The sequence below is a fragment of the Epinephelus fuscoguttatus genome, linkage group LG11 (assembly GCF_011397635.1).
Source record: "Epinephelus fuscoguttatus linkage group LG11, E.fuscoguttatus.final_Chr_v1".
In the NCBI taxonomy this organism is placed as follows: Eukaryota; Metazoa; Chordata; class Actinopteri; order Perciformes; family Serranidae; genus Epinephelus; species Epinephelus fuscoguttatus.
In genome coordinates this window covers 17,635,107-17,843,957 of record NC_064762.1, presented here as the reverse complement: position 1 = coordinate 17,843,957, position 208,851 = coordinate 17,635,107, and the positions used below count along the sequence as shown (strand labels likewise).

At 42.6% G+C, this 208,851-nt stretch overlaps 1 protein-coding gene across 3 annotated transcripts; it reads left to right on the top strand.

Moving 5' to 3' along the window:
• The first annotated feature begins 17,599 nt into the window (after window positions 1–17,599).
• On the top strand, window positions 17,600–185,041 carry stxbp5a (syntaxin binding protein 5a (tomosyn)). 3 transcript variants are annotated; one of them, XM_049589392.1, is made up of 28 exons: window positions 17,601–17,943; window positions 18,068–18,212; window positions 21,629–21,726; window positions 74,994–75,075; window positions 77,132–77,232; window positions 104,799–104,933; window positions 118,082–118,145; window positions 119,908–119,991; window positions 142,261–142,384; window positions 146,845–146,923; window positions 148,732–148,886; window positions 151,908–151,980; window positions 152,235–152,382; window positions 155,852–155,919; window positions 158,463–158,503; window positions 159,567–159,787; window positions 161,309–161,490; window positions 161,842–161,967; window positions 162,364–162,515; window positions 166,031–166,093; window positions 169,904–169,957; window positions 172,958–173,008; window positions 173,948–174,229; window positions 174,534–174,903; window positions 177,299–177,464; window positions 178,322–178,433; window positions 178,541–178,761; window positions 181,337–185,041. In XM_049589392.1, the coding sequence occupies exons 2-28, from the start codon at window positions 18,075–18,077 to the stop codon at window positions 181,376–181,378; spliced, it is 3,432 nt and encodes a 1,143-aa protein (XP_049445349.1). In that variant the 5' UTR covers window positions 17,601–17,943; window positions 18,068–18,074; the 3' UTR covers window positions 181,379–185,041. The 3 variants fall into 3 exon arrangements, with proteins under 3 accessions (XP_049445350.1, XP_049445349.1, XP_049445351.1); XM_049589393.1 differs by lacking the exon at window positions 169,904–169,957 and having other exon boundaries at window positions 17,600–18,212; XM_049589394.1 differs by lacking the exons at window positions 169,904–169,957; window positions 172,958–173,008 and having other exon boundaries at window positions 17,601–18,212; window positions 173,990–174,229.
• Window positions 185,042–208,851: the final 23,810 nt, after the last annotated feature.

Sequence of the window (208,851 nt, the reverse complement as noted above, 5' to 3'; positions counted from 1 at the left end):
AAGCCCGCGAGAGTCCATTTCCTACAAGACCCAAGACAAAGTGTTGCTTTGGAAAAATGCAACACAGGTAGGTGGTGGATCTTTTCAGCAGCATGGCAACTATTCATCACCATGACCCCCGAGGATGAGGCGAATACACTTCAAAACAGATGATCAGGTTCCTGATATGCATAACTGTCAATCAATGTGCTGTTTCTTTGCCAAGTGAATGTGATATTGCAAAGTAAGTGCCCTTCATGTGAGGCTCTGGAGTGCATGTAGCTGGTCTCCATCCCACAGAGGGAGTCAGCTGACCAGCTGAGGAATGGGAAGCTAAATTGAAAATGAAAGGGCAGAGGGTGCCATCTAGTGGCTGTGGATATTAATATATTTCCATTACCATGCCTGCACTGTGCTGCTTTCATGGATGACAATAATGAATAGTTCAATTTTGTGCTGCTGCATGAAGGAAATTATTATCATGCTGTGTGTGGCTGTGCGTGTGTGTGTGTGTGTGTGTGTGTGTGTGTGTGTGTGTGTGTGTGTGTGTGTGTGTGTGTGTGTGCGTGCAAGATAGCAGGGTGAGAAGAATTAGTTGTGTGCCTGCTTGTATGTGTGTGCATGTGCAAAGTCATCCTGCAGTAATCTGCTCCTGCGTGAAAGCTTTTGTACCCTGCTGCTGACAATTTGTTCGTTGTTGTAGAGGTTTGGGGAGAATGCAGGGGACACAGCCCTCCAGTACTGACAATATGTGCATGTGTCCCTCTCAATTAAGACATGGGAGCAGCAGAGGACTTTAATTTTCACCAGATTTAATACATTTTCTCCATAAATTGATGCTTAAAAATTCACCAGAATGCTGGAAATCAAGTGTTAAATGCTCAAAATGTCTTGCTTGAGTCCCTGAATTTCCATTTCAGATGTGTCTACACCCTTTTGCTGATTAAAATTTGTCTTTGTAGGACCTTAATCCCTTACATTATGACATTAGACCTAAATTAGGACGTACAACATCTTAGTTGAACAGAGGAACGCTGTAGATGCGAGCAAACTTTAACAGTACTTCCATGTGAACACCTGCATGTATCCGCCTATATTGCTGCTCAGTGTCTGTGTGTGCATTGCTCCGTGTTTTTTCCCTGCTCATAAAAGTGTGCCGCTGCATGATGTGTGTATTTCGCACTGCAATCTGAATGTCTGTTCGGTCTGTCAGGCCTCATCTAGCCAACCACTATTTCTACCCCTGTAACTGTGCAAGCTAATCCAGAAAGCCTTGTTCCTGGCACAGACCATTCCCTCTTGACTCCGCACGGTTCCCTCTCGCCCAATCCATTCCTCCCTTTCTAAAACATTAGCTGTTATTTGCTGTTTACCATACCCCTAAACCCACCCACCAGCCTCCTCCCTTGCCTTGTCTGTGGATGAGGTATAGTGGTTGGGAGTGAGTGTATGTGTGTCACACCGTTCTGTTGTTAGAGAGAGAGATCACCCGACGCTCTAATTGGCAGTGACGTGTGTGTATTAACGGAGAGGCTGTTTGTTAATTGGCAGCTGTTGGCTGGTGGTTTGATGCAAATGTGTTGTGAGCGACAGAAGAACTCTGGTGTAACCTTGAAAACAAGAGGAGAGTCGGCCATCCTGTGTGTGTCTGTGCCTTTGTGTGTTTGATTGCGTGTGTGCATTTGACTTCCCACAAGTAATAAGAAAATATTTGATTCTTAAATGGACCCACAAAGAAGGATGATGAAATTAAGTGAAAGTAGATACACATTCCCCGAGCGGTGTGGAGACTGTGGTGGCTCTTTAATTCACTTTCCATTTTAGAGGTAATAATTCACGAATGCCTTAATCAATTTCTTGGCTCTGACTTTAGTGAATGTCAAAAAAGGGCATCAGAACTTGCAGGAACTGCCGGTGTAGTCATGGTTTCTCCCTCCGTTTCTATGACAACATCTCTGTCAAATATGCAATGTATACCTGCTGTTGTGTTTCAGTGAGCTGTGCTGCCGTCCTTCCCCACCTTACTCAAATCTAATGTGGCTAAATATCAGCAGGTCACACTCTTCATCGTGTCTCCTACATGAACTTAACTGTACATCAGTTACATGTTAAAATGATCCATTGAAGTGCAGGCTTAAAGGGACAGTTCACCCCAAAATCAAAAATACATATTTTTCCTCTTACCTGCAGTGCTATTTATCAGTCTAGATTGTTTTGATGTGAGATCCTGAGTGTTGGAGATATCAGCCATAGAGATGTCTGCCTTCTCTTGAATATAATGGAACTAGATGGCACTCGGCTTTTGGTGCTCAAAGCTCCAAAAAAACATGTTTAAAAAATTCAACATCAATGTCTGTCCAGAAATCATGACCTGATGGCTGTAGCGCAAAGTGAGATTAGTGGGTTAGCAAGGTATGCTGAATCTAAAGTCAGAGTTTCCTGTCCTGCGAAGGTGGCTCTTTATGTAATCTGACTAGATCAGTGGCTGATGCTGCAGACCTAACCTGGCCGGGATGAGTTTATATCCCGAGTTTTGGCCGAGCTTTCTATGTCCCTTTAATTATCTTGTAGCATGCAATCAAGACAGGAGTAGAAGACCACACACAAGCAGACTAAATCACTTTGTTCTTTTCAAGACTCAGTGCAACAAACCTGACAATGCTTTGTGTAAAAAGAGCACGGTTTGCTATTATTTGATTAAACAAGACTTTATAGATAAAATAAGTAGCTGAGCTGACTTGTGTGCATGAATCTTCTCCTTTCTTTATATTCTGATGTTGTCTGTTGTCACCAGCACACAGCACCTGCCCTTAATATGAATCTAGAGCCAGGAGCTTGTTAGCTTAGCTTAGCAGCATGAGGACTGCTAGCAACATAGATGTATTAAGAGAACTGGATGCAGTATTGAAGGTGGGGCCCCATTCATTCCAATGAAAGTCCTTCAATGGCGCAAGAAGTCAAAAAAGTTCTTCTATTAAAAGATCTTCTACTTTACTTCCTCATCGTTGGGCCCCTAGAGCAGGCACACAGGACACAATGTGATTTTGCCATGTAGGACAAGCCCCTGGATCAACATCCCACATTATGTTCCTGGACCAACATTGCAATCAACCAACTACAGCCCTCTGACATCATCAGTATGCTGCACAGGCGCTTTTTTCAAAATTTATTTGTGCCTCTGAATTGAAGTTAGTACAATCAAACTAAATACTCAGTTACACTCAACAAAATCTTGATAAGCTACTGCAGGGTTAACAACTAAGCTTGCTAACTGGGGAGGCTATGCTAACGCCGAAACTTGCTACAAGGCTAGAATTTTAGCGAGTTAGCTTGCTAAGTAGGTAGGCTATGCTAACAACTAAGCTTTCCAATAGGCTAGATTTCTATTAACTAACAAAGATTAAGGATATTATTTTTTAGTTGCAAATACCTGCTATTAACACATCTTCACAGCTAACCTAGTTAGCAAGCTAGCCTCGCTAACCCTGCAGTAGCTCATGAGCGTTAGAGGATTTTGTTTGATTGTACTAACTTCAATCTGGAGAATTAGTTCAGAAAATGCACAAAGGAATTAAGAAGTGCATGTGCAGCACACTGATGATGTCATGGGTTGATTGCAATGTTGGTCCAGGAACACAATGTGGGATGTTGATCCAGGAGCGTGTCCTACTTGACTCCGCCAGCCGGGCAGCTAATTGTCAGCCTTCCGCTAACTTGAATGGGGATTAAATTATTTAATGGTCCGGCTTTTATAGATTTATTAAATGTTAGCCAACTAAGTGGACCAAATTCTGACGCTAACATGAGTCATTACATAGGGGTTGTGATCCACTGATTTACATGCGTCACTTTCACAATGAAAGTCTATGGGGAAAAATATTTTTGGGCACAGTGGCATCATGTGTCGGACATGGAAGTTGTAATTCCACAGGCTGGCCATGTATGTCAAATTGTCCTCAAAGCCTGGTGCTCTTCCTGGGTGCAAGGGCAAACAGCTAGCCTGACTCCAGGGGTCACCGGCCTGGCCAAGAAATAGTTTAAGCATTTAAATCAATGTGAAACCACAACTTGACAATTTTACATCATGGTTTTGTGCAGATTAAACAAATGAAATTCATGATGTTAGTTAGTGAGCTTTGGAGGTTTTGGTAGTAGGACTGTCTTGCTGTTTCCCCGTTTCGAGTCTTTACACTAAGCTAACGGTATCCTGGCTGTAGCTTTAATCCAGATGTGAGGGTGGTACTGATCCCTTCATCTAACACTCTCAGCAAGACAGCAAGTAAGCATATTTCCCAAAATGTTAAACTGTTTCTTTAAATGTACATCTCTGAATTATGCACCACTCAGTGATTTTCATCCATAAAAAAGCGTAAACTTATTTTGCATTCAATCTATAAATCTGTAACGTCTGAAAAGAATATGCAGCGCCCTTCAAGTCTTCAGAAACCTTATGCTCAGTTAGCTCCTTTTACCTTTTCACCACAGGCACACGCATCAGTAAGCACACACACACACACCCCGACACAAACATGCACTCCCAGCTGGCACGGGGTGGATACAGGGTCCTTTGGCTTATTGGCTCAACATGCTGCAGCATTGTCACATTGTTGTCGCTCTCTCCCTCTGGGACCGAGCGTCTCTAGAGGTCTGTCCACAGAGCCTGCCCCGCTGATAAAAGACAGAAGAGCGAGACTTTGAAGGAGAGATGCCCTCGTGCTGTAAGACTCGGCTCAGACGACAGGGAGCAAAAGGCCAAGCCATTACTGTATGTTCACACAACGATAGCACTCAAGGGGAAAAGGTGAGGGCTCCCAGATTGACGTCCTGGCTTTACTGCAGTAATCCAAAACCCCTGTAACTCTGTCTCTAATGCACACACACACACACACACACACACACACACACACACACTCTAGGAACCCCAGACTTGCAGACGCAAAAATGCTGACCTGGTTGCAGCCTCGCTCTTGGAACCCCTCTGCCTCACCTTGCTCTGGCTTCATTCTCTCTTTGCTCTTTTTTTTGGCCAGCCCTCCAGCAACGCCACCTCGCTGTCTTCAGCCAACGCAGCGCAGCTCTGCAGACACCGGGGGGGATGTGAAAATCAAATAATGAGTCTGGAGAAGTTCACAAAAAAAAAAACAAAAAAAAAAACTGCAACACTTCAGTTTTTAGAGGTACCGAGCGAATAAAGCAGTGAGCACAAGGTCATCATCACCATAGAAAAACAGCAGCTGTCATCAGATTTAGGTGACAGGAGACCTAATGTATAGCAGGAGAAATCCTCTGTAACACCGTGTTCTATTGTAACTTATACAGATTAGCTTTCTAATTGTATCTTTCTTATTTCCCTACGGCCGTCACTTATCAACGTCTGCAGGATCCTCCCAGGACCACCAGTTAATACTTTGTACAGATTAGTCTTTTCCTATTTGAAGGTCAAACCGAGTCAATACTGAAGCAGCACTGAGGAACTGCACGCTTGTGGTCCAGCTCTATACGTACTCTTAAAGATGTGACAGTGACAGCAGAGATAGGCAAGTTGCCATTCAGAGCACAGGCCTGGGTTGACAGCTGTCCCTCACTCAGCCCATCACTACACGACTTTTACAGTGAAGGGATCAAGGGACTGTGCATACGTGCGTGTGTCTATATGTTCTGATCAAAGTTTGTTTCTGGATCCCAGCTGTCTTCTGGGATATTTTCGTCCCAGCTTCATCCCCTGACAGTTATACTAACTACTTCTGATAAGAGGTAACGTGTTTTGGTGGCCGCTGTTGTGTGTTTCCAAGTTGCACATGTCTATAGTTATTATAGAGAAGTTGTCGTGGTTGTCAGGATGCAGCTGATGTAACTTCCTGTTGTGCCACAGCCTGTCCAAAGCGTTTATTTCAAAAGATGTTGCTTTAGACTTCTCTAGATGTGGTTCTTTGTTTGATTCAGGGGAGTTTTTATTATATATATATTGAGGGGGACACATCACCCACAATATTCAAATATGCTTAAAAGGTCCCCACCAATACAGAGACACAAAATGACCACAGAGAGACACAAAATGACCAAAAATACACAAAATAACCAAAGGAGACACAAAATGACTACAAAGGAACACAAAATATATTAATATATTGATCTTAAAAAGAGAACATAAAGCTTGCCATCCGTTTCTTCAGCCAATCAGCTTGTAGTGAAGTCTGCTGGTCAAGTCAAAATGATCGCAAACTGTGTGTTCAGGTGCTCCATCCCTGCCAAGCCCTGTTTTCGTCCTAACTAATTGGCACTTCTTACTTATATTATTGTGCTGTATTTATTATGAATACAGTCCATCTGATGAATCTGTTACAAATGCAACTGCAGCCAGTATCTTACTATCACTATTCTCATTCATATTTTAAGAAGCTACAAATCATGTTCAGCCACAAAATAAGACTGAAAAGCTGGAAATCAGAATGAAAGTACAGAGAGTTGTTGTATAGAGATGATACACCGCCTCATCTAGTTGAATTTGTGTGAACAGGCAGGTTTTTAGAATGTTGTAGAACAGCGCATTGCAAGTAGTTGCCTATTTTGACTAGTCTTGTCACAAATCTTTGCTTCTGAACTGGACTTAGGCAAAAGCAGAAGGTAGCGTTGCCCTCGTTCCCTCCTTAAATAGCCCAATGGAATTTTTCCATTGGATTTTGAAATACTGCCAAAAATGAGGTCTGTGAAATAACAAACGTTTTTGACACTTACATGTTTTGTTCAGCATTATAATCTTCACAATAAACACCACTTTTGTGATTTTTGAAATGTAAGGCGTAGGCTATAGATAAACTGCACCGCGGTCACATGACACCACAACAACAACGCTGTAAAGCCATGTTCGTCATGAGGATTTTCTGTTGTCTCATTTAGCCACTTTTTAGCACGTTTTTTAAAGACACATTAAAGCTTCAGAATTCATGAGTTGGGTATTTACCGACGTGGCTTATGTTGTAAAACAATACGTGAAAGTCTCTTAAGCTTGTGTGAACCACAGACCTTATTTCAGGCATCTAACCAAAAAACCCATTGACTTCAAGATGAGTGAACCTAGACTGGTAAGATGCTAACTAATTTCTGGGTTGGCTATTTCATTATTTTCACTTGTAATAAGAATTTGAAGACTAGATATCTACTATATCACTGTCTATTGTGAAAGTTATGAAAATTATAATTGGAAAGTGTAATAATAAACTCCTCTCAGAACGCTAGCTAGCTAGCATACATTCTGTGCATTAGCTAGCAAGCAGCCCATAAATTCTGAGCATATTCCATTTGCTAGCTTTACGTAAAGGTAGGATCCCATAATGTTCCCATTGGTTGTTGATGGGTAACTTATTGTATCACTGTTCCAATAATAGCAAATCACTTCAGTCAGGACATGCATGAAAATATAACATTACCATCAATGCTTCATCCACCAGACAGTCCTGGCAGATTTGTTGACTCTGTGACTGCAGCTTTGGTTTGTTCGTACCGGTATCCACAGATAGGAGTGATTTATTCCACATGTGCATGGTGTTAAAAGCACATCTGTTCAGCACGGCACTAATCATGCATCATTTGATGTCACAGTTTCAAAGCCCTGCCTCAGCTGATATGTTACATGAAGGGTAAGCTAATAGATAGATGGCTGGATAGGAGGATACACACAATTTCCTTAAATAGCATCACAGCGACTGCTTAAATCCCAACCTAATTGCCTTGTGTTGGTAGACGATAGCATTAATTCAGCGGTGCAGACTCAGTTTACACAGCAGAGCCGGGAGGTGTCAGGTTGCCAATAAAACAGGACTCTACGTTTCATCCCTCTTTATTGGATTGTGCAGTAGCCTTTGCCAATCAGGGGGGATAATTGCACGGTTTAATTCACCATCAGAGGCTACAGAACGAGAGGAGTCCTTGGTAAGAAGGCTCACCATTGCACTGCTGCAGTCCTGGAGGGAATTCCCTCAGAATCCTCTTTGCAGTATTCGTTTCTCAGCACCGTCATGCTTAGCCAATGCTTTTCTTTTTTATTTGAACACATCCAATTATGATTCCTTAATGACAGACTTCCACCCTTGAATGATACTTAAATGGCATGCAGGGCACAGGCCAAGGGGCCCAAAGTGTCAGGGGCCCCCCAACCTTCACCTGCAAAATGTCACTCAATTTAACAGGTACCAAGGAGAAGGATGCTTAAAAACACTGCAAGGAAACACAAAAAGACCACAAGGAGACACAATATGAACACAAAGAGATACAAAGTGACCTCAGAGACACACAAAGTGATTTCAAAGACACACAAAATGACCACAAATAGATGCAAAATTACCTTAAAAACACAATGACCTCAAAGACTCACTTAATGACCTCAATGAGACACAAAATGATCTCAAAGAGACACAAACTGATCACAAAGACACACAAAATGACCTCAGAGAGACACAAAATGACCACAAAGACACACAAAATGACACAAAATGACCTAAAAGAGACATAAAATAACTGAAAAGAAACACAGAATGACTTCAAAGCAACACAAAACATGGACAAGAAGACACAATATTACCACAAAGAGACACAAAACCACAAGATGCATAATGACTACAAAGAGATGCAAGACACCAAAGAGACCAAATGGCCAAGTAAGATACAATTTACCTTAAAGAGACACAACATGACTACAAAGGGACACTAAACAACCACAAGGAGACACAAAATTACCATAAAGAGAAAAAACCACCACAAAGTCTGTCTTGCTCCTGTGTTGGGGAGGTAGTGGGGCTGTGTGGACAGTGTGTGGACAGAAAGCACCGGTACGGCGACACAGGCATGGTCACGGTGAAGTGCTGATTTGAGAAAGTGTGGATTGATCAGAGCTGCAACCAACAGGGGATGGCTGTACAAGGGGGTCATCGATAACCTGTCCTGCGCTCTGCATTGATTATGGCTATCTTAGATAATGGGACAGGAGACTTCTCTCTCTCACACCCACATAGCAGCCGGGCACACACATCCCTCTGAGCCTAATTTTCCTTGAATTTATAACCACGTGTGTGTGTAGGGAAGAGTATAGTGGTACTTTGAGGTCCCTCTTCAACCAGATACTTGTAAAATCATGGTCAGCTTTTTGCTGACTGTGTTGGATTCCCTCTCTGCTCCTTCACACTGCTGGGACTGACAGTAGTAGTGGTCTCCATTCACTGAGCCAGTGACACTGAACCGAGGACAAACTCCACCTCCCACGTTCCCTTTTCTTCAATGTCCGGACAGTTGGTTTAAGTAAACTTAATTTTGGCTGCGTGCCGACTGCAGCTTCTTTCTAAGAATCTGTCCTCCCGGAGGTCCTGTGTCACTGCGATGGAAACATTGGCAATGGCCTTTCCTTTAATAGTGGCATCCATCTGCTCAACTGTGCGTGCGTCTGTGTGTATGTGTGTGTTGATGGTCAGCTTATCGCCTCTGGCTGATTATTGGAATTGATACCAGCTGTGCCGCCCTGGGTAGAGATGAGCTGACGTTGTGTCGCGTCCGCTCCCTGAGCTGTTTGCACAAACATGCCTGCAGATACATACACAAGCCGGATAACAAATGCAATTTCAGTCATTTTGGTGTTGTTAGAGATATGTGACCTCAGAGGGGCATAGGTTTCATTTCAACATTTATGTAGGGGGGGGGGGTATATGAAACAGGGACTTTGGGGTCTTTTTTGAGCATTGAACACTTTTCCGCATCAATCTGTGGTGTAAACGTTGGATATTTTGGGGTGGGCATGGTGGTGCAGTGGTTAGCATTGTCACCTCACAGTAAGAGGGTTCCTGTTTGAATCCTGGATGGGGAACCCCTTCTGTGTCAGCGTGGGTTTTCTCTGGGTACTCCAGCTTCCTCCCACAGTCCAAAGACATGCAGGTTAATTGGTGACTCTAAATTGCCCGTAGGTGTGAATGTGCGTGTGGATGGTTGTCTGTTTCTGTGTATTAACACTGCGATAGCCTGGCATGCTGTCCAGGGTGTACCCCACTCCTCGCCCAATGTCAGCTGGGATAGGCAGCCCCAGGAGAGGCAGTAACTGAAAATGAATGAATGAATGTCAGGTTTTGTCTACTGTGCATTTTATGTGTTTATTGAGGGAGACAAATGCACATGCTCTAACTAATGAGGGAAACGTATCCCCGACATTTACACCTCTGTGACCTTATCACCTTGAACGCTCGATCTAACACATCTAAATATTTCTGCGCTGTATCTTTACGGTCCTCTCTGCTTTCCCACATTTGTCAGAAATAAGGTGTGATGCCAGGATCATAAACTCAAGCTTGTATTAGACTCTAGCTTTTTGATTAGGAGCTCTATGGACATGATGAAAGCTTTATGGTATTGTCAATTTCTTCACCCCCATCTCCTCATCTCTTTTATCCTCCCATCAATATTTATAAGCCCCTCTGTAGCCATAAGCGCTGGTAGGTGGGCGGAGGGGAGGGGCTCTGCGTAGGGACGTTTACAGATGTACAGTACCTCTAAGCTTTGTTACCGTCCCCATGCAACGCGTCTACATGTGTGTTTGCGGGGGGGGGTTTGACATTGAAAACATCCTCCTATTTAACCAGGCAGAGACAATCAAGTGATTCCTCAAGGGCATTGACTCGTTAACTAACCCTCTGGGACATCTGTGTGTGTGTGTGCCTGTGTGTGATTGTTAGCTTGATATGTTTCCTCTTCAGCTGTTTTGCGAGTGTGTTTGTTCCTGTGATCTTGCGTGAGCATCTTCTGCTTGTTCCTTTTAATCACACGCCCGCAGCATATGTGTGCGTGAGCTACATGTGTGATGATACTGTGTGTCCTCTCACTTGTTAGCTAGCGCTTTACTGCATACACTCGCCGCAGAAGGACACGGTGGCTGAATGCCGCAGGAAGGTTTGGGGGGGTCACGAGCCCTAAACTCAGGTGTGCTGAGATCCGCTTGATTAACTACAGCTGTCAGTGAGGGCAGAAGGTCCTCGTCCCTCCAGTCCTTCTGCATGACAGGCAGACGCCCCGACTCTCTGCAACCTGCTGTTGTCCCCTCATGTCCCCCCGGGTTTTTCACTTTCTCCAGACAGCACAGGGACTCGCTGCTATAGGGGTCAAACAGGGCTGACTGTGATGCCAAGCTCCGGGGCTTCACAGTGTGGCGCCTCGGATGGATCTGTCGTGAGTGTGTGAGAGTGCGACAAGTTCTATCTCTGTTAGGTCATCTGTGAGATTTTAAGTGGCCGAAAGCCACAAGAGGTAAATAGTGTGTAAGGACACTTATTCTTTGTGAATATGTGCATTGTTGGGAGCGTCGCCTGTTTATGTAACTCCACTTTCATTCTGTCTAGTTTATTTTTAGAACATTTAGATAAAACATTACATAAAAAATTAGAATATCTCCATTCTTATATAATCATATAATCAGACAGCCCTTTTCTGTAAATGAGAATGATGAGATGCATGTAGATGTATGTAGATACATATTCATACACTTCATGCAAACATCTGTGTAATATATGCAAATTTGCATATGTAGGTGGGCGTTGCCACTTAACGCCGCAATCTGCTGTCCAACAATACACTTCACCCTCTGCTGCACAACTGTGTGTCCAAAACTAGAGGGTCTTGTGTAAACAGTCTTGTGCCACTGTTGATGTTTCCTGGTCATGTGAGTAAAGCCAGTGGACACAGTGTTAGTGCAGTAGCTGCTTGATACCATCAGTCAAAGTCATCATGTTGTAGAGGATCCACCCTCACCTCTGACCTACAGGATAAGCACTGGATTAGTGCTCCGCTCATAACAGCTAATAGATCTGTATGTACTCAATTTGCATTTGTCCCAGGGTTGTTGTGTTGAATGATAATGCATAGTTAATGCAGGGGGCTGCAGGGGCACGGTGTTCTACGGTGGTGTAATCAGTCCACGTGCAGTTATAGCTAAAGTTGATCATGCTGTAGGACAGGGGGAGGGAAGCTGTGGTTCTGGAGCCACATGTGGCTCTTTAGCTCTTCTTCAGTAGCTCCCTGAGGCTTCCCCTAGGCCTGAAGAAACTACCTACACCTATGCACCAAATAAAAAAAAAGTTTTTGAGATTTTGTCAACTCCAATTTTTGCCAAACCTCAAGAGCGGTAGCTCCCTAGCTAGGCTAGCTATGGATTCTAGGGCTGCCCCAGACTAATGGTGTGTCTCAAATCACATACTTCTGTTACTACACTTCTATGTAATATACTATGTGCACTATGTACTCATTGGTGTAGTGCGCACATTTCGATAGGGTAGTGTTGTCTTAAACCAAGCACGGCCGTTGTGCACTCACCGGAAATGACAACCGCAAAAAAGCTAGTTAGCAAACTAGCATTAGCTTTTGTGTTATCATTCGTGGTACCAAATCATCACAGACTGCTAAATTAACCCAATAAACACACTTCTTGTGTATACCCGACAACAGTGTAGTGGTGCTTAGTGCAATAAACACATGTATTTGTACGCAGCAACGTTCACGGTTGCACAGTCCTTGGACGTTATTTCCAGTTTGAAAAGTGGTCCCTCCCCTTCCGCTACGTAGCCAAGATGGCGACTATTGAGGGCGAGAAGTGTCCATAGTTCCACACTCAACTTCTTGACTGTTTTGAGTGCAACATCCGGGTACTCATAGTGCCCTGCATTTTTCCATACTTCTCAGTGTGAACACACTTATGCACTCAAAATATTAAGTGTAAGTACAGAAGGACGCGATTTGAGACACAGCGTACGAATTTTCCTAGTCGACCAATAGTCATCATTTAGGGCCATTAATCGACTAGTCGCCCGCATATTTACGATATTAATTTAATTATTAGATTATATATTTTGGGCGGGGCAACACAATGGTTTGAGTTGAAGGTGTGAGAAAGAGCAGTATCAGTAACATTGTTAACACTGTGCTACATTACAGAGAAATACAAAACCGTACTAATGAACCTTCATTAATATAGGCCTATATTTTATCTACAAGTGCACGTCACACACTCAGGGAGCCGCCTGTTAATGACGCTGTCGGCAAAGCAGTAATGATTGTGCTAAGTGGCTAATGGGCATGTAGCTGCTTCCATGTTTCAGATGATACGTCATGTTTGTAGTCGACCAGTGAAGATGAGTTTACATATCACCTTGGGTTCGTCCTTATTCCTTATTCCTTATTAACTAGCCTGTGGAATAACCGAACGTACCAGCCCTGGAAATTAGGTGCTGCATCTTTAATCCCCTTAAAAACATGAGCTCTATCATCCATGGGACAGATGTAAAGCTCTGGGTAGCCCTGCACTAACATGCAACTTTTCCGTATTGATCAGACTGAATATTTACAGAAGAAGGGAAAGATATCTGTCGACTGTGATTGGTTTGTAACGTGACTCCTGTCTGACTGCTGAGTATGGCCACTTCCTGTGTCTGTCCTTTCAAATTAAGGTTTTGATTTATTTTGACATGGTGCAGCTCCTAATAGAGTTTAATGTTGTTTTTTTCTTCGACTAAGCGACCAATGAAATCTTACTGACTAATGACCTTTCAGACATTTGGGCGAGTGTTAGGGGGCAGCCCTACTTTACAATGCTTGCACGTTAACTTTACTCCATTACTCTACTCTCTCATTTCTAACATTAACAAGCACAGCAAAATTCCGAAAAAGCTTATGACATGAAATCAACCTTAAACTGTGTGTTATAAAGACCAAACACTGGTCAAATGAACAAATAGAACCACATCATCTTGACTTTACACGCGATTTACACCTCTGCTTGACCATCCCCCTCTCTGTGTTTCCACTTTGGACCTTTACACACACACACACACACACACACACACACAAAGAAAGAAAACACTAATACAGCGCTGCCTCAGTGGAAAGCCTTATCAAAGAGCACAAACACAGCAGTCAGACTCAAAACACAACACACACACACATACACACAATGCAGGCAGATGAATGGCCCGGCCGCAACACAATGGTGCTAAATTAAATCACTGATGTCAGAGTCGCCAAAAGCCCTCCCCTCCAACATCACTCACTCACACACATACATGCAAGGATTGACTAATAAGGACCTCTTTGTTTGCCCGTGTAATGTATTCTGGATCGGGCGATATCAGTTGGGGTTGGAAGGTGCGTATGGTCAATTTCAGTTCATTATGCAAATCAGCGCCACAACAATTGTTCTCAAGCCACCCTGGTATGATTACTGAATTAATAATTTGCTCCCTGGCCCTCTTCATATCTTTTTGTGCCCTTTCATTCAATAGCATCTTCCTTTCCTTGATGCATCTGTTATATATCAGCAGCGTCTCAACAAAGGGCTGCTTACGTGGAGACACATGCAGAGAAGCTCCAATGTGCAGATATGGTGGACACAGAAATGCCCTTTTTTGGACTTTCTCCAGGCTGGGACGGAGTTGGCATCAGGTGTTGTTAGCAAGAGCGCAAACACAGCTATTACTTCCGCTGCTGCACCCCTGTCCCCGCTGCCGGCGGCAACCTGTCGAAGACGAGCGTGTTAGCAAACAGCCCAAACAGGTGGCAACGTCAGTGTCACTCAAGCATGAGCAGCCTCAGCTGAGCTTGTCAGGCCTCGTACTTTCATCTGTGACCTTACAAACATACACAGCTGCACCGAGGGTCTGAACTCAACTCGCTCGAGCTCGGAGGGGAAACATATCCAGGGGTGAAGTCGGGCTGAGTGGGAGAAGCTAATCCAGGTAGCTCACAGCCTGAGGGTTCGGGAGTTAATCTGTTTGCACAATTAAAGGAAGCAAATTAATCAGTGTGCTCCAGTCCTTTCTTTTCCTTTGGAAGGTCACGTCAAGTGGAGACACACATAAAGGTTTTTTTTTTTTTTTAATTTTACCCTGTGAGCTCATGACCTGAGCCCAGTGTTTTCAGGCCACTATCCCGGTGGGGAATGCAGCATTATCTCTGTAAAAATCAACCAATAATCGTGTCACTATCCCTGCTGAACAAAACAGGGACAGTCCCTTCAAAACACCCACAATTGTTGTCCAGAAAGTGCTGGAAACACAGCAATGACTCGCTAAATCCAAACCCATTCTGTTGTTTCTTGGTCTTGAACAGTGGTCTGCAGCTCCAGATGACAAAGTCAGCTCATATACTACACCACTTTAGAAACACTGATATGATATGAAACATGCAGTCTACACCTGCCTGTGCTTTGTAAAGCTGCGATGGTCTGGAGCTCAAATCAAATTGGGGAAGAGGTGGTGCACACATGGACACATTATGAGACAGTGGGTCCCTGGGTTCAGACATGGAGAAGGTCCCACCATCTCTCCTACACAGGAGCTAGACACACAGGCTTTGTCGCTGTTAACCTTCTTTTTGTTGCTGTGTGCATCTGTTTGTAGTAGTTATGCATCTCTGTGTCCCTGTGTAGTTTTTTTTTTTGTCTGCCATCGTTTTGCAGCCTTTTGTAGCCATTTTGCATCTCTTTGTGGTAATTTTCAGTCTCTTTGTAGTCATTTTGTGTTTCCTTGTTGTCATTTTGAGTCTCTGTAGTCATTTTGTGTCTCCTCTTGGTCATTTTGTGTCTCCTCCCGGTCATTTTGTGTTTCCTTGTTGTCATTTTGTGTCTCTTTATAGTCATTTTATGTGTCCTTGTGGCCTTTTTTGTCTCTATTTAGTCATTTTGTGTGTCCTTGTGGTCATGTTGTGTCTCTTTATAGTCATTTTGAGTCTCTTTGTAGTCATTGCATGTGTCCTTGTGGTCATTTTGTGTCTCTTTGTAGTCATTTTGTGTTTCCTTGTTGTCATTTTGAGTCTCTTTATAGTCATTTTGTGTCTCCTCATGGTCATTTTTGTCTCTAGTCATTTTGTGTCTCCTCGTGGTCATTTTTGTCTCTAGTCATTTTGTGTGTCCTTGTGGTCATTTTGAGTCTCTTTGTAGTCATTGCATGTGTCCTTGTGGTCATTTTGTGTCTCCTCGTGGTCATTTTGTGTGTCCTTGTGGCCTTTTTTGTCTCTAGTCATTTTGTGTGTCCTTGTGGTCATTTTGAGTCTCTTTGTAGTTATTGCATGTGTCCTTGTGGTCATTTTGTGTCTCTTTGTGGTCATTTTGAGTCTCTTTGTAGTCATTGTATGTGTCCTTGTGGTCATTTTGTGTCTCTTTGTGGTCATTGTATGTGTCCTTGTGGTCATGTTGAGTCTCTTTGTAGTCATTTTGAATTTCTTTGTAGCTGCTTTACATCTTTTTGTCATCCTTTTGTGTTTCTGCTTGTGCTTGTTTTGCCGCTTTCCGTAGTAGTTGTGAGTCTCTGTGTGTCTTTGCAGCCGTTTTGCATCTTCTTGATGCCGTTTTGTGTGTTTTTGTGCTTGTTTTCATTTGTGGCGCTTTTAGTCATCACCTGTGGCAATTCTGTACCACCAGATCTGCATATCATTGGAGCGTGGGAGGAAACTGGAACCACCAGAGGACACCTACACAGGTATGAGGAGAACATGCAAACTCCACACGGTTCTGGATTTGTATCTAGGACTTTCTTGCTCTGGGGCAGCAGTGTTGTCTGTCTACACCACCATGCTGTCCTCCAATATATCCACCTGATGGCAAAGTGCTTGTAGAGAAGAGACAAGATCACACAAGATAGTTTTGAATTTAAAGGATTTATGTCGTAATTCTAGTTGCAAAGCAGAAGAAAATAATAGCAGAATTATTGCACATAACACAGTTGCAGCATAGCTTCCTGTACCTACTGTTAACCAAGCTGAGCATGTCTGCAGAACCACTTGTTTAGAATGTTGGATGAACAACACAGACACATTGTCCTGAGCTCATTGAGGGGCAGCAGGCCATAACTGCCAACAACACATCCTCCTTTGATATTTGATGTCAGGGGGAACACCTGATGTCACCTGGTTGGCAGACACAGGGGCCTTTCCCAAACCCTTCCCTCCTCAGTCGCTCTTCACTATGGAGTGTTACTCCCGCATGAAGTCACACTTGCAGCTGTGGAGGGTTCTCCATATTAAGAGGGAGGGTATAAATAACAGGTGAACTGTGGGACTCCGCCATTAGCAGGAAACAGCCGTCACCATGGATACCGATAGATGCATTGCTTGCTCAGCTGTTGGGCTGCTCTATGCTGCTGTTTCCCTGCAAATACACAGCACCACCAAACAATAAAACCAAACCAGTGTGCTTTATTATTCAGCCTGTGTGGTGGGGTTTTTAAAAATGCATGCCTGTTTTATTTTAATGGCACCACATTTTCTTCTCCCTTTTCCAACTCCCCAGTGCAGCACAGCAAGGCTTTTATAGCCAACTCTCCACTATGGTTTGGGATGGCCTTTAATATGGCGATACTTCCACGCAAGCACACAAGCAGAGGCGGAGTGGATGTAGTGGAAAGAATGGGACTGAGCCCCCGCCTGTCTGCTCGTCTGTCTCCACGGACACTCATAACGCCGCAGCATCCCAACATCACCAGGTGCAGTGGAGCAAAACCTACTATGTGTGTGCGTGCGAGAGGAGGAAGAGGAGGAGGGAGGGGAGGGGGGCGTTGTCGCTGGGGGCAGATGAAAGGAGGAGAGAGAGAAAGGGGGCTGGCAAGGTGGCGGGATTTGTGTTGAAGCCTGTGCTCTGTCAGACATGCGCAAGAGCGTCAGCAGCAGCAGCAGCAGCAGCAGCACCGACACCACCGCGGCGCTGCGTTTCCGCCTTGGCTGAGCGGCGCACACAGCCGAGAGGGGAGGGGAGGGAAGCCGTGCAGAAGGAGCGGAGCCACCGAGACGCAGTGGGGGCACACAGCACGGACTCCGAGCAAATTGCACCGACGCACCAACATCCCAGCAGCCCGTCTCCCCCCAAATCCTACACGTCAAGAACCGAAACCTGTGCGGTGGCGCGCCAGAGCCCTTCCAGCATGGAGACTGCGCTAAAAACCAAGCACTAAAAATGTGAGATTTACAAGAGGAGAGACAGAGAGAGAGCGCGCGCGTGTGTGTGCGTGTGTGCATGAGAGAGAGAAAGTGGCTATCCCCCTTTATCTTGTGCGGGTGATCTCAATTCTGTGCTCTGCAGTCTGAAAATGAAGAAGTTCAACATCAGGAAGGTGCTGGACGGCTTGAAAGAGGTGTCCTCCTCCACCCCGTCTGTCCAAGTGGGGCCACAGGAGAACCATCTGATCCAGGAGACCCTCCAGTCCGAGCATTTCCAGCTCTGCAAGGTGGGCGAGCCTGATGATTTTATTACTCACCCTGTCGCATGTATCTTTTAATTATTATTACTCACAGTGCGCGTATCCCATCTCAGGATACAGCAGGTGCAAGGGAGCTCCACACATGAATTAACGGGCAAAGCATTTTCTCTGTAGTCTTATTCTAAACTACACCTGCTGGGTGAAGGTTTATTTAACATTCGCAAAGAATCCCATTACGAAAGAGAGTCATTAAAGCGCTCTGAAGCCATGGTGGGCAGCCTGTAACATACCTAACAATGCGCATACTGTATGGCGAATGCGCTCTGGCGACAGGACAATAATCATGACTAAGTTCCTCTGTGCATCTGTCCTGTAATTTCACAAACCAGCTAGATATCCCAGTTATGGTAATGTGTGTTTTATCCTCTGTGAAATACCATCATTTGCTGTATGTGTGCTTGGCATGAACTGTCACATCGAGGGTTGGGCCAAACTGATCCTCTCTTGCATAATCTGCTGGGTTTGGATTAGCAAAACGGTGCTTTCTGGTTAATGTGTGTGTGTGTGTGTGTGTGGGTGTGTGTGTGTGTGAGAGAGAGAGTGAGTGTGTGTGTCATCCTCTTTTGCGTTGTCTTTTCCTTCCAGTATCTCCATTCTCTTCTTCCCTCTCTCTCTCTCTCTCTCACGCACACACCTCTCACACTCCTCTCTCTTGCTCTCTGTCTTTCTCACGCACACACACACACACACTTTACCCCCAGATCATTGATCCATTGGGGACTGATGGCGCCTGGAGTGGGGGCTTGTTTGAAAGAAAAAAATGGCTTGCCCTCTTCTGTCTGAATCAGCCACACAACAATGAATGGGGTTAATAAACACTCACGCAGCTGACACACTGCAGTATATGCTACATATAATGTTATATCAGGCTTTCCCCATGTGTGTCCCAAACGGTTTGGTGTAGCTGTTTTTTTATAGTTATCACTGTGTGCTTGCTATTGATTTCCCCACCAGCACAGTCACAGCTCTTCCTAGATTCTTCTTAAGGTTTTTTTAGGGTCCATTTTGAAGGATTTAAGGGCATCTATTGGCAGAAATGGTATATAATATTCAGAACTAAGCTCACCTGGTAGAGCCAGTGCCCACATGTCAGCTCCCATCTCTTTCCCCCTTTCATGCTAACATTTGCCCTGTCGATTAAAGGCTGAGAAGCCCTAAAATATCTTTAAAAAAAACCCAATCTATTTTCAACCATTTATAATCACCTAAAATTAAAAATCAGTGTGTTTTTGTTGCCTTTAGAATGAGCCGTTTATATCAACATATGGAGCAGGTCCCCTTCCATAGTGTCCACCATGTTGTTTCTACAGCAGACTAAAACGGACAAATCCCTCACTCTAGATGGGGCCATTTGCATTTTCGCGAGTGTGTTTTCTGCTCCTAATTCAACTCCCCCAAATGGCCATCTGTATGTCAGTTACCCACCCTGGTGTTACGTTGAATTTGTGGAGAGAATGTTTGTTTTTCTCGCATGCTTCCATTGTGAACGAAGAATCCAAAAACAGAGAAAAGTCTTGACGAATTAAAGTCATAGGGATCCACCTTTAGTGACAACAAAACTACATAAAAAAACATCAATTTACAAACTCTCAAACTCGTGCACTGAAATCCAAGTGACATGTATCCAGTCAAATCCTTAGTACTTCCCAAACAGACAGCCCTTTAGCTGCACTTATCTCTGCTCTCGTCAGACCAGACTCCATTGATAAAAATTGTAATTTTACCTCGCTGAACACAGGAGTTGCTGGTCTACCGCTGCCTCAGTCAGGTAGTTTGTGTGTGTTATTGTGTGACTTCTATGTTGCAGTGTAATCCAAGTCGCATTTACACAGTTGTATGCCCAGCACTCCCCAAACAGATGGCTCTTTCTGATGGGGAACTGAACTGAAAGTAAAACTTATCTCTGCTCTCTTCAAAGCCAGACTCCATTGACAAAAACAGTAATTTTACCCCACTGAACACAGGAGCTGCTGGTCTACGGCTGCCTTGATCAGTTAGTTTGTGTTATTGGGTGACTTTGCCATTTAAAGGGGCTAGTTCGGATTCAGTAAATTCCTGCTATAACACGAACAAACAGGTTTTCTCATCGGCCATTGTAGTTCTCCAACAGGCTTCGCACACAGAAAAACTTTCAGTTATGTGACTTCACTGTGAGATGCCACCAAATTTTTACATGCTTGACCTTTAACTGTAAAGTTATCAATAGGTATTTGTAGGTTTTGATAACTTTCTAACATATTGGCATGTGCAGTTTTTCTTTTATGGGAAACAATTCCGATAACAACCTTTAGGTCTGCCACAGTGCATTGTCATTGTTAGGCCTCGGCTTATTTTACGTGGCAGCGTGCCTCTGGAAGTAAACACTGTCTGTTTTAGAGACACCAACAGCCACCCAAACACTGACATAAGCTGCAGAAATCCAAGGCCTAGCGCACATAAACTTTCTAAAACTGCAATCATCTGAAAAGTTGCCAGAAGTAATAAGTTAGAGTGCCTGAAGTAATAACTAGAAAACATCATCTTGAGTCAAGTCAACACACCCAAAGGGCTCAGGGGATATTGTGTTTGGGAAGACTAGCTCAGAGATTGCAGGTTTTGATTGACGCTGTAGCCTAAATATGTCTATCAGCAGCCAGGCATCTGATGGAAGTCTCTTTGAACAAGGCTCCATCCTCCCTGCTGCATCTCCACTGTCTGTCTGGACAGAAGCTCTCTGTAATATGTTCCTCTGCGGAGAAGGCAGGTGTCTCTGCTGCACTGAGTGCTTCTTATGTAACGTGCTTTAGCCTTCTGCTGCTAAAGCAAACAAATCCAACAGCCCACCACCGGCTGACTGATGCCATAAAGCAACAGTCACACACATGCAAACACACAAGCATACAGAGGGTGGACAGAAAAACAGAAACATCTCACAATACAGTGCCCTACAATAGAAGGCCCTGCAAGAAATCATAATGAAATGCTCCTCATTGGTGTGTTTTTCCGTGTTTTTCATTCCCAGACTTCAATGTAATCACGACTCCATGTGGGAGGCAGCGAGAGAAAGAAAACGAGATAAAAAAGAGTGAAATGGGAGAGAAGAAATCTCAAAATAGGCCCATGATTATAAAAGGATCCTAAATAGCGAAGCCAAATATCAGCTATCACGAAGAACAGAGTAACCGTGCATAGAAAGAGCGTTTGTTCCTCTCCCTCGTTTTCTCTTGTCTGCGCAATTTCAGGCTTTACATTTCTGTTTCATAACACTCGCTGCATCCATCTGGACTATTTGTTTACCGAAATCATGTGTGTGATATCCTTTGACGAAACAACACCCCTGCTGTGAAATTCAAATTGATAACACATTCTCTTTTTTTTCCCCTGTCTTTCCGCACATCTCTCAGACTGTCCGTCATGGCTTCCCCTACCAGCCGTCGTCCATGGCTTTCGACCCTGTGCAGAAGATACTGGCCATCGGTACCCAGAGTGGAGCTCTCAGATTGTATCCTTTCACGTGTCATTGTTATAGGTGACTATGGGCTGTGGCAGCTCCTTCGGGTCCCTGCATCCGTGGGAGGCAGCAGCAGGTAAGTGAACAGATGTCTGAGCTGCCATAGTCAGATGCTGATGTACATCGCTGGGGTCTCAGGGTATTTTTAGAGCATCCTGAAGAGTTTTTGGTAACAACTCCAAGCTCCAGATGTTGTTGCATGATAAGATAATGCTTAAACCGTAGAGCAAGAACAAGCTAAATCCAGCAGCCCTTGAATTCCCCCATTTTAGCTGCTCTTACTGACATCGCCACACTCTTGCACACTCGCTCGCACATTTTAAATCACAAGAAATGCCACTGAAAAGTCCACATTTAGCCACACATTGAAGTATGTGCCGCAATTGAGCTGCAGAAGTAAGTGGTTGAAGTAGCTCGTGTCGGCTTCCTTGCAATATGAGGACGTTTACACAAACAGGGACAACAGCTTGTGATGAAATGGCACCGCGGGGAGTTGTATAGCTGCGGAGAACGCCCGCGAGCTCGCCTGTGTCAGGCTGCTTTTACAGGTCCTCCATGTGTTCTCATGCCTGTCCGACAACCTTTGCCAGCTCATTACGGCGTGATGAAGAGCTGTCCGCCTGGCTGTCCCTCGTTCCCACCTGCTGGCAGTTATGGCTGTGACTCAGTCTCTTTCACCTGCACTGGGAGAGGTGAGGATATATACAGAGAAGCTCGCAGACAGAGGCGAGTGAGCACAGACTCTGCACAGCCATGTTTTCCAGACTTCTAAAAAGACGACAGTGTTCAGTCCATGTGGAGGAGGCAATGTTTTCTTCTCTTAAAGGAGCACTTCACCCTCCAAATGATCATTTGTATATAATTTACTCACAGGGTAATACATTGAATTTGTGAAGAAAACCTTGATTTTCTCTCATGCCTTCACTGTGAAGGAAGAATCCAAAAACGGAGAAAATTTTTGATGAATTGAAGTCATAGGGGTCCACGTTTTAAAATAGCAAAACTATATCAAAACATCTATGTTCGAACTCTTATACAACTCGTGCTTGCAAACAAAAAGCCCTTTCCGATGGGGAACTGATCAGAAGAGTGAAACTTAGCGATGCTCTCTTCGAAGCCAGACTCATTGACAAAAACAGCAGTTTTACCTCGCTGAACACAGGAGCTGCTGGTCGACCACTGCCTTATTGTTTAGTTTGTTTGTGCTATCGTGTGACTTAAGTGTTTTAAAGGGTTAGTTCAGATTCACTAAAGTCACATGATAACACAAAAAAGCTAACTGATCGAGGCAGGGAAGAACTGAGCATATGACTTGATAAATGAGACTTGGATTACACTGCACGAGTTTTGTGAGAGTTTGTAAACAGATGTTTTGTTATAGTTTGGGCGATTTGCTAATTTTCTCAGTTTTTGGATTCTTCATTCAACAAAGTCACGTCAAGGAAAGTTTTCTTTTGTCATTTTGGGGGTGGAGTATTCCTTTGAAAACACACTGAGGAGGACAGAAGAGATAATGATGCACATCTCTTTCTGGATGAGCGAATGTTCCTAAAGATTTTCAGATTCAGCAGCTGCTGTACTTTGGATGAAGAAATCTGTGGTTTCTGTCAGTGGTACACATGTATTAGAAAATAGGAGATGAAATCCCTCCTCTGTTAAAAGTACTTTGTCGGGGCTGATGCAGGAACTGGTGAATAAGCTTAATGGGGCTTATGTCTTGCTGGTTGGTACATTACTCCTGTGAGCTCCACACTGGGTAAATTTAGTAAGGCAAAAAAAGCTGTACTCGTGGTGTAAAAGAATTGTGTGACCAATCAGGTTCGAGATCAAAACGCATACTGCCTCAGACTATCCAGAGTTTGGGTGAAACTGGTCACTTTGAAATTGAATGAACAGAGAAATCTCTTGTGTTTGAGTGATGTGGATCAGATAGAGTCTTATCAGAGTCAGGGGAAGGTGAATTGGGAGTCATCCATCTATTCTTTGGTTCTGGTTCTCTTCCCCTGTCATTTGCTGTTTAGTCAGCCCTGTCTTTTTATCTGGTGACAACGATACCAGCGTGGCACAGATGAAGGGGCATAATGGAGACTTCACCATTCATATTTTTTTTTTACGCGTTGCTGTGCTGCAGCTCGTGGGGTTTTTCTTTAATGGACTTAAAGTTTTATCAGGTTGCATGTCTTGTGACAGACATCCTGGGACTCCTGCGCTGATTCACAACTGTGTCCTAGAGGTCATTATTTTTGCAGTTAGTGGCGACTCGCGGCCACTTGTGTCCATTCATCTTTGTGTGTGTGTGTTTGTTTGCCTGGCTGGCCTGCCAGGACATTTGGCTGCACCCCTTCTCCCATGGAGGATTACAGGAAGTGGCAGATCAAGGACCTCAGCCTGGCAGCGTGGCAGAGGACTGAGAATTACAGCAGGAGCAGGAGGTGTGTGTGGATGTGTGCATGCGTGAGAGCGAATATGTGCGTACATGTCTGTGTGCGTGCACAAATCCTTAGAGGAGACGGCTGATCCCTCTAGCCATAAAGCCAATCACTTATGTGATTCCCCCTAAAACTGTCCCATGTTTGATGCTCGCCGCTGACTCTGCTGCTGCTTCCACTGTCCAGCTGGGAAGATGACAATGTCCCTTTGGTGTTGACTGGAGGAGGGGAGCGGAGAAAGAGGTTGGCGGGAGAGCCAACGGAGAGGACAGGCTGATAGAGCAGGGAGAGGGAATAGATAGGAAAGAGTGAGAGAGGCAGGCTATCCCCTGCTTGGAGATCTAATGGCCAAGAATAGAATCCTTATTGATCTGTGTGTGGTAATGCACTGAGACAGATATGCCCAAGTGCACACACTGCTCTCAATTGTTTTCGGTGCAATTTCTCAGCAGCAAAAAGAAGTCGTGAGCATTTGGAAAACAGGTTTCGCTGTGCAAGCAGTCGACGCATATTAGCTATCCATCGGATTAGCAGTGCAATTTGGAAAAGAAGGAGAAAGGCTGTGTTCGAAAAATGCTGAGTTATAAAAGCCCCTTTGGTTTAGGTGTTGAGACAAAGTGTTTTGTGAAAAGAGGCAGAGCTGCAAAAAGAAAAGGGACCGTCCTTCTTTCCTTCTCCTGTATGTCCATGTATCTTGACCAAACTGAATTAAATGTGTCGCACCGATGTCACTTATCACTGTATTTATTGAACCCAACATACAACCTTTTGGCCAGTAGTTTAAAGGGACAGTTCACCCCAAAATCAACAATACATGTTTTTCCCCTTGCCTGTAGTGCGATTTATCAATCTAGATTTCTTTGGTGTGAGTTGCAGAGTGTTGGAGATATTGGCCGTAGAGATGTTTGCCCTCTCTCCAATATAATGGAGCTAGATGGCACTCGACTTGCGGTGCTCAAAGTGCCAAAAAATACATTGGAAAAACTCAACAGCAATGTGTCTTTCCAGAAATCATGAGCTGGTCACTCAAGATAATCCACAGACTTTGTTTTGAGCAGTTTCATGTTGGAACTATTTCCCTTCTACCAAACTACACCCGCCAACTGTATCACTGTGCAGAAAGAGGCATGCATCTGCAGCTAGCTCATGTAGCACCACTGAGCTAGCTAACATTACAGCTCAGTTGAGGAGGACGCCATTAATGTTTATATCTCATGTTGTCACCAGCACAAGCATGTTGTCCATGAGTAGATGCACATTTCCTTCTGCGCAGTGATATGGTTGCCGAGTGTATTTTGGCAGAAATAAAGTAGTTCCTACATGAAACTGCTCACAACAAGGTCTGTGGATTATCTTGAGTGACAAGAGTCATTGTCGATGAGTTTTTCAATTTGGGGTGAACTGTTGCTTTAATGATTGAACGGTTGAATAACATCAGCTGCAGATTGTTGACACACAGCATTGGTGTCGTAAAGCCAGTGACAACGGACAGCAAAGTTGCATCTGCTTATCAACCATATAATATAATGAGATTATGAACTTTCATCAGAGCTAACATCAGCCTTTAGAAAGAGATCAAAGTAAAAATTCAGTGAAGTTATAAACACCATCAGTAACCTTTAGGGTTTTCAATGGAAAATCAGTTGTTTTTGAGTACCAGCTAACGTGAGAATTAAGTATCAAAAACTCTTACTCTTATTTTCTGGTCTGATATTTCCTGTTCTAAAACGGGAAATCAGAAAAACATTTTATTCAGGCAAAGTGCTTGTGTGGCTGCTTGTGTTAAAACAACAGTAATGCATTGAGAAGTTTGGCATCATTGGCGGCATGGTGGTGCATTGGTTAGCATTGTTGCCTCATGGCAAGAACCCAGGGCTGGGGTGTTCGTACCATAAGATGGGGGAGCTCTTCTGTGCAGAGTTTGCATGTTCTCCCTGTGTCAGCGTGGGTTTTCTCCAGGTACTCCAGCTTCCTCCCACAGTCCGAACACATGCAGGTTAATTAGTGACTCTAAATTGCCCGTAGGTGTGAATGTGAGTGTGAATGGTTGTCTGTCTCTATGTGTCAGCCCTGTGATAGTCCGGTGACCTGTCCAGGGTGTACCCCACCTTTCGCCCAGTGCAGTCTGGACCCCCAACAGGATAAGCAGTTACAGAAAATGAATGAATATTGTAAATAAAAACATATTAATTCCTCAAACTACAGTAAAATTGTACGGCAATAGTGTCAAAAGATTTCAAATAATACCCAGAACTTGTTTCCAGTTCTTTTAATAACCAGCCTTCCAGTATTCGGACAGAATCCATTTAGCATGTGGAGTTTTTTTTTAATAGAGAAAAGTCGCCACCCTTGATAATTGAAATTTATACTCTACTGGGTTCAGTTTGTGTGTTAAAGGCGGGCATAATGTGGGTGGAAATTACCAGTTCTTCTAGAGCCCTATGTAATGAGACATTCTGTCACTACCTGACAGAAACCATGCTGCAGGGGCCTTATGGGATGATTTTGGCAGTTTACCTCCATCGAACTAGAGTCATTCATATGTGTTCGTGTGTGTGTGTGTGTGTGTGTGTGTGTTTGTGTGTTTGTCTCTGTTTGCTGGGTGGTCTGCAGCTGTGTGTGTAACAATGTGGCGGCTCATCTCTGCGGAGAGACGGCTCTTTACTGGTGGTGGCCAGGAGAGATGGCAGCACTATAACTCAGAGACTCCCTGTGAGCCAGCAATTGATCAAATTGTCACTCCATGCTCTGCCAGATTATCTCATCGGCAGGCAGAGGACATCATAGGACTCACACATACGATTGGGGCACGCACACACACACAGTTATTATTTCAGGATTGACATTCGGAGGTGGCAGACGTAACACACACACACAGCTATATGATGGTCGATGACAAATACAAATGTTAGTGGATGTGCACACGCAAATACTGTATGCGTACTGACATACACAGGAGGGCAAACGTTTGCACATGCAGGCGGACAGTGGTGCACACATGTTTGCAGAGAAGACTTTGTACACACATGTTCAGAAGCACAGAGGCTTTGCTGTAGCTGCTGTGACTGGCAACGGCCCTGTGCAGCTTTTGGTCGTGGCACAGATTGACTGTGACATATCTCCATCATTAATCTTCCTTCTGATTCACTCAGTGACTGCTCCCCTCCAAGCTTCGTCTGCAGTCACAGGAGAACCTCGCTGATCTCTGACTGGACTACTGAATGTGAATCATTTTGAAGTGTTGAAACAGAAATTGGAGCTCAGCAGTAGATTTTGGAATTTGATTGGTATTGTACATACAAATGAAAGAGTGCAATTGTAGCTTAAAATGTCTACAGCACTTCACAATGGCAACACATTTACTAGGGATGCACCGAATATTCGGTAACCGAATATATTCGGCCGAATATTGCAAAAAAACACACATTCGGTATTCAGCGGAATAAGTTAAAAGCAAGGCCGAATAATAGCGCCGTGTTTTGATAAAAAATAGGCTTAAATCATTCAGCACGCTGTGCGAGCAGCCTACAGATTTCAACCACCAGCAGCAGAAACGAAAGGCGAATCCTATCAGGTGTGGGTTGAACGGGGGTCACAGACACAGACAGGAATGTATTCCTGTCAAATACGGCGGCCATCGGCTTACTGCGACGGAGAAGTCGGCTCCAATAATATCCTCTTCTTGGCGTCTTGACTGCCCAGATGTACCTGAACAGCCGAGCCAGCCGAACACAGGTATGTGACGTGTCAGAGGAGAAACAGCCCACAAACCTCACCGCACTTTAGGGACCGTTCTTTACTTATGAAGGGACTTGTCAGGGGAGGAGGGTGGCTGGTTGATTCTTATTTTATTCATTTATTTTATTTTGATCCCCCCTATGTTCATCACTCATTGACGCTGTTTTTGAAGTATGAATAAGTCAGTAAGTAATTTATTCCATTGAAATATCATTGATGTATTATAGAAAAGTGATTTATCTTTTTATAAATGACAAAAAGGCACATCTGCCTCATTTTCGCTGTGGTATCGTGATACTACTCAGAACCATGATATTTTCATTGGTATTGTACAGTGGGTCCCAATTTTGGTACCATGACAACACTAATCTGGAGGGGGTTCATCTGCAAAAACTAATGAAAAACTAAACAGCAATATTCGGTATTCGGTCAAGCGTTTAATATTATTCGGCTTCGGCCTCAAATTTTCATTTTGGTGCATCCCTAATATTTACATGTGCATTTTTAAGTATGTGTTCATCAATTTGATTAAGCCACACATCCTCCACCACTAACACCATGGTAAACAATGCAACCTAGTATTTTGATTTAAAGTTAGGTTACGCACAAGAAACTCATACTAAGCTTATAGGTTTGCTAATGTTAGCCAGCTATGCTAATCTCATTAGCAAGCAACGTTAATTGAAATGACGTTAGTTTGCTAACAACATTAGTAGGGCTGCCCCTGACTAAGAATTTTTCTAGTCTACCAATAGTCGTCATTTAGCGCCATTAGTCAATTTGTCGCCCGCATGTTTACGATATTAATTTAAGTATTAAATGATATATTTTGGGTGGGGCAACACAATGGTTTGAGTTGAAGGTGTGAGAAAGAGCAGTATCAGTAACATTGTTAACACTGTGCTACATTACAGAGAAATACAAAACCGTACTAATGAACCTTCATTAATATAGGCCTATATTTTATCTACAAGTGCACGTCACACACTGAGCGAGCCGCCTGTTAATGACGCTGTCGGCAAAGCAGTAATGATTGTGCTAAGTGGCTAATGGGCATGTAGCTACTTCCATGTTTCAGATGATACGTCATGTTTGTAGTCGACCAATGAAGATGAGTTTACATAACACCTTGGGTTCGTCCTTCACCTTCTCAAAATAGTTTAGTTTGCTTACGACATTAGCATAGCTAGCTAAGGTTAGCAAACTCATAAAGTTAATACAATTATAAAAGCATCGAAATAGTAGGTTGCATTGTTTACCTTGGTGGTATTGATGGAAGGTGTGTGGTTTATTCAAACTAATAAACGCATGCTGTCGTATTCTAATGATGTCTTCCAAACATATACAGTAGGCCAATACACAGTGGCATCTTAAAGTATAACACCCTTATTTATTTAAGGTAAGCACCACAAACAATGTACGTAGGGAAACAAGAAACCAAATGTGATCAGTCAGCCTTTAATAGGCCTTCATACATAGTGGCAGCAATACAATGTAGTAAGTACTGTAGACCCTTTTACTATTAGTAAGCAGTATGATGTTTTTTGGTGGGCGGGGCTTAGCTGGAGGCCAAACAATTAGCTTTACATTAGCTTACATTAGCTAGCGATAGCTAGCAAGCTAACTTTAAGCTTAATAGCAAATGTTTGCAAGCCAGATGTTTGCTAATAAGCTAAAAGTTAACATTACAGAGAAATCCAATATTTTCCTCTTAATATTTCCCCAATTTCTGATTATGTGGACATGATAACCCTTAATACACATCATGTTATTCATCTCTACAACAGTTAATACTTCTTCCTTAACCTGATATGAAGTGTGCGCTGCACATGCAAGCATTTTTGATGATCGCCTTTGTCCAGTCCTTTCGTCTTATCACATTTAGCCATCGTTGTCTTTGTTTGTTTGTCGACGGCTGTGGCGGCTGGTTTGTCATAAAATGTAAGTTTTGAGCCATGACTCTGTCTCTGGCTCCCAATAACACAACAAGACGGCATTTTAAGACTCCTATGTAGCCTACAGTTCTGTGGTGGACAATCGTGTTTTGCCTTCAGCTAATAAAATGACGTCATAGTGACATAGGCCCTAAAAGGGTCTATGCTACTTTATTTATTAACCATAAGTGCAATAACACCGTACATTGGGCAATATGATATGGTTGCATGTGAATGTTATTTATTGATAAGGAAGCACGATGGTGATGAAGATGTGTCCCAGCGCTAAAAGTGGGCTCGAGCCTGGAGCTGTGCAGCGGGACTAGTTTGTGCGCTTGCGTATTTCTTTTTGTGACCAAACCCTGATGGGAATTTCAATGTATTTCAGTGTATGTCAGAAATTCCCAGAGGATTTTAATGTGATAAAAGCTCTTGTTTTACTGAGTAGATCACAGATGCCTCTAACAGAACACTGACTGTATATAACTTAAATGTCTATGATTATGATAATGGGTTTTTGATTGTAATCAGCGATTACAGAAACTCTCTGGCTGCTTCTCTTTGCATGTCTTCAGCATCTTCAGAGACAGAGGGATAGTAAATGGTGAAAAAGCGGTTGCGTCAAGCTATTTTCCACTTTATTGCCTAAAGAGTGTGGGAGCTTCTTTTCAGGTCACAGATCATTTGTTTATTCATTTATTCTTCTATCTGTTTTGTTGCATCTTTATTCCTTCCTCATTTTTGCTCTCCTCATTGGGGTTGTCAGTTGCGAGCGAACTCCTCTTGCTGGCTCTCCATAGTGCAGACCAGGCCTGGGGTTGTGTGTTTGTGTCTGTGCTCAGTTATGCAATGCGCCGGAGCTTGGCACGGCAGAGATGAGGCTGACTGAGACAGAAACAGTCTCATCAAAGGAGTTAAGCTGCTGCTGCCAATGGATACATACAATGTGTTGTACAGTATGTGTGAGTGACATGAATGTGCATGTCTGATGTGTACATGTTTTTTCAGCATATACAACTGGCAGTGTTGAATCTGTGCTCCTGTTGTGATATCTAGGAAAACTCATTGCTGTGTCATGACTGTGTCAGTAGTTAGCGGGTTAGCTAGTAGTCGCATATGGGGTATGAAAGACGAGGGAAGAGGAGATGTATCACACAAAATCAAGAGGGATTAGCATCTCATCCCGGGTGACCTCATTTTACTTTTCACACAAGCGGGACAAGGATTGGTGAAGAGAGATACGAGAGAATACCCCGAAATGAAGTCATCTTATCACGTCTGATGAGAGTTTAATGGCGTGTGTGTAGAGCTGCTGGTAGGCTTGGAAGAGTCAGCTTGTGTTGGCCAGATGGCATTTTAAAAAAAAAGTTAAAAGTAGAGTCCACGGTGAGGTCACCAGAGAGCTGCCGAGATGTGGCTTTCATGTCAGTTCAGTGCACATCAACTTTACACCATTACCGGAACCAAGTATGTGTGCGTGCGTGCCCGTGAATGTTTGCGCGCACTTTACCTTTTCACTGCGGTGAAGTACTCTTAATCAAAGACCCCTTGTGTACCGGGTTTCATCTTTCATGCTCTCCAAAAAGCACTCAGCTTCCTCTGTTCTATCGGTTCTTAGAAATGGAAAACGAATTTTGCTGCATCAGTACCACAACAATGTAGTTGCTGCCTCTTTCCATCCAATATCCTGACAGAGTGTCCTGCTTAAGTCCTTTAGCCTTGACAAGCCCCAAATGGGATCCGGGTTTAGGATGATTAAAGTTGTGCTGCCATGTTGCTTCTCTTCAATAATGTTGGGCCACTTTTTGAATGAACAAAAATCCCTCTAACACCCACTAACATCAGGCTTTTTCACACTCGACATTCACTCCCAGGACAAATAACTCTGCAGTAGTCAAAGGCATTTATTGGCTCCTCCTCGGATCAGCTCTGATCAGCAGTGATAGAAATATGACATCTATGTGGACCTGAATTTTACCATCCTTCTCCAGCCAAGCTAGGGTTGGGTCGGTATGAGAAAAAAAAAAAAAGGGTCCGGTTTTTGTTAAAAAAACGCATCAAGTCGATAATACCGGATTTTCGCCACTTGGGGGCGCAATTGACTCATTTAAAATAAAAAACGACCTTAGGACAACAGAGTGACAGTAACAAGTTGTTTCTTTTATTCCTTACAAGTAAATTTTGCAGCTTACTCAATCAGTGCAAACAAGGGTTGCCTCCTTCGTCTGGCTCAAAGCCAAAGTGTTGCCATAGTGGCGCATTCCTTGATTTCGTCGAGACTAAATTGTCCGCCATTATTGACTCCCCGTCACTATTAAACAAACTCCAGGCTACAGTAGAGGTGCATGCGCACTTGCACCTCCTAGCTCAGTCCCCGCCCCACCCCCCTCTCTCTCCTGCTTGCTGTGCGCTTGGTGAAGAGGCAGACACAGGTGCTCACAGACTCGGGCTTACTATTAGCGGAGTGGACTACATGTAAAAATGTCCGTGAAAAATCCCCACGATGTGAAAAATACATGCCGAATGGTCTTTTTTGTGACACTGGTGCGCAGAGCGAAGTCCGCGCGGTTGTGCTTTGTGCGCACAGGGCTTGCGGACGTCCACTTTTACTGGGCGGATCTCCGCGGCGTCCGCCTCGCGTTCGTTCTGCCCGAGTATGCGGTCTGATTGGTCTCAAAAAATAAAACCCGGTCCAAGACGGAGTACCAGACCGAATTGGTATTACCGAGAACCGACCCAACCCTAATCCAAGCAGTACTCGAACAAACAACAACAAAATCGCCCCATTATTTTCAATGTATGACCCCACACCAGTAGCAACTAGATGCACGTCGGCACTCTTGGAAGCGCCACCCCACAGCACTTAACACCGCTGTCCTATCTCCAGCCTCGCCTCTCATACCAACTCCCGTAGCAGCTCTTTTTCTCTGCTCCTATAGCAGCTTGACTCCTCTCCTCACCACTAATGTATAAAGAGAACTCCGTCATTGTTGCTGTGTCTTGTGTGTGACAAAGACCGGAGACTCTTTGTTGAGGTCGAGAAATATCCCGAGCTTAACGACCCACAATCCCGTCATTATAAAGACAGTGGCCAAATAGATATTGCCTGGTGAGTCATGGCTCTGGAGATCGGCTCTTCAGGTGAGAAATTAAGTTCACTAGGGGCTGTCCACGCATGATTTTAAGCTAATGCAAAGATGGAGGAAGTACAGATCGTTCATTAAAAGTAGTAATAACTTTGTGTACTTGTCTGTTGACGAGCTGCAGCGCAATGGGTCCAGTGTGTGCTGGGGCAAAAAAAGGAGTACCACTGAAACACTTTCACTTGCCTCCATGCTGCTTTTTCCTGTTTACCAACCTGTTTTCTGGCCCGTCTGTCTATCTAATATGACACATCAGAAAAATAAAAACAAAATAGAAAGGAATACTTGTCTACTGTAGATCGCTACACAAAGCTCTGGTGGACTGGCAATGGGAAAGCAGTCTATCGCCTATTTTTAATTGGTTTCCCTGCATTTAAACAACCTGCATATACACACTGATTTTGGTGGGAAAAGGATAAAAGTCATCTCAGCCAAAATTCCTGTCTTTACGGGACATTTTCATTGGCTTCCTGCTGCTTTCTGCTGTTTACTAACCCTGTTTTATGGCCAGTTTGTGATGCTGAAAGGCGAATCAGAACGGCAAACTTGATTACAAGCAACGAGAAAGGAGTCCCTTGCTTATTATCAGCAGGTTTATCTGCATTTGAAAAGCCTTCGTATAAGTGCTAATTTTGGTGGAAAAAGGGTGTGATTGAAACGTGCACATGCAACCCTCGCCCCCCAAAAGGAAAAAGAAACCACACACACACACACACACACACAAAGAACCTTTCTCTCATCACAAATCAGGAAGTAATTGGACATTTTTCACTAGAAAGCAATGCTATTAGGTGACAAGAAATCTTGATGACCTGAAGGGAGGTTAAAAGCGAGGGTTTGCTGTTGGTTGATGAATATTAAAGACGTGTTGTCTGGAACAACGTGTGATTTTGGCTCCGTCATCAAGGTTTTTTTAAAAAAAATTTGGATCATCATTTAACCAAAGGTACATTTAACATCTCTCAAACTTTGATACAGGACAAAAGAATGAATGCATGGAAGACTGCCTTTTAAATCCTAATCATCCTGCATACAGAAAGAAAGCCGTGTGTCCCTGAGAGGTCATCAACCTCTGCACTAATTATTCCCAACTGACGACAGACGATGCTTGAGCGGCTCATCATAAATACACAGTGTCATGTGGGTGTAGAGAATAAATGGGTTTAGATTTGTGCACATCCGCTCAGAGGGCGTCTCTACTGCACTGGTTGATGGTCGGACGAGTGAAGCTACAGTGTTTTGACCACGCAAATTACATAGCGTCCGCTGCTTTGGGATTGCTTGTCATAATGTTTTGAGACGCTAATTAGGTAGCATTAATTTCAAAGTAAAGACAAACTAACTAAAATTACTTTAAAATTTGACATCAGACCTGATGATGGATGCTGCATTTCTGTTTTTAGGGCTGTTGGCCTTTAATCCGTTGGACAGTATTAGCATGGGGGGGCATGCAGTAAAAGGCTCTGTGTCGGAATCAAACCCACAGCAGCTGTGGCAAGGACAAAACCTTTGTACATGGGGCGCCAGCATTACCAGGTGAGTTACTGGGAACCCTGTTTGCGTTGTTCTGCTAACATTTAGTGTGTCTGTTAGGCTTTGAATAGCAGTGTTAGACTCGGTGGTGGAAGTAAGGGAGCATCTCGGACCCACTTGTGACAGCTGATGACCCAAAGAAACTTCAGCTGTGAGCAGCAGACGAATTTCACTGAGTTTCCATGGTCAATTATTGCAATGCTAAAAAGAGGTCTGACGGGTCAAGGAACAATAGTGATCTTATTTCAAAAAGAAAACACAAAGGTGGTCCCAGTCATCAGGGTTCACAGAATGACTTCCTGGTTCACCATTGACCTGCTTTATGACAATCGGTAGAAGGTGATTCACTGATTGATTTTCAGGTGACACAAAGGCTGTGGTCGCAGTTGATCGGATCAATTCTCATTCTAAGAACATTGAGGCCATCTTTACATCACTATTTCTCATTGGTTGCTAGCTGGCTATGTAGGACGATGATATTGACAGTTTCAATCCTGCCGTCAAACCTCTGATTGGTCGACTGTTTGTCCGTTAGGTTGAAACTGGAATCACTGGTAATACAAATTCTACTAATTCACCAATTCTAATTCACAGTGAAAAATAATGTTTTTAAAACTTAAAATTAAGACTGTAATATTACTCTAAATTAAAAACCCAGATTGATAAGGTATATCTTTAATTTACTTGTAAAAAATACTGAGAATTTGCGGTTCTAACAACCAGAAGCAGTGAGTTCCACAGTTTAGGGGCATAAAAACAGAAAGCATTCTCACAGCTACTTTTATGGGACACATGAGGAACATTTAAAAGCAGTGGAGGACCTTAGTGATCTGGCTGAAACATGACATGAAAGTAAATCTCTGATGTATGGAGGGGCGAGGCCATTTAAAGCTTACAAACAAGTAAAAGAACTTCACAATCCATTCTAAAAGATACAGTTATAGCCAGTGTAGTGACTTAAGCAGCTGGGTATTGTCAACCATTTCCCTTGTTTTGGTTAACATTCTGGCTGCAGTATTCTGAACTAGCTGTAGTCTTTTTACAGACTTGTTGGGTAATCCTGACGAGCACTCACAGCACTATGAATGTAAATAAGGTGCCAAATTACATAAAGGCATCAAAATAGAGCTTGTTTTTAAGAATAAAATGCCCAGGGAGGATCCCTTGGACCCCAGAAGAGAGATTCAGGCTAATTATTTTTGTACTACTTATTGATGTTTGTTTATTAAGTGGCCCCTGACCTATTGTCGTTGTGCAAGAGTGGCCTACGGGCAAAGCAAGTTGAGTTACCCTAGACCTTTATGAACAAATCCGAGATTGGGGTAGCAATTTAGAGGTCTGGAACCAGGCTAGTCCTGAGCTTCCACACAGTGTGTGTAATGGGAGATTATTAAAAGGTAGCATTGCCAATTTTCAACCAGCTCATGTCATTGCAGTATGCAGACGAACATGATTTGGTTGCCGTTCCTGTGCCACGACTGCTTGGAGCTCCCCATCCATTTGCTGTCGTTTCAAGTCAGGCTTTTGCCAGCAGATAGGTTGGGAGCTTAGAGGGCTTGCTGCATGGGGGAAATCGATTGAATCATTCACTTTTCATCTGCACACACGGGTGACACTGTAACGACACAGAGCTGGTTGAACATCAGCAATGTTTTCCTTTAACAGCATTTCACTTTTAGCTCCAAATAAAGTTGTGTAGACTATCTGTCCAAATCGTTGCCTTGTTTATCACCTGTCTGATTATATGACAGTTTGTTAATTGCTCTGTCTAACTTCATTGTTAAATGTTGCCTTAATCCCAAATCTTGGCAATATATTCAGTGAGTAGTAACAAACACTACAGAGAAAAATGTTGTAATAAACCAGAATTATCCTTCAGCTGTTTGGAAGTACTGATGACGGTGATGATTTTATAATAGCTTTAGCTCTGAGCCCCATGTAACCATGTTTTTTGTAATGTCTCGCTGCACCCCCTCGGCCTTGCAGACAGCGACAACCAGGGACATGCAGCGCTGTCAGCCCGTTGTGATTTATGACAGGATTTTCTTCACACAACTGCTTTTTCAGCACTGCTGAGGGTCACTTGCGAGGACCATGTACAGAACATACTGTATTGATTTGCACTCATATGAATCCTGATCAATATGCTTCTCGATTGAAACAGCGCTCTCATGTCCAAATGGTTTGACCACTGTCCAGTCTCCACACCACAGAGGTCCCTCATTATTAAGAGTCACATTTCCAAAGTAAACGAGTCTGTGCTTTCGATTGAATTTGTTTGGTGTCACTGAGTGCGGCGTCTGGTGCAAGAGTTATGCTATGTGTACATTAGCATGTGGTAACACTATACCTCCTATTGATTTTAAATTGTGGTTCATTTGTAAGTCTGAGGCTTTGGTGAAATCTCCAGTGATTAAATAGTACTCCTTAAATCATTTTAATATGATTTCCTTACAGCTGTCAGATCTAAAACAAAGGATCCAGGTTGCCTTTTGTCTATAAATAAGGCAGTGTAGAAGTAGTTGTTGTTGGCGACTCTCTCTCAGCAGATTGTAACATGTACTGATGGCTCCTGCCTGTCCAGCGATGTAAATATCACTTTATCCATTGTGCATGCTGTAAATCTAGTGTCTCAGTGAAATGTCCCTGTCATGTTTCATATCATACATGACAGCGACAGAGAACGAGCCGCATCAGGGTTTTCTGCAGGGACATGGAATGGCCAGCCAGAGGGCTAAAGTAGCCAGCGAAGGGGGTCTGTGGGGAGCGCCACCATGTCATCATATACACTGATCTTAATTGTTGTATATTTTATTCCGTTTTCCGACCTGATTGTAAACATGTAGTGAAATATTGTAAAGGTGAATCAAACTTCTTGTGTGTTTTAGCTCTGTAAATAGCTATAAGTAGTTATAGCCATGTGTATTCCTGATCAGAACTTTTGTAATTAAGAATCATTAGACTTTATTTATTATTCACTGACAACTTCACGGCAAACACTCGAGCCAAAACCAAGCCCACCCACCATTCAGAGCAAACTCTTATTTTACAGCTAAACAGTACACTAAAATATGTGTCTGAAAACATCCGAGGTGAGAAATAGGCAGGGCAGTAACAGAATCTTTATTCGTATTTGATCAGCACTGCATAGTTTGACTGCAGTTCATGGGCAGTGATTGACATGAAATTTGTAATTTGTAATTTTCACAAGTTATCAACTGTAGGTTTAAATGCGTAGTCGGCTGTTTGGCTGGGTGGCGCTTATGGAAAGCCCAGCGCATGAGGTTAATTTAAAGGCATTTTTGGGGTTGAATGAGAATATGATGTTAGCTTCAGAATCTGGTCTGTAAGCATATGTTCGTCAACAGATCTAGGTATGAAGCTTTCTGTGTTTGCTGCTTTCTAGAGAAAGACTTGAAATACAAAGTAAGACAGTTTTATGCCGAATAACTGTGTCTGTTTACTCTCAAGGTCACCTGGCTGACTCAAAGGTTTCTCCTTGACTGAATCAAAACACTACATTTGATGAGCTAAATATAAAAGAATGTCTTCTCAGGTGCTTGTTTTAATATAACATTAGTGTGTGACACTCTGCGGTTTTGTTCGAGGTGCAGAAATGTGGCAGGTTCAGGTCTAACTGTTGCTATCAGGTTGGCACGGCCCCTGTGGTGCTTGTAAGGGGACTGGCTCACCGAGCGCAGTGAAGCACAAAGATTTTGTCATCTCGCTTTTCTCCCTGCCCTTCATGTGACCTCCAGGTCTTCGCGGGGCCAAAGCGCTGAAATTACTGTGAAGTATTCCTTCCTCTTTTGTTCTTTCTCTTACCTCGGCTCCTGTTGTACTGCAAGCTGCTTTTTAAAAAAATCCCTTTTCAATAATTGTTTAGTTGTTTCAGGATTGTAGGATTTTTCTAATGGGATTTACTTATTCTCTGTGCTCCTGGTCTCCCCGCTGATTCTCTGCAGCTCATTATTTTTGTTTAGCTGCTGTAGGTAATCTTCCACTCTGTCTCAGGGGGCTCTGCTCCCTCCCTATTTTAATGTTTCATACGTTTTCTTATCGTCTGCTTTAACCTTCTCCTCTCCCCAGTGCCTTATCCAAACATACAGAGGCTTATGTTGCAAGAGGTTATCTGTGTGTTTCAGTGTTCTCCACATGTGCTGCCATGATAAATTTAGTCTAATTAATTAGCAAACATAACCTTTTACGTAACGCATGCAGTAGGTGGGTTTAATATGATCCTCATCTTGGTATGATGAAGCGTTACGGAGCTTTTTTTGTTCTTAATGCACACGTTTATGCAGTGAGGTGTGCCAATGTCTAATCAGATCATCTACACTATACATGCTCGAGCACTTATAGGAGGAGCTATTATGATGCTCTCCATAGATATGGTAAGCAGAATGAATTAAGCAACGGCTGCGTGTCCACATACACACTGATTGAGGAGTTAGGAGCAAACCTTAAGGCCCTGTTAACATGTATACAGATATTTTTGAAAACATTTTCCCCCTTTAAAATATAATTATGTCCACACAACCTTCATTTTACAAAATAACTCCATCCACCCTAGAATGTAAAACGACTTCAGCAGTCCCCCCTTGTCACAAAGACAGTAAAGTGTAGAGCCTACCTTTTTCAAAATTTTCATCAATGTTGATATCCCTTGGATAAAAGGACGGAGGTAACTCAAACATACAAGTGATGATCTGGGCATGCTAAAGTTTTTCCCTCATTCCTCAACAACAATCAATCACACTTTCTAAAGTGTCCAACCATCTGCTGGTTCAACAGGGTCTGATCCAAGCCCATTGTTTCTGTCGGACTTTAAGGGTGCTTTCACACCTGCCCTGTTCGGTTCGGTTCAATTGAGCTCAACTTTGTTTGCCCCCGAAGTGCGGTTCGTTTGGGCAGGTGTGAACACAGCAATCGCACTCTGGTGCACACCGAAACAACTGGACCAAGACCTTCTTGAAAAGGGCGTCGAACTCTGGTAAAAGCTGCCGTGAAAACACAAACCAACTCTAGGCAATTATGCAACTTAGTACCAAAATTAGTCCCTGATTCTGACCAAAGCAAGCAAAGTCTAGGTCTGAAAGCACCCATAGAAATATCAGCCTTCTCTTTAATATAATGGAACAACGTCTCTTTCCAGAAATTATGATCCGGTTTCTAAATATAATCCACAGACCTTGTTGTGAGCAGGATATTTTCCTGTCTGCTGAACGACACCCACCAACTGTATCACTGTGCAGAAGGATGAGAAGCTTGTGCTCATAAGCATAATACATAAACATTAATGCAGTTCTCCTTGGATAAGCTGTAGCATTAGCTAGCTCAGTGGTGCTACGTGAGCTAGCAGTAGATGCACGCTTCCTTCTGTTCAGTGATTCAGTTGGCAGGTTTAGTTTGGTAGAAAGAAAATAGTTCCTTCATGAAACTGCTCACAACAAGGTCTGTGGATTATCTTGAGTAACCAGGTCATGATTTCTGGAAAGAGACATTGCTGTTGCCATCTAGTTCCTTAATAGTCAAACGAAGGCAGACGGCCAATATCTCCAACACTGCGGAACTCACACCAAAACAATTTAGATGAATAAATGGCCCTGCAGGTAAGAAGAACGTGTTGCATTTTTGACCTTGGGTTGAACTGTCACTTCAACAATACCTATGATTACATCAATTAAGAGACAGTCATTGCAAAAATCCAAATTCGCAGTGTTTATTTTGAAGGTTATGTTGGGGACATTAAATAAAAATGGACCCTAGTGTGCAAGGTTAAAGAGGACATTATATTTATGATGTAAAATGGAGAACTTGTTTGACTTTGATTGACTGAATCTTGATATTATATCAGTTACTGTAGTGTCAGAATGACGTTGCACCATTGCAGCAACCCTTCTCTGAGCTGCTGTATGTTTGTGATATCACAGATGTGTTAAGAGATGGAGACTGTTCTGGTTTGAAGGCGTACGGGCGACAAACCATGAGCACCTAATGGCCATGGGCTGTGTAAATGGTTGGTTATGACCTTACTAAAATCTAGACACTCTGTCTCTGTCTGCAAGCTCCTCCACACACACACACACACACACACACACGCACGCACGCACACACTCGCAGGGCTCTGGAAACACAGTCACACACACAGAGGAGGAAAGACAGAGAGGTTCCTGAGGTACCAGACCTTGAGGAATTGCCTGTCACTGTGCTTATGTGTGCTGAGATGTGTGTGTGTGTGTGTGTGTGTGTGTGCACCAAGGCTCCTGCAGACAGAGACAGAGCTGTATGTGATTTCACCTGCATTCATACAGTGGGCGTGTGTCCTTGCCTGTGGTTCTATATTTATGTGTAGTTAGCATCAGAGAGGCCGCAATATCCAGCAGAACATGCATCCAGGTGAACCATCTGTTAAGGCACGCACACACAATCACATTATTCTATAGTTTTAATCCCTCAGAGCTCCTAAACCTGGTGTTACACAATTTGAGCCTGACTGTTCTATTTCATGCTTTTTTACCTCCTTTGCTAAAGGCTAATTTCTACATACTCAACTAAACCAACTCCAGCTGGAGAGTATTAGCGTCTCTGTCAGCTGTAGCTAACAAGCCTACACTGCCAGTGTGGCCATGTGGGTAATGTTGCTTGTAGGCATATTATGGAATACATACAATAAGAAGATATTTCACTCGCCGCTGTTTTAACTGCACTGGATCCCCTCGAGCAGAGACGAGGACTGCCCTCCCCGCAGCAGCACACACTCCTTCCTGCACAACAAATGTTAGCCAGTGTTTACATTTGTACACCGGTCTGACAAAGCGCTTATGATGTTTACCTTAAGATAATATTTGGCACAGTCACAGCTGTGTTCTCCCAACAGAAATGTTTCTCAGCAAAGCGGAAAGACCTCTGGAACAGTATTTTAAGAGTAGTCAAACACTGCCCTTCAGCCTGACCCCGCTCAAGTCAGGTGGGGTGTCAGGGGGTTTGGCTCTCTGCTAGGCACAATCAGACCTCTTATTTCAGATTTTTAGTATGATGTCATCAAACTGGGTGGACACACCTTTCAAGTAATTTTCATTCATGCTTTATGTCGACAGCGATTTGTGACTGGGAACTGACCCTGTTAAATGTCTCTCTTCAAAGCCAGACTCCATTGAGAAAAACAGTAATTAAATGTCCCTGAACACAGAAGCTGCTGGTCTACTGTTGTCTCAATAGGTTAGTTTGTTTGTGTTATTGTGTGACTTTGGTGTTCAATAGGGTTAGTACAGATTCACCAAAGTCACACAACAACAAACACATTAACTGACCAAGGCAGCGATGGACCAGCAGCTCCGGTGCTCAGCAAGCTAAAATTACTGTTTTTCTCAATGGAGAATTGACCAGAGCATGTCTGGGAAAACTGAAGCTGTAAACTGCAACAAGGACAAGTGATGAAGTTATTCTAATTAAAGCATACATTTAAGCCCATTTCAGACCAAAGATTTGCAACATGACGAGGTAAAACAGGCAACAACTTTTTCACCGCAATTTTGACGTCGCAGAGGATCTTTAGAGCCACCTTGGGTCAGAGGTGAGTCGGCAGATAGTCTGGAACAAGCCTACGAGCAAGTCGCCCCCTCCTTTGCGACTGGGACTGGATATCTGGCATGCTAGAAAACTGGAGAAGTGTGACACGACTGACAAAGAGCATCAGCCAGTCAGAGGCGGGATACGTCCCACATCAGCACGCAGGAGGACGGAAGAAATATGAGGAGGACAAGCCGCAGGGTTGCCAGGTCTAGTCGCTTCTTTTGGGCTTGTTTTCATAGCCCTGGTTGCTTGTTTCGCCAAACAACAATGTCGGTGTCCACAGCATCACAGGGAGCGCGTAGTGTTTGGACCCAGCCTCTGGAGGCAGATCTGATTCAACACTGGGAAGAATATCCATGCCTTTACGATGTGTCGTCACCACGTTATCTGGAGCTCTGTCGGCAAGGGCTCGGTGGAGAAATCTTGTGGTGTGCACACACAGGTCGTAACGCAGTTAATGAGACTCCCGCTGACAGAAACACACATCGCAAGGTATGAACACTCAAAGGATTACGATAGTCTCCACGACGCAAAATTAGGGTGAAAATCGTGTGATGTGAACTAGTCTTAAAATGTTCTAAAATGGTTTCAATTTTCGACTGGATTACATCCCAATCCTCACTCGGAGAAAAAGAAAAAGCATCTCAGAGCGTCGTTCCTGCGGCCTCTGGCAACACTAAACCCCCGAGCTTGCCTGAGAAGGACTCAATGCAAAAACCCGCTATTTTTAAATATCCCATGGAGAGAGACTCTCAGTGCAGCCTGTTTTATTTTGTTCTGAAAATGTCGGCGTGCAGCCTCGTTCTGTGGACGATAAACGAGGTGCAGACTGATAAAGGAGGAAACACAGTGAGTGCTGGATGGAGCAGTGAGTGACAACAACCCTGCCCACATGAAAGAGTACTGTTTGAGGTGGAAATGCCATGTCTGCAGGGTTACTTTAGGTTCCAAAGGTACCATAGAGAAAGTTGTGGAAACGGGGCTTTTGGTTCACACTTACTTCTCCCATAACATCTTTCAGCTGAAGCAGGCAGTCGGGTGTCAGCAACAAAAAGCTCTTAAAACCAACTTGCCAGCACGATACAGCAGACAGATAAAGTTACAGATGAAGATAGTGGAGTATTTAGCACGCAAGGTATTTCCCTCAGGAGTTGGTGGAGTTCATCATACAAGTTTAAATTGTGCTAATATGTCAGTGTTATTTTTACAGCCTGTTTCCACTGCTCACAAATGGTTGTTACAGATTTAAACAATGTGAATTCCAAATTGTCCGAATTCACTCGGCTGTAGAGGAAACAGTGATTCATCATATGAGGTTGTTATATAAGTCGATTTTTTTTTTTTTTTTTAAATCTTTTATGTATCAGTAAACAACGTGGCACGCCGCACTGCTTGAAGACACTTTAACCACAGTGCTTGCTGAGGACAAAGTGTATGTGTGCTGTGCTGAACCCACAAATGATCCCTTTTAGTGTAAATACAGCTGAAGTCAGTTTGATCACAGCCTCGCTCCGGGATCTGCCATTTATTTCCTCCCTTGACTGACAACCCGTCGTGGGCGCGCGGTGTTCCTGTACTTCCTCCTCTTGCTGACAGTGGCATCACAAACAAATGTTTGAAGAAAAGAAAAATCCTCGGCTCAAGAGAGAGAGAGAGAGGGCTCTAAATATCCGCTCAGTGACTTAAGCCTCACTGCTGCCAGCCTAAACAGATGACATTTTGTATTGGACTTTGCTTGAGTAAAGCCAGTGTCCTGGACTAACTTTAGCCGGCTGACACTGTGATTCTGCCCAGAATTTGGCAGCGTATTTACTTGTCGATAAGAGCTGTACTCAGATCTTGACGTTCGCTGTCCCCCGCCCTGCTGGTAGCCGCGATGGTATTTATCCTCCTGTTGCTCCTCTGTATGCTGCCCTTTCATATGCCGCCACGCTGAGCGCCTGCAGGGGAAGACACACATGTGTCGCATGACGTGATGACTCAGACTCAGCCCTTCCCCCCCTCCTCAGCTCTGATGGTGTAGCTGTAGATTTGTATGTTAATGTCCGGCATGTGTGTCTGTGTGTGGAACGTGACCGACCGAGAGGCTGTTTGTGCTTTTCCGTCTGATTGAAGCAGAATGTGGATTATGTTGTGATGAGAGATGTAGGGATGGTGGGGGGAGGGGCAGAGGGGGTGAGACAGACATCTCAGGACTTGAGGGGACGTGTGCGGAGGAGGGAGGATGGGGCAGAATAAGAAGAGAGTTACACTTATGTTTGTCCAGAGACAAAGCTCTGTGGTTCATTGTGTCTGTTTGCTTTAGCATCATCCTGAGTGGGAGTTGGCAGACTCAGCAGGACTGATGTATGCTGGTATTTTTATTTCTTTCTTTTAACAACACTGGAGACATCTAGAAAAGCATCAACATGGTGCGAATCTGCAAAGATACAAACACCTGAAAGTGCTGCAGATGTGTCCTTGGTTTGTCATTCAGCGCTGCACAACCAGGCCCGAACCCCTGCAGCTATAGGAGACAGGAGGAAAAGCAACAGGAAAAGCGGAGGGGTGAAATCACCGCAGACTGACGAAGTTGCGTCTAAGTTTAGCAAAGTGAAGAGGAGGAGGAGAAATTAGAAGGAGATAGAGAGCACTGTAGGAGTGTCTGCACATGGAGCCGAGCCAAAGTGGTCACAGCCATTCAGCTCTGTGATTCAGAGCCCTGGTGTTGTGTGGGTAGGATTTGCAGAGATTGGAAGGGCAACAATTGGCTCCTGACCCACTTGTAATCAGACCGCTGTCCAAGCAGAAGCCATCACACGTTGGTTGTTTGCCCGCCGCATGAGCAGGACAAAGTGTCAGACCCCTCAGAGGTGGGAGACGCCCACTATTTTTTACCCAGCACACGGAGCACTGCAGATCCCCCCCCTCTGTCTCCACCATATACAGAGCATCCTCTCTTTATGCATTTTACTTCTTTGATTCATAACAAGGACAGCCCCGTGCAGGAGAGGACAACCTTGCAGCCTGTGCATCGCCACTTTCATTTCAGTGATGAAGCAGCTAATTTGTTTGATAAGCCAGGAGCCCTCGCCATCTCCCAGACACCAGCGGGAGTGAATGATGAACAGGCAGTGCGAGAGGTCTCAGCTAGCCGCGCCACTGGGCCCCCATTAAGCCTCGATTGGGGTCTATTGGCGTGATTTCTCTTCCTGTCTGGTGCTTGGCAACACTTTTGCTTTCGCATTAGACGCGGGTGTCGATGATTGCTGATAACACGATGAGGGAGGACAACGGTGAGCGCATTAACCCTCGCTGGCACTGCCGCAGCCCTGACAATATTAGCATCTAGAGAGATAACACATGCTGTTAACCCTTTCACTGACAGTTAAATCACAGACACGAGGCTTCAGTGTGATTGCCTTCGCTGTGGAAGAGTGTTTTTTTATTGTCTGATGCTAAGATGACATTGTGGGAGATATCTCACCTTCGCTCTCAGAGTAGGAATCAGCAGCTGGCCCCGGTGCTCATTTTTAGAAACTGTTGCTGCATTGCCATGCATTTTTAATGGCTAAGGCCATTGTAGCAGGCTGTGTTCTGTATGTGTGTGTGTGTGTGTGTGCATTTACTGCATGTGTGTCCTTCTCGAGTACATTCTGTGTGTATTAGACAGCTCAAGCTCCAGTATATGTGGACAAGAGCCAGGTAAGAAGCAGACGCGTGCAGTTGTCAATGTGTGTGTGTGTGCACCAGTGTGTTCGAGTGTGTGTAATCCCCCTGTCAGCATATGTGTGCATTTGTACGTAAGCGTCTGTTTCCATTTGTGTTTGTACATCGTTTTGTTTGCTAACAGTGATTCGGACACTAATGTGATGCGACAGCTCTGGGCCTCAGACACACCCCCTGAATCATTTTGAATAAGACCTGTGGGGCTCAGCGTCCCAGAGGTCTCTCTATTAATGCTTCCGTGGCTCTTGTGCATCTCTGCAAAATTAATTTGATGCTTTAAAAAGATTGTCCGAAATAGAATAGCAAGCAAAAAACATTTTACAGGATTATAGACCCCGATGTCAGTTCACATTTTATTGTTTTTGTTTTGAAAAATATCTGCTCTACATACAGTTCTGCATACCAACAACAGTACGCTGAAAGAACTCCAGACATGAGACTAGATACTCCATCATCTTCACTGTAAAGAACGTGCAGGAAATATGTGCCACAGCTTTAATTAATCCATCTTAATACAGTTTTAGATGGGTCATAGTATGATCTCTTAATCCCCATGTGTTTTAGTTCTTTGAATGCAAGGGGCAAACAGATTAATTCAACTTGAAAGCAGTAATTTCGGATGACTACATGCTCTCACTCTGGAATTCAGTATAGCTGAAGAACTGAAACCAGGATCAACTGTCACATTAGTGGCTTTTTCCCCCACGTATGACTCCGCTTAAAGACATTACATGACATTTTACTGCAAGGGGTTGATAAGTTAAGGTCGAGAGCAGAGTGTGTTACATAAAAGTATATTAACGTGATGCAACTGAGATGATGAAACCCTATCAGAAAATTGCACATAAATGACATGCATCAGTGAGCTCTGTACAGTCACTTCTCTGTCCCATTACCTCGACTTGATGTGTAGTTGAGTTCCATGCTAAAATGAATTTGAGCAAAGTAATTTTAAGCTATGTCTAATGAAATGTATAACTGACCTCTTGATTTAAAGGGGAGGTTTGGGGAGAGCTACTGCATGTGGCTCTAGAGACAGCTTCGTGAAATCTACTAAATTGTCTCAAGTGATGTCACGTGATGTTTGACTGCAAGTTTGAAAATGATAAAAATCAAGGGGTGTGACATGAGAAAGAAGTGAGCTTACCAGACCTCTGGACCCTGCTCCTTGTCTCTGTTTGAGGCTCTCAGCTGGAGGCTACAGTAGCCGTGTCTTGGTGGTCAAGTTGCATTGTGGTGTTTACAAGGAAGAAGAATGTGTGGCAAAAAGAGGAAATCTCTGGTTCTGCTGCTGCAGTGAGAGTTTCAATATTTTTGATCTACCTCATTTAATGTCATGGAGAAGCAAAATATTATGAGCACCTTACAGTATGAAGGATACAATCACACGAGCGAAATTAACACTGGTGAATATTTGAATCCCATTGACTTCCATTCAGTGCAAGCAAAGGGGCAAATAAAACAGTCTGTTCTGCTGGCAAACCAAATTCACATTTTTGTGTCCCACGGAGTTCAACTTTGGAAACTTTGATCGGCGAAGTTGCAGCTTCAACCAATAGCAAAGAAGTAGATGTGGATGAGACAGTGATTGTTTCCATGTTTAACCCGCAGATATTATGTGATATTGACCTACAAAAAATGCAAACTACCTCACATGAAAGATACTGCCTTGCTGGCAGTGAGTCAGGAGCATAGACTGTAAAAACAACTGCTGTCACCCATTGGTTTGTGGACTCTTCTTTTAAAGCCTCAAGTTTGGTATTTCAGCCATTGCCATCTTGGCTTTTTGGAGACCATAGTGACCATATTTTCGCGAGAGGCTGGCACTGTGGAGAAGTGCATTTGACCGAGCAGCCGAGGACACTATCCAGTAAAACTGAAAACTGTTTGAAATGCTGCTTTGGAGAAGTTGTACAATGCTGCATTCACATGGATTCAGATGGTAAAGGGATGCTAAATATCATTTTCGTGGACAAGACCAGGACGGTAAAATTGGGTGAGATTGGCAGAGAATAGGCCCTTTAACTGTTAGTACACAGTATGATGATTTTTGGTGGGCGGGGCTTAGCTGGAGGCAAAACAGTCCTCCACAGACATTAGCAAACGCTAGCTAGCAAGTTCTGTTGGCTTGTTTTAGACAATGGAGGAAGATGATGCAAGTGTTGCATTCAGAAATACTCATTCTGAGTGTCAGCGCTCACTCTGGCACAAACTGGACCGTTTGTAAATTCAGAGCACTGTGGGAATTTGCCATTTGCTTATTCAGAGCACCGCACTCTCAGAGTGGCAGAGTGCACTCTGGGCACTCTGTACGGGGAGACGGAGCAGCAGAGCACCGAGCAGAGTGAATGTGGTATTACATTAACTGTTTGTTAATTTATATAGAAATATAACGCTCTGTTTCTTTGACCAACAGGACTGTCATGTTAGTGTAGAGTGTCAGACTGAATTTATGAATGCACCATGTCAGGTCATTCACTCTCTGGGACCATGAGTGTTACTTCAGTAAGTAAACACTGACCAACTGGACTCGGTGGCTGGATGATTTGACAGGTTCGCTGAAGGTGGGGTCGTCGGCTTTGTGGTTGATTACTGTGCCAATCTTACAAATTAGGACAACACTTGAATAGTTTCCTCCAGTTTGTTTTGCTATCGAAGCTAACGTTAGCTAATGTGCTTAAAAGGTAGCATTACGGAGAAATCCAGTATTCCTCTTAATACCTCCCCAACTTCTGATGAACCCTGAATACACATAACGTTATTCATTCCTACAACAGTAATTACTTTGTCCCTAGCCTGATATGAAACGTTCACTGCACATGTGAGCATTTTTGATGATCGTCTCCGTCCAGTCCTTTGGTCTTATCACATTTCACCTTATTTGTCTTTGTTTTTGTCAGCAGGCAGTGGCGGCTAGTTTTGAGCCATGACTCCTTCTATTCTGGCTCCCAATAACACAACAAGACGACGTTTTAAGACTCCTGTGTAGCCTACAGCCCTGTGGTGGAGAGTTGTGTTTTGCCTCCAGCTAACAAACTGACGTCATTGTGACGTCGACCCTAAAAGGGTCTATAGCAGTAACAGCAGTAGCAATGATGCCCAAAGTTCTGCCATTTGATTGAACTGTTTGTTTGTTTATCCCGTGCCATCCAGAAGGTGTTCAGTGTCTGCCTGAATCCGTGTGAACGCAGCATAAATCATCACTGAAAAAGCAGCTTGTTATTTTAATAGCTTTAATAGCAGCACTTTGATCAATTGTCTTTATTTTGAAAGCCACCCTATAAATACATTTGACTGGATCCACGCTTCCTGCTCACTCTCTCTCAGGGCAGAGATGGAGAAATAAAACTGCTGAAGGATGCAAAGACTGATGATGTTTGAAGTAAAGTACAAGGCTGATAGGTGCTGCAAACATACACAGAGACATACGCTGAGGTGCACACGCACTCACACGGCCATCATCTGTCCTGGTTTTCAAAGAACTCTACCAGTGAGGTGCCAACACATAGGTGTCGCGTTAATGCCAGTCGTGTGTACGTACAGCTCACAAGCTGGGTTGTAGTTACAATCTGTGTTTGTGTGTGGTGAATATCAGCTGTCATGGTCGGGCTACCTAGCAGGCATCCTGGCAGAGCGATGGAAGAAGAGGGAGGAGGAAATAAGAAGAGAGAGATCAGACAGAGAGGTGATAGAGATAAAAATGACAGAGATTGTACGAGGGGGAGAGGCGGCGGGGCGACAGAGGGGATTAGTAGCAGAGCGAGGAGGACGCTCTTTCTTTTCCTCGCTCTCCCTCCTTTCGCTCTTTTTCCTCTCGTCCCCACACTATAGGCACTTTGCTTGACACACAGCGATGAAACAGGATACATCCTGTCCTGTGTGCCTTCCACACTGCACGACACATGTCTATAAACACACACACACACTCACAAGGGACAATCCTCTTGACTTATGTAACTGCCTTTGTTGCACTATGCACTCGCTCCAGACCCCTCCCACTGAAGGCCTGTATATGATGTGTGATGGGATTATGTGTGCGTCTGTCTCTTCCCTAGCCTCTCTGTTCTTTCTCAACCTGCCTCTTATAATCCCTCGCGCTACAGAAATAAAGCAACACACAAACATGTACTGCAGAGTTTGTGCGTGTGTCACAGGTACACATTTTTATATTACACAGATGGACTAGTGAGTCATCAACATGCTGCTGTTTAATCGAGTGCACGGCGTGTTTGTCTTTGTGAATGTGTGTTCTTTTTATTAATCCCATCATTCAGACAGAATGTCTTCCTCTTTATAGTCCTGAATTACTTAATCCTATCCAATTCATCACCTGCATTATTCCACAGCCACTCTGTGTCTCTGCTATCAAGCCCCTGCCTGTCCCCCTGCTGTACTGCGACATGCTATTCTGATATTTAACAGTTTTATGACTTGTATGTGCTGTATGTTAGGGTGCTCTCAGACCTAGAGTTGTCTTGCTTTGGTCTGAATCAGGGACTCAATTTGTTACAAAGTTGTATAACTACCTAGAGTTGGTTCGTGTTCTCACGGCAGCATTTACAAGAGGACCAGATAAAATGCCTTGCATAAGAAAGCTGCTCTGGATTGGTCAGAATCCAGGAAGTAAACCAAACGTTGAAGAAGAGTACACTTGCAAGATAAATGTGACACTTTCTAATGTCACAATGGAGGGACAACTATGCAGGTTGATTTTAGTGCTGCTCATCGTGGACTATATTGCTGTCATTGTTCATTTTAGTCAAACCATACAGTTTGAAAATGAGGCGCGGCTCCAACTAGAAAACAATGTTTTGATGCATTGGATGTGCTGAATGTGCATATTAAGGCAGTACAGGAGGAGGTGCACATTAATAATCCTCCAGGACTGTAACATGCTCATGTTTAACCCAAACAATGTGTCATGTGACTGCAGTTGGTTCGGATCGAGGTCGGAACACGATCTCACCTCAAACTGCACCAGAGTTCGTTTGTAACTGGACAGGGACCACCTCTTCAAGAAGGTCTTGGTCTGGTTATTTTGGTGCGCACCCGTGCGTGATTACTGTGTCTAGTACTCATGCAACAAATAAAAGAATATGTTTTTGGTCCCTGTAGAAAGTCCTTAACAAGGCGGAAAATGTCCTCTGAACCTTTTGAAGTATTAAAATGACTCTTATACACTTACAGTCATCCATTTTAAGCTGATTGTCCCGGTCAGGGTCAGGTCTTGCAGTATTTTGGTCTGCTGGTTGCCTGGGAACCAGACAAATCTGAGAGCTTTTGTTTTATTTTGCTCTGGCAGATGTGTCTGGTCCCTCTCCACTTTGAACAGATTTCCATCTTGCTAATACAAAGGTGTGTTTGAGATGTTGACTGTACAGAGAAGTGATGAGACAAACCAAAACAACCAAGATGGCTGCAGCTGATGAGGAACTTTCTGTTCAAGCTGTGCAAACTAGACGGTATATTTGTGCTTAAAGGCGCTGTATGTAAGAATGTGGCCAAAACGGTTACTGCACTCAAATTCAAAATACTGCCGCGGGTCGTGTCTGCCCCCCCTCCCCTCCAGATTCAAGGTTGCTGGACAGCAGCACGCTGGAGACTGATTTGTTTGCCCACGGGCGGCTGCCGTGGCACGGCCGCGTTGACGCGTCCGTGATCTTCATTTTTCCAGCGGACCATTCGAGCAAGTCTGGTTTCTCTGCTGCTAACGCTGCTGCCGGGATACAGCTGAGGAGGAGCCGGCTGCTAATGCTATGTACTGGGACACTGCTAATGCTGCTTGCCGTGCTGCTGTAGCTCAGTCGTAACTGTAACTGATGCTGAGACTCTACTGACTGCGTGACTGGTAGACGACGGTAGGTGGCGCAACAGGCCAAAACACAAATTCAAAACATAAACATGATTTGCGGACCGTAAAATTTTTTTTTAAATGCGAATATTCTGGCTGTACTATTGTTGTCGGTGAGATCAGTATGTTATATGAACATTATTCCTTAGTCTCTGTGACATATTAGGAGGATTTTATGACTATTTGCTTTAGATTTTGTACACATAGCTTCTTTAACGGTTGAACGTTAGCTAAAAAAAGAGCAATCAGCTTGCCAAACTTACGACAAGATTTGACAAAAATTTAATAAACAGCAGTTTTTGGCACTGCTGCACTGGCTTCATTTCTCAGCCTTGGAGGTTGCAGTTTGAGCGGCACATGACATGTTGATAACCTGTTAATCAGGCCTGTTGGAAAAATGAAAATGAACAAACAGGTTCCAGCCTCATTTGCATTTGTGATTTGGCATCTGGCGAGGTCAGGCTAGTGAGATAAGGATATGACCTAAGACTAGATAAGTCTGTTCAACCTCTGGCTGCTTATTTTGCCTGAGCTACAGTCTCAGAACCTAGTTAGTAGTTAAAAAGATACTTTGCTCATTTTCAACCAGCTCTTTATCATAACAATATGAGTTGTATGTTTAAATGTACTGTGGTAAACTTCCCTCCATCTAACCTGCTGTGCTGTGTCCAGCATAGTGACAACAGAGACGGAAAAAACTAAGATCAAATGGCAGTACTAAAAAATGCCGATCTAATACAAACCAAGATTCTGTTACTGTGTTGCCTATTTCTCGCCTCAAATGTTTTCAGAAACATATTTTAGTGCACTGTTTAGCTGTAATATGAGATCATTTGTTACCAGCAGCCGTCATTGTGTCAAATGGACAAGTTTGCATCATGTCACCTCGTAGCAGGAGCGTTTATTGATGTGGTATGGTACAGTACATTCTGGTAGTTGCAGGTTTTCTACCTCTTTGGCAAAAGCGTATGCACCAGACCTTTTTTCTTTGTTTTCTCTGGTCATGTAACACCAGTTGAGATGCTTTTTTTTTAACTTAATCACAGGTTAAAAAAAGCAGCAATTCGTCTTAACTGTGAAGTTAAAAGGACTTTCTTGTTTCTGAATAATTTTCTGTCAAAACACCAATTGTATTGTCTGTAAGAGTAATATAACAATCAAAAGACAAGGCCAGATTGCCTTCACATTTGCAGAGCATAAAAGAGACGCTGATATTCTCCAAAATGGACATGGAGTGGACATAAACAGAGGGGTGGACAAAAGACATGCTACATTGGGTGTATGCGTAGGTGGGTTTGCTCGCACATTTGCAGTTGGCGCTGACATTCTGCACAGTACTAAATATGTTGCATGTGGACGTATTTGCAAAATGTATGCCCATTTCTTAAGGGGCTTGATGAAATATACATCATGTAGACTCTCACTGCTATTTAGAGGGTGAAGATATAATTTGAGCTTCATGCTTCAAAGGGAAGAAAGCATCCCGATCTTAATGACCCCTTAACCCCTTCGTCTCATTAGTTGTGTGGCTCTAACAAAAGCATATGATTAGTATGATGTTTGTTCCATCAAACACTTTTTGTATTTTATGCTTTACAAATATATTTTCTTGCCTGTTCGGCTTGTTTGCAGAATAGCACATTAGAGATTCAGCATCTTGCTCGAGGACACTTCAGCAGGGCAGATGGTCACCAACACAGAGGCTTCAACCTCCGTCCTCCAGTTGAAGGACATACTCCCCACTGATTATGCCACCCTGCTGTCTACAGTGTGTATGTGTGTGTCTCAGAGATCAGGGTAGAGAGGAAATGCAGATGCTACACAAACTGCACCACAGCAGTGCCTCTGTGTGTGCGTGTGTGTGTGTGTGTGTGTGTGTCTTGTGTGCTAGTTCAGTGGCAGCCTCCAGTTCCAGTTCTGGGTATACTTGGCCTTCTGTCTCGCATTAATCAAAGAGCAAAGGACATCACTCCGATTAATATTTTATATGCTGCATGACACTTTTGGCAAGATGCCCTTCTCCGGCGTGCTACTGGCAAAGTGACAGCCATACAGTGTACCAACGGTGTGTCTAATTAGTCCTAAAGCAGACACAACAGAATTCATGTCAGCAGGAAGCGCAGTATGGATAACTCAATCCATCAGTCTGAATAAATCTATACATGCTGCTGTTTTAGCTCTGTAATGGGATGGTGTTGTTTCTTTTATGTCATGAAGACGATACAGAATAAATAATCTAGTATGTTTTTTGTTCATGAAATTGTTAGACTGAAAGAGCCAAGACTGCTTGTAGAAGGTAGCAAACTCACCGCTCACAAACAGGAGATGACACTACTACTTTTTACACAGAGATCGTGCTATAGGGCTGCTACGAAGTCCCTTCTTCATCCTGCCTTTGCATTTTTACACAGAATCAAACAACAATGGCTTCATGTTGCTCCAGTGTGTGATTTTTAGACAGCACACCACCATTGCGGAAGCTGGCAGGCCAGGATCATGGGCAACACGGATGTGATGTTTTGATGAAGTGTTTAGCATGCAACCCACTGCAGGAGATTTAAAAAGTAGTTGATAGCAGTTAGCAGCTAACTCAAAGAAGAACAGTGGCCAAAAACGTCCGCAAATTGGGAAAACAGTGAGGTCTGGGAGCTTCTTAGCCTCCGAGGGTAAGGAACAAAAATGTGACATGTAATACAACAACGTCGATCTCGAGTGTGACAAATAGCATCAAGTCGGCATCGCCTTATAACGATAATAATTGCATCACACAGCAGTAACAATCATTTACCATCTTTGTTATCTGGCGTCCTCTCCTCGGAGGGTAGAGAGCTTCCAGACCTCATTGTTCCCCAGTTTACCAACATTTTCGGCCACAGTTCGTCTTTTTTGAGTTAGCCTCTAACTGCTATCAGGCAATTTTTAAAACTCCCGCTGTTGTTTGCATGCTTAACATGTCGTCAAAACGTCACATCCATGCCGTCCATGATCCCGTCCTGCCGGCTGTCCCATTTATATGGACAGTGTTTTGGCGCTGTTACTACCTCTGATGCCAGCTAAAAGGCAAGACACCCCTGTCCCCCTATTCCACGATCGTACCTTTCATACCGAACGGCGAGGTGGCCCAACAGCATGAAATTATCGCTTTGAAGAGGCAGTGTGAGAGAGCTCTCCAATGCTCTTATCTTAGCTTTTATAAAGCAGGGGATGAGTTATGATAAGGAGGGCTTCAGTGCTTCACTGAGTCATGATTACAGTCCGAAATCTTGCCTACAAAAACAGTGAAAACACTTTAAAGGTCAGACTCCACAATCCACTACTGTATAGTTACCAGTCTTTCCATGTTTTACTTTACTTAGACTTTAAGGAAAAGGATAAAATGTATGCAGACAGCACACATCAAAACAGGATGTTGTGGAACTCAAAATGTTAACTGCACTGGTGTTAGTCTTTGCACATCAGTATGTGATTCCTTAACTCTCCATATTGACAGTTTTCAACGAGCCTTAATACTTTAACAGCATAGTAGATTACTAAAATTCGGTTATGGCTTTTGGTTTAGGTGTTCCACCCCAACATTTTCAGTGGCCCTGTTTGGCTGCCTCTTAGAAATATTTCTGGGAGCGCCACTGCCTGACTGTAGTGTATGTTTTCCTCTCCTACGCGAGTCAGTCTCAAGGTTACCTTTCATCTGACCTCCCTAACTATACAAATACTTCATCTCACTTTGACCGCTTCTTGAAAGACAGGGTCTATCCTTTCTCTCAGCATTCCTCTTCACCGATTTTTTTGCTTGACAGTCGACCTCTTGCGCACACACACTCTCCTGTTTCCGAGGTGTGAGTATACAGCCAGTCGAGTGTTACTGCACGGCTGGCAATATACTGACTCTTGCTGCGCTGGCAGCTTACAGGTACCTGTCCTTGAAAGTAGAGGCCTGGCTCTGCATTGGTTGGCACATTGAAACGCATTAGAGGCCAACGGTGGCTAATCTCCCGTGGTCCTACCTTTGAAAAGATTTGTTTGATATCAGTGCCAGAGGGTGGGTGAGCATGTGTGTGTGTGTGTGTGTGTGTGTGTGTGTGTGTGTGTGCGCGCGTTTGTGTCAGGAGACAGGAGGGAGGAGGGAACAAGAGAGCGCACACACAGTACAGCACGCTTTGATTGCTTTGAGATAGTGTTGGGAATATGGTGAGGGTAGCTTCAGGAACTGACTTAATGGCTGCGTTGGTTTGTAAAACGTTTTTGTAAATGATGTAACGTTCATTTTAACGCCGCTGTTTCTCACTGTCTAACTTATCACACCTGCCAACATACCGCACAGTACACTGCAGTGCTATACAATACACTGCAGCACAGTAAAGCACAGCACGGCATAGTACCTGGCGTGGTTCTAATTAAGACTAGATTAGTGTTTGATGAGAAAGCTCCTCAGTCCAGATGCATTTAATTGCCTTCTGGAGCTTGTATTAAAACAAAGTCTCATGATCTCACAGTGTGAATGTGTTAAAGGTTAATTTGGCATTAAGCTACATTCTAATAAAACATTTTCCTCCCCACCACTTTGAGAGCGTAATACATAAAGCCATCTAAATGCATATGCTGGCTCCCATTCGCCACATCCATTATTCATAGACAGGAGGAAACCCAGTCACAGACTTTTAGTCCTGCAGTTGCTTGTGTCTTCTTTCCTGTCTCTCTATCCCTGTTTTTTCTCTCTGTATATAGCCAAACCATGTCTCTCCTTAAATTATTCTCCACCTCGTCATCTTAAATGTCCACTTGGGTTTAGTCTTTGAAACTGTTATACTTGTTTCCTCAGCCCTTTGGTGTCTTTTGTCTCTCTCCTTAAATCTCTCAGTCCCGTAAGGCAGACATTGATCGTAATTGGGTGGAGGACGACATTTGCGTTTTATAGATATATATAGCACAAGCATTTCATCTTGATCTATGCTTTTAATTGCCTCCTCACTCTCCCCGTCCGCGATATCCAATAACGAGTATCGTTGTCAAACATTATCTTTACATGGTAAAATTGATCAGACGTCAGGGAGGGTTTTGTACCTGCTCCTCTCCTCGGCCCTGCTGGCATTACATCCCCCATTGTTTGGACTATCTGATAGTCTGTTTATGGATTGGAACACTCTGTTTTCATAGCGAGCTTGCTCAATATGTAGAACGCAATGATAACCGTGGACTGAATGTGTGAGGCGAGAAAGGGGAATGAGCTGTGTGTGCAAGGGAATTACAGGTATCCCTTTGGAGACCTGGTGGCTCATGTTTCATTTGTATCAAAGATCCTGTTTGTTGCATGAGAATTTAGAAGAATATACACACACATAATGGAACTGGCCAATCTAAAATTAAAGGTAAAAGCCTTTTATTTTAATGTAAAGGTCCAGTGTGTAAGATTTAGGGGGATATATATGTTGGCGGAAATGGAATATAATAAGTATGTTGTCTTTAGCATATCATTATCATCGTTGTGTTTTCATTACCTTAGAATGAGCCATTTATATCTACATAAATCACCATGTTGAGCTGCCATGTTTCTACAGAAGCCCAGAAGGGACAAACCAAACACTGCTCTAGATAGGGCCATTTGTGTTTTCATGTTGGCCACCGTAGTTAGAATCCCATCTGCGACAAGCAGCGTCGGAAAAAGACACATTTTTAAGGCTTTATATATTGATTTTACCAGTTTAAACCCACCCATCTCCAACATGCCAGACAGCATTGCAGAAACACTCATTTGTAACGTGAAAATACTTTATGTAGTGTTTTTACCGGTTTAAATAACCAGTTCTGTATGTTTTGGAAAGGAGTAGACCTTTGTGGACGGCTCCTGTTAAAAACCTCCTGAACGTCTGGATCAGGAAAAGTTAACAGAGAAAGTAGGTGAGCACACAGTAGCATATTGTGGGCGACCTGCCCACCTTTGACATGCCAAACAGCATTGCAAAAACACTAATTTGTAGTGTAAAACTGCTTCATTCAGTGATTTTACCAGTTTTAATCTATTGGTTCTTATGTTTTGGAGAGGAAGAGACCTCTGTGTTTAATTCGGCTCCCAGTAAAAACCTTTTCAGTATCTTAAGTTGAAAAAATAGGAGAGCACGCATTAGCAGGTGCTGGGCTAGCCGCTCATTTCCAAAATGCCAAACAGCATCGCAGAAACACTGATTTACAACATGAAACTGCTTTATGCAGTGTTTTTACCAGTTTAAATAACTAGTTCTGTTTGTTTTGGAAAGGAGGAGACCTTCATGGATCATTCTTTTCCCACTAAAAACCTCCTAAACACCTGGATCAGGAAAAAATATGAGCACACATTAAGTTATCAGAGACAGGTGAGCACATGATAGCGTGTTGTGGGTGACCTGCCCATGTCTAATATGCCAAACAGCACTGGAAAAACACTGATTTTTAAAGTAAAACTGCTTCATTCAGCGATTTTACCAGTTTTAATCACCTGTTTTTTTTGTTTTGGAGAGGAAGAGACCTCTACAGATAATTCGGCTCCCAGTAAAAACCTCCTGAACAATGAACACCGACAGGATTCTAACTGGGAGAATTTTCAGCCAGTTGCAATCTGCAGTCCTCACCACTAGATGCCATTAAATCCCCCTAAATCGTACGCACTGAAGCTTTTAGTGTTGTGATTCTCATTTTTTTTTTTTTTTACTAATACAGTCCATGGAGTTGTTGCAATTAAAGAGGTGTTGTTTCATACCTAAGTCTCAGCATCAGTGAAGACTCGACATTGTAACACTGAGTCTTACCTCACATTTTTCTTTGATTGATGATGAACATCGCAAAGTAGAGAAAGACAGAACACAGGGGACGGTGTTCAGATGGGATTTAATCTGAGGCCAGCAGGTGAACATGCGGCTCCAGAGGAGACAGATTGGACCGACTGACTCTCCTTTGCAACATGATAGATGGTGTCTGTTATGGTTTCCAGCACAGTACCAGTGTTTTTGGCCGTGAAGCCAACCCGTGAAGTTCTTTGCTCTCCAGTCTGAGTGTTACCCACACACACAGAGGCCAGGTCCTTCCTCATCCAGTGGACAACCAGAGAACCTTATTTACATTTACATGATCTATGTTTCTTTCCATTAGACTGTGTTGGTCTGCTTTAGCCAGGCCGTGCCGAGCCAAGCTGTGATGACACGCATTGGCACCACAGTCTACAGTTTTCATCAAAAATAGGAACCACAATTTTATGTTGGAATGTAATTTACATCGCAGGCTATATTTAGGCTCAATGTCCAGCTGAGGCCAAGTTAGGATGAAATCAGACTGACCAAACATAGATGAGTTCTTCAAGTCTGTTGTGGGTTAATTAACGGCAAAAACTGGCAGATCTCATTTAAAAAAAAAATAGTGGTTCATAGCTGCATGAGTCACCGGGCGATAGAGCTGAAGCTTACAACTACAGTAAAGTTGGAAATCACAGAGGGCAGATTTGATGTAGACTGCGGAGTTGAGAGGCTCTGCTTTTACCACAGGTCATGCTGTAATTGGCCAAGTGGGGCTGAGAGCGCTAGCGTGTTAGCAGCAGATGGAGTCGATGTCCTTGCACTCATCCACGGGCCAGAGCTCATGTTTAATACATAGTCACCTTGTACCCGGCTTATATTCTGCGAGGTGTGCACGTAACAATGAATAAAACACACAAAGCCGCTGCTCGGCCAAATACAAACAGGTCATTCACTTCAATTTGGGATCAGACTTGTGAATAAGACAGACGTTGCTTCTTCTAAATCTTAATTCTTGTCTTCAGAATCAGCTGAGAACATACGACAACACTAAAGTCATCTTTTCAGCAGTAATTGCAGCCACTTGTCACTTGCAGAGACATTGTTTAGCTCTGTCGCCTGTTGGAACATAATCCTTTAACGGGCTTTGCGTTGCTTTTTCAACAGCAGAACTTATGATTTCTGTTAAGCTGCTGTCTGTCACACACTGTAAATGAGACTATTAAACAGCTTGACAGCTGCAGTGGCATAGCTGAAAGTCACATCTGTCCATTGCAAGATAATCAGGGTAGAGAAATGTCCAGGTTCGTCATACAGTACATGCAACTTCCTTCTCTTTCTTCTGTCGCACCCATCCTCTTGTCCCGTTCTGTTCCCCTCCTCCCTTTCATTCTCAGTTTCTCTCCAGTGCTATGCACACTTTTGCAGGAGGGTTTGGCCACAAGCTGTTCTGCTGACTCAACATTTGTTCCCTCATAGTTTTTACCCCTTTTTTTCTCCCCCAACGCTTCCCCTTCTATCTCATCCTCGCTCCTTCCCCTTCCCCGCTCCCACCCTCCCTTCGATCTCTACAGCCAGTGAATTTCCAAACCTCTTTTTACCCCTGCTTTTATTCTGTTCTCTTTCCCTCCCTCTGTCTCATCTCTCTTCAGATATTTGCCTCGCAGTGGTCGTACAGTAGCTCTGAGCTGAGTTGCCCCGCTAAAAATAGAAGATGTACTGGGCTATTAACACCCTACTACTGGGCAGAACTGGCCATGCTCCAGACACCAACAATCCACATTATCCCTACAGCATGCGATTTTTACTGCGCATCGCCCAGTGCTCGCCTCGCCTGTCCTGGCTCAGGCCCAGACTAATTCACAGACAATATTTCTTAATAGAGCTGTGTTTCTAGTACAACAGCTCTTTGTGTTTCAGCAGTGTGCCTCATTGTAATCTTCACAGGTCGACGAGGGAGACGGGATGGTGGCTGTTTAGTGTAACATTTCCTCTGCGGTAAACTCAAATCAATATTCAAGTTAAAAGTTATCTGTGTAATATTCTTATCTCGCACTGTGCAGCATCATTAAGATCATATGTGCTTCTGTTGGTAATTTGCAGGCATGTGGAACCTGCTGGTGCTGCCATCCACCTGCGTACTCCAACAACAGGCCTCGTTTTTTACGTGATTTCAGATTATTGCAACATTGAACTGTGCACCTCAGCAAATGGCCGTTGTCAGGAATGTCATCTAGATGAGTCTTAGGGACAGGGGGGCTGTGTGTGTGTGTGTGTGTGTGTGTGTGTGTGTGTGTGTTGCAATGCTTCCCAAGGCGAGTGTGTGGAAGCTGAGGCAGCGACAAATACTCAGCAGCCCCATCGCAGTTTAATTGTTTGCCTGCATAATAAATCAAATGTGTCAAGGGAGATTATTTATACAAGGACTGTGTTAAACAAATGAATCACCAGTTTGCTCAACTCTAGGTTTTTCCTTGGTGTGTGGGGCCGTGTGTTGGTGCCTGCAGATTGTGTTCGTGAGCTGTTTGCTTGCGTTTCAGTATGATTGCATGACAATACCCGGGTGTCTCTCTCTCTCTCTTTTTTTTTTTTTTTTTTTTTTTGCCATGTGAGCGAGCGTGAATCCTCGCGTTCCTCTCTATCATTGATGAATTCGGTGCTACACGAATGCTCTGCCAGAGGGAGGAGAAAGGAAAGCAAATTAACACAAATAAGTCTTAGGGGCCCTTCAGAGCTACAGTGCGTAAATCTCTAGGAGTCGGAGGGCAAAGACCTGCATCCAGAGAGCTTTTTGAGCTTGCAGTCTGCACCAGCACCTTGGTAGGATGCTAGTCATTGTTCCTGCTGTTGCTAAGCGACAGCAGAAAACCTGTTTAAAGGACACTTTTGCTCAAGTTGAGACGTGTTCAAATTTCACTGACCGGTGTGCTGCTCAGTGAAAAAAAAATGCTGTGCCCTCTCCGTCCAGAGCATGTTCTTTTTTTTTATTAAACCAAGAACACCATGTCAGCATTGTAAAGAGAGGTCTGCAGTGGACACACGGGATATGATTTCATTTCTCCAATGCTGTTAGGACAAAAACAGAGAGCATTGTTGATCTGATGCAGTATATTTCCAGACCTATGTTTTGTGGCAGAAAGTATCAAAGCTCCAATGTGTCAAACAAATAATCTATTAATAAATGAATCAATTAAATAGCATTGACAGTAAAACATAAACAACCTTTTAAAGCAGTGGTTCCCAACTGGTGGGTCATGGTCCAAAAGTGGGTGAGTCCGTTCTGAATGGACCGCAAAAGTGGGTGAGTCCGTTCTGAATGGACCGCAAGTGACCTAAGTACACTGACTTTCCAGCACAGAGCTTTTATTTTGAAATGCCATTTTCTACTGTAGAGTGAGTGACTAACAAACAGCTACTCGAGACCGACAGCAAACTAGCTTGACAACATGTCCAAATGCAAGTATGACACTGAATGTATTATACTGTGGGACCCTATACTAAGGACTAAGGAGAAGTCTGGACCCAGTGGCTGGATCAGTTGGGAACCACTGCTTTAAAGTACCCCTTCAGACACATTCTAAAGTATATAAAGACAGTGTTGTAGTGGGCTATAGGCATGAACGTATTAAAAGACCTGGATACAGCAATGGCGGCGGGGTCCCATTCATTCCTATGAGAGCTGCTGTGTATAAAATTACCCAGATGATGCAGGGATTATTGGCACTACATCTGCACTGTGTGGCCCATAGACAGGTCATACTAGCGACGAACAGTGGCCGAACGCCCCCGAGTGTGCCCGAGTGTCTTACTTCCACTGGTTGAACAGCTAACATACGGTTTAGCGCTCTGCTAACTTGAATGGGGATAAAATGATTTTGTCTTGGGGCTCTTAGACCTTTGAAATGTTATCAGACTGAATGGATTAAATCCTAATTATACAACGAGTCATTTGGCAGGTATTGTGACACTAAAAAAAACTATCCACTGATTTACAGATCCATTCGTCCTCGCTAACCTACCCATCTACCAAGTTATGCATATTAATATTTAGTTTAACATGGCTTTCCCACATTATAGTAAAAAAATAACTCTGAAAATGGGCTGGAAGCAGATTTATTCTTTCTTCATCATTGAGAAATTTGCTTTTGGAAAGTTCTGTTTTCCGCTTTTGGCTGACTGGTGAACAAGGAGTGTGCCTCAAGATGGCTGGTGTTAGCTTCAGAGGAAACGTCTGAGAGATTTAGCCATATAAGTTTGAGCCTCAGTCAGACCCAGACTCATGTGGGGAGTCTGTTATGCAACATATCTGGTGACTAGCACAGCTATCAGAATGCTAAGTGTAGTTAGCATCTTTTATTTGTTTCCATTGCTTGTTAGCCTGTTAGCTTGTAGGCTAACTGGCAGTGGCTGACACAGCATTTGAGTTTGTGAAACATATAATGATATCTGCCATGATGGTTTTTTTGGTAGATAGTAAAAGGAAGCTCCTGGGTCTGGTGTATATCCAAAATCTACACTGTACCATGTTTACTGTCAAAACTTTGACTGTGCTAATGCTAACTCTGCTGTCTGTGCTGACAAGTTCTCTGTGCTTGATGTTTCAGGTTTCTTTGCTGGTGTTGTGTCAAAGTCTTTTCCCCCATTAATATGTGTTTCCTGTATTAGACAGCAATTGAATTTCATAGAGAATGCTGCATGAATGAGTCCTAAAACCTAGAAATGAGTTAGCATTTTAGCATTCCCTGTTTCCTTGTCTCAAACTCCATGGGTTGTTCGAATGGGTTTTTTGTTGGATACCTAAAGTAAGGTCTTTGATTAGCACACACTTAAGAGACTTTAATGTTTTACGACGTAAAATATGTCAGTAAATACCTCACTCATGAATTTTGAAGCCTTGGTGGCTAAATGAGACTACACAACGTCCTTGTGCTAACATGGCTTTTGCAGCCTTGTTGTGGTGGCGAGGTTCAAGTCATGTGACCATGGTGTAGTCTGTTAACGGTTGAACGTTAGCTTTTTACCTCTGGCAGTTGCTTTTAAGCTTAAAAGATCATAAGTGTGGTGTTTATTTGGGAAGATTATCCTGCTGAACAAAATGTGTAACTATCCCACACATAACCAGAGACATATCACGTCCTATCTTCTGGGTTTGTCTACAAGGAATATTGTTTAAATCTCAGATTTTAGGGGAGTGCACAGACATCGCCACTTTTGGTAGAGCAATGTGAAAACACCACTCTAGTGCCAAACTGTGCCCTGATTCAAGTCAGTATAGTCAAGGTCAGACATTTAAGAGGACATACACAGAAGATAAACACATTTTTGATTTGAGGGGGAATTTGAATTACACACTTTCTAAAGCTAATATTCAAAAAAAATTAGAAACACATCATCAAATGTGCCATGTCAGGGTGGTGCGACAGAAAGGCTGACTCCAGGTAGAGCAAAGTGCCTCGTAATAGCAGAATGTCGGCCACAGTGCAGCGATGGATTGTGGCCTGAAGGAATGGAGATGCAGCTCCCTCAGCAGCCTTTAAATTTGATGTAAACAGCCGCAGGCAGCCGGAGGGCGGGCGGGAGATGGGTGACATGGGAGTGTTCAGGCAGGTTGAGGTCAAGGTGGGTTGCAGAATTATGGATGATTTGTAGGATATCACGTCCAAATGGGAGCTGAGTAATGTGCGGACGAGCGGCTGAGCCGACTCCTTTGTGGTTGCGGTGGGGGTCTTTTGCACGATTGCTGTTTCTTGAGGCTTGTTTCTGTTTTTGTTTCCTCGCTTTTTTGTTGTGGATGCTTTCTTATTTCCTCCCTGTCTTGATCCTTTCCTCCTCATTTATTTTTCTCTCTCTTCTTGTCTTCCTTTTTCCACTATCTTTGCCTCTCCATTCTGTTCCCTCTGCTTTCTGCCGCCCAGCTTCCATCGCCTCATTGCTGTCTCTGGGTCCAGTGCATAGCAGCCTGTGCCCCGTGGCCCCGCCTCCCTCCCTGGCAGGGTGATGTATGAGTGGCTTGCTTTGACGTCACTCCAGGGCCAACGTCATAGCAACTCAGTGCTCCCAGGCTTGCTCTTTCTGGTGCTTTCTCTCAGTGCCTCTCCCTCTTCCTCTTCTTCATCCACCATTAGTCATCTCTCTTTCTGTGATACCTCCTTCTACATTCATTTTGTTACCTTGCTTATCATTTTTCATCGCTCATGTTGAAACGTGCCTCTCTTCTTTGTCCACCCTCCGTCTCGTTCCCATCCTTCTGGAGCCTTCTATTCTCATCTAAAACTGCATCCTCTCCTTCATTTCTCTGTTTATTCCTTTCACAGACATACAAATATACAGAGGCATGACATGTTTGAGGTAAGCAGACGAGCAGCAAGCCAGCCCTCCTCTCATGTGAAATACAGGCTCATCCCTATTCAATTACACTTATCAGGATCAACTCTATTCCTGGATAAGGCGGTTTCATAAAACCCGCAGTCTGCTTCCCACCGTACCCAGCCAATTCTCTCTATGACAACTTTGCTCTGCCAGATGCCCGGTGACTCACCTTTATTTGCCAGGAAAGTCGCCTGTGGCTTTGACGAAAATATAAGAGAGGGGGCAATATAAAAGTGAATTATAAGTCCACTTTGACTTCCAGAATAGCTCAGGAAAATTTCATCGGGCTTGACAAGACGTGAAGCTGACCCACTTTCTGCTTTCTCTCTCTGTCTTCCTCTCTTTCCCCCCCGTCTTCTTGTCTCGCTCCCATCGCTGCCTGCGGTCAGTCTGTCCACTTTTAGCATTGGTGCAGTGTGGTGAGAGGGGGGCGCGGAGCGAGATAGAGACCCCGCTCGGTTAAAACGGAATGAGGAATGCTCTTGTCAGCAATTGTGACACATCTCCTACTGAGCCTGTCCCGCGTGGATGGAGTCGATGCACTTCAGAGTAACTTTGGGTCACGCTTGTTAAAAATACTGGAAAGAATTTGACTGTGGCAACTGAGATGTCGAGGAACTTTTCCTGTAAAGCAGATCATGTCGTTTTTAGACTCAGGAAAGGTCGTAGACAGATTCTTTTTTTAAAGTTTAATTTTATTTTGCTGGTGCTCAGAGGACTTGGACAGAATTTTTGTTCTGCAGTTCAATATCACTTGGCAATCACAGTGTGACCACATGTGGCTTCGTCTTTCTGTTGTCATTCCCGTCCTCCTGTTTTCATTCCAAACACTGTTGCCTCTGCATATAACAAAATGAAATGAATCACTTCCACTGAACGTGAGGATTTTTCCAGGTGTATCAACATGTTTTCACCCTGAGGAAATAATGTGGGTACAAGGCATTAAACACGCAGGCAACTGCACCTTCCATTTGGTTCAAGGATCACAAAAAAGTCCGATCATGTTCATTACAGGCGCTCTGACTATCCAACTGTCTTTCTTCCTTTAATCCCGTGAAAGATTTTGTAAATGTTATTATACCATGTCAAAAGCCAATGATTTGAAAACAACCCACAGAAATTGAAATGATGTTATTTCCCACCCTGCCGTGAAATCGAGGCAAAGACACACCGCCAGAGGAAACATGTATTTTATAGGAAACGCATTTTGACACAACAGTGGTAAATAGCTACCCAGTGTTGGAGGTTTACACAAACAAATGTAAAAGCTTTCATGCACTGGGTAAAGATTGAATTACCATCACATATTGAGAGCAGCACAGAGGGCATTCAAATAAATAACACAGGCAGACGAGTACTTTCAAGATGGAGCGCTCATTTTTTCTGGTACACTATAAAATAATATTTTATTAATTTTGAGCCAATAGTTTACCATGATTAATAAATAACTGACCAATTCATCATAGAATTATTGCAAATCATCAGTGGTCACAAACCATTAGGTAACAATTGTTAAATAAATTTAAATTTAAATAATTTTGTTGTAAAATATTTCTAAATATTACTTGGACAGTCAGTTTTAATTGATGTTAACTACTTAGATAAACCTGGCCACTAGCTACTACTCTTAACTATGAGACACGTTTTGGGGAAGGTTGTCCACAAAGAAATTGAACTGTCAAGAGACATTTTTGTTCTGAATTATTTAACATAGAAGCTGCAGAAACCTATGCGTTCAGTTTTTGATCAATCTTTTCTTAAATTCCAGATCCAAATTTCCAGAAAATTGGCAAGAAAATGTAAATTAAATGTATGTTTCCATCAACTACCATTATGCATCCCACCAGAAGAAAATATTGGACTTGTAACTTTGTGCACACCAAGAATATTTGCAAGGTTCCATACATATATTTTGAAAAGTGGCATAATATATAAGCAGGCTTTCATCATTGGAAGGTAGAGGGCATGTGGGTGGCATGTCATGTAGACATGCCCACCACGCCGCAGACCACTGATTGTTATTTGGTAACTCCTTGCAGCTTTTCCACCGATGTTTGAGCCACTGAACTGAGTCGATTTCACTGTCCCGTCCCTGCTTATCCAGTGGCTACCATGAGCAAATGATTTTGTGCCCAAATCTAAGCACACTATCACCCAAGCATTGCTGAGAAACATAGAATAGTAGTGTGTCTGGTGCAAAATAATTTAACGTATCCATGGTTTGCAAAAGCGTATGATAAGAAAATTTTTTCAGGCAATCGGATTGTTCATTTGTTTTCTGTGACTGCCTATCCTGTAGGAGGTCGCGAGGGGCTAGAGCCTATCCCAGCTGACATTGGGTGAGAGGCAGGGTACACCCTGGACAGGTCACCAGACTATCACAGGGCTGACACATCGAGACAGACAACCATTCACACTCACATTCACACCTAAGGTCAATTTAGAGTCACCAATTAACCTGCATGTCTTTGGACTGTGGGAGGAAGCCGGAGTACCTGGAGAAAACCCACGCTGACACAGGGAGAGAATTCAAACTCTGCACTGAAGGGCTCCGCCACCCCAGGGTTTGAACCAGGAACCCACTTGCTGTGACAATGCTAACCACTGCATCACCATGGTTAGCAATCCATGATTGGTTAGTGCTGTGTGAATATGTGGTGACGGCTGCTTTGAGCTTAACCATGGGTGATGTTAACCTGGTGTCACTGAATCATGAAAGACGCCACAAAGAGTTGATATGATTGATTTTGGCTTGTCACGTGCTTCTTATTTGTCATGATTTATTCGCTAAGTCTGTGCCAATTGCACTTTCTTGCATGTTGTTTTAAATAATACCACGTCTTCTGCAAGTACTCGTGTCTCTTAATTCGATTCATGTAAACATAAAGAGAGGAATGCAGAACCTGAGCGTGCTACAGCTAAGTTGCTTGTGCTGAATTTCCGTCCACGGTCAAATTCTTTGCCCATGTCCTCATGTGCTGAAGCTAAGTCTCCTCCCGTTGGATTCAATGTCTTGTTGTTGCCCTGCTGCATTTTTATGATAATTATAGTGCCAACATTTACTTGAAACATGAACAAAATCCAGTTTTTCCTCCTTTGATGGTTTGAATTTATTTTTGCAGGATGTTTTTATGATCACGTCTGTGTCAGCGTGTATGTGCGCTTCATGATAATGTGCTGCCTCTCTTCAGAGAGAAGCCAATGCGAGCAGTTTAAAAAGCACAACCTTAAATCCTCCCCTCTCTCTTTCTGAGGCCCTGGAAGATTTGGTTGCCAGGCAACATTAGGAAAGAGTTTTCAATTAAGTAATTTTGAGTGAGATGGACTGTACTGCTGCCAGGCCCAAATCATCCTGACTTACACCGCACAGGCTCTGTCACATGTATGAAGGTTACACATATAAGGGATGGTTAAAAGCTTTCAGTGTGGAGCTGAAACACAAACTGTGTACAAATATTATACTGTCACAAACAACCGCAGATTTACTGGGATGATTTTTGAGTCATATTTAAAACCTATTAAAAAATGTCAGCCACTAAGCCTATCAATTTCTCCATGTCTAATGAAGACAAGAAGCCGGCTCCACTGATTACCTTCACATACAGTCAGTAATTCATGTGATAGACTATTTCCTGTGTTTTGGCAAACTTCACTGACACAGGCGCCACTTTCTCCCTCATCACTTCCCAGCTCACGAAGGGAAACAATTTAAAAAAAAGAAACATAATGAAAGGTTTTAGGCATCCCATACATCACAGCCCTCATTAAATGAGCTGATCTAAGCTAGCTTGCGCTCCCTTACTTGCACATTTTGACCTACATGGACGTCAGTGTCCCTCTACAAGTCTGCGACGGTTTAGCCAGCAGCGGTATCCTCGAGGATCGCAGCCATATAGGTCAAGTGGAGAGTGCATCGGGGTCCTCGTCCACTGGCTGTGACAGTGATTCTCTGCGCGCTGATGAGCTTTTTTCCCCTCTCTCTTGTAGTTGGAGTACTTTGCATTTTTTAATTTCTCGCAGTGAATGAAACTCTGAACTTTGGATGTTCAGTGCAGCAGTGACCTTCTGTCACTCTACATATTTCAGAACATATTTCTACATATTTCAGAACTTCCTTCCCTGTGAGGTCTCTGTTTGACAAGTTGGCGATGTTGCACATGTTTTGATTGCCCCTTATATTAGTCTAGATAAACACAGAAATTTCAATGTATTTACACAACAGTTCATGTAATAGCTAATGAATTAACACCCCACAAATGATGTTGCGCACTCAATGTAAAGTTACATACCTATTGTCCAGTTATGAGGGTTAAGTCTAGGAATAGAAATATGGTGAAGACACACCAGAGTCCTGGGAGTTTGAGGGTTCTGTGCAGTACCTTAGCTGTTCCTAGGACTGCACTCTTCCGGACAGAGACCTCAGATGTTGTCCCTGGAATCTGCTAGAGCCACTCTTCCAGTTTGGGGGTCACAGCCCAGAGTGCTCCCATTACCACTGGGACCACTGTTGCCTTTACTCCCCACATCTTTTCTAGCTACTCTTTCAGCCCTTGGTATTTTTCAAGCTTCTTGTGTTCCTTCTTCCTGATGTTGCTGTCGCTAGGGATTGCTGCATCTATCACCACTTTGTCTGTTGTTTGTCGATCAACATGATTGGTTAGCTGTTGCCCGTTCGTCAGTCTGGATCTGGAAGACCCACAGGATCTTAGCTTGGTCACTCTCCATCACCTTAGGAGGTGTCTTCCATTGTGACCTTGGGACCTCCAGCCCATACCCGGTGTAGATGTTCCTGTACACTATGCCAACCACTTGGTTATGGCGTTCCATGTACGCTGCCTCAGGTATAGACAGTTTGTTGTACTGTCTAGGTATCCCTTTCTTCCCGGCCTTTCTGTAGTCATGAGAGTTGACTACTCTCCTTGTGGCCTTTATCTTGTAGCCAAGCATCTCTAAGATCACTGTTGCTCGAGGGTGCAATCTCAGGTCATTCGCCCTTTTTGTAAGGGAATCTGTGTGTTGGGGCTTGGTACCCAATCTCGGAGTGTGGGGATGATAATGAGATCCCCACATTGATCTGTCGCCCTGGCTCCCCCTTGCCGTAGCATGGTTATCGTACCTCATCAATCTCTAGTTGCGCTAGCAGCTGCTGTTTGTGGATGTTGGAATACTGGGCTAGGAGTTGTTTCTTTGTCAGTGTAGAAGTTTGGTTTCGAAGCATCCATATATCCCACACCCTTTTGGTGTGTTTCTTACATATGAACAGTGCATGAGAACAAAACAAACAGCAGTATGTTGCTTAGCTTCCATATTGGACTCCAGCCTGCTTCTCCCAACTGGTGGCGTGCTGACCGACATCTGCTTTATGTAAGATACTGTCTATGGATAAGTTCCCCATACAACCCCCAAAAACCTGAACTATCCTTTTAACCTTATGCTGGGATTTATTGTAATACACCAGTGTCCTGTTCATTGTTGACCAAACTTGCATATGGAGACAATAATATGTGCGTCTACCTGTTTATTTTCTCACTCTGCCCATGTTTCTTCAAATCACATGCTAAGTGATACTGAATGAGCTTTTTAGTAATTTTCCAAGACAGTTTCTTCATCTTTCCTCTCTCCTGTTACTCAAATCTCTGTTGCTCAGATCCCATGTTACTGACTGATTATTCACACTGGTTTTTGAGTGCTTAGCTTGCGTTTATGTGTTCACCCATTATTGACCCATTGCTTTGGTCCCTGTTGTTACATACAGTGCATGCATACGCTAGCTGTTGGTGTGTTTTTGCTGTATGGACGGAAAATACAGTATGCACATTACATAGTGCTCCCATGAACATATATTTGAATACCGCCAAGTGACGTTTTCTACCATTGCCTTCAGAGCTTGGTGCTCAAAACGTCACTTGGCTGTAATTAAATATTTGTTCATGGGAGCATTATATAGTGTGCTGACTCTATTTTTCCATCTTTCACATGTTCTTTTTTCCAGCAACTGGTAGTTATTGTATGTATGTATGCGCTTTTGTACTTTTTGTAAAATTTTTGCTGTATGGAACCAAAACTAGAAGCTGCACCTTAGATAAAGAATATGTATCTCAATGAGAATCTAAATTCCTCTTCATTGGTGTCCATGATCAGTGTATCCTCATATAACGGTTCGTGTGATGTCTTAGGAAAAGGCACATACAACAGTTCTTATAATATCTAACAAGTTTCTGGGCCATTAATGGCGTTGTCATATTTCATAGTTCATATTAAGTTACTTTTTGACAGATTTAGGAAAAGAAACATGGTTGGGTGTCATGAAATGACCTCATTTAGGTTTGGGCAAGAAAAGTTACGTGGTTAGGTTTAGGAAAGTGAAGTTATGCAGGTTTGGTTTAGGAAAATAAAGTTACATATTTAAGATTCAGGCAAGTAAAGTAATGTACTTTAGGTTTAGGCAAGTAAAGTTACGTACGTTGGTTCAAGAAATATAACTGTACGTTAGATTCAGGAAAGTAAAGTTATGTATGTTAGATTTAGGCAAGTAAAATTAAGCACGTTAGGTTTAGGCAAGTAAAGTTACATAGGTTAGGTTTATTCAATTAAAGTTACGTACGTGAGGTTTAGGTAAGTTAAGTTACGCAGGTTAGGATTATTCAAGTAAAATTGCGTACATTAGGGTTAGGCAAGTAAAGTTACGTAGGTCAGGGTTAGGGTTAGGAAAGTGAAATCATGTACGTTAGTTTTAGGAAAGTAAAGTTACGTATGCAAGGTACAGGAAGAGAACCCTGGTAGACACATACCTTAAAATAAGTCAAAGTTCACTTGGTTTCACAGAGGACATGAACGTTGGTGTCCTGGGGGAAAGTCCTGTGTTTTGTGACCCACCAAATAACCCTACCAACCTCCTTACAATGGACTTTGAGTCTTTATACTACTTTGTCAGTGCACGCACGTTATTGCAACCTTCCTGATTATGTGGGTTTGATCTGAATTACTGGCTCCTGGTGATGTGTTACGTACAAATTGTGGTGCCTTACTTTTCGTCGGTATACATACAAACAGTGCATGACAACAGCCAGCCAGCATACATCATCATTTGGATTAAACCATACATAAAGTGACCTTGGAATGAAAGCCCAATGGTAGAATTTGATATTTGGTAGTGAGCGTCTGGTTGAAGTGTTACTATGCTGCATACAGTAGCTGAAGATTTGGTATAACTGAGCTTTATCTCAGTCATGTCAGAACTGAAGACTGACTGCCATCTTTCAGGTCAGATCTCCTTCCAGTAGATCCCTTGCAGTGTCTGCTTCAGCGAAGGTATCGCCTCCATTACTTTCAGGTTGTTTAATGTGTTGCGAAACCAAACTTAAGGTCTTGTGGGTTTACACAGAGGTGATCAGTGATCATATAGGAAGCTTCAGTCTTTTGAGGCTAAGCGAGACGTCATATAGGTGATGAATCTGATCATCATTGATGTGATAGTGTCCACCATGTGTTATAGTTTAGGTGTGCTCAGTCTCCCTGCGGATTAGGGGCTAAAATCCAGTGGAGCTTGTAGATTTCTCCTGGTTGGGGCATCGCTGGCTCAGAGCTGTAGTCCTTTAATTGCCTGTCCAGGAGGGGGAGGTCAGAGCTTAATCCACCTGAGGAGCTGAGGGGCAGCTTTACAGGCAACATAGAGGCTACTGAATCACGCTGATACCTTGTGGTTAAATATACCTATAAAGGAAACAGAGGCCAACAAATGGAGATGAATAATTTGACTGAATTAAGCAAACTGTGAGGACGGAGTGTGGGTTTACTTAAACTCCATGTTGTATATTCAGTCCAATAGAAAAACGTACGCACAGGAAGAGTTAGGGGGCTTCTGGCCAAGGAGAAACAAGGTGTGCGGTGCTGGCTTTATTTATTGAGATGGTCACAGCACACCTCAGCACCCCCCATTAGAACTTAATAAATTACACTGTGCCTGTCTGGGGCTGAGGGAGCAGTGTGCACTGTGGGAGAGGAGGACTTGATTATTGGTGTTTCAATTAGATTTTTAGGGCTCTGCTTGTTGCTGTTGCTACCATTGCCATTACTGACATGTGCAGCCGTTCTTTATGCTTAATGGGTAATTAAAAGGATATCTCTCTCCCTCTCAGTCCTTCTCTGTCATTCTCACTGTTTTCTATGTCGATACATAAAAAATACTCTTATAAAGTTTGATTAATCTCAAGTCACTGCATGGTTGAGGTCATGTTTTAGTTAGAAACCTCTGCAGGCAATTTATAGTAGCTGGTCATGTGCAGAAACACACAACCCCCCACCCTTACACACACACACACACACACACACACACTAACTAATGATGAGCAATAGCGTCGTCCCTAGGGTGTTACACCTCTATGTGCCCCCTGTTTGAAAAATTGCCGCCCCCCTACCTCAGTCCTGCGAGTCATGGGAAGAATGAATGGATATAATCAGTAAGCTCACCCATTCACTCTCCTCATGAGGAGAAGCCTGTTATTCTCTGTCAGTCCCTTCTCCCTTCCCTCATCTCTCTCTTTTTTTCCCAGCCTCCATCTCTTCCGCCCCTCTCTGCGTGTTTTCTCTCTCCTCTGCATCTTTTATCAGAGTTGCCGATCTCTGTTTAACCGTGTCCTCTGTCTCCCCCTCCCTCCCTGCGATTATTTTCTCATCTGCTCACATAATATCCACCTCTTCTCTTGCTGATTCATTTTCTATATATTTGAATATCTGTATTCTCCCCCTCCTTCCATTTTCTCCTCCTCGGTCCTGTTACAGTTTTCTTCCTTCGCTGCAGCACTGCCAATGTTCCCCTGTTTTGTTTTCGACTATATCTATATTCCTCGCAGGCACTGTCTTCTGTCTGACATACTACTATTTCTGTATAACGCTCACAATTGTTTGTGATTCAGCATTTCCAAGTCATTATTAACCAGCCCAGTCATTGTTTGATTCTGCAAATCACAAACATGTTACATATGAAACGTTTCATACAGAGCATATTGACATCTCTACAGTGACGTAGCTCTGATTAGCTGACATGCATATAAGCTGACTTTGTCACTGGCAAGTGAATGGCATAAAATGTGGGTAAAATGGCTGTCAAGCAGCAGACCACTGTCGAGACCAAAAAACAACTTGGCATTTCAGCCCTTCTAGACACACTGTGCCTCTAAAACCAGTTGTATTTTAGCGAGACATCTAAGCATTTCCAGTCGTAATTGTGGCACCAAAACTGGGTGTTTTCTTAGCGAGTATTTGTAGCATTTCCAGTCGTGATTTTGTCACCAAAACTGGGTATTTCTTAGTGAGACATTGGCCCATTTCCAGTCTCGATTGTGGCACTAAAACTGGGTGTGTTTTACCGAGACTTCAACCCATTTCCTGTCATGATTGTGGCACCAAAACTGGGTGTTTTTAGTGAGACATAACATTTTTTGTCATAATTATGGCACCAAAACTGGGTGTCTTTTAGCGAGGCATTGGGACACTTCCAGTGGTGGTTGTGGTGACATAACCTTGTATTTTAAGCCGAACATAATCTTTTCCAAACCCTGTGCCTTAACCACACATTAATCTCGGTGTTATCATAACCTAAAGATATGTAATATTTTAACATAGCTATTACCTATGAAATGTAAAATGTTACATATCTGTGGTTTGACGAGATGTACAGTGCCAACATTTATTCTGGAGATTAGGTTGCATGAACACCTGAATTAACTTAAGTGTCTAGTTAGTGGCTAACTTAAGTGCCTTTATTTTAAGAACATGGTCTCTTAAAACAATACGCTCCCTGGTAAGTTTAAGGCCTATGGTGCATACTGGTAAGGTTTTGAATAATTACAGTGTTTCCAAGAAAGAAACATGTTTCACAGGCCTGTGAGGAGTCAGAAAAGCTGAAGTCCTGCAGTCTTTCTATGTTGTAGGTGGTGTATATGTTCAAGCTCAGTCGGCCGACCATAAAAATGTTACTGTTGATATTTCATTTTCCATTCTTACAGGTAACTAGGTAACAGATGTCATGACCTTTGAATCTGGTGTAGCGAGGAGAAAATGACCTTCAAATGCTGAGGCGTTTGTCCTGGGGTGCCACACATTCACCTCATGCATATTCAGTGCACACCAGGCTCAGTGCCTACACAAACAAAAATGAGTAGCTTGGTGGAACATCTCCTTTTGTGGTACTGTACATTCCTTGACAGAGAACCTTTCAGGTTTGGTCGTCCTGGCGTGGAGTGTTACTGTCAGCACGAGAGTGGAGCGGCCGTCATCCAGCTACAGTTTCTCATCAATGAGGTAAGTCACAAAAAACATGAGAGAAACACTGGAGTTAGAGTGTACAAAGTACAAAGCCAAAGACAGATTCATAAAGGCTTATTTCTGTTTAAGATTCATTCGACCAGATTCCCCTTGTGTTAGTAGGGTTAGGTTATGATCCTCCTCCTTGACACTGTATCTGTGGCGTAGCCTGACATGCGCTTCCCCAGAAATGTAACTATACATTATGCCGACCTCCTGTCTATTTTTGTAAGCTGAAACCATTTCCCTCAGTGGAAACAAAGCTTTTATTTACTTTAATTTCACAGATAAGAAACAGTAAGTTGTGACGACAATAAAGCCTCTGCAAAATTGCAATCAGTCTTGTGTGTGATTTATCCTGGCTTCATACGAGTAGAAGAAATCACCATTAGTCGCTAGGCTAATTGATACAATGTAAAATGCCATAGGCTTATGCTAATAACGTTAGCATGTTGCATATTTGTTTGGAAAACGTGTTTAGTATAAGACAGTTGTTTTGTCGGTGAACCTTGTGAGTTGTAATGGAGCCAAATTATGTACCGTAACCTTTATTAAATGTTGCTGTTGTCCCTGGTTTTATATGAGAAGAGGAAAAGTCAGCTAGCTGCTAGGCTTATTTATACAATGTAAAATGCCATAGGCTTGTGCTAAAAACATTAGCATGTTGTATTTGTGGGGAAAATGTGTCCAGATAAAGACAAGTGTTTGTCTGTGAATGCTGTGAGTTATAGTGAAGCTGATTTGTGTGCTTGTGTTTGAAATTGTCTCTATTAAGCCATGTTTAATGTGTGTTTAATGTGTGTTTTGAATAAATTAAAATTTACAGCACTTCACAGAAACTTAGGCTATGGCATAGGCTCTACATAGAGGTGGTGGAGTTTCTTACTTTGATAGAATACCTCGAAAAAATAAGATATCCAATACCATTTTTGATACCACAGGAAAAAAATCTTCAGACTTCAAGGGCATACATTATTTATTTAAAGATAAACAAAGCTATGATTTGACAACAGTGACTTTTCTTTTCTTTGTTAGTAGCAGAGACCAGCAGAATGACTGAACTAAACTTTAGCAATATGAGACAGCGAGAAAACACAGCTGGTACTAATGTGTCAGCACTGTGGAAAATGAGTATTGAAACTGATTCAAATATTCAGAATCAATATATATTGACAAATCATTATTTCTGACAGTACTACTTCAACCAAGAAATTAAAATAAAACAGAGTACAGACTACTCTTACCATGTAACATTCATATAAATTGATCCTGTATGTTCATGGAGAATGTTGAGGATCTCTAGGTTTTTGATTCAACATACTTGTCAACACTTTTTGGGGGCTTTGTCAATTTATTACCTTTCAGCCGAAGTATTGAAATAGTCAGTTTATTCTCACCACAGATTCTTAACAGCCTTTGCATTTGTCCTTTTTTAAATCACAGAAAATCTCAGATGTGGATCAGCTCACAGCTCAGCCAGCCTCTGTTACTGTGGGCAATAGCTCAGCTTAGAATAGGCAGTTATGTCTTTATGTCGTGTTAAGAAGCGAACCTACAGCACAGACCACGGGGAAAATTCTTCAGCGTTTTGTGTCGATTGACAGGCTGGGAACATGCTCTGAGTGCTGAATACCTACAGCACTTTATGATTCAGAATTCGCATGAAAAAAACATGAGTTTGATTTATGTTTATTAAAAATGCAGTATTCCATGCCTAGCCGTGTGTGTGTATGTGTGTGTGTGTGTGTGTGTGTCAGTCAGTGACTGTGATTCAGCAGTTTAAACAAACCCTCGGAGAGACGGAGAGGATTTTTAGTGCCTCCTACATGCGCACGTACTCTTATATACGTCTTATGAATCATCGGCGTTACCTGGGAGAAGGCCGCCTGATTTTAACTCAGTTTCCAGGGAGTGCTGTCTGACTTATGTGCGTCATGCCCACAGGAACCATAGGCAGTCTATAGATATGTGGAAGATTCTCATAGCCCCCATGTATTTCAGTGATGACATCCGTCTTTGAATGTAAAATAAAATGCCCCCTCTGTTATGACAGGGAGCGCTGGTGAGTGCTCTGGCTGACGACAGCGTTCACCTGTGGAACCTGAGGCAGAAGAGACCAGCCATCCTCCACTCCCTCAAGTTCAACAGAGAGAGGTAAGAAGAGCGCACGGAGCTGCAAATGTCGAGAAAACCTTCAGTGCTAAGTCGATGATGTGTCTGTCTCAGCATCCCTCCCCTCCCCCCCTCTCTTTTTCACCTCAATTAGGCCCTCACATTCGCTCTGCTGCAACATGAACTGTGTCTATCTGTGCAGGGGCCAGTGTCACAGTTTGCTGCCTGTGTGAACTGTTAGTTTTCGCTGACTGTCATGCTGTATGCAAACAGACGGCGTTTCATTTGGCAAATGTGTCTGCACGCTTGCAAAACTGTGCACAGGGCAAAGGAGGTGACAGAGGCGCTCTCTCTGTTCCTCTCTCTGTTGGTCTCTGACTGAACGCTCATTATTTGGGTCACTTACTTTGCCTTTGAGGCTTTCCCCATCACTGGGGCACAGGTGTGAACCTACCCAAACACCTGAAGGGTTGCACCGGTTGGTTGTTACACACACACACACACACACACACACACACACACACACACACACACACACACACAGAGCATAAATATAAACACACACAAGCAATTAGAGGTAAAATATGCAGGAATAGTTGCTTACTGTTTGTAAACACAACACTCAATCTTGGCCCCTCCTCCCTACACTTCCCCTACAGACACTGCAAGCTACTGTTGTAGGAACGTTACATTTGTTGAAAGGAAAAAGCCAGTACTTTAGCAAGCTATGCAGGCTAACCAAAACAGGCAAACTCTGCATCGTTCTTCATTCTCATCCTCTCGTGCAGTGCTCGCTAGCTAAAGTGATAGTGAAAGCCACCCCTAGATTCACTCATTTTTTAAATGTGCTATATTAGTCTTGTTTCGGTGGTGTGTCCACGTTTTTTTTCCGCTGTGAGGGGCCAAGGACAGAGGGATGTCCTATGCTGTAAAGTCCTCTGAGGCAAATTGTGATTTTTGTTATTGGGCTCTATAAATAAAATCAAATTGACTTGAATGAATAAGGTCTGATCTGACCTATGTACTGTTTTTGGCTGGTGGCTACACGTCCGTAAATGTCCTGCCTACAGCAAAACAAGAGAAGGGCAGAGTCCTGCATGAGGCTGGGTACCCACAGGTACATGGCGGCTGACCCACTGGTTCTGCTGGTGCAAAAAAGAACATGTAGGTCAGATAACGGGTGTAAGATGGTAAATATATTAACATAAAATGAGAATAATCAAAACTGAATTTTAAGGGGAACACTACCTAAATTAAAAATTCCAGAATGTTATGTCCATGGCCTCAGAAAGTTCAATCAGTTTTAGTGAACATGAACTACTTTCTCTCAAAGCCAGAAACCAGAGAACTTGTGATGTCATCAAGTATAAAGTCTGGAGCTGTTCCATAGACAATGAATTAGGGACTGATTTTGTGGACACACAGAATGTTTGTTTTCTTTGTTATTTCTTTGTTTTTCCCTTGACGGCGCCACTGGCCGCGCACATGTGAGTTGTCGACGGTGACAACGTGTGTGTCGGCTTTATTGAGTGTACCAAGTGCAGTACGGTGCTGGTATGTGACAGCAAAAAGACAGGGACCTGGACACTTAAGAGGCACATGACGAAGGCTTGCTATGGAAAGAAAGACGAGAGTCAGCCTTCAATGTCCACATTCGTATCCTTAAAAAAAATGTTGGGTTTAAACCGGGCTCTGATCTAAGCTCTGCTCCAGACTTTAAACCCCATAACAGTGGTTCCCAACTGGTGGGTCGTGGTCCAAAAGTAGATGATGGTTCCACTCTGTGGAATATTGGATTATCACAAATTTGAGTTTTCGCCCTCTAGTTTTTGGATTTGGGACTGTCGTAGACCATACATGTATGAATTTTATAAATGGGCGCACAGTACAGCTAAGCACAGTAGCACAGTACAGCTGCACTAAACTAGCTAAAAACCCACAGTCAGTAGGAGGCTTGACTATCTACTATCAAAAAGTGTTATCCCGTGTTTATACAGTTGGCATCAGGGAGCATTTTCAGAACTTTCCTTGGTGCTACATCAAGGACAATCCGACATCCAAGAACTGATATTTGGCTGACAAGCAAAAAAAGCACTGCATAAAAAATGTTTTCTTTTCATTTGCAAATGTTCTAGTTGTGAGATATAAGACAGAGTGAAGTGCAGAATCACCTCACCTCAAGGAAGTTGCCGTCCACTGTCTCCTCCAATCACAGATGCAGTGTTTACCCATCAGAGCCAATCATATCATTGGCCAGTGATCTGTCACAGTGAAAAGTGGTGAATGGGTTAAACGTCAGAGCCAATGATCTGAGGCAGCGCTGATCTGATGGACAGGTGGCCGGCAGCGGCTTTTAGGGCGGGTTGTGTTCTTGCGGAGGCGCTTGACCGCTTCTGACATTTAGTAAGCACCGCCGTCCAACGCAACGACCTCGAGACACATCAGCAAGAAAGGAGCAGAGTTACTGCATCTCAAGGGACGTCAGGATGGGAAGGAGAAGCTGCAAAGTCACATGAGACATTCAGAAAGAGGAGAGAGTTCAATGAAAGCAATGGGAAGAGGAGGCTTGTGAGGAAGAGTAGTTAATGAGTTAGAGATAGGGAGCGTAACCATATAGAATGAAAGAAGGAGAGAGGAGGAACATGTAACTCTTCATTCCCTTTTCTCATGCCATTAAAATTAAAATTTCAAGAGGACGAATGCTGGCTTTCGCTCCTCATCCATACATAATGTGTAAGATGTTTGTGGGAGAAAATGCAAATACAGTGCTTGGCTCATGAGTGAGACAGTCTCGGTCTGAGATCATCAGTCTGCTGTTCTGCACCTGACAGCTTGGAATCACTCAACTTAATGATAACAACTCTTCTCTGTGAGGTTTCTGGCTTCTCCACATGCCAAAGAAATACAGCTCAGCTGAATTGGAAACCTAATTGCCCAGAAGTGTGAATGTGTTTGTGTACTGTATGTGTTAAGTGCAACACACATCAGCTGCATCGCAAATCTGCTGATCCAGGATGTTGGGAAATAGAAATCTGCATATCCTGACATGTCCTGCACCAAACCCAGCTAATATGTGGGCTTATATGTAATGGCTGCGGGTGCATCGATGCCTGTCATACATCGTAGTATAGGGGCTAGGCGATAGGTCCTGAAAAATCACTTTATTTTTTTAGGCTATATCTGGATACACGATATATATCTCGATATTTTTGAGACTAAATGGAACATAACAATATTCCTGACCAAGTTCCATAATTGCCTAGAGTTGGTTCATGTTCTCACGGCAGCATTTGCAAGCAGACCAGATAAAATGCCTTGCGCTAGAAAGCTGCTCTTTATTGGTCAGAATTTCCATGTGGGAAAAATCCAGGAAGTAAACCAAATGTTGAAGAAGAGTACACTTGCAAGATAAATGTGACACTTTCTAATGTCAAAATGGAGGGACAACTACGCAGGTTGATTTTAGTGCTGCTCATTGTGGACTATATTGCTGCCAACCGAACCAAACAGGGCACCCTGAGGGACCCCTTGGAAAATGGCCATAGCCGTTGTTCCCTTGCCAAAACTCAGCTTAACTTCGGAGCGTTATATACCCCGCTTCCCAACAAGTTATGCCGACATGGTTAGTGCCCAGGGCTCGACAGTGCGAGCGCTTCACTCGCATTTGCGACTAAAAATAGGTGTGTGCGAACTGTAAAAAATATTTAGGGGCACATGTGCGCATAAAAAAGTCAGCCGAAGCAGCCTATATTGTTGTCAATAAAAAAAATATGATAATCTCACTGCAAATGTTGGAGGAACTCCAGCCGCCTTCCCTCTTCCCTGTGTGACACGGTTATGGGCGGTTTTCCAAGCCACTGTGGGCACAATGAATATAAGTCCAGTGTTTCCGCTACATTCATTCATTTGGATTTCTAAGGGTTTCTACCACAACCTTCATGCTATCTTAAAAAATAAGCGTGCCACAGCCTCTTAAAGACAGCAATATTAGCCTTCATTTATGCTGTGGCTTTGCTGACTCAAGTTAGCAGAGAAACAAATCTTACTTGGCAGCAACTTTTTCAGTCTTTACCTCTTCATTCAAGCAGTACATATGAAATGTTCTATATGAAAGGTAATTGCATTTTACATTGGTATCGGATTGTGTTCAAGTGTTTGCAGATCAGCACTCCATTTTCCCCTTCTGTGAATTGATATATAACTCTGCAGTCCTCTGTAGCTATTATTATAATAGCTGCCCCAAAGGAGCTGCCGCCTAAGTTAATGGGACCATCAGGGTTTTGTTGAGCCCATCTTATCCAACTTTCCTATCACACAGTTTAGCCAAGTGTCTTGCACTCTGAGAAGCTTCAAAGATTTCCTCTGGCTGTAAAAGCTGCAAATATCTCTGCTTTGTTTATTTTTATAAAAGGTATGCCCACTGTTGTTGTGTGGATCAAGGTTTTTTTTAATATAGCTGACAAAAGAAATACCATCAGGTTACATTTCCAAATGGTTATTGGAAGATCACAGTTTGAAGTGTCATCTGAACATTAGAATGACTGATCCAAGCGAAGCCAGGAAACAGTGGAAATGGTTTTTAAGACAGACACGTTGCAGGATTGAATCAGACAGATCTGTAAAACCTATAAAGGCCTTAGTCAGCCACTGCCACTCTGTCTCCCACTTTTTACCTTTGCTCCTTTGTTTTTCCCCTCGATGTTTGTTCAAAGCTTGACTTTAGCTTGTCAGGGTGTAGAGGACAAGAGAGCCATTTCCTTGTCAACAAAAGGACAGTCACCCAACCAGAACTGCCACGACACCCTCTTAACAGGGTGCAACAGAATAAAAATAACAACAGCCTGTCACATACCAAATGTGTTCTCCCACAAGTACTTAAAGTACAACAAAGTACAAAAGGTTCATTGTGTTGGTGTTTGCTTGATTTTAAGGAATAGTTAAAGATTTTAGGAAATTTACCAACTATCTGTCTTACTGTGAGTTAGCTGAGAAGATTGATAAAGCCTTGAGTTGGTTAGCTCAGTTTAGCATAAAGACTGGAAGCAGGGGGAAACAGCTAGACTGGCTCTCTCAAAAGTAAATAAATTTGGCTACCAATAACTTTATATTATATTTAAACATTATTTCTCATTTGTTTAACCTGTACAAAATCAACAATGCAAACATGACAATCTGTGATTGTAGATTGAGTTACGTCGTTTAACCTGGATAACTTTGCAACGACAAAACTCTGAAGCTAGCCTAACTCCGGAAAGTTCCAATACAACTCCCCATAAAACCACAAGTTGTTAGAGTTACATTTCTGTTTGTGTACAGATTAAAGAAACAAGATTCAGTGTGTTAGCGTTTTTAGCTTTAGAGGTGCTAGAATTTTGTTAGAAGTTTGGACAGAGACAGGCTAGCTGTTTCTTCTGGCTAAGCTAGGCTAATCACCTCTTGCTTCCAGGTCTGCAGCTACTTAGCCCATAGGCATAAGAGTAGTATCAATATTCTCATTTAACATTCCGCTAGAAAGGGATTAAGTTAATTTCTTTTAAAATGTTGTTCTGTTGATTTAACATATTGGGTGGCATTCATAGGGTACCGCTCTCCTGCTGACGTCTTTCTTTAAGCCTGCTAATAACCAAAATGTTACCATATGTATGGTATGGCTAAAGTCAATGCAGGCTAACAAAAATATTTCCCCAGGATTTGTGTAACGAAGTTGCTGACCTTTTTTTGTTTTTGTTTTTTGCAACTGATAAATTTGCATTAAATACACTCAAGCCATGGCGGTACCTGATTTAATGTATTTAAAATGAGCATCAATGTGTTTATGAAATTAAAAGATTAGAACTGAATTGCCTACCTGGTGGAAAATTCTAACTGTTAAAACTAAATTTGTCAAGCCTTTTTTCCTTGGTTAAATACTTGTGGAGACATCCCTATCCACCTTATTTTTCATGGAAACACGGAGGCAAAACAGAATGCAGCCAGCTTCCTTTTTTTTGTGTGCGATACTTCCGGTCCAGTACTCTTGACCACTGTGTAAATGGGAATCACCTTGTTGTTTAACTTGTTGAGTTTAGCTATATATATATATATATATATATATATATCACATTTTTCACATCACTATATCACCGTTTAGACTAATCTGATGTTTGTAAAGTCTATACACACAATGAGTGAACAAACATTACTATTTCATTGTGTGTAATTAATAACATGGTTATCGTAGATTAGCTGGGCTAACCGTTAGCCTCTAGAGGTGTCTATAATAACTCAATAAACGGTCCGTGAAAAAAATATTTTTTTCTAGCGGATGTCTTAGTTACAACATGATTGAGCTAACTGGAGTAGTTTCATGTCGTATCCCACAACGGGAGGCTTTTAACAGATGACGTCCTGATGTTAGCTTTGCTGCTGCTGTTAGCTGTCCCTGTCAGCTGCAGCCAGTGACGCTTTCTAGACATTGTGATTTCCCAAAACTGAAATAAATACCACGTATAGCAACACAAAATTGCTTTGCTAGCTCAATCATTTTGTAATGGCTGGATGGTTGATGCGTACATGCTGATTCGGGTGCTATCAGAGCCGATTCGCGCATCACTATGGCTTAATAATAAACTCAATCAATAAAAACAACCCGTCCTGTGTTAGGAGTGTATGTCGCTGACAGAAAGAATGAAAGAAAAGGGGAAAAAAAAGATAGAAAAGCAGCATACACCTCACATATTTGTTTCTCACAGTTGCGCACATGTTTGGCTGGCATGCAGAAGCACCGTCTGTGTGTCGAGGGTGCGAGCCGTAGCTTCAACTGCTCAGGTAGAGAGGCTGTGTAGCCCGGTGTGTTTGTTCGCTGATTCGGTTCTGCAGGTTCTCTGCTGGTACACTAGAGACGGGGATTAAGCAGTTTGTCTCACTCGGGATAGATTGAGCTTTTTTGGTTCATAGTTTTTGATTGACGTGCGATTTATTCGCGTTTAGAGGGAATTATATTTACCGGCAATTACCAGATAACGGAAACGTGGGCACAGTTATCTATATAAAATACAGAGACTAACTAACTAACTAACTAACTGATTGACTAACATAAACAGTTGAAAATTGAAAAAAAAAAACATAGCTTGCACCGTTAGCTCCGGGAAGGGAAAACATGAGGGAAAGCGGCTGACCGGAAGTCACGCACAAAAACATGGAAGTTGATCGCTATTTACTTCCGTGTTTGAAAATAAGGTGGATATAATGTAGTTTAATGTGGAAGTACCTAACTTATCAACTTGCTAGCACTCTAGCTAGCCAACACTGTCTGCTTATTAACTCCTTGGCCAAAACAGAATATAGTATCTTTAACCACTGCTTATTTAAGAAAGGCCACTGCAAAAAACATGTTCTTTGATTAGATTATCAAGCAGACAAGGGATCATTTATGTTTGTTTCTGGTTGCCAACGTTCGCCATAGTAAATGTAGCTAGAGGTCTAATTTTAGCTAGCCTCTCATTTTCTTGTGCCTGGATGCAGACGAGAATCTTAACACCAATATATTACATACACAAAGAGCACGTTCTCTTGCTGTGGCCTTCTAAAATAAGCAGTATTGAAAGTTATTATATTCTGTTATGATCAAGGAGTTATTAAAGCAGACAGCGTTAGCTTACTGGAGCGCTAGCAAGCTGATAAGTTAGCTACTTCCACATTGAATTAATTTATACAGGGACATTTCCACAAGTATTTAACCAAGGACAATAAGCCAAGACCATGTCTGGCTGACAATTCCTCATGACAAGGAAGTATTTTAAACCACGTAAATAAATCAGTTGATCTAAGCCTTAAACACACTCCTCTTCTGAGCATCCAGCAGTGAGCCTCATGTTAAATATCAAAATTCTGTTGAATTAGAGACAAAATTCTCTTTTTTTACTGTATGTAGATCATAAACCCATCAATATAAAAATGACTCATAGCAATCGGTTGAGAAATATAAATGTTTGTTTGTTTTTTGAATCCAGAAAAAAGCAGTTCCCCTGTTTACTTGCATTTGTTTACATGCAAGTCTTGCCTCTCCAATATGGTGGTGCCATTGACATATGATCCAGCAGAAAATTAAGCATCTATGTTTCTATATCTTCGGTTGTCAGTACATCCAATGGTACACAATAACAAATGATTTTTTAATATATATATATTTTTATGATAGTTTTATAGTTTGTATGTGGGGCCCATGTGGGTAGTAAACGGGCAAAAAAATGGGCTATATATGGGATTGATCAAGGGTTCAATATTGGCCCTATGCCACTTGCCCACATGGTTGGTTTTATCCAGTTGGGCCCTAGATAGGATGCCCATTTTGGACCATTACCCACTTGGTACCCAGGTGGCCCTGGCATAACCATGTGGGGCCTACTTGGGTAAACCCAACCATGTGGGCAAATGGCTTGGGGCCAATATTGAACCCATGAACAAACCCATTTGTCAACCCATTTACTAGGTACATGGACCCCACATATGAATGCTAGCTGGGTGTATCCATGACAACATTATACGTCTTGCTTCTTGTTAAATCTGTATTATCTGTTTGTGTTATATACCTCATGAGACTGCAGTCTAAATCAATAACGTTCTAGATTAAACACATTTTTTAGTTGTGTTTTTGGAAGTAGCTAACGAGTGAGCTCCCTCATTTCCGTCTGATCTCTGCTGAGAGCTGTACATGTGCAGCACTGATCGGACAATAGCCCCAGTTCACCTTCCAAAACCTCCAGACCTCTTATCATCCGAGGCTTCATTCCAATACTCCAAACAGACCCTCCTCTCCCACCTTCCCTCCTCCTTCTCTCATTCCTTCCCCTGATCAGAATATGAGTTGATGGGTGAAAGCAGTGTTGCAGAAAGCCCTCCAGCATCAGCATCCATTCACATCAGATCACAGGCACTAGGAGAGAGGAGAGAAGGGAGGAGAGGAGGAGTTGAGACAGACTGGGCCTCAGCCAGAGAGCAGTGAGTCAGTCTGTGGGTAGGAGTGTGGGGATGGAGGGAGCGCAGAAGAAATCCTGCAGAGTCATTCTGGCGTAGGATGCTCTCGTCACCTCCTGGCCTCACAGGGATGCACTGCAGATGTGGAATCTATCGTCGATGCAGGGTGATATGATGGGAGATAATAAGAGGGGGGAGCCGGGGTCATCACATGTACACACACACACACACACACACACACACACACACACACGAATACACACACAACACAAAAAAGAGCTGAAGTCTCTTCTTTTACTTGTCCATTGTTAAAGTCTTAAGATGATTTTGTTTCTATCAGAACAATAACTGATTGCATCACTTAATGTAGTCACTTAATGTATGAATTTAAAAAGCCTAAAGGTTTGATCCCAGCAGGAGTCACAGCCCCTCTTGAAGTATTTTATAGAAAAGACTGAAACCTTAAAATATCCACTTTGTAGTTTGTTGACATTAGTATTGCATCAATTAAATGGCTCAAAATACTTGGAAAATTAAATTATTCAGCTGATTAGAGTTTATTCAGACATATTCAACTGAATGTGCTGCCGGACCTTTTTTTCGTTCTCTCTGTTTTTCTCCAAATTAAAGGGATAGTTAGGATCTTTTGAAGTGGGATTGTATGTTGTACCCATCCATAGTATGCGAATTACATACAGTAGATGTCAGTCGGCCCCCAGGTTGGAGAAGCAGACAGGAGTACTGTCATGGAAGCTCAGCAATGTACTGCTGTGGTCTTTTAAACAAGTTTAAAAGACAAGGAAACTAAAATAAATGACATGTCATAAAATGTCATCTAAGTAAAATAAAATAAGACAGGCCAAAACTAAAATCAAAATGGGAAATAGCATCAATAAGAAAGCAATAAAAAAGACAGACAGATCAGATAAAGCCAGGATATGCTTTCCAACCGAAGTACATTTTTAAGAGAGACTGAAAGGAAGCCAGTGTCTCAGACAGCCTTGTATCCTCCAGACTTCTTTACCTGGGCTGTGAGCGCAGGTCCCACTAGAGGACGTCCAGCTCACTGCTTTACCTTGCCGTCAGACAGCCCTTACTGATGGCCAACTGAAGCCATTATTTCACTCCCTTCAAAGCCAGATTCTGTTCGGAAAAACAGTGATTCAACACCGCTGAACACCAGAGCTGCTGGTCTACCACTACCCCGATCAGTTACTTTGTTTGTGTTATTGTGTGACTTTGGCGTTTAATAGGGTTAGTTTGGATTCACCAAAGTCACACAGTAACACAAGCCCCTTTTACACTGCCATTCATTCAACATTCCACGAATGTTGGGCCGTTTTGCCGGCAAGCTGCGAGCATTTAGACACACAGAGCCAGATTGGCAAGTTGATCCGAGGTGCCCAATTTTCCGCCTCGTAGGGTAGTCATATTGGCGGAACCCTTTTAGTTTAAACAGACCGAGGCAGCCTTCCGCAACGGGAGGGGCTGTTGAAGACTTTTGGGAGGAGCTATTGATGATGCCGCACGTGCAACCTACTGGCGGTGGATAAACAGGAAACAGCTGATAGCAGGAATTAGCGAGCAGCTAGTAGGAAGAGGGAAACACAAACCTGACAGACACTGTGAAGATGAGCAACTGGGGAGACAAGGAATTGCGCGCCCTCCTTCCCCTCGCAAACAAAGAGGCCATTAACCGTCAGATGACGGGGACGGCGAAGAACAGGCCGACTTACGAGAGAATTGCCGAAGGACTGACCAGCTGCGGCTTCCCTCCAATGTCACCTCTTACATCACACGCTGAGCTACATGTTTTGTTACTTGCTCACGCCCCCCATTGCCCGGAAAAAGGCGCATTCTCTATAAACAAAAGTAGGTAGGCGCCATTTTGCCATACTCCCCGATTTTGTTTTTATACTGTCAAAACTGAAAAAAGACTGATTGGGCTTTCCTGCAAATTTGCACAATTCCTATCTAAAAAGGGCTACAAACTAACTATCTGGTTGAAGCAGCGTTAACCAGCAGCTCCTGTGTTCAGCGAGCCAATCTTCCTGTTTTTGTCAATGGAGTCTGGCTTTGAGGAGAGCATAGATGGGAAATTGAGGCTGTTCACACCTTCCTTCTCAGAAAGCTGTCTGACAGAAAGATAAAGCAGTGAAAATACTCTCAATATAGCGTACACTTAAACTGTTGTAAATTGTTTTAGGTGGCTAAAATACATTTTGCTGCTGCCCCCAACCCCAGCAGTACATTGCCTAGCCTCCATGTTGGATTCCAGCCTGCTTCTCCAAACTGGGGGCGTGCCGACAGACATCCACTATAGGTAATACACTGACTATGGACAAGTACCTCATATAACCCCACTTCAAAAAAATCTGAACCATCCCTTTAACCTTCTAACTGTACAAATGCATATTTAAAAACTGTGAAGGTGAATTCATTCAGCCTTTTTTTAATTATGAGGCCCAGGCTTGGATTGATTTCCACAGGTCCTTTGTGTGTGTATGTATAGCTGAGACAGAGTGTGTAAATGTGTTTTAGAGACAGCGTGTGTATTTGTGTGTGTGTGTGTGTGTGTGTACACAGTCTGTTATCAGATTAGATTCTACTTAATTGAGACCCTGTGGGTAGATTGGGGTCTCTGGCCTCTCAGAACAGACTCCTCCATCCGGTCTGGAGCTTTGCCAAATGGATACTGTACGTCACTGACTTCTGTTTGATTTGTTTTTTTCTTATTTAAACAGCGATGAGATGTTCACAAACATCCAAAGGCTATTCAACACTTAATCAACTTTTTTGTTTAGTTGTTATCTACATCTTTGTTGTAAGAATCAAAGTTTCAACAGTGCCCAAAGGAATATCTGAACTCTCAGTTACTCCAAAACTTGTTGATGTTCTGACAAGAATATTGGCCAGACAAGATAACGGGATTAACAGATACAGCTTTGATTACTGTACAGTATATGACAAGTGTTATATTTTGAAACATAACCAGCCGTCATTATCTTCATGTCAGCACCTTCCCCTGCCATTGTTGTGTGCACCAGCAGGATTCTTTAAAGATGTCTTTCTCAGCACATTACACATCAGGGTTTCCCACAGAGTTAGAATCCATGTGTGGCGGTAGGTAGACTCACAAGTCAGTCTTTAGACGCTTTGCTTAACTAAAGACTGATGACTTTCTCCCTGATTTTGTGTTTAGATGGGCGGATACAATTTCAGAGTTTAAAAAAACTCCCTACGTTGCAGAACCAATAGTAAATCTGCAGGGCGGTCCTTCGGTGGCTCGCTGGACTCTTGTGCTTGTAAACATACAGTACAGGCCAAAAGTTTGGACACACCTTCTCATTCAATGCGTTTTCTTTATTTTCATGACTATTTACATTGTAGATTCTCACTGAAGGCATCAAAACTATGAATGAACACATGTGGAGTTATGTACTTAACAAAAAAAGGTGAAATAACTGAAAACATGTTTCATATTCTACTTTCTTCAAAATAGCCACCCTTTGCTCTGATTACTGCTTTGCACACTCTTGGCATTCTCTCCATGAGCTTCAAGAGGTAGTCATCTGACATGGTTTCCACTTCACAGGTGTGCCTTATCAGGGTTAATTAGTGGAATTTCTTGCTTTATCAATGGGGTTGTGCCATCAGTTGTGTTGTGCAGAAGTCAGGTTAATACACAGCCGACAGCCCTATTGGACAACTGTTAAAATTCATATTATGGCAAGAACCAATCAGCTAACTAAAGAAAAACGAGTGGCCATCATTACTTTAAGAAATGAAGGTCAGTCAGTCCGGAAAATTGCAAAAACTTTAAATGTGTCCCCAAGTGGAGTCGCAAAAACCATCAAGCGCTACAACGAAACTGGCACACATGAGGACCGACCCAGGAAAGGAAGACCAAGAGTCACCTCTGCTTCTGAGGATAAGTTCATCCAAGTCACCAGCCTCAGAAATCGCAAGTTAACAGCAGCTCAGATCAGAGACCAGATGAATGCCACACAGAGTTGTAGCAGCAGACCCATCTCTAGAACAACTGTTAAGAGGAGACTGCGCGAATCAGGCCTTCATGGTCAAATAGCTGCTAGGAAACCACTGCTAAGGAGTGGCAACAAGCAGAAGAGATTTGTTTGGGCCAAGAAACACAAGGAATGGACATTAGACCAGTGGAAATCTGTGCTTTGGTCTGATGAGTCCAAATTTGAGATCTTTGGTTCCAACCGCCGTGTCTTTGTGAGACGCAGAAAAGGTGAACGGATGGATTCCACATGCCTGGTTCCCACTGTGAAGCATGGAGGAGGAGGTGTGATGGTGTGGGGGTGTTTTGCTGGTGACACTGTTGGGGATTTATTCAAAATTGAAGGCACACTGAACCAGCATGGCTACCACAGCATCCTGCAGCGACATGCCATCCCATCCGGTTTGCTTAGTTGGACGATCATTTATTTTTCAACAGGACAATGACCCCAAACACACCTCCAGGCTGTGTAAGGGCTATTTGACCAAGAAGGAGAGTGATGGAGTGCTGCGGCAGATGACCTGGCCTCCACAGTCACCGGACCTGAACCCAATCGAGATGGTTTGGGGTGAGCTGGACCACAGAGTGAAGGCAAAGGGGCCAACAAGTGCTAAACACCTCTGGGAACTCCTTCAAGACTGTTGGAAAACCATTTCAGGTGACTACCTCTTGAAGCTCATGGAGAGAATGCCAAGAGTGTGCAAAGCAGTAATCAGAGCAAAGGGTGGCTATTTTGAAGAAACTAGAATATGAAACATGTTTTCAGTTATTTCACCTTTTTTTGTTAAGTACATAACTCCACATGTGTTCATTCATAGTTTTGATGCCTTCAGTGAGAATCTACAATGTAAATAGTCATGAAAATAAAGAAAACGCATTGAATGAGAAGGTGTGTCCAAACTTTTGGCCTGTACTGTAGTCCAACTAGAAACACGTGTAGCGGTACAAAATGGCTCAGCCGTGCTCCAGAAAACGCCGTCAAAGTTAGTGGATGTTTGTCGCGTTTGCGGCGACACATTCTCGCCAACTAAAAGAAACAAACATAATCTTTTACAAGGCCATGACTCATCACGTTTACCGGGGCTAACCGTTAGCTGTTAGCCCTGTTAGCCATTAGCAGTGTCTGTAATAGGTAATAACTCATTAAACGTCCGTGAAAAAAATACCTTTTCCAGCAGATATCTTAGTTACAACATAATTGAGTTAGCAAAGCAGTTTTGTGTTGCTATGTGTGGTATTTATTCAGTTTTAGGAAATCACGATGTCTAGAGAGCATCAGTGGCTGCAGCTGACAGGGACAGCTAACAGCAGCAGCAAAGCTAACATCAGGACGTCATCTGTTAAAAGCCTCCCGTTGTGGGATACGACATGAAACTACTCCAGTTAGCTCAATAATGTTGTAACTAAGACATCCGCTGGAAAAAATATTTTCTTCACAGATGAGCACACGTTTAATAAAATGCAGTTAAATCTCTCGGCATCCATTTTCAAGCTCTCTGTGTGTTTGTTTCCTTGCGGACGAGAAAAGGAGGAGCGCACATTTCCGAGAAGGCGTGTCCTTTTAAAAAATGCAAGAGGCGTTGCTTTGTTGCCAGCCGTTTTCACCGGTGTGTTAAACACACTTTAGAAAGGAGTGTCCCCAGACTATCAGAAGGCGGAGATCTCTGATTGTCTGGTGGAGAGACTAGGTGGTAGCTGACAATGCCTGTGTGTCCTTGTGTATCAGTCTGTGTCCCCTCTCTAAATATGGAGGTTTTTGCGGGTCCATGAATGCAGCATAGGTGTAACTCTTCTTGTTTTCCTCAGCAGCAGTTTGTGGAGTTTTGAGTTGCAGGGTGGATAACTGATCAGCTAATCCGATCAGAGCTGATCAGATCAGACCAACGGATGAGAGGAGCAGAAAAGCAAACTTTTAGACCCAGCGCAATGAATGGAAAGTTTCACTTTCACTGCGCCTGCCATTCTGCTGCTCTGTCTGTGCCCAGAGTATGCTCTGCACTGCCAATGTGTGGAGCAATAAATAACCAAATATATAGGGGGAAAAAAGTGAAACTGCTACCACTATTTTGATGCCGAATTTGACTGGGTGGCTAGTGACTCATTTTTTTGCATTGCGACAAACTCACCACAGTTATTTTTGCTTTACCTGGGCGTGAATAAATATGTGTGGATACATTACATTTATGCATAACATTAAAACTCAGTCAGAGTCCTATTACTGCTTCGCTGCAGCAATGACAAACTCATTACCGAAATCAAATCATATCCTTTCTGTACCACATTATCGTCTCGTCAGCCGTTCTGCAGTTAGTGGTCAGTGCTTTGCTCAAGGGCAGTTTAATAAACACTGTTGAGATTAAGAAAAGTATCACTAAATCAAGGCAGCTTAGATCAAAGTGTCTGCGCTGTTGACTCTCTAATGATAGGTGGGCTCAGATTACTCCATTTGTAGCAATGATCCTCTTTGATAGGAACATCCCATAAAGCCGTGCATTACAAATGATGATTTCCTGAAGTATCCCCTCTCTTCAATTCATTTGCAGCGAACCGTGCTCTCATACGTCTACCCCACAGTGCTGTTCACCTCAGAGTTGTGTGTGGCAGGCGTCTGTCATTTCTGAGTTTGGCCCTGAGCCTGCGAGCTGGCGGCTGCCTTTGTGCGTCGTGACCACTTGAAGCTGGAGATTTCACCGGGAGACACGTGCGTGCACAACAAGTGTGAACACAATGAGACGCACGTTAGGGCGTTCGCACAAACAATCGAGTGTGGACATTTGAGCACACACACACGCACACTTCTAAACTGCCAGCAAATTTGTATAATTATGCTTCCTGACACTGCCTCTCAGTTGGCCCTCTCGTCCTGGCGCTCAGAACACTTAATCAGTTGGCTTTTATGGGCGCACATACACAGATCCAACACATTTATATACAACATACATTAACATACAGTACACACGTAATTACATTAATTCATATCAGTTGCTGAGAATCATGCGCACGGGCAAATATACACAAACACGAGCATGAAAACAGATGTTAATGCATGAAGTGTTTATGGTTTACAAAATCATAACCCTGGAAACCAACACATGCGCACACACTCCACCCTCATATTCATAGATGGGGTACATCTGTGTGTGCAGATGGAAAAGGACATTAAATCCAGCAGACAGTCTGCCTACTGGATATAAGGACGCCACAAGTTGTTATGAAAAGTCATGTAGCTCTTAGTCATCTTTAGTGAGTCTGAATGAGTGTTTGTATCTCAACGATCAACTGTCCACGTCAGCTCATGCTCCTGCAGCCCTAAACATCATGGTCATCATTATGCGTGAAGACAATGCTGCCTTGTTTACGTTTTTAATTGACAAGCATTTATGTTGAACATATCTGTTGGCACACTGGTGCAAGAAGGTTCTTGGTTCGAATCCACCGGCCAAGTGGGGCCCTGCCGTATGGAATTTGCATGGTCTCTGGGTTCTCCTGCTTCCTCCCACAGCCAAAGACATAAAGGTTAGGTTAAATGGTGACTCTAAAATTGCCCAAGTGGTTGTCTGTCTCTGTGTCAGCCCTAGTCTGGTGATCTGTACAGGGTATACCTTGCCTGTTACCCAAAGTCAACTGGGATCGGCTCTAGCTCTCCGTGACCCTGAAGAGGATAAGTGGTTAGGGATAATGAATGAATATCTGTCAACCTTTTTCATTTGTTTTCATGACAGCATCATTTTAGGCAACTAAAGCAGGATTAATATTTAATGGTAATCTTAGGGCAACTGAGCTCTTGGTTAAAGTTTGAAAGCTCTTGGTTGAATAATGAAGAAGTCATTACTTGTAGCACCAGACAGGATGCATCGACTTATTTAATATTTAACCAAAAGGATCTTTTGCTCACCCGGTCTCCGAACCCGTCAGCTATCTGATGATCTTGGGGTTCTGGGGAAAGCTGCACTCTCCTACTTTGCAACTTGGACATGGAATAATCTTCAAAAAGATTTAAGATTAGATGAATTTAAGGGCATGATAAAGAATGTGGTGACAGAGACACATGCTTGTTTTTCTTGAGAGGCCACAATGTTTGAATAATTTATTGTGGATTTTTGCATTAAATGTTGTATTTGTTGCATTTAAATGTGTTTTGACTGGCTGCTACCTCGGCCAGGTCTCTCTTGTGAAAGAGATTTTCAATTTCAATGGGACTTCTTGGTTAAATAAAGGTTAAATAAGATAAATAAAACATAACCTCTTGGGGCAACGGACAATTTTTAGGAGGCTCTGTGTTAAGGTTGAACTGATAGGACTCAAGAGCAGGACTCAACTCAGGTTCAGTTCACAACAAAAGTCTTTAATGAAAAAGGCTGGTTTGGTACACAGGAAGGCAGTCAGACAAGGCAGAGGTATCCAAAAAACGCTAAGGCAGAGGCAGGGTCCAAAAAACAGAACTAGATCATACACTCTTGAGACTCACACAGGGAAAAAGGCTGGGACGCTTACAGGGAACTGAAAAGACGAACTGGCAGAGACAAAGGGATGCACACAGACTAAATACACAAGGGAAGGTGGGTTAATGAGACACAGGTGACACTAATCAGGGCGGGGCAGGTAATCACACAAGGCGGGAAACACAGGAGGACAGGAGGTGAGGATCTGGAAAGACAGGAAAATACAAAAATAAAACAGGAAGTAATCAAAATGCACAAAGACAGAAAAACATAATACTCAGGGACTAGATGTTACAGTACCCCCCCCCCATGGCCGACACCTGACGGCCCAGGAACATCAGGATGACGTTGGTGAAAGTCTTTAATGAGATCTGGGTCCACAATGTTGCTGGCTGACACCCAGGACCTCTCTTCGGGACCATATCAGAAAAGGCTGCTCCACTCCCTCCAACCAGTGACGCCATTCCTCCAGAGCCACCTTAATAGCCAACAACTCCCGGTTACCCACATCATAGTTCCGCTCAGCTGGAGACAACTTACGGGAGAGGAAGGCACAGGGGTGCATCTTGTTGTCCACCTTGGAACGCTGAGAGAGTATCGCTCCAATCCCAACATCTGAAGCGTCCACCTCAACCACAAACTGCTGATGTGGATCAGGGAGAGCCAGTATCGGGGCAGAGGAGAACCTTTCCTTGAGAGTTATGAAAGCCTGATTGGCTTGGGGATTCCACTGGAACCTGCTAGCAGGAGAGGTTAGAGCATGCAAAGGGGCAGCAATGGAGCTAAAATTTCTAATAAATCGTCTGTGGAAGTTGGCAAACCCCAAAAAACGCTGAACCTCCTTGCGGCTTCCTGGGGTGGGCCACTCTGAGACTGCTTTAACCTTAGCTGGGTCCATTTGAATATTGCCCTCGGAAACAATAAACCCCAGGAAAGACACAGTAGGGACGTGGAACTCACATTTTCAGCTTTGACGAAAAGCTGGTGGTCGAGGAGGCGCTGGAGGACCTGATGGACATGAAGAAAGTGCGATTGCTCATCCGGGAGAAGATGAGGATGTCGTCCAGGTAGACAAAAACGAAGATGTTAAGCATGTCCCTGAGCACATCATTTACCAGAGCCTGGAAGACAGCTGGAGCATTGGTTAAACCAAAAGGCATCACTAAGTACTCATAGTGTCCACTGGGGGTGTTAAAGGCTGTTTTCCATTCATCTCCCTCCCTTATCCTTACCAAGTGATAGGCATTTCTCAGATCTAACTTGGTAAACACTTTAGCTCCCTGCAACAGTTCAAAAGCAGAGGAAATGAGAGGGAGGGGGTACCTGTTCTTTACGGTGATGTCGTTAAGGCCCGTGTCGATGCAAGGGCGGAGGGACTTGTCCTTCTTGTCCACGAAAAAAAAACCAGCTCCTGCTGGAGAGGATGAGGGGCGAATAAGGCCAGCTTTCAGCGCTGAATCCACATACTCCTTCATGGCCTGCATTTCTGGAGCAGAGAGAGGATAGAGCCTTCCTTTGGGAGGAGAGGTTCCAGGTAACAGGTCAATGGCACAGTCATATTCACGGTGAGGAGGCAGGGAAGTGGCCTTAGTCTTATTAAAGACTTCCTTCAAATCATGGTAACACTGAGGTACTTTAGAAAGGTCAGGATAATCAGATTCGGGAGTGACTGAAACAGCAGGAAGGGCTGGAGGAGAGATTACAGGTGGCGACTGAAGCGGGAGCAGGGCAGAATGGAAAACACGTCTTAGAGCACTCAGCTCGCCAGCCTAGAATTCTCCCCGACTGACCAGTCTATGTGTGGGTTGTGATGCTTGAGCCATGGGAAACCCAAAATGAGGGTGTTGAACAGACTCAAACAAGTGAAAACTAAGAGTCTCGGTGTGGTTATCAGGAATGCCAATTGTACAGACTGAGTGTAATGTGTAATGTGACACAAGAGGTGACCATCCAGGGCACTGGCTTCAAGGGGTTTTGACAAAGAAATGAACTCTAAGCCTAGTTCTTTGGCAACTTTAAAGTCCATCAAATTGGCATCTGAACCAGAGTCAATCAAAACAGTACTGTTCATAGTCTTGGTGGGAGTGGAGTGTAATATGATGCAAGGAGCGAGAGGGACTTACAGACAGAAATGTGCGGCTCACCAGCGCCCTCCTGGTTACTGATGAGCCCGGTCTTTTACTGGACAGGTAGCGATGAGATGTCCCAGCTGAGCGCAGTAGATACACCGCCCCTCCCGTGGCGGCGCTGACGCTCCTCTGGAGAGAGCCTGGTTCTGCCCAGCTGCATTGGTTCCTCCACAACAACAGGGGCGATGGAGAGGGCGAAGAAGGGCTCTGCCCAGAAAAACGCCAACTGGGGTGATGACCTCTTGTGGCTCGGCGGAGTAACAGCACCTCTGGGCCTCCTCTTTCTCTCTCCCTCTCAAGAAGCCGCTTATCAATCTTGATAGCCAAGGCAATCACAGAGTCCAAATCTTCTGGAAGATCGAGTGGAGCCAGCTGGTCCTTTAATGGATCAGACAGTCCGAACAGGAAAGAGTCTAACAGGGCGGCGTCATTCCAACCGCTGTCTGCGGCAAGAGTCACGAAATTCAATGGCGTAGTCAGCAACTCTTCTCTCACCTTGTCTTAGACTGGAGATGGCTCTGGCAGCCTCTCTACCAGGAGTGGTGTGTTGAAAAATCTTGGTGAAAGTCCCAGAAAACAGCTTCAAGGAGTCACAAATGGGTGAGTGTCTGCTCCACTCTGCCGTAGCCCATGCTTCAGCTCTGCCGGAGAGGTGAGAAATGATAAAAGCAACCTTGGACTGCTCCGTGGGGTAGGCAGCAGCCTGGAGCTCAAAATGCAGACCACACTGGACCAGGAATGCCTGGCAATCACCTGAGTCTCCAGAAAACTTGTCTGGTTTGGAGAGGTGAGGAAACGGAGCTGAAGGAGGAAGAGGCATGGCTGCTGGGGGTGGACTTACAGGTGGAGGAGAAGACACAGGAGGCGGCCCAGACTGGAACTGCATCTTCTGAATATTGCCCGCTAAACAGCAGATCTCTTCGCCAAGAGATGTCATTATTCTCTCCTGGTGCTCCGCCATTTCCTTCATTTCTTGGCGGAGAATAGAAAGCTGCTCCTCCTGTTGGTGAATCCTACTCCCTTGGTTTTGGAGAGCAACCGCACAGGATCTGAGTCTGCTGAGTCCATGCTGGCCAGTTCGTACTGTTAAGGTTGAACTGATAGGACTCAAGAGCAGGACTCAACTCAGGTTCAGTTCACAACAAAAGTCTTTAATGAAAAAGGCTGGTTTGGTACACAGGAAGGCAGTCAGACAAGGCAGAGGTATCCAAAAAACGCTAAGGCAGAGGCAGGGTCCAAAAAACAGAACTAGATCATACACTCTTGAGACTCACACAGGGAAAAAGGCTGGGACGCTTACAGGGAACTGAAAAGACGAACTGGCAGAGACAAAGGGATGCACACAGACTAAATACACAAGGGAAGGTGGGTTAATGAGACACAGGTGACACTAATCAGGGCGGGGCAGGTAATCACACAAGGCGGGAAACACAGGAGGACAGGAGGTGAGGATCTGGAAAGACAGGAAAATACAAAAATAAAACAGGAAGTAATCAAAATGCACAAAGACAGAAAAACATAATACTCAGGGACTAGATGTTACACTCTGGTGTAGCCAACAGTTATTTGGGCCAAGACTTCCTCCTCCATGCTCCGGTCATTGTTTATAGTTCAATTAGTGACTTGAAACAGGCCCAGACAACATTCCAGCTCATCTTTATAAACAGATATTTGCATATGAATGCAGATAAATACATTTTAAAAAAGCTTAGTTGTTGTCAGATGATCAACGATGGGTTCCAAGACTGCGCTTCGGCCAGTGCATTTTGCCTCTTTTGCTATCCATATGGACTGTTGCCTACAGATTCTGCATACATATGCAAATATCTAAAAACAAACAAACAAAAAAAACAACGATCAAGTTTTTAAATAGCATTAAGTGGGATTTATAATTGTGCATCAGCTTAATGTAGAGCCTAAGCCATAGCCTACACACGTGGTCTATGCCATTGTGAGCATTTATAATTGTGTGGTGGTGTGTCCGTGTCACTCTGCAGTTACACCTCTGAAGCACTAGTTGGCAGCGGGTTTCTGTGAAGTGCCTTAAAGTTTAGTTGATTCAAAACACACATTAAACACACATTAAACATGACTTAATAGCAACACTTTGCAAACATTTGTCTTTATCTGGACACATTTTCCCCACAAATACAACATGCTAATGTTTTTTAGCACAAGCCTATGGCATTTTACATTGTATAGATTAGCCTAGCAGCTAGCAGACTTTTCCTCTGCTCATATGAAGCCAGGGACAACAGCAACATTTAACAAAGGTAACATTACAAGATTCGGCTCTATTACAACTCACAAGGTTCACTGACAAAACAACTGTCCTATACTAAACACGTTTTCCAAACAAATATAACATGCTGACGTTATTAGCACAAGCCTATGGCGTTTTACAGTGTATAAATTAGCCTAGCGATGAGCGGAGATTTCCTCTGTTCATATGAAGCCAGGATAAATCACACACAAGACTTAAAATGCTATTTTAGTGGAGGCTTTACTGTCTTTACAATTTATTGTTTCGTATCTGTGAAATTAAAAGAAATAAAAGCTTCGTTCTCACTGAGGGAAATGTCTCAAGGCAATTGAATCGAACGCAACTGGACTTGGTTTTGTCTTAGAAGACGTTTCACCTCTTATCCAAGAGGCTTCTTCAGTTCATGCTTGTCTTAGCCAACATCCTGACTCCTTGGTGGGCAATACGCCCCACCATATCCAGAACTCCATAGACTTTGTGAACAAAGTAAGAGGTTTAAAAATGGATACAGATGATACCATGGTATCCTATGATGTGACTACCCTGTTCACTTGCATTCCAACCATGGAGGCTTTGGAAACAGTCAGGCAACGGTTGATACATGACAACACCCTCCACGACAGAACCAAGCTCAGCCCAGACCAGATATGCCAACTACTGGAGCTCTGCCTGAGCACTACCTATTTCAAATACAATGGCAATTTTTACAGACAGAAACATGGCTGTGCCATGGGCTCACCGGTATCTCCCATTGTGGCTAACCTGTACATGGAGGATGTAGAATACAGAGTCTTGAACTCCTTTGAGGGAACAGCACCGAGCCACTGGTTCAGATATGTGGATGACACATGGGTTAAAATCAAAACTCGAGAGGTACAAGCTTTCACTGAACACATCAATTCAGTGGACAGAAATATCAAGTTCTCAAGAGAAGATGTTAAGGAGAAAAGTTTGCCCTTCTTGGATTGTGACGTGCACATTACAGAGGACAAAGGCCTCCACATCGGGGTATACAGGAAATCCACTCACACAGACCAATACTTACTGTTCGATTCTCACCACCCATTGGAACACAAGCTAGGTGTTATCAGGACCCTACAACACAGAGCTGATAACGTACCTACCAGCACTCAGGCCCAAGGGAAGGAGCATGAACATCTGAGGGAGGCTCTAAAAACTTGTGGTTACCCCAATTGGACCTTTGTGAAATCAGCAGCCTGTTCCAGAAAGAACAAGGTGGGTGAGGAAGAAAAGAGCAAGCGCAATAACATTGTCATCCCCTATGTGTCTGGGGTATCTGAAAAACTTAGGAGGATTTTCAGCAAACACCGCATCCCTGTGTATTTCAAACCCAGTAACACACTCAGACAAAGACTGGTACACCCAAAAGACCGTACACTACACACTCAGAAGAGCAACCTAGTGTACGCTGTCCAATGCAGTGAGGAATGCCCAGACTTGTACATTGGTGACACAAAACAACCACTAAACAAACACATGGCCCAATACAGAAGGGCTAACTCGTCAGGGCAAGACTCAGCTGTCTATCTACACCTCAAGGAGAAAGTACACTCCTTCGAAGACAGCAATGTGCACATTTTGGACAGGGAAGACAGATGGTTCGAAAGAGGTGTAAAAGAAGCCATCTATGTGAAATTGGAAAATAGAGGATAGAGAAGGAGGAGGTCTGCGACACCACCTATAATGCTGTCCTTTCATCCTTGCCCAGGAGGTGTAACAACTTAACCTCTAAAAACAATGGTCGTTCACAAATGGCCTCATGTGACTCTAATGACTCCAATTGCAGCGTTGCAGCAGGAGTTTCACGACTGTCGTTGACACACCATTGGAGCACTAACGAACCAGTGACATCATTGGCCTTGTGAAGACCTCCCTAGAGGTTAAATACCTGGGTGCTTCCACACCAGCTTGTCAGACTAGTTCCAGCCTAGTCAGACAAGCATGAACTGAAGAAGCCTCTTGGATAAGAGGTGAAACGTCTTCTAAGACAAAACCAAGTCCAGTTGCGTTCGATTCAGTTGCCTTGAGATAACTATGACCTGGATGAATGAGAATATCCACAGGCACTGAGGGAAATGGTTTCAGTCTGTCAGTCTGCGTCGCTGTGACATGTAGGTACATTTCTGGTGGGGTGCACATCAGGCTACTGCATAGGGTATGGTGTAGTTGATTCGACGCAGAAGTATAAATCCTGCATTACACTTACTAGACTGGCTGGATGGCAGATTATGAATTCCAGCCCCTGTGTCAAAGTCATGTGCTTCATTGACCCACCCAACCATCAAACTAGTCCGTATGACATCTGTGCTGCTCAGAGATGCCACACTTTCTGGTTAAGAAGAACATCACTTTTTCCCCCGTTAAAGGGTTTTTTGGGGAGTTTTTCCTTATCCGCTGTGAGGGTCCAAAGGACAGAGGGATGTTGTATGCTGTAAAGCCCTGTGAGGCAAATTGTGATTTGTGATATTGGGCTTTATAAATAAAATTTAAAAAAAAAAATGAAATTAAACACAGTCTAGACAGTAATTATGTTTCCTCAGAGATGTATTTTGCAGATATTTTGTAGGAGAAAGGATTGCTAGAAAGTGATGCTGCTCTCAGTCTGCTCCCTCGTCAGACAAGACTTAAATGAGCATGTGCAACTGTTTTTATGCTCATATTTGATTAAGCCGGGTCATATTCGTGCCATATGTAAATGTAGGTTAGTGTGTTTAAGTGTTGTTTTGTGAGTCTCTGTGCAGATTTTGGGCTGTGTGGATGAGATTTATGTCAAGTAGCCTGATGCCTCTCCTCCAAAAAATGAATATATTCATGTTTTGGAGCAGAGCAGTGGGGCAGAGAGGGAAGGTGTGCGTGTGTGTGTGTGTGTGTGTGTGTGTGTGTAGTAGTAGTAGTAGCAGGAGCTGCTTCTCTCAATACAGCCCTGGAGCAACACTGTGTCTCAGAGAGGGGGAGAGAGGCTTTCTGAGCATTAAAACACACAGGGAAGAGTCAAAGTCACTGCAAGGACATGTTTACACAAATCCATGTTTTGCTGTGTTGTTAAGTGTGTGTATATCTCTACAGCATAATGCAGTGGTTCTGTTTAATCCTGACTCCTATAGAATACATTCATATACCACTAGCATCCTTTGCCAAATATGCTTAGGAGGAAATATAATTGTTGCCCAAATCACTTGCATTGCAAGCATTTTTTAAAGTCCAAGAAGTGTCACATTCTTATACTCTTGAGTCCTGTACCCCACATTTTGTTCATTTAAGGCTACTTAATCATGTTGTTAAATCAGGGGAAGAAGAGACTTCCACTAAGATTAACCACAAAACCTTTAATCATCAAAACGTTAATCATGCTTTTGTTGCTTGGAGCAGATATTGCACTGAAAACAAATGAAATATGTTGATAGTAAATGTTATGCAGATACAGTTCAAGTGCGTCCTCATTATGTTGATATTTACAATGTTTATGTCGGGAAAAATCATAAATATTTGCTAGGTGACAGGGTTGTAATGTTTACGTTAGGTTTATTTTTTTACTTTATTTTCTTGGGGTCCCCTTTAGCAGTGCCCTCTAGCACAGCCAATCTTCTGTCGGGTCCATGTTTTAAAAGCATACTAAACATTACAGTCAACACAAATCAACACTTTCAAACACGTACATTAAACATTATGGTCAACACAAAGTTACACATTGAAAACACATTAAACTTTACAGTTCACACAAATCAACATGTTCGTAAATGGTGTAAACATTGGTTAAACATTATAGTCAACATAAAACAATACATTTCAAAACATACATTAAACATGACTGTGAATACCAATGGCAATCATAAGACATATATTAGAGAATAACATTAATATATGTGATAAATGAATGTATGCATGTATAAGTGTATGTGTATGTTGCTAGTTAACTGCTAAAGGAAGTTGCATTGAGTTACATTACGATGTGTTCAAGCTCCATTCAGTAAAAATAAGTACTGGGCTTAGGTAAATAAAAACAGTTCTCATGATGTGTTCAGATGCAATCTTATAAAAATGTAGTTTTGGGCAAGAACAGCTGTTTGAATGAGACATTTGTTGATGTTTTTTAACATCCATATAAAATAGAAATTATAGAGGGAATTTATTACGGATAGTGAAAAGACTTTTGCAGCATTTAAAAAAAATGTTTTTCATGTGAAAGGTTATTTAAAAGGTTGTCTCATTAATTTGTATGACTGAATTTATGTTCATCTAAAGGCTGTGCAATGAAGGGCAGCTGTGGCTCAGAGGTAGAGTGGCTCGTCCACTAATCAAAAGAAAAGCTGTTTCATTGGTGTGTAACGGGTGTGAAGCCAGTTGTTTCTTTGTCACAAAAATCAAATAAATAACAAGAAAAACAAAATAAACAACAACAACAAATTGCCAAATTGTTATTATAAACACTGGCATTAGCCCAGAATTTACCAATTGATGCACCCTTACTCAGTTTGTTTTCAAGGGACCATTTTCCAATAAATTTTAACTCACTGTTCAAGATGGCGGTCAGATCTGCCGGTTTTATTGCTAATGCACATACTGTAGTGTCATCTGCATACATTGGTAACTCAGCATTTTTTGTACGGGTTGTAAATTGTTGGTAAATATGTAATAAAAAAAAGTGGGCCTAGACAGCTCCCTTGGGGAACTCCACATTCTGCAGACACACTGAGTAACTTCCATAAAGAAGACTCTGCGATTTACCACATAGCTTTCCATCCAGGCAGCTGCAGATGCTCAAAATCTGTAATACTTGTGTAGTTTGGAAAAAGTCAATGAAGCATGAAGATGGGGGTTATCTTCATCTTTTCTGGAATACTGCATCGGGCCTGGTCTTGAGTTTAATGCCAGATTTATTAATTTATCACTGACAAGATATCATTTGATTGGATTATAAGCAGAAAATGCTTTTTTATCTCAGTGTGACATTTTCTTGACATGCTGTATCCACTTAAAGCCTCTCTGACAGCAGATACTGCATTCAGATATTAAACTTGTTGCAGAGTGATTCCATCGCTAAATATAAGATAATCTGTCACGAACGCTGAGGAAAGACTCCAGTGTGTCCTTCCTGTTTGAAATAATGGACAAAGACGATAGATACAACTTTATTATTCTTCCTACTCGTGCGGTGGGTCCAGGCTGATGAGCCAGGGGCGTTGTCTTGTAGATATAGGCCGCTGAAGTGCACAGTTGTATCTCAAACCACAGTGCTAAATCAAAAAGGATCACTGGAGGAGCTGGATGACCTTGAGATATTAGCAGGCCGGATTACCAAGGTTGTACATTATTATTCCTCAGACGGATCTGAGGTTGAATTGAAGGATGGATGAAAGAGCAAAATGATGAAAAAGGGATGAGAAGATGAATGGATAGCAGTTAAGGAGGGAATGGTTTTTAACCTCTCATTAAACTTAAGTCTGATGGATGGATGAAAAAGAGGAGATGGGGGAGCGATGATGAAAACAGGAGAATTATGGGCGTCTCTTTGCCCTCATGTATCCTGTAGGTCTTGGAGAGAAGGTGGCTGATTGAATGACTCAAAAATCTCTTTTGGTTTGCCACTCTCATCTGCTCCGACCTGATGGAGTGGTAAATAATCCTCTCAAAGTTTTGCATAATTCGTCTCCTGTTATAATGTGACGTCGAGTGATTTTGGTGAAACTCCCGTCTCTCAGTTGTCTGTGTCTGTCTTCCCTGGTTCTACCCTTTCTACTGTTTTACCTCATGTCTCCTTCTCCTTCTCTTCACAGAATAACTTTCTGCCACCTGCCCTTCCAGAGTAAATGGTTGTACATCGGCACAGAACGAGGGAACATCCATATCGTCAACGTGGAGTCCTTTATGCTCTCAGGCTACGTCATCATGTGGAACAAAGCCATTGAACTGTGAGTGTTGCTGCCCACGTGTCACCCTCTGATGCCGCCTCCCACTCTTAATGCCCTGAGAGTTCCTTGCATTTGCTCTCCTCTTCAAAAGCTGCACATTCTAGCATGCTGCTCTATAGGTTTCTGTGCCGTATGGAGGCATCCACTGATCCGCTGATCAATATTTGAACTCTGTAGGAATCAAACTCATATCGCCAGCACTGCAACATTGATTTCAGGGTCTATCGACTTACCTTGCAGTATCTAAGTGAGGTATGGGATGCTGTGCAATCAGCATTTTGCCTTTTAAAAGGTTATTGTAGCTTTACTGTAATGAGATAAGAACGAATCATTAGTCAGTCTATCATATCCTGGTGCAGTATCGGACTCCAGGTTGTGAGCGACCTGTCTCTTTGCTGTTTCAATGGATCTGTCAGTTTGACAGGCTCCATTTTGGTTCCCTGCTGTAGAGACTTAAATTATTCACTGGAGCGTTTTGCTTCACGCTTTCCCGCTCATCCCCTTCTGTGCGTGTGTGTGTGTGTGCGGGTAGAGAGGGGAAAGAGGAGGAAGGAGGGAGGGGGGTGGAACAGGTGTCTGCTGAGATCAGTGTATGGTACACACAGACGTCTCGTCTCGTCGACAGGGCTGCAGGGAAGAAAAGGCGAGAGTGAGTGGTGGGAGAGAGGCGAGGAGTAGGAGGAGGGTGAGTGTATGACAGAGAGGAGACGGGAGCGGAATGGATGAGACAGGGCTTTCGCCTGGGGAAAAGGACATGCAGAAGAGGGAGAGTGATGGAGGAGAGGAACGGAGTGGTGGCAGAGGGATAAATGCAGGTAACAGAGGGCGTAGCGGAAGACGAGTGGTGCAGATAAGTGAGGATAGAGAGGTGGCAGGAAAAGGTTTCCAATTAAAGGAAAAAAGGGCAGGAGAGGAAGGTAGGGAGTGATAATGATGCGATAGAGGGCAGATGTGGATGATAAGACGGAGAGGTAGATACAGGAGTTCTTCTTGACTAAAGGACAAGCAATAACTTCCACTTTCTTTGCTTAACTCTGGTCTCATTTTTCCCGTCACCTTTACAGTACCTTTCACTCCCCTTCACCTTGTTTCACCGAGATGTCAAAGCTTTTTTTCCCCTGGCCGTCCACACATTATTTTAACACATCACCTCTATTCCAGAGCTGTCCCTGTGGTCATGAAAGACTTATTACGCTGGAAAGTGAAAGTTAATACATCTCTTGAATGTTAGAAATAGTCGCTTGATTGAAAAAAGAAAAAACTCACCTTGAGTTTATAAGAATACCTGCTGCAAGTGCAGAAAGTGAATAAAAATTCCACCATCGCTCAGTTGTTGAAATAAAGGACTGCATTCATGTAGTGCTAACAGGTGCCTACATGTCCTCCTCGTCCTCCTAGGCAGTGCTGATCGTATTTAAGTTAAGATTATGTTACTGCACTGCCTATTTCTTGCCTAAAGTGTTTTCAGAAACATATATTAGTGCACTGTTTATCCATAATAGCGAGAGTTTGTGAACAGGAAGTTGGCTATACGGTTTCCTTCACAGCCAAAACAGAGGCTGAAAAAACTGTGATTAAACAATGAACCAAAGTTCTATCACTGCATTCTGTTTTTCACCTCAAATGTTTTCAGAAACGTGTTTTGGCTCACTGTTAAACTGTAATGCCACCATTGTGTCAAACCGAAAAGTTTGCATCAGCAGCAGTTAATTGTTCAGGCACAGTGCATTCTGGTTGTTGTAGTCCAGCCCAGTCTTGTTTTTACCCGCTGAAGAATATCTCAAAATGTAGGTCACTTCTGTCCTTCAGTACCACAGAGAAAATCATACATGCTCTTATATCCTCCCACCTTGATTACTGTAATGCCTTGTTCACCTGCTTAAACAATCAATCTATACATCAGCTCCAAATCGTTCAAAATTCAGCAGCTAGACTTTTAACCAAAACAAAATGATTAGTTGTCAACAATTAGATTAATTGCCAACTAATTTGATCTTCTATAAATCAGTTTGAGTTATTTTCAAGATAAAAAAGTTTAAGTTCTCTGATTCTAGCGTCTTGGGGCGCATTCACACCAGAATAGTCCAGGGGACTTGGTTCAATTTGGTGGGAAATGCTGGAAAATTTCACACCTCAATTTGGTTCGGTTCACTTTCACACTGCACTTTTTAAAGTGGACCAAACTGTCTGGACAACGTTACGCAGTTACGACAGCTGCTCATGTGGGGGCGGTACTGTCCGAAACGACCACTTACCAGGAAGAAAAAAAGCATGAAGAGGAAGAAAACCCTGCTCATTGATTGGCCAGGACCAAAAACGGAAATCCATCCCCTTCAGCCATCTTGGTCACCACAGAAACACCAAAATGCACTGCGCTGTATGTCAATTCCTCTCTTTGGTTCACTTCCTCTCTTTGGTTTGCTGGATAGTCCGTTTGCATTTCCCACTGTAAGCGAACCGCACCAGGGTTCACTTGCAACAGAGACCCCCAGTTTTCAAGGGGACCAGGGTTCGCTCGTTTGGTCTGCACCAGAATTCGAATGAGCTCTGGTGCGGACCAATGAGCTCCACTCCAAATGAACCGAACTATCCGTGGAAGCAGACCAGGGTTCGTTCAAAGCGGACCAAATAGCACCATTGTGAATGCATCCTTAAATGTGAATATTTTCTGGTTTCTCTCCTCCTCTATGACAGTAAACTAAATATCTTTGGTTTGTAGACAAAACAAGACATTTGAGGACGTTGTCTTGGGCTTCGGGAAACACTGATTCTGATTCATTCTGAGTTGCAGCCCTATTAAATCCTAAATTGCCTTTCATATCTGCAGTAATATAATGACATTTACTTAAAAATCACAAGTGACATATTTTAGTTTGTAAGATTCTTGAACCATATCGACCTGCAGGACTTGCATATCTCATGCTCCTGCTCTTTCCTGTTATCTCACAGCTGTATTCATCTCCACATCACCTCCATTTCCTCAACCCACTCAATGATTGATTGCACTCATCAACATATGTCATCCAGCTTAATGTAACACTCTGCTTTGTTAAGCCACAACATTTTCTTCATCATGTTGTTGTTTTCATCCAAACTATAGCCCGGCACAATTAGCTGGAGGAAATGAGCTTTCCATATCTTTTGGTTCAGACCTCAATCACTCACGCAGCCATTCTGTGGGATACTATTTCTTGAAGATGACAGCAGTGCCAGGAATCGATTCTCGGATTTGTTACAGATGCTCTCAGTTTGCATATCTGTTGGAGCGTGTGAGTGTATGTCTGTGGTTAGCTTTGATGCAGATCAGAGAGGTGTGAGGTGGTTCTCTTGTTCTCGCTCCCTCTGCCTCTCTGCCAGCTGTGGGGTTGGTAGGGTTGCAGTCCAGATACAAAAGCCTCTGTGCCTCTTCCATTGTTCTCGTCTCACGCTGTCATCAGCAGAAGCATGTATCTAAATAAGAGGTGCCCCCTGGATTTGGCAGGCTGTATTTGTGATTGTTGCGGGCTGAAATACCTGGATCACAGCTTTTCTAAAAAATTGCGATGAATGTTGGTATATTTGTAGGCATGCTTTTTTGAAATGAAAATATTTATGATACTTTCTCAGATTCCGAGCTTATTGTTTTGGGCATTCAGAGTTTCCCACAGTATTAGAATCTATTTTTAATGGTAAGGTGAGTGGAGGGTAGGGGGCAGCAACAGCTGATAGCGACAATCAGCTGTTAATGCTGTTTGATGCAGCGCTGACGGACAGTCCCCAAAAGAGTCTTTCCTCCTGCTCCCTGTGCCCTGTAACCAACACAGCACAACGTGATCTCATCACTACTCGTCATATTTTTCTGCTTGGGCAGAATCCCTGCAGCAGCAGTTAACATCCCACACTGAGCTGTTAATCTCACACTGAAATGACCTGACTCTGTCGTTAGACCTGTTAATGACCGTTGGGTAACATTAGCCAAGTGATGCTAACAGTGACCGGTGACAGTGAGCCCTGTCAATGTGTGTGTGTGTGTGTGTGTGACTTTGTCCCAGGTGCAGAGCTCTGGTCCTGCAGCAGTGGTCACATGATTATCAGACAGACAGAGTCTGAGCGAATCATTATGCTGCACGCTGCTCTACAATTACACGAGATGTGACTTGTTTTAAACAGTCGAATTTGCGCTAAAGTTGCAGTTATTGGACAAAATTGCAAGGTCGTGCAGAATTCACAGGGACTGGCTGAATTTGCCTTAATTGTTGCAATCACAACTTAAGTGCAGTAACGATTAGTTGAAGGACAGAAAAAACATCGACAAAAAATGGTTATTATTGATTAATTATTTAAATAATTTATAAAGCAGGAATGACAAACAACTGCTGGTTGCAGTTTTTCAAATTAAAGGATTTACTGTTTTATATCATCATAAATGATAAAATTATCTTTAAGTTTGAAACTGTGCGTTGGACAAAATAATCATTTTGATTACTCCAGCTGAGCTCTGGGAAACCTGTGTTGGCAAACCTACAATGTCAAGACATTTTATGGACTAAATGAAATGTTGTTGGCCTCGTCAACATGGCTTCACTTATCAAGTGTTGGGCAGTAACGCGTTACAGTAATAAAATTACTTTTTCCAGTAACGGGTAGTGTAACTAATTACTAATGAATTTCTGGAAATAATATTAACCAAAACCAAACAACTTGTTACAACGTTACTTTTGTCATCACATCACTACTGACTTGAAATACAACATCAACTGACTCATTTTAGTAATCACTGTGCTGCGTCATGAGGCAGCAAGCTAGTACGAAACGCTCACCTTAGCGGTTACTGCAGGTAGTCGGAATAAAACTTTTCCCACTGCGAAAAACACGTCCTCAAACCTCCACTCTGAAGCACCTCGGCTACTATGACCAACAACACAACACCGTGAAGCTCTAGGAAATACACCTCACCACAGGTGAGTTGTGCAGGTCACCTGTAGCCCTGCACTGGCTAAATAACCAAAACTGGATTTTAATCGTGGACAGCTGCAGCTACAAAGAAGTGATGAAGCTTGTGACTGGATATGTGATGGATAAAATGTTGCTCCGTGAGTGACTCTCCATCTTTCAGGCAGACCGGTTTTTAATGCTCCGAGCAACTGCTGTGGTATAAAGAGCGAGAAAGTCTGCATAGAGCAGGCAGGAGGGGAGGTGGAAGGGTCTTTTTTATCTGTGAAACCAAAAGTCAGTGGAGTTATTTTATTAACAATGTAGTGTGCCGGAGCATGCAACATACTATGCTAGTTATGTATGTCACATGACGTATGCCACATGACGTTACATTACATTAACAAACATACTTATTTTAAGCAGAACCTACATTGTAAGTTTATTTTGAGAGAGATTATGCATTTACCAAACAGAAACTGTACATTTAACTGTGAAAATGGAAGTTTCGTTTGACACAATGTCCCTGAGCGTCCAACACTCAATCTGGAGGGGCAAGCTAGGTCATATTTCATTGTCATTAGTTAAGCACTATTGTAGTAGTCAGAAAATTAGTGTTGTTGTCTCTGTCATGACCTGACTCTAATACATAAAGTGTTACTGAAAGCATTATTAAAGATTTAATGTTAAGCCCTGCCCGCTACACCTCTGTTCTATTGTGATTGCTGTAATGAGGCTGGGATACAGTGTGTACCGGGGTCATGGTCCCTTGGGCCCTGCTATTTGGAGACAAGCTGCTGTAGCTGTGCCAGTGGCCCCAGGCCTCGCCTGGCCCAGTGCTCTGTGTGTTTATATGACTCACACCTCTGTTCCCAAGTTACTGTACTGGACAGACTATTAGACAAACACATCTCCTACAGTACAGAACCAACTGCCTGGCGCTATAGTTCAGTCAGTGCTACAGGCATTGAGGACATTACCCTGAGGCCACGTGTGAATTCATGTTTGTTCACATGATACATGAGTTTATGTATGCACTGTATATGCAGGGATGTTTATATATTAGTCCCCAGCAGCGTCTGTGTGTGTGATTTGATGCAGCGAGATGGTCACTGGGTGCAGGGAGCCTGGGAGAAGTGGGACAGGAGTGGTAAAATGTTAACAGCTTACTGTGACACATAGTTCACGTGAACACGTCGGCCCGAGGCCTCCTCTGTCCTCTTTCATTTTCTCCTACTCTCCCACTCAGGACCCTGAAGCCACCGTAATTACTTGTTTGAATTTTTCATGCTTCTACGTACGTATGTTCCCCGCATTCTGTGTTTTTATGCATATGTGAGGTCCTCAGCTGGTACAGCGGCGCACTACGAGGGGAGCGTCATCGCCTCCAGTGTCTTCAGAGCCATTTACAGTGGCACCAGGACACATGGCTGCAGGTGTAGGTCTGCCACAGTGACCTTTTCTGGGGGACACAGTCTTCCAACACCCCATGTACTTAGAGGTGGAAATTAAAAATCAGTTTGCTGATTTAAATCTTTTTGTTTGATGCAGATTTGTAGTTGCTTACTGTGAGGTTTTGATATAAGGCTTAGGGTCAGTCTGTTGCTATTTCATGCTGTGAAATACAAACTATATTGATAAATGGCTAGACTAGTACAACAGTTTACGAAACTAAATCAGAGGATCAATGCCACTCTCATGTCTGTCTGTTAAATATGAACCTGCAGTACCACTAGGAGACTGTTAGCTTAGACAGGGGAAACAGTGGGAGGTATCCAAAGCTTGAGAAAACAGCCTGCCAACACCTCTATATCATATTTTTTCCCTGTTTGTTTAATCCTGCAACATTGTGTGGTTTTACAGTGCTTTGTGTGATTAAACTCTAGGATAATGGAAGTGTTTTGACAGAGCCAGTCTAGCTCTTCGCCCCTTAAAGTTCCTACGAAATAAAAAAATACATTTTCCCAATTTTAGGCCACGTCCTCTGTTAAACGAAGGTCGTTCCAGTTTGACGTAGATGGCTTCTTCTCAAACTAGAATAACCTTCGTTAAAGAGAGGAGGTGGCCTACCACACCACTTATCACTCACTTACAATACAGTCGTGGGATCCCTCCCCAGACGACTTAACACCCATTCTTACCTGGTCCCATCTAACCCTAACCACACACATGTGACCTCAACGACTCTGAAACTAAAAGCTCTGATGTGACCTCAACCGCTCTGTATGAAGAAGCTTCTTGGATGAGAGGTGAAACGTCTTCAAGAAGCTCAAGCAAGTCCAGTTGCCTACGATAGAGCACTTAGGATTACCATGACCTGGATGACTGAGAATCTTCACCAACATACCGGCTCGACCCTTTAAGGGCAATGACCTTATGGGCAACCTGTGAGGGCGTGACATGTATTTCATGGTGTGCATGGATGGAAGCAGCTCTCTCTGGGTGTCATGGTGAAGATGGCATGCAAGACACAGTGATGATAGTCAGCAGAATTAAGTTTCTAGATGAGCTCAGGGCTACTGTCGAACCTCGTGAGAAGGCTTTGGTTTCTTGATGAACGGCACCCGAACTCCTCGCCATCCTTTTCTTCTGCAGAGTGGTCCGCACCGCTATATGCTAGTTACCAGCTAATAACAAGCCAAGCTAATTTAATGTTAATAAGCCAGCGTGTTCCCAACTACAGTTCATAGCCGGTAAGCTGTCACTGAGAGAGGTCACACTGTCCAGTCAAATGCGAAGGGTGTGATATAAACCTCTGCTTTAACTGTACGCCACACAAATATTCTGTTTTCCCTAGAAAAACGCTCTCAGTGCCGTTTTCTCAGGGACTTTAATGCTCAGCTAAGCTAATCGGCTGCTAGCTGTAGCTTTATATCTGACCGACAGTTCAGTAAATAAGCATGTTTCCCAAGTTATCTATTGCTTTAACTGCAGCACATCACTTAACGGTTGTGTCTGTTACTTTTGCTGTCGTAAGCTTTTTACCAGGAAGCACGACCGAGCCAACAAAGGCACTGTAAGTCAACAGCAAGACAGGATCTAATACAAAGAGCTACTGTGTAAAGTGTCGTTCAGTCACGTACTGAAAACCTCTGCATGTGCTCATAGAGGTCGAGAGGATCAGTGCAGCTGGGCCAGCACTCTCATCTGGAGCGTGTTTTATATGCTGGAATAGCCATACATGACAGTCATGTGTGATTACACAGAGAATCACATGTAATGATGAGATATCAGCCTCAAATATGAGGTCTACTATGTGCTACCACACACACAGGCTACCAAGGTGACATGAGGCCACATACGGTATGGGCGTGCTGCAAACGGGCTGTTCGAGCCACGTTGCCGCGGAGACACTGTCATGGTGGCTGTGCCTCTGCTGCCTCACAGAGTGTCACCCGTGGTGACACCAGATGTTCAGGACTTCAGTGTGCATGTGTGAGTCAGCGCACATGTGTGTCTGTGTATGTAGATAAGCCCTCGAGTGGGCACACTGAATGAATACCTGCGCTTTCACTCCAGCAGGCAGAATATCAGAAATCAGTTGTGTGTGTGTGTGTGTGTGGAAGCGTGTGGGTGTGTCTGCGCTGAAGAGATGTTTTCAAATTCAGTCAGGCTTCCTATTGCTTAAACATCCCCCCTGCGTCATCTACACACCCACAGACATTTGCTCCATGGTGCGTGTGTGTATTTGTGTGTGTGTGCAGTCATTTTTGTGTGTGCGCGCTCGCAACACATACGTAATGGTCCATTTTCTTTAATGCGCTGAAGGCATCATTGAGTGGGATGAATATTTGATATACAAAGAAGGATTTGGTGCAATAAAGGTTTATATCAGATTATTTTTTTGAACTGAGGGTGCCATGAGGTGAACGTTTTCAGGGATTTATGATGTACCAAATAAGTGTTAGATTTGCCATGAGGCATTTAGTTTAACTCTAGTGCTCGTGTGTGTATCTGTGTGTGTATCTGTGTGTGTGTGTGTGTGTGTGTGTGTGTGAGACATAAAAGACCTTGAATGAGTTGCTGAAGACAAGAATGTGAATGAAGCTTCAGTATATGAGATGGTACGCAGGTATGCATAGAAACAAACACAGCAGCATGCATGCACACTACAGCGCCTGTCGCTATCAGATACACACATTCGTTCACGATACACACACACATATCCGAATGTTCTTGTCCCCAAAGACCTTTTTTTACTCTGTATGCAAAACGCAGAGTCGTTAGCAGTACGCAGGCAGAAATGTGTGCTTACAGGAGCGTGCTGAAGTAGTTAGGCAGCCGTCGTTTGTGTGTGGGTGTGTGTGTGTGTGTGTGTGTGGGTGGGTGGGTTTGTGTGTTTGTGGCAGAGTATGGATGATTTTTGGGAGCCTGTCTGCGCTCTGCCCATCCTGCCTCTGTTGCCATGGTGATTCCTTCATCTCCAAACCTGAACATGTATTTGTGGACTTTGTGAATGTGTTCGAGTCAGATTTATTTACTGTATAACAACAGGTTTGTTTGTTTTTGTTTTGTTTTTTTATTAACGAAACAGATTTGTTACGGAGTCTCACGGGAGGCAGACGGAGAACATTGCATATAAAATCCTCAAACAAGAGGAAATAAACCACGTGGGACGGGCGGGCGAAGCTTTTATGCGAGTTGCATTTCTTGTAATGCAGTGAGGGGGTAATTGTTTGTTACGGATGTGGGTTTTACAAATGGGGAAGATGTCAAGATGTGACTTAATTGCGCCAACATGCAAATGGGTGTGTGTGTGTGTGTGCGTGCATGTGCGTGGCGCTGTGGACGACTGTTAGCTGAGAGACGGGCAGCGGAGGGGGATTAGATAAATCAACAGCTCCAGCTGCAGCAGAGCTTAGGTAATAAGGCTCCGGCACAAACAGGCTAAATATAGAGACAACTGACTGACTGCCTGCCTGCCCACAAACTGCTACCTTCTAATACACACACACACACACACACACACACACACACACACACACACACACGTTGCTGTGGATGCTTCCCTTCTTCAGCCCTTTGCTTTACTCACAGTGGTGCAGATATTCAGGGCTAAACTTCAGAAAAGGAGTTTACATTAATCCTCTGTTTATAGATTTCAATCCAAAACATGTTTTCTGATTGGACAGTTTTTATACTTTATATTTGGACTTTTTTTGGCACGATTTTGGGGGGAAAATGATGTGATTTTTTCTCCCTGCAGTATTAAAAATAATGATGTCATGGACTGAGCAGCCAAAGCACAATATACACAGGTTTAACGGCAAAAAAGGTGGGTTTATTTTCCCCCAAAATAAATTTTACAAAGCAAATGGCTAAAGATAACAGAATCTGAGTTATTGGGCCCTTAAAAGACATCAACAACACCTAACTCTACTGAAAAATAAGGCTGACTAAACAAGACGTTAACTCATCAAACAGACCTGACAGAAGACTCTCTGAAGACAGAAAGTGTTTTAGCAAGTGGAAGCACCTTTTTGTAATTGTTTTAAATGAGAATGAAGCTTTTTGCTTGTGGTTTTTGTGTTGCGACCCGCCTTGCGTTTCTGCGCTCTAGGGGCCTTGAGTTTTTGCCGGAGCAGTCTGGACTCCTGAAGTTGAAAAAACTTTGACTTCGTCCTCTTTTTCGCCATTGCCCAATCGGATGATTTGACAGGTGGGCCTTCTGTGGTCGTCACGACAACAATCACAGTTGGTAAACAATGGAGGAGAAACTGGTGGTAGCGGTTGCTGGATACCCAGAGCTATATGGGCTCATGTGCCCACACAGATCTCTGTTTCCCTGTGCCCTACAAACTATTTACTGACAGCCTCCCACCCTCAACCAGAGCTACAGCAAGTACCCTCTGCCTCAACATTTTAGCAACTAGATACTTAATACTGTGTAATAAATGGATAGTACATTGATTCCACAAGGTTAGAATAAGGAGGAGAGTCTGTGGTTGCCAGGCAACAATAAAAAGGCCACAGCAAGCGTTTGTTTTTTTTTCACTAGTGACATTACATTTTTTTAAAAACAGACAGTGCAGTGTCCATAGGCGCTTGAAAGTGCTTCCAACATTATTGTCTTATTTCAGGCCCAGCAAGCAGACTTTGGGGCACACTGGGAAATTGACATTGGAAAACTCTGACATAAGAGATATCACTTCTAACCAGAGTGTTTTACCAACTGGATGGTCCCAGAGCAAATGGGATAAAGAATTATGCCAGCATACGTCTTGATGTTTGTCATCCATCTTGGATAATCTCACAAGAGTAATATATGCTCTGCACAGAATCTCATATCATATAATCCTAAATCTCATGTATTTAGAAGCTCTCAAAGCAGACGTCCAAATTATTTTCCACTGGGAAGCAGTCAGATATATATAGGTCATGCTCCTAAGCCAGCTGGACAGTGTAATATGTGTAATATATAAGGAAAAGGCTTGGCCGGTTACATTAGTCGTGGGAAATGAGAACTGTGTTTTCCTTGACATTGCATGCTCTGCGATGCGACTATGGTGCGTTTGCACATTGCAATGTTGATACTGAAACAATATAGCGTGCAGCCCTGCTTTATATTATCACCAGCATGTCTCGTCCTTCACTGTCAGACTCACGGATGAATATAAAACTCCTGCCCTCCCTCTGCATTACTTACATTTGGTTGCAGCTCCTTGCTTCTCCTCCCCTTGTCAGGCATCCCTGCCCTTGCTCCCTGGTATTGGGGTTATGTTTCAGGCACCTCACAGTCACTCTTTTTCAGCTGTGACCTTCCCTGGCGCTCCGTAGCACCCACATCATCTCTTAAAGGCAGGGGAGGTTAGGTAAATTCTGCAGCCACGTGGCACGCAGAGCGAGGAGATTTGACATAAGGCTGTCTGGAGGGTAAAGCACAGACAGGAGGGGGGGGCGGGGGGGCAGCGGAGCATTTTGTGCTGTCTCCGCTGACATGCAAATGGTCACACAGACACCAACGCACGCATGCACACACACATAGCCATTGGGGCCTGCCTGGCCTGACAGAGCCATCCATCACAACCTTAAGTGAGCTTATGTCTTTGAACAGCCTTTTAGAGCCTCGGAGTGATTGGCAGCTCTGTCCTCCTCGGTGGACCTTTTCTGCAGGTTCAAAGACACTTGCTTTCCACCTTAACCCTCTCCATACATCACTCTGAGATGGGGGTGAACTATATGCTTTATTGCCTGGTTTAGATGTGTGAGTGCCGCATTACAACTTAAAGGGACAGTTCACCCTCAAAATCAATAATATGTCTTTTTTCCTCTCACCTGTAGGGCTATTCATCATCTAGATTGTTTTGGTGTGAGTTGCCGGGTGTTGGAGATATTGACCTACCTCATCTTGAATAAAATGGATCCAGATGACCTGGTTACTCAAGATAATCCACAGACCCTGTTGTGAGCAGTTCATGTAGGAACTATTTTCTTTCCACTGAATTACACCCACCAACTGTATCACCGCAGAATGAAGCGTGCATCTACGCATGGACAATAATTTTCCAATTAATAGTCATTAGCAGTACGCAGGCAGAGCTGTGGATCAGAGGTAGACCACCAACTGGAGGATTGGCGGTTTGATCCCTGGCTAGTAGCAGGTGGCACCTTGCACGGCAGCCTTGGCCACCAGTGTGTGAACGTGTGAATGTAACATGTAGGGGAAAAGCACTTTGAGTGGTCTGAAGACTAGAAAAGCAGTATACAAGTGCAGTCCAATTACCGTTAATGCTAGCTCACGTAGCACCACTGAGCTAGCTAACATAACAGCTCATAGAGGTGGATGCCAATGACGCTAATGTTTACATCTCATGCCGCTATGAGCAAGAGCCTCTCGTCCATGAGTAGATGCACACATCCTTCTGCGTGGTGAATTAATTGGTGGGTGTAGTTTGGCAGAAGGAAAATAGTTCCTACATGAACTGCTCACAACAAGGTCTGCGGTTTATCTTGAGTAACCAGGTTGTGATTTTTGGAAAGAGACATTGCTGTTGAGTTTTTAAATGGATTTTTTGGGTGCTTTGAGCACGACAAAGGGACATCTACTTTCATTATATTTAAGAGAAGGCCGACATCTCTATGGCTATCTCTAACACTTGGCAACTCACACCAAAACAATCTAAACAGAAAAGTAGCCCCACAGATAAGAGAAAACATGTATTTTTTATTTTGGGTTGAACTGTCCCTTTAAAGAGGAGACCACTCCTGATATGTCTCTCTGTTTGTCTCTCTCAAAGGTCCTCCAAGGCTCACCCTGGACCAGTTGTCCACATAAGCGACAACCCCATGGATGAGGGAAAGGTAAAGGACAACACCTCTCTGCCCACACATACAAATACATGCAAACTCTACATACATGTGCTGTTTTTGATAGCGTATGTCATCCTGTCTCCTTTAGCTGTCACACAGTAAATCCACAAACAGCATTACACTGCACACACTCTCAAACAGCAACATGTTTCTTTAATGACAATTTGGCACAGTATCACACAGTCTACTCTCCATATTCACTCTCTATACTTGTTAAGCCACTTGTCTCGTGTGCCACTGTGATTTGTTTTGCTTTTTTACCAAGTACACTAAGTTGACTGGCTGAGAAGGCAATGATTACTCACCACACACCCTCTCATATACACTCACTGGCCACTCTATTAGGTACACCTGTTCAACTGCTCGTTAGCACAAATAGCTAATCAGCCAATCAAGTGGCAGCAACTCAATGCATTAAGGCATGTAAACACGGTCAGGATGACCTGCTGAAGATCAAACCGACTACCAGAATGGGGTAGAAAGGTGATTTAAGTGACTGTGAAAGTGGCATGGTTGTTGGTGCCAGACGGGCTGGTCTGAGTATTTCAGATTATCACACACAACCATCTCTAGGGTTTACAGAGGATGGTCTGAAACAGAGGAAATATCCAGTGAGCAGCAATTCTCTGTGTGAAAATGCCTTGTTGATGCCAGAGGTCAGAGGAGAATGGCCAGACTGGTTCAAGATGATAAAAAGGCAACAGTAACTCAAATAACCACTGGTTACAACCAAGGTCTGCAGAAGACCATCCCTGAAGCAACAACACATCCAACCTTGAAGCAGATGGGCTACAGCAGCAGAAGACCACACCAGGTGCCACTCCTGTCAGCTAACAACAGGAAACTGAGGCTACAGTTCACACAGGCTCACCAAAACTGGACAATAGAAGATTGGAAAAACGTTGCCTGGTCTGATGAGTCTGGATTTCTGCTGCCACATTCAGATGGTAGGGTCAGAATTTGGTGTCATGGATCCATCCTGCCTTGTATCAACGGTTCAGGCTGGTGGTGGTGTAATGGTGTGGGGGATATTTTCTTGGCACACTTTGGGCCCCTTAGTACCAACTGAGCATGGTTTAAACACCACAGCCTACCTGAGTATTGTTGCTGAGCGTGTCCATCCCTTTATGACCACAGTGTACCCATCTTCTGATGGCTACTTCCAGCAGGATAACACACCATGTCACACAAAATCTCTGAGGAATGTTTCCAGCACCTTGTTGAATCTATGCCATGAAGACAGTGCTGAAGGCAAAATGGGGTCCGACCCCGTACTAGCAAGATGTGCCTAATAAAGTGTCCAGTGAGTGAATATTCAGCTTTGCCTATCTTTTTTTTTTCCACAGAACATACTGTGTCACAAGTAAAACTTGAATACAGTCTCATTGTCCCAACACACATGACGTAAAGCTTTATTGGATAATTCCCACTGCACAGTTAAAGTAGTTATGTTCACGTGATCTGCTTTTGTGACACATTTGAAGTTCTATGAATAAGTCTTCCAAAAAAACCCCACATAGTTTATGTTTTAAAACAAAATCTTTTTGCATTTTCTGTCACCCTTTCTCGTGATCCGGGGTGGGCAGGTTTCTTCCTGAGCCACCGTAGTCTGCTTACACCTGACTTCCTTTCATGCTGTGTGAGAATGTCAAATGTATTACTTCTTTTTCCGCCCATCATGGGGTCTATTCTATCTCCTCTCTGTCATCTCTCCCACCTATCTCACTGACTGCCTGTCGCTCTTCCTCTCCAGCTTATAATTGGATTTGAGTCTGGGATCGTGGTCCTGTGGGATCTGAAATCAAAGAAGGCCGACTATCGCTACACTTACGATGAGGTAGGCAAATCTCCCCTATTTCCTTTCTTCTCTAACGGCTTTCAGTCATTCCTCCCACTTCTGATCCGCAGAGTATCTTTTAATACAAAAACTGGGAATTAAATCATATATTCATGAACTCAACTGTATACAGTTGTGTGTGTGAGTGTGTACGTGTGTGTGTTAGAGGTTATTCTTAGAACAAACCTAGAATACGAGATATTTTCCTACAACAGACGGAGCTTGTGAGTTCAAACTGTGTACTCACATTGCACACGCACACACAATACACAGACACACACTTCAGTATGTTACTATCCTCTCTCATCAGCAGGTAGCAAAAGAGTGCTGACTGGGGAGAAATACAACATTCTACTTCCTGTTTGATCTCAGTATAGCTATAGAAGGGGACAGGTCAGTCTGCATGGGAAATAACAGCTCTAATGTGCAGTTTAATGAAGATGAAGTGTGGCTTGCCAGAGTTTTACAGCCAGCGCTAACAGGATCCACTAACTGGATTTGTGCTATCCAGCTATGAGGAGAATGAAGACGCTCATCAAAGTAATTCCCTAACAAACTTTTAATTAGAGATACTCAAAGACGGATTTTGTGACCTTTGGACAGAGCCGGGCTGATCTGCCCTGTTTTCAGTCTTGCTGAGTTGCTATGCTAAGTTAGCCAGCTACTGACTGTAGTTTTATATTTAGGACAGTAGCTGGGTCTCAATTCAGGGGCTGCAGCCTTTGAAGGACGCAGTCTTCGTGGTTGACGTTGGCCACGTCCTTTGAAGACCGCATCAGCCAAATCAAACAATTTTTGAAATGGGACGGTCCAGTCTGTGGAGGATTTCCTGGTTGCATCACCAGTTGTTCTCGCCCTGACCTGTTGACATTCCTGTTACCTAGCAACCAGCTGCGCTTGACGAAAGAAAGAGTAAGCTAGGAAGTTAGTTAGTTCATTTAATATTTGAGGACATGATTAACCACCGGAGATGCCGCTGTTTGTTGTATTTCAGGTTGATGGAGGACAGTTTTCAGGTAAACTTATTAAATTAAGATTGTTTAAGCTGTGTACTTTTAGCGAATAGTGATGTTAACAACAATTAACCGTTACCTAGTTAACAAATGTTAGTTAACTTAATATATACTCATCACCGGCGGGCAATGCATGGGTGGGTTTTATCCATTGCATTCCCCAAATTCTGGGAAAGAAGGCTGCATCTGAAGGAGCCTTCAAAATGGGACAGCCTTGGTCACACCAATGTGACGCCATCGGTCTCCAAATGCAGCTTTTGAGTTGAGACACAGCTAATGTCTTGAACATTTTTCAGGCCAAGGACCCATCAAGTCGAAAAGAGATGGAGCAGGGACCCCCTACTACATATATTGTATAAAATTCAGTTGCACTTGAGACAATTATTGGAATACTTTTGGGTTTAATCTTGTGTGCGCCTGCCTGTAGCTGCTACTTCAGCAGCAGTTGTAGCATGGCTAGGTGCCTTAGCCTCCCCTTTGCACTTTTGTCATTGGACGGTGTGATAGAGTCTCTTGTTTGAAAAGTTACAGAACAGTCTATTGTTATTCCAAGAATGTTCACATGTTCAATTTAATATGAATTATGGAACCGTTTTTGTCAATGTTTGTTTCCCCCGTTTTGTACAATAAATTATTGTTTAAAGTTTTTTTGGAGTGCGTGACACAAGTGTGTTTTGAAAACGACTGCGGACTGTCACCTGCTCAACGCATCAGTACCTTCGGATGCCATGACAGTAATAGATTATAGATTAATAGATTATAATAATAATGTCAAAATATCATTTACAGACCGATTTAACAGACGATCACTGCTGCCCAACCCGCAGGTCCATTTGCGGGTCCCGCGGGTTATGGGTCGACCCACGCATCACTACTCAGCTCAGTCTATAAAGGCTGTATACAACATAGATATTATATTCTATTCAGGCCGGCAGAACCAGCAGCGCATCGGCTCTACAGTGCACAGCACTGCTGATTAACCATTAATCAATTAACCAGCACAGAGTGTCTGCCAGCAACCAATGACTTGCAGAGGCTTCCTACAACTTCCGATTTAATCAGAAGACAAATTAAACAGGATGACTAGCCAATATGAAAATCAAAAGAAAGCATAGAATAATGTACTGAAGGAGACTGTTGTGCCATCACATTTTTTTGTGGGTAGAGAGCAACGATCCAATCGCCGCTGTGCAAAACTCCGCAATACAATTAGGTCCGAAAAAACCCCAGAGTCTGCTGAAGCTTCTATATGTCTGGTGTTCATTTGTGAAGATTATCTTGGGGAACAAAACGTGCAAGTATCATAAACATTTGTATGCCACAGAGTTTATTACTGGCAGACATCATCTAAGGAGCACTCTATTAATGTTGAGTACTCTAAATTAAATGTTTTTCTATGAATATGCTGATTTAGCTTTGCTAATATGTTGGATTCATATTAATGTGTATTTTCAGACATATTTAAATTTCTTTGAAAAAACAAATATCAAAGAATAATTTAGCGGCACCCTGCAGTAACTCTGAGGACCCCCTGGAGGTCGCATACCCCCGTTGAGGACCCAGGATTGAGCATACAGACATGAGAGTGGTATCACTCTGAAATAAGCATATTTCCCAAAATGCTTAACTTTTCCTTTGACATGAGTTGCTTCTTTAGAAAGTATGAATCTGTCTTCACGATATAAAAACAGCCTCTTCGGCTGGTGCTGCCATCACAGCCGAAGCTGCTTGTCACTCGAGTAGTGCCGTTTACAAAGAACAACAATTTGTGAAATGCATGTTTTAACAATGTCATGATTTATACAGCAGAGTGCCATGTGTTGATGTCTCTGGAGTGATGCTGCAAGGTTGCACAGTGATTGCGCTTGCATATTGCAGCTGTAAAAAAAGAGGCAGCGTTTTGTAAAAGGTCCACCTCTTTAAAGCACTGAGTCATGTGGCTTTATTGGCGTCCCCAGAGGCAACAGTGTGTGTCTATAAATAAAAGACGACACGACAATAAAAAAAGAGACACAGTGTCAGAGCTGCTCGGATCCTCTCTGGACCTTGCATGTGTAAAACCCAGACCACGCCTGTTATCTATTACCTGATTAGTTTTTTTACAAAGTCTTGTTTCCAGTAATGTCGTCGCTGTATTTGAATTGTTTTTATGATCTATCATGGATGTGATAAAATGTGTGACAGCCTTTTTTATGCTGGTTTTGGAGAATTTTTCCATGTACAGTACAGGCCAAAAGTTTGGACACACCTTCTCATTCAATGAGTTTTCTTTATTTTCATGACTATTTACATTGTAGATTCTCACTGAAGGCATCAAAACTATGAATGAACACATGTGGAGTTATGTACTTAACAAAAAAAGGTGAAATAACTGAAAACATGTTTTATATTCTAGTTTCTTCAAAATAGCCACCCTTTGCTCTGATTACTGCTTTGCACACTCTTGGCATTCTCTCCATGAGCTTCAAGAGGTAGTCACCTGAAATGGTTTCCACTTCACAGGTGTGCCTTATCAGGGTTAATTAGTGGAATTTCTTGCTTTATCAATGGGGTTGGGACCATCAGTTGTGTTGTGCAGAAGTCAGGTTAATACACAGCCGACAGCCCTATTGGACACCTGTTAAAATTCATATTATTGAAAGAACCTATCAGCTTACTAAAGAAAAACGAGTGGCCATCATTACTTTAAGAAATGAAGGTCAGTCAGTCCGGAAAATTGCAAAAACTTTAAATGTGTCCCCAAGTGGAGTCGCAAAACCATCAAGCGCTACAACGAAACTGGCACACATGAGGACCGACCCAGGAAAGGAAGACCAAGAGTCACCTCTGCTTCTGAGGATAAGTTCATCCGAGTCACCAGCCTCAGAAATCGCAAGTTAACAGCAGCTCAGATCAGAGACCAGATGAATGCCACACAGAGTTCTAGCAGCAGACCCATCTCTAGAACAACTGTTAAGAGGAGACTGCGCGAATCAGGCCTTCATGGTCAAATAGCTGCTAGGAAACCACTGCTAAGGAGAGGCAACAAGCAGAAGAGATTTGTTTGGGCCAAGAAACACAAGGAATGGACATTAGACCAGTGGAAATCTGTGCTTTGGTCTGATGAGTCCAAATTTGAGATCTTTGCTTCCAACCGCCGTGTCTTTGTGAGACGCAGAAAAGGTGAACGGATGGATTCCACATGCCTGGTTCCCACTGTGAAGCATGGAGGAGGAGGTGTGATGGTGTGGGGGTTTTTTGCTGGTGACACTGTTGGGGATTTATTCAAAATTGAAGGCACACTGAACCAGCATGGCTACCACAGCATCCTGCAGCGACATGCCATCCCATCCGGTTTGCGTTTAGTTGGACGATCATTTATTTTTCAACAGGACAATGACCCCAAACACACCTCCAGGCTGTGTAAGGGCTATTTGACCAAGAAAGAGAGTGATGGAGTGCTGCGGCAGATGACCTGGCCTCCACAGTCACCGGACCTGAACCCAATCGAGATGGTTTGGGGTGAGCTGGACCGCAGAGTGAAGGCAAAGGGGCCAACAAGTGCTAAACACCTCTGGGAACTCCTTCAAGACTGTTGGAAACCATTTCAGGTGACTACCTCTTGAAGCTCATGGAGAGAATGCCAAGAGTGTGCAAAGCAGTAATCAGAGCAAAGGGTGGCTATTTTGAAGAAACTAGAATATAAAACATGTTTTCAGTTATTTCACCTTTTTTTGTTAAGTACATAACTCCACATGTGTTCATTCATAGTTTTGATGCCTTCAGTGAGAATCTACAATGTAAATAGTCATGAAAATAAAGAAAACTCATTGAATGAGAAGGTGTGTCCAAACTTTTGGCCTGTACTGTACATTAACTCCATGTGTCTCTGCTTAAATGCGATGCCATTCATAAACTTGTCACTGAGGCTTAAGCCGACTAAATGGATGTGGACACACACACACGATCATACAGTGGTGTCCGCAGCACTTAGACACAGAGCCAAACCGCCTGTTTAAGATAATGAGATTATTGTAACACTCATGCTGGTGCTCACCTCATTGGCAGTGCTGTGGTGCTGTAAGCACGCTGAGATAACAAGAGTCACCGAGGACTACATGGACACAAAAATGGGAGTGGATTTTGTATGTTCAATCTGTACGGTCCTCTCTCTCTGTCTTCTGTCTCGCTCTCTCAGATAAGCTAATATGCTCCCGCTGCTCGTAGGGCATTACAGCCTCTCGTATTGAATCTCCCAAGGGAGCTCATCTCTTCTCTTCAAACCCCTACAGTTACACCTCTCCAGAGACTCGGGGGTTGAGTGGGTGGGAGCGGCTCCTCATTTCGCTCACTATATGATTCACACTGACGAAGGGAAAGAGGCCTGCACCACACAGCCATTCTTTCCTCTCCTTTGGAATGCCGTGGGGTTATTCCCCCGGCTAACACATCCAAATGGTTATTAGAGTCAGAAATATTTAAAGTTTAATTCGGCCCCAGATCAGCCTTCAGGGGCACTGAAGACAACCCTTGTGTTCTCCTGTGTGGCATCACCAGTGAAATGTGGATGTGATCTGGCCATGACTTCTCTGTTATTACTGTAGTGGACAGGTCTGTGGATATTCTCATTTATCCAGGTCAATTCCATTTTGGCAACAATTAAATCGTAGGCAACTGGACTTCGATTTTGTCTAGAAGACGTTTCGCCTCTTATCCAAGCGGCTTCATCAGTTCTCAACGCATCGGTCTGACTAGTCCTCACTAGTCTGACAGACTAGTGAGGACTAGTCAGACCGATGCGTTGAGAACTGATGAAGCCGCTTGGATAAGAGGCGAAACGTCTTCTAGACAAAATCAAAGTCCAGTTGCCCACGATTTAATTGTTGCCAAAATGTAGTGGACAGGGCTGTAGCCAGCTCTAATTAAATGGACTAAAGAGTGAATGTTGTGGAGTGTGAACATAACAGGGCTATGTGAGGGTACGGATGGGTCGTATGGACATATTTAAAATGATCTTTATGTCATTGTGCCGTGATTTTCACTTAAACTGACCCAGTTTACCATGTTTTAGTGTCTAAGTGATGAATGAGAACAACAGCTTTTGAAATTGATCCAGCATTGAGTGAGAGCAGCTGGCTGCCAAGAAACAGGCTGCAATGACCCTTTTAGGGCCGACATCACAATACCGTCATTTTATTAGCTGGAGGCAAAACAGGACTCTCCACCACAGGGCTGGAGGCTACATAGGAGTCTTAAAATGTCGTCTTGTTGTGTTACTGGGAGCCAGAATAGAAGGAATCATGCCTCAAAACTTAAATTTTATCACATACCAGCCGCCACTGCCCGTCAACAACAACAAAGACAATTACGGTTAAATGTGATAAGACGAAAGGACTGGACGGAGGCGATCATCTAAAATGCTCACGTGCAGCGCACACTTCATATCAGGTTAGGGAAAAAGTATTTACTGTTGTAGGGATGAATAACGTTGTGTGTATTAAGCGTTATCATGTCCACCTCATCAGAAGTTGGGGAGGTGATAAGAGGAATATTGGATTTCTCCATAAGGCGCATTAGCTAACGTTAGCTTTGATAGCAAAACAAACTGGAGGAAACCGTTAAGGTAAGATTGGCATAGTACATCAACCGCAGAGCTTCCTAGGTGACATCATCCATCCACTGAGTGAGAGCATACGGGTCGGCAAGTCTGGTCCCGTTGGTCAGTGTTTACGTTTTACTCGTGGTCCCAGAGAGTGAGTGACCTGACATGGTGCATTCGTAAATTCAGTCTGACGCTCTACACTAAAATAAGAGCCCTGTTGTTGGAAGACATGGAGAGTTATAGTTCCACATAAATTAACAAACGGTTAAGTTAATCACACATTCACTCCGCTTGGCGCTCTGCTGCTCCGAGTGCAGTGCTCTGGATAACTGGACGGTACATTCCGAATTTATGAACGCTCCAGTTTGTGCCAGAATTGTCGGAATAAGTATTTCTGAATGTACAACTCGTATCATCTTCCTCTACTGTCGAAAACAAGCCAACACAACTCGCTAGCAAGCGTTAGCTAATGTCGGTTGGAGGATAGTTTTGCCTCCAGCTAAGCCCCGCCCACCAAAAACTTCATTCTCTCCCTCTCCATCATTACTTAAAGAAGTGTGTGATGGTAAATGTACCTGCAGAGACTCTGCCTTCTGCCTGTATTTTGGTGAGGTGGGGGCTTCATAAAGTGGTAGCGACCAGGGGCTCGACCATAAGGAGCAGCCACCCAAGAGACACCACACCAAAAACACAGAAATATATTGAGGCGAAAATGGCAAATGAGAGTAAATCTGGGGTTGATTTTTACTTTTACTTTCACTGGAGAGTGTGATTACAAACAGCACCTGACAATTCGTCATGGTAAACCTTTAATTTGATACCCTTTTTGATTTTTAGAGATATAGTGATATTCTGTTTACCATTTAAAGAGCTCGTAAACTATAATTTGATATACTGGCCTCTGCTGATTGATGGACCTCTCTCAGGTGATTTTAGATAGATTGTGTTGATGGTGCTTGACAAACTAATTTTACTTGATGAAGGACTTCTGAGGCAAACAGTTGATTTTATAGCATTTCTGATTTCCTCTCAGTTAATACAGTTCTGGTCTGATACACTCCACATTAAGACTTTATGGTGTGTGAGACGTCTGTGTGTCCAAAGCACACTTGAAGAGATATGCGGTGGCTTTTGCTGTCTTACTTGAGAATCATGGCAGAGACAGTGAAGGCTGAACCAAATGTCCAACATCGAGATGGTTGCTATGGAAACATGCGTCTAATTTGATGTTTTGCTCATTCCTGACAACTCTCGCTCACATTATAAATGTGTGTGCAAACGTCTCTGTATAGCTTCTGCTAACGATACTGTAGGGTGAAATACGTTTGTACAGCTTAAATCCATTGCAGACTATATTCTCCCTGCTGTGCGCTCTTTTTCCTTCTGTGTGCTTTCATTCAAACACTATTTGCCTAGAAGCTCGCCGCCAAGTATCAAAGTTGTCGACTGAAGTGAACAAGGAAGCTTTTCCTCTTTTCCTTTTCAACTGCGGAGTAAGCCAGCAGACCATGCAGTGATGGATTCAGACTTTGGAATAAGCATGTCTTAAAGAATATTTTAGTTTTGATGGAAATTTGGGGGTATTTAAACAAGTGAAAGCAGTCTGGTTGAGGATTTCAGAGGATAGAGATAAACGTTTCTTGTCAGTAATGTTGGCTCCTGTATTCTTGGCACTTTTTTGACGATTCTTGGAAATGTCCTCACACAGTGTCAGCGAGTAGGGTGCACATGAGGGGAATAATGAAATGGTGTTGACTCAAATGAAGGCGGCTTTTGTTAGTTATAGATGCTGTCAAACTGCAGGAACGTGGCCCACAGACAACTACAGAGTTTCCGACAGAGTTCAGACCAACAGCAGAGGCGATAAAACTTTTGTTTTTACAAGCTCTCAAAGAGCTGAGAGAGCACGCCTTCACCCTCTGTGTCTATCAGTGGATTGTCTATTATTAGCTGTGGATCAGCAGTATGGGTTTCCAGTGAGTGCTCGCCAGAGAGCATCCGTCACTCTGACCCCACTCCACTCCGCTCCGTCTGACTCAACACCTTGGTCTGAGTCCGGCCCTGATGAATGGCTGATATCCCAGCAAGATCGGAGTTCCTACTTCCCTACTTCCCCTCCGTTTGTCTTCTGGTGGCTGTTGCTCACTCAACGAATACATGGATTTTGTGTGTGTGTGTGTGTGTGTGTGTGTGTGTGTGTGTTTCAAACCTTTAAACGGCCCATGATTCAAACTGAGTAATCTATTCTACAATCTACAGCCCAACTTCCCACCCTTTATCTTTTATCACAGCTATCTGCTATCTATCTGTACTTCATCCCAAATGGATTTTATACCTCTTTTTTCCTTTTATATAATTTTGACTCTGTTTCTCTTGTACATTGCCTCATTTTTCTTGCCTTTTCGTCTCCCTGTCACTGTTTCCTTTTTATTTCTTTTGTTCAAGGCGGGAATGTCACACTGTTGTTCTGCCTCACTGCTTGTATAAAAGGTACAACAGTGCAATAGGAGGACAGAGTTGTTTCCCCTTAAAGCCAGCAGTGGAGGTAGTAACAGCACCGAATCGGTATGTGTGTAAAAGTGGCAGCTGGCAGGATGGGACGGGTGTGACGTCTTGATGATGTGTTATGTGTGTGATCCACTGCCAGTAGATTTAAAGAGCAGCTGATAGCAGTTAGCAGCTAACTTAAACTAGAATAACAGCAATTGAAAATACCCACAAATTAGGCAGACAATGAGGTCTGTGAACTCTTTACCCACTGAGCAGAGGATGGCATCAACCACCAGGGATGCTAAATGATAGTTATTGCCATTTTATGCCATTGTTATTGTTTAGAACACTGGTTCACAAAGGGCGTGCCATGATGCAAGTCTAGGTGTGCCATGAGATTTTGTGATAACCACACATTATTATCGGAATATTCAACTGGGCCTATACAGAAAGTTATGAATGAATTTTTTATTGACTGTATCAGTATGTTGTGCACACCCATTTCCTAATAGAGAGGCAAACTCTATCTAAAAAATATAACATAACTTTAATATAACTAAAAAAAACAGGGAACCTTTTCATCATTGTTCGCATGTGGGAATTATAAGTGTGTGACACATCAGATTATATTACATTTCTCTGTGTCAAATCGTGGAAAGGGACCAGTAGTTTGTGCCCAGAGGTCCAGTAAGTCTCTTGTAGAAATTGCTGGTTACCTCTGGTGTAGATGATATAACCAGGAAGAGTTTGTGCACATATACAAGTATGGACGAATGCAACCTGCAGCATGGTGTGTCGAAAACTGCAGCAAAACAAACACACACATTAAAAAAATAACTGTGGGGTCGCAAGAATCAATTCTCTGAGCTATTATTGAAGGCCATCCATAACACAGTAAAAAGTGAAAACTTATTCCCAGAACCACTAAACATTAATTACTTCATTTCCAAGCAACACAAAAAAGATTTAACTGCTTTGTCTGTGGAGGAATTTGTGTCATTGACATATTTTAACACCAGAATTTATGTAAGCAACCTTGAATGCTGGATGTAGGTTCAGTCAGATTAAAAACAAGCAAACAATTAAGTTGCCCTTTCTTTAAGTCTAGTCCCAAATGGGCGAGGTTGTTCATATAGGACAATACATCGCCAGAGAGAAGTTATTTTGACGGACAGTTGAGTGAACTCTACTTTATATGTCTGACCACGTGCAGTAAATCCCTCCCATCTGGTTGTCTGAGAAGATTAAAAGCAAATGCTACAAATTATTGGCAAACTCTGTCTGACACAAGTCTGGCTTCATTAAGAAGTATTTTCTTTCCCCCTAAGTCCTGTTGAGAATACTTTACAATTCATTGCTGATGGGTCATTTGGCAAGTCTGGCGTAATATCCATTAGATGGCTAGAGTACCATTCTTTACATGATGGTCAGTCTCTGTGGGGCTCTACCAGTCAGGATTTTACTATTCATAATACTAATGTTGACTCGTTGTTAAGAAATTGATTGTGATTCGCTCACACTGCTCTCACCAGAGTTGTTGAGCAATTTAGTTTTCTAATGTAGTTCAGTGAAAATAAAGATGTTGAAAATAAATCAAAACCTATATGACTGGACCACGTGGGAATTTAATTTGAAAGGATAGACACAGGAAGTGGCCATACTCAGCAGTCAGACAGGAGTCAGATTATAAACCAATCACAGCTGACAGATATATTTCCCTTCTTCTGTAAATATTCAGTCTGATAAATATGGAAAAGTTGATCATGTTAGTGCAGGGCTACCCAGAGCTTTACATCTGTCCCACGGACGACAGGCCTTCACACTTATAACAGGAAGTGTGAAGAAGATCAGCTCTGCACTCAGGATTTCAGGATGCTTGTTAAGGTTTCTTAGCAATCCCAGACGCAACCTGCCGCTGTGCCCTTGAAAGCTGCCACAAAAAAAGACACAGGAGTAGCACCCAGCGCCCGAACTTGCGTGTTCCAGATAGTCAAAGACGTGGCATATGTACAGCCTCTAATTTCCAGAGCTGGTACGTGCGGTTATTCCACAGGCTAGTTAATAACGTGTCGGGCAGGAAATCCAAAGTGTGGGGTCATTTTGAGAAGCTGAAGGATGAACCCAAGGTGATATATAAACTCATCTTCATTGGTCGACTACAAACATGACGTATCATCTGAAACATGGAAGTAGCTACATGCCCATTAGCCACTTAGCGCAATCATTACTGCTTTGCCGACAGCGTCATTAACAGGCGGCTCGCTCAGTGTGTGACGTGCACTTGTAGATAAAATATAGGCCTATATTAATGAAGGTTCATTAGTACGGTTTTGTATTTCTCTGTAATGTAGCACAGTGTTAACAATGTTTCTGATACTATTCTTTCTCACACCTTCAACTCAAACCATTGTGTTGCCCCGCCCAAAATATATAATTTAATAATTAAATTAATATCGTGCGGGCGACTAGTTGACTAATGGCACTAAATGAAGACTATTGGTTGAATTTTGAGTTGGGGCAGCCCTACTTTGTATTTTGTTGCATATATGCTCAGTAATGCTTGGACTTCACTGTTGAACCCATTTGTCCATGCTTGATTCCATTTTTGTTATGAGCTGTTGCTTGTGTTTTGTGTTGTTTATATGGCTAACAGATTTTAAAAATTGGTAGTTGCATTGTGCTGCACTGGCTCATGAGTTCAACCAATCAATGTAAACTTATATCGCCCAGGGTTCCTCTTGTGCTGGGAGAGAACCCACTCTAAAGTAGGAGCTAAAAAAGTCCCTTAAAACCGGGTTTTAAGAACAACAATTGTTTGTAGTTTGGCGCGGAAACAATAAGTCGGGTTTTAGAGCTATGAAGACTTTGTCCACTCTGAAAGCGCCCAATGACAATGTTAACAAGCTGATGTTAAGCATGTATAATGATTACCTCGTTCATTTTTTATAGTTAGACTTGTTAGGAAGAATTTGCAGCTGAGGCTAAAGCTGAATAAACCACCATTCATTTTGTGAGTACTTATTCATAAACCAAAGTATTGGACAGATTAAAAATTGTGACCTAAGGATAGTGCTGGATGACAAGTCAATGGATCACCAAACTTGTTACACCTCAGACCAGCATTGCCATCCCCTGAGCCATACTGCTAACATGGTTAAAAATCATCGGAAACTTAAATTTATTGCACAAGTAGGTTATTTGTACCTTAGGCGAACTACCTTTCATCTAGCACCACCAATATGTCAAAATTTGCACTTCTGTAAGACTGTTTGATGATAAAACTCCAAAACTAAAGACCAAAGTAGTTTGAGAGTAATAATACATAGCATCTTTTCTTCCTCCAGACATAACCGATGATGATGCATCATCTTTTTTAATAGGGGAACAGTCTTAATTGGTAGATAGAAGCGTACAGGGGCTTGTTTCTTTCAGGGCTTTTATAGTAACTGCAAGAAAAAAACAGGAACAGAATGGATTTCACGTTCCAAAACAAAAAGGGATTGCTCTATGGAAATCACTGTTGACATACTTGCCCCCAAATGCTTGTTTTTTAGATTAGGCCTTTTTTGGTTGAATGTTTTCCTACTTGAGCTCAATTACCATAGCAGTGTGTATGTGTGTGTGTGTGTGTGTGTGTGTGTGTGGCACTTCAGGGCTAAGCTGTCTTCGTGTCCCAGTGCGACACGACTCTGGCAGGAGCTATTCTAATTAGGGCTGTGATATGCATGTTTATGTGTATATCTGTTTTCCTTCACCAATCTCAATTTGTGTGTTTGTTTTTGACTTTGCCGTGAGTTAGTATGTGTACATCTCTGTGTGTGTGTGTGTGTGTGTGTGTGTGTGTGTGTCCATGAGTCTATGTGTGTGTGTCCACGAGTCTATGGGTGGTAACACGCTTGCTCATGTGTGTGACTCTAATAAGTGTTGACTAAATTCTGTCATCCCCCAAAGACCAATCTGTGAAACTGACCTAATGTAATAAATCATTAAATTAGTCTTTTTAATTGGTATTGTTTGATATGATGAGTACCATGTGTTCCAATTACTCTACCCATTTTCCAATTAAGCACAGTGCATTGTCCCCAGTTGGGACTGTCACAGGGAACAATGCACTGATAGATTTCCAGAATTCAGTCTGTCGCAGCGTCACAGAATGGGTGAATGAAGGATTTTTCCCAAGAAAGTGTGAGAATTGTCAGCATTTTCATCAATATCTGCAGATTATATCCTTTATCTGGGCTTTTGTCCAATCCCATTTCTTATTTTTACCCCCAGTCTATAGTTTTGAAGTGCTCCTTTGCTCATCAGAGCAGAGTCAAAAGGGTTGAAACCCTTCAAGACCCTGGTACATCATCATCGTTGTCGATGCCAAATGCGACCTTGGCAACAATGGTGTTATCACACTTGCTATTTATGTGATGGAGATAGAAAAGCATGGGCGCTCACAATTTGTTCACATAGGCTAATGTTAGCAACTCGTGCTCTGACCCTGCCAGTCTGCACTGATAGTAGAGGAGTGGTAACAAGTGCAGTGACTATGCTGTTGGACTTTAATTACATTTTGAGCATCATATGCCATCAAAGAGGGGAATGTGATATGGAAATGTGTCAAAATGTGGAACTGTCATGCATAAATTAGCAATAACAATGTAACGCTAGCTAGCTGCTGAGACATAAGCACGCTAGGGATTTCTTTTGTTGTGCTTGTTGTAAAGAAAATGACCATAATACATTGAAATGATATTAAACTAAGATAATACAATGATTATCGTAGATTTTAAACGGGCACTGTGTAGGAATTTCTCCCATCTAGTGTTGAGATCGTACATTGCATTCAAATGGATAGTGCACTCTAGCGCCTCACTGTTTCAAACGGTAGCTGCTGTGTACCAAAAAGCTATGATAACATTGATAAAACCATGTCATCCAATATTTCATGGAGTATTCATTCAGGCTCCTACACAGACACACGCGACGCGAGTTGACAAACCCCCTCCTCATCATGCTGGCTGTGTTTACAACGTAGGACTGTTGGGGCGGTGTAAATCGAATCAAACCAATCACGTCTTGTCTTTTGACAACTGACAAGTGGCTCAACCTCACACACCTCATCCCTCTCCTCGCAACACTGCGTTGCTAACAGCTGTTAGCGATGAGCGCCACTAACAGCGGCTAACAGCTGCAAGCACCGCTAACAGCTGTTAGCTGCTGTTAGCTGTGATTCTCCTTCAGCAGCTCTCTCCACCTGGGAAAGGCTACCCCGATGTTGACCCTTGTTTTTTGAAATCGCCGGTCACGTTGCCTTTTTTCAAATGCACCGGCACTTGTGACTAGCCTGCTTGCTGCTGCTTTTCGTCACTCTACCTGCAGGCGGAAACCAGAAACCGACAAGTGAAAACGCGAAAGGCGATTTCGTATTTCTCAAGTATGTCCCTGTACGTACCTGTATTTTCAAGATGGTACACATACATGATCAGACACTGGTCGCAATGTATATGTAAATGAGAATTTCAGAGCTTACGGACATACTTAGATACGCTGATGGAGGTAAATACACGTGCTAGGACACACTTTTGACTGCAAAATTTGTTTGTCTCAAAGAACAACTGAAATTGTTACACATAGTGTCTTTAAATCTCTATGAAGAACAAAGAAGATGCATTTGTGGGTTTCTTTTGTTGCTTGTGCAGCCATCTTGCTGATGATTTCTCACAACATTCAGTTTGGAGTGGACACCGTACCCCTTGATGAATATGCTAAACAGATGGGTAGGGCTAAGTGGAGGGGGGCAAGGGGTGTGTTGGAACTGAGCCAAAGAAAGAACATCTGAAGGTGCTTTCACATCTGCCCTGTTTGATTTGGTTCAGTTGAACTCAAGTTCGTTGGGGCAGGTGTGAACACAGCAATCACATTTGGGTGTGCACCAAAACAACCAAACTGAGACCTTCCTGAAGAGGTGGTCTCGGTCTGGTTTAGGGATGGGTCACGATTTTCGAATGTTCGAATAGTCGTTTTATTTTGAAAAAATCGATTTTTTAATGCGACTATTACTATTTGCCGTTTTCTTTCCCCCCTTTATTTGACATGCAGTTCAGCTCCTAACCGCACGAGGGCAGTATAGGATTGCTACAGCGGTGTGAGATGGGCTACCAGCTAGTTTGATGCTCTTCTACAAACAGGAGAAACATGCAGAGACTACTACAGTCATCAAAAAGTTCCGTGTGGAACAACTTCGACAAAATAAACGAAAATGAGGTGCAGTGCAAACTCTGTGAGGCAAAGCTTGCATACCACAAGTCTACAACAAGTATCCACAGTCATTTGAGAGCCAGGCACGCAGGAGGTGGCGAGGGACCGTACCGGCCGGGCTCAGCAGCGCGACACGTCTGCAGTACGAGTCCCGTAGCAGCTCGCCCCCCTGTTAATCAATTACAGCGGCTCCACCGGCAACAGAAGTGGTGCAACAACCCGTCTGTCACACGACAGCTCTCTATTTTACGGGGCTCTTCTATTTTTGTCGCGCTACGCTCCCCTACGTGACCCTCCAGCAGATAAAAACTACATGAAATAGTGTGCTAAATGAGCACAATGTGTTTTTAAATGAATAAACCATTATCAGAGGTGATATGTGATGATATTTTTTCATGCATTTACCCATGTTTATCCGTTACATTGTGTAAATGTCCGTGGCAGACATTTGAAAGCGAGTAGATGACAAAGAGAGATGCTTTTCTGGTCTAGACACACTGATTTTCTTCCTGTTTAACTGGTTGAAAATTATGTATTTACAGTTGTTTGGCCAGTGGTTCCTTATGTTTCTCTCTGTATTAAAAAAGTTTGGTCACCCCGGTCTGATACCCTCCCCTACTGGTATTCTAACTTATTAATATCTCATCTTTATTAAAACTTTATCTATCCATAAATAAAATGTGAATAAGGCCTGTCATTCACTCTCAGTTCCAGGTCCCAGATCCCCAAGAATAAGCTCTATATGTCTAATTATACACACTTCCTCCACAGTGTAGAATAACTCATTTCAGTTCCAGAACGTGGGATGCTAAATATTTTACAGAATCGGAAATTTGTTCACACTGCATACAACACACCTGCTGTAACTACATCCACGCCACCTGGCACCGCACGCCGTTGAATCACTTCTGGCAACAAATCATTGACAAACTGCATCCCACCTGTCTCTGTCACTCTGCCTACAGAATTCACATCCGCCGTCAGCTTAGATAAGACACCTAAGCCGTTATTCATTGTTGAGGAAACTCCGAAACTAAAGAATACTTGGAAAAAGGGGACTTGAGTCATGTTTCGTTTGTGCATCTTTGTGGGAGTGACAGGGAGTGAGTCATTAACTGAGTAATGACATAACGTGAGTAGTGCGTCTCTGCAGCATGATGTCACATAGCTCTGTCTCGGTGACCTGGAGTCTTACTGAGAAAACCAAATAATGAGACATTTGAAAATTCCTCAAGGCTGTGCATTCAAAAAACACCCACCTCAGGAAGTTCTCCACAGTTTATTGGTTTCATCTGTGTGCTAGTTCAAGGTCTGGCCAAGCAAAGCTATGTGATGGATTACCTGCTTTACCAGCAAGCAATAGATGGGCTTCATTACCCCTCAAAACATATGAATATGATACAATTTACTGTGGGAGAGATTAAATTAGATGTGTTGTGGTGAGCATATCACTGGTGTCACATGAGCACAAGCCAGCCTGGGTTCCCTACATCTCAATTCACCATTTTCTGAAAAACTCAGCACATTCAGCGAGCCTGACACGCAGCACTATTTATGATTAATGACACGCTGAAGGCGAAATTGATATACACCTAAATAAATAGCAGTTTCAATTGGAAGAGATTGACTTAACCTGAAAGTGTGCTCACATCGACATTGACAGCGAGGTAATCATTTATGCCAGATGAGGGATGTGAGACAAGGCGACGAGGGAAACCAGTGGCAGGTTCACACTTAAACAATAAGTGAAGCTTTAGCTTGAATATTAAAGAGTGCGAGGTGGAAAGAACGGACGTAACTATGACCAGCAAGCACGTTTTAAGGTTCGTACTTGTATTTAAGGTTTCCACTATGACATGTTTACATGCTTTAATGTTCAAAAAATACATTTTTTCCCTCATACTGTCTGTGAAAAATGAATGTCTGTGGACGGTACAGATGTTAGCATTGTTGCCTCACAGCAAGAGGTTTCCTGGTTCAAACCCAGGGTTGGGGAGCCCCTCTGTGCAGAGTTCTCCCCATGTCAGCGTGGGTTTTCTCTGGGTACTCCAGCTTCCTCCCACAGTCCAAAGACATGCAGGTTAACTGGTGACTCTAAAATGTCCGTAGGTGTGAATGTGAGTGTGAATGGTTGTCTGTCTCTGTGTGTCAGCCCTGTGATAGTCTGGTGACCTGTCCAGGGTGTACCCTGCCTCTCGCCCAGTGTCAGCTGGGATAGGCTCCAGCTCAAAAATACATATTCTTCCTCCTCATTCTTGGGTGAACTGTCCCTTTAAGAGGCAATGTTGAAGTAAAGAACCAAATAAAGACACTGATACAAAGACAGGCTAGTAGAAATAGAGACTAAGTAAAGGCAGGAAAGAGTTAGAGACAGTGTCTGCTCTGTCATCTTCCACGTCATCTCAACCGTCCTGTTGCTCCTGTAATCCTGGCTCAGAATGATTTATCTCCTGACAAGCAATCATTGGAAACACAAACGCATCATGCCCAAAGTATGCCAGTAAAGGGCAACCTTGCTTATTGATGCCCTTTTCATAGCTCATAATTAAACCCAGCGAACGTTCTGGCATTAAGTAAATACGATGACGTGCGCCAAATGCGTGTGAAGCTCGCAACAGCTTCCAAAGCAGTTTTATGAGGCTCGTCACATGAATTTTGTGTCCAAGGGTGTGTCCTTACCACAACACCTGCAGCATCAGTAAAATGTCCCAACACAAGCCCAGTGCTTTGTCAGGGGAAATATTCTCTCAGAGACAATGATGTGACATTGTCTGACATGATGGTTTGTATTAGCGTCTTTTAAATGGGACCTATCATGCTTTTCCATATTTTGTGTCTAATATGTCATATGTTGCTGATGTTCATATTAAATGTGGCCGAAGTTTCAGATAACCAGGTAAACATATGTAAAAGTTATCCCTCAAAGAAAAAATCTCAGGGTTCAGATCACTCTGAACGCTCAGTATCCAACAGTTTTTCCTCTCTAGCTACAGTACAGTACTCTTGCTGTGAGAAATAGGTAGTTAAAAAAGAAACTTTAATTTAAAAATGATTTTAAATATAATGCCTTTAAAGATATTGTTTAGTTTAAGAACAATGTATTGTTCTTTATGCAAGTTTATTTTGTTCTAGAGTAATACGTCACATGACTAGAGTTCAGGGGTCGCACGTGTTGCATTATGGGCTGAGGCAGTACAGCGGCAGAGAGCGCCAACATGGCTACAGAGCAGAGAACCAACATGGCTTAAAAGGAAGTACAGACGACCCTAAAATAATAATATTCTGCATGGTCCAAGAGGCCCACACGGTCGTTGTCATTTTGCACCTTTATTTGTTTTTTGTTTTTATCTTGTTTTAATATTTGTTTCAGTGGCCTGTATGGACTGTTGAATATGTTTTCTGTTGCTGTGCTTACTTTTTGGGACCAGTCTATTATCAGAAAATTCACGTGAGACTGTTGTTGGGCATGTCTAAATGCTGGACATTTGGTTTGATTTTTATTTCAAACCTTGTTTTAATGTTCTTTATTAGGGGACCTATTGTTATCCTGCATGTTCTTCTTCTTCTTTCTTCTTCTTCTGAGGAAATCCTACTTCCCATGCGCGAAAAATCACCAAAATTTGCACAAAAGTCCCATGCCAGATTGCCTCAGCTGCAAAAACAGGCCAATAGTCCCAGTGTTTCCTCTAGGATGTTTTTTCAGCAGCGGGGGTGGCAGGGGGAGGGGGCGAGAGACATCCCTTGGCCGAATACCAAGTACCTAATACCGAATGCCGTTTTTTAGTTTTTCATTAGTTTTTGCAGATGAACCCCCTCCAGATTAGTGTTGTCACGGTATCAAAATTGGGACCCACAGTACAATACCAGTGAAAGTATCACGGTTCTAAGTAGTATCAGGATACCACAGCGAAAATGAGGCAGATGTGCGTTTTGTCATTTATAAAAAGATAAATCACTTTTCTATAATACATCAATGATATTTCAATGGAATAAATTACTTATTGGCTTATTCATACTTCAAAAACAGCATCAATGAGTGATGAACATAGGGGGGATCAAAATAAATCAATAAAATAAGAATCAACCAGCCACCCTCCTCCCCTGACAAGTAAAGAACAGTCCCTAAAGTGCGGTGAGGTTTGTGGGCCGTTACCTGCCACAGAGAAATGTGAACAGCTCGTTTCTCCTCTGATACGCCACACACTGTGTGCAGCCATGGCTCTGCTGTTCAGGTACTTTTGGGCAGTCGGGACAACAAGTTATTCACCTGGAGCCAGACTTCTCCGTCGCCGGTAAGCCGTTACAATGCGCCGCCGTATTTGACAGGAATACGTCCTGTCTGTGTCTGTGACCCCCTGTTCAAGCCACAACCGGCGGGATTCGCCGTTTCGTTTCTGCTGCTGTTTGAAATCTGTACTCACACAGCATGCTGAATGATTTATTTTGCCCGCACAAAACTATTTTTAGTCGCAAATGTGGTGACGGACAGAGTAAAATATCGCCACACTGCCGACATTTTACTCTGTCCGTCACCACACGCTGTTTGATTACATTATCAAAACACGCCGCTATTATTCAGCCTTGCTTTTAACTTATTCCACCGAATACCAAATGTGTTTTTTTGCAATATTCGGCCAAATATATTCGGTGCAACAAATCAACCATATGTGCTACAGATTTGCTTTCACCAAAATGTAGCCCCAATACTGAAGAAACTTTTGTACATTTAAACCTATTGCAAATTATGAAGTCCATCACTCTAGTTTTTTCAAAATCTGTAAAACGTATTAGACCAATCTCCTCCCACAATTTTTGCTCAGTTGACCCCAAACTTGCTACAGAGCATCTTCAGACTGTCCTACACAAACGATCCACACAGATTTTTGATTAATCGAAAATTGAGCCTACAGTGCATCAAAATGTTTGGCTGTAAACGGTATTGTAAACATATACTTGCAAATTCTTGCTAAATACATTTTCAGTGTTCATTAAAAAAATGACAAAATTGGAGTCATGGTAGATGATGTTTGGAAAATATCAATTTTGTCTCAAAAACTGAATTTTTTACAGCATTTTGAATTTCGCTCTCATGTGAACAATTGGAGTCAATGTAAAAATGACATTTTTAAACATCAGTTTTTCACTTATGGAGCCAATAAATCATTGTTAAAAACAAATTACCAACATCTCCATGCTGTCTAGATGCAATTTGTGTATTTTCAGATTTTTGTCTTAATAACTGAATTTTTGACAGCCTTTTGAAATCTGCCTTTACACACTAACAGCTGCTGTCTTGCACACAGGTGACTGGCTTAGTCAGTTTGTGAAGCTACATGTGATATCTCTGTTTGCCAATTAGCTCAGTGAGATAGAGGATGGCTCTTGGCGTTGAAGATTGTGAGTTCAAGCCTCAGCTTGTGCAACATTTCCATATGAGAAATCTACCCAAACTTTTCATAAAGGTCCAGTCCCATGCCAGATGTCCTCACCTGGAAACACAAGAAAATAGTCCTGATGGTGGCGCTACAGCAAGCCTCTAAATTTCAAAACTTTCAAAATTCATAACAAATCAACCATATGTGCTACAGCTTTGGAATTTTCACTTTTAAATTTGCTTTTCCATGGCATGGGTGGCTACTGTCTGGCTTCCCGATGCTTGGCTTAGTCAATTTGTGAAGTCACACATGAACTGTCACTTGCCAATTAGCTCAGTGAGATAGAAGACGGACCTCAGTCTCAGAAGCTGTGAGTTCAAGCCTGAGCTGAGGCAGAAAGGACATTCTAATGTGAAAGTCCTATGTTCAGGCATCATGCTATGTGGATTAGAGACTACTAAGGTTAAAATAATTATGATCCAGGCAGTTTTGCAGAGAGACAAATACTCTTTATCAACACTTTTCCCTGTTATCCCTTGTCTCTTTTCCCTGTTTATTTGGCTTAGCTATCAGTCAATATGCAGAGTCTATCCAATAGCTACTTTTACATTTTAAAAAATGTTTTCATCTTTGTCACCATGGATAATGTTTAGCTTTAAGCTAGATCACGCCAGTTTGTTCATAATTGCTAGCAGTTAATGTTATTCTTACTTTCTTGTTCTTGAGTTTTTTCTTTCCTTTGTATATTATGAGTCTGATCACTTCAGCCACTCATCCACAATTTGAAGGGCATGCCATAATTATATGATGTAACTTCTATGTTGTGATATGCTTTGTGTGTGTTGCTCAGAATTGCCTAATTTTGCCTAAAATTGCCCGGCCCTGACCATTGCTGCGCAGCAGCTATCATTTTTGTAGTTTTCACGGTGTCTGTGGAGAATTGAAGGATGGAAATAAAACTTAACAGTTACACTTCTTGAATACACATTACTGAGACACTCTTTAATTTTTTTGATATTCTCGTTTGCCCTCTCTGCTTTTTCCTTTTTTTGAGTTAGCAAGACAGACTACATCCTTTTTTGTGTGAAGGTATATTAAATCTGTTGCCCTAAATGACACCAGATGAGCCTGAATGCACCACATTGGCTGTTTCAGTGATGCTGAGAGCTGAAGACATTTTCCTCTTGCGTTTTTAAGAAATTGAATTCTTAAAATTACAGCCATGGTAATAAAACCTTGCTCCTGGCATTCCTGAATAAAATGACCAATCCATTTCCAGCTTTTCTCTGCATTCAGCAAATGGGCCATATTAAAGCATCCTCTAATATATGCATTCATGGCACAGGTGCTCTGGAGTCAGGGGCCGGACCCTTTTGTCTCACTGTCACCATCTGTTAAGCAGTGTATAATCCAGAGTCGTGTGTGTTTAACCCACATATGAACATCGTGCCGTGCACCGTATGGCTGCGGCAGTGCAGCAAACTTGTAAGGGAGATGGTGGCACATGATGCTTCATCTTGCTGAATCACTGACCCTCCTCTTCTTGCATTTCGTTTCCTAGGCGATCCACTCAGTTGCCTGGCATCACGAGGGCAAGCAGTTCATTTGCAGTCACTCAGATGGAACTCTGACCATATGGAACATCAGAGGCCAGGGCAAGCCCATACAGACAATCACCCCACACGGTAAGGATGTGAAAACACACGCAGAAACAAACACTCACACACACACTCACAGGCTGTGTCCGAAATCAGTCCCTTACTGACTCATTGACTACTCCCTTAGATACTAGGCGGAGTTTTCAAACACAGCCAGATGCATGATGGTCTCACTCCAAGCATTACATTAGCTTCTTGAGTTCTAACAGCCTGTGTGGAGTCACAGGCTTGAAACTCTGTGTGGGTGTGAACCCCTACAGAGTTGTTGAGGTCACATGGGAGTCGTTGACCCACCTGGCCCTCATATATGTTGTTAGTATAGATGGGACCAGGTGTGAATGGGGGTTAAGTCATCTGGGGAGGGATCCCAAGACTGCATTGTAGGTGGGTGATAAGTGGTGTCGAAGGCCACCTCCTCTGTTTAATGAAGGTCGTTCCAGTTTGACGTAGATGGCTTCTTGATGCTATTACGATGGTCAGGTGGGTCGACCACTCACATGTGACCTCAACGACTCTGTAAAGGTTCACGCCCACACAGAGTTTAAAGCCTGTGACTCAGCACCAGTCAGTTAGAACTGAAGAAGGTTCTTGGACGAGAGGCGAAACGTCTTCAAGAAACTCAAGGAAGTCTAGTTGTCTATGATATAGCACTTATGATTACCATGACCTGGATGACTGAGAATCTTCACCGACATGAATTTAGTCAGGTCATCTACACTATAACCTGAGTCAAATTTTAACTTTACACTTAACTATATAAGGTTAGGTAAGTGGGGAAAGTTTACCGACCTCACATCCTCAAGGGGGCGTTAATGGGTGGTTGGGTTTGGCCAACTTTTGGTAGCTCCTCCGATATCTATATGTATAAGTAGGAGGCAGGACCACACTTGCTCCTCTTTTTCTTCAAACATTTCCATTCTGCATGAGTGTTTGATGGTGTTTGCCATGTGTCTTTGAGAATCTATCAAGGTAAGGATAACATTTGATTAATTTGATCAAGTTTGACTGATTTAGTTTGTTAAAGGTTATACTTCAGTACATGTCTAGCCAATTATTATTTGACATTTATTGTACTTTGAAGCAATTCAAAGACTAGATTTATGATTCAATGACTCACTTTGCAAATATTATATCTTATTTCTGTCTTCATTTAGAACCATGGCAAACATCACAACAAGCATCTAATCAGCACTGGCCTTCATTTCAAAATAAATGATAGACATTAAATGATGGTTGAATGCAACAGTTGTCACCTGGTGGTTTGTGGCTCCTGTTAGAACCCTATATCCCCAATGGTAACCAGTTAACCCCATACTCTGTTTTCTAACGTTACGCATTTCAATCCCTCAGCAATAGTAATGCATTCATCTCATGCTGAGTACCATTTCTGTGCCTTAAAAAGAAAGTCTGAATCATGATAACATAACAGCTGTGGGTCAGTATGGAGGGCAAACCTTTCTTTTCAAAAATAAAAAAAATCCATATAAACATACAGTTTGGATATATCCCAAGTGTGAATGGAGACAGTCGCACACATAGCCACGATGCAAAAAATAAAGTGTGTAAATAATTTACCAACATTTTGACATGAGTTTTCTTCAGGGTATTGAGGGATAAAGCAGCTCAACAGACATTACACAGGGGATCCGACACAGGTGTGTTCTGTAATAGAGTTTCTCTATCTTCTTTCCACCAAGGACCCCTCACCAGATAGCAGACATTCCTCATGTTTGTCCCTTGGAATCATTTGACGTAGCCTATATTTATGGGGTTCTGTGGTCTTGGTTATGTAAAAGAACACAACAAGAGAAATGTATTAGCATGATATTAGACAAATATTAAAATATTTGCCCCATCTCAACACAGAAAACCAATCAAGCAATGACATTGGTTTAATTAGCTTCAAGTAATGCTTACCTAAACAAAATATCAAAGGCAAATTAAGAGAAAAGAGCTGATTTAAAGTGTCCATAATCCGTAATCCATACATAGGCTCAATAAAATGCAGACGCTGATTATGATAAATTATTTTAATTATGATATATTATAATATAAAAAATACATTTTTTGATTGAATGATAATTTTGATTAATGATTCTGAAAAGCTTTTGGGGATCCCCCAGACTAGTCTTGGAGAACCACACTTACCATGCCCACGATCCCTGTGTTTTACATTTGCATATCATAGGAGAAGCAAGTAGCTGCCTGATTCGTTTGTCATTTAAACGTCACGTTAGAAAGTTATATATTGGAAGGTAAACAGTCTATCAAAGAACATCTCAATGTATTATTTTAAAAGGCACAATACATTTCATAGAAGGTTGAAGTTATACAATGTTTAAAAGAAAAAGTCCTATGCCTGGTATTTATCACTTGTTAAACTTACACTTCTGTAGTTTTTTACCTCACGAAGAGTATTAATTGTAATTAATTTACTATAACGATAATAACAAACATAAATCTGACATGGCAATTTAATATAAAATGACATTTAAAACAGTTTAAACCATTGATTAACTGATTCATTAAACTCACAGAGTTGCAAACCTATAAATCGTAAAGATTTTAAGAGTTGCAGCAGCATGAAGCGTAAATAGAAAGAGTTTCAGACCTGTATCAGGAAGTCAGAGCTAGTTAAAGGCTAAAGTGAACAGATACGTTTTTAGCTTTCTTATCTAACGAGCTATCTTCCCTGATATCTATACGTAGTGTGTTCCATATCTTAGGGGCGTATTGACAAAGGCTGCTTCCCCGATCTTCCAGCTGTTGTTGGGAACCTCCAATGAACCAGCAGCAGATGATCACAGTGTTCTTGGAGGCAAATAGTTAACAAAGGAGTTAGTGATGTAGCTCGGTCTTAGCCCACGTAGGGTTTTGTATACAAGGAGGAGGAGCTTAAAATCAATTGGAAATGTAACAGGAAGTCAGTGCAGAGCAGCAGATGGGCCTGATGTGCTCTCTCCTCTTGGTCCTGGTATAAATGCTACTTGTACAATTCATTATTTTAAACTATTTTTTATTTCCTTATTTTATTTAGATAATTTTGCAGTCTCACTTTTGTTTTTAAATGTGTATTTTTCCATCTTTTCCATTTATGTACATTATCCCTCTGTATGAAATGTGTTATATAAATAAGTTTTTTTATGATTCTATTATTTCTGTCATATTCTGACATAAACAGGTTTTCTAACCAGACGGTCAGGACAAGAATCATTTTTCTTCATTTGATGATGATTCGATAAGGGATTGCAAGGGGTCACCAGCAAAAAAAGTTGAGAACTATTGGTCCAAGGAACCTTGTTGATTCTTTTAACCTTATACAAACACTCGTGCATGTCAGACTTAATGTAAAATGGGCATATGGATGTAAATGAATCCATTTTCTTGGATTATTATGTCTAAAAAGCCACCAATTCTGTCTAGTCTTGGCTAATATAAGTTTTGCAAAACATGAAATCAGTGCCTTCAGCCACCTCCGTCAGTCACATGACCCACTCTGCATTAATTGAAACCGTCCCTCAAGAGTCTCCCTCCTGTACACATGGTTCACTCATCATTCCCCCATTTCAGCCAGAGGATTATTGTCACTTCAATTATGTCCTGCCTCTGTTTGCTTTACTTTGTGTCTGCACGTGCATGCATCAGCGCCGGCGCTCTGTTTATTTCCTGCAGAAAAAGCAAGTCTGCTCTTTTGAAGATGTATTTTAATCCATACTCCGCTGTCTCCCCCACACACCTACTCACCCCACAGAGCACTCTGACAGCTCACCCAGATGAAGGGCCTGGAAGAACTAGACAGAGTGTGTGAGTGCAACAAATGGATGGATGGAGCGTGAGAGTCAGAGGAACAAAGAAAAGGAATTAAATGAAAGGGGGAAACTTCTAACCAGAAGCTGTTTTTTGTGAGTGTAGGGGATTGTAGAGAGGATTTCACCACACAGGCTTTTTAATTAGTTGTTTCTCCCACTGCTGCATACGTAATTAGTTTGGTATTTAATGGGCAATTATGCAAATTCCTTTGACAGGTTTAAGTAAGGCTTATAAGTCCTCCTTTAATTGTCTTTTTAGATATCTGTTATTTAGATGTAGTTATTAAAAGCAGTTCTTTATTACACAGACCTGCCTTGTATAACCTGCCTCAGGGCTCACTATATTCAGCCTTTTATTGTGCATTCTCATATGCTTAGGCCGGCACACGTGTGATGGATGTGCACATTTTCTCCACGCTGACCTCCCTCGAGGTTGGAATAGATGGATTCTGTAAATCATTAATGACGGCCACACCTTCTTTGCATGTCCCTGCCCCTGCATTTGTCTTTATCCTCTCTGATGAATAGCCTCTTGTTATTGTCTGGCTACTGTTCAGAGCTGCAATTTAAGTGCAGCTCCTGGGGAAGGGAGAAAAAAAATGAGATGACAGGAGAGGAAGGGAGGTGAAGAGAGATGAAGTGGCAAAGTAAAGGAACTTGTGTTTGTTCTATTTTTAGGAAAACAGCCCAAGGACGGGAAGAAGCCAGAGCCTTGTAAACCCATTCTCAAAGTGGAGTACAAAACCACTAGAAATGGGTAAGGTCCCGCTCTTTCTCTCTGATACACACACACTTAGATACAGTACACACATGCACGTATGCTTTGGCATGAATATGCTTAATTATACAACACAGTTACGACATCAAGGTTAAGGTTAAAAGCTGAGTAATAAATGACCATGTGCTTCAGACCAGTGTTCAGAGCAGTGGACTACATTTTGCTTGCTGGTAGTTCAACTACATTGATATTTGCATATTAGCTGGTATGTGACCTTTTGTATTGTATTTTGTTCACATTTTATATCACATTTACATTGTCAATTTTTCTTTACAAAGTAGTTTGAATTGCCTTTTTAGGTAGGCTCAGTTCAAGGTATGTTATGTAGGATTTTACTGTTATAAACATGCTCGCCAGCCAAAGTGAAAGTAAAGGCCAACCCCAGATTCATTCCCGTCTAGCATTTTGCCTCGCTATGTTGCATATTGTTGTGCACTGTCCCTTTAATGCCTGCTACTTACAGTCTGGCACGTGGTTGCCACCTCTTTATAAATCCCTGACCTCATCTGAGAACTGTAGAGGTACATGCCCATAACAACCCCTACACAGAAAATGGGATAGACCTGCACTTATGTAGCGCCTTTTTTGTCATCCAACCACTCAAAGTGCATTTTACACTACGAATCACATTCACACAGTGGTGGCTGAGGCTACCATACAAGGTGCCACCGGCTACTCAGTTAACACACTCAGACACGGATGGAACAGCCATTGGGAGTAATTTGGGGCTCAGTGTCTTGCCCAAGGATACTTCGACATGCGGACTGGAGGGGCCGCGGATCAAACTGCTGATCTTCCTATTAGAAGACTACCTGCTCTACCTTTTAGCCACAATGAGAACATACCGTCAGAGGGCAGAATCTCTGCAGATAAATACACCACCACACTTGTCTAGTGGGTCATAACAATGATTGAGAGGAATTACCTCAGTGTGAGTACATTGTTTTTAAGGAGAATCGTGTATAGTATACCAAGCAAACGATATTTCTTGTTAGGGTAGCTTTGCTGTTGTTCAACTTCTTCCAGTGTGAAGTAATAGAGTACTGCAAGGATGAGGTTTTTGTAGGCCTTGACAGAATTTCCTCAAATTTGGCACAAAGGTCCTCTTGGACTCAACAATGAACTGATTGCGCACCTTGCATCCATATCAGTCTCGTGAACACAGTATCTCAGGAACACCTTGAGTAACTTTCTTTGAATTTGGGGAGAACATTTACTTGGACTCAACGATGAGTTGACTACATTTTGGTGGTCAAAGGTCAAGGTCACTGTGAATTTGTCTGTCTCATTCTTGTGAACATGATATTTCAAGAACACCTTGAGAGGACATCTACAAATTTGACACAAACGTCTATTTGGACTGAAGAATAAACTGATTAGAATTTGGTGGTTGAAGGTCAAAGGTCAAGGTCACGGTGACCTTGCATCCGTGTCATCCTTGTGAACATGATATCTCACAAACACCTTCATAGAATGTCTTTAAATTTGGCAAAAGCCTTCACTTGGACTCAGCGATGAACTGATTAGATTTTGGTGGTCCATGGTCAAGGTCACTGTGATTTTGTCACACCTTGAGGGGATTTCCACAAATATGACACAAACGTTCACTTGGACTGAAGAATAAACTGATTAGAATCTGGTGGTCAAAGGTCAAGTTCACTGTGACCTCACAAAACAAGTTCTTGGCCATAGCCTAAGAACTGTTATGCTAATTATGACATGTAAAATATGTTGAGATGCTGAATTGTGTGTGTGTGTGTCTGTGTGTGTGTGTGTCTGTGTTCCAGGGAGCCCTTCATAATTCTGTCTGGTGGTCTGTCCTACGACACGGTGGGCCGGCGGCCTTGCTTGACAGTAATGCATGGGAAGAGTACAGCTGTGCTGGAGATGGACTATCCTATAGTAGACTTCCTCACACTCTGTGAGACACCGTACCCCAACGGTAAGTCTGTGCCTATTTTGCTGTGGATGTGCTTAGGTGGTGTGTGCATGTCTCAGCATAATATTTGTGTGGGAATAGTCATCTTATCCTCCTTCCGTCAGTGCATTAGAATAACACACACGCACCTTTCTATTTTTTAATTATGTGGGATTGCTCGCCCCTGTGTTAGTGTGTTTCTGTAATAAATATGAAATTTCCCAAGGGGGAAGGATCCTATTCCAGTTTCATTATCTGACACACGGAACATTACATTTTCATTTCATCTCTTTGAACACAATAGCCTTCCATCTAAATTAAATTATTATCTTATTTCCTGTATCGAGGAGTCAACATCTAAAACACGTCAAAGTGGAGCTGACTGGGATCCAGCATTTATATAATCCAATGTAAACTGGGGTGCAGCATTATCTGGCATGTATACGGCTACAGGGAGGATTAGTGACTTATGTAATATTGGTAACTCCTCACCGGCAGTCTGATGTCACCATGCACTGATTTCATCTGGTAATGGACATCCCTGGGTTTTTAGATTACACAATACATGTCTGGCTAATGGTGTGTATTTGTGCATACTTAAACCAGTGTTAGTGTGTAGAGGAGGTGGATAATCCATGATGATCAGGCTGCAATGTGGTGATGCAATGTGCACACCAGTGTCTTTGAAAGTGTAGGCAGACAGAGCAAGTATTGTAATGTGTGCTAGTGTGGGCATAAAAGTAGCAGAGAGGTAAAATGTGCAGACGAAGACAAAGATTAAGAGGTGAAGTTAAGCTTGGAGATTCATTCTTTACCTTGGAAATAGCAGTTTGACAAAAACTTCTTATGACAAGGTTCATTTATTTAGTTTTTCTGATGCTGCGGTTTCCAGTGTTACTCTGTTTTGAGCATCTATTGTGAAAGGCAAATAGATTTGACAGAGATGAAGAAAATAAAGATGTGCTACTCAAAGTTAAATTCAGTTTAGGACTAGATGTTACAATCTCTGATGCGCATACTGAGACTATGAGCGGGAGTAATAGTGCTGTCTGGGGGTTTCTGAGTGGGCGCCAAGGGGTCAAGGTTAGATGGCTAGAAAAGTGGGAAAGAGCATAGGGAAGGCAGAGCCAAGGAGAGACATCTGTACTGTCTGGGCCGTACACTCTACCTCCCCCTACTTCCTCATTTTGATGAGGGAAGAGATGGGAGAATAAACTAATAGGAGAAAAACTTACCTTTAATCAAGGTGGAGTCAAACTGGTCAGTCGTTGCACATACTTTGTGGGCCATCAGGTGGGTACCCTCCTTCACTGGTGTTGGATGATAGGCCCCCGATTTTATTGTACAGGCCTTGGATTGCTTCGCACCTTTGTGGACAAAGCATCTCGTAATTGTGGGATGGATTGACAGAGGAGATGGGGCACTGATGGATGTGCATCTCCAGGGTAGCTGCTATACACTTAAGCACCTGATTGAGCCACAAGGTATAACAACCTTGTGTCGGGCTTGTCTTGCAGCCAACGAGAATATGTTTCAGGTGTGCTGGAGATGGGCAGAGGGGGCACGTAGGGTATTCGCTGTATCGTTGGCTGAGGGTCCTCAGAGATGGCAGGACACTGTAGGTGGCTCATATTATGAAGCTAGTTTGAGATACTTCCATGTCCCACAACTCCATCCACAGACTGTATTTGACACTTTTACGTGAATTTGCCATTCATGTCCTTTTTTTACAATTTTAAAAAAAAATTCTCTTCATCAAATAAATTATTTTTTGTTTTGCTGATTGCCTTGGCTGTAATCAGTTAGGTAAATCAGCAGTGAAAGTGGCCATAATTACAGTTATTCCCAACTCCCAGACATACTGTAGAGATACTGCACAGTGATCTGAAGTTGCGTAACGGGTCACAGGAGGAGGTGAATCACTTGTAGACCAGCGCCAGGGAAGTAAAATGAGAAGGACAGTGAGAGATGTAGTAACAACAGTTGTCAAAGTGTTTCAACCTTGGCGTTCTCTGACAGCCTGAAACCTGCTGCTCTGAACAACAGATAGTTCTCTAAACTACAGTTTGCATGCACACACACTGGTGGATAGAGTGCATATCTGAGGAAATGAGGAAGTGTAGCAACTCTGATGTCACTGACATGAGGGCTGGTGCTTTTTTAGTGTAATGACCAGTGTGACCAGTGTTAATTTTGGCAGCTGTTTACTTAGACCACAGCAACACTCACTGATAACTAAGCCTCCTCCCTGCCTGTCAACCAGCAGTCAAACCATCAACAAGGGATACTAAACGTGCTTTGCCTGGGAGCCACTTTTGCAAAATGACAGGAGGCCTGGGGCCAGTTGCAGCATCTCCACATAGGTCAGGTGTACGCAGGGGTGTTTGTAGGATTTTAGGACATTCGGGGCTAAGCCCATAGGCCTACCTTTTGTGGGGTGAAGTAGTCCTTTAATAAGCGTGGATTGTCTTTATATTCTGTCTGTATTCACATTTTTCCTCTGTCAGACCTGACCTCAATTTATTTAAGTTCTTGCTTGATGTGCTTGCTCTCCCTTGTTAGTATGCATGACTCTTATAACACTTTCAGACTGTGACTAGAATCAGAGATATGTGCAGATGACTTATTCAGCAGCAGGGTGAGCTACACTGGTTCCAGTGTTATGCCTCGTAAGTTCTACATATGAGTGAATGAAACCAGGGCATTAATTTTTATCAATTCATTCAAAGGTTTAAAATCTACTACAGGAGAAAATCACCTAAGGTTGAATGTAAAATTCTACTCCCAGATCAGACGGATACAAATATTTAACCAGAGCAATATCCCCCACAGACATAAATCACATAGATTAATGAATGTGAAGCGTTAAGTGTTCCTGCCCTCACGTCTTCAGGGCATGGATATGATAATAACATTTGCCATGTAAAGTCTGAGGAATTCTTCCCCTGTGGTTTGCAGATTTCAGGGGAGTTCTCTCTCCAAGAACTGCAACACTACTGAACGTACGGTGTGATGAATGACTTGTCTGGCTGTTTCTCCGCACAGATTTTCAGGAACCTTACGCTGTGGTGGTCCTTCTAGAAAAGGATTTAGTGGTGATCGACCTTGCACAAAACGGGTGAGTCCGGCTCTTTATTAAATAGCTCTTCATCATCTTTTGTTTCTTAAATGTGGGCTGAAATGTCACAGTTGGCCCATTAGTGCTCGTTATCTTCATTATATATTGTTTCTACTTTATATCATGATATAACTTCCATTCATAAATCTTATTCTATGGTATACATGCAGCCCTGAATGAGATTAATGCGCTGATTCTTGGCAGACGGACTAATTTAATTAAGAGTGACTTTGTCTGTGCCCTCTCGGTAACAGTTACCCCATATTCGAGAACCCCTATCCTCTGACTATCCACGAGTCTCCTGTGACCTGCTGCGAGTATTTTGCTGACTGCCCTGTGGACCTCATACCTGCACTTTACTCTGTTGGCTCGCGGCAGAAACGACAGGGCTACAGCAAAAAGGTAATATATAGGAAAGCTTTATGTTTGTAAGCTGCATATTGTGGTCCGTGATGCGTCTTTCTTACTGTTGTGGAAATCTTAATGGAAAATCTTATCAGGCTTTGGACTGAGACTCTGAGAATTAAAAAGTAAGGGCTTCTCTCCAGGTTTACAGTTTTACAAAGGAGGAGGAAAAAGAGAGAGGGAGAAATCATTTGTGGAAGAGGATGAGATACTAGTTTCTTCCCAGCAGATTTGACGCAATGCAACCACATGACGTGCTTTCTGAGTTAATAAATCCCTTTCATGCATTAATTATGACCACCTCAGACAATATTCTCTTTTCCTCTGTTGGTGTGTTAGAAAAGAATTGAAGCACTTTTTCTTTAACATGCGTTTTTCACATGCCCACTCTGATGCACAGCATGTGTTTGAGTTTTCAACAGGAAAAATATGTATTTAATAAACCGATGAATAGGATGATACACCATGTGAAAACTATAAAACAATATCTGTTTGTAATACATCAAAATGTTAAGCTTAAGCCTTACCCCTCTTTTGATCTACTCCTCCCTCTTGCCTGTCCTATCACTTGCGTCTAGTGACTCTGCAGCCCCCAGCCCCACCTCCCCCTGTTGAACTGTGTAAAAAACATTCCCAAAATATTGTTTTTGTTACAGAAAACTGCAAGTTACATTCTAATAACATTAATTGATTGATTTACAGCCACAAAAGTTACTGCAGATTACATATTTTCAAGAACAACAAAGTCTTAGTAAAAGTAATAAATAGCTCTACACCGCAGTGACCACTGTGTGTGAAAAGGTTGGTCTATTTTAAGTTAAGGGTCGGAAAAATGTTTTGGGTCCGTATTGATAAAGATATAGATATAGATATAGATATAGATATACAAAACTGAAGGTAAAAGCCTACCCCAGATTCACTCTTGTTTGGGATATCCAGACCCTAACCATAACCACCTCTTTTAACATTATACTGCAGCTAGCTAATCGCTAACTACACATTGGCATCAGTAACAAGATATAATCTTCCTATTACCCTTACTCTAACTTTTTAATGTCATACTTCATAGCGAGCTAATCACAAACTTACCATTTGCCTAATTAACAAGATACAGCCTTCCTATTACCCTAACCTTTTACTGCATGGCTAGCTAATTGCTAACTTCCCATTAGCATGACTAACGAGTTATAGCCTTCTTAATACCCTTACCATAACCTTAATCACTTCTCTTTTAACATAATACTTCATAGCTAGCTAATCATTAACTTGTCATTAGCATAATTAACAAGATGTAGCTTTCCAAATAACCTTACCCTACCCTTAACCACCTCTCTTTTAACATAATACTTCATAGCTAGCTAATTGCCAACTTAATATTAGCATAAGTAATGAGATATTAACCTTCCTATTACCCTTACCCTAACCTTTCAATGTTTACTTCATGACTAGCTAATTGCTAACTCACCATTAACATAATTAATGAGATATTAACCTTCCTGTTACCCTTACCAGAACCACCTCTCTTTTAACCTAATACTTAAAAGCTAACGTAAGCTAATTGCTAACTTGTCATCAACATAATTAACGAGATGTAGCCTTATATCCCCAATACCCTTGCCCTAATCTTAACCACCTCTCTTTTAACATTATACCACATAGCTAGTTAATCGCTAACTTAGCAGTTTTGTGGGGAGTTAAACTTCCAGGCCAAGGAGTAAAGGAGGCTGATCATTGACTAATATGTAGGTAAGGTGGGCAAGTCATGTAGCTACAGGGCGGGTCACGGAGCTGCTACAGCTGCAATCATACCTATTCATCATTTGGCGTGCCTCCGCCTTGCTATATTTGCTATATTTTTTGTGGAGCTGTATCTCTTGGATGCCTGCTGCTTGGAGGCCTTGACCTCACCTGAGCGCTGCGATGGTACACATCGAGAGCAACTACTTCTGTACGAGCTTTTCAGTATAATCCTGCATAGTTTATCTTTAAAAGTTTCTTGTATCCAGGAAAGTTTCCTGCATAACGTATTACTAATTATAGAAAAAAATAGGAATTTCTTTGAAAGAAAAACATAATTTTGCCCCAAGTAAATATCAGCAATTTATCACTAAAATTTGACTCAAGTTACATTGGCAAGTACATGCAAGTTATATAGAAACTGTATCGGTAGATAGTTTGAGGACATTCCTATTAGCATCAACTGTGTTTAAAGCTAATTAGAAGTGTTAGCATGCTAAGATAGTCAACATTGATAATGGTACCTGATAACCATTAGCATGTTAGCATTGTCACTGTGGGCATGTTAGCGTGGTAATGTTAGCGTTTAGCTCACAGCTGCTACTGTAGACCTTTAGTCTTGGTCCTGTAATTAGAACCAAATTACATACATATGTTTGGCAAAATATTTTGTAAAATAAGCTTTAATTTTGCCACAGAAACTGCTACCTGCTCCTTGTCATCACTGTTTGCCTCAATTTAAATTCTTGAGGAGAAGGAGACATGCTTTACTCTTGAAATGAAATAAATCACCACTACTCCATCATGAAATAACTCTGTGAACACACCTCCCATCACAGATTAATGATGTATAACAGAGTAATAGTATCCCAAGGGAGGAATTTTCCTTTGTGTCGTTCTGGAGAGCGGTGTCATAAAAGTGCTAAATGCCTAAATTAGAAATGTAAATGCTCCTCACTACACCCTCCAACCATGTTGCCGACAACAACAAGGTTACTGAATAAAGGACACGTTGCTGTATGCATGCATGTCTTTGCTACAAACTGAGGTAATTTGGCGCTGAAGTGTATTTCTCAATGTTTCCGTGAAGCTAAACGGCCTCTGTAATAGTGTCACGTTACCTAACGCTCATCCTCTCCCTTCGCACACCTCTTCTCTCCTCTCATTTTCGTCTCTTATCCCTGTATCATCCAAGACAGACCCCCTGCTCTTGCAGCCATTATGTATGCCCATGTTCTTTTGCCTGTCGCCTTGTTCTAGCTTTCTGTCGGAAATGTCAGCATGCACTGACCCAAACTGGCTGCCTAGCTGCCACACCCCCACCGCCATCACCACCCCTTGTATTTTTTATTTATTTTGTGTTAGGCAAAGGCCTGGCTGAGCTGCAGGAGGGCATTCTCACATAAAGATCACCATGAGTCATCCTGATGACCTTTGTATGTGTCAACGTGTTTAAAGCCAAACCCCCCGCCAACACGCACACACGCTCTCTCAGATGGAGACACACACTCATTGACGTGCATAATTGCAGGACGCGCCGAAAGACGCGCACAAAGGATCCCTGCCTGTTTTCCCAGTGCACACTCATGTGCAATTTTGTCATGTCATTTATTTCTAGAATCAATCAATGCTATTGACGCGCTGTTCATTGACTTCTACCTGTGGTCTCTCATCGACTCTAATGTACTGTGTGTGTGTGTGTGTGTGTGTGTGTCTGCTGTCTATCCAGGAATGGCCTATTAGCGGTGGAAACTGGGGTCAAGGCACACAGAGCTACCCAGAGATCATCATCACTGGGTAAGACAATACTGATTTCATTAGCATTATCGTCTCGCTGCAACTCAATTACTTTCACCTCTCCTGCTCCGTCAGGTCTCCACAGCCGAGGAGCTCGTCTTGGAATATTTACTGTAGGTCTTTATATATTCCAATCATGCGCACCTCGCTCCATTTGAATGTTTATTATCCCGCTCTAAGCTGTCAACAAGGAGAGACGGGGTGTTTTTAACAGAACACATGCACTGACATTGAGGTATGGGGGTTGGCACCAGGAGGCTTTTGCTCCTCTTTTCTTCCTCCGTCTCTCCTCACCCCTACATGCTGGATTACTATTCTGCACAGGCTTCACTCTCTTTCTAAGAGTGCCACAGCCTGCATGATATTTCTCTCCCAATCCACTCAGCTCAACTGGCAACAAAACAGTGAGGAGTAATGGAAAATAATGGCAACCGAACCATGTTTTTTAAAATTTTTTATTTTGTTTTTGGACAATGTTCTTTTCTCTGGCACCAAATGGAGAAGCCATCATGCTCAGCACCTGCTATTGAGTGCAATCCTGTGTCCACTCTATTCATCTTTAGGCATTTAGCAATATGTGGATGTTTTTGGACGTTCTGTTACCAACACGATTTAAAATACACGGCCAAAAATATGTGGACATCTGAGCATTGAGGGCAGTGTACAATGGTAAGCATTGTCCTCTCACAGCAAGAGGTTTCCTGGTTCAAACCCAGGGTTGGGGAGCCCTTCTGTGTGGAGTTCTCCCCATGTCAGCGTGGGTTTACTCCAGCTTCCTCCCACAGTCCAAAGACATGTAGGTTAATTGGTAACTCTAAATTGTCCGTAGGTGTGAATGGTTGTCTGTCTCTATGTGTCAGCCCTGTGATAGTCTGGTGACCTGTCCAGGGACTACCCTGCCTCTCGCCCAGTGTCAGCTGGGATAGGCTCCAGCACACCTGCAACCCCTAACAGGATAAGCGGCTACAGACAATGAATGAATGAATCAGAGCATTACCTCCATATGTAATAGTTGGACATGTCATTCCAGAACCTCAGAGAACTAGCAGCGTCAAAGGCCACCTGCTTCGTGGTCTGATGTAACTACATCTAGGCCAAAAGTCTTGCACATGAACACACCACAAACACTCCAGCTGACGGTCAAAAAGGACAACTGGAAGATGGTCACAATCCAATGTTGAAAGATCAAATTGTATTTACTGTGCACCACTGAACGAGAACACAAACCATCACAAAATGTTTCTGCTGAAGAGCTCAAGAAGAGCGCTAAAGAAAAATAATGTTACCTTATGTAACAAGCTTGTTTTGGCCTCGACTTTAGCTCTTTGTTTACTTTACTCATGTTGCTTATGTGCTGAGCTGAACTGTCAATCAAAGTGATTTCATTCAGTGACGGGCTCCGCTGTGCCGGCTAAATTGACGCTGTTCAGCATGCCGACTCGGCCAAACAAAAAGCCGACAGGAGGGCAGCAGATACTCATCAACAGTCCAACTTTGACAGCCAACCGTCGGCTTGGTGTGTCAGGGCCTTTATGCTGCTATTACAGCCTCCACTCCTCTGAAAAGGCTTTCCACAAGATTTTTGGAACCTGGCTGCTGGGATTTTCTTCAAGGTTCACCACCAATGCTGGGCGATAAAGCCTTGCTCACAGTCGGCATTGGTTTTGAGATTTGTGCATGCAAGTTTAAGGCCTCCAAACCAGACCAGACAAACCATTTTTCACAGACCTCACATTATGAACGGAGACATTGTCATGCTGAAACAGGACAGGATTTTCTCCAAACTTTTGCCACAAATTTGGAAGCACATTATTGTGTTAAATATCATTGTAGGCCATAGCTTCAAGATTTTCAATGAGTTAAACTAAGGTGAATAGCCAAACCCCTGCCAGGGATGTCCACATGGATGGATTACTGAGCATGTGCAGACTAGGACGAAATTCAAAATGACCATAAACACTAGCAAAGGAAATGCAAAGTCAAAAAATAACCACAAACAACCACAAAGAGACACAAAATGACCAAAAATGACACCAAATCACCTTAAAGGGACACTTAATGACCTTTAAGAAACACAAACGACTACAAAGACACACGAAATGATGCAGAACAACTACAAAGAGACAAAACCACACAAAGACAGAGGAAAACCACCACAAAGTCTGTTTGTCTTGCTCCAGTAGACAGGAACCTTTTGAGTATCTGTGCCAAGGGACCCATGACTCATAGTCTGCCAATGGGTGTCCATATACTTTGGGCCATGTAATATATGTTCTGGTTAACAACTTTTACTGAAGTCATGAAAATCATCAGTGAAACCTCTCATAGGGGGGATCTGTGGCGTTTTTTCTTTTTTCTTTTTTTTAATTTACCTGACATCAGATTTTGTGTCTTCAGTTGATATTGTACAGATGTTTTTGTGCTGTAAATCAAAGAAACTTCATATTTTGATCAGAGTAGAATTCAGGACACAAACTGAAATTCGTCTCTGTCTTGTCTCTTCACTTTTCTCTTTTCTCTGTCCTCCTCTGTTGAATTCCCAGGCATGCTGATGGAACTGTGAAGTTCTGGGATGCCTCTGCAAGTGAGTTCCCTCAGCGGCTCAGCTTTGTTTATGCTTCACAAGATTATAATTATTGTTTTGTGTTGTTAAGCTCAAGGAAAGGAAACTGTAAAAACTTTTCTAAAAGTTATTTTTCAAATAAACTAAATTTGACTACCAGCCTGTACACATTCAGTATGAACAAAATAAGTATTTTTTAGATTAAAGAATACTTCAACCCCTAAAATGAACATTTGTATATCAGTTGCTTACCCTGTGTTGTGCTGGACTTGTGAAGAAACCTTTGTTTTCTCCTCAGTACTTTCCAAACAGACAACCCTTTCTGATGGGGAGCTAAAAATAAAGCTGATGTATGTGCTCTTCAAAGCCAGACTCCATTGACAAAAACAGTAATTGTACCTCGCTGAACACAGGAGCTGCAGGTCTACTACTGCCTCAGTCAGTTAGTTTGTGTTATTCTGTGACTTTGGTGTTTTGAAGAGTTATCTTTGATTCACCCAAGGCACATATTAACACAAACAAACAAACTGATTGAGAAAGTGGTAGACCAGCAGCTCCTGTGTTCAGTGAGGCAAAATTACCATTTTTGTCAGTGGAGTCTGGCTTTGAAGAGAGCATAGATAAGTTTCACTATTGGTTTAGTTCCCTGTCAGAAAGGGCTGTGTGTTTGGGAAGTGCTGAGCATACGACTGGGTAAGTAAGACTTGGATTGTACTGTACAAGTTGTGTGAGAATTTGTAAGCAGATTTTTTGATATAGTTTTTAAGTTGATAAACGAGGACCCCTTTTACTTCAGTTCATCCATCATTTTTCAGTTTGGGGATTTTTGGTTCGCACTCCGTAGGCATGCAAGAAAAACGTATATTTTTTTAACAAATTCAACATAACATGGGGTGAGTAATTTATACCAAAAGGTCATTTTAGGGGTCAAGTATTCCTTTGAGTCTTGAAGTAGTAATGAATTTTCTCAAGTTCAAAGCACTACATTTCCTCTGATTTCACATTATTCAGAGTCAGATTCGATATGTCTGACTTTCCTGGATTGCAACTGACACTTTGCTCTTTTCTCCTTTCTTTCCCCCAGTAATGCTCCAGGTGCTCTATAAGCTCAAAACAGCCAAGGTGTTTGACAGAAACCGGTCCAAAGAGGACAAGGGCAGCACCGAGGTGTCAGACGAAGACCCCTTTGCCATTCAGATCATGGCCTGGTGCCCCGAGAGCCGGATGCTGTGTGTGGCCGGGGTGTCAGCCAACGTTATCATCTACCGCTTCAGCAAGCTGGAAGTAACTACTGAGGTGGTGCAGGTGAGTAAGACTTTAGAATCCAGGTGAAATGTGTAGTTTTCAGTACAAATACAGAGGACACGTTCTCTTCTCCTATTGCAACCACAAATTCGGGACATGATGCAACTCTCCATCAAGAATACATTGTGCTTTTATTTGTTATTCTTTCCCCTCAACAGTCACTTCCTCTGCTGTTCAAAGATGCTGAGACATATGCACACACTCACATGCTCTCAAAGATCTGCCTAGTCAAAGGCAGTATGGTTGCTATGCCAACAGACGGAGCAGTGAACAAGCAAAGCTAGACTGTCATTATAATCCGCCTTGATAGCGACGTAAGTGCTTCTGGGGGTGTGATGGGAGCCAGTGTTTAATGACACACTGTAAAGAGAAATGCTGTTTAATCTGTGTGAACATGCTCACAGCTCCTATATTACAAGAGAGAGGCTGCACGCATACTGTACATGCTTAGTTTCTGTTTTTTTGTTTTTATCACTGGAGCGGTGGAGTGTTAAATTGGTACCCCAGCAAGACACTTTGTTTATTTAGAGTTTTGGCAACATTCTCCTTGCTAAGCGGTCACTGCTGTGGTGGTGTTGTTGCTTTGGACTGGCTCTAGACAGAGATCACCTGTCAATCAAAGCGCGTAGGAGGTGCGGGGATGTGTTTTTCCTCGCAGGTCTGCGAATTTATTTTTATTTTGTAGCCGGGGCCCTTAGTGTGTCCTGCACAGTTTGTCCAGACTGTCCAGTTCCTTTGTTCTGCCAAACAAACCGGGCTCACAGCAAAAAAAAACTTTCATGAATTTGTCGAGTTGAAGCACCTTGCAGCAGCCACCTTCCTGCTGGAAGTGTTTCCTGTGTGTGACTGCCAGCGAGCGCTGATACATGTGTCAGAGAAAATTTCGGGCCCCTTCTTTTTTCCTACACTGACTGGGACGTGGATCAGTAGATATGCAGTTGGAGCGAGCTGTAATTAGGAGAACAGCCTCCCTTCCCACAAGGTCAAACACCTCTGTAACCTCGCAGAAATGAAGGTAGAGGAGGACGGAGGCAGGCGGGAGTGAGAATCTGAAGAAGGCCACCCATCAGTCTTCACTCCCACATGTCAGAGGGGCTAATGAGACTGACAGAATGCAAAACAGAGGAGCTGATGAACATTTTGCGTGTGTCTGAGTTTTGGTGGTGTGTGTGTGTGTGTGTGTGTGTGTGTGTGTGTGTGTGTGTGTGTGTGTGACAGTGCGAAGGCGGAGGTTGCAGAGAAGTAGCCTGAAGGAGGACTTAGAAGGAATGAAATATTCAGTATTAGAGGACCTCTTTGACTCTCAATCTGCCTACACACACATGCACAGACACACACACACACACACACACACACATCAAACACATCTCTATTATCAAAGTGACTTTGTGAGTGTGTGGATGCAGCTCATGGACTCGATGACTTCTCCATCCTCGGAGGAATTCATGGAAAATTGTTCTCCACTTTTGTAAATCTGATAATATCTTGCACTTGCACCTGTGTGTGTGTCGTCTTCTGCAGCTACTAGAGGTGCGAATGCAGTACGAGCTGAACGACATAGAGTCTCCAGACGGCGGGGGCGGAGGGGGAGAACAGACATCGGCGCTTCCCACCCCCGGTGCCTCCCCTCAGACGAGCGGCCCACCTTCACACCCCTCCACCAGCAGCAACAACTCTGACGGCGGCAACATGCCCTGCCTCAAGTATGACACACACACACACACACACACACACATACAGATTACATAAACTCTCATAAGCACCACACATTCTCACACACACTCATGCACACAAGAGTCTTGCCTTTTGCCTCAAGCACTCTTGCACAGACTTAGTCAGCGCCTGAAGCGTTCTCAGCCACGGCCTCCCCATCATCCCCTCGCAGCCACTCATGCCAGACCCTCAACACACAGCGGCTTCAGAGCTGCAGCTGCACCACTCGTCATTCTCTTCATGAAACCCTTTTTTTTTTTTTTTAATGTCTCTCTTTCCCTTTCACTTTCTTGCTCCTCACCATCCCTCCTCCCCATTCCACTCTTTCTTCTTCTCTCCAGAGTGCGAAGTACTCCTTTGAAGCAGTCCGCAGGTTACCAGGTAGATTTGGTGGTCCAGTTAGTGTGGGTGAGCGGAGAGCCCCCGCAGCAGATCACAAGTCTGGCGCTCAATTCCTCCTATGGCCTGTAAGTATACAAACAGGAGCGTTGTTGTTGAGACTGATAAGTGCACACCGTCCTTATCAAGCTGTATCATCTTAAGGTGAAAACTAAAATGACTTAAATCTATAACGACCATCTCCCCCAGACAAAATATGCAAAGTGGACACGCATACAATTTTGCAATTCAAGCAGCAACCGCTCACGGCTACAGTGACAACCGGGCCTGTCAACACGATTTATGATTGCAAGGAAAATTTGGAGATTCCAGCTGTTTTTGTGCTCTGACTACAGTGTTTTTAGTCCTAAAAGCTAAATCAAATCTCATATGCTTCTCTCCTCCTTTCTCATCTTTCTTTCTCTGACTCCCCCCGCCCTCCTGTTTCTTCCACTTTCTCCCTGAATCTGTCACCCCCTCCCCAGTGTGGTGTTTGGCAACAGTAACGGTCTGGCAGTGGTGGACTACATCCAGAAGACGGTAGTGCTAAACCTGGGGACGGTCGAGCTTTATGGCTCCAATGACCCCTACCAGAGACAGCCTCGCTCGCCAAGAAAGACACGACAGCCTTCTGGAGGTAATGAGGAAAAAGGGATAAGAAGGACAAGAGAAAGAAGTTAAAACTTTTCCAGCCACACACAAGAGCAGAAGTTTGTTTTGCTTCTTTGCCATTACAGTGCAGCCATAAGACCTAACAGTCCCATGTCTACAGTTGACTAACCATACATCCAAGCCCCCCCCCAAAATCAAGTCAGTTTTTCTTTATATAGCACAATAGCTTAACAAAACTTATCTTAACTTTTCATATAGACCAGTGGTTCCCAACTGGTGGGTCGCAGTTCAGAAGTGATCTTCTTGTGTTTCATGGGCCTGACATGGCCGTCCAAGAGGGGGGGTCTGGCATCGTGTGGTTCCCAGAGCACCTCCTCTTTTTGCATTCTTGATATAGGATGGAAGTAAAGTAACGTTGGTTGAGCACGTCAATCGAAGGTCCATAGGTGTAAAGCAGAAAGCCCTCCACAGTAAGGATGCGAGTCTCCTCCTTATGGTCAGATACTGGGACAATCTCAGTATCCAGGGTGTTACTGACACCATGAGACTTCTCAAACTTCACCGGGTTCTCCAACCAAGAATGAGGCTGAATATATTGAGCTACGTGGACCTTGAACTAATGACTAAGGAGAAATCTGGACCCCGAGGTTGGACCAGTTGGGAACCACTGGGCTAGACTTTACTCTTTGAATCTGGTGAGACCCAACAATTCAAACCAAGTCCAACCAAGAGCAAGCACTCATTACTTTGTTCCGCTGTGTGACAGTGGCAAGGAAAAACTTGTTTTCATAGGCAGAAACATCGAACACAACCACGACTCTGTGATGGGCGGCCATCTGCCTCTGCTGGTTGATCAGTCAAAGGTTAGACAGCTGAACAGCAACCTTGCAAATCAGTCCCGGCTAAGCAGGAGATCACTCAGTTCCGATTCCTTCTCCACATGTATGTACACACACTCAATGCTTAATCGTTCTTTCAGCCCCACAAGCTCAGATTGTTTAGCTGTTAAACAGAAGTCCTGAGCATGATTTTTTTTCCGTTATAGTGTTTTTGAATTTCTGCCATTAAGCTAAAACTGTGCCTCAGCATCTGAATATGCTGAGCTGAACTGTGATCTGCAGATTCTGTTCCTGTCTTAAAGGCAAATGAAACAATCAAGGACAATTGCACAGAAGCTCACAGAACATAAAAAAATCTCTCGTCAAGGCATATTAACGGAATTCTTCACTCACAAAATAAGCATTTGTATATCAGTTACTCACAGTGTGTAACCTTGAATTCATGAAGAAGTTTTTGTTTTTCTTACATGCCTCCGCAGTTAGCAAAGAATCCAAAAGGGGAGAGATTCTTCATGAATTGAAGTGATAGGGCTCCACATTTAACAACAGCAAAACTTCACAAACTGCTCTCACACAACGAATGCAGTGTAATCCAGTCATATGCTCAGTGCTTCCCAAACACATATGTTCTCCATCGATCCTGTTTGTGATATCCATGGTCAGGATCTCGAGCCGCAGCTAGGGGGACGAAGGGGTCTGGTTTGGGTACCTCAGAATTGCATCTCTGCTTTCTGCAGATGATGTGGTTCTGTTGGCAACATCACACCGTGGCCTGGGGCGGTTTGCAGCCGAATGTGAAGCGGTAGGGTTGAGAGTTAGCACCTCCTAATCTGAGGCCATGGTTCTCTGCCGGAAACTGGTGGATTGCCCAGTCCAAGGTGGGGGTAGAGTTACTGCCTCAAGCGAGGGAGTTCAAGGTTCTTGGGGTCTTGTTCACGAGTGAGGGTAGAATGGAGCGTGAGATGGATTGGAGGTTTGGTACTGTGTCTGCAGTGATGCAACAGACTGTCATGGTGAAGAGAGAGCTGAGCCAGAAGGCGAAGCTTTCAGCTTACTGGTCCATCTACGTCCCAACCCTCACCTATGATCATGAGCTCTGGGCAGTGACTGAAAGAATGAGATTGCAGATACAAGTGGCCAAAATGAGTTTCCTCCGTGGGGTGGCTGGGCTCAGCCTTAGAGATAGGGTAAGGAGCTCGGAGTAGAACTGCTGCTCCTTCACATTGAGAGGGGCTGGTTGAGGTAGTTTGGGCATCTGATCAGGATCCTCCTGGGTGCCTCCTGTTAGAGGTGCTCCGGGCACATCCCACTGGTAGGAGGCCCCAGGGCAGACCCAGAACACACTGGAGAGACAACATCTCTCATCTGGCCTGGGAACACCTTGGGGTCCCCCAGGAGGAGCTGGAAAGCGTTGCTGGGGAGAGGGACATCTTGGATGCTTTGCTTGGCCTGCTGCTCCCGCGAAAGGTATTCAAGGTAACAGGCCATCAGTAATTGATATACAAACGGTCATTTTGCAGGTGAAGTTTTCTTTTAAGCTCTTGTGTGAATGGAGCCTAATGTAGGTGGACGAACGCATGACAGGTTTAGAGATGTTGAGCAAAATAACTCCTAGAATGCACTAAGAGGCGAAACCATATTGTGTATTCAAGTTTTATTATCAGTAAAGGTCTAAGAGTAAAGATAGAATTTTAGTAGCATTTCAGTGAATATTACGATGAGTCTCCAGTAACCCCACAGGTCCAAAATGTCCCTGAACTGAGCTGTAAACTGATCCGAATGTGAGAACGATTGAAGTCATAGAACAACACACGTTACATCTAAAACGATGCCGTCCAGGGGTTTGTTCACAAAGCTGATACACAGCGGAGTACTTTGACTACACAAATACCAACTCTTTGTCTGTCTGTCTTCCTCTTTTTCTCTTATTCACTCACACACACTCTCACAGCCCATCCCTTGTACACACATTGCCACTGCAGACTCACAGTACTGCTAATAGATAACAAGATGCCTTCTGTATGGACACACTGCCACCCTGTGTTAGACCACGGCAGTGCAGCCACGTCAAGGATGCCGCAGTGTCATGACGCTACACTGCCCATACTTAAGCAAAAGTTTGATGGATGAATTATTAAGCTGTGGATGCCGAGGGATATATTTTCGGTGTTTGTGATTGTGTATGCACAGATAAGCTACGCATGCAGACACAGGAACGCTCACATACACACCAGCACGTGCACATGTAAATACACAGAGCATCTGGTGTCAGTGACTGGTGAGCAGTGGGCTGGCACCTGTCAGAGCTTGGCGAGTGCGAGCAGTAATCAGGCGTCCAGCTGTGTTTCTCTGCCAACAGGGACTGCTGTCTGCTTGGCTTTCTGCCTCACAGGACAATGTCACACACACACACACACACACACACACACACACACACATTTATAGACAAACGGGCACGCGGCAAATGGAGGAATTACAATGGATGAAGAAACATTAAGAGATGCAGAAAGTCTTGGTCAATCTGTTGACGTGTCAGGAAACCAGACGCAAACAGCAATCCCAGTTGATACTTAAGGTTTTCTCTGCAGGATATTATAAAGTATGAAAGGGTGGTTTCACACTCTGACAGACTGAACCCCCCATTGGTTCTTTTCGGCTTGCTTTACTTTGCATTAATTGAATTTTGTGATCTCCGCTGCAGGTCTGTGCGACATCAACGAGGGCTCCGCCACATCAGAGGACCGCTGCAAGTCCCCTACTTCAGGTAACATGTCCTTCAGCGTCTTATTAAAAGTGAAGTGGGAGAAATATAGCAGGGGCTTTGTGTTATCTAGACGTAAAAGCCAAACAGTGAGGCAGTGAAAAAAAATAGACCCTATAATACCACGTATTTGAATGCAAGAGGAGTATCGGTTTCAAAAGAGCCTCTACTTTTAATACTGTTTTATTGAAATTGTTGCTCATCTAACTGGAACTATACTGAAGGTTTTTTTCCGCTGAACCGTAAAATTGTCTGGCTGTCAATTTTCATTCTACCTCAGTCTTGAGAAATGCACTGTTTGAGTCTATTACCATGTGAGTTTTTGAGAGTATTTCCCCATTTGTGCATGCATACTTTTTTTTAACACTTTGCAGAGCTCAATAGGCGGGAATACAATTTTGTTTTAATCTCATGTGGTATCGTGGAAAACTGGGTTTTAGGCTGTGAACGTATCCCGTGTCTGTGATGCTAATTCGGTGTGACAGCTCAGAGTTATGAATGAAATGAAACAAAACTCTGCATTCTGGCAGAGAAACCCATTAATTTACATTAATCAGAGAATAAGTTAAAAAGTAAAAGTTCAACCTCAAGCGCCCTGGGTATTTTCACATATTCAGTAACTGCGTAATTGTATAATTGTGAAACATATTCTGCAGTTGAATGTCTTATACACTCACCGGTCACTTTATTAGGAACACCTCAACCTCCTTTTGCCTTCAGAACTGCCTTAATTCTTGGCGGCATAGATTCAGTAAGGTGCTGGAAACATTCCTCAGAGATTTTGGTCCATATTGACATGAAACCAGTTTGAGCTTTGTGACATGGTGTGTTATCCTGCTGGAAGTAGCCATCAGAAGATGGGTACACTGTGGTCATAAAGGGATGGACACGGTCAGCAACAATACTCAGGTAGGCTGTGGTGTTTAAACCATGCTCAGTTGGTACTAAGGGGCCCAAAGTGTGCCAAGAAAATATCCCCCACACCATTACACCACCACCAGCAGCCTGAACCGTTGATACAAGGCAGGATGGATCCATGACGCCAAATTCTGACCCTACCATCTGAATGTGGCAGCAGAAATCCAGACTCATGAGACCAGGCAACGTTTTTCCAATCTTCTATTGTCCAGTTTTGGTGAGTCTGTGTGAACTGTAGCCTCAGTTTCCTGTTGTTAGCTGACAGGAGTGGCACCTGGTGTGGTCTTCTGCTGCTGTAGCCCATCTGCTTCAAGGTTGGACGTGTTGTTGGTTCAGAGATGGTCTTCTGCAGACCTTGGTTGTAACCAGTGATTATTTGACTTCCTGTTACCTTTCTATCATCTTGAACCAGTCTGGCCATTCTCCTCTGACCTCTGGCATCAACAAGGCATTTTCACCCAGAGAACTGCTGCTCACTGGATATTTCCTCTGTTTCAGACCATTCTCTGTAAACCCTAGAGATGGTTGTGTGGTTGTGATTGGCTGATTAGCTATTGGCGTTAACAAGCAGTTGAATAGGTGTCCCTAATAAAGTGGCCAGTGAGTGTATCAGTCACCAGATTGACTTTCGGCTTGGATTTTGAGCAGGGATCCTTCTTCAGTTAGATATTCATATATATGTGTGTGTGTGTGTGTGTGTGTGTGTCTGAAGCAGTTAATACAACTAAACACAAACCAACAACACCCATTGTCACTCTGTATATTATGCAACGCTGCCACGTTGCTATATTCATCCCATTGCTGACTGTGAAAAGGAACTACGCAGCGACAATCAGATGTTCTGTTGCTCTTTAGCTCGTCTCTTTTCTACGTCATTAGTATTTCAGCTGAAGGTGCTTGAAGAAAGAACAGCCCAGATCCATCTCATTAGGGGTAGTGTGGCACTGAAAATAAGGAGCTTTTTAAAAAGGTCATACAGAAAACAAATCTCAAAGTCTGGAGTCCCGCTTCAGGTATGATGACTGTCTCAACCCCCCCCATGTCTGGTGCCACCAGACTGTGGTCTGATACATCTGTCTGCGCTGCATTATTCATAGGACAGGGAGAGAGAGATAAGGCGCCTTCCTCTAAAAAAAAAAATCTGCTGTAACAGTCATTTAGTCCGGGGCTACGCTTCTTTTTATGTTTTCGGTCGGTGATAAAGTCTGCGGGTGAAAGAAAAATAATTTAGATTAATTTTCATGCAGTTTCACCTGTCTTACCTTGAAATAAGTTTCTGTTTGATGAATTAGGACTCCATTAGTGCCAGAGGAGATTCATTTCATTCAAGAAAATCCTTGGAATAGGTGGATTTGCATTAAAAACAACAGTCAATGTTAAACCAATTACAGTAATAGGATGGACGGACTTATTTATTATGCATTTAACATAGTGAGGATACACACACACACACACACACACACACACACACACACACACACACAGCATGACAAAAACACAAGTAGTCCTCCACACAATCTATTTTTCCCACTAAATCCTCATGTTTTAATTTTTCTGTTTGACATATAATGTACTTTAAATCATATAAGAGTCTCATTATGGTTCCCAAATAAAACAGGAAGAAGTTCATTTAATTGGTTTTTATTTTGGGTAGAAATGCAATCAAAAGTTAAATGTCATGTAGACCTTTGATATCTGTGGGGGGGGGGGGGATATCAGAGTGTCCCCCTGACTAGATTTACAGGGCAGGCAGTTGTAATATTACACAGCGTTCTCTCATCTGTGAATCTGTATTCAGGGTGCAGGGTTTTTACATCAGACAACAGGATATTTAAGTCAAACCAGTGACTTTTGACCCAGCTTTACTGATCTTTAAGGTTCAGTGTGTAGGATATAGAGGGATATACTGGCAGAAATCAAATATAATATGATAAGAATGTTTTCTTTGGTTTAAAATCACCTGAAAATAAGAATTGTTGTGTTTGTTATCTTAGAATAAGCCCTTTATACCTACATAGGGAATCGGTCCTTGTACATGGAGTCTGCCATGTTGCACCGCCAGTAGCCCAGAACGGACAAACCAAACAATGGTTCTAGATTGGGCCCTGCGTCAGAAAAAGATGGATTCTTTTAACGTGAAACTAATTTATTGAGTATTTTTACCAGTTTAAATAACAGGGTCAATTTGTTTTGGAAGGCAAGAGACCCCTGCAGATAATTCAGCTCCCACTAAAAACCTCCTGAACATCTAGTTCATACGTTAGCAAAGAAAAAAGGTTAGAACACATTAGCAGGTACTGGGCTAGTGGCTCGTCTATGACAAACCAAGCAGTGTCGGAAAAACACTGATTTGTAGTGTGAAACTGCTTTATTCAGTATTTTTACCGGTTTAAATAACGGGGTCCGTTTGTTTTGGAAAGCAAGAGGTCTCTGTGGATGATTCAGCTCCCTGTAAAAACCTTCTTGAACGTCTGGTTTATAGGTTATAAGAGAAAAAAGTTGAGCACACATTAGCAGGTGCTGGGCTAGCAAACTGTGTGCATCAGAGAAACACAGATTTTATTCACTATTTTTACTGTTTTAAATGTGGACAGGACTTCCGCAGATAATTCAGCACCTGATAAAAAAAACCCTTTACAGTGAACACCGAAGAAATCCAAACCAGGAGTTACCACTTTGCACATGGGAGAGGTTTCAGCCAGTTGCAGTGTACAATCCTCACCACTAGATGGCACCAAATTCAACACACTGCTCCTTTAAAAGGCCAGTTTGCTGCTAAGGACCCCAACCACAGTTATTCACCAGGGTAATTAGAGATAGTGTGTGTTTAGTAACAAACCAAAGGGTGTGTCTAACTTCACATTTACTCTACTTTCCCCCTTACACCCTCAAAAGTGTTGACGTCAAACAGCAATCTACAGCAATTCTACAATGGAGGTGGTAGAGGAGGTAAGATTGGCCAAAGATTTTCATAAGAGGCTGTTTAGGCAGGACAAAGTCTAGATTTGTCCCCCCCCCCCCCTTGTCTCTGTCTTTCGTGTCATGGTCACCACAGTGAAAAGAAATAGATAACAGAAGAGAGAGCTTCAGTCCTGGGTTAGCTTCTGTTCCACTGTCTTTTGGTTCTCACTGTATTTGATTATTAACAACAGTTTGTTTTCTTGGTTAACATGAGAAGGAGCTCACATGTTACGTCTGTATTCAAGTATATGGCTAGAAAACTATACACCGAGAACTGAAGGCTCACGGAGCGGAGGCTAACCTCGAAGCAGGGCAGGAATTCAGATGTCTGTACACACACAATACAGCTTCATTGCCTTAAACACACACTGCATGCTACATGTACGTAGCACGAGTGTCATATTGTAAATGTGCCTGCGTGTGATTATCTGTCCTGCCCTCCAACAGCAGATCCCTGGTGTTTATTATGAGTTACATGATTGGCTCTGCCCATAGTATGACGACACCACAACGGAGAGCAACTCATCTGTCCAACTGTGTCTTTGTGTACCTTCAGTGTGTGTTGATGAACAGATAAGTGCATATCGACTGCTCAAAGTAATGCTTTGGTGTTCTGGATCCTCTTTCAGATTCAGGTGACGATGTGTAGGTATCTAAAATGACTGCGACATCACAGACTGGAGCTTTGACCTTGCCCAGACCAACGTCATGGATTATTTTTTAACTAGCCCGACCTCATTTAATTAGCCTGAACCCTGTTAAAAGTTTCACGTGTTTAAAAAGTCTCAGAATATACAGCACATTTTCCCAATCGTCCTATTAGCTTTGTTGCACCTGTGAGGGCAGAGAGTCCACTTTATTATTCCTATTGATTCAAGGAGTTTGGTGACTTCACATAACTCCCCTTAAAGCTCCACCCAACGTCTACCTGAGTAAAGGTCTAATTACCAAGAATAAGTGAAGACACATGTTGATATGCGAGTAAATGTGCGTGTTTTTTTCATGAAAACAAAAAAATGTAATGAGTCTAATCTTGAGGGTGTTAAAGATGTTACAGGTTTTTCAAGGTTTTTGTATATTTTTTTAATTTGTTAAGGTGGGTTTCCTTCAGTCTTTCAATCAAAGCTAGCCATTATCTCATAACTAACGAAACATCTAAGTGAACGCATGGTGAATGCCCCCTTTTGTCATTTAGTGTCCTCTACTTCTTTTCCCACAGACAGAGAAATAGCATCTTAAACCTTCATTCATTGCTGCTTTTCTTTTTCCATAGGAACACTTCACCCCTCAAACGACCATTTGTATATTAACTACTCACCTTGTGATATGTTGAATTTCTGAAGAAAACCTTTTCTTGTCTGTCTCAGATGAACGAAGAATCCAAAAATGGAGGAAATTGTTGATGGATTGAAGTCATAGGGATCTGTGTTTAACAAAAACTATCAAAACAACTGTTTATAAACTCTCACAAAACTCATGCAGTATAATCTGAGTCTCAGCACTTCCCAAACAGACAGCCCTCTCTGACAAGGAACTGAATGGAAAGTGAAACTTGTCTATGCTCTCTTCAAAGCCAGACTCCATTGACAAAATGACGAATTTTACTTCAATGAACACAGGAGCTGCTGGCCTACCGCTGCCTCAATCAGTTAGTTTACTTGTGTTATTGGTGCTTTAACGGGCTAGTTTGGATTTGTAAAAGTCACACAATAACACAAACAATGTGTCAATCGTATCGGCCCATTCCCTTGCAGAGCAGAGACCTACGCATATTAACAACTATTTTGGCTAAAAGAGTAATTAACATCATCACTCAGATTATATATCCAGACCAAATAGGCTTTATTTCTGGGAGATATTATGGGAACAATCTTAGCAGAGTGTTAAATATAATGAATCAATCAATATCCAAGAGAGAGATGGCATTATTTTTATGTCTAGACATGTAGAAGGTCTTTGATCGCGTGTCCTGAAAAACGCATCTAGAAGTTTCACTTTTAGTTCAGTTTCCCACCGAAAGGGGCCGTCTGTTTGGCAAGTATTGAGCATACGACTGAAGAAATAAATAAATAATACTTGGATATAACTACATGAGTTGTCTGAGAGTTTGTAAACAGATGTTTTGACGTAGTTTTGCTGTTGTTAAATGCGGACCCCTTTTAGTTCAGCTCATTCTGAGAATTTTCTCAGTCTTTGGATTCTTCGTTCATGGTGAAAGCATGTGAGAAAAACAAAGTTCATTTCATGAATTTAATGTAACACAAGGTGAGTAACTGATATGTTAACGGTAATTTTGGGGGTGAAGTGTTCTTTTAAGTTCAGGCTTTTAGTAAGATGGAATGATTTGTGAACCAGTGCAAAAAACCCAGTGCATTTTGTAATACCTGGACATGCAGAGTCATCAAGTGTTGTGTACTAACTTAGACAGTTTTGGTTGAGTGTGCCTAATATGGTTATAAATAAAAGAAAAACACATTCATAAGAAGGTTAACGTTGTTCAGCTAGCCTACAGTGACTAGCAGTACACTACCTCAGTAACCGTTTTCTCCACTGTCTTCTTCCATCTCCTGTTCGGTATTTTCTGTTTCCTGTTGCCTTCCTGTTCTTGGTGCATGCTCCTGTGGCATGAGGGTCCTGAATGGCTGTGCAGTTTTTTGATGTGTCTCACTGTACCGGTCCTCTCTTGCAGGGCATTGTGCAACCAGAGGTCACCTCCTTTGTTTTGTCTTCCACAGCATGCCCCTGTGACATACAGGGTTGTCTCTGAGTCCTTACGCAGTGTCTCCTCCTGTGTAAAGCATTTTGGCTCCTGTAGTCAATGACACAATCCCGCCCCCCTCCGGCACTTTATTCCACAGCCTTTTGTTGTTTCCGTGTATTCTAGCTTCTGTGCACAATCCTAGCCCAGTGCTAGTTATCTAGCTTTGCATGGCATCGTGTGTTAGCGTAGACGTGTGTTTGTAAAGAGGGATGTTCTCTTTTTTCCAGCAAAGATGTCACGGAAATTAAGCTTGCCTACTGAGCTAAAGCCAGACTTGGGTAAGCCTTGACTTCGTGTCTCCAAACAATTTATATGAAATGCAGTTTATCTTTCTCACTTCGACTGGACTCCACCACATCCCATTAGTCCAGTACTTATCTGGTTATTAGCCTCAAAATTGGCAAGCTGTGCAGATATTCTCCTAAGTTTGCATGAGACAAAAGTAGCACTGATCTGACCAGAACTCAAATTCTTATTTATTGAGCTAAATCAAAGTGTTGGAAGTTAAACAAACAAAAAAAAAAAACAGTGTGAAATTTTCTGCTGTGCTCTGACTCCCACTTTCTGACCCCAGTTGGGGGCTCTACTAGAGGTCAGTGGTGCTAAGCTAAACTATGCACACTCCATCTCACCGTAACGCTTTCTGTAACTTTGCAGCTTTCTCTTTTTCTTCTTTGTTCCTCATGTCTTCCTTTCTCTGTCTGATTGGTAACTTAAAAATTGCCCAAATAGAAATAGACATTTTCTTCTTCAGGGGTGTACAACAGTCTTCCAAAGTACCAAGAACACTGGATGGGACGTTGTCAAATTCAAATTTTGCAAGTGCCAAAACACTCGTATGGTTGTCTAAGAATTCCAGTGTGACACATATGGACCCAAAGTGATTGATAGCCACTTCTTTTATACTAATACAATTGCTAATTGGGGATATATAATATATGATATGATATGAAGTCACCATCAATAAGGGTCAGGTGATGCTGCTCTGTCAGAGAGACTAGAACGCAAGCCCATACCTATGGATTTCTCTCCCAGTTTTTTATATCTACACTGTCAGTATCTTACAGAGCTTAGTCAAAAACAAACAGTCTTGAGTTTGTTGTAAAAAGTCAAAGTGTTTCATTTACTAAGACACTATGAAAACTTTTATGTATCACTTTATTTGGTATGTAGCGTTCTTGGTGGGTGCTTTACCTCTCTCTGTTTTCTCCTCACTGTCCTCCTGTCTGTATGCCCGCCGCGGGGTGCCAACCCATTAGACCACCGGGACAATTCCTTCAGCCGCTCGCGCTCCTCCAGCGTCACCAGCATCGACAAGGAAGCACGAGAGGCCATCAGCTCCTTCCACTTTTGCGAGACCTTCGCCCGAAAGGGGGACAGCATTTTGACGCCCTGCCTGTATGTGGGCACCACTCTGGGCACCGTGCTGGCTCTAGCTCTCACATTGCCACCTGCTGGGGAGCAACGGCAACTGCAGCCAGTTATCATTTCACCCACTGGTGGGTAACGGGGACATGAGAGGGGAGGGAGGGGTGGACAACAGTTTTGTGATGAAAACCAGATTGATTTGTGCAAACTGTCTGTGACGTTCACAATATTGTGTGTTATAAATCCAGAGTTTTAAAAGGACAGCTCACCCTAAAAAAAAAAATAAAGATCACTAAAATGATCTAGATTGATAATAGCACTACAGGTAAGAGGAAAGTGTTTTCAATTTTAGTGTGAACTGTCCCTTTAAGACAACAGCACCACAATGAAAAAGACAAAGCCACTAGACTGAGGTCTTTTCCTTCCACCCATCAGGCATGTTGGTGCGGCTGAAGGGCAGCGTCATGCGGATGGCTTTCCTGGACTCATCAGGTGCCATGCTGTCCCCCGCGTACGAGCCGTGGTTCGAACCCAACGTCACAGCCGACGGCGAAGAAAGAGAGAAGGTCCGCAAGCGCCGGCCCGTCTCGGTGTCCCCCTCCACCTCCCAGGACCTCAACGAGAACCAGTACGCCGTGGTGTGTTCAGAGAAACAGGCCAAAGTCATCTCCCTCCCCTCCCACACCTGCATCTACAAACACAGTATCACAGAGACCTCCTTCATCCTACGGGCCGACGTGGTGCAGATGGGCCAAGGCGTGTGTGTGGCGTGTTTCTGCGCCAACGGCCACATCATGACCCTCAGGTGAGAGACATGTCGCAGAAATAGCTGGTTATTATTAAAACATATCAATGAGTGTCAGTTTGAATGAATCATGCTCATGTGATTAGATTAAAGTAGATGTGATGTTTTATTGCTTTCACAGAGAACAGTATCACACATGAGTTAGTTTTTAAAATACAAGATGCTGGAGGGTCAGTTTTTTGGTCAGTATCACCATGACAACCACAGAAAATCTGTCTTTTGAGTGTGAAACACTTTAAAAAGAAAGAAAGTGCACTGTCACTGTGTAAGTCAGCCAATAGCAGAACCGTGCCAGATAAGTTCTGACCAATAGAGAAAAAGGAGGCTGGCACAGGTGCCTGCGTATGAGCTCATCAGGGTGAATGAGGACGGAGATGGAAGTTGGGTATTAGGCCGTATCTTGGCATGAATATGAGTATTTGGGACATTCTGATCAGCACACAGATGGACTGTATAGACGTGGATTAGACTGTGGAGAGTTTGGGAAGACTTTTTTTGTCACTGAAACTTTTTGCTGGAATCGATTTGAATTAATATGAATCTGAGATGACCACAGCCTTCACTTTCCATTATGTTAAAATACTTTTTACAGCTGCCAACAGACATGCATGTGCAGTAAATGTCTCAAACTAAAAAGAGAGATTTCAGTATCACTTAAATATGTGATAAAGATGTGATAATCAGGGATGTTCCGATCTGAGTCATATAATATTGAGTATCTACCGATGCAGAGTCCCAATCTGACACTTCTGTTTTCTTAATACAGCTGTAACATGAGCACCTAAAATACAATAAAGTTGTTAAAATCAATTTTCAGTGTATATGCTTGACACCTGAGAAGCTCTGTAGTGCATTAGGAAAAAATCACTGCATCCAAGCTGTTCATATTGTTTTAAGTTAGAAGTCTGATGCAGAGTCTTTTGTACTGAAGCTTCTGTTTGACGATATTTTACACAATGATCAATATCTTTAAATATGGCCACAGAAAGTATTCATATTAATTAAATCTCTCCTGAAACCTCCAGCCTTCACATGTGCATCAACTTAAGGTGTGCCCCTGGGCAGTATGTTTGGCACCCCTGCTTTAGATTTATACACTGGAAACTGAAGTAAGAAGCAAGACAAAATGTATGTGTATTATATAAACTGCTGATCATTGCATCAATATTATATCTGTATTGTGATATTAGACAAGACTAGTCTTAGATTAGATTAGATTTATATATCGTAAAAGCTGTCTTTCGTGGTTTTAAAGGCTGAATTACAGTAAAATGATGTAATTTTCTAAACTTACCAGACTCTTCTATTATTTGCCTTTGCCGATTTAGTCATTATATCTACACTACTGATTATTATTAATCAGAAGTTTCATTGTATGTGTTGAGATCACCAACAGTCAACCCTACAATATCTTTGCAATATCAATATCAAGGTATTTAGCCAAGAATATTGTGATATTTGATTTTCCCCAAATTGTCCAGCCCTTATTTGTATGTATGTATATATATTTTAAAAACATATTAAGTCCATTACACATTTTCATGAACCTTTTTCAAACTATTGTAAATAATTTGTTGGTTAGTTAATGATAAACAGCTCTGTTTGCAGGTTTTACAGCTCTCTTCTGTAGCATAAAATTTGGATTTGTGACTGGTGTGTATTTCCTCAAACCTCCAAACAGCAGGTGGTGTATTCACAATTCCCCAATATTCTACAAGAGTAAAACAGTGATTGTTGTTAAAGTTTCAGTGTAATTTAACAATATTATCGGGGCAACAGACTGTCTGAACTTGTAAAAGGCAGAAATAAATACAGTCATCACAGAGACAGACGGACTCATCATATTATGTCCTCAATTAAACTTTTCTTTTTGCTCAACTTGTCATTCAAAGTCAGACACACACTTCTGTCCTCATGCACAGCCACAACAAACACACCCACACACAGCCTCACACCTCTATCCTATCCTCACCCTGACCTCAACTGTCATCCCAGATTTAACCAAACAGTTTCTGCAGACATACCAGGTTCATTTTCATGCAGTGTGTGGAGGGGTGTAAGTGAGAAGGGGTGTGTTAATCTGTCGCTCATCCTCATTAATCTTCACTTCCCTAGAGGAGCGAGACAGAACAGCCGTCCATATGGGTGTCTGATAAAGATAGGGTGCCCAGCTGTCTGCCTGTCTGTGTGTGTGGGTCTGTGTGTTTGTTCGAAATGGACAGAGTGCAGGAACATTATCATCAGGGTTTCAGATGATTGAAATATGTGATGTTAGACTTTGAAAAGTTGTGATCACAGTGATGAAACTTGAAATATTTGGCCAGTGATCTCCTGTTTAGGTTCTCACCCAGACTACAATATTAAAGGCGTTTCATTTCTGTGTCCCTCTGTCTAGTGTGCCCGGACTGAGACCGCTCATGGATGTAAACTACCTGCCTTTGACAGACATGCGGATAGCAAGGACGTTCTGCTTCACCAACCTGGGTCAGGCGATGTATCTGTGCTCCCCCACTGAGATCCAGAGGATCACTTACAGCCAGGACACCTGTGAAAACCTACAGGTCAGTTCATATTCCATATGCAGTACACTGTACACTTTACAACCTGGGCCCTATTTCTCATGTTTTTGTGTATGAGTTGCTGATGGGAACGACGGTTTTGAAACTGGTCCGGTTATGAGGTAAAGAGCTGCAGCCAGCAGCAGCAAAACAGGATGAAATGTAACCACTTGGATGTTTGCACTGTCAGTATTCATCCACTAAAAGTACTTGTTTTTGCCACTGACAGGCTCAGATTGTTGTTATAAGTGTCTGATAACATTATGAAAAGGATCCCTACAGAGACAGACCTTTTTGTTCAATCAGAAACAGCCCTGAAATGGCCATCACCAAACCCACCAGACTCCATTTGAATAAAGAGTAATTTTATCATAGTAAACTACACATCTATCAAAGTTGGCAGAAACAAAATCACACTCACAAAAGCCATCTTGGTATGTCTTTCCAATGTTCCAACAATCACCAACTCTGGTTTGGTTGAAACAAACCTTTAATTCACACAATTAGATATGAAACTATGCTGACTCTATACATGCTAAAACTACTGTTTATTTAAATGGAGTCTGGTGGGTTTGCAGTGGTGATATCAGGGCTGTTTCTAGTTAAACAAAAAGGAATCTACTCCTCAACAAAAAGGTCAGTCTCTGAAGAGAGGGTGATAGATGATAGGTAGACACCTCAGTGGACATTCAAAGGTACATACAGAGACATAACACAATGTACCTTTAAAAGGAAAATTGTTGACTGTGTGTGTAGTGTACTATGAGTGTGTGTATTGTGCTGGATAACACAACACTGTATAAACAGACAGAGGCAGTTAAAGTGTATGTAGCAGGATGATGTGTGTTTTGATGTTTCAGGAGATGCTGGGTGAACTTTTCACACCAGTGGAAACACCAGAGGCTCCCAACAGAGGGTTCTTCAAAGGCCTCTTTGGGGGAGGAGCACAGTCACTGGATAGAGAGGAGCTATGTATGCCAACCCTACACACGCCCAGATAAACAGTGGTTTGCCGATGCAACCTCTCACTCAGATATCTCACCCTGTTTTTACTCCTCCCCTTTCGTCTCTTTACTCAGTTGGTGAGGTATCAGCTGGAAAGGCATCCCGAAGTCTGGCCCAGCACATCCCAGGCCCCGGTGGCATCGAGGGCATGAAGGGGGCAGCCTCTGGTGTGGTCGGAGATCTGGCTCGCGCCCGGATAGCACTGGATGAAAGAGGCCAGAAACTGGGCGAGCTGGAGGAGAGGACAGCTGCCATGATGGCCAGCGCGGATTCCTTTTCCAAACACGCCCATGAGGTAACAGAAAAAGTCTGAAACTGAGAGCGATGAACCCCTTATAAGGTCACAGCAAGGACGCCACAGCTGCTCATGCTTTTACATACAAACAAACTAGTGTACCAAACAGAGTGAAAAATAAAGTCTCAGCTGAAATAAATAGTTTGCTGAGGAACAGGCCTCAACATACCAATGTTCTCAGGCCATTTGGTTTTGACTCATGTTTTTTGTCCTTTTCTGGAGCAACAGTTTTCACATGAGGCAGGGAAAAGTTGAACGAGGTTTATTGAGAATACAAAAAAGAAATCAAAGCGACAGGCCAAGTCCTGACAACATTACATCTCGTACAGTCCACTACCGACTTGATGTCCTATTTCTATATATTCTTTTTGTATTCCCATTACATCACAGTCAAAAACTTATTACGACCCCCTTCCTATTTCTCTTTATCTTTCCTAGCATTATGCATTAGTCAGCAGGGGGCGCTTCTGGTTTACTAGATTATGTATCAAGGTACAAAACACCGTAGCATGGCAGTCAGTCGTCTTCAGAAACATGACTCACTTCCATGATTTCCCCACTGGAGGGCAGTATATGCCTGTGGCAAGCTCACAGTACTGTGGACAGGGAGTCTGATGTCAAACACACAGGCAGTCTATAGAAATAAGATAAGACATGGATTCTAAAATATATGAATGGGTATAATTTAACCATTTCACCAAAATTAGTACAAAATGTCATAATTTTATGTTATATAAACTTAAGAGTCAATGAGTAAATGAGGGTCTTTTAAATACTGAACTAATCTTGGGATTCATGGATCTTGTAACTCACCAGTTGGGAAGTTATTTCTCATATTTTGCACCATGTTCTCAGGAAGATGCTAAAATATATCCACAGAAGGGAGTGTTTTCACCTACTGTCACCCCACTGTGCTGTGATTGGCTAGTACTACATGCTTGTCGCCATGCAGAGGTCAGATGCAAATTCTCTGTAACAAAAGATAAACTAAGGTAGGTAGGTTGGTTGGTAGGTGGGTGGGTGGGTAGGTAGGTTGGTAGGTGGGTAAGTTGGATGGTTGGTAGGTAGGTAGGTTGGTTGGTTGGTTGGTTGGTAGGTGGGTGGGTAGGTTTGTTGGTTGGTAGGTGGGTAGGTAGGTTGGTAGGTAGGTAGGTGGGTGGGTAGGTAGGTTGGTTGGTAGGTGGGTGGGTAGGTTTGTTGGTTGTTAGGTGGGTGGGTAGGTTTGTTGGTTGGTAGGTGGGTGGCTAGGTAGGTAGGTTGGTGGGTGGGTGGGTAGGTAGGTTGGTAGGTAGGTAGGTAGGCAGGTAGGTGGGTGGGTAGGTAGGTTGGTTGGTAGGTGGGTGGGTGGGTAGGTAGGTTGGTAGGTGGGTGGGTGGGTGGGTAGGTAGGTTGGTAGGTGGGTAAGTTGGATGGTTGGTAGGTAGGTAGGTTGGTTGGTTGGTTGGTAGGTGGGTGGGTAGGTTTGTTGGTTGGTAGGTGGGTGGCTAGGTAGGTAGTTAGGTTGGTAGGTTGGTTGGTAGGTAGGTATAGATAGATAGATAGATAGATAGATAGATAGATAGATAGATAGATCATCATTAAGACCAAGATACTTTAAAGCATCCAGCTGATGGATCCAGAAAGCTTCCCTCTGATTGAGCCTCTGTATTCTGCACCCCCACCTGACCGAAGGTTTAATGTGTTCAATGCCCCCTATGCACAATAAGGAATCATTAGCATTATGAAGTTTACTGAAGTGTCCAGTACTAGTGGCATATTTATGCTCAGCAGAGCGATCCCTCAGGCGTCTAATTGTGCGGCCAATGTACAAGATGCCTTTCACACATGGACAAGTGTGATGGTATACAACTGAAGTAGTGTTGCAATTCATAAAATCATTTTGTTTATGAGTTCTGTTTCATGAGTCAAGTTCTGGTCATGATTTGTGCTCATGTTCTTCTCTCACTGGAATAAAGTAAAGCAGGAAGGCTGCTAGTCTCTTAAAAGGGCAGGGCAGTGTTGGATTGACATGACAAAGATGCAGGGAATGACTCTCAAGTGAGTGATATAGGTTTATAATTGGTTTGTGGAGGCGGTTAATGTTAGGGCAAAGAGGTCATGGTTGGGGCTAGTACTAGCCAATCACAGCACATCTGGGCAGGACCAGGATGAAACGCTTTCGGTTCAGTTTAATTCAGTTCAATTCAATTCAATGCCTTTTATTGTCATTGTAAATAAATACAACAAAGTTTAATGAACAGAATAAAATGGAAGTCATTATAAAAGTAAGTACACACACACACACACACACACACACACACACAGGCACACACAAGTAGTGCCAACATATGCTGTGAACATACAATAAGTTAAGATTATTGCACACAATGCAAATAAAATATTAGATAATTCTGACTGTGTGATTTCAGTGCAGCTTTCAGTGTAGTAACAGCTTTGGGGTAAAAACTGTTCAACAGTCTGCTGGTGTGTGTTTTAATTGTCCAGTAACGTCTGCCTGAAGGCAGAAGGTCAAACAGATGGAGGGCAGGGTGAGATGACTACCATATTCTCACTCCGTCATTTCCTCTGTTTCCAGATGATGCTGAAGTGCAAAGACAAAAAGTGGTACCAGTTCTGATCAGTGACGGGGGAGGAGCAGAGCTCCACGGACACGACTGTCACCTTCCATTGGATCATTTGGACTCACCGTGACCCCCCCCCCCACACACACACACTCATCCGTCTGTCCATCCATCCGTCCGTCCAAGCCTTCTTCACTGGGACACTTGGGAATTCTTCCCTAGCACAATGTTGAATACTGTTCTTACCTCAGTCTTAGGGTGGAACTGAGGGGTAGACAGGGGAGAAGGACCGCCTCAGAGGGAGCAAATAAATGGTGTCTTTCTTTTTTTTTTATGTTTTTGTCTCTTTGTTTTATCTCTGTTCGATTTCTCCTCCGAGGTCGCCGATTGGCCCACGCACCTGGAGATTCTTCATTCTCATTTGCCAAAATGTCCGTCACTGTTGTCTCCACTCTGAGCCCGTCGGGCCGGTATTCAAACCGACGAACATAGCTGAAAAAAAGACAAATACCTAATGAAGAAACAGACTATTAAAAAAATTCTTAAAATGTAAAAAGAAGGAAAAAGAATCTAAATACATCATTATATATACATAAATCTAATAAATGTGCAACGCTGTATCCACTTCCGAGTGACAAGTACAAAAGAAAGGGATAACTCATCGAGGAGAAGGCTGAAGAAGGCGGCGTTGGAGAGCCACAGGAAGTGGTGCGACAGTGACGCCTCCTCTATGCAGAGAGTCAACGGGGATTAAAGCAACTTATTCTGATGTACACTGGATATTTCGTCATCTCGCTCAACCTCTAGACTCTCCTCTGTATCTTACAGACTTTCATATCGTTACCAACAACGTGTGTGCGTGTGCGTGTGTTAATTTCTATTTTCTTGCCATTCCTCTCTTTGTTATTCGTTGGGTTTTTTGCTCTGTCTGTATTATTGGAAAATCTCTTATTTTTCTATTGTTGTGAAAGTGGATGATATTTGATTTGTTGAAAAAATACGTTTTGTGGCTTTTATCTAACAACTCAAATTAATTTCTCCTTATGAAAAGGGCTGGAATCTAAAAAAAAGGAGGGCAAGGATACAAAAGGCATATATCATTTAGTACTCACTGACGTGGCGACATCAGATTCATCAACGCTGAACTCTCAAAGCGAGTGTGTATGAACCACATGTTTATCATTTACCTGAGGATTTCATCTCTTGACCTATCTGATGTGATGTAAACTGCCTCCCTCACCCTCTAATGTCATACACTTCCACGGTTTGGCTCAGTCTGTGAGTGTGACTGTACAAATGCTGATGAGATCAGTGTTAAATACACCAATAGTCTAGCCAGATTTGGTTGAGTACACATCAATATGAAGATCACATACACATGAGTAGAATCCCTATTTGTGTGTATTCATATATGCAGGATAATAGAAATACGGATGTGTAATCCTTTAAAGGCGTACATTTAAAAACATATTTCAGGTTTCGCTGACAGTTGTCTGTATGAGAACGTCGTCTGTGTGACTTCTTTGTTGATATTTATTTATTGAGGTGCAAGAGACGGTCGTGTTTGGTGTCAGAAACGTTCACCCTCATTATTATCTCGTTTCTATATTCCATATTTGCGGTGAAGCTCAAATGTGGTGTATCTCTCTGTCTACCAGGCTTTTAACCTTTATTTGTATATAAGTAAATAGTTTGACAATCTAAGACCAACTGGAAAGTAAAAATGTCGAGGTTGCTTGAGCAACAGAAGAGGAGAGAGGCCATATTTTTTCTGACGCCAAAGAGTTGCTTTAGCTTTTCCATTGCATTGTCATTTTCACTCACCACTCCAGCAGACGGGATGCGGTAGTATGTGTAATAGAGTATAACTTCACTAATGGAGTGCAGACCATTTAGGGAATATTATCACCTTCATCACTGTTCAAGGTTCAAGAAATGGGGCAAGTTGCAATGGAGCTATTTCTAATAGTATTGCACTGGCGGACCTAGAACATTCAGCACCCTAGGCAGGCTTCCCCTGGTGCCACCCCTCCAAATTAATATTATAATTTATATCTGTGTATTTATTACTGACAAAAACAAGAGCTAATGAGAAATTAACACAAAAATATCTTAGCTAACAAACAATAATGATAAGTAACAATAATAGAATATGTTAAATTTGCAAATTTGGTCATCGGATGGCTTTTGCCTTTTCATTTTCTCTTGGGGGAGGGGGGAGCTGCCTATGTCGCGTATAGAAAGATCCACCACTGTGCTATTGTTTCATAATATGTCATAAAGAGTAGCATTTGGACTAACGTGCGAAGCGGCCTAATTCAGTGGTCCCCAACTGGTTCAACCACGGGGTCCAGATTTCTCCTTAGTCATTAGTTCAAGGTCCACACAGTTTGACACATTAGCATCATACTTGAATTCGGCCATGTCTCCGAGCTAGTTTTCTCTCTCTTTTAAGTGGCTGTCCGTTAGTCACTCACTCTACAGCATGAAATGGCACTTAAGTGATATAATAATTTGTGGATTTGGGGGGCCAGTGAGACTTCTTGAGCACTTGGCAGTATGGCATGGCACATTATCTTGCAGGAATGGTGCGACCAACATAACCAAGTCCTCAAGGCATCGACCTGGCCTCCGAATTCCCCAGATCCCACTCCGATCAAGTATCTTTGGGACATGCAGGTTCTTAAACTTGCAACCTACGGGAGACAAAGGTTACTTGCGCTTGGCCATGTCGTCAAGCTAGTTTGCTGTCTTGGTCAAGTAGCTGTGCGTTCGTCACTCACTCTACGGCATGAAACTGCACTTCAAAATAAAAGCTCTGTGCCGAAAATTCACGGTAGTTAAAAATAAAGAATGGTTTTTTTTTTTACAAACCAGACATGTTTGCGAGACACTTGCAGCCCATTTAGACTCGACCCATGACCCACTTTTGGACCATGACCCACCAGTTGGGAACCACTGGGCTAATTGATAGTTGATAAGGCTGTTTCTGTAAGACAAATTCCTGAACCATTCCTCTACAGCTCAGACACACAACAGTATTTATGGTATTCATCTGTGTGTGCGTGTGTTTGGGTGTGTGTGTGTGTGTGTGTGTGTGTGTGTCAGGGTGTGCTCATGTAAATTAAGTGATATGATTTAAGATTTTTGTTTAATAATTGATGTTGATGTCTCACCAGTCGTCAGTCTGTGTCCAGTTGAGTGTCTGTTACACTAAAGCCACCAGTTACAGTTAAACTAAGATAATAGGATAACGAGCATTAGAGGATGACCTCTGAGTTTCGGGTTTAATTTAAAAGGCGCATGTTTTGTCTTTGCGCACAAGCTTCGACTCTCCTTCACTTCAGTTTTTGCCTTTCTCTCTTCCTCCAGCGAGTCTTCCAGTGACTCCTGGTTCCACAGCTACAGATATGGCCTTCTCTGTGTTTAGTAAGCATTGTAGTGTGGATGTTGGTAGGTAGCTCTGTCTTTCACCCCCCAAGGTGAAGAAGAGGAAAAAAAAACACTTCAGGAAAAATAGTTTTAGCTAGAGGTCATCCCTGAAAACCTATTCAATGTCTTTCCTTCCAACCCAATCGTTATTTGTGTTTCTGTTTTTTTTTTCTTATTATTTTCAATGTTACATTTTTTTCTCATCTTTGATTGACTTGTTTTTCGTCCATTCACCACAGTATGCAGTATTCTTACCCAATACAATCCACACACTCAAGCAACATGAGGGAGTCCTGTCTATCTGCCATATGCCATCTTCTGTCCTGGATTCAACAGTTATCAGTGGGTTGCAGTATTTTTCTCATTGTAGCCAATTTTCTTGTACAGTTTTATGCAACTTTCACATGGATGTTTATGACTTTATCTGCTGCCACAAAATTTAGAAATTCTGTAGATAGAGATTACTGTGCAATGGAAAATAAAAGTGGAAAATGTATTCGTCTTAAAGCATCTTTTAAAATCTTATACAGAGTTCAGAATATAAAGATTTTGCTGAAGATGAAAGTAAAGGTTATATTTCTGCATTATGAATATAAGGAACAGAGAGTACTGACATATTTAATGGTACATATACCGATCAGCAGCAACAATAAAAACATGACAGGTAAAGTGAATTGCATTGATCATCTCATTGAAATGCAATGTTCTGCTGGGAAACCTTGGGCCTACTTGAAACCACTTGACATGCTCCACCCACTCAAACACCATTACAGACCAAGAACATCCCCTCATGGCAACACCTTTCCCCCATTGGCAGTGGCCCCCTCACCACAAAAACTGCTCAGGAATTGCCCTAGGCGCTGACCTGGCCTTCAAAATCCCCAGATCACAATCTGATCGAGCATCCCTAGGACATGCTGGTACCCCAGAGCTCCTGTGTCCATGCTTCGACAGGTAAATCCAAGTTCTATTCACAGTGGACGTCTGGGATTGCCCTATGGTGTCTGGTACCTGTTGGTGCTTTGAGTCCTATGGGTTGCAAGGTGGAGTACCAACATGTCCAAATGCTCGAGTGGATTGGGATCTTTGGAACTCGGAGGCTAGGTCAATGCCTTGAGCACTTGGTCACGTTGCTCAGACCATCCCAGAGCAGTTTTCGCAGTGTGGCATTGTACATTGTCCTGCTGGAATTGTCCAAACAAAATGACCAAGTGCTCAAGGCATCGACCTGGCCTCCGGATTCCCCAGATCCCAATTCGATCAAGCATCCATGGGACATGCCAGTACTTAAACTTGCAACCCACTGCAGACAAAGGATCCACCAACAGGTGCCAGGCACCAAAAGAGAACCTTAGAGGTCTTGTGTCCATGCCTCGACAGGTCAGAGAGCCCACCCTGGACTGGACTTGGCCCTGACCTGTCGTGGCATGGACACAGGTCTATTGGGGGTACCAGCATGTCCCACAGATGTTAGATCAGATTGGGATCTGGGGAAGTTAGAAGCCAGGTCAAGACGTTGAGCACTTGGCCACACTGTTCAGACCATTACTGAGCAGTTTTTGTGGTGTGGCATAGCACATTGTCCTGCTGGGTGGGCACTGCCATGAAGGGAGGCACTTTGTCTGCACCAGTGTTTGCAGACCAACACCGCATGAATGCCAGGACCAAGATTTCCCAGCAGAACACTACATTGTAACAAGATGATCATTGTCATTCACTTCACCTGTCAGAGGTTTTAATGTTGTGGCTGATAAGTGTATATGTCCATACTAAGACAAATACTGTGCACAAACATGAGGCTGTGAATGGGAAAATTGATTCAAATGACTGCCTTATTTAAATTTGTGCACTAGATGGCAGCAAACACACACGGTTGTCTTTGCATGTGTTCAGCCTGCACAGGGAAAGCTTAAGAGTGATCAACAAAAAAACAAAGCAATCTTGCTAGCCTATGACTTCCTATCAGGTGATCAAATCAGGTAATATTTGACTAGATTAAATCATAGATTAAGTAGAAATTGGTCTTGGGATTCAACTGTAAAGCAAGAAGCTGTTAAAGGTCCTCTGTATAAGGTATAATGCAGTTATTTTATGGTCACTGATAGCAGCTTGCTTTGTTATCTTAAGGTCTGCTGTGTGCTTATACCCTATTGCTCCCCTTCTTAGAGTAACACAATCCTGTATTGATCACACTAAGTGACTTCCGAATGTGCTCTCTGGTTTCTTTGAAGTCACAACGCAGGTGACGAAGTGGTCAGTTAAGCTCTTGAAGGTCACCTCTACTCAGGAGTAAGAGGTTTTTTACTCTCGGCTGGTTTTCCAAGCTTTTCTGTACTTGAATTACAGGCAATGCCGAAGCACCTCCAAGTGACCCTGATCGTGATTTTTGGTAAACGTTGTGTCTTCCACAAGAAACATAGTAATTATCTCACACTGGGAGGCTTTTTCGTATATTTTTCCACTTAACTGCAGTACAGTCCACCGCTGCTATTAGGAATCAGGGATCCAATTGTGCTAATCTCGGTCAAGCTGCACATGCGGGTCAGTAAGTTCACCCAGTACTGTCTTTACAATGACTTATGGTGCGGATCAATTACTGCGGCAACCACAGAGGCTTTCAGCTTGGCTGCTGATTTTCTGTGAAAGAGTCACACATAGTAACCATTTATTGTCATCTGCTGCTTCCTGACGTCAAGTGTGACCACGCCAGGTGACTCATAGTAGAATTCAATGTGAACTAATTATTAAATACAGGAAACCATAGGTGTAGATTTCAGGGGGGGCACAGGGGACATAGTCCCCTCAAATTGTAGAATGTAGAAAGACAGAAGAATGAAGTAAAGATAATATAATAATAATAAGATAATAGAAGTCTTTGGCACTTGGACACCAGTGGGAGATATTTTGTGATCGAGGGACATCTGAATGGCAGCAGGATAAATCTCCCATAGAGTCCAGACACTGGTGGTGGTGGTGGCGGCTGCTGACTCTGAGGCTGATGAGGCATATGAGGCTGATGAATCTGTAAAGACTAGGTGGTGATAGGGAGGTGGAATGCATGCATGACGGCAGTGACAAAGAACTATTGTAGAGAAAGAATATGTTTAAAATGAGGAGCAGTCAGATGATAGGCTGACAGAGAATCAGCTGATGACTTAATGGACCTACCCAGATAATGACACCTAGAGATAGTGAGCAAGGTGAGCATACATGCACAACCTGGTCTCACTTCAAAGTCATCGAAATCTGGCGCTTTGGCGCCAGACACTGACAAAAAAGGCATCTTTTAACATTGCCACGATACGCAGCTGGTCGCAGGTATAGTTTGATGGAGCTTGACAGCATCAGGGGGAAGCATAGCGCAACAAAGACAAAAGTTAAGGTGGCAAAATCCCAAGTACGGCTGGTGGATGGGTCCAACAACAACCTTCACTCTGGAGAGCAGTGTTCATGTCCTGCAAGATTCTAAAGCCACACCCTATTTTTTCCTGAACCTTACCACAAGCTTTTCTTGTCTAAACCTAACCATCTGCGTTAGTTAGAGAAAAAAAAAAAGTCAGTTGGCATTGTTGTACCGAGGTTAAAGAGTCTGTGTGTAAACGGTAAATTTCCTGCAAAACAGAAGTATTTTTTTTAAAGAAGACAATGCATGTAACAGGCAGAACTTGACACGGTGTCCTAGATGCATCCAGGGTACCTTACACATCGTATCTGGACGTAGAAGTCCATGACCAAACGTTGATATGTGACGAGGTCGGAGTGAGAATGTGTTGACATACCAGGAGTGAAACCTACAGCCTGAGCAAGAAAAGTCTTCCTGACTGAACTTTCGCGAGAGCTTCATTTGTCACCTCCCAATAAAAACATGACATGACAGTAGCAGAGGACTTTTATTTTGACATAATTAAAGACATTTAAACCTTAAATTGATGCAGAAAAAAACACACCAGAATGCAGAAAATGAAGTGTTTGATGCTCAAAATCTCCTGGTGGAAGACCCCCAAAATGCCCTTGCAAGAAACCAGACAAAGCAATATATCAGAAGAGTTAAATACAGACATAGTTTTTTTAAGACTTTGAGCAGTAACTAGAATTCTTTGTCTTTCCAAAGGACTGTATAACTTTAAACCAACTCAACAAACCCTGTTGTAAACACAAGTATTGATTGCCGGCTGGAGGGATAAAGCAGACCATGATTGAGTGTCTTCTCTGTCGCTGTTTCATGATCAATCTAACAAATAGGCAGATATAAAACAGTGCCATAAGTAGATTTTTGACGGAATTAAAGACATTTAAACCACAAATTATGCAGAAAAGGAACAAATTGGGGCATAAAAAAATCACCAGAATGTGGCAAATTAAATGTGTGATGCTCAAAATTTCCCCCGAAACTAATTGTCATGAAGTGTTAAACCAACACAACTATTGACTGCTGACTGGAGGGATAAAGCAGACCATGATTGAGTGTCTTCTCTGTCGCTGTTTCATGATCAATCTAACAAATAGGCAGATATAAAACAGCTCCATAAGTTGATAGTCCACAGAGCCACACTGTGTATTCTAAACAAGTCTGTAAAATTGTCATCTGGTCTGCTGATCTGATTTAAGAAGAAACTGAACAAATCAGAGTTGTGCTTTCCCGTAATGCCGACAAAATAACATGCAGCAGAGTTCTTCCTCCATTTTTTGTACCAGGAGTTGCAATATTTTAAATCCAAAATTCAACAATGAATAATAGATCTAAGGAAAAATGCACACACCCAAAAGTATGCAAGTACTTATATGAAGGGAAGTACAAAGGGAAGTGGTTGTGACTCCCCTCTTCCTACCCTTGTACTCTGTCTCCTCATATAATGAATCAGGGTTATGGCCTTGTGGCGTGTCATCATCCCTCCTCCGTCTAAACAAAACTGTCAAACAAAATGGTGTTATAATTTTATTATAAGGAACGCATGTGTTTTTCATAAAAGATAAGCTTCTGTGCCGGTGAGAGGTTGAAGGGTAAGTTAAGGGAGGAGATGGAGAGATGGAGAGAGAGGGAGGGAGATTGGGTAGATGGAAAAAAAAAAAAAAAACATCATCTTGATTTGTTCAATTTGACTGAAGCCACGAAGAGAGGGTCACCGGGGAGACGTGTTTGTGGATGCATACTGTTTGAACTACTGACCTTGTTAGCGCATGTATAAACATACTCTGGTATAGGATTAGGCGATCCAGAGCTGAGCACACTGCTCAGCGTATGATGACACGTCAGTGTGACTGTTGCCGTGGTGACTGGAAACATGAATGACCTCAGCCGCGTCTTCACAGCAGGATTCAGTGTGACACCTGAGGGGGAGCTGAAGGAGAAGGAGCTGGATGAGCTGTTTAAACTTGATTTAAATCATCACTGTGATCAGAAATATGAGGTTTTAAAGTTGTTTTTTTCTCACTGTTATATTTAAGAGGATAAACTGCATAAACTGAGCAGTGACAGGCGATGTCAAGTTTTGTTTTTATGTCTATTCATTTTACTGTGTATTGTTAAAGACGGCTGAATCTGCCTTCTAAAGAACTGTTTCCTGTGTAAAAGACTAAAAACAATCCAGTCTGATGATGATGATCAGTCCTTTTGTTAAGGGATGGGTTACATTTCCCATTTTACAGATATTTCATTTCAGTGGCATAGTTCACTTTCAAGCTTGAATATCATGTCATTTGGCACTGGATGCCTTTTCTTTCACTCATATTAATATGCTGAGTCAAGACAGAAGATGAATAGCATAAGTTAAAGTAAGATTTGCCTTTATTTTTGAATGTATGTTGGATGTCACTCTTGTATGTTTTCAAACTCCCACACATCTACTCTCACAAGTACAACATAAGACTTTTAATCAGGGTTATCTAATTTAACCTGCAGTACATTTGATCATATGTTGACGATCATATACATCTGATAAATGGAGAACAGGCAAGCGAGAGGAAGCTTACCTGTCATAAGGAAGCTAGCTGCAACGCTCCATCATGTTGCTTGCAAAAGCATAATTATAAGGCTACGAAAACCAACTGAATTTTATTTTATAGCGATTATACACTTATATAAACATATTAATGGGTAGAATATTCAGATTCAGATTCAGATTTGACAATAAACCATGCCAAATATTACACACTGGCCCTTTAACCTGCTCTTGGCCTTCATCTCATTTTGCAGACGTAGCCCCGGGCAAAGCCAGTTGACTTTTTATTAGGCAGACATATTTGATGTAGCAGGAAAAACACTGCTGTAATTAATAATGTTAATTATGGCTACATTGCATTAAAATAAGCCAGGACTCTGTTATTGTGCATAGTTGCTAACTGGAGCGACTCTGAGATACATTTAATGGAACCTGGCCATGATTAGGGACTGTTCTTTATTTATCAGAGGAGGGTGGTGGATGGGGAATGTCTTCTTCTTTTCTTCTTTTCTTTTTTTTTTTTACCCTCCCCAAAACTACAAATATTTTTCCTAGAACCTCCCTTTGTGATTATTAAAAAGAAGGTAATCCTCTCTTCACCATAAATGAGTCATTAGATTCTCAAACCTTACTCTCCAATGTTTGAAAGTTAACAGTAAAAAGCTGAAGACAAAATCCTGGAGTTGAAAAAAAAAAAAAAAAAAGAATTGGTTTTTCACTCTTGTCATGTACGCTGGTTAATTCGTGCAAACGGTTTATTTTTCGCCAAACTTTAAATGAAATGTAGGATAAAGTGAGTTTGATGAAATAATACGTTAAGCTTAGATTTGTTTATTATTTTTTTTGTAATTATTTATTATTTTACCTGACATAACCATTTGGCACACATGATGTGTCCAAGGACTGTCCGAAAATGTGAAAATCCAATAATATTTTTATTTCTATTTATTTCTTTTAATTTCTTTTAACAGTTTCTGGCTATGATAAATGGTGTAATTTAGGGAATCTTTAAAAGAAACATGCTTTCCAAACCTGCATGTTTACTTTAAAAATCTGCAGTAAATTAAGTAAAATAGAATAAATAAAAAATAAAATAAAATAGAACAAATTAAATAAAATTAAATTAAGGAAAGCACCAAGGAGCTCACATTGTACAGCAGGTGCATTTTAGGTCCTTTCTTTCTCCCCTTCATGCTACTGCTGTCCTTTCCAATAAATGCCAAAAAAAGTCATGTTAAAAAACAAAACACACACACATTTTAAATTGTATGACACACCCCTGAGCCAAAATAAAAAAAAACATAAACCCCATCCCAGGGCTCAAAAAATTATTTGACATGCCTCCTCTAACTGCACCACCTCCTCCCCTCATTAGTAACGAACAGTCCCTTAAATTAATTAGTGACACCTGTGCTTCTCCTGCCATAATTAAGTGGAAATGTCTGCTCTGAAGAGGTAGCTCTCTCGTTATTCTCACTCGTTTTTAGTTATTATTTCAGTCGAAAGTTAGACGGACTAACTTTGGGCAGAAGTTGGAGTTTACTGTGAACAGCTCGGACCTGGAGTTTCCTCGGTGCTGAGGTGAAGTTTCCACAGCAACAAGGTAAGCATTAGCATGTTAGCTCGTTGTGCTAATGTGCTTTAAATGTTGAGTGTCTTGGCTGTTAAGATGTTTCTCTGCTTATTTTATTGAGCCACTGAATGTAATGTGGAGTTATTTGTGTGTGTTGGCTGCTAATCTCTGCCTTTATGCTGCGGCCATCTTTGTGTCTGCACTATATCTGCTGTCATTTGTTTGCTGAACTCTCCTGGCAAATTGGCATGCACAATATGGCGCCCTGTTGACTTCCATAGTGATGAATGAACACGAGCTTGAGTAATGACTTGAGTGTTATGAGCTGCCTTGTTTGTGCAACATATTTCCCCCGGCTGCTCCTGCTGTCTCCTGTTGGCTCCTGCTCTCAAGTTAGTGCAGGGTAATATTGTATATTGGCTTTATAGGGATGTAAACATGACTGTTGACTTGCACACTGAGCATTCACATTACAGTTTAACTCTGATATTGGCTTCCTGGGAGAAATCAACATGGCTTCTGTCACACATTCACATTTTTTTTTTTTTTTTACTAGCATTACTTGTTCAGTTAAGCTTCAGATGATATTTCAGTCAGAAGCAGAGGCTTTAGGCCCATGTGTCAACTTGTTTTGCTATTTATATCTTAATTGCATCTAACTGCGGAGCTCATGGTTTACTGTTTGCAGTGTTGCTCCACTCAGACACACACACTGCCAACTTTCAGCTTATTGTAAAAATAATATTGTAATTATTACCAGTTGCGTGAAGTGTTTCAGCCTGCTGCACCTCAAGTAGATATCTGGTGTCAGATTAGGGACTGTACTTTACTTATCAGAGGAGGAAGGGTAGCTGAGGTGTGTAGTTAGTTTTTTATCTGTTTTTTGTTTATCTTGACCTTCCCTGAGGCTGTAAATATTCTTCCTTGAGCCCGGAGGAAAATGCATCACCCTCCCTCCATCATAAATAATCACAGCCAGTGCTTCTTTAGATGATTTCTTTTTCTTTAGATCTATCAGATCTAAGAAATGTACCCTTCGATGTTTGAAAGTTAAAAGTTGAAAAGGAAATCTTACCTTTGTCATGCATGCAAGAGTTCAGAATTTCATGATTTTTACAGGATCTTGTCAGTAAAAACAGTTTATTAGTGAAATTTTAAATGAGACATGTAGAATAAATTGATTTTAATGAATTATGCTAATTTTTTTAGGATTAGATTTAGTTTAGATTTAGATTTTTTCCTGACGGAAGTATTCATTGCACATGATATGTTCAAGGACATTCTTCTTTTCTTTTTACAATTTCTGGCTATGATGAATGAAGGCAACAACCCTTTGAAACCCGCTTGCAGGTTTTGATTTTTTTTTTAATTTATTTATTTCGAACATTTAAAAATATTGTTGAAAAAATATGTACAAAACAGAGTCAACAATAAATCATGAACAGACCTACAATGAGAAGCATAAATTAACATTTCATTCTGAAAAGGAGAAGAAGAAAATAGAATAATAAACATAAGTCCCTCTCCAGTGCTTAAAAGGTTATTTGACGTGTCTCTGCAGTTTTGCACAACCGGGTCTCATTCTGAAGTTGTCAAATGGCACCGCTTGGTTGTTTATTTCTGCATCAGACACCGCTGAAAATCGGGCGTCCTTTTGCAATGGAGAGTTACGCCATTGGGTGATGTCAGTTAATAACTCACTGGACAGCACCAGTTTGAAACACCACCGGACAACAACATAATTTGAGGACCAGGAAAGTCCCTATTGGACAGATGGGAGGGGTGGTGGATGGGTCAAACATCACAGGACTTTCACCTGACTGTTCTACCAACATTGTATGTTTATTTTGAAAAAGACTGTATGCATCTAATGAGCAGAAACTGTACATCTCCCGTGAAGAGTATTTTAAAAAAACATAATGCATATAACAGGCATAAATTGACACGACATCCCAGAACCTGAACAAAAGATGCAACCAGGATACCAAGCTTGTAATATGTAGACAGTAAAGTCCACTGACCAACTGACCACGCGGTGATTCGTGAGGAGGTGGGTGTGAGAATGTGTTGTTTTGCAACAACCCCAACACTTCATTTTGAAGTACAGTGAATTTCTGGCACATAGCTTTTTTTTTTCTTTCAAGATATTTTTTTGGGGGCATTTTGCCTTTAATGGACAGGACAGCCAAGTGTGAAAGGGGAAGAGAGAGGGGGGAGGGGTGACATGCAGCAAAGGGCCACAGGCTGGACTCGAACCCGGGCCGCTGCGGCAACAGCCTTGTACATGGGGCGCCTGCTCTACCTCTCACGCTTCGACAAAGCTTTAATTCTGAAGTGCAATTTCCTGCTGTAGAGTAATTAACAAATGGAAAGCTACTTGACAGAGACAGAACATGCCAACAACATGCCTAAGCATAACAAGCATAAGTATGAACCTGGATTTATTAAACTGTGTGGACCTTGTACTAATGACTGAGGAGAAATCTGGACCCGTGGCTGGACTAGTTGGGAACCACTGCCTTAATCCATTCTCACTTCAGTAGATAGGCCTAGTAGTTTGCCTACAGTGCTTTAAATCATTTTGTTTTAGGACTGGAGCTCACAGTTTGTTGGATGAGTTCACTTTCAACTGGTTCAGTTGAATTTATTATTGTAAAAATGTACAGTAAACAATGACTGTATGAGTGTACAGTCATATGATAATGACTAACCACGGGCACAGACTGATGTTATTTTTATTTATTTATTTTTTTTTTTAGACCTTTTTATTAGTCATATGTCCAAGTTGATTAAAACTGTGGATGTGCAGACGTTCAGTGTCTATTTACGTCCCCATTAACAGTTATTCCTTACAGTAATGAAACACTGCAGGGAGGATCGAGTTTGGAAACATGAGTATCTTGACTCACTGTGACTGTGCTTCTATAAACTGAGGCCACAAGGATGACTTCATGTCGACTGTGTTTCTACAAGCAATTAATGGAGAAAATACACTATTAAATGTTGCCTCTGGATATTGTTTCATGTCTAAAATACGCAGCATATTCCTTTATCTGTCTGATATAAAGCAATTTTCAGCTGCTGCTGAAAAGGCATCTCTTGAGCTGTTAGTCAAGGCTCATTTAAATACATATGTTTCTGTTTGGTTTAACTGTACCCAGTTAACATCCAACCCGCACATAACAGAGAAATGTGTTAAAAGGATCATTTGCTCCAATCTGTCAAGCTGAGAAACATCTGTGTTTTGGAAAAGAGTGGGAGATCATCTGTATGCTGGTTTCCCTCTGTGTGTGTGTGTGTGTGTGTGCGTGTGCGTGTGAAGGGGTGTCTACAGTATGACAGACATGGGTGTGGTTGGATCTCTGACCTTGTAATTTTAAAATGGCTTGAATTCAGTGGTTCTCTCCCGGTGGAGCGAACACAATCTGAAGGCTCTGTGATGGAGCGGTGACCTGCTGCCCTCTTATTGGTCAGTCACAAGCTCTCCTCTCTGCCCTTCAGACTCCCATTGGGCTGTGATACCTGTCTCTTAAACATGTGTTATTCACTCACCCTCACAGGCCGAGAGGACTGCTATAAAAAGTAATTTAAGTTACAGAGTACATGTAGCCATGTTTAGCAGAGAGGGAATGGGCACGCGTGCAAAAGACAACGTCATGGAATGCAGACCAAAACAAAATGGCCGTCATCCAAACCCTCAGCCTTTGCAACCAATTTCAATTTGCTGTAATATGTGGTTTTGAAATACCACAGCACTAATAAACACAAATTGAGGTCTTGTGTGTATAATTACAACAGGCACTGAAGTGGAGTTTAATCAGTCTGCCTCTGTGAGCCATGACTAAGGGATGGAGGACTTGTTCCTAGAGAGAAGAGGTGGTGGAAAACTGGTCACGTCCTGCCATCTGTCAGTGTTGCTGTCATGTTATAGCTGGTCTGTGTTAATGTACTTTTTATATATTCCACTTGCAGTTATTCCAAATTCTTTACGAAGTTGCAGTCTCCTCATGGTCCTTCTCTTACTCTGTTTAACGGTCTAGTGCAGGGGTAGGCAACCTGCAGCTCTTTCACCCCTCTCTAGTTGCTCCCTCTGGCTTTGAAAAAATAGTATAGAAATGCATAATGCTTATTTTTAAGACTGTGAATTTTCATATTTGTAGGCCAGAAATTATCCTAGGAGATTAATAGCCTAGATAAATACAAATATTTAAACCATTTTCCAGCACTAGATTCATTTGAAAGGCCAACAGATGGAAAACAACTTTTTAACTCCCCCCACAAAGATTTTTAATTGTTCCAAACTACAATAGATTTAGGCCTACTTGAACGTTTTATACTCATGTTACAGTTGAGCCAGGACCACTTTAGTCAAAGAAAACTTGATTTCCTTTTGCAGTATTATATTTGGCGGTATAGCTCTGTTCTGGGGCCTCTCTGCTTTTCCTTGGGCCTACGTAGAAAGCCTCTTCCACGCGCCTACATGGAAAGCATAAGGCAGAGAGAGCACATCTCTCCGCCTTTCCACACACCTGCGTGGAAAGCTATAAGGCGAAGAGAGCACACCTGTTTGCCCTTCCATGTGCCTCCATGAAAAGCCTAAGGCAGGGAGAGCAGCAGCAAAGACCCCCCTCTTTAGCTCCAGTGCTATCTGTAAAAAAAATCAACGTACAGTCTTGCATTAAATTCTATATAATTTTTCATTTACAGCTATATATTTTCAAATAGGGAAATAAAATCCCTGTCTTTGCATTTAATTTTGATCGCAGTCTGTTTTTATAAAAGTGCTTGTGACATCTCAAATGTGGCTTTGACTTGCAGCTGAAAACATGTAGGCGTAGCTTATTTCGTAGAACATATTGAGATATATATTTTGTATTGCCGTTCAGCCTGTAAATACGGACTATGAATTTTTGTTCATATCGCCCAGCCCTACATACAGTAGTGCTGTGCAGCAACAAAGAATGTCCTTCCACATGTTAACCTCAGTAATACAGACAGTCTCTTGTTGCCATACAGGAAATATAAACAGATACCTTGCTGAGATTGTTAATTATTGATGAAATGAAACCACTAGATTAGATCCTCTGGTATGATCAAATATGCATTATGGCAGACAGAGTACATCCTTGATGAATTTGTTATGGTAACCAGGACACATGAGAGTGGTTGCCAGATGTTAGAGTGTGGCTGTGATTGCACCTCTGAGTGTGTTTCACCTGAGTGTCCATCAGTTTTTGAAAGGATGGACGTTAAAGGCAGACTGTGTATGCTTCGGAGAATGTGTTCTCCTTCATATTAATCCACATTAAATCATAACACAACATTAAAGCAATAATTAAAAGGGAGCGGTAAAAATTAATTACATACATGATTAAAAAGAAACTTCGCAAACTCTCCTGAATGCCATTACGAGTTAATGATGGAACTATCTCATGCAGTCAAATTATCTGGTGCTCGCCGCTGCAGCTCTGAGCCTGCTTTCAAACCAGCCATTAAAGTTTCATTCCTTTTATGCTAAAACACAGCTTGCCTTGCATATTGAATCGGTCCCATTCCAGGAGGAGCCAAGCCAGTCTTTCCTAAACAGCATTAAATGTTTTGACAAGCGAATGTTCAAAGATTTTACAGACAACAAATGAAATCCTTGCACAAATGGGCCCAAATGATAGGCATGTCTTTTAAAAGTGCCATCTCTCCTTCAAGAGTACAGTTCACTCTGCCATCAGAGAAGCATTTGGGTCCTACAGGACAAATACAACAAAACTTGTCAATCATCTTAATGCAATGGCAAAATAAAACCAACACTAAATTGGGATAATACAGCTCTTAATTGACAAAAAAGAATGAAGTCCTAAAGTTCAGTGTGTAAGATTTAGAGGGGATTTAGTGGCATCTAGCAGTGAGGATTGTAGATTGAAACCAGCTGAAACTTCTGCAGGTTAGACTCCTCTAGGAGGTTTTTACCAGGAGCTGAATCATGCATAGAGGTCTCTTCCTTCCCAAAACAAACAGACCAGGTGATTAAAATCGGGAAAAACACTACGTAAAGCAGTTTCACATTACAAATCAGTGTTTCGCTTACCCTGTTTGTCCCACCGCAGATATGCAAATATGTGCTCATAAGCTGAGCACATCAGCAGAGGTCTCTTCCTCTTCAAAACAAACAGATATGGTGATTTAAAACAGTGAAAGCACTGACTAAAGCAGTTTGATGGAAAAAATAGCAAATTAGTGTTTTCGTCATTGAGGCCCTGCTAACTTGGGTGTCTGACGCAAAGCGCAAATGTCCCTATCTTGAGACAGTGTTTGGTTTGTCCCTTCTGGGCTACTGAAGAAACATGGCGTTGCAACATGGCGATCTCTGCAGACAAGGACCTGGGGTCTAATTCAGTCAGGAACACTTCAGTCAAAGAAAACTTTATTTACATTTGCAGTATTATATTTGGCGGTATAGCTCTGTTCTGGGGCCTCTCTGCCTTTCCTTGGGCCTGCGCAGAAAGCCTCTTCCACGAGCCTATGTGGAAAGCATAAGGCAGAGAGAGCAAACCTCTCTGCCCTTCCATGTGCAAATAAGGAAAGCCTTAGGCAGAGAGGCAAACCTCCCTGCCCTTCCATGCGCCTACATGGAAAGCTGAAGCAAGCAGCAGCAAAGACCCCCCATAACAGAACAGAGCAGTATCAATGACAAACAGAAATGATATTGATAAGTCAGACACGGCATGAAAAGGAGGAGCTGGGGTGGAGGCAGGTTGCAAAACAGCTTGCAGAGGAAGCAGCAACAGTAGGCAGGCCAGAGCAGTTTAAATAGGGCGCCCTGAATGAGATTGAACAATTAGTTGCATAGAAAGGAATCATGTGATCTATCAGCTGACTCCCTTCCATCAATCAGCTGCTCCATCAGTTGATTGGGCTGTTTGAGATCAGCTGATGTAGCTGGGATGCGCAGGATCCATACTAAAAATGTATGTACAGACAAGAGCCAAAACTTGTGTGCACACTAGCATGTGTTCTGTAACGCAACTTGACCCTATATGGATATAAACGGTGTTGTCTAAATTTATATCTTGCTTGAAAGTATGTTGATCAATCATACATAGTGGTTGTGAGTGTGTTTTATCTCCGGAGGTGTGTAGAATAACAAATACCTGAGCCCCTTCTCAAATATTTGTTCAATATTCCCAGGAGACCCGTAATCCAAAGGTGCAGTCAGAGGGCTCTTGTGGGAGTAATAAATACCCATGATCCTTATCTCCGCCACACAGATCCCCCATCTGAGGAGGAGAGAGGTGGTCATTTCTCTGAGATTTAAACGCACCACTCGTCTGTCCTGTCTGGAAATGTCTGTAATTCCCCAACAGGGGACAATGTGGAGTGTAAGAACATTCATTGTGCGCAAGGCTGCTGCAGCACGACCTGTTAACGATGATCCAATCCTGTGACATGCACTTTAACACTTACCCTCCATTCTTCATAAGCACTATTTGCAGAATCTCTGCAAAAGAGACCAATTTCTGTGAAGTGAGAGACATGTTTAATTAACTCACATTAGGTGTCCCGGTATGCCGGAAATGTTCCTGGGTAATTACGGCCTAATAGGAAATGGTTAAAAATAGACAGTGACCTGTTCTGTAGGAGGTGCCCTTTTATCAAAATGCTATGAAGCCAATCACCAGCTGGGAGGAAACCCATTCATTGTCCTAATTTGTCTGCCCAAGGCTGTTCCAAATCTGGATGGTAACTTGCTGTTTGGGCAACCTGTGGTCTCTGAGGTCAAGAGCAGCTGCAATTAGTGCGGCCTTTGCTTTTCTTCAGTAGTACAGTGTAAGCAATAATTTGGAGCCGTCTGACTTGTTCCCTCGCTGTGTCGTGGTGACACACTTGTCTTTCTAGAGGTTTGGTGTGAGGTGGATGTGAGACAACCAGGGTGCTCAATGTGTGATTTATTTGGTGCATTGCTCAACATGGATTTGTGAAAGTAAACTTGTTCAGTTTAGTAAAGTTGCTGAGGTAACAGAGGCTATGCTGTGCGGCAAATCATAGCCAACGACTTTGAAACATGCAGACGGCAGAGTATAAAGCAACACTGGTGGCCTTTTCCCACAAATCTTACATCCCACAAATGGATTTGTACCAGTGTAAAATGATTTTAACACTGGTGTTTTCTCCAGCTACATTATTTTTCCTACAGCTTTCTCTTGTGGGTCCTTGGTAACAATCTCTGCGACAGTAATATAAGTTGTCTGGGGACACTAAGCAGCCCTGCTGTACCCCTCTGTGATGGACTGGCTGGGGCATTCATTAAAGTTTCAGGCTCTGCAGGATAAAAATTTGAGAGAGAGGCTGGCTGTGATTCAGGAGTGACCTTCTGCTTTTATTACGCACAATACAGGGGAGTTAACTGAAGCCATTTGCTGGCCTTCAGGACATGTAGCAGTCTGAGTAATACAGGGCTACAGGAGGGCAAAGCTGTAGGTGTGAAGAGCCAAAGCTGGTCATTGGATTTCCCACGCCGTACCTCAACAGTGGACCTGACAATTTTAAATGTGGGCTTGGAGAGGATAAAATTATTGTAGTAAGAGGTGGATAAGCTTGCATATTAATGGTGCTTTACTCTACCTTCTCTAGAGTTTAGTAATGCACAGTAACTCTTCCTGCTATGTACTTTCCATCAGGACTCTTGAAACTTGCGTTGAACCAGGACTTGAGTATATTTACCTGATGTAGACCCAGAAATATTGTAATTTTTTTTTTATCCTTTTGCTTGATGCCATATTGAGTTTCACTAAAACTGAACATTTTAAACACTGACTGTTAAGGGTGGGCGATATGGCCCTAAAATAATATCACGATATTTCAGGGTATTTTTGCCATAACGATATTCCTGATGATGTGACAAATTAGTAAAAACAAAATGATTAATTTAACTACTTAAAATTGCAACAGAAAGTGATATAGTTTTACAGTTTGCCTTCAAATATTCAGTAAAAATTAAGATTATCTCTAATTTCTTTAGTTTGTGAACAACAACAGTAACTCAGAGTGAGATTCAGATTCTGTATACAATATTAATAGTTCAACTAAATAAAATCTACCACAAATTACACATTTAAACAGCTCCCAAATACAAAAAAATGTACCCTGGGATCTATACATGTATACACTCTGACTCGCGCCAGACGAGAGAGAAGAGGGAGAGACGCTGTGCTGCTGCCAGAGGAGCCGCTGAATGAGTTCCCTCTGAGCGGTAACTCACTAAAAGAGTTTGAGAAGTCCGGGGCTGTTTATAAAACATTCAGGACGCACAGGCTTAATGATGCTAAGGTTTATTCCACACTAATAAAGTCATGCTTCTTGTTGTTGAGTAACAGTATGACGTCAATATGTCAGCAATTTGAAATATTGGGAGTATTGCAATGTTGCACAAAATACTCACTTTTTTATTCCATTTTTGCCCTTATTCCGAAAAAGACAGTATTCCTACTAAGCTGCTTGAATGTCTTATGAAACTGAACACTAATATTCCTGTTTACGTGCAGTACTGCATGCAAGTTTTCCATCGGACTCTGCAAACACATCGTTCCTCCTTCAATCCTTCAGCCACCTTCTTGAAAAGGTCGACATTGCGATATTTGCACATATATAAAAACCTGTTCATATGCAAGTCTATCATAATGTTTTAAAGTAGATGTGTCTCTCCTTCCGACCGGGAATGTGGGCTTTTCTTTTGGGCATGCATCTCTACAGCAGCCTTGCAGATTGCTGGTTTGTGTGCGACGTACCTGCTGCAATGCACAAAGTTGACCATAACTAGGCAAGAGCCCGTTTGTCACAAACTGGGTTTAAAAAACCCAACAGAGGGGTACCAACTAGCTCACCTGGTGGAGCAGGTGCCATGTGTCCTTGTCTTGGGCCTTTGCTGCATGTCATCTCCACAATCAACCCCACTTTCACGCTGAATCATCTGTCCTTTCTAATAAAGGCATAAAAGCCAGCCCCCCCTCCAAAAATGTGCTGCATCAGCGTTGCCAGGTGGGAAATGTAGGATTATCGTACCAGAGACTCAAAATTATCGTATTTTGAGGGAAATTATCGTACATCCATCATAACCAAAATAACAATCCTACTGATGCACTACAGGCAAATATAGTCACTCTCATGTTTCCTTTTTTCCATTTTCCTTGCTTCTGTTTTTCCTCTTTTTCTTCTTCTGTTTTGAATCTCATTCTCGCTTGACTTCCTGACGGGTCCTAGCGTCTCGTGGGGCAGGTACAGCTGACCATTCAGCCAATCGTGCTCATTGTTCAGAGACAAACGTCACCCGTATCTCTCGCTAAGCAAAGCGACATTGGCTGGAAACATGTCACATGGGAAAAAATGCCTTCAGGGCTCACAAAAAAACTCTGGCATACTGATTACAACCACACATTCGTGAAATGGTCAAATTATCATACATTGGGCCTTTTTGGGATTATTGATACATTATCGTACATTGTACAGAGGGTCAAATTATCGTACAAATACGATAATTATCGTACACCTGGCAACGCTGTGCGGCATACATATCCAAAGAATGTTCCTAAAATCCGACTACCGTTGGCATTTTTTAATTAGAAAATGCTACTTTCGGAAAAAGGCCTAATTGAAAACATACAGACTTGTACCTGTTTGATGGCCAGTATCACATTCTGAATTTTCTCATATTTGGAATAATAGTGAATTAGTGTGCATGTAACAAAGTCTGTGTGTGAGTGTACTAGGATGCTTAAATTATTGTAAGATATACAAAGTCTTCTCCATGTGCTGCATCTTGCTCCACACACAACAATACAATTTGAGTTTTAAACTGTCCCCACAGTGATCATGAAGTGTGCAAACATCTGCTGATAAAGATAATGTGATATGATCAAAAGCTCCAAAACAGCTCCTAAATGGACCTTGTGGTGAGATTGTTTTCTCAGCAACACATTAATTTCTTCCTTAACAGACACAGACTGTTACCCCTTAATATGGAGTCATAAGTGTTTGTACACAGTGGGGCTTTAAACTTCGCCTATCTGCTTGAATAGCACACAGGGTCTAATTAACATGTCTGGCCACTAAATTGCCCTGTTCTCCCGCAACAGCAGTTTAGACGCTGTGATAAAAAAAAAACCTCGAATGAACCAACTCAGCAGCTCAGCGTAGCGCCTGCACAAACAGGGAAGATGGTCTGGAGCATAAAAGGACTCCATAAAACACAAACCACTAAGTACACAGCTCAGCCCTGTTTCCTCATTCAATTTTCCTTTGTGTCATTTCAGATCACGCAAGATAATTGTTTAATGCGGCGTTTCACAAAACAAGGTGCTACGGAAAACAAATTAACAGTATGTGGTGATGTGTGTTATCCTCCTACTTTGGACCCGTGTGTCTCTGGCTGAGGATATTCCCCTGCTGGAATTTCCACAGATCCAGGCGCTTCATTTTGGAATTTTTAAACGACTGCCTGGCAGCTGCCGGTGTTTCCACGGCAACTGTGTGATTGGGAAAGGGGATTTGAATGGTGGCTGTCAGCGAGGAAAATTGAGCGCTGCCACAGGGATACATTTTACCCTGTGAGAGTTTATGTTAAATGTGGGTCAATCACAAGCTTCTATTAAGTCTTCACCCTGGTGAGGCATATTAATTTGCATTTTGCTTGACTTGTCTGTATTCCATTAAGAGTAGTAGGCTGCTCGCTGGTTTTCAGAGCCACGGTATAATGTGTGATGAATGTGTGGCAGTATGAAGCGGGGGGTAAATAAAGAGAACTTCCAGTGCTCGCAGGCTAATGGAGGCAGATGTCATCTTGCACTCTGCTTGCCTTTTCATCACCATTTCTTGATCAGGCAGCGCATTTAATGAACAATTTGATGACATGTGCACGGAGTGAACTGTAATAAGTAATTAAGTACAGCAACGGTTTGCATTAACGGGCACTTTAACATACCAATAAGGATTTTATTCCAAGATGTTGATTAATGCCGTCATTATAGCTTCATTGTGTTCAGCCTGCTTTGACAATCCAATCACAATCAGCCTGATCATGCTCATCTCGGCTGCCAGTGGATATCATAGCTTCCACAATTAAGCTATTAAAAGTCACCATCACACCGACACGTTGTTTAATGCTTGAATGGCTGGAAGCGTTCGGCGTGTTGTCTAAATTCAGTCTGATCTCTTTAATAGCCAAATATAAATTAGATAACGGACTCATAAACAATCAGTAACATCTCTGTGACTAATAGCTGTCTTTTTGATATGTTATTTATTATGTGTGCTTGGTCATTTAATTATAGAGTTATCGTGAAATCAATAAAGCCACTGATTAATTCATTCATTCAGCAAACATCCGACATCACATCCTAAAAGACTGGAATGAAATTTCACTGAATTTAAACCAAGACAATCACAGACAGCTCCTATCAATCTTAACGACACTGATCTGTTAAAACTGTCACTGATGACACATTGGCAGCGTGTCTGTGACGCTGTGAATATTTTATATATATATTTCATATTTAATGGCATCTTTCAAACCAGCTCCTAATGGATGCTTTGCAAGGGCATTACCAACCAGGCAGAGGGGAGCATCTGCATATCAGGTGATAAATCACATTGTTACAGATGTTTTATGGCCGTGACGTTATTAGCCAGTTTGTGTGAGGCATGAAGAAGCCACATACAGGAGCTCTCAGTAGAGGGATTTAAGGCATGGGACAATATGAAAATTTCATGTCCCAAGTGTTGATTCACAATATTATCGCGATAAAGCTCCTAAAATGGCACAGAAACATACTGGATTAACTTTACAAACAATGTTTTTATTGCATCAAAGATAAGACAAACATCTTTTGCACATTCTTTTTACTAAAATACAATTAACCTTTAAAAGCCAGGTTTATCAACTGTTTGAAATGGCATCATATCTTTGAAAATGAATTATTAGGGCTGCCCCCTGAAATTTGGAGATTCGAATCATCATTCCAAGACCCCTTACCTCTCATTTTCACTTATGTATGTGTACGGAGACGTAAGGGGTCTCCGAAAGTCTATTAATTCCTATTGGAATGTTTGTGATATCCGATGTCTGCGAAACTCTTCCCCTCTGTAATATTTTGGACCAGACTTTGCCTCAAGTATGTTAAAAAAAAAATTGTACTTTTGCGTAGGATTTTGGAGAGACTGTACAACAGTGTGCTAGCTAAGCTAACAGGCTGCTAACTGGCTAACAGGTTCTTTTCTTCAATTCAGTTGCCTGTGTTGTTTGTCAAGTGAGTTTGTATAATTAAAAAGAACTTGTTTAGGCAGCGTGTTAATACTAGATAATGTTAATCTGCTAAAATACAGACTGGACACAACATTCATGATTAACTTGATAATGGAAATTCATCACAATCAACTTATTGTGTTTCTTATCATTATCCACAATAACACTGTTACTTGTCCCATCTCTAATAGACCTTAGAGCTGCAATGATTCATTGATTAATGCATTAGATGTCAACTAATAAATTAATCACCAGCTCATTTGATAATCAGTCAGTTTTAAACTTTTTTTTTTTTTTTCAAAGAAAAAAAGTCTAAATTCTCTGATTTCAGCTTCTTAAATGTGAATATTTTCTGTTTTCTTTACACTTTAATGATACTAAATTAAATGTCTTTGGGTTATGGATAAAACGAGACATTTGAAGACGTCATCCAGGCCTTTGGGAAACACTTCCTGACATTTTTGATGATTTTCTGACATTTTATACAACAAGTAATCAATTTATCGATTTATGGGTGTATTTGGTACAGATGAACATTTGAGGGTGAAGATGCTGGGGCAGTTTCCAGTGACCACTAAAGCGATTTCAGCATAATAACCCTGCCCCATACATCCCTTCACGTCCTACTCTTTCATAGATTCCATTCTTTTAAATCAAATTATTATTCTGTTGCTCATGTATTGTCTAATAAGAGTCCATGGGGCACCTTGTCCACTATCATAGTCTTTGAGGGTTGAGGCTGCACTCTCCATCAGAAGTAAATCCAAGAAGTCCTGTAGCCAGTTCTGTATGTTATAGCAGTCTGGTTTACGGATTTTCCAGTTCATAAGTATTGTCCTCTTTACAGAAAGAAAAGCTAATGCAACAATACATTGTGTATTTCTCGTGTTTGTGTTTTCCAATATATTTCCCAATATACACAGAGCAGGGCATTGCGGAATATGAACATTCAATATCATCTTTAAAACATTTATTACCTCAGTCCAAAAATGTTTAACCACTTGGCAGGACCACAATAAGTGAGAGTACCAAGCCTACCACAGCCATGCCGGCACAGTTCGGAGGCATTGTGTATAATTTTCATTTGAGTAATTTTATATCTAACACAGTTGGACATAGATATTGAACGTTTCAATATTAAGTCCCATTGATCTGATGTGAGGGACGAACCAATGTCACCTTCCCATTGTAGTTTGGTAGAAATAGTGCTATATACACTTGAGACAGTTCCTCGCCCAGTAGCAGCATTCCTCAGTTTAGCATCAAGGGTACTTGCAGATCCCAATACAATTCCTTTCGATGTTAGTTTTTTAAAGATGGACCTGAGCTGTAGGTATTGTAGAAATGCAGAGTCATTCAAACCAAACTGTATTTTAAGCTCATCAAATGGTATAATGTTTCCATAATGTTTCTCCTCCAACCACTCCCAGCTACCTACTGTGTATTGATTTTTATCTTTGTATGCCCCTGACAGTGGAAATCTGGCATTGTATGCTAAATAATAAAGATGTAATTACTCTTAAAATCAGTTTTAAGGAATCTGAACATCAACTTGAGATTTTTTTCTGATTTAGTTATATTTTATTTGAAAAATTATATTGAACTCACCTCACAAGTCCCTTCTTTTTGCATCAGCAAAAACTTAAATTTGTTAATATGTTGAGTTTTCACTTGATCCTCAGATTTTTACAGACTGTGGCATAAAAAATCGTACAGGGTATTTTCTCTACTGTACTTGTATCTGTTTATCATGCAGCATCTTTGCTGTTTCTCAGAGACATGATACTCACAGGAGGGATAGGTGGACAGATGATACTTGTTCATGTCCAGCCAGAAAAATAATTGAGGTTGTCATATCACTTGGTTGTCATGGCAATCTGTTGGATGTCACACCGGAGCAAATCCCTGATCTCCTGAGATGCTCGCCACACAACGCCACAGGGGAAGTTTTTTTTCAGTGATCAGGACAGAGCACTTGTACGGAGATAGAGTGACGGGGAGGGCAGGGAACACTATCACACTGGCAGCCATGGCTTTTCCTGTACACATATACACACACAGACTGTAGACACACTCACACACACACACACACAAATCCCTAAAGCATCAACGCTTCTGGTAATGAATAGCTATCTGTTACTCTAAAGAGCCTCCAGAGAAATGGTTGTTATGAATGTGGGGTTTGTGTCTGTGTGTCCCAGCATGAGCTCTTCACACAGACTAAAACTTCCTCCCCAGTGGATACGGAGCGGCGAAGAGCCTGTCTGCTTACCTCAGCACTAATCCAGAGAGAAAGCAGACGGGACATACTGGGCTATGGATGCGCTGCTGCTATTCATGGAAAGGGCGGGATCAGATTTCCAGTGCTGAAGAGCGTCTCTTGTGTCTTCGACGGTAGTTTCATTTCGCCTTTCACCACCAAAAGGCCACGAGTTGACCCACAAAGATGTACACAAAATCAAGTCATACTTGTGTATCTGCTTTATATAAAAAACCACATATGACCTATTGACAGAGATCGTTCAAGCAGAAGATGCATGTACAATCACGCATGTCGGCACAGGTGCTTTTCAAGGTTGATTCAGCAGGCAAATCAACTGAAAAGAGACTTGTATACAGTACAAGCATCTTTTCGGTTAATTTGCCTCGCAGCCTTGTAGCGAACAAAGAATTCCTCTCTCATGTTTGCCAAACTCGTATCACACCGCTAAATTACTGTCACAGATTTTTAAACACTACAAACAAATCTCTCACCCCAGGCAAACCAGCGCTCAGTCGAGCTGAAGCCATTAGTGAAGAAGAAGAAAGGAGGTCTGAGCACAAGTGTAAACATGTGCAGACATCATGAATGGTTAAAGGCTTCAGTGTTGAGTGTTTTGATATTAAAAAAAAAACTTTTACTCTTTATAAATGAAATTTTAAGTGGCTTGTGTTGGCCCATGCTCTTTGTCTGTCTCTCTCACACTCATGGAGCACTTTCAGAGAGAGATGGAGCGCACGCTTGTCAAGTAACATTGAGAAAACATTCCAGATTAAGTTGTTATGAATCAAATGTAGAAAACTGAAGATACTAAAACTACCAGCAGCAATTTACTGCAAAGTAAACCTTGGAGAGGTTGTTTTAGAAGTAGTGGATGTTTTTAATTTTTCTATTGCACTTGTGCATTGTTTGATGGTTCATTGTGTGCACAAGGTTAATGTAATTCCCTGTTAGCTCAACTGTAATCTATGAAAACAGGTATCTGCATGTGTGTGCAGAATCTGTAGGCAACAGGCCAAGATTTAAGTGTTGGATGC

Excerpts from the sequence above, each read along its gene's own strand:
- stxbp5a (XM_049589392.1), top strand. The coding sequence starts at position 18,075 with ATGAAGAAGTTCAACATCAGGAAGGTGCTGGACGGCTTGAAAGAGGTG. Across the intron at positions 148,887-151,907 it reads TGAGACACCGTACCCCAACG|ATTTTCAGGAACCTTACGCT; the intron begins GTAAGTCTGTGC and ends TTCTCCGCACAG. Across the intron at positions 161,968-162,363 it reads CTCAATTCCTCCTATGGCCT|TGTGGTGTTTGGCAACAGTA; the intron begins GTAAGTATACAA and ends CCCCCTCCCCAG.